Raw genomic sequence first — 286052 nt, forward strand, 5'->3', positions numbered from 1 at the left:
CCTACTTGTGATCTCCCTCTCTCTGTCAAATAAATAAAGAAAATCTTAAAAAAAAAAAAAGAAAGAAAGAAAGAAAGAAGTATCAAAGAGTGCACATCAACAAGAAGGAAAATGAACAAGGGAGATATGGCATGCAAGGTGCTGTGGTCTCAAAGCTTTTGGCAACACATGATGGAGAAATCTTTAAAGGTTTTTATGCTAAAAAATGACACTAAGGAGGCACCTGGCTCAGTCAGAAGAGCATCCCACTCTGTTCTTAGGGTCTTGAGTTCAAGCCGCATGTTGGGTATAGAGATTACTCTTAAAAAATACTAAAAAAGTAAGGTTTTATCAATAACATAGAACTAAAATCCTAAACAACAATAACAAAGGAGTTGGAAAAAGGGCATTCAGAAGGAAGGTAATGCGTTCTGAGATTTTCTTTTTGAACCACTTTAGAATCCATGCCGTTAAAAACAAGTATGAAGGGCTCCTGGGTGGCTCGGTGGGTTAAGCCGCTGCCTTCAGCTCAGGTCATGATCTCAGGGTCCTGGGATCGAGTCCCAAATCAGGCTCTCTCCTTCCCATCCTCTCTCTCTGCCTGCTTCTCTGCCTACTTGTGATCTCTGTCTGTCAAATAAATAAATAAAATCTTAAAAAAAAAAAAACAAGTAGGAAATTCAAGTGTGGCTTCTGTGATGTTCAGATTGATCAAAATTAAAGATGGCCACAAATCCTTTGTCACTCATTCCATCACACGCCTTGGATCTGTTTTGTCTTTATGATTTTTTTTATCCAAAAGAATGAAGTGATGCTATGTAATATTCAAGGCTGGGACTTAGATAACTACAGCTTCTGACTTTGCCTTTTGGAACTCTCCTTTTTGAAATCCAGCCGCCACGCTGTGTGGAGGGTCAAGCAGCCGTGTGGAAAGGCTGAAGGTTGCCAGCCAACAGCCCCAACTAAGCTTCCAGTGAGTGGCCAGCATGAATTTCCAGGCGTGTTAGGGAAGCCTTTTTTAGACCCTTTAGCTCTTAATGCCCCAATCTCATGAAGTAGAATTGATAAAAAAAAAAAAAATTTGTTTTAAGCCATTCAGGTGGAATGGTTCGTCATGCTGCAAAAGATACATGAACAGAGTAAAAATAATATTTATACCTTCCAAAAAAATAGATGAAATTAGCTAAAGAAAACCTGATCAGTCCAACAGTGCCTGGCTGGCTCGGTTGGAAGAGGATGCCCACTCTTGATCTCAGGGTTGTGAGTTCGAGTCTCACTTTGGATGTAGAAATTACTTTAAAAAAAAAAAAGACAACTTGAAAAGAAAAGAAAACTTGATCAATCCAAAAGGAAGCTCAAAGAAGAAAAATTAAGAAGCAAAGAAGAAAAGCTTCTCACAGTCCCATGTTACCTCTTGCAAATGGCCTTTCTGGAAAAGCAATGAAGCTTTGGATTTTACTCTGTTTCAAGCTGGACCTTGACCCTCCTGATTTTCAGACAGGCGGGGCCTGGCCAGGAGATGGCATGGGAGGAGTGGCAATGTTTGTGTCTTTTCTTTGCTACCTCCTGAGCTCCCAGCGGCTGGCCATAGCTCTGACTAAGTCATTAAAACCCTTTGGTCTAATTAAAAAATAAAATCAAAGCAAGAAAGGAAACTTTTTATTACACTTTTCTAATGGTGGAAAATAGTTTCAGGCTTTAATAATAATAATAAAAAAAAGCATTCAGCTGGCTACTTCCCAGGCGTCAAAAATTAACAGCCACTACATTTTATTCTGAGGAATTAATGGAAAATTTTACATGGTGGCGTAAAATGTAGGGGACAAGATGAAGGACACAATTCTTCACTGGAGAGCTCACTCCCTCACTTGCAGCAAAGACATTAGCTGCTCTGAGCAGGAGCTGCAGGTTCCCAGAAGACCCAGTGGGTTATACCGGGCCTGAAGGAGCCGACGGGGGGATTCAGGAACTTAATAGCTTCATGGCTTTAGCCAAGTGACATCTCACATCCTTAGTCCCCACCTCTGTAAATTGGGAACAATAGCACACCCCTCCCAACTTGTCCTATCTTCCTTGGTTCCAGGGACCTCCTGGGTGCACTCCCAGGGACACAGGCCCAAGCTCTTCTTGCTTCCACGAGAGTTCATTCTAAAACACAGCAGTGAGCTAACCCTCCACGGGGGAGGGGAGAACTGGGTTTGTATCACTCATTCTGCAGCAAACAACTGAGCATCTCCTTTGGAGCAAGCACCAGTCATTGTGTGGGGAGAGGGATGGAGGTGGCAGGGGGGTGGGGGGGTTTAAAAATATATAATTTAAATATATTTGGGGGGAAAGCAGGCTATAATCGTCCTTGGTTTTTTTTTCTTCATACTTTTTTTTAAAAATATTTTATTTATTTATTTGACAGAGAGAGATCACAAGTAGGCAGAGGGGCAGGCAGAGAGAGAGGAGGAAGCAGGCTCCCTGCTGAGCAGAGAGCCCGATGTGGGACTTGATCCCAGGACCCTGAGATCATGACCTGAGCCGAAAGCAGTGGCTTAACCCACTGAGCCACCCAGGCACCCCCGTCCTTGTTTTTTATTTGAAATGTTTCTGAATCCAAATTTGTGACCTGAATATCTCCTCCATGTCCCACCTCCCACTCAGGGGGCCCAATATTGGCCGCAGCTGATCCCCACCTCCTACCCCCAAATTCCATTCTGGGTGCTGTCCTGCCCTCTCCTCCGATTTCAACATCCAGCAATCCTGATCCTACCTCTGGAACCTCCTTTGGGTCTGTCCCCTGCTCTCCACATCTGCTGCCCTTACCCCAGGAGAGGGCCTGCCATCACTCACTTCCCCTCTGGTCTTTGCACAACTGAAGTGAGCTTTCTAAACACAGTGTGCAGCCTGGTCCCTCCCACTGCTCCAAGCCTTCAGTGGCTCCAAGGGCTTCAGGACAACATACGCCCTCCTCACCTGGCATCGACATCCTCCAGGATCTTTCCAATTTCGTCACTCATCACTCCCTACACAGAGCCTAGAGCTACCCAAGAGCCCTGCTCGTCCCAGCTAGTTCCTGCCACCGTGCCTTTGCCCATGCTGTGCCCTCTCCCTGGCATTTTTCTTCCCTCTCTCCATTTCTCTACCTTGTGCCCCCATCCCCAATACCCACACCTACTACATATCCAGATCCTTTGTACATCATCTCTCTAACACCTTCTAGCCTGGTCTGACCAATCCGCAACTCTGGTTAAAAACGCATGTGTTGGGAACACGGCACTGAGTCAGACTGTGATCCTGTCCTCAGCGCCCAGTCTGGTGAAAAAGACACAGACGCAGATGATTAAATCCTGTTTTGATAACGTGGGGATGAAGGACACTTACCGGCTGGCATTCCAGAAGAAACCCTACTATAGCCAGATAGGCTGAGGAAGGCTTCCTGGGGAGGCAGGACTTGAAGGGAAGGTACTCAGCCTGCAGGGAAGGAAGCGGCAGCAGGACAGAGAGCACAGCATTCGCAAAGGCTGGGGGTGCCCCATCCAACAGGGGGCCCAGCCTAGCCTCAAGAAGCCTCCTTCCAGTGGCTGGGAGCATTTCCAGTTCTTCAGAGCACTGCCCAGAGGACGAAGATTTATTTATTGGTTGTAAAGTGAAAGCTAGGCTTGGGTTGGCCAAAAAGAGGGCAGAAAGGATAATAAAGAGGCAGGGAGAGGACAGGCCCCTCCAGCCCTGGAGTCCCTGAGTCAGCAGCTGCCTCAACTCAGCGCTTCTCCAACAAAGGTGCCTCCCACAAGCACATAGTGAGCGCCTGCTGTTTACCAGCTTTGTGTGGCTGCTGGGATACCGGGGCAAAGAGGACAGAAACCTTGCTGTCAGCCAGAGACAGATGCACCCTAGGCAGGAACAGGCCAGAGGAGCAGGCGCTGAGGTGGTAGGAACCCTGGGGGCCAGGAGAGCCCAGAGGAAGGCCCTGACCTGGCCTGGTTTGGTGTGGGAGGCAGTGAAAGAGGACAGGCAGAGACAGCTCCCAGGGAAAGAGGGCTAGGACGGGGAAAGTGTGTAAGGATGTCCCCCAGCCATGTCTTGTGCCCCTGGGTGGGTACAGGTCTGCAGTCCTCAGGGAGGACCCCCATAAGGGACAACCTCTGTGGCTCTGCCCCTTCCATCCCCCAGCTCCCACCCTGGGAGTCCACCTCAGACCTCCTGCTGCCTCTGAGTGCTTGTTCTCGCAGACAGCTCTGGCCAGCCTCCCCCTCTGGGGTCCCCCTGCTGACAGTCTGTGCACCCCCTCCCTACCCACCCACATCTGTTCCAGGGCAGGGAGGCCAGGTGACTGTATAAGCAGGGCCCCCCACATGGCAGAGATGCCCGTCTGCCCTTCTGGTGGCCCCCATCTCTGCAAAGGCTGCCTTTGGAGGTCCCCCGTCCTCACCCATAGGGTGGAGATGATCACCCCCCTCCCCACCCCCACCTCCAGGTCGGCCAACTTGCAGTCCAGTACCTCTCTCCTCTGTCTCTCATGGTTTTCTGCTTCTGGAGACAGGACAAGGGGACAGGGGCTATTGGTGGGGCTGAGGGTTACAAGTGAAATAAAAGTAATTGCTGTACTGTCTTTTATAAGCCCTGAGGGTGTGTCTGGCCCCAATTTTAACTGAGCATTTTAGAATGTGGGATACTTGGGGTGCCCAGCTGGTTCTGTCAGTAGAGCATGTGACTCTTGATCTCAGGTTGTGAGTTCAAGTCCCACGCTGGGCATAGAGCTTACTTAAAAAAAAAAAAAACATGAATGCAGCATACTTGGTGCTTTTGCCTATGGCTTTGGCCTTGGTCATCGCTGCTGGGGCAACAGGGAACTAACTGTTCCATGTGTCCTCTGGTCTGTGTGCGAAACGTATAAACTCCAGAAGAACAGGGACAGCTGCCTTATTCATTGTTATATCCCCAGTGACTCATGTGGTGCCTGACATAGTAGGTGCTCAGGAAACATTTGAGGGGAAAACAGAAAGAGAAAAGGGGAGGAAAGGAAGAAGGAAGGGAGAGAAAAAAGAAAGAAGTAACTTTGAAAGAGCCTTCCAGAATCCCAGAAAGCAGCTGGGTAGAGAAAATGCACTTTGGGGGGGACTGTTACTGTTCATTTTTTAAATTTCCATCAAAGAACTCCAAAATTCAATTCCCTCTTGAATGTTTTTCTTTTTTCATTTTCATCATCCCCTGTCTTTTCAACACTCACTGTTGAATTTCCCGTTTAGAGCGGTTGATTGGATTGTGGCTCTGGGGACTTGCAAAAGTCATTTTAGGCGCGTAGAGTTCCAATCACGCTGCCGCCATGCCAGCCCCGCCCCCTTTAGCGCCAGAGAAACTATCTCTTCTGAGAGTCGATTATATCTGTACAGCCCAGAACACCACGCTCCAAAACATGGACTGTAAAAATTCTCCGTGACTAATGTATGTCCAATGAAAATATAAAAAACGCCTATTTAACGGGAGAAGGGCTGACTGGAAAGACCCACATGCTGGTGAAGTTCCGTGCCTGACGTCAGACAGGACCCAGGCCTGGGTCTAAGGCTGGGAGCTCCGCTGCCCTAGAGCCAGACTGTCCAGTCCCTCAGCGCTTGTGGAGGCTTCCCAGTCCTCCAGCCCCCAGGGAGCAGCAGGCTGGGGAGGCAGCGGCAGCCAGAGGCACAGCAGCAGAGCACCTCCTATGTGCCAGGCACTGTGCTAGGCACAATCTCACGGAATCCGGAAAACAACTTCAGGAAGCGAGATTTATTATCACCCTTTTGCAGAAGGGGCTTTCCGTGGGATCTCAAGGGGCGAAGAGGAGTTAGCTGGGGGAAGAGGACAGTCCTAGAAAGGAATTACATGAAGAGGGAACAGCATGTACACAGGCAGGAGGCAATACATAGAGTAAAAGCAGTTGGGTATTGCTGAAGCGGGAAGAGAGGAGGGAGGAGGCTGGGGGAGTGAGCAGGAGTCAAGTCACAGAGGTCAGCGGACTTTGCCGAGTGGGGAAGGGACTGGGAACCACTGGCCAGGATGAAGCCTGGAGGGATGCCTCCTGGAGACAAAGTCAGCAGGAATGGGTGACTGATTGGATGGCCAGGGAGGCTGAGGGGAAGAGAGGACCGAAGGATGGCACCCCGATTCCAGTCTCCAGGGCGGATGGTGGGGCTGCCTCTGACTCAGGGACCCACGGGAGGTACAGGTCGGCAGAAAGGTGCTGCACCCCACTGTGGGCGTTGAGGTTCATGGTGCTTGTAAGGGATGAGCCCAGGGTGAGAGGGTCTGCCTCAGGAGTGGTCTGGGCCCAGCTTAGGGGCACAGTGGTCAGCTGTTAGTTTGGTCCTTCAAGCCACAGAGCACAGGGGCTCGCCTAGGACAGTGTGGGTGGGACGCTGCAAATGAGCAGCCACGGGCCTCGTGGGTCCTGCACACAGGTTCAGCTTGGCCTGCACAGTATTTTAAAAAGCTTTGGAACCAACATCTAAAAATTATGCTCATGCAAAAATCCAGATCTCTGGGGGGTGCCTGGGTGACTCAGTCAGTCCAATGTCCGACTCTTGATTTCGGCTCAGGTCCTGATCTCAGGGTTGTGATATCCGTCTCCTCACTCAGTGAAGAGTCTGCTTAGGATTCTCTCTCTCTCTGTCCCTTCTCCCCTCTCTGGCTCTCGCGTGCATGTGTTTTCTTTCTCTCTCTCTGTCAAATAAATAAATATATTTTAAAATAATTTCTATTTTAAAATAATTATATATTTGTTTATATAAAAATAATTTATGTATACAAATAAATAAATATATATATATTTTTAAGATTTTATTTATTTATTTGACAGAGAGAGAGAGACAGAGAGGGAACACAAGCAGGGGGAGCAAAGAGGGAGAAGCAGGCTTCCTGCCAAGCAGGGAGCCCGATGTGGGGCTCGATCCCAAGACACTGGGATCATGACCTGAGCCGAAGGCAGACGCTTAACGACTGAGCCACCCAGGCACCCCACAAATAAATATGTTTTAAAATAAATAAATTTATGTATGTCTGTATTTATTTGACAGAAAGAGAGAGTGCAAGAAAGCACAAGCACGGGGAACTGCAGAGGGAGAGGGAGAAGCCGGCTCTTTGCTGAGCAGGGAGTCCAATGTGTGGCTTGATCTGAGAACCCTGGGATCATGACCCAAGCCTAAGGCAGCTGCTTAACCAACTGAGCCACCCAGGCGCCCCTAAATATGTTTTAAAAAATACAAATCTCTGGTTTCCCTTGAGAAATCAGAAGATCTGACAAAATGGATTAGAGAAGAACTTAATGCTGAGAAATAGCTAAGAAGTGGTTGCCCTCTCCAACAGGCACACGCATTCTCATTTCCCACAGTCCCCACCCCTCCCTACTGACTCACAGAACCCAAGGCTAAGTAGTTCTGTTCTCAGCATTGCACTTGCACTATATCCCACACCTCTCTTATGTATTTTGGGGTATTTTCTTAAGATTTTATTTTATTCATTTGAGAGAGAGAGCACAAGCAGGTGGAGCGGCAGTGGGAGAGGGAGAAGCAGGCTCCCTGCTGAGCGGGGAGGCTGTGGGTGGGGCTTGATCCCAGGACCCTGAGATCACTGCCTGAGCAGAAGGCAGATGTTTAACCAACTGAGCCACCCGGGCGCCCCAGGGTTGTTGTTTATCAAGCAAACCAGGAAAGCATATGTCTCTGTAGATGCCAAGACACTTCCTTTGCGTTTACTGTGCAAAACAAGTCTGTGTCAAAAGCCCAGGTCAGGGACGCCTGGGTGGCTCATTTGGTTGGATGACTGTCTTTGGCTCAGGTCATGATCCCAAACTCCTGGGATCGAGTCCCGCATGGGGTTCCCAGCTCCACAGGGAGTCTGCTTCTCTCTCTGACCTTCTCCTCACTCATGCTCTCTCTCACTGTCTCTCTCTCAAATAAATAAATAAAATCTTTTTTTTTAAAGATTTTATTTATTTATTTGACAGAGAGAGATCACAAGTAGGCAGAGAGGCAGGCAGAGAAAGAGGAGGAAGCAGGCTCCCTACTGAGCAGAGAGCCCGATGCGGGACTCGATTCCAGGACCCTGAGATCATGACCTGAGCCGAAGGCAGCGGCTTAACCCACTGAGCCACCCAGGCGCCCTCAAATAAATAAATAAAATCTTTAAGGAAAAAAAGAAAAAAGCCCAGGTCATCCCTCTTCTCTCATTCCCAAGCCCTGCCCGGGGGGTCCCTGATCTAGAGAGACATACCAGGCGGAGAAAGAGAGAGAGAGATCAGACATGGAAGGTGACACAGGATGTACCAGGGGAGAGACTTTTTTTTTTAAAGATTTTATTTATTTATTTGACAGACAGAGATCACAAGCAGGCAGAGAGGCAGGCAGAGAGAGAGGAGCAAGCGGGCTCCCCGCTGAGCAGAGAGCCCGATGCGGGGCTCTATCCCAGGACCCTGGGATTATGACCTGAGCCGAAGGCAGAGGCTTTAACCCACTGAGCCACCCAGGCGCCCCGGGGGAGAGACTTTTAAGAAGAGAGGGATCAGCATCATTTAAGTTAGAGTCGAGTCAGATAAGCCATGAGGGATTTGTGACAAAGAAGTACACACATGTATCCACACACAAAACGCACACACATGTGTGCGTACACACGTGCCGGCACACAGACATGTGCACTCAGGCACAAAGACATGTGCGGATCTGCACAAACACGGGCATGCGGGCACCTGCATGTTCACAGAGCCTCCCGAATCTGTACGCTCTCCCAGGGATCCATGCTCACACCTAATGAAGCCCCACCAGTTCCAAACCAGCAACTCGTAACTAAATAAATATGATAAACACTTCCCTTCCAGATGGCTCTGCACGCACACCCACTCCTCCCGCTCGGAGGGATGGCGCATTCTATGCCAATAAATCCTCCTGTTTGAAAACATTTGCCTTCTTAATTGGCCCGTTTACGGATAAAATATGTTTCTGGGTAGTGCTTTGCCAGAATGGGACGCTGAGATGCCCACTCGCCCTGGGCTCAGCCCAGAGATAGGACTGAGGGCTGCTGGCACCACAGGGGTCCCGCCTGACCCATCCACAGAGACAAGACCCAAAGGCAAAGGCTTTCAGGACTGTCAGGGAGGCCCTCTCACTGGCTTTTTCCTCCCTGTGCCTCAGTTGTTTTTTTTTTTCTGGGTACACATTTCTTGAGCTTAGGGCATGCAGAGCTATCTAAGGTCCTTGGAGGAATCCTGCTTCACACTCCCCTTCCTTGGACAGCAGAGGTGAAGTGTGATCACTAGGCTAACCCCCCTAGTGGGCTGAACGGCGCCCCCCCCAAAAGGTCTGTCCACATCCAAATCCCTGGAACCTTTGAATGGGACCTTATTTAGAAAAAAGATCTCTGCAGATGTAATTAAATTAAGAATCTTGAGATGATGTCATTCTGGATTACCCAGGTGGGCCCTAAATCCAATGACAAGTGCCCTTATAAGAAGCAGAAGACACACATAGAGGAGAAGGTCATAGGAAGGCAGAGGAGGGGTTGGAGGCTACTTACCACGGAATGCCAAGGCTTGCTGGCAAATTAGGCAAGGAAGCCCTCTTCCCAAGAGGCCTGCTGACATCTTGAGTTCAGACTTCTGGTCTGAACTGTGAGAGAATAAATTCCTATTGTTTGAAGTCACTCAGTTCATGGGGTTTTGCCGCAACAGCCCTAGGAAATTAATACGCTCCCTCTTTTATGTGGGGTACGATGACGACAGAGCTGGGACTCAAATTTTCATCTGCTCTTTACTCTGACATTTCACAGTTTCCAAAGGAGACTCCCAGTAGAGATGGGGAAACTGAGGCCCAGAAAGGAGCCAGGTGTCACCTGGTGGCAGAGCCAGGACCAGAACCCAGCACGCTGCCCCTCCTGGGGCTGTGCCCTCCGCTGTTTCTTCATCAGGAGCTGAGTGGGCAAATGCACAGCAAAGGACATCCCTGAGGGGAGGTTCCCCCCCAGGATCCCATTCTGGGGCCCACTAAGGAAGGACAGGAAAGAGAGCCCCTTAGGGGTCCCATTTTCCTCTGCTCTAAGATTGTGGAGGCTGAGATAAATTAAGGCCATCCCACCTCAGGTTTAGCCTTAGCATAAGTACAGCCGTCTTAGCTCCGGCAGCCATCTCAGACCCCATGCCCAAGGGCTGAACTTTCCCCTACTTTACTTTAGTTCTAAGGACCCCCACCCTGCTTTAGTAACAGGGAGCCCCACCCTGCTTTGGTTCCAGAAATCCCCACCCTGCTTTAGTAACAGGAACCCATAAATACCCCTGCCTTAACTAAGTTCAGGGTCCAAGTCCCTACTCTGCTATGTCGGTTATACTTGGGCCCAAGCTTAAGCTTGTTAAATAAACCCTCATGTGACTGCATCAGTGTTGGCTCCATGGTGGTCTCTCGGACGGGAAAACTTGGGTACAACAAGATAAACCCAGGATGAGTCAATCATGAAAATCTCTCTTAGCCACTTTCCACTGAGAACTCGGGATGTGCCTGGTATCTTGGCAACCTCCCCTTCCACATGCCACCCCCACCTGGGGAGATGTCTGAGGACATCTGTTCCCCCTTGTTCAGGTGGGAAAGTAAGGACAGAGAGACAAAGCCGTATCCCGGGTCACATGCTGGTCACCAGCAGAGCTGGGATTTGAACTCAGGTATGCCTGCTTCAAATGCAGCTCGGCCACATCACTTCACAGGTCAGAGAGCCAGGGCACCTTCTAGGGGGCTGGGGAGCAGCCAGGCCACCAGGAGCAGAGGGAGGCCCTGAGTCCCCTTTCCTTTCTCACCCACAATGAGCTGGTATATGGCTCAGGGGCCCCAACATGCCCAGGTCACCTACTGTGTGACCTTGGCCAAGTGACTCCCCACTCTGAGCCTTCCTTTTCTCATCTAGAATATGGGGTACATAATAACAGCCACGCCTATGGGTTTTTGTGAGGACTCCTGAGAAGAAAGCTGAGAAAGCCCTTAGTAATATGCTGAGCATCCAGTAAGCGCTTAATAAATGCTGGCTGGCGGGACACCTGGGTGGCTCAGTTGGTTAAGCCGATGCCTTCGGCTCAGATCATGATCCCAGGATCCTGGGATCGAGACCTGCATCGGACTCCTTGCTTGGCAGGGAACCTGCTTCTCTTGCTGCCTCTGCCTGCTTGTGTGTACTCTCTCTCTCTCTGGCAAATAAATAAAATCTTAAAAAAAAAAAATAAAGAGATAAATAAATAAATGCTGGCTGGCATTAAAGTCTGCTTAGAGTAGCCAGTGAGAGAGAGCACAGAGCCTCTGGCCATGGAAAGTCACTTGATGAGGCCAGGATGTCAGGCTATGGCCCTACCTCTGTGCTCACCACTAGTGTTCCTTCCCAAGCCACATACCTCCTCTGCTAGTGACTCAGCCCAACTGCCCTTCTGAGAGTTGAGAGGTGTCCAAGAGAGATGTGCACAGCCAGGCAAGGGGAGAAAACAGAGAAGGAAATGCTGGTAGAGCAGGCTCCCCCAACTGACACCCAGCCTACCTTTCCTGAAGGTATACAGTAGGTGCTCAGAACAGGTAGCCTCGGCGACATCCTCACCCTCTTCACGGGAACATCAACTGGATTTATAACCAGTGTGACAGCTGAGGGTTCAGTCTGGCTAATGGGAACAGAAACTAGAACATTAACATTAGCCAGGAGGGGTTGGCCAGGGTTCAATGTAGGAAGAAAAGGAGAATGGCAAATACTGTCATCACACCAGATCCACTGAATTCTCCCTGTTCTGCAGGGACAGTCAATGATCACGTGGGGTTCCCGTGCAGACCGAACATCTACTCTTTTTTTTTTTTTTTTAAGTACTCTCTACACATCCAGTGTAGGGCTTGAACTCACAACCCCAGGATCAAGAGTCACACACTGCACCAACTGAAGCAGCCAGGTGCCCCTACACTACTTTTTTAAAAAAAGATTTTATTTGGGGGTGCTTGGGTGGCTCAGTGGGTTAAAGCCTCTGCCTTTGGCTCAGGTCATGATCCCAGGGTTCTGGGATCGAGCCCCACATGGGGGGGGGGCTCCTCTGCTCAGCAGGGAGCCTGCTTTCTCCTCTCTCTCTGCCTGCTTCTCTGTCTGCTTGTGATCTCCATCTGTCAAATAAATAAATAAAATCTTTTAAAAAAAAGATTTTATTTATTTGTTTGAGAAACAGAGGAAGAGAAAGAGTACAAGTCATGGGCAGAGGCAGAGGCAGAGGGAGAAGCAGCCTTCCCACTGAGCAGGGAGCCTGATGCGAGACTTCATCCCACGACCCTGAAATCATGACCCGAACCCAAGGCAGACGTTTAAACAACTAAGACACCCAGGCACCCCCAAAACTTTTTTTTAATCATGTAATGAGCTGCCCTGTAAGATCTCATTTGACTTAATGATTCTGTTACCCCCCAAAATTGAAAACCTCTATCCCAGTCCAACTATGCTTTTCATCAATTAATTCATTTATTCAACCAACAAGTATTGAGCCTCCCAAGCGCAGGCACACCGTGGTGCTGAGCACAGGACTACAACAGCCGTACCCTCCTGAAGCTTAGGGGATGGAGGGACAGACAGACATTGTGCTAGTAAATGTAAAGTCTCTCCAGTGGTAAGAGCAAGGCAGGGGAGCAATGAGGTCATATCACTGAGGAGCTAAGGGTTGGGGAAACAAGCCAGGCGGAAGGATGTTGTGCTCGCTCTAAAAGACAATAGGCTGGGGACTGAGAAGGTCCAGCCTAGATATTAAAAGGTCCCCCAGTCCGCTGAGTGGAGAATGGTTTGCAGGGAGGCAGGGAGACAACAGGAAGACCGACCAGGAGGTTGTGACAAGTGAGCATTGTTGATGGCCTGGATAGGGCAAGTTTCACGAGTGTGTGACCTGAGCAATTGCACAGGGCCCTCACTCAGAGAGGCCCCACTTGGTTTAAGACCCTGTTGTCACTGTCTTGAAATTCTCAATGATTTTTTAACAAGGGGCCCTGCATTTTCATTTCGCCCTGGGCCCCCACAAATTACACAGCAGGCCCTGACCAAAGCAGAGACAGGGTCTTCCTTAAACATTCCAAGTCATAAACAGACCTTTTCCCACTGGCATGCTGGAGCCAGCTTGTACCGTTCCCAAGAGCCAATTGTTCCATTTGGAGGAATTATGTTGTCCTGTTGGTATCCGGGAATTGGCCATGCTGTGAGTAGTTACACCATGGAAATCAGCGAACGTTACAAGTAGGTCTTTTTTTTTTTTTAAAGATTTTATTTATTTATTTGACAGAGAGAAATCACAAGTAGACAGAGAGGCAGGCAGAGAGAGAGAGAGGGAAGCAGGCTCCCTGCTGAGCAGAGAGCCCGATGCGGGACTCGATCCCAGGACTCTGAGATCATGACCTGAGCCGAAGGCAGCGGCTTAACCCACTGAGCCACCCAGGCGCCCCAGGTCTTTTTTTTCTGAAGACCGTTCTTTGCCTGTCTTTCCCAGAGTGGGTCCACTGCCCTCTTCGGCAGTTAAAAATATAGTTTCTAGGCACCCCTCCCCAGACTTGCTGGGTCACCTACTGGGTGATTCTGGGGGCCCCCTGAGGCTGCAAGGTCAGGGCAGGAAAGCCCTACAGGGTGGGCCCACAAGCTTCCCCAAAGGAAAAATGGATTGGGGGGAATTGGGAGAGGATACTGGCAGAGGTGTGGGGGTGGCACGTCACCAAGAGAGCAGAAAGACAGCCTCTGGGGGGTTCTGTACCCTTGGGGGCCCAGCTCTAGGTCAACAGCTGAAGTCCCCAGATTAGGACCCTCCCTCACCTTTCCATGTGGGGCCCAAAAGTAAGGGGAGACATCACCCACAGTGCTGCCCTCCATTGCTGGAGTTTGGGGGAAGGGCAGGGACCCCCAACAGAGACACCTCCCCATAGGATGAAGGAGGAACACAGACCCCCAGCGCCTCTTCCTCCCACAGCCCCAGGCAAATAAGGTGCTCAGGAAATAAGGACATTGTTACCATTGTTGTTGTCCTGATGGCCCTGCCGCAAGGCTGGCTTCTCCTTTCTCCTCTCACCCCCCAGGGCCTGGAAGGAGCTGGGACACACCACCCATCCCTCTCCCATCTAATCAGAAGGCCTCCAGCAGCCTCTCCTCCAAGGACCCCCGCAAGGCAGGGCAGGGAGGAGATTCTAAGCACACACATCCCGCGTTCTCGCCCGGACTCCTGCTTCCCTTCCGCCTCTCTGTCGGGGAGTGCAGACCACCCGGGAAGAGCCCACCCTCCCCGGAAGGTTCCAGCGGAGCGCGGGGTCTCACTCCCTGGGAGATGGCGCCACCTACAGGCTCTCTGGAGCGTTGCGGCGTCGGCCCCTCAAATCCAGGAGGAGCACACAGAGAGGATCCCATACTCTTTAAGGGCCTGGGGCGTGCTTCTTCACTGGACCACAGCATTACATTGCTTCCCATTGTCCCCGTACCTGGAAGGAGCCGTGGCAGCGTTCCCCAAGATGTTCTGCAGAACCCACACCCTAGTCAAGAAGTTGGGAAAATGTCCCTTGGAGATTCTCCATGCACATTTGGCCCTGATGTCTGACTTAACTCTTCAGTTCCCTCAATGAACATCGAGGTCATGGGAAAGTTATTCTTTCTAGGCCTCAGTTTCAGTTTCTTCATCTGCAGAATGGGGGTGAGGGTGTTGCCCTAGAAGAGATTATCTCAAAGGCTAGGAGGATTTCTCAGACTTCAACAAGAAAGAGAAACCGAGGCATGTTTAAAATGCAAGTTCCAGGGCCCCATCCCCCCAAGCACTACTGACAGCTGCGGGAATCTGCATATTGAATCAGTCCCCAGGAAATCCTGGTGCAGATGTCCTGCCAACCACAGGATGAGAACAGGGCTTCAGGGAGGCTGGAAAAGCAGGCAGAGGCCTGCCAGATTCTGCTGGGAAGGTTGGAAGCTTTGATTCTGTCTAGAGGGCAGTAGAAGTCACTGAGCTTTTATTTTTTATTTTATTATCATTTTTTAAAGATTTTTTTTATTTGGGGCACCTGGATGGCTCAGTGGCTCAGTTCGGTTCAGGTCATGATCCCAGGGTCCTGGAATCAAGCCCTGCATCAGGCCCCCTGCTCCGTGGGGAGCCTGCTGCTCCCTCTCCCGCTTCTCCCCTGCTTGTGCTCTCCTACTCTTGCTCTCTCGAAAATAAACAAAATCTTTTAATTAATTAATTAATTTTGAGAATGCGAGAGAATACAAGCGGGCGGGCGGGGAGCAGCGAATGGGAGGAAGAAGCAGAGTCTCTGCTAAGTGGCGAGCCTGAGGCAGAGCCGGACCCCATGACTCTGGGATCGAGACCTGAGCAGAAGGCAGACACTTAACCAACTGAGCCACTCAGGCATCCCAAAGCCACTGAGCTTTTAAAGATTTTATTTATTTGTCAGAAAGAGAGAGAGCGCGAGAGAGCACAGGCACGCAGAATGGCAGGCAGAGGCAGAGGGAGAGGGAGAAGCAAGGAGCCTGATGTGGGACTCGATCCCACAACTCTGGGATCATGACCCAAGGTGAAGGCAGCTGCTTAACCAACTGAGCCACTCAGCAGTCCCGCCACTGAGATTTTAACAGGAGTGAGAGCTCTTTAGAAAAGATTACTCTAGCTCTGGCTACTGTGAAGGATCAGGGCCCTGGGGAAGCAAGGTGGGTGGCAGACAGACCATGGAGGTTACTGCTGAAGCTGCTCAGTTGAGATTTAATGGCGTCCTGGACCAGGGGGTGGCAATGGATGGGAAGGAGAGGGGACAGATTTCAAAGGTAAACCCTTTAACTCCTTTGAAATACAGGAAGTATTTCTGAATTTCAGAAATACTGAAATTTCTGATTATCTTTATTTCGTATCCCAGCCTTTTAAAACCTCAAGGAGTTGTATATGTATTATGTATAGTATATATTAGTACAGTGATACATACATATACATAATTTATTAATGTATATATTTGTATTATATATAATATATGGAGAAAAGGAAATTTATAGAGAGACAGATACATACTCAAAAGAAGTCTCTGGATGGGGTGGGGTTTGGAGACAAGATGAGTTAATTCAATTCCTGGCACACAGTAAACACTCTGTTAGCTATCATGGCAGATTGTATCTTCCAGAGATAGGCTCAATGATACCTTCTGTCCTCCATGGTCTTTTAGAACTAGCCATGCCCTCTTCAAGAAGTGGAGTCTAGGGTCTCTGGCTGCCTCAGTCGGAAGAGCGGATGACTCTTGATCTCCAGGTCGTGAGTTCGAGCCCCATGCAGGGTGTAGAGATTATGTAAATAAATAAATCTTTAAAAGAGAGAGAGAGAGATGGAGTCTAATTCCCCTCCCCTTGAAACTGGGTGGGTCTACAACTCACTGATAACCAGTAAAATGCATTGACGTGGCTCTGCATGACCTCTAAAGCAAGGTCATGAAAGTAATGTGCCCTCCTCATCCTGGCTGGGGCAATCCCTTTCAGAGCCATGAGCTTGGCCTACACTGATGCTCTCACGCTGTGAGGAAGCCCCAGCCACGTGGGGGGGGGCACATGCTCCTGCTGACAGTCCCAGCGGAGGTCCCAGCCAATAACCAACATCAACCACCACAAATACCAAAGGACCGTAGAGGCCTCTGGGTGATTCCAGCCGCTGAAGTAATCACCAGCCTTCAGGTCTTTGCAGGTGAGGCCCCAGTTATCCGGGAACAGAGACAAGTGGTTCCCACTGGCCCGTTTCCGAATTTCGGACCACAGAATCTGTGAGCATAATGCAATAGTTGCTTTTCACAACTAAGTTTCCGGATGGTTTATTGTGTAACAGTAGATAAGCAGGACTGCCATCCTTCCGTGCCACGGTATCTTTGTCCACACTTTCTGTGAGGGAACCAAGTGCCCCCCACATAGCCGCCCAGGCTGAGGAGGAAGAGAAGGAAAGAGAGGCAGTATCGGTGAGATGGTCTGGGGGAACAAGAGGTAGGGTCTCAGGGTGGGGAAGGGAAAACCAGCCCCAGGGGTTTCCCACCTTCAGAAGGCCCTTGAGCAAGAAGACTGACTTCACATGGTCTGACACCACTGCTCCTTTCTAGGTTACACTGGATGATTCTAGACCCTGTTGCCTGTGGCCTTTCTGCTCTCAGCAGGAAGATTCCTAAGAAGGCTGGCCTCCTCTTTGGACCCAAGCATTTGGTCACCTTGAGAGTTGGAACCTTCTGAGGGAGGGAGACAGGGAAGAGAGGCTCTGAGCCTGCCCCTCCCCCACCACTGTGGCAAGGAAGTACTGGGGGGAGGGGGGTGGCGAAGGTGGCGGTTGGATTCTTGTGGCTCTACTGCTCCCCAGCTCTGTGACCTTGGGCAAGTTACCTTATCCCACTGAGCCTGAGTTTTCTTAGCTGCAATGTGCGGTCCTCCCCTGCAATAGTTCCTGGGTGGATAAAATAAGGATAAAGCGGATTAAGTGCTTGTTCTTAGTAAATACCTCCTTACTACTTGCCATTCTTTCTGGCTATTGTTCTTACTGAAAATGAACAAGTCCAGGCAAGTAATATTATTGGGCAAAGGAACATATTTCTGCTCCAAAAGTGGGGACCTTTCCCCTTCATTTCAGCCCGGAGTTGCCCTGTGGGAATTTGCATCCAGTTCAGCCAGTGCGTCATGGAAGTCTAGCTCGGGACTGTGCAGTCTTGGCTGTGGAACCCTAAGATCTGGGCTTCTACCCCAGCTCCACCTGACGCCTCTGTCATCTGAGCAAGGCCAGGATGCAGCTTAGCAGGAAGGAAGGAAGCTGTTTCTGCAGGACTGGGTACCCAGAGCAGACAGGAAGAGACCTGGATAGGGAGACAGGGCAGTTGAGTTCATGTCTTAGCTCTAACAGTATTTGCTATGGACTTGAAGTACCTTGGTGCCTTTGTTTCCCCATCGGTAACTCATTTCAAAATACTTTTAAAAAAGATTTTATTTATTTATTTGAGAGAATGAGTATGAGCAGGGGAAGGGGCAGAGGGAGTGGGAGAGAATCTCAAGCAGACTGCACTGAGTGTGAAATCCAACACGGGGCTCCATCTCACAACCCTGAGATTACGATCTGACCCAAAATCAAGAGTCGGATGCTTAACTGACGGAGCCACCCAGACACCCCCTCATTTCATAAATATGTAACTGAAGGTCTACTGACCCTGAGTCATTGACCAGCCCAGGCCCACAAGAAGGCCAGAGTGGCCTTCAGGCCTTTGCACATGCCATTGAAAACTATCCTAACTCCTGTCTTTCACACTGTTTCCCTTGCTGAATCCTCAGCACCCCTCAATCTTGGCTAAGACAGTACTTCCTCTCACAAGCCCTCCTGGGGCAGGTACCCTCTTCTCAAAGGGTTTTACTACAATGACTACCCAGCCTGTCAGGGCAATGATGAAGAAGAGGACGATGAACTAAATGTTTTCCACCAAACCATGAGCTGGCACAAAGACACCCCAAATACAGCTGCTGAATGGCCTTCACAGAACAAGCAATTCATCTGCTTCTTCCGTCACTTACTAGCAGTGTGACCCAGAGTTTCCCTAAAGCCTCAGTTTTCACATCTAGCAAGTGGAGCTCATTATAGCTGGGCTTCCCACCTCGACCTCACAGAGCTCTCTAAACCTTGGTGTGTGCTTGACAGGCCACGACCTCACAGCTCTATGAGGCAGCACAGTGGGTTGAACAGTACCCCACCCCCCAAATTCTTGTCCACCTGGAACCTCACAATGTGACCTTATTTGGAATTAGGGTCTATGCCGATATAATTAAAGTAAGGATCAAGATGAGATCATACTGAATTGGGGTGGGCCCTAACAGTGACAAGTGTCCTTGTAAGAGACAGCAAAGGACACACAGACACAGAGAGAGGAAAGCCATGAGACCACGCACGGAGAGTGATAGAGGTACAAGCCAGAGAACGCCAGGCGCTACCTGAAACTGGAAAAGGCGAGGAAGGAGCCTCCCTAGGGCCTCTGATTTTGGACTTCAGGCATCTTAAGCTGTGAGAGAATAGATTTCTACTGTTTTAAGGCGCCTGGTTTGTGGTCATTGTCATTTGTCCTGGTGGCACTAGAAAAGGAAAACAGACAGGTGTGTTAGTACCTGCACATTACAGGGGAGAAAACAGGCTAAGGCAATGAGGTCACTTCCCGAGGCTCTCACAGCCCCTGTGCTGCAGAGAGGCAGGATCTGAACCTCGTGTGCCGGGCTCCAGAGCCTTGTGCTCTTGGCATCCACATCCTGGCCTGCTGCTGCCCACACACCGGCTCTCTGTCCAGTCTCCACTTGGAAGACGCAGGAATTTACCGCATGGTACTGCTGCTTCTAAAACCACCTGCCCCCACCCCACTTCACTGAGGGAAATGGGAGGCAGCCTAAAAAACTTCATCTCTACCCATCCCCTCCCCTCAAATCTATGGCCTCAGCCACTGATTTTCTTTCCTTCCTTTCCCTACCCTCCCTGTCTCCCTTCCTTCCCTGATTCTGGACTATGTAGACCCCTCAGTCTCACGCTCAAGATCCCAGTCCAGCCCCAAACTACCTCTCCAGTTCTACCTCCCCCCTCTTCTCAAGCAAGCCCTTCCCCCAGTCAAATCCTCCTGAGGTATCCCTCACTTCCTTGCCTTGTCCCCTCTCACAAGCCTCTCTTGGTCTAGAATGCCCCGTTCGCTGCAGGCACACATCAAAATTCCACTCCTTCTTCGAGCCCAGGCTCAACTTCCACCCCCTCCCAGCACATCCAGTCAACAGCACCTTCCCCTCTGACCATGAACATGCTTACACACAACATCCTTGAGTACTTGATCTATGCCCAGGAGATCTAGGGGGCGGGGAAATGCAGTGATCTTACTATCTGGAAAGAGAGTGGGGAATCCTAACAAGAGTGTGCAAAGTGGGAAGCAGAGGAGGAAGCAGAAAATCCCTGCAGGAATGAGGCAGACTGTGCCCAGGAGAGGCAGGCCAGGGGACCGGAGCCCACATAAAGGCTGGGAGGCAAAGAGCACATACATGGCAAAGAGCACACGTTGTAGGAGACAGGAAATTCTGCATTACAGTGTGGGGGAGACATGGGAAGAGGTTCTAGCTCATGGAAGGTTCATGTAAACCATTCTGAGGTCTAGATCCTGTCCACCTTAGTGTTCCAAAGTGTTGCCCCAGGACCCTACATCAGGATCACCCAAAGTGTTTGTTAAAATGCAAATTTTTGGATCCCCACCCAGCTCAGTGGATGGGGCCCAGGACACGGAACTTTCAACAAGCTTCCTGGGTAATTCCACTGCACCTTAGTTTTCCAACCACAGAAGAGGGGAGGGGGGAGGCAGATTGAAGGATCTGAAAGGAATGCATCATGGACAGATCTGCTTTTCAGAAGAAATGGACAGAGCTGATCTCCTATTTGTCTGTTTCAGTGTCTGCCTCTGTGGTAGACCCTTGGTGCCACCTAACTCAGCAACCATCCCCTTAACTTCCTTCCTAAAAACAGTAATGGGCTCAGAGAAGGGAGGCTCCACCCCCAACCCAAGGGGAGAATCCTGATTGGACCCTTTTGTATAGTCCCCACTTTCTCATACTCCTTTACAGCAAGAAATGACCACGCAACACTTGCATCCATGAGGTACCGGGGTATTTTCGTGGAGGCTTCTGGGAAAGGTCTGCCTCCTGTTAACACTGGCAGAGGTGAAAGAAACTCTGGCTATGCTGATCCTCCTGCTTCTAGATCGTGGGGGTGTGATGAAAGGCCATCTAATGACCGAGACGGACCAAGCCCAATAAGGAAAAGCTAATGTACAGTGGACGGCAGAGCAGAAGGATGCAAAATCCTAGTTCTTGTGACATGGTTGAGTCACGGCCTTAAACCCAGACTGCCCCCATGCCCTAGCCACCGCCATTCAGCCCTCCACCAAGCCAAGACTTTTTGTCCTGGGACTATGAGAATGTAAACACCTTGAGGGCAGGGACTGTGTCTCCTGCCTGCACTCCCAGTGCCTTGAACATGCCCGGAACACAGTAGGTACTCAGTAATTATTTGTTGAGTAAGCTTTGAACAGATAAGTAGATGATCTTACTGTGTATACCAGCCAATTGAGTCTTCTGTGGCTTGTAGCCAAGGAATCCTGACACAGTAACTTTTCTCTCCAGCCTGAGAACCTCCTGAGAGCAGGAAAGAGACTGAGCATTACTGAACATGGCAAACTACAGCCTGGCACACGGCCCACATTTAGGAAGCAGCAGCTATTTCTCAGAGGAGCCCCAGACACTGCCCTCTGTTGGAAATCCAGAGTTGCCCAGCCACCCAGGAGCCAAGGTGATTTTATTTTATTTTTTGAAGATTTTATTTACTTGACAGCGACACAGTGAGAGGGAACATAAGCAGGGGGAATGGGAGAGGAAGATGCAGGCTCTCCGCCGAGCAGGGGGCCTGATGTGGGGCTCAATGCGGGGCTCGATCCCAGGACCCTGGCTGGGATCATGACCTGAGCCAAAGGCAGATGCTTAAGGACTGAGCCGCCCAGGCACCCCCATCCTCCCAGGTGATTTTAATCTTAAGAGGTTTAGGGATGGGCATTAGAGAAGGGATCCTCCCAAATTCTGCTAACTGGCATGGAATTAAGAACAAATATTCTTAGATCCACTTTTCTGAAGAAGGTCCATAATATTCATCGGTTCTCCAGGGACTATAAGACTAAAGAAGAGAGAGTGGAAGAGGCTGGGCCAAGGTCACACCGTGAGTCACAGCAGACCTGAGACTACCACCCATGTCCTAGATTCTTAGTCACTGCCCTATACTCTCTCTCCATGGGAAAGGTCATTTTCTTTCTTTAGTGTACCAGTGGTTCAATAAACCGATGTACCAGGTGGGCCTAGTCAATAGGAAAACCATGGTTTCCAACAGCAGGAGGCTCTGCTGTCCCGTGGGCACTGCCCATGGGCACAGACATAGAAGAACTATGGAAGATCATGGAACTGCACAAGAACTACTCACTCCTGAACTGTACCCTCTGGGTATATCACGTAACATCACGTAAGATGAAGGCCACAGATCCATGACCTCCAGAACTTAAAATCATTTCTAGTAAGATCCACTCTGTTCTTTGGTTCAGACTGTTGATGCAGGTCATGCTCAAGTCTTCCACAGGTTTCCACAGACTCCACTGGGCACCACGCTGGCCTTGAGAGAGTCAGCTCCCGAAGCAAATGACAGATTGATTGAACACAACAGCAAAGTATGAAAATTAATTGAGATATTTAATAGACAGTGCAAACCATAATTTCATCTGAATATAAATGTATGCACATGTTTCCAATGAGTTATCTATCAGTTATCACAAACAGCAACAAGGACCTTAGAGCTATGTTAGAAAAATGTATAGCTGGGATTTAATTCTACAATCTCACTTGCTCTCAAGAGAACACCATCCATTTCAAATCAGTGTCACAAACTCCAAAAGACCAGGGCGGGAGGAGAGAGGGGTAGGCAGAGTGGTGAACACAGGGGCCAGCACACAGGTGATGGACGGAAATACAGTTCGCAAGGAAACCAAAGTCTGATGCATTATTACAGCTAAGGACAAGGAAAAGCCTATGGCTTTTTTAAAAAACTTTTCTGCCAGTACCATACAAGTCTTACAAAGAGATGTGCGACAAGTCAACTGACTTAAGAGGACAGAGGCTACATTTTCAGATCATTTCAACTGCAAACGGTCGACCCATTCCATCGAGGTTCAGCAGTGGAGTTAGCGTAGTCCAGAAGCTCAATGTTGGATTTGCAAATACAGTTTATTTTACAGAAATTCAACATTATAAACAGCAGGCACCTCCCACCCTACCCACCCGCCCCCCTCCCCATTCCCCGACCCGCTGGGTGCAGACCATGCTATGCAGAGAGTGAGCAGGGACGCGGCCCTACTGCTTTGGAGGGAGACTCAGGAGCGATGGAACCTGCCTGCACCATGTCCTGCCCCGCACACGCACACGCCTGCCCGCTGCACAGGCCACCAGAGTCTGTCTGGGCCCAGCCTGCACTGGACCAGTTAAATGGATCCAGCCCAATTCTCCAGTTCCTTCATGTCATCCTCTTCCTCTTCCTTCTTCTTGGCTGTGTGAAGACAGAAAAGGCTACTTAGGACGGCTGGTTGCAACGATCTCGACACTTTCTGGCTGGGTGTGGGCTGTGCTACCAGGAGTCTCTCAAACAGCCCTGCCCTTGCACCCAGCCTCCCTCAGCTTCATCGCCAGCCTATCAGCAACTGCTTCTCTGGGCCCCAAAAGCTGCAACATAAAACTCCAGATAAGAGGCACAAGTCCCCGGCACCGCCCCTCCACCGGTGTCCGGGCCAGGCAAAACAAGGAGATTTACACTGGGAGTCCGTCAGAATTCGTCCCAGAGCATTCAAGGAGGGGGACATCAGGAAGAACCCCAGAGGAGATCTAATCCTTGCCAGCACTCCCCCTCCACCTCAAGAGGCTGGAACCACTTCTCCGCACCCACAGGTGCTCCTTAAACAGTGTTTGGACCCCTTTTGCCTGCACCCCCCACAGGCTGCTGACTCAACTTGAGGAGCCGTTTCTTCTTGAAATGTGGGAGGGTAAGAGGGACTACAGCCTCGTTACACTGCTCCCCGGGCTCTCTCTCCATGCCAAGCCAAACTTACCTTTTCTAGAAGTCTGGTGTGGAATACTTCTACTCAAGGGTGAAATAACGGAAGAGGGAGGGGGAAGGAGGAGCAGGCAGAAAGAAAGGAAGGTCTTACAGAACCAGGGCTCTAAAAAAGCCAAAGATGTTTCCTTCCCATACTGGCTGCCTCTGAGACCTCAAGTTTTTGCAGGTGTGCACAGCACAGGATATTAGACAGGAACCAAGAGCTGTCCTGGAATTAAACTCTCACACCTTCTCCTAGTGCCTAGAACTTTCTCTTGTTTAGTGACGTAGGAAAAAAATCATTCTGGAATAGTGGTTCTCAACTGGGGGGTGATCTCCCCACACCCTGCAGGGGACATCTGACAGTATCTGGAGACCTTTTTGGTCTTCACAACTTGGGAGAGACAGAGCCCAAGGGTGCTTGTGATCATCTACAGTACATAAAACAACTCCCCTCCCCCAACCCAAAGAATTACCAGGCTGTGTCACTAGTGCCAAGGTTAAGAAACCCTGTTCTATAGCGAAACTAGGAAAAGACAGGTGATGATGTCTCCATGGCTGTCACAACAGATCTTCTGTGATTCTCACTCCTGGGCAAACTTAGAACCCAAACTGAGGCCAACCGACCTCAAGATTACCCACGACATGGCACCAGGGGTATGTCATGACAGGGTAAGAAGTACTCACTGGGCTTTGATGGTAAGGTTATAGAGGGAACATTTGGTAGAGGGACTGTTTCGGGTCCACTGATTTCCAGCAAATTCTTGTCTAGTTCCTCCTGTTCTAGTTCTTCTAATTCTGCCATGAGCTCATCCTGGTGAAGGAAACAGAAGAGTGAGAGAGATGTCCCTGGGACTCCTACCCCCTGCAGCAGTCCTGCTCTCCTGATGACTCAGAGGACACACACCCCTTCTAAGAAGATCAGAAGGGAGATGAACTCCAGGTCCACACTCTGACTCAAACCCTAAACATGGTTCTACTGGTGAACATAATACACTATCCAGCAGTTACAGAGTCTCTACCCAGTGTCCTGCACTAGCTGTCAGCATTTTGAGAGGAGGGATTGAATCTTTTCATTCCTCTTTCTTTACCTCAGAACTGGGTACACTCAGGGAATGTTCAGGAATATTTGCTGAATTGAAATTAACTTGACTAGTCCATCAAATTTCAGTCTGAAAACATGGAAGACCCTTGTGCTGGAAGCCAAGTCTAAGAGCCACAGGCTGTTTTCTCAGCTATACTGTGGAAATCAGATAGCACAAAGAATTAGGTTCAGTGGAGAGGACCTGACCTTCAGCGGACTCAAATCTAACACAGAATGAAATATCTTCAACAGGGCCTGTTATTGTATTTTAAAAACCTAAGACTCAAGATCCCAACTGCTAGAGCAGAAACTGGTAGGTGGCCAAGTTCCAGATGGATCCCCCAGGGGTCAGGTATAAATGCTCCTTCCTTGGCTTCATCTTTACCTCAAATCAGAGTTGCCCAAGGGCAAATCCTGTAACCTTCTACAAAGAACAGTCACCTCGGCTGCCCCAGCTCCAAGCCCAGGGTCCCCCGCGAGATGTGTAAGGTAATTATTTCCTGAAACCAATTACTGACCTGAAACCTGCTGAGGGGTCCCTATGGAGAGCCCTTTACTCAACCTAAACTTCTATCCCCATGAGTGAAAGCTGTTTCACAAAATGTAGAATTAGGGAAAGTTAATACCATGCCCTATTCATGTCCAAGACTCTGGAGGAATGAGAACTGGTGATTTCCCAACCGCATACAACCTGCCCGAGAGCCTTCAACAGCACATTGAAGGGCAGCTCACGAGTCACTTGTGAAGCTTATGTGAACCACTCACCTCATCAAACTCTTCTCCAAATCCTACAGGTTTTGAAATAGCTGTTGAAATCTCCTCTGCAAGTTCTTGCTGGTCAGCAATGTCCTGCATTAACTCATCAACTTTATCGATGTCCCTTTAAATGAAATGGACAGATGTTATAATGGACGATCAGTCTTTGTAAGGAGGGTCTACCAGGCAGGAACAGAAACCCCATGCACACAATCTGCTTGCTAACCTTACCCTCTATAATTACTTCCTGTAAGGAATTACTTGTCTTTATTATCTTTCTCCCCCTTTTAAAAGAGAATCACAGAATCAAGAGGATGGAAGTGTTCTTAGACATCATCCAGTCCAATGCCCTAAGGAATGAGGCTTAGCAAAGTTAGATACCATATTCATGATCTCTCATGTAAGCTAGTAATAAACATGTCAGACGAGACTATAGGACTTTAACTCCTGGGCCAACAGCTCTTCAAGCTCAAAGGCAATTCCATAACTGTACAGGGAGAGAGAAAATCACAAACCACAAAATATAGCTGTGCCACTTGATAGGTCCTTCCTATCTACTCGAATCCACTTATGGCTCCTCCAGTAGGGCCCCAAAGAAAGGCAAACATGCAGAATTACTTCCTATGCACTGTCCATCTTTTAAACATACAATTAATCAGTTAATCCATACACATATGCTTCAAAGCATGCACAGAAGTTTGCAGAGATGAACTCTGTGTTTGGCATCTTGGAGAACACAGAAATGGAGCAGACATGGACCTAACTTAGGAAGCTTAGTCCAATGAACATCTACCCTCAGATAACACCTCACTTATTTAAAGGCCACTTTTCTGGCAACCCCACATTTCTAGAGCAGAAATTAGCAGACTTTCTCTGTAACGGACCACACAGGAAATATCTCAGAATTTGTGGGCCATATAAACTGTCACGAACACTCCACCCTGCTATGTACCACAAAAGCAGCCACAGACAATATGTAAATTAATGGGTACGACTATGTATCCATAAAACTTTATTTACTGGGGCGCCTGGGTGGCTCAGTGGGTTAAGCCGCTGCCTTCGGCTCAGGTCATGATCTCAGGGTCCTGGGATCAAGTCCCGCATCGGGCTCTCTGCTCAGCAGGGAGCCTGCTTCCCTCTCTCTCTCACTGCCTGCCTCTCCATCTACTTGTGATTTCTCTCTGTCAAATAAATAAATAAAATCTTAAAAAAAAAAAAAAAACAAAAACTTTATTTACTAAAATAGGTGGCAGGGCCACAGGCTACATTCTGCCAATCTCTATTCAAGAACATGGCTGAGTACCCCCGAAGAAGTAAAAATGGCTTCAAACACTCCTCAAATATATGCTGCCAAGTCCAAGCACTACAACAAATGCAGAATTTGTTCATGAGAGAGGCCCTCATTTGGAACCTAGTGTTACCCTGGCCTTTAATTACAACTGTAACAAGGTCGGTCATCTATTTCTTAGGCCACTGTACATGAGAAGTAGCCACATAACGGAAGGATCGCTGAGGTCAGGAACACTGTTTTTAAAGATTTTTTTTTTTAAGTAATCTCTACACTCAAATTCACAACCCTGAGATAAAGAGTCACATGCTCTACTGATTGAGCCAGCCAGGCACCCTAAGAACATTGTTTTTTTTTTTTTTTTTTTTTTTTTAAAGATTTTATTTATTTATTTGACAGAGAGAGATCACAAGCAGGCAGAGAGGCAGGCAGAGAGAGAGAGGTGGAAGCAGGCTCCCTGCTGAGCAGAGAGCCCGATGCGGGACTCGATCCCAGGACCCTGAGATCATGACCTGAGCCGAAGGCAGTGGCTTAACCCACTGAGCCACCCAGGCGCCCAAGAACATTGTTAAATGTGACAAAAACTGAAACCAAGAGGGAAGCCAGAAAATTCCAGCAAAAGCAGATTTAAGAACACAGAAATCCGAAGCCCTTGGATGCACCACGATTTTCAGGACCCCTGAGAGCATCAGGAAAAAAGACATGAACAATGATTCTAATTCCAGTTCTATTCAATCTCATCCATAACCCAGGGCAAGTCACCTCCCCTCTCTGTGACATGGCTTCCCCACCTTGATAACCAGAGGCCTGGATGAGAGGACTTTTTAAGGACCTTTCCAGCTAGAAACTCTGCTCATCACGATAACCCTGAATTACTCAGAAATACTTTTTCATTCCATGAAATCTACTTCTTTTTTTTTAAGTGGCTCCATGCTGGGTTTAAGCCCCAGTGCAGGGCTTGAACTCACAACCCTGAGATAAAGACCTGAGCTAAGATCAAGAGTTGAACACTTAACCAACTGAGCCACCCAGGCACCCTGAGATCTGCTTCTTCAGGCAACAAGGTACAAAATCCATTTTAAAAAGAGTTCCATGTGGTTTTGATTTGAATTTCCCTGATGGCTAATGATGATGAACATTTTTTTCATGGTCTGCTAGCCATTTATATATCTTCATTGGAGAAGTGTCTGTTCATGTCTTCTGGAAATTCAAATCAAAACCACATTGAGATACCACCTTACACCAGTTAGAATTGCGAAGATTAACAAGGCAGGAAACAACAAATGTTGGAAAGGATGTGGATAAAGGGAACCCTCTTACACTGCTGGTGGGAATGCAAGTTGGTGCAGCTACCTTGGAAAAGAGTATGAAGATTTCTCAAAAAATTAAAAATAGATCTAACCTATGACCCAGTAAATGCATTACTAGGTTATTTACCCTGAAGATACAGATACAGTGAAAAGAAGGGCCATATGTACCCCAATGTTCTTAGCAGCAATGCCCACAATAGCCTAACTGGGGAAAGAGCCAAGATGCCCCTCAACAGACAAATGGATAAAGAAAATGTGGTCCACATATACGGTGGAATGTTACTCGGCCATCAGAAAGGATGAATACCCAATTTTTGCATCACCATGGATAGGACTGGAGGAGATTATGCTGAGTGAAATAAGTCAAGGAAAGAGAGTCAATTATCATATGGTTTCACTAAGGAATAACATGAAGGACATTAGAAAGAAAGGAAAAGTGAGTTAGGGGAAATTGGAGGGGGAGACGAACCATGAGGGACTATGGACTCTGAGAAACAAACTGTGGGTTTTAGAGGAGAGGAGGGTGGGGGAATGGGTGAGCCTGGGCACGTATTGCATGGAACACTGAGTGCTGTACATAAACAATGAATCTTGGAACACTACATCAAAAACTACTGATGTGGGGCGCCTGGGTGGCTCAGTGGGTGAAAGCCTCTGCCTTCGGCTCAGGTCATGATCTCAGGGTCCTGGGATCGAGCCCCACACTGGGCTCTCTGCTCAGCAGGGAGCCTGCTTCCTCCTCTCTCTCTGCCTGCCTCTCTGCCTACTTGTGATCTCTGTCAAATAAATTAATAAAATCTTTAAAAAAAAAAAAAACAACTAATGATGTATTTTATGGTGACTAACATAATACAATTAAAAATAAAAGGGGAGTTCCAAAAAAAGAATGCAAAGTAAAACAAACTTGGGTGTTTGAATGGATAAATCAAAGGGTCGCCCAAGGCCATGTCCCGGGATTGCGGCCCCACCGGGGTGGGGGGGGGAACCCCACCAGTGGGTAGCCACATACATGTTGTCGTGGGCAGCCTTCATGGCCTTCGCAGCGTAGCCCATGTTCTTGAGCACCTCGGTGTTGGTATTGGCATTCTCCAGGGCCTCCCGCTGAAACTCGATGGTGGAGAGTGTGCCGTCGATCTGCGCCAGCTGCTTTTCATACCTCTTCTTGCGCTTCAGTGCCTGGAGGGCCGCTGCATCGGGGAGAAAAAACAGGGTTTCAGAGAGCCTGACACCACAATATCCCAGAGTTCACTTGAGCCTTCGCCCTAATTGTAATCCATGTACCTTAGCTGGTGCCTCCACTATAACACAAGGTATTAGTCTCTTCTACACAAGGAACACATTCCATTTTCTAAGAAAACTACAAAATTCACTTATTTCAAAGTGCAGCAAAGCATACAAGCTCAAGCTCACACTATGTAACCACACCCCCACACAACAAAGCACGGAGAGGCTCTGAGACAGAGAATGTGTTTTGAGGCCATACTGCTTTAGGTTCAAATCCCAGCTCACAGACTTAGGTGAGCTACTTAGCTTCCCCAACAGGTTCGTTGTGAGAAGTGAGATTATATATATAAATACCTAGCACAACTTAAACATAGTGGACACTAAAAAACAACACCTCTATTTTTTATTAAAGATTTTTTTTATTCATTTATTTGACAGACAGATCACAAACAGGCAGAGAGGCAGGCAGAGAGAGAGGAAGGGAAGCAGGCTCCCTGCTGAGCCGAGAGCCCCATGTGGAGCTCGATCTCAGGACCCTGAGATTATGACCTGAGCTGAAGGCAGAGGCTTTAACCCACTGAGCCACCCAGGCGCCCCAACACCTCTAATTATTATAAAGCAGCTTTAAAGTTATCATTTTATGCTAACTCAATTATAAAAACAATAAATAGTAACTATACTAAATACTGGAGAAGTTAGGGTTAAATGCCCCTCACACACAGCTGACAACTGTAAGTTGATATACTGACTCTGAAAAGCAACATGGCAACACACAGCAACAGCCATAATGACGTACCTGCCCTATGACCATAATGACGTTCCTGCCCTATGACCCAGTAATCTCCTTCTGGAAATGTATTCAACAAAAGCAAAAATTCTCATGCCCAAAGATGGTTACTGTGGCATTCTCTATCACAGAAAACAACACAACTAAAATAAAGTCAGAATTCCCTGCCAGGGACAAATCTGGAGTCTGACCATTTAGCCAAGTCAACGTCATCATCTATCTATGCTTCCTGGCATGTTAAGGCTGGAGAAATCATCTTGTTCTTAGATCCAGTCAGGGCAAGCAATCTGACCAAGGCGAATCTGTGGTAGAGCAGGAGCCAAAACCACATCTCCCTACTCAAACCCAAGGAGCACTCCCCTTGCCATCTCAATTCCCTTCTTGGCACCTGAAGGTATCTTTAGTACATATCTAACATGCATATCAAAGCCAGAACGAATGGGACTCTACTTGGCCTGGACAGCACTAGTCTTCGACACAGACAAACACACATAGGCACCCCCCGACACATGTTCCACCATGTCCCTGAGCTCCAGACCAGAGCCATCTCCATCTCTGCCAGGCTTTTAGGGACATGCAATCATCTCCCTTACAGAGCTGTGGCTTCTCCATACATCACATGAATAGGTTCCATGCTCCTCCTACTCATGCTTCCTGTTAGCCTAGGACTGCATCCTAAGAACCATCTGCCAAGGGACTGCACGTAGCTGTCCATTCTTCCTCTAAAATGAGCACATAAAACCACTAGGAAAATTCTTATAGCCAAAGGATAAAGCAGGCTAATGAGAAACTGCAAAAAATCTGAAGAACAATGAAATGTGCCTCCTTAAAAGCTGACAAGACAGTCAACCTGCTATCTCCCTTGATCCCTATGTGAATGGCCTATGACTTCAAGAAGTCCAACCCGCAGTCACATCCAGGGGTCCCCAAGACTCCTTACTAAGCACCTTCACCTGCTAATTACTAAGTCATACATGCTTAGTATGTATCTCACAGAACAGATGTATCACAAAACAGTATGTATGTCACAAAACAGAAACCCTTTAAGGTAGAGACCGCCACCCTTTTTAGCAGATAAAGAAATAGTTTCAGAGAGGTTATGTAATTCAGGTCACAAGGTGGTAAGTGGCAGAAGGAATTAAGCCAAGGGTGGAACCCCAAAGTCCATGCTCTGCCATTCTAGCTATTATGCCTTCCACTTAATGAAAAAGGCAGGATCCCTGGAGAGGTCATCCGGTCCAGTGGGGAGTGGGATCACAGAAGAGGGAGTGCAAACCCAACTATGTCATTCCTTTGCTTAAAAACCCTCAGCAGGGGCGCCAGGGTGGCTCAGTGGGTAAAAGCCTCTGCCTTCGGCTCAGGTCATGATCTCAGGTCCTGGGATTGAGCCCCGCATCAGGGTCTCTGCTCCGCAGGGATCCTGCTTCCTCCCCTCTCTCGCTGCCTCCCTCTCTGCCTACTTGTGATTTCTCTCTCTCTGTCAAATAAATAAAATATTAAAAAAAAAAAAAAAGGGGACGCCTGGGTGGCTCAGTTGGTTAAGCAGCTGCCTTCGGCTCAGGTCATGATCCCAGCGTCCTGGGATCGAGTCCCACATCGGGCTCTCTGCTCAGCAGGGAGCCTGCGTCTCCCTCTGCCTCTGCCTGCCTCTCTGTCTGCCTGTGCTCGCTCTCTCTCCCTCTCTCTCTGACAAATAAATAAATAAAATCTTAAAAAAAAAAAAAAAACCCTCAGCAGTGGGGCGCCTGGGTGGCTCGGCGGGTTAAGCCGCTGCCTTCGGCTCAGGTCATGATCTCAGGGTCCTGGGATCGAGTCCTGCATAGGGCTCTCTGCTCAGCGGGGAGCCTGCTTCTCTCTCTCTCTCTCTCTCTCTCTCTGCCTGCCTCTCCGTCTACCTGTGATCTCTCTCTGTCAAATAAATAAAATCTTAAAAAAAAAAAAAAAACCCTCAGCAGTTGGGGCGCCTGGGTGGCTCAGCTGGTTAAGCGACTGCCTTCAGCTCAGGTCATGATCCCAGGATCTTGCAATCAAGCCCCACATCGGGCTCCCTGCTCAGTAGGGAGTTTGCTTCTCCTTCTGCTCTGCCTGCTTGTGTTCTCTCGCTATCTCTAATAAAATCTTAAAAACAAAACAACAACAACAGAAAACCCTGAACAGCTCCCTGTACCCACATGGCTGAATATGACCAGTAAAATCCTGCAAGGGACTGGGATTGTCACCACAGGCTGGGTTCTGGGAGACCTCTGCCATTGACCATCAAGGCAGAGGGAAGATGTCCTGGTACGTAAGTGCTCAGGGCCTGGGGTTTCTTCCTTGTGCCTTCCTTGGTGTTGTGTTGCCTTTCCACAGAAACAAACTCAGATATATCCTAATCAACAAATGATTCTCAAGTGTTCTTTCTTTTCTTTTTCTTTTTAAAATTAGCATATAATGTATTATTTGTTTCAGGGGGATGCTCAGGTTTTCTCAGGTCAATGTCTCACAGTACCTCTTTCCCAGGTCCACCTCCTCAGCCGTCCTCACCCCCCCCCATGCCATAGCCCAGTCTATAAACACTTCTCTGCCAAGTTCATGAGTAAAGTAAACAAGGTGTCTGCTTGCCTGCCGTGTGCTAAGCAAGCAAGATGGCTATGGAAGTCTCACTCACCTTCTCATTTAATCTTCCTGCACCCAGTCATGGGGCAAAGATCCCAGATCGATTACTAACAAAGACACTGGGGATCAGAAAGGTAAAACGGCTCATACAAGTCATACTGCTGTTACATGGCGAGGGGGGGGCTCAACCCCTTGTCTGTGTAAACCCTCAGGTCTCTGCTCCTCCCACACAGGCTCAAATTGATGTCAAGTGACACTGGAACAGTCCTCAAAAATGAACAAGGAGATGACCCACCCGCCTTGCTTTTCAGTGTCTTGAGTGTACCAGGAGCCTTGACTTTATATAGTCAGCTACATTCTGATTTTTGGTTTTTTCTTCTTTTTTCAAATTTCGTTTTTGGGGTGTTTTTTCCTTCCTTCCTTTCTTTCTTTTTTTTTTTTTTTTTGGTTCCCTCAGCCCAAACCCTTGTGTAGAGGGCTGACTTTCAATAAATCGCAGCAAGGGAGCTGCTCTGCTTTGTATGAAACCCTAACCCAGAAGCAGGGTGTCTATAAATGCTTTAGCACCAGGTTCCCCATACATTCTGATTTTTAAAACCAAATTTATTCTTTCCCTATTAACACCTGAGATTTAGAACTGCTTTAATTTTTTTTCTAATACTTTTTTTTAAAAAGGAAACCCAGACTTTTTTTTTTAAGATTTTATTTATTTTTAGGGCACCTGGGTGGCTCAGTCATTAAGCGTCTGACTTCAGCTCAGGTCATGATCCCAGGGTCCTGGGATCAAGTCCTGCATCGTGCTCCCTGCTCAGCAGGAAGCCTGCTTCTTCCTCTCCTACTCCCCCTGCTTGTGGGCTCAATCCCAGGACCCTGGGACCATGACCTGAGCTGAAGGCAGACACCTAACAACTGAGACACACAGGCACCCCAGTGAACATAAATATTCATGGCATCTGAACCTGTCTATATTTTAGAAAAGGGGGGCAGAGTGGTAAGGTATAACTTAGGGCAAACTAAAGGAGTAAAATGACACTCTTCCTGCATACTGTTACACTTAAAGTGATCTATCATCCATCCCAACCTTATTTCTGACCACAGGAATTTACTTCAATATGTAGCCAAAGTTTAAAGAGACAAACCCTGGGATGCCTGGGTGGCTCAGTCAGTTAAGCACCTGCCTTCAGCTCGGGTCATGATCCCACAGTCTTGGGATGAAGTCCCATATCAGGCTTCCTGCTCAGCGGGGACCTGCTTCTCCCTCTCCCTCTCCCTCTCTACTCCCCCTGCTTGTGCTCACCCTCTCTCTTAGATAGATAGATAGATAGAGAGATGGACGAGCCCAATGTTTTACATAAATACATGCTGGCTCTTAGTGTTTTGCCTTTTACGTCTCCAAATTCCTTGGGTTTAAAAAAACAAGTACTGGGTTCTTACTACAAGAAAAAAATATATAACTGTGTGAGGTGCTAGATGTTAACTAAACTTATCTTGGTAATCATTTCACAATACATACATATATCAAATCATTATGTTGTATATTAGGTAAAACTAACATAATGTTATGTCAATTATATCTCAGTAGGATGGGGGAAGGAATGAAAAAAATAAAAACAAGTACTGGGTTAACAAGGAGTTCATCTAAACCAAATATTCAAAGAGGTATCCAAAGAAATCCCTTTCCTGTCAAAGGAACCCAGTGTCATTCGTAAACACGGCGGCTTTCACAGCTGAAATCTAACTCAGGCCAACAGAAGTTAAAGAGGTTGCTTTTAGACGGAAAAAAATAGTCCTTGGAATCTCCATATTTAATTATGCCTTTGCCGGTTCCAAGAGAGTAATTACAGCAGCAATTACAGAATCTAATAACCAGCTTTATTGGCTCTGAAAGCTGAAGCAAAAACAACTCCAACCATGTTGAAATAAACATTGGTCTCCAGACAGTTGCTTCATTAGACACTCTAAACAGCTATTTGGAGGAATAATACAAAAGAGATACCCCACGAAACAGAGAGACCAGTTGAAAAGACATTCAACTAGGACTGGAAACTCCTTCTGCAAGGCACCTGTTAGTGACTGCACAGAAACCATTTTCAGAGATCACACTAGTTCAATACAACTAGCTAGGATGCTCCTTTCTCTTAGGCAAAGGCAGACTTGACTTCTCTTTGAAGAGTTGCTGCGGAGGGCAAATTTGCCTGCCCTGGTCTGGGGGCATTCAGGAGAGGAGGCACGAACCCAGGGCATCTCAATAGATCCCAAAAAGTCATAACTGTACACTCACGAGTAGTACAGAGAGATTTAGGCAAGGAGGGCCCAGTGATATCCTCTCACTGAATGAATGAATGATGATGCCCTTTCAAAGACCCAAGATTCTACACCAGAGTTCATCTAGCAGAAGATACAAAGACTAGAAGGGAAGGAGGAGAATGCTGTTCCTTTCCCATTCTCAGCACACAGCAAACACAAACACACTCCAGAGGACACTTATACACAAATGCAACAGTAAGTGGGAGCCTGGTCATGGCAGGACACTGGCAGGCAGGCCGCTGAGTGAAGCTGAGGGAGACCCCGCTTTGCCTGCATCTCACAATCATTCAGATCTTCCCGCTCATCACGCCCATGACTACACCTCAGGATGTTCAGGGTACCCTCAGCCAGAAGAACCACATCTGGCTTTCAACCAATAGTCGACCCAGCCACTGGCCACTGTGCTGGGGTCACCTGTCATCTGTCCTATGCATGTGGGCAAGAAACGACCCAAAGTCAAAACAACCAAGTTCATCACCAAGGTCACAGAAAGCCATTCTCCTTCACGGATGACTATTAGTAAGCATCCCTGCACCCCACGGCATCAGATGTCCTGCCAGACCCTGACTAAAATGAGTTACAACTCTGGCATCAAAAGGGGGAGGGGTGTGCACCTGAAGTATTCTCAGAGATCCTAAAGTCTGACCTGTCTGGTTAGGTGACTGAGGAAAAAGGATGCCCAGAAAAGGTAACACAGCTTGCCAGGATCACACCTCAACTCTCTTGTCTCCAAATTAAGTTGCTACAAATAAATCAGCAGTTCCCCACCATAAGTAAGCAGTTCCCAAAGCTCTTTCATCCAATTGCCAAACCCTGCCCTTTGCAAATCCCATTTAAAAGCTCATGCTGACACATGAAAGAACCAGAAAGCTTCCAGTATTCTCTCTGAAGTTCCCAGTTAGGAGAAAAAGAAAAAAGAATGGAAAAGAGGTCCGAGATCTGCCTGGTTCCAGAGTACTTTCCGTAAATGGGTACTGCTGAACCTGTCCACAGTTTCAGAAGATACAGGCAGAGGCTGGGCTCTCATTTCTCTACCCTGTATGTAAGTGGCATGGGGCCATGGGTGGCTCAGTTGCCTAAGCATCCGACTCTTGGTTTCAGCTTAGGTTGTGGTCTCAGGGTGGTGGGACCGAGCCCTGAGTCCGGCTCTGCACTCAGCGTGGAGTCTGCTTGAGATTCTCTCTCCCTCTCTCTCTGCTCCTCCTGCTCATGCTCTCTCTCTCTAAAATAGATAATCTTTAAAAAAAAAAAAAAAAGTGGCAGGAATAGCATGGATCTAGAGGAGCTACAGAAAGGTCTCAGAAACCCAAATGGGCCTTAATTGAAGGCTAGACAGAGGCTGTTTTGTGTCCATCCTCATTCAGTATCCTAAGGCCCACCTGCAAAAGAGGGCCGCATCCTGCAAAAGCCTTGGAATGCTGTATGTATGCCCACACAGCTGAAGAGTGCAGGTGAGAGGTGCAGACAGCATTTTTCAGAGCAGCCTCCTTCTCTGTGATATATATCCCTGTTCCCCTAATTTGCTCTCCGTGGCCTGGAGCTAATGTGCTCCATTTAGAGATGGTAAAATAAGTACTTGTGTATGACCAGGCAAGTAGAGTCTGAAACCCTGCTGACTTCATCAGCAAACACACAGGGAGTACAGTACTCGCTGCAAGGAAAAATTCTAGAGAGAAAGAAAGAAGCCCCTTATCTGTTTAATGGGGACAAATATGAAAGAAATATGCCCCTCAATTAAATTGCTCCAAGTCATTTAAACAACACATAGAAAGTATGTTCTGCAAAGGTCAGATAAAGACATGATAAGACACCTTCAAACAATCTTGGGAAATGCTGGGTCATGCCAAGTTAACATGGTCATTTAGGGAGTCCAGCGGTTCAGCTGTGAGTTTCAGTTCCACTATCAAGTAAACCCCGAGAAATTACTGAACCTAACTGTCAGATAATAATACTCCAATAATAAAATATTATACTCTAATAATAAAAATACAGAGTTATTTTGAGGATTAAAATGAAATACATATGTGAAGTACCTGGCACAGGGCCAAAACGCAAAGTGCTCAGTAAATGCAGGTCACTGGTCTTACTATTAATTGCAGGACTTCTCAGAGCCTGTTTTAACAGAAAAGAACCAATACCATTACCGCCACCATGCTTTCCCCCACAAAAAGACAGCTTAGAAAAAAAAAGAGAAACAATTTAAAACCACCTTGACCAGTTAGCCAACATAAGCTTCACCATCCTTTGTCTCCCAGATGATGTGTACGAGCACCGGCGTGCACAGAAAAGAACATGGGGCTTGGGGTCAGAATCCTGGCTCTGACACTAGCCTGGGGTAAGTTATTTCACCACTTCAACAAATGGAAAAATGCGAGTGATTAGCACTACCCCAAAGATGAATGAGAAAAACAATCTCTCTGGAAATAATAAATGGGAGCTTTCTCTTCATCCTGCCCACTTCTTGAACCTTCTGCCTTTCTCTCCTTGCCTGTGTCTCATGTTCTCTCTGGGGAGCTCTGTATCTTCTTTTCCCTGTGCTGTTCCTCCTCCTAGCCCAATGTGTCTCTCCAAGAAACAGTATGTATCTGTGGCATGGTGGAGAAAAACAGAATATAGAACAGCAGCTAACACTTACAAGGAGCTTGCTGGGTAGTAGGCCCCATGACTGGTGCTTTATGTGTGCACTGGATCCTCCCAATAACCCTAGAAAGCACGTACTGCTATTGCCCCCACTGGCAGGAAAATTAAGGCTCAAAGAGTTTATCACTTGCCCAAGTCATATGGTTAGACAGTAGGAGGCCTGAGATCAATGCCAAGCTGCCTGTCTGCAAAGGGCGTGTTGTTACTCCGCAGAGGAACATCTTCTGCACTGAGCAGGCAGCTGGCCTGCTTCTGCCTGAGCCTGGGGATCTGAGAGCCTCCCATGCCTTCCCCACCTAAAAGATTCCACAAGCTAGCAGTCTGGCACCAAAGGCACCCAGAGGCAGCTCAGTCTGCCCAGAAACACTTGACTAATTGGTAATCCATGAGGGTAGGCAGTAAAAGCCTTTGGCTGAAAAAAAAAATTTTTTTTCCCAGCGGATTTTAAATTGGTTAAAAGTATATGCGATAAATTCCAACCATTTCATTAGCTCCTCTGCATTTAGGTTGACAATTCTACATAGCCAGGGAGACTGTAATGAGTTGTTTTCTGTTTTAAAGAATATCTTCTTCCCTCATGCCTGCCCTGTATTTTCCCTAGGCCATAAGCTCCTCAAGTGGCTCAGTTGGTTGGACGACTGCCTTCAGCTCAGGTCATGATCCTGGAGTCCCGGGATCGAGTCCCGCATCGGGCTCCCAGCTCCATGGGGAGTCTGCTTCTCTCTCTGACCTTCTCCTCCCTCATGTTCTCTCTCACTGTCTCTCTCTCAAATAAATAAATAAAATCTTTAAAAAAAAAAAAAAAAAAAGAGTGGAACCTACAGCTCTGTGCCCCTAATAGCACTAATACACAGAAAAGAGAGGGGGTACTCCATAGTGCCCAATTTTGCCCTGCCGTTTCTCTGAGGTCAGTGGGCTCTGCCCTCTCACCCCATAATGTCCTCTAGATCTTTTCCTAAGACCTAAAATAACCTTCCTTCTATATTCTCGAAGACCCCAGGACTATAGCTATAAGAACTTGGTAAAATTTCTCAAACTTCCATCACTGGATTACCTTTTTTTTCCCCCTGTATTAACTCCTATTGGGATGCCTAGAACTCTAATTTTTTATTTATTTATTTATTTATTTTTTTAAGTAATTTCCACACCCAATATGGGGCTCACAACCTGAGATCAAGAGTCACATGCTTTACCAACTGAGCTAGCCTGGTGCCCCATGATGCCTACAACTTGAAAACCAGAGTCCAGGGGCTTGTTTAATTGACAGTGAGCCTAGGACCTTCCCCTTGTGACTATATCTGAGAGGAAGTAGCAGAGAGCCAGAGTAAGCCGAATATTGTTCCAGACTGGGCCAGTGGGAGTGGCCCAGGCCACCAAGAAGAACAGAAAATGGTCAAGAGGGGTGCCTGGGTGGCTCAGTGGGTTAAGCCTCTGCCTTCGGCTCAGGTCATGATCTCAGGGTCCTGGGATGGAGCCCTGCATCAGGATCTCTGCTCAGCAGGGAGCTTGCTTCCCCCTTTCTCTCTCCCTGCCTCTCTGCCTACTTGTGATCTCTCTCTCTCTCGTCAAATAAATAAATAAAATCTTAAAAAAAAAAAAGAAAGAAAGAAAAGAAAATGGTCAAGAGAAGTCAGACCCATGTAGAGGAGTAGTGCAAATAACTGTGTGGCTGCATCATCTTGTTTCTAGAAGCGCAGCGGATAGCTTTCCAGTGCTCTGCTGCAGCTTGGTTCAATTTGGGCAGGAAGAAGGGGTGTTTCACTTCCCAGATTCAGTAGGCATCCAGGGAGTAGCTCTTGTGACAAGGGTAACTCAGGGCAAGGTGGGGTAACTAGGATCCCAGGAAGGAAGGTAGTCTGCCTTTAGTTATTGAGGGCCACAGTCAGACAGTTTGTGCTTTGGGATCCAAGGCCAAGGTTCAGGAAAATTTCATTTAAACAGCTATCAGAAACTAAGCACCCATGCAACCCAAAGAAATGTCTTAGTTGTTTCATGTCTTAATACATAAATTTGAATGTTACATATTTTACACCAAAAAATCCAGATTTAAAAAAAATCCAGATTTGTGGCTTCCTTTTGATAATGCAAATTTTCTGGCAACAATCTGATGCAACTAAGTAGTAGGCACCCTTTCAGAAGCACATACTCTCTAGTGCACCTCACTGCCCACCACTGCCCACTCTCATATACATGGCCATGTTAATCATTTACATGTCCTGACCACTCCATAACACTAGACATTAATCTTAACTCTGGAGAAAACTGTTATGAATTATCCGGGACAATCGCTTGCCTTCAGGCAGTTAAGGTTATTCCCAACTTAAAGACGCTTGTCTTAAAGATGCTTGAACCAAAGGTTCAACAACTTGCTCAAGGTCATGAAGTTAGAGGTAATGGCCAAGAAAGAATCCAAGCCAGGTGACCTGTCCCCTGGGACAGTGCTCTTTCCACTACTCAGGGAGACTTGTGTCTAGACAGAACCTGAAATATGGGTCCTGTGATCCTGAATCTAGCTTCTTAATCTAAATCTGTCATGATCAAATTATGTCACTTAGCAAGTCCCTCTTAGGGCTCCGACCCCTCATCAAGGACATAGGAAGGGTGGATTAGATGCTCCCTCTGAGGTGTTCCTCCAGGTCTAATGCTACAGGAACCTGTATAGTTCTAAAATTTCCAGTAACTGAATAAAGCAAACACTAAAGGCTTTTTCTGACTGACCCTGTGTGATCTTGAAAATGTAATTAACATCAATACACTCCACTTCCTGAGTGTTTCACCTCATCAAGTTTTTCCTGTCCAATAAAATCTCTTTTAACTGGTTTCACAAATTTGTATTAGAAAAATCACAGACTCCTTCTAGCCTCTGCACTCAGATGCCCCAGCTGGGCGGAGGAAGTCAGAACTCATGCCCAACACTAGCCACAGATGTTCATTCATATATGTCATTCAGTGAAAAGAGGTAATTACAGTTAGAAGGTAAAGCTAGATGCCCTCACTCTCCATTCCCCCATAAGCTCTGGCACTGCTGACCTCCTCTCTCTGAAATGCCTCTCTCCTGTTAAGTCTTAGAAGATACCCGAGAATCTGGCTCCCTGGCTCCCACAGTCATTTCTTCTTGGGTTTTTCTAGATCCTTTCTCTTCTTCTCAATTCCATGTGGTAGGATGGGGCTCAACCTTGATCCTGAGTTCTTTTCAAATATACCAACCTGAGTTAACACACCTGTTCAGAGCCTTGTATTTTATTCTTTCGTTTAATCCTTACAATAAGGAATTAGTCTTATTAGTCCATTTATAGATGAGGTGATTTGAGGCTGGAGAGATTATGTAACTTGCTGACCTCTCAAAGCTTGTTAATAACCGGCACAGTAAGGATCCAAATCCATATTCCTCCTGCTTCTAGCCAAGATAAAATGGCGGGGACTGAACTTAACCTCCTACCTAAGAAAAATGAAACAACGATTTGCAAGACACTAGACATCAGGTAAAAAAAAAGGTCAGTGATCCCTGAGAAATGGGAAATAAACTAGGTGACATCTGCCCTAGTTTATTGCTTTGAGAGTCTCCGAGGCCTCAGAGCCAGGAGAGAAAACCAGGTATAGAGCCTGGCAAGCTTCCCTAGTTGACAAGATACCGCTAAGAGTCTAGAGAGACCAAAGTGGCTAGAGTTCACAGGAGACAAAGAGAGGACAAAGCTGGAGGAGGTGGAGGGGAGGGAGACAGAAAGAGAACACATAACACAAACTCTTGGAGATCTGCAGTCCCTTCAAGTATCCAGCAAAATATTGATCAGTGTAAGTGTGAAGAAATTATCTGAGGCCAAGGAAAGATCACTCAAAAGGGTAAGAAAGAGAAGTACCAGGTGCTCATATGGGGCTGGTTATAGCACCTGCCCCTCAGCCATACTGAAAAACCTCATAATTCGTGGGGTTTTGGGTAGAGTATTCAGAAGGGTCTTATCTCAATAGCAGGGAATAAATAGCCCTGCTCTGGGTCCATCTAACAAATTTTAAAAGTGGGACCCCGAAACAGAAATTGTTACCAACAAAATTAACTATGCCAGACAAAGCTTAAGAATATAGGAATAGGGGCGCCTGGGTGGCTCAGTGGGTTAAGCCGCTGCCTTCGGCTCAGGTCATGATCTCAGGGTCCTGGGATCGAGTCCCGCATCCGGCTCTCTGCTCGGCGAGGAGCCTGCTTCCTCCTCTCTCTCTCTGCCTGCCTCTCTGCCTACTTGTGATCTCTCTTTGTCAAATAAATAAATAAAATCTTAAAAAAAAAGAAAGTACAATACAATAAGTTAAATATGTATATTATAATTCTAAAGTATTAAAAATAACGAAGAATCACAGCTAACAAGCAAACAGAGGAGAGAAATTGAATCATAAAACCACTCAACCCAAAATAAGGCAGAAAAAGAGAAAAAAATGGAAGCAAAGAACAGATGAGACAAATTTTAAAAAAGAGCAAGATGACAGATTTATCTTTAGCCATATCAATAATTACATAAAAGCTCACTTTCAAATGCTTCAATTAAAAGGCAGAAGGGGACACCTGGGTGGCTCAGTTGGTTAAGCATCTGCCTTTTGCTTTGGTCATGACCCCAGAGTCCTGGGATCAAGTCCTGCATGGGAATCCTTGTTCAGCAGGGAGCCTGCTTCTCCCTCTGCCTGCTGCTGCCCCTGCTTGTGCTCGCTCTCTCTCTCTCCCCCTCTGACAAACAGTAAAATCTTCAAAAAACAAAACAAAAAAGAGGCAGAAGTTATTGAGGAGCCTGGGTGACTCAGTCGCTTAAGTATCGGACTCTTGCTTTTAGCTCGGGTCATGATCTCAGGGTCCTAGGATCAAGCCCCACAAAGGTGTCCATAGTCAGCAAGAAGCCTGCTTAAGAATTCTCTCTCTTTCTCCCTCTGCCTCTCCCCCTGCTCATGTTCTCTCACCCTCTCTCTCTCTCAGATTAAATCTTCTAAAAAACTAAAAATGAAATGTAGAAGTTAAATGACTGGATTAAAAATCCAACTATATGCTACCTACAAAAATGTATACTTCAAACATAAAGACAAATAGGTTAAAAGTAAAAGAATGGAAAAAAAGATTACCAAGGTTACACTATTCAAAAGAAAGCTGGAATGGCGGGGCACCTGGGTGGCTCTGTGGGTTGGGCATGTGCCTTCAGCTCGGGTCATGGTCTCAAGGTCCTGGGATGGAGCCCCACATTGGGCTTCTTTCTCCCTCTCCTTCTGCCCCTCCCCCCACTGCTTATGTTCTCTCTCTCCCCTTCTCAAATTAAAAAAAAATCTTAAAAAAAGGAAGAAAGAAAGAAAGCTAGAATGGCCATACTAATTAATATACCAAAATAAATTTCAGAGCAAAGAACTATCAGAGACAAAGAGCATCTTATAATCAGAGTTCAATATGTCAGTAGGATATAACAATTAGAAAAGTGTAGATCTAATAATGGAATTTTAAAATACACGAAGCAAAAATGGATAGACTTGTAGAGAGAAACAGGTAAACAGAGTTCAATACCCTTCTCTGACAACTGATAGAGTAGACAGAAAATCAAAAAGGATACATAAGTCTTGTTCGTTGACTGATGAATTTGGATAAAGAAGACAGCATATATATACACAATGGAATATTACTCAGCCATCGAAAAGAATGAAATCTTGTCATTTGCAACAACATGGATGAAATTAGAGTGCATTATGCTAAGCAAAGTAAATCAGTCAGAGAAAGACAAATATCATACGATTTCACACATATGCAGAATTTAAGAAACAAAACAAATGAGCACAGGGGAAGGGAAGGAAAAATAAAATAAGATAAAAACAGAAAAGGAGACAGACCATGAGACTCTTAACTATAGAGAACAAACTGACGGTTGCTGGTAGGGGAGGACGGGGGGAGGGGGGGAGAAGCTAAACAGGTGATGGGCATTAAGGAGGGCACTTCTTGGGGTAAGCACTGGGTGTTATATGTAAGTGATGAATCACTAAATTCTAATCCTGAAACCAATACTACACTATGTTAATCAACTTGAACTTAAACTAAAAAGATAATACTAAAATAAAAATTTTTTTAAAGATACTTAAGTCTTAAATAGCTAAAAATAGATAAATTTGACCTAACTGACATCTGTAGAAGACATCACCACCAGCATTCTGTTCATGGGTACACAGAAGAGATACCAATACAGACCACATTCTAGGCCATAATACAAATCTCAATAAATTTAAAAGGACTCAAGTGATACAAAATATGCTAACCATAATAAAATTAAGTTAGAAATCATAAACAGAAGCTCTCTGGAAAACTCCCCAAATATTTGGAAACTAACATACTGCTAAGCAGCCCATGGGTAAAAAAAGAAATGAAATGAGAAATTAGAAGGTTTTTTTTGTTTGTTTTTTCTGAGAAAGAGCAAGCGTGAGTGAGCGCGAGAGCCGGGGAGGGCAGAGGGAGAGAATCTTAAGCAGTCTCCGCTCTAAGCACAGAGCCTGCCCTGGGGCTGGATATCTTAACCCTGAGATCATGACCTGAGCTGAAACCAAGAGTCAGATGCTTAACTGACCGAGACATGCCCCAATTACAAAGTATTTTGAACTGAATGAAAATGAAAAATAACGTATCAAGATTTGTGGGACACCACTAAAGCAGTGCTTAGGGAAAATTTTACAGCACTAAACATTTATAGTAGAAAAGAAAGACCTCAAATCAGTGACCTCAGCTTCTACCTCAAGAAACCAGAAAAAGAGGGGTGCCTCAGTGACTAGTTGGTTAAGCACCTGACTTTTTTTTGGAAAGATTTAATTTTTATTTATTTTAGAGAGAGGGCAAGCAAGCATGAGCAGGGGTAAGAGGAAGAAGCAGGCTCCCCGCCAAGCAGGGAGCCTGAGGTGGAGCTCAATTCTAGGACCCCAGCATCATGTTCTGAGCCAAAGGCAGGCGCTTAACTGAGGGAGCCACCCGGGTGCCTCTAGGCATCTGACTCTTGATTTCGGCTCAGGTCATGATCAGGGTCAGGAGATCTGACAGGGTCAGGAGATCCAACCCACGTACAGAAAGGCGCTCACAAACCGGCAAAAAGATAGGCAATGGGATACAATGACAGAGGTAAGCACAGGGCCCTAGGGGAGCACACAGAAAGGGAACCTAACCTTTGGAGTTATCATACAGTTTAAAGGATAAGAGAGACACATCCCAGATCGGAGGAACAGACAGCCATTAGAGAATGGGGGAGAGAGCAAGCAAAGATAAAAGCCTAAGAGAGAAACTTAAGAACAAGCTTGTAGGTCCTCTTAAGGAGGGGCTAGACTTTATCCCAGGGTTAGAGGGAAGCCATTGAAGGATTCTAAGTAGGGCCAGCATGTGATCCGATCTGCATTTTTCAGAAAGATCCTTCTGGTTGCTGTGAGCAGAAAGGACTGGGGACCACTACAATAATCCAGAATGTGGATTTCAAGGGCCTGACCTAAGGCCACAGCAGAGGGATGAGGATGAACTTGAGAGATACCAGTAAGAAAGACTCTGTGGACCTGTACCACCTGTCTGACTGTGTAGGGGAAGGAAATGTTGAGCCAGGAACAATCCCTAAGTGCTGGCTGCGTCAATCAGGTGGTTAGGGTGTCATTTCTCAGAGACTAGTGACTCAAGGGAGAGAAGATGGGACAGGAAGGGAGAAATTGGGGCGCCTGGGTGGCTCAGTCGTTAAGCGTCTGGCCTTCAGCTCAGGTCATGATCCCAAGGTGCTGGGATCAAGTCCCACCCTGGGTTCCCTGCTTGGTGGAAAGCCTGCTTCTCCCTCTCCCACTCCCCCTACTTATGTTCCCTCTCTCACTCTCTCTCTGTCAAATAAATAAATAAAATATTTAAAAAAAAAAAAAAAAGGAAGGGAGAAACAATTCTCCCATGGTGTTTCTGTGGGGCTGTGTACTTCAAAACTCAAATTAGTACCTGAAATTTAAATGAACATTCTCTAAATCCATACAGTGAAGATAGGGAAGTTCGGGGGCTCCCGATGGGGTCAAGTCTAAATAATTTCTTACATGCTCTTGTAAAGAGTAAAGGATTCAAAGGTAACTTAATTGCTATGATTTATGCATGTGTGTGTCAGCAGGATATATAGGTAAATGCTTGTAATTTGCAGAGGCTATCTGTGGGCCTTGTAATTGGTTGCCTTTGGGAGGGGCACAGAGTGGCTAGGGCAGAGAGGGCACTTTTAAAATTATGTACCATTTACATGTCAGTCTAATCAAAACAAACAAAAAAGCAACTTAAATAAAACAGCCAATTTCTGCCCCATCCCCAGACACGGAAAAGGCAATTATATTAAAAACAGCAAACATCTGGGGGCACCTGGGTGACTCAGTTGGTTATGCACCTGCTTTCAGCTCAGGTCATGATCTCAGAGTCCTGGGGCTGAGCCCTGCTTCAGGCTTCTGTGCTGAGCGGGGCGTCTGCTTCTCCCTCTGCCCCACGCCCAACACACACATACACTCTCTCTCTCAAATAAATAAATAAATCTTGGGGCGCCTGGGTGGCTCAGTGGGTTAAGCCTCTGCCTTTGGCTCAGGTCGTGATCCCAGAGTCCTGGGATCAAGCCTCATATCGAGCTCTCTGCTCGGCAGGGAGCCTGCTTCCTTCTCTCTCTGTCTCTCTCTCTCTCACCTGCCTCTCTGACTACTTACTTGTGACCTCTGTCTGTCAAATAAATAAATAAAATCTTAAAAATAAAAAAAGAAAAGAACAATTTAACTATGTCTGGCCCTGGACCTGTAGTCTGGTCCCACCAGGGGAGTAAAAGCATTGATTGCACTCCTTCCCCCACCCACCAGATTCCAGGCTGTATCTCTTAGCCCGGCTTACTTGGGGCGATCGGGTTCTTGGCTAGGATAGAGAAAAAGCAGAGCCTGCCCCTGGTTTCCGTTCCCAGGCTAGAATGAAATGTTTCTTTTCCAGCTGGCTTTCCTTCCCCTGCTTCCAGTTGAATTCATGCCAACAAAAGCCCCCTCTGCTTGAACAAGCACGAAAGCACCCTGGCAACTGAGATGACAACAGAGGTCTAGGGGCTGAAGTTGTTTGGGGGGAAGTGGTGAGAAGGGAATGCCAGCAGAAAAACACTAGGAAGTTTTTTTAAAGCAGGAGCGAAAACCAAAGCAGGGTTTTCTCTTTTTAGAATCAGACAGACATGATCAGGTGGGTAGAGACAGATCACCCTCCTTAGCTGAATGGCAGCTTCCAAGAAATGGAGGGCAAGAGGGGTCACTGTAAGCTGGTGCCTTTCTGGCAAAAAGCAGTCTTCTCTGGTCCACAAAAAAAGGGAGGCAGAGAATCTCAGCATCCTGGAACCCTAATGCATATTTCTATTTTCACACTGTAAGAACATGAACTCTGGGAGAAAGGGACTTGTCTTTGTATCTCAGTATTCTCGGGACATAGTAGCGAGGTGTTCAGTGACGGATGGCTGGTTGGACAAACATACTTCTGGAAAGTAAATCCAACCTGTCTGTACAGAGGAGGAAACTAAGACCCAGGGAGGCACAAGCTGAGTGTATGCTCAGTAAACACCTGGTGGAGGGTGGTCCAAAGACCAGAACCCAGGTCTTGAGTTCTTACCCACAAGTGCTGCTAGGGTTGGCAAAGAACGGAAGAACGGAGAGCTCTACCAGGGAGCAGAAGAAAAGTGCAGGGGCAGTTGTTTCCGGAGGATCAACTTCCGTAAACCCCAAGCCTCTACAAACAAACCTTGCCTCCCTGGCCCTAGGGTGGGGTAGGCTTGTGATCCAAGCTGGGCCATAGAACAGACCCTCCCCCCACAGCTGTGACTGGTTTAGTCACCAGTACAAGACCAAGCAGCCAAGCAGATTCCGCTTCTGGAATTTGCTAGGAGACTCCAGAGTAGATCTGCCGAGATCCAAAGTTGTAAACAGGTCAGCCTGCATCCCTGGCCCAGACTCATGAGGAAGTAAGAATGAGTCAACAAGCCGAAAGAGAGACAAGCTCCACCCTGCCCATTCCAGGTCACATGTGGGTAAGTCCTGCTTCCGCAGAGTAAGCCAGTATGAGTTGGCATTTTGTCACCTGCAACTAAAACCAAACTGGCCAATTTAAGAAATGAAGCAGGAAAGAAAAAAAAAAAAACAAAAAAACGCTGGCGCTTCTCAACTTGGAGGCTAGGATCCCTACCACAACCTGCAAAATTTCACCTTGTATGCGTGTAGTTTGGGGAGAAAACTGTACTTACTGGATTTTGAAAAGGGTCTGTGATTCCCCCAAAGAATTAAAGATGAGGGAGTTTGAGAAAAAGGAGATAGATATTCCCAAAGCCAGGGTCTCTTGATGAGGATCTATCAAGAGTTCCTGATTGGTCCACCAAATTTGGATGTCTATTTACTATTCCCATCTCCTAGCTCTGTTGCCCCCAGCTTCCTTCATGCCTGCCTTTACTGGTGCAACAGCTTCTGCACAGATATTCCTATCTCCAGGAAAATAACAGAACTAAAATTTCTTCTTGCTACTCTCTACTCCCTGCAACTTTTGTGCTGGGATGTTTACCTCAAGTTCTCAACAGGATGAGCATACATCCTGGTTTTCCTGAGATAGTCCCAGCTGATACCTGCTGACCAGAGAAGTTATGACTCCTCCTTTCACTCTCACAAGTGTCCTGGTTTGGATGATCTTTATACACACACCCCACCCCCAGGAATTAGATAAGATACCTCCCTCTTCCTTTTTCTTCCCAGTCACAGATCCTGTCCCATGGTGGAGAGATAAACACAACACAGCAGAGGTTCTGAGGACCTCAGGGCAAAAAAAGAAGAGCACAAGGGTATCTCATGAGGACAGGGCCATTTCTTCCTCTGCAATGCACCTTGCCAGTCCACGTGGGTCAGGGGGATTAGGTGGGAGTTTGGCTAAAGTCTCGTTTACAAACACACATGTACTTCCTCACCCCGGGGGAATTTACCTCTTACATCCACACTCAACCTCCCTGACTGAGGAGCTAGGTAGTTAACAATTCTACCTCCCCTCCCACAGTATTTACCGCCCTCCCTACGCTGGCCGACCTGGATCAAGACTGAAACATGGAAAGCAGCTTCAGCCTCTTCTTTAGAGACTCAAAAAGCCTCTCTGCCCACAAATCTTCAGCCTAAGGCCTAACCCATAAGCACACCAAGGAAAGGGCCCGTCCTACAATCCGAGCAATCAGGACCCGGGAGCAAGTGGCCTATGTCCAGTGTGGGGCCCTATGTTGGCTGTGTTTCTTGGAGGCAAAGGGATTATGTTGCATACTTGCTCATAAGGTTATGGGTTGAGCTCTCTGAGCTGAGGGTGGGAGTTACCCCCTCTCTACTTGTCACCAGTGGTCTTTCTAAACACAGACTTGAACATTCCACTCCCCTGCCTAGAAAAACCCTGTACTGGCTCTCCTTCTCTGCAGCCTCCTCAGCCTTCCAGTTCTCCTCAAATGCTCTTCTCACCCTTCATCTGGCTCGCCCCACTGGTCTTGCAGGGCTATCCTGACAACAACTTCTCAATCACCCCACTCTCCCCAGGCCAGGCGAGGACACTTCTGCATGCTCCTGAACCTCTCCTTGCTGAAGGCTGCCTCAAAGCATTAACACTATACTATAACTGACGTCCCCTTACAGAGTGCAATGAACCTTCTGGGGACAGTGTCTGGCATAGAGAAGGTGTTCGAGCCCATGTGTCACTTGAATGAATGAGGAAGAAGCAATGTCTGCGGTCTAGTCAATCACTCAAAAACTTCCCAAGGACCTGCCATCACTGCTTCTCCACATAAAAGTTTATTTGAACTAAGTCTGACTACCAAAAAAGTTCTTAAACTATCTCAATGGACTAGACACCCCAACAACAGCCTGAGATCCTCATAACTTTGGGAGGGCTCTAATGAGACTTTTATCCTTGCCAGTCCTGTTTATGAAGTTCACAAGACACCCACTGGTCTACCTCCCTGGGTCAAGGAGAGAACAAATAATGAATCTGTTCCTGGCTCCAACCTCCTGGGAATATAATAGTGATGGCAGTTCTGTTTCTGTTCTTTGCAAAGCTTTTGAGCAGACATGCTAATAATGGCTGGGAAGACCCCCTTCCTTATCACCATCCCTTAACATCGTTTATTAATTTGTGATTCAGGTCAAATCTCATTGTAATTAATTTCCTGGGGCTAACCAAATTCTAATGCTCAAATGAAATTCATTTTTATCAACAACTGCTAGAAACAACTGGGCTACAGTCAGATAATCAGTCCTGAGGTACTGTGAGGTAGGAGTCAGGCAGACCCGGTCCATATCCTATCTCTATCATCCACATTCTAGGCACTCTTGGGTGAGCCGTGGGCTCTAATTTCCTCATTTATAAAATGGTGATAAGATAATAATCCTAGTATAATCTACAAAGCCTATCACCCAAAAAAGATTCAGCAAACATTAACTGAATCAGAATCCATATGAAAAAAGATCCCATTTCAGAAAGTACAGTAATAGCCATTCCCAAAAGGCTCTTCCCTAGATCTATTAATTGGGTGATTATGGGCAAGTCACTTAATCATTCTGAGACTCAGTGTCCAAATAAATAAAATAAAGATAATAACATCTGGGGCGCCTGGGTGGCTCGGTGGGTTAAAGCCTCTGCCTTCGGCTCAGGTCATGGTCCCAGGGTCCTGGGATCGAGCCCTGCGTCAGGCTCTCTACTCAGCGGGGACCCTGCTTCCTCCTCTCTCTCTGCCTGATTCTCTGCCTACTTGTGATCTCTCTCTGTCAAATAAATAAATAAAATCTTTTTTAAAAAATTTAAAAAAAAAAGATAATAACATCTGTAATCTCACTGGACCACTGTAAGGAAACAAGTGGGCACATGCAAGGCAACTTGAATGGTACAATACCTGATCATAGATGCTCAACAAATCTTCATTCCCTTCTCCTTCAGTAGCAAAAGAATGTAATTGGAAACTGAGAAAGCCAAGTAACTTCCCCAAAATTGCAGTTAGTAAGTGATAGAGCCTGAATACAAATCCAGTTTGTCTAACTCCAGGTCTTATTATGATTATTACTCCTGTTTTACAGGTGAGACCAAAGACTATCTTGATAGCAGACATCAAATTTAAGTACCCTTCTGCTCATGATTAATTTTGGCCAAGGGGCCCTGGGTGGCTCAGTCAGTTAAGTGTCTGCCTCCAGCTCAGGTTATGATCCTGGGGTCCTGGAATCGAGCCCCACATCAGGCTTGCAACTCAGTGGGAAGCTGACTTCTCCCTCTCCCGCTCCCCCTGCTTGTGGTCTCTCTTTGTCAAATAAATAAATAAAATCTTAGGGGAAAAAAAGAAACCTTGGCCAAAAAACCTCAAAGAGTAAAAACAGATTGGGCACAACAATGTGAATGTACTTAATGCCACAAAACTGTACACCTAAAAATGGCTAAAACAGAGGTCCCTGGGTGGCTCAGTCAGTTAAGTATCTGACTCTTGAGCTCAGCTCAGGTCTCAGTCTCAGGGTTGTGAGTTCAAGCCCTGCATTGGGCTCCACGTGCATGTGGAGCCTACATTTAAAAAAAGGTTAAAGTGGTAAATTTTATTCTCCCAACAGTGACAGATTACAAACTGAGTGTTTTTTTTTTTTTAAAGATTTTATTTATTTATTTGACAGCCAGAGATCACAAGTAGGCAGAGAGGAAGGCAGAGAGAGGGAGGAAACAGGCTCCCTGCTGAGCAGAGAGCCCAATGTGGGGCTCAATCCCAGGACCCTGAGATCATGACCTGAGCCGAAGGCAGAGGCTTAAGCCTCTGAGCCACCCAGGTGCCCCTACAAACTGAGTGTTTTTAATAAAGAATGTAAAGAAAGGAATGTCAGAAGGCAAACCTCCTGGGGCGCCCAGGTGGCTCAGCTGGTTAAGCAACCAGCTCTTGATTTAGGCTCAGGTTGCAATTCCAGGGTCCTGGGATGGAGCCTTGCATCCAGCATCTACTTTAGCCACGGCCTTCTTCCCTCCCACCAACCACAGAGCTACAGGCCTTTCTCAGCCATTGAAACAAAACAAAAACATGTTTCCTACACACGAAAACAGATCAAAAAGTCCTTTCTTGAGTCTGTTTTCGCTGAAGAAACAGAAAATTGTTTTAAATTATCGGCAGAGAAATTCAGGCCCAAAATTAACTCAAAAAGATTTGTGGTCTTATAAGTCTTAAGACCTGAGGGAGAAGGGAAGGCAGCTCCTTAGAGCCTGGTAGCCAGAGGGGGAGAAGTTCCTTGTTTTTGCTCTCCTCCATATTGTCTAAGTCCTCTCCAGCAGAAAAAGTAAGACAGCAAACACCAGAGATGCAGACTTTCAGCTGGGCCTGCACCTCTCCAAAGTAACCAACATGGTCTAAAAATGCAAAGAACTGGCTGAGAAGGGACTGAAAGGCCATAGCCTGGCTCCTTTCCTGTATTTAGGACTAGTGAGAGGACTGGGAAAAATTCTGTGGCTGGAAATACACATACTTGCCTCTCCCAGCCAGAAGCCACCTCCTTCCTCCAGGCAGTTTTTTTTACAGCCCTTCTCATTTTCTCCCTGGGGTCCTAGGTGTAATCCCTTAAGGGGTGTGAGCCCAAGACACAGGTCAACAATTAACTCATTTCTGAGCTCCCAGCAATACCTAGCACAGTGCCCTATACTACTAGGTGTTTGGGAAACAACTGAATGAGTAACACAAGGGTAATATAATGCCTCTGAGATTCTTAAGGGGGTCAGAGTAAACAAATACTGTTTCCTCTCAATTCCTTAGCCGCTATAAAAATCATCAAGACTGGGACGCCTGGGTGGCTCAGTTGGTTAAGCGGCTGCCTTCGGCTCAGGTCATGATCCCAGCGTCCCGGGATCGAGTCCCGCATCGGGCTCCTTGCTCTGCTGCCACTCGGCCTGCCAGTGCTCGCTCTCTCGCTCTCTCTCTCTCTGGCAAATAGATAAATAAAATCTTAAAAAAAAAAAAAATCATCAAGACTACTGAAGTATTAGAAATGCTCTACGTCTTAATCAGGGTGGTGATTACATGGGTATATACATTTGTAAAAGAAACACTGAGCTGTACACTTAAGACTTGTCAGTTTTACTATAAATAAAATACACCTCAGTAAAAAAGAAAAAAATGAAGAAGCACCAAAAATTGCCATTTAAATACCAGCATTTTCTTAGATCTCTTTAGAGACTTCCTAATCCTCCCCAGAGTCCTATAAAAGGGGTTAAAAGTAGGAATTATTTTGATCCCTTGCATAGGAGGGATCCCGCCTGGAAGACAGGGAGAGACAGCCTGGTTACACAGAGTCAGGAAGGCGGCAACAACAGGACCCCTGAGGTTTATGATCCTCCACTCAGGCTGTGCCATCCCGCCAACCACCGACAGCCAGTTATAATTCAAAAGAAAACAATCTCCTAAAATAGCAACTGTTTGCTCCCTCTCTCCTGTCAGCTGGCTTTCTGCATGGCAACTTTAATTTTATTTTCTGCATGGCAACTTTAATTTTATTTTCACAATCATTCTAGGAACATACCACCCCAGAGTCTGTTGAGAAGCAGTGAAGCAGCAGAACTCAATGGAATGAGGAGATAAGTAAGAGCCATGAATTCTGCTCCCAGATTTGTCTTCATGAGCTGTGTCACTTTCAACAGGTCACTTAACATTTCTGGGCCTGAGATTTCCCCTTGAATGGGCAAGAGGAACTCCAAAGTTGTGTGATTTTTTTTTTTCCAGAGCTGCTTAGGAGACAGGGAGGGGGAGGTACCATGAAAATTAATAAAAGGGAGAGAACGGTTTGTGTTTTTTTTTTTTAAGATTTTATTCATTTATTTGACAGACAGAAATCACAAGTAGGCAGAGAAGCAGATAGAGAGGAAGGGAAGCAGGCCCCCTGCTGAGCAGAGAGCCTGATGTGGGACTCGATCCCAGACCCTGAGATCATGACCTGAGCCGAAGGCAGCGGCTTAACCCACTGAGCCACCCAGGCGCCCCGAGAGAACGGTTTTTAATGGGCATTAGGAGGGACTTGAGGTTTTAAAGGCCTTAATTTACAACCAGGTGGGTAAATGTCTTCCGTATTTCTAAGAGGTTTAGCTGTTGCTGACGGTGGTGCCAGCATTTACACCAAGCATACAAGGTCTTTGCACTGCTCTCCCCCAAGACATCCAGTATCCTCTTCAGTTGTCATCTTAAAAAGCAGATTTAAATAAAATGACTCAAGTCAGGCCAGCCCTGACCAGCTGGTTCCTTTCTCCACTCCCCTCACAAAGGAGACAAATCCTTTGTATCCTGTGGCCCTGAAAATAGGTTGGTGAGGAGGTTGAGAACTACTACAAGGAAGCGCTCCCAGTATGCTTAACTGGTCACTGCTGGGTTTTTATCCAGCAGGGCTTAAGCGTGCTCAACCCCAGAGGAAATGTGTGCCTCTATTTGCCAAAAGGTTGGCAGTCAAGTCAGAGGCAGACTACTGATCCAAAGGAGGCTCAGACATCAGGAGAGATGCCCTCTGGCATCTGTGCTGTTCACCTGGATGCGGGCTCATGGGAGCAACTAAAAACCATTATTCAGCTCTGGCCTCTGAACCAGGGAATCACAATAAAAAGACATCCATCACATTCTACAAAACAGTCTGTGGCTGCCCTCAGCTTTTACAACAAGCAGGGCTGTACCCAAGCTGCTAATAGACAAAATGAACGCTAAGCTGCTCTATTTTTTATGCAGAAAACAGCTTAGAGCAACACCTAGTTCTCCGGAGAGTTTCTATAATATGGTACTTGTTGACTCAGACAATGTTAGAACAGGAGGAATCTTAGCATTCATTTAATCCATCCTTCTCATTTTATTGTTGAAAAAACAAAGGAAGGGCACTTGCCCAAAGATGCTAGTGGACAGAATCAGAACTAGAACGGGGGTGGGGAGGGGGCACGTCGGGGGTCCTAGGGCACTGCTTGGCCCTCCTGGGTGATGGAGGGAGCACCTAGAAAACAGGAGAGCTAACAGGAGGCTGAGAGCTCAGGAAAGAGCAGGTAATAAGAGAGTGAGCTCTCAGATTTTTGTGAGGATAGCAGAGAGAGATCAGGCTGAACTTGAAATGTATAGTCTCAGAAACAGAGATCCTCGTCATCAGCCAAGGGAAGTGACTCTCCCCATCTCCCCCTCTCTTGGATCAAAGATAAACATGAAGAGAAGACTAAATAATCTCAAAGATCACAACTAATTGAATGAGCCAGCCAGGAGCTGGGAGTGAAATGCACAACATGAAGCAGCCAAGGACCTGATTAATAAATGCGTCCGGGACAAACTAGTTTAAGTAAGGAAGATCTGCCTGTCTACCTTCAGCAAATAACTGAGATACTCTCAAGTAGAAAAAAGTTACTGTTCTGTCTCTACCCAGTTGTCCAGGATAATCCAGGTCTCAGATAAAGCAAAAGGGGAGCCAGGAAGAAGCAATGAGAGAAAGGGTACTGACCCATGAGTCCTCCCTTATAAGGGAACAACCCCTCTACCCACTCCTTTCTCTTGGGTGATAGTGGGTAGAAAACCTAACCTTCACCAGGGTGCCGCAGGAAGATGGCTGCCGCTCCCCACAAACTGCTCAAGAGACAGTGTTCATGGGGTGTATGCCTCACTCAATTCAACCTAACAAAGATTCCTCAGCTTAGCATCCAGGGCTTGCGCAGGGAGGCTACAGCCTATCTTTCTAACTTTTACTCTGCCTGAGCCACCCCGATCCTTTATCAACCCCCTAACTACCCCCCCCCACATACATACACAGTACCTTGGCTCCCATAAGTCCCTCAGCCTGAATGGCCCTACCCGCTTCCTCTGTTCCAAATCTTATTCATCTGTGTCCTACACTGTCCCTTCACATGAAGTACTCAAAATGTTGGCCAAATTGGGTAGAACTTACTCTAACAACTTTTCTCCTTTTTTTTTTTAAGATTTTTATTTATTTATTTGACAGACAGAGATCACAAGTAGACAGAGAGGCAGACAGAGAGAGGGGGAAGCGGGCTCCCCGCCCAGCAAACAGCCCGATGGAGGGCTCGATCCCAGGACCCCGAGATCATGACATGAGCCGAAGGCAGAGGTTTTAACCCACTGATCTACCCAGGCGCCCCACAACTTTTCTCCTTTTCCCACCATCATTTGACAGGAACAAACAGCCCCATACTGGGACGCCAACCAGTTCCAGCTACTAAACCTTAGTTCTCTTTCAGGGACCATTTGTGCAGCCTCACCTCTCTGCCTCTTACCTCTGAAATAAGAGTAATATTTCTTGTCAGAGAAGCTGAGTGCCTCAAGAGGGGAGGCTGTGGAAACATATTCTCAAGTTCAAGGCCATTATTTTATACTCCCCTTAGACCCATGCGCCATTTACCAACTAATGCTAAGATCTTAAAGCTTGTTTCCAGCCAAATGCCTCTTCTTTTATCACAAATGCCCCAGTGTATAGCTGTTGAGAGAGCTGCACTGAGGACTCTGGGTAGCCTATTGGCTTTTTATTTCCACAGACTGTGGAGATTTCTATCTTTAGTGTAAAGAGAGTTCATGATTTCAAGAAAAGTCCTGAGTTTCAGGCCTGCTGTTCTTCCAAATCTCATGGTATAATACATCAACTGGTTCCCAACCTATGGGTTTTGAGTTCAGAGGGTTCACAGTTACCACTGCACAGCTCTCTGAAATGTGCCCACCCCGCACTGCCTGTGCGCTAACATATGAACATATCACACAATCACAAAAGCAACTGCCACCTGACCACCTACTACCAATCATGTGAGAAAGTCCTAGGATGGAGACGCAGACAGTGGGTATATAATACTGATTGAAGGTAATTATGTATCTTCTCAATTAATGAGTACCAAAGTACAACTATGCATTATCACATGACCATTCCTGATTTTTTTTTTCTGGAATTAGAAAAGCATCCTCCTGCCTGAAGACTGAAAACCTCTGGGTGGGTGAATGAATCCAGAAAAGCACCCTCCAACCTGAAGACTAAAAAACTACATTGGTGAAAGAGTCCGGAGTAGGGGGGACTCAGATCTGGGTCCCAGTCCAAGCCGGACTTTCGGAAAGCAGAACTGGAAAGCCCTGAGCTATCTCTAGACCTTGGTGTCCTAAGGAAAACAACAAAAGGGTAGGATTACAAGTACTCTAACGGCTCCTCTCAGCTCTACTCTTTTAAACAACTGACCCTTAGGCCAATCTCTGGAACTCTAGAACTATACCTGTTTGGCCTGACCAGCCCTAGAGCAATGGTTCTCAATCCTAGGAGCTTCTGTCCCCAGAGGACATTTAGCAGTGTTTGGAGACATATCTGGTTGTTACAACTGGAGAGAGAATGCTATGGACATCTAGCAAGTAGAAGTCAAAGATGCAACGAAATAAACATCCTGCAATGCACAGGACACCACGATCACCACCCCCCCAAAGAAAGAATTCTCTGGTCCAGAATGTCCACAGTCCCAAGGTTGAGAAACACTGTTTTATTTTATTTTATTTTATTTTAAGATTTTATTTATTTATTTGACAGAGATCACAAGTAGGCAGAGCAACAGGCAGAGAGAGAGGGAGAAGCAGACTCCCTGCTGAGCAGAGAGCCTGATGTGGGGCTCGATCCCAGGACCCTGGGATCATGACCTGAGCAGAAGGCAGAGGCTTTAACCCACTGAGCCACCCAGGCGCCCCGAGAAACACTGTTTTAAAGACCACTGAGAAACTGAGTTTATTGTGGTAAAAGAAATGGAAACCAATCTGGGAAATGCACAGTGCTAATGCTGTAGCAGACTGTGAATGAATGAATACAGTGAACAAAGGCTCTCAAACCATTCCAGACATGTATCAACAGTCTCCTCTTTAGTTTTCCCTCTGGCATTAGTCCCACTGTGTATAAGGTAATCCAGTCATTCTGAGGACCCCCAACCTTTTCCTCCTCTTCAACCGGACCCACACCCATTACTGACACACTACCTTGCTAAAGCTGGCAAAGGAATCTGAAATTGAGCATTACTAACAGAGAGCCAGAACAATGCGCACGGTGTAGTAGGAAAGCACTAAACTTGGGTTCTAGCCTTGACTCAGTCCCTAGGGAAACCATTTAATTGCTTTGGGCCCTAGTTTTTTCCTCTGCAAAAAGGGTTCTGAAAATCACAACCTGCCCTACCTATCTTATAAAGCTTCTCCGACTTTCAAAACAAGATCCTGTATGTGAAAGTGCTTTGGAAGCCATAAAATCCTATACAAATGTGAAATATTTCCCTGCAGAACAATTTGCACTGTACTTACATAGTGTAAAGAAGAGTAAAGTAAAAAAAAAAAAAAAAAAAAAAATTTTTTTAAATTTCCAATGATGGGATTTTGTCCATTGATAAGTTATGAGCACTGAAGGCTATGGAGTCCTGGCCCTACAGGACACCAAAAATACCCAAACCCACTGTGATGCAGTTGACCTTGGGATCCCCCAAGGCTTCTGGATTGGACCAGTGACTCGTGTAATCTGAATGTCAGCTTTCTCATCTCTAATGGGGATGTGGGTGTAATACCACTTAATGCATGGGCTGCTGAGAAAAAAACAAAAACAAAAACAAACATGATCAAATTTATAACGTGTATGGCATTTCCCAAAGATAGGGAGAATGTTTTCATTTTCTGAAGATTTTTCTCCTGAAAAAAAAAAAATTTTTTTTTTACTTTGAAATAAAACTGTTTTTAGAATTATGAAAATAACTTAAGAAAAGGTATTTTTATATTGCTCTGCCCTTTACAACTCCAAAATTACCTCTAAAATCCAAATATGAGAAGGGCTCTCTGCAGCCACCACTCCTACTGCTGTCTCCTAAAGGCAACAAGCTGGACGGCCGCAGAGGGCTGTCAGAGCCCATTACAACTCCACACGCAAATCTTTTAACTCCAGACTTGTTAAGCAATCTGCAACCATTCACTGACCCTGCACAAGATTCTAAAGGGAAAAAGTGCTCTGGAGAGGTGAAAGCAACTGATCCACTTGATGGGAGAATTAAGAAACTCGCAATTATTTTAGTTTTAAATGTTACCCTTGTCAGTCAACGTTTCAAAGTCTAATGAACTTGGGACCCGGAGCTGATCAAACTCCTCACCCTAATGTGGAGTCTTTCGATGGCCTTACTGAGTACCGACTCCTCTTCACACCTCTGCAGAGGACAGCGGCCAGGCCACACTCATGTACAAGTATAATTTTTGCTTTTACAACTGTCAGGTCTTTCAAAGATTACAAACAAGAAACTTACAGTTCCTGATTATGCAAACAGTAAATCATTCCTCAAATTTATTCCTACTTCCTTTTAAACAAGACAACTATAAAGCAAATTTGTAATAATTATCAGAATAAGCTGTACTTTAAATTTAGAATTCTAAAACTAATTCTTTTATGACTGAGCCAAAGGCCAATTGTTTAACCAACTGAGCCACACAGGCACCCCTCAAAAACCTTTTCTATTAATTCACAGTTTCAAGCACTTATATATTTTGAGTTCCTTCCTCTCTTACAATCTATTATTCTCCAAAAAATACTATTTAATAAAATACAGATTAGATCAACACACACCCACAGAGACTGTTTCAGTTCCCTCCACTGGATATCCTGTATTCTAAATATGCTTCTAGAACAGATCACACTGTACCCTGATTATACCTGATTACTTGTCACTCAAGCTACACTGTAAGCATTCAGAGGCAATGACCTGTCTTCATCTGCACTTACCCAATAAACTGGGATAGTATCTGGTACACAGCTCAAGTCAATATATTCTTATCAACTGGGTTTGTGAATGAAGCAAAAGTTTCTAGCTACTTTCATCTTTTAAATTAAAGTATAACCAAACAATATTAGTTTCATGCGTACAACATAGTGATTTAACATTTGTATACACTGTGACATTTACTAAATATACATTGCAAACTGATCACGGTTAAGTCATTTCCAATCCACAATATTATTGACTGTATTCCTATGCTGTACGTTATATCCCCAAGACTTACTTTATAACAAAACGTTCGTACTTCTTGATCCCCTAACCGATTTCCCTGCCCTCCCCCAAACCTCTTCCCTCTGGCAACCAGCACTCTATTCTCCGTTATCTAGGAGTCTGCGTTTTTTGCGGGTTTTTTTTTTTTTTATTCCACTTATAAGTAAAGTCATGAAGTATGTCTTTTTCTCTGTCTGACTTATTTCACTTAACATAATACCTTCAATGTTGGGGCACCTGGGTGGCTCAGTGGATTAAGCTGTTGCCTTTGGCTCAGGTCATGATCCCAGAGTCCGGGGATCAAGTCCCGCATCGGGCTCCTCGCTCAGCTCAGCTCAGCGGGGAGTCTGCTTCTCTCTCTGACTCTGCCTGCCACTCTGCCTGCTTGTGCTCACTCTCTCTCTCTGACAAATAAATAAATAAATAAATAATTTTTAAAACTCTTAAAAAAATACCCTCAATGTTCAACCATGTTGTTATGAATGGCAAGATTTCATTCTCTTATTGGCGGAGGAGTATTCCACACGCATGCGCACACACATGCCCCACATCATCTTTAATCCATTCATCTATTCATGGATACTTAGGTTGTTTCCACATCTTGGCTATTTTAAATAATGCTGCATTAACATGGGGGTGCATATATCTTTTCAAATTAGTGGGTTTTTTTCCATCAGATACCCAGAAGTGGAATTGCTAGATGTGGCAGTTCTATATTTAATTCTTTTTTTTAAGATTTTATTATTTTACAGAGAGAGAGAACAAGCAAGGGAAATGGTAGGCAGAAGAAGAGGGAGAAGCAGGCTCCCTTCTGAGCAGGGAGCCAGATGCAGGACTCGATCCCAGGACCCTAGGATCATGACCTGAGCCGAGGGCAGACACTGAATCAACTGAGCCACCCAGGTGCCCGCCCCCTCTATATTTAATTTTTTTTTTTTTTTAAGATTTTATTTATTTATTTGACAGAGAGAAATCACAAGTAGATGGAGAGGCAGGCAGAGAGAGAGAAGGAAGCAGGCTCCCTGCTGAGCAGAGAGCCCGATGCGGGACTCAATCCCAGGACCCTGAGATCATGACCTGAGCCGAAGGCAGCGGCTTAACCCACTGAGCCACCCAGGCGCCCCTATATTTAATTTCTTGATGAATTTCCATACTGTTTTTCCAAAAGCGTTTTTACCAATTTACAATCTCAACAATAGTACAGAGGGCTCCCTTTTCTTCACATCCTTACCAACAATTGTTATTTATCTTTCTGATAAAAGTCATTATGATAGGCGTGAGGTAATATCTCACTGTGGTTTGTTTTTTTTTAAGATTTTACTTATTTTGGCAGAGAGAGACACAATGAGAGAGGGAACACAAGCAGGGGGAGTGGGAGAGGGAGAACCAGGCTTCCTGCTGAGCAGGGAGCCCGATGCAGGGCTCCATCTCAGGACCCTGGGATCAAGACCCTAGCGGAAGGCAGACACGTAACGACTAAGTCATCCGGGCGCCCCCTCACTGTGGTTTTGACCTGCATTTCCCTGATGATCAATGATGTTTAATCTTTTCATGTGCCTATTGCTACCTAGATATCTTCTTCTGAAAAATGTCTGTTCAGATCCTTTGCCCATCTTTTAATCAGATAGGCTTTTTTTTAATTGTTAATGAGCTGTATGAGTTCTTTATATATTTTGAATATTAACCCCTTAATAGATACATGATTTGTAAATATCTTCTCCCATTCAGTAGACTGCCTTTCCTTTTTGTTGATGGCTTCCTTCACTGTAAAGAAATATTTTAGTTTGATGTAGTCTCATTTGTTTACTTTTGCTTTTGTTGTTTTTGCCTTTGGAGTCAGAAACAAAAAAACATCACTAAAACCAATCTCAAGAGCTAACCAACTGTTTGCCCTTCCAGGAGTTTTACGGTTTCAAATTGCATTCAAGTCCTTAATCCCATGAGTTAATTGTTGTTTTTTTAAGATTTTTTATTTATTTATTTGACAGACAGCGATCACAGGTAGGCAAAGAAGCAGGCAGAGAAAGAGGAGGAAGCCGGTTCCCCACTGAGCAGAGAGCCCAATGTGGGGCTCGATCCCAGGACCCTGGGATCATGACTTGAGCTGCAGGCAGAGGCTTTAACCCACTGAGCCACCTAGGCACCCCTATTTACTTATTTTAAAGGGAGTGGGAACATGACCGGGAGAGGGAGAGAATCTCAAGCAGACTCCTCACTGAGCACTGAGTGCAGAGCCCAGTGTGGCACTCGACCTCCGGACCCTGAGATCATGACCTGAGCTGAAACCAAGAGTCACTCAACCAACTGAGCCACCCAGGTGCCCCTGGCTCCTTTCAGTTTATTGTACAAAGGAGTTACACTAGTCCAAGTTAAAAGCAGACCCCAAGTAGTTACCTTATACAAGCTATGAGGTTTTTAAACTTGTGATAAGGCAAAGAAGGGAAATTCTACTTATTGCACAGAAATCCTCACTTAAGCCTCAGTGAGCCAGAAGCACTTAAAACTCATGAACCTTTAGCTGGTCATGTTTATCTAGTCCAATCTCTACGAGGAAGTAACTGGCATATATTCTTGCACTGGTCACCCTGTAGATGAATTACTTCTTCATATTCTGGATGTTCAACTATAGTACCACTGCAGGCAAATTTCTTCTTAAACACATTCACTAGTTTTTATTGTAACATCTGCAACCCGTAGGACAGGAATAAGGGTCTTCCTGCTATTTCTCGGTTCAATTTTTTTTTTTTTTTTAAGATTTTACTTATTTATTTGAGAGAGAGCAGGAGCAAAGGGGAGGGAAAAGCAGACTTCCGGCTGAGCAGAAGCCCAATTTAGGGCTCAGTCCCAGGACCTGAGATCCAGACCTGAGCTAAAGGCAGCCACCTAACCCCCAGAGGTCTCTCTGTAGAATTCTTATATATATAATCCTCAGTGCCAGCAGGAAGCAGAACATCACCCTTACTTGCATCAGCAAAAGAGTCACAAGAGTGGAGGTTCTGGAGAAGGGAAATTTGATATGATTCCTTTTCTTCAGTGGAAAAGGCCTGCATCCTCCTCTCTCTCTCTGCCTGCCTCTCTGCCTACTTGTAATCTCTCTCTGTCAAATAAATAAATAAAATCTTTAAAAAAAAAAAAAAAAAAGGAAAAGGCCTGCAGGAGGAGGCGGGGAAAGCCCCAGTGGGGGTGGGGGGTGGAGTAGAGCAGGATGGCTCAAGGGAGAGGCTGCTGAGTCCTCAGTGGTGGCTCAATGACCGGCTGTTTTATTCTTTCTGATGCATCTGTAAGTGGGACTGCTTTCTTGTTTTCTCTTTCTGATAGTTCCTTATAAGTGCATAGAAATGCAACAGATTTTTGTATGCTAATTTTGTATCGCACAGCTTTACTAAATTCATTTACTAGCTCTGAGAGTTTTTTGGTGGGAGTCTTTGATGTTTTCTATATATAGTATCATGTCATCTGCAAATAGTGACAGTTTTACCTCTTCCTTTCCAATCTGGATTACTTCTAGCTACCTTCTTTTATTTATTTGCTTATTTTCATTATTAACATATAACATATTACTTGTTTCAGAGGTACAGGTCTGTAAGTCATCAGTCTTACCCCATACAAACCACTCACCACAACACATGCCCTCCCCAGTATCCACCAGCCAGTCACCCCATCCCCCCACTAGCAATCTTCTTTTAAAATGGACCATCTGAACATGGAGCCTGCTTGGGATTCTCTCTCCGCTCCTTCTGCTCCTACTCCACCCACCCCCAAACAAGTAAGATAAAACGGACCAACTGAAGTGAAATGCAAATGTTTACCTATGTAGCACTACCATCAAAAAGATCTGGGATCTCAACATCAAGGTCCCCAAGCAGTGCAAAATATTCAAATCCATTTCAAAAGCCTCAGTTCCCTTTTCTCAAATATACTACTCTGTACTCAGCACAGCTAGATGAAACAGAGGTTCTTCTGCAGCTTCCGGTTGTAACTCTAGATGTGGTGTCATATACCAAAATGATGTCATATACCAAACATGAGTGACTATATCCAACCTCCACCCCACTCTACCCACCCCACTCCACCCTGGAGCTACTCCTTTAAGGACTAACACAAAAGATCACACTGTCATCTCAACCCAAACTGGAGAACTGCTCCCTTCTTCCAATCTCCAGCTCGCTCTATTCAGGGTGCTCCTGTGGGTGGCACTTACAGCCAGTTTTGCACTTTAATTATTCCTGTCCTAGGTTTATCCACCCTCCCAAGACTATGGGCCCTCTGAGAGCAGGGTCATTTGACGAACCTTACACTTGGAATAGGAAACACTGGGTGAAAGTCTGAACTTCTCCTTTGGGACTTGCAGAATCTCTAGCTCTGAGCAAACTCAACTGCCCTGACTGTTCAATGGGAAGAAACTTTCCTCAGCAGGTTGTGCCAAGTCCCAGGCCTAACACCCTGAGAAACACAGTGCCCAGAGAAATGTCATTTTATGGAACTGAACAGGGCCAGTTGACGATGGAATTCCCTGCCCTGATCCTCTGCCATCATTTATACGTCATCATCCTATATAACTCTCCTTCAGAAGGTCTCAGACCTGTCTAACTGTAGGATCCACTGGGGCCAGGCTGTGTCTTTTTCACTGCCTGAAAATCCACATGGCATCTCGGATGGCTCCTAACACAGAACAGGCTCTTGGAGAACATCTGTCCCTCCTGATACAGAAAACTGGTGGATCAGAACACTGCCAATGCCATATAAACAGAACAGGAAAAAGTCAGAAAGCCACTGAACCAAGAAATCAGAACGCACTGAAAAATCATTTAGGATTAAAAAAAAAAAAAAAAAAAAGACTTCAAAAAAATTCATTTCCTAGCCACACCCAGACCCCAGATGGAATTAATCCCTCTTCTTCCGGCATTCCACACAAGCCTCACTGGGTAGAAATTCTTTCTTGACCGACTGGTCCCCCAACTAGGCAATAGTGCTTACTAAGGATGGGAATTGCCCCTAACTTACCACCAGGGTTGCCAGTGCCTAACGATCAATGGGTCCTCGTGACTGACAGCTTGACTGAATCCGTGTCAATTACCCAGATGACTGACTTCTTTCATGAAGAAGGCCATTACCCCATCAGCAGGACAAGTGCTTCACATTTTTCAAAGGAAGGGGAGGCAGATTCTACTGAACCACTGTGTTCTGTGACCTCACTGGGTTTGGAACTAGCTGAAGGTATCTGAAAATAGATTGAGCTGGTAAGAGTTCAATCTCTGAGCAGCCAAAGAAGTGAGCAAACTGACCAAGGAGACAGCATCCCTGAGTGTCTGTCTCCTTGTGAGGAATGAATACTGACTGGCACGGGCATATGAAAATGCCCACTATTCTCATTAAATCTCCACAGTAACTACAAAAAGGTGTCTCTCAAACTTTCATGTACATACAAACTACCTAAGGATCTCATAAATATGCAGGTTCTGGTTCTGTAGGGCTGGTAGGACCTGATCATCTGTATTTCTAACACTTTCCCAAATGTTTCCATAGACTGCACTTTGAGTAGCAAAGTTGTCAAGAAAATACTATGTACTGTTTTTGCAGCTAAAGAAGCTGCTGCTCACAGATACGAGGAGACTTGCTGCAGATCACAAAGCTGGCAAGCAGCAGAGAGGAATAAGAGTGCAGGTCTTCTGACCCTAAGCCCATCACCATTTCCAATATACCATACAATTAACCTTTTGACCTACACAGCTATGTCCACAAAGGTGTATAGCTTTCCTGCATTCCTCAAACAAGCCCTCCAGCCAGCTTGTCCTGTATGGAAGAGGGAGGAGGTAGTTCTAGAAATATCAGCTGTGGGACAATCAAGCCAGCCAGGTGCTTTTAAGAACTTTTTTTTTTTTTTAAAGATTTTATTTATTTATTTGACAGAGAGAGATCACAAGTAGGCAGAGAGGCAGGCAGAGAGAGAGAGGAGGAAGGAGGCTCCCCGCCGAGCAGAGAGCCCGATGCGGGACTCGATCCCAGGACCCTGAGATCATGACCTGAGCCGAAGGCAGCGGCTTAACCCACTGAGCCACCCAGGTGCCCCTGCTTTTAAGAACTTAAATCACTCAATCCTTCAACTAAGGCTTCTTAAGGGCCAAACTTTACTAGTTACCAGATGCTCATTCCTTTATTAAGGATGGGCCGGTGGAAAGCAAAATATGCTTAAAAACAAAAAGACAATTAAAAAAACCCACCAACAGTCTCAGTGATATGGAAATTATCAGGGCCATTCAGTACATAGAACCAAATTAATTCCTAGACAAATGGCTAGCCTGCATGTTCTGGGCTATGCTGCTCAGACCTTGGCTGGAATATTCAGAGATTCAGCTCTGCCCACTCCACAACTTACAGGCATCCCTGATAAAAAGGAGCGCATTCAAGGGAGGGTAACATGGAAAGAACAGAAATGCCTGGCAACAAACCGAGGCTTGAAACATTAAGCACCATCTTCCCTGATGTCTTGTTGGAGGAGGATTAGACCTGATCTCTTTTGGCCCCTAAAGACAGCATTAGCAGTTAGCTTTCCCGATGGAAGAAACACCATTCACAATCCTCTCCTGTCAGAGCCAGGATCTGCACCCAAGCCTTCCAATTCCAGGTCCCACACTCTTTCCACTAGCCCAAACTGCTTCCCTACCGAGCTACTACCACCTCAAGCTGCTGGAAGTAGGCACTACAGGAAGAAAGATCTCCATTCCAAAGAAAAGAGGTGATTTTAGAGTCAGAGCCTCCCAAAGACAGATGATGCTGTAGTATGGGAGGATAGAGCACCTAATACAAAGCCTGTCAGCAAAGAGGTTCAATCAGAGGTTAATCGCTTGGCAGGAATACTGCAGAGGGAATCTGGGCACTGGATGGGTGGCTGGGTAAAATGAACCTGCTAACCCTCAGAGATGAATTAATCTATTCTTGCTGTATTTTCCTCTAATACTTCATTTGTACCTTTACCATGGTTTGCCTTTTATTAGTTACTTGTACATGTATGAGTCTTCCCCACTGAACTGGGAGCCCCGGGAGGAAGAAAACAGTGTCTCATCCGTCTTTATATCCCCTATTGTGCCTAAGACTACACCTGGGAAATCAGGGTCACATTTACATCTCTCCTATGCTCCAAGCACTCTGCTGGGCACCTTACATATATCAACTTACTCCATATCCTCACAAGAACCCTAAGAAGTATTATTTTTCCCTTTTTATAGATGGGGACACTAAGACTCAAGAGAGGTTGAGTAACTGCCGAGGTACTGGCAGTGAGTAGTTGAGTCAGCATTCAAACCCAGAACTCTTCTGCCTAAATCACACTGCTCTCCTCCTAGAATGAACTCAAGAAACATTTGATGGCTTGAGTCAAACTCCTTAAATATCCAACCAGGTCTGTTTTTATTTCCTGTTGCTAAGTTCAAATTTTCCTTCTAAATATAATCATCTATCCTCAAAATGACCAATCTAAAGTTGTGGTTGTTTTTGAATATCCTCTCTCATTCTTTTAAAGAAAATGGCACAGCACAAAACAATTCTGGGTAAGAAAACCAAGTTTTCATAAACCTTTCCTATCCAAAGGAATTCCTCAAGACCCCCATAGCTTCTCTTCTCCCAGTTGGCCCTGGCTCCACCTCAGGATTCGAGACCACCGAAAACGAATCAGGTCCTGGCTTTCTGCATCAGGGATACAGGGCTTGCACACGTCTTCACAGGCTGTTTTCCAAGACCTTGCTCTTTGCACACAAACCCAAACAGGGACAACACTAAATTTCCCTGAGCAAAATAATCCAGGCTCAAAGGTCCTCACATTTAGCTCAACTTCCGAACAAAATCTATCTTGAATTTCAAACCACATTATAAACCTACTGGCAGGCACTTAAAAATATTTAATCTCCCTGCCAAATGGGGCAAAAAAGATTTTGCCATTTGAATCAAAGGCACCAGCATGTTTGGAGCGACAACACATGAGGCCTCCCTGACACTCCATCTGTCTTAAAAAGTAAAGAAAACCCAATCTGGCCAACCATTTCTTTAAATAAGAAACTTAAGCATCACCAAGGGAAATTCCCACTGTTCAGTTCCCTGGGTGGGTTTTGGGTTTTCTGTCCCAGGGCCTCTGGAAGAGGAGATCCTGCTGACACATGCACCATTAAGACGCTATACTTTTCTTTCAAGATTTTATTTATTTGAGAGAGAGGGAGCCCGGTGGGCACCCACTTGAGCATGAGCAGGGGGAGGGGCAGACTCCCCGCTGAGCAGGGAGCCTGATGCAATGAGGACTCAATCCCAAGATCCCAGGATCATGACCTGAGCCCAAGGCCAATGCTTCACCAACTGAGCCACCCAGATGCCCCAAGATGCTGTACTTTTCAACCTGATACCTTGAGTCTAGAGAACCAAAAGGCCACACTCACTATAAATTTTAACTTATTAAATTAAGGTGTCTTCCCATCTGCTAACATTTCAAAGCAATTTCATTAAACATGAGAGAGCCACCCAGGCTCCAGCAATGAACAGGACTTAACAAAGATGTATTTCCTGTGAGCACACAGCCTCTTTGCATCCATGAGACATTTTCCACTGAACCTAAATTAACCTGCAAATGAACTGATTTGCATCCATTAATCCAAGAGAAATTTATCAGTACGGGGTGTTTGGGATACCCAGTCACATACCCATTTCCCAATCTCATACTGTTCTCTCGTTAAACTAAAATATAACCCCTTCTCCAAACTGTTTTCATCTTTATCAAAACAGGAAAAAAGGGAAATCTGAATCACTTCGGGTAGCTATTTCATAAATCGTTACAACACCTCTCTCTCTTTTTTTAAGATTTTATTTATTTGACAGTGAGAGACACAGAGAGAAAGGGAACACAAACAGGGGGATTGGGAGAGGAAGAAGCAGGGAGCCAGATGTGGGGCTCAACCCCAGGACCCTGGGCTCATGACCTGAGCCAAAGGCAGACGCTTAACAACTGAGCCACCCAAGCACCCCAAGTTGTTACAACACCTTAAGAAGAAAAAAACTTTGATATTTGACCATCTTTCTTGGGAGAAAACTAACAGGTCTCTGTAGAAAGGTATCAAAAAAGACCTAAGTTTGAGTGATTTTTCTCAGTTCACCTAGACTGGTTTTCATCCAGTTCTCAGTGAAAGAACTTTTCCATTTTGACAATCAAACCAAAGAAATCTGAGCAGGAATAACTTTATCAGAAAAGGAAAGAAAAGTATACTTTCAGATCCACAGTGTGTCACATTCTTTCATATATTCTCTTAGTTAATCCTCACTGTAGTAATGTGAGATAAGTATTATCTCTACTTTATAGAAAAAGAAAGTGTTGATATTTAAGTCCTTGAATGGCAGGGACCATGTTTGATTTCTCTTTATTTCCAGCACTGAGCATGGGGGCTAGGACACAGTTCAAGAGTCTGCTACATGCTTAAGAATGAATACATGACTAAAGGAAAGGAAAAGGAATTTAGAAAAAATATGCAATCCAAATTTTGCTCCAGGACCCTAATTAAAACCACTTCCAAGAACACACTTGCAAACTGCAAATAATCTACTTGAGCTTCAGAGATTTGTTTGAAAGGACACTTTATCATCTTTCCGATGTATACAACACAAGGGCATGGCGTGGCAGGGCAAGGGGCAGGGCGTGGTCCTATCTCATTTCTTTCCCCCCTACTCAGCACCACACCTTGCACAAGTGGGTGTTTAATGAGCTGGGTGATGACAAAGGTAATAATTGATGCCTTCGGCCATCACGGGAGGACACAGAACACAAGATGCCCATAGCCACCAGAACTGGTCTCTGAGCCAAGGTACATCCTCTCTTGGACCTCATTTTTTTTTTCTCTGTACAATGGGAATAACAAAATACACTCAGAAGATGGTTTCCATTCGTTTAATAAATACTTACCAAACCTTAACCATATGTCAGCCACTATGCTAGGGGACACAGTGGTGAACATAACCATCACATCCTACCAGGAGGAGCTCATAGTTTCAGTGGATGCTGGGAGACTTGTGAAAAAAAGTTTTACAAATCTCAAAGGACTACTACACAATTATGAAGTCCTGCAACTCCTCTGTGTTTCTCAACTTGGTTAATGACATCACCATCTACTCAGCTGTCCAACTTGGGAATTGTCCTCAACTCCTCCCTCCTTCATTCTACCCACAATTCCCATAAATCTTCTTTTGGTTTCTTTTGATTCTCCTTCAGAAAAGTTTCTTTTGATTCTCCTTCAGAGAAGTCTGACATGTATTAACTTCTCATCTAGTTTTCCATGCTTCTACTCTAGGCCTTTTTTTCGCACCTGAATGATTACAAGTCTCCTTATAAAAATGATAATGGCAAGCATTTATTGATCACTTACCATATGGCAGGCACTGGGCTAAGAGCTCCCTATACATAACACAATTTAACCCAATAAGGTAGATACTAACTAGTACCCCTATTCATGGAGGAGGAATATGAAGTGCAGTAACCAGCTCAAGGCACCAGCTCGTAAGTGATAAATCTATGGCTCAAATCATATCTATGAGATTCTATCCATACGTCTTAATGGAGTCCTGCCTCAAGCCCCTTCCTGATTGGTCTATACTCCTTACTTTTATGCTGTTGCTGGTGTGCTCTTTGGAAATCCAAGCTGATCTGTCTCTTCTGCTTTAGGACAGCCAGTGAATCCTCAGCATCTCCAGGCTGAGGCCTGAGGCTACTGCTCACTCTGCAATACTATTTCTCTGCTGTCTCACCCCACAAACACGCTCACTGCTCCCCAAACTCTCTGCTGACCCATCTCACACCTCCCTCCTCTGTAAAGCCTCCTCTGCCCTTTCCCTTCCAGACAGGAACTCCCTCCTATGCAACCTCAGACCCATGTACACATATTTCAGCACTAACTGGTATGTTCCCCTCCCCCCCTTCTCCTCCTACTTCTTTTCCTCCTCCTCTCTCTCTTTCTCTATTTCACACACATACACACAAAAACTACAACAAAAACACACCCACTACCAACCCTGAGTTCCTGGAAGGCACACAGTGTATTTTCATCTGATTCTCCAGATCCTGCCACAATAGCGAGTCAATAAGTGACTAAATGAATGGTATGTGGTGGTGTTTATACCTCACACCTTTATCCCAATAAGCAGACAAGACCTTTCCCCCAGAAGATGCTAAAAGAAGGGCAAGATGCTCCTGTCCTCTCAGGCAAACTCAGGAAGATGGGCTGCTTTCAGCAAAACTATTACAACTAAGATTGGTCATCCACCGTTTGCTGGTACCCTCTCTCCAAACCTCTTGAAAGCAAATCCAATCACCTCTAAAACTGCAAAAACTAAACCAGCTCCAGACCAAAAGTCCTCAGAAGAACTGCCCTCTCAGATGGGAGATGAGGTAAAGGGATACCCTGCTCCCCTAGCACCCTGCAATGGGCAAAGCATTCCAAAATGCAGACTGATAAAAAAAACAATGACTCTAATGAACAATAAAGGATCCTGACGAGGGAGAGTCATCCAAGAAAAAAAGCTAGAGGCGCAAAATCTAAAACCTACCCTCTATCTCCAGGGCTATCTATAACTGGAGTCTAGGCCACCTCATGTCTCCTTGCTCCCACTCCCATCCCACACCTGTCTACTTTCCAAAGAGCAGCCAGATGGTGTTTTTAAAACTCTACCAATGCGAAGGACACACTCCTGGGTAACACCCTCCAACATCTTTCTATCCACTTGAAATAAAATCCAAACTCTACCAGGAAGTCCAAGGTCCACTCCCCACCCGATTTCATACCATTTTCCCTTCCAATTGCTACATCCCAGATATAGAGGTCTTCTGTTTCTTAAAACAGGCCAAGCTCCAGGCCTTTTCCTATGCATGGAAGGCTCCTCCTCTAGCTTTTTACGGAGCTGGTTCCTTCTGAAGGCTCAGTTCAAACTCGACTTTTTTTTTTTTAAAGATTTTATTTATTTATTTGACAGACAGAGATCACAAGTAGGCAGAGAGGCAGGCAGAGAGAGAGAGGTGGAAGCAGGCTCCCCGCTGAGGAGAGAGCCTGATGTGGGGCTCGATCCCAGTACAGGACCCTGGGATCACAAATGACCTGAGCCAAAGGCAGAGCTTCAACCCACTGAGCCACCCAGGCACCCCTCAAACTAGACTTTTAAAAGAGGCCTTTTCTGGGGCACCTGGGTGGCTCAGTGGGTTAAGCCTCTGCTCAGGTCATAGTCTCAGGGTCCTGGGATCAAGCCCCGAGTTGGGCTCTCTGCTCGGCAGGAGCCTGCTTCCCCCTCTCTCTCTGCCTGACTCTATGCCTACTTGTGATCTCTCTCTCTCTGTCAAATAAATAAATAAAATCTCCCCCCCCCAAAAAAAAAACAGGCCTTTCCTGACCACTCTATCTATAGGGACACCCCTTTGCCCACTTCATCAGTCCCCATCACATCATCTTCTTAAGCACTCATCACCACTAGACAATATTTTCTTCATTTAATTTCCTGTTTCTATCTTCTCTCTCATAAGGTAGAAGCTACACTTTGTTCACCTGTCAATATGCAGCAAGCACTCAAAAAAAAATTTCCAGAGTATTTGTTGACTATCAGCAAAAAAGCATCCTCAGGATGGGCTATTTTGTTCTTCTGTTAGAAGGAAGAAGACATCTACTTAGCCTCTGCTAGGTCCTGGACACTGTAAATGCATGATCTTCCTTTTAAAGAGGTAAAATAGCCAGCTCAAGGTCACGTGGCTAATGACTAGCTGTCTTCTAAATTAAATGCTTAGGTTTGCGCAGTTCCTCAACCCCTCTCACCTTTGCCTCCCTCGGTGGGGGCAGGCACTGTCACTCTCCGGTTCCCTCTCACACTGCTATAACACCAAGAAGATCAAGTACTTCTAAACTGCTCTACAGTTATTAACGCATTGTCACATTCACCTTAAGAAGTCTACAAAGCATGCAGAAAGCCATACAGCAACAGGAAGTCTATTAAGCATGCCCCAAGGTTCACTATTCCCACCCTGACCCCCAGGAGTGGGCTGGGAAGGAGTCACTGACAATGGAGGAATGGAGTCCCTATTTCTGGTTCAGAGGGAGTGGAAGCCGTGAGTCACCCGTGAAGGCTTATGCTACCAGAAACTCTTGATAAGACCTGGCTATGAGGCAACAAGCAGTGAATCACGGATCTGGAAGGCACTGGCTGATGGACGAGGCGAAGAGGAGGCCTCAAAGGGCTACCAACTTGTTCAAGTTCGCTCAGCAGCAAAGCAGACGGAACCAGGGTTCTCCTCTCCCCCAGTCCTCTTTTCTCTCCCATCAAGGAGGCTTTCCAAGGAGAATTCTGAGTCAGGGGGATGGGGAGAGGGCAGGGGCAGCTCATGGACTCCACAGAGGGGTCAGGAGAAGGCAGGGGTAGGACAAGGAAGGACACATGAGTTAGGATGGGGGACAGAAATGAGCCAATGAGAAAAAGACGGCAGTTTCCCGAAGGTGGGTGAGGGCAGGCCTGAGAGGAGAAGGCGGAAGACGGATTACAGGGAGAACCAAGGGTGAAACCAGGGTCTGAAGGGGCCTGGCAGGGAGGGGAGAGCTTGAGGGGCAAAGGCAGGAATGGAGAGTCTGATGGTGGAGGAGATCAAGGCCCCAAGAGACACTCAAGGGAGCCAGACGGGAGGTGTCCGGAAAGGCCTAGAGGGGAGTGGGACCGGGGAGAGTTCTAGGGTCGGGGCAGACCCTGGGGCGTGTCTGATGAAGGTGGAGTCCGGGCCCGGGGAGCCTTAGGGGAGCCTGAGGAGAGTCCGAGGGGACCGGGCCGACTCACCGCGCTTGTTTTTGGTGCCGTGCTTCTTGGCGGCGGTCAGCTCCTGCTCGATCTTAGTTTCCAGAAATTCCTGCTTCTTACTTAGCATCTCCTCCGTGTCCCGCAGCCGCTGGATGGCATCCTGAGGGGTCGGACCGCCCTTGCCGGCCTTACCCCCTCCTGCCCCGAACAGTTTTCCGAACACCGACATGGTGGCTGCTCGCCGCGCCGGCCTGCGCCGCCCGCTCCGGCTCGGCTCGGCTCCAGCGCCCGCTCCCGGCCCGCCGCTCCCTGCCGCCGCAGGCCTCTCCGCCGCCTCCGCCCCGCAGCTGGGCCCAGCCGCGCCACCTCCCACAGGCCCCCACGCCCGGCCCGGCCGGCGTCAGAGCAAGACGCCTCTGACTACAACTCCCAATGGGCAACGCGCCGGCCGTGCCTCAAATCTAAAGGAAGGAGCCGCACTGCACGCCGGGAGTCTATAGTCTTCCGGCTTGAGGCGCTCGTCGGCGCGCCTTTTTGGCCTAGCTAGAGTCAAAGGGTGAGGTGGCATGCTGGGAAATGTAGTCTCCTTGGAATCCGTTCTGTAGAAGTAGGACAGGCAGAGTAACAACACTATTCTTAAAAACATTAACAAGCGTCATGTACATTCTGTGATCCAGGTACTATACAAAGTGCTTTACGTGCATTATCCCGTTTAATTCTCACAAGCCTATGAATCTATAAGCCTATAATACTGTTCCTATTTTGTAGTGAGTAACCAAGACTCAAAGTGACTCAAACCAAGACTCGAACTGAGTGACTGGCTAGCTTAATTGACTAGCCCTGTCTTTGCCTATTTTGTATCCTCTACCTAGAAGGCCTTTCTACTCTTTATTCGGCTAACAGGTTCTTCAAAACCTAGTAGAAGCTAACAGCCTTGGCACTGGAGTTAGACTGCAAGGGTTACACTTACTTGGCCAAGTTAATTCCCCTACTCTGTGTGCCTCCCTGGAGATGATAATAACAAGATCACCTCCAAGCATATGTGAGACAGGTAATGTAAAGTGCTTATTGAGCTTGGCCTAGCAATGTTGGTGCTCAAAAATTTATTCCATATTCTTGGTCATCATTATACACACTAGTAATTAAACCAGGAGGAGACCCAAAACTTCCAAAGTGGTAGAAGCATTAAAGATTTTTTCCCCCTGCATTTTACAGACCACTGTAGTTGTGGGGCCACAATTTATCGTTTTTCCTTGTCCTTTGCTGTCAAGAATCACTCCTCCATCCATTAACAGTGAGGCAGCATCTAATAGCCAATACTTGGCTCAAGCCCATCATTTTAATTTGCTGCTTCCAGTTTTTTATTTGGAAGCCTTGTTACTTGTCACTTAGACTTGTATGAAAGCAAAGAGTAAACCAGCTCTGAGTGAGGGTGCGAAAGTTCTCTCCAACGAAGAAAATCGTAGCTTCTCAAAGTCCTTTTTTATTCCTTCCTGGACCTTCCAAATATGTGAAGTTGCTTGGGAGCAGTTTCAAACAAATAAGAACTTGACTGAATTTTTTTTAAATTCTGTCACATACAAGTCTTCTCTCCTTCTCAGACTATGATTTACATGTAGATAAAAACATGCCTCAGATGTTGTTGTTCTTATTGTAATCAACAACAATCCCAGCCTGCATATACAAGGAACCATTCCCAGAGGATGGGAGAGTTTATTTCACCCAGCTTTCCAGGTTAGAAGAAATTTTTCAAATGTGAGAGACATGCTAGAACTGTCAAGATCCACAGCATCATAAAATGTGAAACATAAGTCACACTTATGCTTGTTTTGTCATTGAGGTATTGCAATGTTCTTATAAAAATTAAAAATATAAATAAGGAGGCTTCAATCAAGTCACCTCATGGGTACAGCAACTCCTCCACATCTAAGCAATCCACCCCCTCCCCTCTTACTTAAGTCATGCTATAATCAGACATACAGGTAGAAAAGACTGCTGGGTTTGAGCCATGACTCAAAGAATATATGAACAGGAGACACTAGAGGCCTTACCATCACCAGTCTTTTTTTTTTTAAAGATTTTATTTATTTATTTGACAGAGAGAAATCACAAGTAGACAGAGAGAGGGAAGCAGGCTCCCTGCTGAGCAGAGAGCCCGATGTGGGACTCGATCCCAGGACCCTGAGATCATGACCTGAGCTGAAGGCAGCAGCTTAACCCACTGAGCCACCCAGGCGCCCACCGTCACCAGTCGGTGATGGATTGCTGTGCCATCAACTGAGGGTGACAGCAGGACCCCTCATGTCATAACATTGCGAGCTGAGAAAAAGATCTTAGGGGTATGATAACAGAACATTTAGATTTAAACTTGAATACCAACCCCAGTTAATTTGTATAGGCTACTCAGAATCCTGGATTAAGAAGAATTTTAAGGCTGCATCAGGACTCCCTGAAAAAACGTGCTGAGATCTATTTGTAATGTCCGTCTGGAGTGTGGGATAGGAAGTGGTGATTAAAGGGCAAGATCCTGGCTGAGAATTCAACTGCCTTGGTAGAAATTCGTATAGTGGGCTGATTCCACACAGGAGAGCCCTGAGTTTCCCTGGACATCATTTTTCTGGTCTCCTGGGCAAATGCACAGCCTTTTCAAGCCATGACTGACTAGCATTAAAAATTGTGTGAAAGGAATGACCTAACATTACATGCAACAACTTGGAAGATTTGCAGATATTATGCTGAGTGAAAGAAATCAAACACAAGCCTGTATAATTCCATTTATATAGAGTTCGACAACAGGCAAAACTAATCTACGGTTATAGATGTTAGAATAGTGGTTATCAGGGTACCTGGCTGGCTCAGTCTGCAAAACATGTGACTCTTAATCTCGGGGTTGTGAGTTCAAGCCCCACATTGGGTATAGAGATGACTTCAACAAATAAACATTAAAAAAAGAATAGTGGTGGGCGCCTGGGTGGCTCAGTGGGTTAAGCCGCTGCCTTCGGCTCAGGTCATGATCTCAGGGTTCTGAGATCGAGTCCCGCATTGGGCTCTCTGCTTGGCAGGGAGCCTGCTTCCTCCTCTCTCTCTCTCTGCCTGCCTCTCTGCCTACTTGTGATCTCTGTCTGTCAAATAAATAAATAAAATCTTTAAAAAAAAAAAAAAGGATAGTGGTGATCTTCAGGGATGGTTCAGACCAAGCAGAATGATCTTTATGGGGTGCTGGACAGGTTCTATATCAAGATCTAGTGGTATTCATGTGGATGTGTACAAATTTACGAGTCTTCATAATTAAGATCACTTCCCTTTACATACTTTATGTACTTTGCTAAATAAATGTTACATTGCAATTTTTAAAACTTCTCTGGTAAAAACAGCAACAAAAGCATACAGTTTTTATCTGTTTGCAAAGTACTTTTGCATACAAAATCTCATCTCCAACCATCAAAGCCCTAAGAAATAAGCATTACTATACCATCTTCTTCTTACTGTTGAAGAAACTGAGGTCCAGACAATAGAAATTGCCCAAGGTCGCATGGTTAAAGACACTCAACCATATATTTATTTGTAAGCTTCCTCAAAAATGTCGTCAAGAAAAGCTAGGTTAGGGCACTTGGGGTGGCTCAGTTGGTTAAGCATCTGTCTTCGGCTCAGGTCTTGATCCTGGAGTCCTAGGATGAGCTTTGTTTGGGGCTCCCTGCTCAGCAGGGAGTCTGCTTCTCCCTCTCCCTTTGCCCCTCCCCCTGCTCCTTCTCTCTCTCTGGCTTTTTTACTTTCTCTCTCTCAAATAAATAAATAAAATATTTAAAATTAAAAAAAAAAGCTGAGTTAGTAAAACTTATAATAGGTTTCAAATTACGAATAATAAAAATTCCTATGAAACTTGGTCTCATGTAATTATATCAAATCAAATAGAGGATTTGCTGATTTTTAACTGCAAAAAAACAAGAGAAGTATATCCAATACTCCTTCCTAATAAAAACATTCAACAAAGTAGGAATAGAAAAGAACTGCTCAATCTGATATAGAAGATCTATGAAAAAACCCACAGCTAACATCTCACTTTATGGTGAAAGACTGAGCTTCGCTCTCAAATCAGGAACAAACAAAGATGACTGCTCTCATCACTATCTGACCTTGTACTGGAGATTCGAGCCAGGGCAATTAAGTGAAAAAGAGAAATAAAAGGCATCCAGATCAAAAAAGGAGTAAAACTATTGGGGTGCCTGGGTGGCTCAGTGGGTTAAAGCCTCTGCCTTCAGCTCAGGTCATGATCCCGGGGTCCTGGGATTGAGCCCCACATCGGGCTCTCTCTCTGCCTGCCTCTCTGTCTACTTGTGATCCTTATCTGTCAAATAAATAAATAAAATATTTTTTTTAAAAAAGGTGTAAAACTATTTCTATTTGCAGATGACAAACTCTCCTATATAGAAAACATAAAAGAATACACACACACACACACACACACACACACACACAGACTATTAGAGCTAAAAACAATTTGGCAAAGTTGTGGGATACAAGATCAACACACAAAAATCAGTTATATATTTGGGGTACCTGACTGACTCAGTTGGTTAGGCATCCAACTCTTGATTTCAGCTCAAGTCATGATCTCAGGGTCATGAGATCAAGCCCCACGTGGGGATCAGTCAGGCTCCACACTCAGTGTGGAGCCTGCTTAGGATTCGCTCTCTCTCCCTCTCCCTCTGCCCCTCCCACCTCTTGCATGGTTTCTCTCTTTCTCTCTCAAAAAAAGCGGGTTGTCTGAGTGGTGGACTCAGTTAAGAATAGGAGTCTTGGGGGACGCCTGGGTGGCTCAGTTGTTTGAACAGCTGCCTTCAGCTCAGGTCACGATCCCAGCGTCCTGGGATCGAGTCCCACATCGGGCTCCTTGCTCAGCGGGGAGCCTGCTTCTCCCTCTGCCTCTGCCTGCCATTCTGTCTACCTGTGCTCACTCGCTCTCCCTCTCTCTCTCTCTGATAAATAAATTAAAAAATCTTAAAAAAAAAAAAAAAAGAATAGGAGTCTTGGTTTTGACTCTGGTCCAGATCTCAGGGTGCTGGGATTGAGCCCTGCGTTGGGCTGCAAAAGCTTCTCTCTCCCTCTCCTTCTCTCTCTGCCTCCCCCCATGCTCTCTCTCTTTCTCAAATAAATAAATAAATCTTTTAAAAAAATCTGTTGTATTTCTATACATTAGCAGAGAATAATGTGAAAATGAGATTAAAAAACAATTCCATTTATAATAACATCAAGAAGAATAAAATACTTAGAAATAAATTTAACCACGGAAATGTAAGTCTTGTACACCAAAAAGTACAACACATTGTTGAAGGAAATGAAAGAAGACCTAAATAAATGGAAACACATTCCATGTTCATGGATTAGAAGACTTACTATTGTTAAGGTGGAGACACTTATTACTTATTAACACAAATTAATCTGGATTCAATACAATCCCTATCAAAATCTGAGCTGCTTCTTTTGTAGGAAATGGATAAGCTGATTCTAAAATTCACATGGAACTGCAAGGGGTCCTTCATAACCAAAACAAATTTGGAGGACTCACGCTTTCCAATTTCAAAACTTACTCTAAAGCGACAGTAATCAAAATAGTGAGGTAATGGCATAAGAACAGACATATAGATCTATGGAATAAAACTGAGTGTGCCGGAATAAGCCAATATATCTACGGTTAGTTGATTTTCAATGAGGATGCCAAGAATAGTCAGTAGGGAAAGCATAGTTTTTTCAACAAATGGTGCTGGGATAAGTGGATATTCAAATGCAAAAGAATGAATGTGTACCCCTACATCACATCATATACAAAAATTGACTCAAGGGGCGCCTGGGTGGCTCAGTGGGTTAAAGCCTCTGCTTTCGGCTCAGGTCATGATCCCAGGGTCCTGGGATTGAGCCCCACATCGGGTTCTCTGCTCAGCAGGGAGCTTGCTTCCTCCTCTCTCTCTCTGCCTGCCTCTCTGCCTACTTGTGATCTCTGTCTGTCAAATAAATAAATAAAATCTTTTTTTTAAAAAATTGACTCAAGGGATGGCTGGGTGGCTCAGTTGGTTAAGCGGCTGCCTTCAGCTCAGGTCATGATCCCAGTGTCCTGGGATCAAGTCCCACATCGGGCTCCTTGGTCGGTGGGGAGCCTGCTTCTCCCTCTGCCTCTGCTGCCACTCTGCCTGTCTGTGCTCACACTCTCTCTCTCTCTGTCAAATAAATAAATAAAATCTTTTTAAAAAATAAATAAATAAATAAAATCGTTTCAAAAAAAAAAAATTGACTCAATATGGATCAAAGATCTAAATGTAAGGCTAGGGACACCTGGGTGGCTCAGTCAGTTAAGTGTCTGTCTTCAGCTTGGGTCATGGTCCTGGGGTCCTGGGATGGTGCCCCATATTGGGCTCCCTGCTCAGCGGGAAGTCTGCTTCTCCCTCTCCCTCTGCTGCTCCCCCTGCTTCTGCTCTCTCTCATGAATAAATAAATAAAATTTTAAAAAAGAATAAAATATAAATGTAAGAGCTAAGGCTATAAAACTTAGAAGGAAACATAGATATAAATCTTTATGACCTTTGATTAAGCAACAGTGTCTTTTTCTTTCTTCTTTTAAGATTTTATTTTTTGAGAGAGCACAGTGTGCATGAGGAGGGAGAGGGGCAGAGGGTGAGGGAGAAGCAGATTCCCCACTGAGCAGGGAGCTGGATTGATCCCAGGATCCCAGGATCATGACCTGAGCTGAAGGCCGAAGCTTAACCAACTGAGCCATCTAGTTATCCCTAGGCAACAGTTTTTTAAATATGTAACCAAAAGCACAAGGAACAAAAGAAAAATAGAGATATATTAAACTTCCTCAAAATTAAAAACTTCTGTGCATCAAAGTAAACCATCAAGAAAGTGAAAAGAGGGATGCCTGGGTGGCTCAGTTGGTTAAGCAGCTGCCTTCGGCTCAGGTCATGATCCCAGCATCCTGGGATCGAGTCCCACATCGGGCTCCTTGCTCGGCAGGGAGCCTGCTTCTCCCTCTGTCTCTGCCTGCCATTCTGTCTGCCTGTGCTCATTCTCTCTCCCTCTCTCTGACAAGTAAATAAAATCTTTTTTAAAAAAAGTGAAAAGAGGGGCTCCTGGGGGGCTCAGTGGGTTCAAGCCTTTGCCTTCGGCTCAGGTCATGATCCCAGGGTCCTGGGATCAAGGCATCAGGCTCTCTGCTCAGCAGGGAGCCTGCTTCCCCCTCTGTCTCTGCCTGCCTCTCTTCCTACTTGTGATCTCTGTCAAATAAATAAATAAAATCTTAAAAAGAAGAAAAAGAAAGTGAAAAGACAACCCATAAAATGGGAGAAAATAATGATAAGCCCTATATCTGACAAAGGATTAATATTCAGAGTATTTATTTAAATATATATATATATTAAAAAAAAATATATATATATATATATATATTTTAAACCCTCTTACTGCAACTCAAAAAACATAAAGACAAACAACCCAATTAAAAAGCACTGAATTGGGGCACCTGGGTGGCTCAGTGGGTTAAAGCCTCTGCCTTCAGCTCAGGTCATGGTCTCAGGGTCCTGGGATCGAGCCCCACTTTGGGCTCTTTGCTCAGTGGAGAACCTGCTTCCTCCTCTCTCTCTGCCTGCCTCTCTGCCTAGTTGTGATCTCTGTCACATAAATTTGTCACATAAATTTGATCTCTGTCAAATAAATAGATAAAAATCTTTTAAAAAAAAAGCACTGAATTGTACACCTTAAAATAGTTAAAATGGTGAATTTTGTTATGTGAATTTTATTGCCAAGAGAAAGTGTGTTGAAATAATGAAAACATATTTTGGTGCCCACCACACAAACCTGATTAGAACTGAAGTTCTGCCATTCAACTATATGGCAACTGTGAAAGACACTATCCTCTTTACCAAGCCATTCTGAGGATTCAGTAAGAATGTAGGTAAAGGGCTTGCTACAGACTATGCATCCAATAAATATTTAGAAAATAGGGGCACCTGGGTGGCTCAGTGGGTTAAGCCTCTGCCTTCGGCTCAGGTCATGATGGGATCCTGGGATCGAGCCCCACATTGGGCTCTCTGCTCAGCAGGGAGTCAGCTTTCTCCTCTCCCTCTGCCTACTTGTGATCTCTCTCTCTCTCTCTCTCTCTGTGTCAAATAAATAAATAAAATCTTAAAAAGAAAATATGGGACGCCTGGGTGGCTCAGTCAGTTAAGCCGCTGCCTTCCACTCAGGTCATGATCCCGAGGTCCTGGGATCGAGTCCCGCATCGGGCTCCTTGCTCAGCAGGGAGGGAGCTTGCTTCTCTCTCCACATCTGCAGCTGCCGCCTCCACTCTGCCTGCTTGTGCACTCATTTTCTCTCTCTCTCTCTGACAAATAAATTTTAAAAAATAAAATAAGATAAATAAACAATAATAGTAATAAGAAGAAGAGCAATCACTGACATCTGTGGGCCCTCACTGGGAGTCAAATGGTTTACAAAGAATATTTCATGACTTACCTGACTATAGCCCTATGAGGTAGACACTGATTACAGCTGCAGAAACAGAAGTTTAGAGAGGATGAATGACTGGCCCAAAGTCATGCCATTACTAGTGACGTGGCTGACAGAAAATCTTTACTGAGTACTTTATGCTAAGTAAGACCCTGACCTGAGCGCTTACATCTATCATCTCATTTAGCTCACACAACTGCATAAGGTGGACACATTATTGTCCCCATTGTTTTTTTTTTTTTTAAGATTTTATTTACTTATTTGACAGAGAGAGAGAGAGGGAGAGAGCGCAAGCAGGAGGAGCAGCAGGCAGAGGGCAAAGGAGAAGCAGACTCCCAGCCAAGTAGGGAGCCTGACATGGGGCTCAATCCCAGGACCTGGGATCATGACCTGAGCCAAAGGCTGACTCTTAACTAACTGAACCACCACTCAGGTGCTCCTGTCCCCATCTTATGCATTAGGTACTGTAGAAACAGAGAAGTTGATCAGCTTGCCCCAGGTCACATGGCTTGTAAGGGCCAAGTTGAGATTCTTACTATAAGGACAACCTTTTGAACCTCTATGCTACACTGCCTTTTTTTTTTTTTTTAAAGATTTTTTTTTTTTAATTTATTTGACAGAGAGAGATCACAAGTAGGCAGAGAGGCAGGCAGAGAGAGAGAGAGGAGGAAGCAGGCTCCCTGCTGAGCAGAGAGCCCGATGCGGGACTCGATCCCAGGATCCTGAGATCATGACCTGAGCCGAAGGCAGCGGCTTAACCCACTGAGCCACCCAGGCGCCCCGATGCTACACTGCCTTTATCCAAATGAATGGATAGAGAGATATGCACAAATAAACACAAATAAATGAAGTGTGATGAGCCTGCGAGCAGGTATGACCTCCTTGGGGAACAGGGCAAAGTAAGCAGTAGGGGTAGGAGTGACCCAGCAGAACCTGAGAGAGGCAAGTGGGAAGTGGGCGGAGACTGCGCTGGAGGGGCCCCTGCCCTTGAGCCACTGGTGGGTTCCAGCGCCTGCCTATTCCGTACCTACTCATCTGAGCATGTGTAGGCTATGCAACAAGCATTGTGCCCTAGAGGGTCAAATGTTTCCTTCTTAGTAAGGCTTTTCAGGCCACCCTATCTCATGCTGCAATCTGCACACCCCTCCCCCCCAATACACACTCACACTACTCGCCTCCATTTTTTTTTTCTACAGTACTCATCACCTTCTAACATATTATGTAACTTGCTTATTTGTTGTTTATCTTCTGGTTCTTCCAGAGATGATCTCCACAGATCATTATTTGTCTGGTTCACAAGGTATCATCAATGCCTAGAATTATGCCCAGCACATAGTAGGCACTTGATAAACATTTGTCGAATGGATGAATGAATGGGCTGAGGCAGCAGTGACTTGGGGGGCAGGAAAACTGGGTTTGGATTTAGCCTTGTGATGATGGACTTTGGACAAAACCCTTTCCCACTCTAGGCCTCCTGTTACTCTCTGTGACTCTACAAAGGGCACAAGGCCCTGAAGTTGGGCCTTAGCCCCTGGCTTCAGGATTCCATGCCTGACCACCATACACAAGCTGCCCTCGGTGAGCAGGGGTTCACACCCAACCCTGAGGGGGAATCTGCTCAGACTACCGACCTACAGGACCTGAGAATCCATGGGTGTCATTTGCTGGCTGCCTTGGAGGTTGGGAGCACCGGCAGCTGCCGCCTCCACTCCAGCCTCCAATGAGACAAAACTGGTCTGACCAGTTCTCCTGGGCCACACCAGTACCTGCTGTGTCCACTGAGATTTCCAAGCCATTGCCTCTGTCATTTGTCCCAGATATTCTCAGCTTCTTAAAGCAAGGAAAATGGAGCTTTACAGGGCTTCAGGTTAGCCCTTTCTGGGCCCACAGGACAGATTCTTCCTGAGGGAAACATACGCTTGACCTCCATGGAATGGGAAAAGGAGGTGGCGAGAGTGGGTCTTGTTCTCTCGAAGTGCTGTTGTTGGTTCATTCAACAAATATTGATCAGGCAATTCCTGAGCAGTTCTAGACACTGTAGATGTATCAGTGAACAAAACAGACAAGGCTTTGTCCTTGTGGAACTTTTGTTTTTAATGAGAAGAATGGACAATAAAAATGCCTAATATAATGTCAATGATGATTAATAAAAATGAAGAGGAAGGGACTAGAGTGTGATGAGGGTGGGGAGGGATTATTTTAGATAAATTGGCCAGGGAAGTCCTGAGGAAATAACTTTTGGGCAAAGGTAAATAAAAGGAGGGGGCCAGTATTAGGAAAATCTGGGGGAAGAGCATTCTAGACAGCCCCACACCAGAGGGTTGTAAACAGGAAAGTGGGGTCACCTGGGTGGCTCAGTGGGTTAAGCCTCTGCCTTTGGCTCAGGTCATGATCTCAGAGTGCTGGGATCGAGCCCCACATCAGGCTCCCTGCTCAGCAAGGAGCCTGCTTCTCCCTCCCCCTCTGCCTGCCCCTCTGCCTGCATCTCTGTGTACTTGTGATCTCTCTCTCTGTCAAATAAATAAATAAAATATTTAAAAACAAACAAACAAACAAACAGGAAAGTGGCATAATCTGATTGGGGCTCTAGAAAGATTCCTTGAGATGCTGTCAAGAGAATGGATAGTGGAGGAGAGAGAAAGAAAGCAGGGAAACCAAAGAGAAGGTTGTTGCAATCATCCATGCAAGAGAGGTCGGCAGCTTGGACAGAGCAGTGGGGCTGAGGAGATGAAAAGTGGCTGGAGCCTTGGAGAAATGATTAAAACAACAATAACAACAAAAACCAAAACCTTGGCCTATCAGAGCCAGTGAGAGCTTTAGTGATCCTAAGACAAGGCAGGAACTTTGGAGTCTGTCAGTCCTGGATTTGAAGCCCAGCTCCACACATTCTGGCTGAGAGTTTCTGGGCAGGTTGCCACACCTCTCTGAGCCTTGGTTTCCCTATTTATAAACTGGATGTGATAGGAGAGCTTGCTTCCCAGGGTGTTTTGAGGACTCCATGACATGTAAGTAAGACAGAGATCAGAGTTCGGCACTTAATAGGCGGTAAAATTAGCTATGACTCAACTCCCCACATTTATTGATAGAGAAACTGAGGCGGGTTAGCTTAGAGGCAGAGGACAGGCAGTGGGAGGGAGAAAAGAAAGCACTATTTACAGGGTTCCTCAAATCATATACGCGGGTCCAGAGAGAAAGTTAGTTCAGTAGGCGAGCAACATAAAAAATCATGTGACGCCCTCTGGCCATCTTCTTTTCCTACTCTCAAAAGACATGGGAAATTAGAAATATGTCTCTAAGATGAATCAACACAAGTATAGAAAGTAGCAACTGACATTCAGCTGCAAAGTTAGGGAGACCTTAGAGAAGAACAGGAACCATGGCACCTGGAACACGTGTGCCCATTGAAAGGGGCCGGCTAGGTCAGTTCCCCCGAATTGCTGTCTCCCTTTGCCTGACATCCTTATTTTCAGCAGAAGTCAGAATCCAGATTTTCATATGAAATATCCCATTTTTAAAAAGATTTTGTTTTTAAGTTATCTCTACCCCAAATATGGGCTCAACCTTACAAGCTGAAGATCAAGAGTTGCATGCTCCACCAATTGAGTCAGCCAGGCACGCCGAAAACTCCCAGTTTGGGTTTTTTTTGTGTTTTTTTTTTTTTGAACTTGGCTTTTTACTTCTTAAGGAGGCTCCACACCCAGCATGGAGCTCACTGTAGGGCTTGAATTCATTGCTTCTGGAGTATAGGAACCCAGCATTTTTTTTTTGATTTATGGAGCCTAGTGAATTTTTTTTTGAACCTAGTAAATTTTTATATATTGCTCTTGCTATTATTTCAGCATTTTGCCATTATTTCATCCTTTCTGATCCTTACCATTCCTTTTTCTTGCCTTATTACTTTGGCTAGACGTCCAACACAATGTGGGAATCATGATAGCAGGCATCTTTTTCTTATTCCTTTTTTTTTTTTAAAGATTTTTAAATTTATTTATTTGACAGAGAGAGAGATCACAAGTAAGCAGAGAGGCAGGCAGAGAGAGAAGGGAAGCAGGCTCCCTGCTGAGCAGGAAGCCCCACATGGGGTTCCATCCCAGAACCCTGAGACCATGACCTGAACCGAAGGCAGAGGCTTTAACCCACTGAGCCACCCAGGCGCCCCCCCCTTTCCTTGATCCTGACACAGAGGGAACATATCCCAGTTTTCACCACTGCAGTAATGTTGGCTTTTTTTTTTTCTTTTCTTTTTTTTTTTTTTCATTGTGAAAGCTGAAGTCTGTCTGTAGGCTGCATTCAACCCATCGGCTGCCAATTTGTGGTCTCTGCTTTCCCTGAATTCTCTGTCTGAATTGTGGTAACCTTATTGGGTAGGTACTATTATTCTCACCAATTTGACATATGAGGACACTGAGGTTCAGAGAGGTGAAGTGACTTGCCACAGCCACATACCTGGGAAGGGACAGAGCCAGGATTCAAACCTAGCTCTGCTCGATGTCAAAATCTGTGGGACCCTGGATGCTCAGGACAGCCTCTCTTTACACTTTACCCTCTCCAGCAACTTGGGGGACCTACGGGGTGCTCTGGAATCCTGGAGCAGCTCTGTTGCCAATTTTGAGTGACCCTCGACCAAGGGTTTTCCCCTTCCTGGGCCTCAGTCTCCCCATCTGTCAACCTAGGAGGGATGTAGTTACAAGAACCCCAATATGGTTCCAGTCTCCTTCCCTGCAGTCCAATTATATATCTATCAAATATTAGGCCTTGATATGTCACTTGTTCTGTGGCCGGAGTCTGCCACATACTGCTATGTGATTTGGGGGTGCTTAACCTCACTGTACCTTTTGCCTCATCTCAGGTTTAAGATGGAATTAAAAGTAGCACCTACCTCCAAGTGCTTAGGACATGACAGGCATGGCACAAGTGCCTAGTAAACACGAGTCCTCATGATTATTGAGAAATGTACATGCGTGTGTACACTGACAGGAAAAGACAGAAATATAACTTAAGTAGTTTTATTGGGATGGAGACATGGTTCTTAACATTTTCTTTAATGTCACAATTTTTTAAAACATTTAATGACTCCTCCATTTTGGAGAGAACAGTCTAAGTTCCTCAACCCAACATCCAACGACATTTGATTCAACACCAACTTATATTTCAATATAGCAAAGTGGCTAATGGCACACAGAGGCAGGCCACCCCAGCCTGAATCCCTTCTCTGCGACTTACTAGCTGTGTGAGCTTGGGCAAGGAGCTCTGCCTCTCTGTGCCTTTGTTTCCTCATCTGTAAAATAAGGAAATTAACAATCCTCACCTGCTGGGGCTGAGGTGGTATGTGCAGTGTCCATCATGTGGAAGCTCAAAATATATAAGAAATTATTATGATCTAACCACTACCCCCAAATCTCTGGTCATCCTGATCCATTCACCAGAATCATCCTACTTTGAAGGCTTTGCTCATGACTTTCTCTTCCTGGCATGCCTTTTCCTATTTATCCATCCATCAAAACACCCTGTGTCAAGGACCAGCTCAAACGTGCCCTCCCCTAAAGAGACCTTCTGTCCTCACCAGCCCAGCTCTGGCCTTGAGGGCTGGGTGCACTTCAAGCTCTCACTACCTCAGCTGTATACCACTTCCTCATTGGTCCTTCATCTTGCATCTTACCCTTCCTGAGGGGAAGCTGGGCTTGCTCTGAGCTACAGCCCAGAGCCTCAGCACAGATATCTGAGGGACGTACCAGCCTTCAAGGAAACTCATCAAACTGAGTCCAACAGCTCTGCTGCGTCCTGCCCTGTCTCTTCTTGGGCCTCGGTTTCCTCTCCTATCACTGAGGCAGTGTGGCTGTGAATAGAAATGAGGAGACCCTGGTCAAGGTCCCTTTTCTCTTCCCTGCCTCCCAATAAGCCTGGCTTGCTTCTCCTCTGGACTAGCTGGGGAGTGGGGACAGAGTGCTGGCAGTGGGGGCAACTACTGATTTTAGAGGCCTGCTTGCGATGGACCTCTGGCTCTGATCAGAGTTTCTGATGTTGAAGGGTTTGGGGCAAGGCCCAGGATCCTGCATTTTTCCAAAGTGAGTATAAACCCCTTCCATGGCCATGTTCTGAAAATGTGGGAGCACCGAACCTCTCATGGCTAACGGGGCAGCGCAGCTGTGGGCAAGGGGCCATGGGCCCTCTCAGTCCCCACACACTTTGGAGGAGGGAGTGCTGCCACCTAGGGGCAAAGAAAGAAACTGCCAAGGCTCGAGCCAAAGCCGTTGGACACTTTTTGATAAAAACATTTGAGCACTTTCCAAGTGCCAAGCACTATGCCAAGTCCTTTGCACATATCATCATATTGGGTCCCCATGACAGCCCTATGAGGTCGAAATGTCATAAGCCCCATTGTACAGAAGAGACACACAGGGCTCAGAGACGGCAAGTGACATACCTAAGGTCACACAGCAAGTGAATAGCAGCACTTAGATTTAAGGCCAAATCTGGCTGATAGCTGTACTCTAACTGTGACACTCAGTGCTGCCTAAATGCCTATGTCACAAAGTCATCTGCGGATACCCTGTGGAACCGTAAACGAAAAGGTACAGCAGATAAGGGCTCTACCCATTTCAGGCCTCCAGAAGAGGAGGTCCAGCTTGACCAGAGGCCACACTGAGACAGCCCCGAGGAGGGGTGGGCGGGACCACTCTAGCTTCTCTCTTAGGTGAGCTGACACCAGGCTGGACCAGCCAGACCCTGGGCTGCTGGCTTGGCCAGCTCTCTTACCTCCAGTGCCCCTACCTGGAAGCGGTAGGCAGCCCTGCCTCACATTCCAGAATGCTACAGGCCTAGCCAGCAGAATAGGAGCCACAGCAGGCTAGCCACAGGCGAGGGTTCATAAATGACACTCCAGAAGGATTTTGGCCAATGGCTCACTTCCATGGGGAAGGATCTCTCGTCGGCCCCTGAGGCCTAGACCCACAGGGGAGCATCAGGCCGGGCTCTGGGAGCAAACACCACGGGTCCGTCACTCTGAGGCCTGGATGTAGACAGGCACAGCTAGCATGGCACATGGGCCCTCGGCCCCGGCCTGCAGCTCTGCCAGCGCCAGGTTGGAGCCCAGGCTCTCTGCATGCCCAGGCACTACCAGCTCCGGTTCACCCCCCACTGGGCCACCCACCACGATGGACAGCACTGCGTCTGGCTCCGAGAAGGGCGGCTTGCCTGGGGCAGCCTCGGACACTGACCCAGCCCCGGTGTCCTTCAGCTCCTCCAGCCCCAGCGGGTCGGGCAGGGGGGTTACCACCTTACGCCCACCACTGCTGCCACTGCGGGGTGCTGCCCTCCTCCGGGAGGGCCGCCGGGCTTGCAGGTCCTTATCCTTCTGGGGGCCAAGGCGGCAGCGGTGATCTTTGAGGTATTTGTGTCGGGAAAAGCCCTTGGCACAGCCGGCGCAGCGGAACTTGTAGTTGCCGGTGTGGGCACGCTGGTGCTCCGCGAGGTGGGCGCGGCGGCTGAAGGACTTGCTGCACAGGGCACACTTGTGGAGCTTCATGCCTGGAGCGAGGGGAAATCCGTGAGAGGCACCCTGACCCCTTAGTCTGCAACCGCGCCTCTGCACTAGGGATAAAACCCAGTCTCCCGGCTTGCCTTTGGAGCACGTGTCCGATCTGGGCTCTGCTCCTGCCAGTCTCATCTCCCACCTTTTCCCAACCAGCCACACCTGCTGTCCTCAGGCCACCAAGATGGCGCCTGCCTCTGGGCCTTTACACTTGCTCTATCCTCTCTGCCTAGAACAGCAGGCTCTGCCAGAAATCTTGGCTAACTTAGCCAGGTCACCATTATCTCTCTCCTCTCTGGTCTGTCTGCCTCACCCTCGTCCCCTCAGACCATCCCTGTAGGGCAACTAGAGATGGCTTCATGAACTACACAAAGGATCCTGACATTCTGTGCCCTGAACCCTCCAGCGATTCCCCAAGTTTTCCACAAAGCCCTGTGCATTGGACCAGCCCCTTCTTCTCTCAGTCCCACTCCCTCCTTCCCCTTACCAGCTCTCAGATCTCCATGCCTCCCAATCACCTTTCCTTGTCTTAAACAAGCCCCCTAGTCTCTCCTCTGCCTCAAGGCTTTACACTTGCTTCCTCCTTCTGGAAGCTATTCACTGGCTCTTCTCATCCCTCAGGATAGGTCTGATGTTACCTCCTCCCGGAAGCCCCCCGATATCTGCTTCATTTCTTTCTCTGCCCCATCCTTCTGTTTATTCCCATCTTTGTACTCTGCATACTTTGCGCTAAGATACTTACTCATTTCTTGTTCATTTTCAATCTCTGTCACTAAATGCAAAGCTTCCCCAGGGAGGCGGGGGGGCTCTACCCATCTGATTCTGCCCCATCACCCCGAGTCTGACATGTGATAGGTTCTCAGTAGTCACTCACTGAGTGAATCACTGGTGCCTCCACGTCTACCATGAAGTCAACTCCAGCCCACACTCGGCCTGAGCCATACTCCCCTCACCCTCCCTGGGACGAAGGCTCAGAGAGGGGCAGTGACTCAGAGAGAGTCAACGCAGCAGGATAGTGGTCGTACTAAGAATCAGGCTCAGGTCCTCTGTCTTCAGTCCTTAACTCTCTACTCTCCCAGTTTTCAAACTTCCCTTAGCCACTAAATCCTTTCTGTAAACCTCTGATTTTTAACCAGGGGCAATTTTACCCCTCAGAGACTTTGGCTTGTCCTCTGGAGACATCTGTGGTTGTCCTAGCTGCAGGGAAGACGCCACTGACATCCAGAGGGTAGAGGCCAGAGGTACTGGGAAACATCCCACAATGCACAGGGAGGCCCCTGGGACAAAGCATCAGCTACTGGGAAATAACAAGAGTGCCAAGAAACCATGTTCCAGACCCAATGGTATGTGGAAAGCCAGCTGAGCTGCTCTGGGGACACAGCAGCACCCCAGGAAATGCCATAGAGCCCCTGGAAAGCTGAAGAGTGGGTTGGAGAGCTCTGCTCCATGCACCAGCTGCCCTGCTCTGCTGAGGGTACCAAGGAAACTGCCTGGCTATGTCCTGGACCCTGCTGGAATCGGATTTCCCTCCACGTCCGATCCACATCTCTATCACACTGGGCACCTCTCTGATTTACAGCTATCTCCTCTCAGGCAAGCTTCCCCCTCAGCCTGGGGAACTGTGTCCAACTTACCTCCATAGGACCCCGAGGAGGGCAAAAGCCTGTTGGCTGGAATATACCAGGCAGACATAATAAGCTTCATGGGATGCACCTGTTCTTTCTAGGAGGCCCGCCCCAGCGGTTCAGACCCTCCTGGTAGGTCCAACGGTCACTTACCGGAGTGGGAGAGGATATGCGCCTTCAGCTTGTCTGGCCGGTTAAACTCTTTATTGCAGCCCGTGTGTGTCCTAGAGCCCAAAACCACTGGTCAGGGGGAGCTCACCAGACTTGGGACTCTCTTGCTGGTCTCTGTGCTAGCCCTGGGCATGAGGGACTCCCCGTCTACCCCAAAGGTCAGGCAAGGAAGCAGGGTGGGGAGTGAGGCAGGTCAGGTAGCAAGGCCCACGACAGGATAAAAGGAGAGAGGCCCTTCAGGACCTTGGGCCTGACAATTCTCTGTCCCACTGCCGGGTAAATGGGCCCCTCCCACTCACGCCAGGCTCTACTCACGAGAAGGGGCATTTGTATTTCTTGAATGGCTCATGGATCAACATGTGTCTCTTCAGTTTGTCCTTACGGTTGAACGCGGACTCGCACACTGAGCATTTGTAGGGCTTCTCACCTGTAGGAAGAGACACAGCTGGGGGGTGGGGACTGCGAGTCCCATGAGATGGAGTCTGAATATGGGGTACACTAGAGGACAGCAGCCCCTCTACGGAAGTGGCCTGGGAGAGAACAGCCTCTCCCATTCCTCGTGATTTTGTTTCTCAAAGGAGAAGAGGGGGCTATTGCAGATAGGGCAGTCGGGAAAGGCCTTTCTGATGAGGCAAGAGGGGAGACCTGAGGGGGTAGGGGAACGAGCCATGATGGAAACTGGAGTCAGGGTCCCAGGAAGAAGGAAAGGCGGGAGTGTGTGGTATGTCTGAAGAGCAGTGGGGAGGCCAGTGTGGCTGGAACAGAGCGGGGAAGGGAGAATGAGGCAGAAGGGGAGGTCAGCGAGACAGCCAGGCCCAACAGGAAGGGCCTGCAAGGCCTAGGTTTTTACTCTGAGTAAGATGAGAAGCCTCCAGAGGGCTGAGTGGAGCAGGGACAGATCTGACTTTAGAGTGTCACGGGCTCCCTCTAGCTGCAGAGGACAGACTGGGGGGGGCGGGGATGGGAAGTAGCCAAGAACAGACCATGTTAGGAAAGCAGAATCGGCAGCCTTTGCCAGTGGACTGACTGTGGGGTGACTGAAGGGAAGGGAGTCAAGAATCTAACGTGGGCCCGAGTGATGGGTGAATGAATGGTTGTGGCATCTACCGAAATGGGGTCCACCACAGGGGAGAGAATTATACCTTATCTAATGGAATCATTGCCACAAACTATGAAGGAAGTACTAGGTGAGAAAACTGAAGGTGATGGTCTGTACCTAGTGAGCTAAGAAGCCCGCCCAGCAGTGTGATGCAGAGTCTGCCTGAGTCGCCCCGCATAGGCTGCAGCAGAGCCTGGTGGGGACCAGGAGGGGGAGGAGAGCAGCTCTCACCTGACAGGGGTCAGGGGTCCCTCTGTCAGATGAGAGCTGAGGGGTCCCTCCCTCCTACCCAGGAGGCCCTTCTCTCTTAGCCTGACAAACCTGTCCTGTGGAAAAGGGCTGCCACTGGGCTGTTTTGATTTCCTGCCATTATTTCCTCCCTGTTCTCCCCCTGGAATGAATAAAGTCCTTTTGAAAAATGCCAACCCAGTGATTAAGGAAATTCTGGCCCTAACGATGGAATGCTCTGCAGTCATGTGTCCAGATTAGTGTCCAGTTGTGTTTCCTGATCTGGAAAGAGGCTCCTGGTCATACTGCTAGTGAGGAAAGAAAACTGTAGAACAGCTTACAACAATCCCTCTTTTGTTAGAAAAGATAAAACCCTCATATTCCAAAACAGCCCTAGCCACAGGTGGTTGTACATACACAGAAGATGCAGGGAGAGAGCTGAGGGCAGGTACACACCAAAACGTCAGTAACAATTAGGATTCAAAGAGGCAACCTAAAGTTTTACCTTATATACTTCTATGCTGCTTCTATTTTTTAAATAAGGCATGTATTACTTTTGAATAATAATTTTTAAAACTCTGAAGAGAGTAATTTGGTAATATCTATCAAAATTCCCAAGCATGTACTTTTTTCTTCTTTTATTATGGTAAAATATACATAAAATTTACCATTTTTGCCATCTTTAAGGGTCCATTTCAGTGGTATTAGATACACTAGCATGGTTGTGCAATCACCAGCACATCCATCCCCAGAACTTTGGCATCATCCCAAACAGAAACTCAGTACGATACTGCATATACACTGGAACCTAGCATTTCCACTGCACAGAATACACAACTACAGACATACTCCCAAAAGCGTGCCCAGGGGGACACACACAGCATTTTGCATACAAACTAACAGCTAAAAATAATCCAAGTATCCAACCCCAGGAACTGGTTAAATAAAAAATAGTAAATAAAGAGCGCCTGGGTGGCTCAGTGGGTTAAGCCTCTGCCTTCGGCTCAGGTCATGATCCCAGGGTCCTGGGATCGAGCCCCGCATTGGGCTCTCTGCTCAGCTGGGAGCCTGCTTCCTCCTCTATCTCTGCCTGCCTCTCTGCCTGCCTCTCTGCCTACTTGTGATCTCTCTCTGTCAAATAAAACTCTAAAAAAAAAAAAAAAGTAATACGGAGGAATTCTATGCAGCTGAGAAAAAGAAGGTACTGCTAGAAGCATCTCCAATGTATACTGATGAGTGAAGAAAAAGGGTACATAACAGAGTTATAATATTCACTCCATTATGTAAAAGTAAGCAAGCGTGTGGTACAGATACAAAAGTAAACCAGAAGGACTCAGACTAAGAGTCAGACTCAGTCATCTGCAGGGAGTGGAATTGGGGATACTTTTCTTTTCTTTTTTTTTTAAATATTTATTTATTTATTTATTTGACAGAGAGAGATCACAAATAGGCAGAGAGGCAGGCAGAGAGAGAGAGGAGGAAGCAGGCTCCCAGCTGAGCAGGGAGCCCGATGCGGGACTCGATCCCAGGACCCTGAGATCATGACCTGAGCCGAAGGCAGTGGCTTAACCCACTGAGCCACCCAGGCGCCCTTGGGGATACTTTTCAAACTGCAAGTTACAACCTGCTGGTGGTTATTTTAACAACTAAAATTAAACAGAATAGAAAATATTGTTTTACGAAATTTATGTTTCAGTATATGCTCTGCACATAAATGTGTTTCCTGGGCTGTAGTATAAAATATATTTTTTGCCATAGGTCATAGTAAAAAATTTTTTTAAATATTTGGATTATCCATTGAGGTGAGAGGATGGGGTTATTTTTTCTCATATATATATATATTTTTTCATATTTGCTTTTGTAATGTCAAGGATTTTCTCTTCAGGTTTTTGCAACTTTTAGATCCTTTTAAATGAAAAAAAATTTTTAAGTAATAATCTTTTTTTTAAAGATTTTATTTATTTATTTGAGAGAGCAAGTGCACAGAGGCAGAGGGAGAAGAAGAGGCAGACTCCCTGCTGAGCAGGGAGCCTGATGTGGGGCTTGATCCCAGGACCCTGAGATCATGACCTAAGCTGAAAGCAGATGCTTAAGCCCCTTAAGTAATACTCTTTTTTTTTAATTTTATTTTTTTGAAGATTTTTATTTATTTATTTGACAGACAGAACTCACAAGCAGGCAGAGAGGCAGGCAGAGAGAGAGGAGGTGGCTTCCTGCTGAGGAGAGAGCCCGATGCAGGGCTCGATCCCAGGACCCTGAGATCATGACCTGAGCCAAAGGCAGAGGCTTAACCCACTGAGCTACCCAGGCGCCCCCATTTTATTCTCTTTTAATCTTTAAAAGAGTATTACTGGGGCGCCTGGGTGCCTCAGTGGTTTAGGCCTTTGTCTTCGGCTCAGGTCATGATCTCAGGGTCCTGGGATCGAGCACCGCATCGGGCTCTCTGCTCAGTGGGGAGCCTGCTTCCTCTTCTCTCTGCCTGTGTCTCTGCCTACTTGTGATCTCTGTCTGTTAAATAGATTTTTAAAAATATTTTTAAAAAATAAATAAATAAATAAAAGAGAATAAAATGTCAATGTATCTCAACTGGGGAACCAAGGATGGGGGTTCTGCCCAGGTGTGGGTGGGAATTTTGCAGGGAGAACAGCACCTCCAGGGGCGCCTGGGTGGCTCAGTGGGTTAAAGCCTCTGCCTTCGGCTCAGGTCGTGATCCCAGAGTCCTGGGATCGAGCCCCGCATCGAGCTCTCTGCTCGGCAGGGAGCCTGCTTCCTCCTCTCTCTCTGCCTGCCTCTCTGCCTACTTGTGATCTCTCTCTCTGTGTCAAATAAATAAATAAAATCTTAAAAAAAAAAAAAAAAAGAACAGCACCTCCACCCCAAGGGGCTCAGAATGGTCTGAGTGAGCTGTCTGGTTAGAGCCAAGTGTCGCCCCACCAACCTCCAGAGGTACATCTCCACTCTAGTATTGGTGGGAATTCCTTGTTCACTTGAGAGGGCAGCTTGGTAGGTGGCCAGAAAGGAGATGAGGAAAGAGTGGGGAAGGAACTGGAGGGGGAGGGAGAAGAGGGCTGGAGAAAGATGGGATAAGGGGCAGAGGGGGAGGGGAAGGGGAAAAGAGACGAAGTTGGGGGAGCGGGCAGGGGGCTGGGCAGGAGTTGGGGGTGGGGGACACAGGGCACGCACCTGAGTGGATGTGAGCATGCAGTTTGAGGTAGTGCTCCCGCCGGAAGAACTTCTTGCACACCTGGCACTTGAACCTGCCGCCACTGCCGTGGGTGGGCAGGTGGCGCCGCAGGTAGCGCTCACAAGGAAACACCTGGCAGAAGAGAGGAGCTGGCCTTAGGTCTGACTCAGTAGCCCTCACCACCCTCATTTCCCACACTTATGGAAACAATTTCCTTTCTGCCCACTGGGGTCAAGGATCAGGGCCCAGGCTTAGCCTTAGAACCTCACAGCTCCCACGATAACGCCACGGTAACTCCCCCATAACGCCTGCTCTGAGCTCCTGCCAGCCTGCTTTTCCTACCCAGGAGGCCCTTCTCTCTTAGCCTGACAAATTTCCACTTGCCATCAAGACGCAGCCCAGGTGTCACTGCTTCTGTGAAGCCCTCTCTGAAGTGCCACAGAGGGCCGTACAAACTCAACCCTTGAATGTTCATATACATTTTATTTATTTGTTTGTTTGTTTCTTTGTTTGTTACTTAAAGTAAACTCTACCCCCAACGTGGGACTTGAACTCACAACCCCGAGATCAAGAGTCACAAGCTCTACCACCTGAGCCAGCGGGTACCCCTGTGCATCTATGTTTTTAAAGTTGCCATCTGACCCCTTGAATCATAACCTGTGGCTTAAATGAGATCCCTACGAGGCAAGAGGAGCTTTCATTCATTGCCACAGAGCCTGGGTCAAATGAGACACATGCAAAAGAATGAATGACAAAATGATTACATAACTGAAGAAACTGAATGAAAAGGTAACGAAGAGCAGGAAACAGAGAAACCAAAATCTCCTTCCTCTCCGGCCTTAGGAAAGGCATTCGTTCATTTTTTCCATTCATTTGTTACAGAGAAGTAGTCAGGGTTACAGACCCAACTACCTAGTAGCCCCCCCATGTCCTAGCTGGGAGAGCTTGCTGTACCTTGGTTTCCCCATCTGCAAAATGGGAAGAGTAGTGGTATGCGTCCTAGAGTTAAATGACTCAATGCAGATCAAATGCTCTGAACAGTATCTGGCACATGGTTCTTGTTCAATCCATGATAGCTTTTCTTTGGAACACATATTCCAAAGCCCCAAATTAGGCTATCTGCATAATTAGAAACATCCACATAATTAGCATGTGGCTGACATGCTACTAGGGCTGTCCTGGAAAATCTGCCGTGTAAGGCTGTGAGAAAATGAGTAGACTAGGGAAACCAGTTAAAGCGCCAGGCGGATGCAATCAGCGGAATCCAGACTTCAGGAAACTGCACAGGACCAATGGCCCAGTTTCTTCAACAAATAAATTAAAAAGAAAAGAAAAAAAAAAAAAAGGAGCACTGGTGGGGAGCACCTGTTGATGAAGAGAATGCCTGGAGTGTGTGGACCTGATTCAAACAAATAAACCTCACAAAAATGATGATGTTTCCAAGACAATTAGAAATGAGAACATCAGGCTTTAGCGATGGCTTTCAGATTCACTGGAAAGAACCCAGAGCAAGAAGGATAGTAATAGGTCAGGAAACTGGAGGCCGCTGTGCCGAGGCTGGGCCTGGGCCCAGGAGAGGCCTCACCCCACATCAGCACAGCCTGGCCGAGCCTGGCCCAGCGGCAGCAGGGTGGACACATGTGCTATCCAGTGGCTCATCTGGGCCATGCAGGGCTCTTCCTCTTCACAGGTGAAGTGTAACCTAGGGAGATGAGCCCAGGAGAGTGGAAGGTATTTGCTCTACCACATCTCACCCCAAATCATGGCCCTAGGGGGAAAGGGCGTGGTACCCACCTTCTGGCAGTGAGGGCAGGGGAAGTTGTGAGTGGCGGTCTGCAGATGGTGTTCCAGGGCCTCGGGGGTTGAGTATTTGTTGACACATTTGACACACCTACATGGGAAGGAGCAGGAGAGGTGATACAGCAGTGTGAGGAGGCCAGACTGGCCCAGTATCAGCCATTCTCCTCCCCGCAGGGCAACAGTGGAAGGCAAAATTCTACACTTAATTCATTCTTTTCCTTTAAAAAAAAAAAAAAAGGAAAGTCAAAGGGCTTGAACTCATGACCCTGAGATCAAAAGTCGCATGTTCTCAGGGCACCTGAGTGGCTCAGTCAGTTAAGCCTCTGCTTTTGGCTCAGGTCATGATTCCAGGGTCCTGGGATAGAGCCCCATGTCAGGATCCCTGCTCAGTGAGGAGCCTCCTTCTCCCTCTGCCTCTGTCCCTCTTTCCTGCTCATGCTCTCTCTCAAATAAAAAAAACAAAAAATAAAATAAAAAAGTGACATGCTCTACTGATTGAGTCAGCCAGGTGCCCCAGAGGGAGTCTTTGATGAAAATTTAAAAAAAAAAAAAAAGAAGAAGAAAAGAAAGACCATGTTACATCCTTGCTCAAAAGACCCCACCTTGGCCTACAAGGCCCTAATGGCTTGACCACTCCTACCTCTCAGACTTCATCTTTCTCCACGGCCCACCCCACTCTGCTCCAGCCACCTTGGCCTCCTTAATACACCCTGAACACACCAAACTCTCCAGCCTCAGGGCCTTTGCACCCTCTGTTCCTGCTACCAGGAACACTCTCCCCCAAATATTCCCTTGGGTAGCACCTTCTTATCCTTCAGGTCTCACTTCAAATGTCACCTCCTTAGAGATGCCTTCCTTGAGTACCCTGTCTCAAGTTGTCCCCTGTGGCCCACCCCCGGGGCACTCCCTACCCAGTTTTGTTTTCTTCTTAGCACTTATTATTTATAATTATTATTTATGTGCTTCCTTGATTTGATCTGTCTCTTTCACCAGCAATGGGGCTCTGGAGGCAGGGACCATATCTGTCTTGTTCATAACCTGATTTGAGCACCAGTGACAATCTATTATGTGAAAAAGTCAGACAGACAAGGATCCAGGCCTGGCCCCTTCTTGTTTATGACCCTCAGTTTCCTCATCCACAAAATAGGATAGGAATCCCATATGGACATGTTCATTTTTAAGACTGTCACAAGAGTCAAAGGAAACGAAGTGTGCCAAACAGCCCATTAATCACAAAACATTAAAAATGTGGTCTCCACTCTTAACATCACAGGCTGGCAAGCCTTCAAAACAGTTTCAGTTGCAAGCTGCTCTGAAGAGAAGATCCCTCCAGTCTTCCAACCATAAAAACATCTGTCAGCAAATGGACCCATTTATAACGAGGTTCCAGTGAGGAATGCTCCAGGTCGGAGGGTAATTCATGCTAAAAATAGAAACACGGGCCCTGACATCTGTACACCAGGGCCACCATGGGAAACGCACAGGCAGGTTCCACCTGTGGTAGGCCCAGGGGACCTCCTCAGACCACACTCTGAAAACCACAGGCTAAATGCCTCCAGATGGCAAGAGAGGAAGAGCAGGTCAGGTGGGAGCAGAGCTACTGGGTGGGCGGTCAGGGGGGACAGAGACGTTCCAAGCTGCTGAGGTAGGAAAGGGCAAGAACTCCACAGGCCTCAGCGGTGAGGAGATGCAGATTTCTGCGGGAGGTAGTGTAGCAGGAACCATTAAAATTAAAACTTCCTGCCAGAAATGCCACCCTAAGTCATCCAAGGTGACATCCTCAGCACGGGGGCAAACCCATGTCATGTGCCTGCTGATACGGTGTGCTAAGGACAGAGAGTTACTCTTTGATACTTCCTGCCAAGAGGGCCAATCCTGCATCTAACCTGAAGTCAAATCACACAAACCCCAAGTGAGGACATTCTACAAAATAACCGGCCTATCCTCTTCCATACCACGGTCATGGAAGACAAAGACCAAATGAGCAGCTGTTCCTGCTTAAAGGAGAATAAAGAGACATGATCTAATGCAACCTGTGATCCTGGCTTGGATCCCAGGCCAGAAAAAACATTTACTTTGTCTATAAAGGATTTTACTGAAACAACTGGAAATTTCTGGATGTGGTCTGTAGGTTAGGAAACGGAACTGTATTGATTTAAATTTCTGATTTGATAACTGCACAGTGCTTCTTTAAGAGGTTGTCCTTCTTTCCAGAAAATATACACTAAAGACAAAGGGTAAAAGAGCATTGTGTCAGCAAATTATCCTCGAATAGCTCAGAACATAATACAGAATATATGTTGAAAAGTTAACGTTTGGAAAATTGGGGTGAAGGGCATATATGGGAATCCTCTGTAGTGCTCATGTTTTTTTCTGGAGGTCTGAAATTACATCAAAGTAAGTTCCTGAAAGTAACTGTGGTATAGGGAAGGGGGTCAGGGTAGACAGGGAATTTCTTTTCACTCATGCTCCTTTTTAGTAAACAAATATTGTACTATATACACATAATTATTAAATAATTATTTTTTAAGAAACTTTAAAAAATATTTTATTTACTTATTTGAGAGAGAGAGAGATCACAAGCAGGCAGAGAGGCAGGCAGAGAGAGAGGAAGGGAAGCAGGTTCCCTGCTGAGTCGAGCCTGAATGCGGGGCTTGATCCGAGGACCCTGGGATCATGACCTGAGCCAAAGGCAGAAGCTTTAACCCACTGAGCCACCCAGGCACCCCAATAATTATTATTTTGAAGTAGGTAATCACTCTTTTTAAAAGCCCTCATTGATTAAAAAAATTGTTTTTTAGTTTTTATTATTACTTTTTTTTGTTTGTAATCTCTACACCGAATGTGGGACTCAAACTCATAACCCTGAGATCAAGAAACACACGCTCTTCTGACTGAGCCAGCTAGATGCCCCTCCTGCACTGACGTCGGACCTGCAAAATCACTTTTAGGAACTTATTTATAAGTGAGCAAAGATGTCCAAAGTTGTTCTCTGTAGTGCTGTAGGTAATAATGAAAAACTGGGAATAACCTAACTATCCTGCAATCACGAGCCAGTTACATAAATTTGGTACATACAATGGAATGATAAGCAGCCACTGAAAAGGCTGGGGCAGGTCTGTTTGTGCTGAGATGCGAAGATATCCATATTATAGTTTTAGGTGATACCACACAGCACGTGTACAGAGTAAACCCATTAAGTTTCAGTCAGTTTGCTGGAAGTTGTAAGACATGAAAAAGGCACAATGAATTTTCACTGGTCTTAACTGTGTCTGGGATGGCCTGACTCCAATGTAGCCTGTGGTAGCTGTATCTACAAACATGCTCATTACAGACACAGACCAAATAACATGTACCAAGAGGATAATAGAGATTATTTTTGCTTGGCAGGGTTTTGGGTTTTATGCGATTTAAAAAATATATATTTTTCTCGGGGCACTTGGGTGGCTTAGTCGGTTAAGCGTCTGCCTTCAGCTCACGTCATGATCCCAGGGTCCTGGGATCAAGGTCCATGTTGGGCTCCCTGCTCAGCTGGGAATCTGTTCCTCCCTCTCCCTCTCCCCCCCACCACCCCTTGTGTTCTCTCTCACTCACTCTATCAAATAAATAAATTTTTTTTTTAATAAATAAAATCTTTACAAAATATTTTTTCTCTGTACTGAACATAGGTAACATTTGTAATTAGGAAAAAAAATAAATAAATCTTATTTTTAAAAGGAAAAAGTAAATATATAGCATATATAAAGTGGCATGCGTAAAATTGACTTGAAGGGTTTGGGGTTTGGGGAAGCAACACAGATAGACCAATGCAATGTGGGCCAAAGGTGGCAGAACAGATAGACCAATGGGGCCCAGACACTGGAAACAGGATGAAACCACTATACCTGCTCAAACATTACTGAGAGGCAGAAATAAATTCTCCCTCATTTATGCCACTATTATTTGGAGCCTGTATTGCATGCAGCCAAGCCTATCTAAACTGTACAATAATAACTTCCAGCAATCACATTTATTGAGCCCCTGTGATGTTCCACGTATTATGTCTGAGAGCCTCACAGTTGTCTTACCTGATCCTCATAAAAAGGCCCTATAGTTATCCCCATTTCAAAGATATGGACACTGAGGCTCAGAGTGGTCAAATATCTTGCCAAGGTCATCTCCAGGACTTGTAGTCAAGCTGGGATTTCAGCACAGGCAGGTGGTTTCTTATCATTACCCAGAACACCATTCCACCCTTGGGTCATCCAGATGGTGGCCTGCCTCCTCGGGCCTTACCTTTGGGCCAGGAGAGCTCATGGCTACCAAGGGTTCCTGGCACTGTAACCCTCACACAAGAACCTAGGAGAAGAGTCTGACTGTAGACACAGGGCAACGGGCTCAACCCTCAGCCTACAAATTCCAAGACCAGAGCTAGGAGGCTTCCAAGGTTCCAGACAAGAATTCGAATCTCAGCTCTGTGCTGACACTGTTATTCTGACAAGCAGGTCACTTCTCCTTCTGAGCCTCAGTGTCCTCATCTTCCAAAGGGGGAGAACGCCACGGTCATGGACTAAACTGTGTCCCTCCAAAATTCATGTGTTGAAGCCTTGGCCCTCAATGTGATGGTATTTACAGATTTACAGATGGGACCTTTGGTGGGTGGGTGTGGGTGTGTGTACGTGTTTGGGTTTTGAGGAGATCAGGAGGGTGGGGTCCTCATGATGACAAAGTGCCCTTATAAAAATCTTTTTTTTTAAAGATTTTATTTATTTATTTGGCAGACAGAGATCACAAGTAGGCAGAGAGGCAGGCAGAGAGAGAGGGGGGAAGCAGGCTCCCCACTGAGCAGAGAGCCCAATGTGGGGCTAGATTCCAGGACCCTGAGATCATGACCTGAGCCAAAGTTGGAGGCTTTAGCCCACTGAGCCACCACGAGCCCCACAAAGTACCCTTATAAAAAAAGATTCTGTGTCTGTGGCATTTTGTTGTAGCTGGAGCTGACCAATACCACCGCCTCCCTCCCAGGATTACAGGGATCAACGTCCCCTAGTCAGAGCTTGGCACATAGTAGGTGGTCCCTTCTTTTTACTTGCCATCTCACTCCAGAAAGCCACACACTCACAGGAACTCATAGATAATTCACAAATCAATCAGGCAAAAGCAAAAGAAAATGTGCCCTGAGTTCAAGTGGGAATTATCCATCACTAATCGAAAATCTCTGTCCCTTGACTGGCCAAAGCTTTGCCTGGGTTTCCTGCCTCTCTGGCTTCAGTTCCCAGTCTCCTCCAGGGCAAGCTGCCCTACACCCATTTAAGTCCTAATCCCCTTGTCAATTTCTCAAAGCTTTTGTGATTTCTACAGGCCCTTCTTACCCTTACCCTGGCTCTGCCTTCCCCTTTAGGCCACATCTAAACTCTCCGGGGCACCTGGGTGGCTCAGTGGGTTAAGCTTCTGCCTTCCGCTTAGGTCATGATCCCAGCGTCCTGGCATCGAGCTCCATACTGGGCTCCCTGCTAGGTGGGAAGCCTGCTTCTCTCCCACTCCCCTGCTTGTGTTCCCTCTCTCACTGTTCTCTGTCAAATAAATAAATAAATAATTTTAAAAATCTTTAAAAAAAACAAAATGCTCTCCCACTTCCACTATACACAATGATCATTCTAAACCAATTGCTATTTCATTTCATATCTCTACACTTGCTGTTCCTTCTGCTAGGAATGCATTCTACCCTACCTACTTGGCCAACTCTTACTCATTCTCTCAAAACCCAGTTCAGATAGCACTGCTTCGGGGACACCTTCCTGGCCTAGGTCCCACTGTGCTTCTTGTATACCTTATATCGATATATATATTAGCATTTTATCACAATACCTGTAGGTGTTCTCTCCCAAAGGAGCCCACGCATTCTAAGCTCAGGATCTGTTGTTACTTATCTCTGAAGCCCCGAGTGACACCCAGGAGTTATGCCTCATTAACAGAGGTTATTGGATAAATCCCTACCCACACAAGTTTGTACAGAAAATCAAAACCATTCCAACATGAAAATATTCACTAAGAACTGGGAGAAGGCCCCTGATAAATACCCCTCCTTGTTTATCACTAATACCGATTCCCATGCATTATGAGCTAGGCTTTGTGGCATTGGTTGAACACACGGCAAAATGGCTGCAGGGCAAAAATGTGGGTGTGATCTCACAGTTATGAAAGTGGTATTGGGGAGCGCCTGGGTGGCTCAGTGGGTTAAAGCCTCTGCCTTCATCTCAGGTCATGATCCCAGGGTCTTGGCATCGAGCCCTGCATCGGGCTCTCTGCTTGGCAGGGAGCCTGCTTCCCCTCCTCTCTCTGCCTGCCTCTCTGCCTACTTGTGATCTCTTGCTGTCACGTAAATAAATAAAATCTTTTAAAAAAAAAAAAAAGAAAGAAAGTGATATTGGGCACCTGCAGATAGATAATCCATAAGGAGGGTCTGGAAGAGGGACCAGAAAACCACCAAATAAGAGAAACTCAATGAGGACAGTCACGGGATTAAAAGCTCAATGAGAATGGTTTGAAGACTCAAGCATTAAAAGCTTGTGACAAAACTGAGGGAGCCTTTCTTCATTTGCCAGAGGGATGCTCTCTATGACCACCATGGAAGACTAAAGTGATATAAAGGATTCTCAGAAAAAATTACCCCCAATAAAATCTACACCTGGTTCATTCCCTGCTCATTCGAAGAATCAGCCTCTGGCTTCAACTTTAACCTGAATTTTATAGACTATAAAACAAGTGAATCTTATTTTTATCAGTTTTGCTTTCCAGTATGTGCTTGTTCATTCTGTTTCCGTTCTAAGAGTCTGTGTACCATTCTGACTGTAACCTAAATTTTGAAGATCAGACAAAATCATATTTTCATACTAGTTTTAGTTTGGGAAAAAATATCTGTTTTCCACGATGAATGAAAAAATATTGCTTTCCCCTTTTTTCACATTATTTTTTTAGGCTAAATGTCTACCAAACTGAAGAATGATACAGGGAGGGCCAGCATCTTCTCCTCAGGTCCTCAGCAGTCAGAAGGAGCTAGGTGGCCGAGCCCTGGGGTCCCTGCAAGGAGAGGGGGTGTGGGCAGGGGGAGAGGGAGGTCACATACTTGTAGACTGCGCTGTCCTTCTTAGGGCTGTGCTGCGGCAGGAGGCTGTGGGAGTACTGGTGCACGCCCAGATCATAGAGCGAGGGGAAGTCCTTGCCACAGAGGTGGCAGCGATAGCTCAGCTCCTCCTGGTGGCTCTTGATGTGCTCCAGAAAGGTGTCGAGCTTTGGGAACGTCTGCGCACAGCTCTTGACCACACACTTGTATACCTTGAGGGAAGAAAACACAGACCAGGTGATGGTTCCCCTCCACCCCTGCTCCTGGAGCTCGGTTTTATCTTGATGAGAGAGTCCTCTCTTCTCAGCCAGTCACAGGGCCCCAGGACCTTTCCCTCAGGTGCTGTATGTGACCTGGTATCTTTAGGAAAATTACCCCAAGACGGGAAATGCAGTGAAAAGATGACATCGTGTCCTTCCAGTGCTGTACTAGAATAGTGGCTCTCTGACTTGAGCGACCACCACAGTGACAGGTTGCCGGGCACCACTCCCGGACCATCGGAGTCAGCAGGTGTGGAGGGCCTGAAGACAGGCCTTCCTAACGAGTGCCCAGGTGACGGGTGCCAAAGTCACAGCTCTGGGGATCTCGCCCTGAGAAGTGCTATCTACCAAGCCTGCCCAGGGTCATCCCACTCTCTGGGGGCTGTGCCTTGTTTTGACTATTTACTATGGATTAGGAGCCTGACTCTAGAGTTAAATATTAACTTGCAGAAAACAGCTCCAATACAAATGATTTTTGTCAGGTAGCAGAGATATCCCCAAAGGTCATGGGTTTTATTGCCCTGTAGGACATTAACCAGAGTTGAATCTACCTTAACCATCTTATTTGAATGTTCCTTTCTTTCACTGACCTAACTATATGTATGTATGAAGACCAGTATTCTAGGTCCTCTTTTGAACTTGCTTTGTCATCCTTCTAGTTTCCTTACTAATGAGTTATGTAAAATTCTGGCTCATGTTTACTATGTTATCTTTATGAGAATTAGGTTTTTAAATTTTGAAAATTATACTTTGACAAGCATACTCCTGATTACCTATACAATTCCACTTGCTGCTTCTTCCTAACAAAGTGAACCCTGATTTGTTCAGGGTGCCAACAAGCCCCATTAAAACACTTGGTCTCCCTGGATCCCTTGTATCTACTATCAGCCATCGGGCTCCTTTCTTGCCAGTGATATATAGGCAGCAGTCTTTAGGGAAGGCATTACTTCCAGAACACAAAAAGCAAAAGCTTCCTAGGAGAAATCTCTCTGCTTTTCTCATTTGTCCTGACTGGAATACAGTTGTGATACCTGGAGAAGCAGCAACCATTATGCAACCTTGAGGATGGAAGTTACATGCTAAGGAGGCAGGGCCACAAACCAGAAGAAGCCTGAGTCTGCAATGACATAACTGATCTGCTGTACAAGCCCAATGCTGCTTACTTAGGGACTTCTTGTGACATAGGGAAATAAAACCTAACTAGTAAGCTAGTTGTCTATTATTTGCAGAGTAATAATGAATTCCTAAGTGATCAAGCACACCCACTGGCTCTGACTAATGAGAAATCTACAGAGGGCTTCTAAGAAAGAAGAGACACAGAGAAGACAGCCTATTTTTGCTATGCCTAGACCACTGCCTAGAATGACTACCATCCCAGAACCACAGGTACCCATCAGTCCAGAACCAGGTCATATCCTCAGGTGGCAGAGGTAAGAGGTGGAAGGACACTGGGTCCTTGATGTTGGGTTGAGTCAAATGACTGTCTCAGGCCTGGAGCTGTGCAATCTTGGGTTTTCGATACCCTTGGGTTGCAATGACAAGCCTCTTAATTTAAGCAATCTGAGTCAAAGTTTTCTGTGTTTTTTCCCCAAGGGTGTCCCAACTTAACACCATTAATCTCCTGCTGGGAATCTAGGATAAGGGACAAGTCAGGAGATTTAGATGAGGATTTGATTATAGTGACGCTCACCATGGTTTTGCTTAAATAGCAAAACATAGTTTATATCCTACATGTTAAAACAGGATTTCTTAAAATGTAGCTGTTAAAAATGATGTTTTTTAAAAAACAGTGACATGAGAAAATTCTCAGAATAAAAAATTAGGTTAAAAAATAGGAAGCACAGGGGCGCCTGGGTGGTTCCGTGGGTTGAGCCTCTGCCTTCGGCTCAGGTCATGATGTCAGGATCCTGGGATCGAGCCCCACATCAGGCTCTCTGCTGAGCGGGGAACCTGCTTCCCCACCTCTCTCTGCCTGCCTCTCTGCCTACTTGTGATCTCTCTCTCTCTGTCAAATAAATAAATAAAATCTCTTAAGAAAAAAAAAAATAGAAAGCACAAATCCCAAGAGAATTTATGCTTATTAAAAAACCCCAATCTCAAAAAAAGAAAAAGAAGAAAGAAAAACACAGAAAAACAATCTCAAGAGGCCCCATGTGGATGATTATACTTATACAACACTCTCAAAATGACAAACTTACAAAAACAGAGAACTGATAAGTAGTTTCCAGAGGCTGAGAATGTTGGGAAAGAGGAGAGCAGGTATAATAATGACAGGTAGAATGAGGAAGATCTTTGTGGTGATGGAATAGTTCTGTACTGTGATCGCAGATTTTACCTATAACAGGTAAAATGGCAAAGAACTACACATAGCTTTATACCCATGTCAGTTTCCTGGTGTAGCTCTCAGGCTGTAGTTACACACAATGTAACCATAGAGGGAAACTGACTGCAGGGTATAAGGGACCGCTCCCTACTATCTTTGTAACTTTCTCCCTACTATCTTTGTAACTTTCTGCAAATCTACAGTTCTTTCAAAAGAGAAAGTTGTTGTTTTTTTTAAAGCTATCAGGGGGTGCCTGGGTGGCTCAGTGGGTTAAAGCCTCTGCCTTCAGCTCAGGTCATGATCTCAGGGTCCTGGGATCGAGCCCTGCATCAGGCTCTCTGCTCAGCAGGGAGCCTGCTTCCTGCTCTCTCTCTCTGCCTGGTTCTCTGTGATCTCTGTCAAATAAATAAATAAATAAATAAATCTCCGATAAATAAATAAATAAATAAAAAGCTATCAGAAAAAAATACAATTCAAAATTATATGTATATACAGATCCCCATTATAAGAAAAAAAAAACCTAGAAACTACAAAACATGCTGGATTTTGTGCTGCATTCTGGGGAGCACATATTGCAAGGTGATTAATGACATGGGGTTGGGCTCTGAGTCCCGACCCAGTCAGTTACTGGTGGTCACTCTGGATAGGTCACTTCGCCCCTCGGGGCCTCAGTTTCTGCATTCGGATGTACTGAAAATGCCTATCACTAAGGTTGTTATGAAGATTAAATACAATTTTGAATGTAAACATTCAGCAGGGTGTCCAGCATCTAACAAATGCATTCTTCAACCTATAAATTCTCTAGATTTTTCTGAAATTTTAAAAAAAAAATTCTCTTTATTTATTTACTTATTACTTTAGAAAGAGGGAGAGAAAGAAACCTAAGCAGGCTCCAAGCCCACCGTGGAGCCAGACACAGGACTCCATCTTACTATCCTGAGACCATGACCTGAAAGCCAAAATGAGCTGAAATCAAGAGTCCGACGCTTAACTGACTGAGCCACTGAGGCACTCCTGAAGTGTACGCTTCAAAAAGGGTGAATTTTGTGAGATGCAAATTGTATCTCAATTAAAAAAATAAAAACAAAAAAGACTGTGGTCCTAAATCCCCATTGTAGGTGTTTAGACATTAGATTTCCCTAGAGTATTGAGAATTTTCCTTATGTCCGGATTCTATTTTGTATGACGTATAGGAGCTGGGTTTCCTCCCTTGGCCTAGCACCATAGTGGCCCCACCCAGAGAGGGGAATCCTGGCCTATCACAGGTGGTTAGATGGTAGCTCACTGCAACTGGGGCACACTCCTATCCCTTTCTAGGCACTGTTCAAGACCCCGGCACCAGCCGAGTCTCCCATCTCCGGTGGTTGTGGCCTCCTGCTGCCCACCATCTGCTTACCTGCTCATTCTTATGCTGGGTCATGTGGGACTTGAGCTGGAAGTAGGTGCTGAACTTGCTGGGGCAGAACTGGCACAGGTAGGAGCTATCGATGAGGACAACCTGCTTGGCCTCCAGTTTGTCCCCTTCATTCTCATCTGCAGCAGGCAAGGCCTGGGGCTGTGGGGCACCCGACAGGGACTGGTCCAATCCTGTTGAGAAAACCAGGGAAGAAGTCATTGAGACTGGCAGAGGAAGAGTCAGGACAGAGGGCCATAACGTTCAGGAAGGGTTCACAGAGCACCCGCCATGTGCTGCTGGATCTACCCTGCCGTCTACCATGTTCCTGGTGTCCGACACTGTACTCAAGGCCCTACACTCACATTCAGCTTTGCACACAGACACTGCCATTCCAGGTGTCCACCTCCTGAATGCTTAAATCCTGACTGGTAAACAGCTATTGCCTCAAATCTCCGCTCACTGGTCTTTCTTTAGCCCTCTCCAGGTTTGTTAAAATCTGGAACACTACTCCCGGCTGCATTCATCATACCTCCCCAGCCCCCCGTTCCAATTACAGTCATTTATTTAGCTGCCCTTCCCTCACTTTTTGAAGACAGGGGCCTCTGACTCATCTCTATAGAGGCCTTCATAAATGTTTGCTATATCGTTGAAATGCTGATGCCAGGCACTGTAAGAATTTTGGAAAAAAAAAAAAGAAGAAGAAGAAGAAGACGAAGATGAAGACAAAGAAGAAAAGAAACAGATGGAACACCTGGGTGGCTCAGTGGGTTGGGCGGGTGCCTTCGGTTCAGGTCACGATCCCAGGGTTCTGGGATCGAGTCCTGCAGGAGCTCCTTGCTTGGAGGGGAGCCGGCTTCTCCCTCTTCCTGCCACTCCCCCTGCTTGTATGTGTTCTCTCTCTCTCTTGCTCTCTCTCTGACAAATAAATGGACAAAGTCTTTAAAAGAAACAGATTGTTCCCCAAGGAGCTCAAAAAAAAAAAAAAATGCACAGGGCACACAGAGACTGGCTAAACACACTGTAGGGCTAGTTCCAATAGGAAGCTCAAATAAAAGTGTCCACATGCCGCTCGTACAACAAAACACCCCCTTCGTTCGCTGGTATGTGGTAGGCTATGCCCACCTGGGGGGACTCTACAGGAAGGGCTTAGGCCCTGGCCCTACACTGTCCAATACAGAGGCCACGAGCCACATGTGGTGACTGAGAACTCAAAATTTGTGGCCGGCATATCTAGATAAGCTATACACATAAAAAAACGCTGGATTTTGAAAATTTAGTATTAAAAAGGAATATAAAATGTTTCATTGATAATTTCCTTATATTATACACTAAAATGATATCAGGTTAGATAAAACATGATTAAAATTAATATCACTTTTTTAAAGTATTGTTTTTATGTAGCTACTAGAAGGGGTTTTTAAAATTTTTTTTTATTTTTTTAAAGATTTTATTTATTTATTTGACAGCCAGAGATCACAAGTAGGCAGAGAGGCAGGCAGAGAAAGAGGACGAAGCAGGCTCCCTGCTGAGCAAAGAGCCCGACGTGGGGCTCGATCCCAGGACCCTAGGATCATGACCTGAGCTGAAGGCAGAGGCTTTAACCCACTGAGCCACCCAGGTGCCTCATACTAGAAGGTTTTAAATTACATATGTTGCTCATATTATATTTTCGTTAATCGCACTGCGGTCTAGTAAGTCCTCACGCTCCATACAGAATAGGAACTAAACCGGTATCAGATCTGGGACATGATCATTAGCTCAGGGACAAGTGATGGCTCGGAAGGGAATCCTACAAAGTATAAGGGGCCTTGGAGACCATCTGCCCAAGGAAGTCAAATAGGTTTCAGTTTCAAGTCAACCGATAGTGACTGCCTGCAGCAATATACTGAGAGTGATTCTGAGGCAGGATCCAGGCACAGCAAAAAGGCCAGGTGATGGATTAGTGCTGTCTTCTAGTGGTACAGTATTAGAGTAAGGCCAGGCTTACTGTACATTTGTCGTCCCTCCTTTCATGCTATGCCCCATTTTATAAATAAAGTAGACTGAAGCCCAGAGAGGTCAAGGAGGTTGCCCAAGGTCACACAGCTGGGAATAGAACCCATGAAGCTTCAGAGGACAGGTATGGGCATGATAGCATTCCCCTCTTCGACCTACCTGTGTTTTCCTCATCCTCCTGCCTGCTGGGGTTGAGGGCCATGACCTGTACGGTCACAGAGTTGCGAGAGACAGTGCCACCGCTCCGCCCTGGAGGCCACACCTTATGAGTCTGCATGTGTTTCTTGACATTAGATTTCTGGGCAAAGGCACGGCCACATGCAATGCACTGGAAGGGCTTCTCACCGGTGTGGCTGTGGGAAACAAAGCCCGTCAGCGCCCTCACATAGGAACTGGGATGTGACCCCAGCAAAGGAGCTCACAGCCGCCAAGAAGGCCCAGACAGAGCCTGCGGATGCCCCTGGCCATCATTCTGACACCATGAGGACAAGCGCCAGACCAGAGGCAGAAAGACCCTGGGACCTTAGTGACAGTATGGAGTTGCTCAGTCAACCAGCCCTGGAGCTGACCTTCTCTGTGGGCCCTGCCCATTCGGTGAGATAAAATATTTCATAAATGTTTAAGCGCTCTCAGAGAGGGATTTATTCTTTGAAGAAGAAATGGCACAGTCACAGCATAGCACTTGTACCATTATTTAATATTTTCCTTCAAATAAATCCACATTTTTAAAACTTCAAATACTTTAAAAATTAAGCTTCCTGTTGTCATATGGAAAACCCCTGATCATAAAAACAAAGTAACCAAAACTGCAAGAATTTATAAAACAGTATTATTACAATCTATACAGCTGCATTGTCCAATAAGGTGGACGCCCACATGGGACTATTTAAATTTAAATTCATTAAAATTAAATTAAATTAAAAATTCAGTTTCCTAGTCATACTGGCCTCATTTCAATGCTCAGTATCCGCATATGGTCAGTGGCTACCCTACTGGACAGTGCCAATTTGGGCATTGCCATCACTGCAGAAAGTTCTACTGAGCAATAGTAGTGTAGTCTAGTGAGGTCTTTTTTATATTTAACTTAATTTTTAAAATTAATTAATCAATTAATTAATATATACTGTATTAATGGTTTCAGAGGTATGGGCCTGTTCAGGTCTTGATCTCAGGGTTGTAAGTTCAAGCCCCACCTGGGCTCTACTCGTAGTCATCTTTGCAGAGCGTGGCACCCCCCGGGTCAGCCCGTTCTGCAGAAGTGAGGATTGAAGCATCCCTCGCCCCTGCAAAGACCCCACAGTTCAAGTACATTCCCCCCACCACCCCGCGGGGCTCAGACCTTCTTCACTGTAATGGGCAGGCGCCACAACTTTCACAGATCCCTCCTACTGCTCCTGAGACAGAAGAGGGAAAACCGACCTGACTTGGACAGAAGGTCTGAGAACCATGACAGGATGGGTGGGGCCTTGGCCATCACCCTGGCAAGGGGACTGAGCAGGGAGCCTTGCTTCTATTGTGGACGGTCCTCCAGCCAGGGCTGCCGAGGAGCCACCTGCCCCACCATGCCTGGGTACCTTCGGATGTGCTGCTGCAGGTCGAAGTTTTTGGTGAATGACTTGTCACAGTACGAGCACTTGAGTTTTTGAGGCTTGGGCTTCCCTGCAGCTGAAAAACAAGGTGGAGGATGGGTGGGGAACAGTGAGGCTGGGGGTATAAGTGAGGGCAAAAAGAGCAGCCTCCTATCTCTCTATCCCTTGGACGTGGAGCCAGAAGGCCCGGGGGGTCTACATGCACAGATAGGCAGGGGAAGTAGCACAGAGCCTCTCACAGTGCCTGGAGGAGGAACACCCAGGAAAGAGCAGAACCACCTCTGAAAGGCTCCCCTTGGCCTGTGGATAAAAATCCAAACTTGGTGCTGTGGCCTACAGGGCTATGCATCCTCTGCTTCCTGCCAACCTCATCATTCTCTCCATCCAGCTGCAGTGGACTCCTTGCTAACCTTGCAAGACCTCAGGTGATTGATATCTGTGCCCTCCCCCTCCACCACCACTTTCTAACACTGCCCCTGTCCCATTGCTAGAATCTCTGAAGGAGTCACAGACACCACTGCTTGCCTGATATCCACTGTCCCCCTTCTTCCCTCAAAACCCCCCAAATAATGGAAACATCAATATTCCTAGCTAAAAGAGACATTTCCCAGCTTCCTTTGCAGCTAGATAGGGTCATATGACTAAGTTGTGATCAATGAGGTGGAAGCAAAGCATCATGCAGAACTTCTGGAAGCTGGGAGATGCCCCTTTTATCCTTTTTATTGCCTGGAATATGAAACTGATGACCGGAGCTCCAGCAGCCATCTTAGATGGTGAGGCACCCTGATAACAGAAGCTATGCCCTGGGGGTAGCAGAGCAGAAAGGCAGGAGAAATGTAGGGACCCCATGACCACAGAAGCACACGATTTCCAAACTGCCTGCCACTGGCCTTGTTTTGCACAGGAGAAAAATAAGATTCAATCATTTTAAAGTCACTCTTACTTTGGACTTTCAACTACATACAACCATACTTCATCCTAGCCATCATAAGAGGGAAGATCAGAACTAAGCAGCCTTATGGACAGGAGAAGGCTGAAGAAAGAGAGGAAAGATGCCCCTGGAAGGTGGCGGGCCCACCTTCTGGGAGTCCACTGGCACCTTTGGCCCGGCGGGTCTTCAGTGTTGGTGGGGAGTCAAAGGTGGCCACCGTGCCCCCTGTAGCGCTGGTCATGGGGGCAGCTGGGTTTGGTCCTTTCGGTTTGAATCCCTGTTTGCCAGGGCTGTACACTGGAGGGGTGGGGTATACTGGAGCCTCCACACACTGGTTTGGCACCTAGAAGGACAGCACAGTGAGGGAGAGAGGCCTGGGAAGGATAGAAAAGAACTAGACCAGCCAGGGGGACCCTCACTCTGGTCCTGGCTAAACTCAGCCAGGATCGCAATCCTAACCCCTCCATCTGGTTCAGTCAGCCCAGTCACTCCCAAGACCCTGTAGAACTTCATGGAGCCAGTAAGCTAGAAGCAGCTTTGGAGCCAGACAGTCTGGGTTCAAATCCTGACTCTGTCACTTATCTAAGTGATCTCGGAAAAGTCTTCCAATATCTCTCAATTCCCCAGGTGTAAAATGGGGCTAATGAGAGTACTCCTCTCCTTGGGTTGTAGTGAGGATTAAATGAGTTAACATGTGAAGAGCTCAGAAGGGTGCCTAGCATACAATAAATGTTCAATAAACATTAGCTGCTGTTACAGCATTATTGGTAGTAGTAGTTTGTTAGCAAAGGAGAACCAGGAAGTCAGAAGGGTCTGTATCCTTACCAGTAACCCCGCTTCCTAACTGACCCTGCCTGATGCCACACCAGCATCTCTCAACTGAGAACGGACCCTGAAGCCACAAAAAGTTCATTCACGCCAAATGAATTCTCCGCCACTCAAACCTCGTTAACACTAAGCTTACGCCATGACACCAGGGCATTGTGAAAATTTCATTAATTCAATGATTTACTCATCATTCATTGGTTTTTCCAGGCTGGCTTATCCAAAACTTCACTTCCTATCCTCCTCTGCTTTTTTCTTTTTCTTTATAGACTTATCATTATCTAATAAATTATGTGTTTTACTTACTTATCTATTATCTGCCTACTTCCATGAAGGCAGGGGCTTTTGGTCCACTTTTGTTTACTGTTCCATCCCAAGCCTTGAGTCATCCTTGCCACAGAGTGGATATATAATAAATATTCACTGAGCCAGTGAATTCATTTATATATTATAATATAATGAACATAAAAAAGGTATACTTGTTCATTCATGTGATCAAAATATATTTGGTCTTCATCCACAGTTCCTGGAAATGCTTCAGAGCCATAAAAGTGAAATGGGTGTCTTATTATTTTTGTTTGTTTTATTACTGATGAAAGTGACTTTTGGCCCTGATCCAAGGGCAGGCTGGTTGCCTAGAGGACCAACCATGTGCCTGATGGTTTAGAACGTTCAGTCCCATTCCCCAACCTCTGGGCAATGAGGAAGGGCTACAGGTTCAACTAGCCACAGCCTATGACTTAATCATGATTATGTATTGAAACCTCCATAAGAAATCCAGAGGACTGGGTTTGGACAGCTTCCAGGTTGACGAACACATGGATGTGGGGTGAGTGGGACACAGAGTCTCCATGCCCCTTTCCCACACCTCACTCTATGTACCTCTGCATTGGGTTGTTGATCCCATATCCTTTATTATATCCTTTAATAAACTGGTAAACATAAATGCTCCCAAATTCATGAGCTGCTCTAGCAAATTAACAGAACCTAAGGAGGAGGTTGCTTGAACTTCCAACCTGTGGCCTGTCCGTCAAAAGCACAGGTAGCTTGCAACTGGCTAAAGTGGGTGTGAGGGCAATCTTGCAGGACTGAACCCTTAACCTGTGGGATCTGCTGTTATCTCTGGGTAGATAGCATCAGAAATGAGTTGAAATTCTTGGACACTGTGCTGGTGTCTGAGAACTGCCTGGCATCGTGAGGGGGTGTTGGGAGCGGGACCTCACCCAATAATGGAATTGGGTCCAGGAACGAGAAGAGTTGCTATCAGTAGATGCATGTGTTGGGCATCTAATAGGGCACCATCTGGTATGGTAGGTGCTTCTGCTAGATCTCGTCTGTTGGCCTTTGACACCATTCCTACACGTTCCATGCTCTCCCCTGATATGCACATTCTCAGACTCCCTTACCAGCAAGGTTCTGAGCACAAATTAGGCTCTGCCCACGAGAAGCACCTGCAAGAAATCTGGAAGGCAGAGAAAGGTAGAAACTGCTTTCCTCTGGCAGCGGAGGCGGGAGACAGAAAGGTGTGTGGTCCTAAATTTCAGATGGCTGGGGGTGCCTGGGTGACTCAGTGGGTTAAAGCCTCTGCTTTCGGCTCAGGTCATGATCCCAGGGTCCTGGGATAGAGCCCCACATCGGGTTCTCTGCTCAGTGGGGAGCCTGCTTCCCCCTCTCTCTCTGCCTGCCTCTCTGCCTATTTGTGATCTCTGTGTGTTAAATAAAAATCAAATAAAATCTTTAAAAAAATAAAAATAAATAAATTTTGGATGGATGGCTGAACCCTCCATCCCCCTCCTGACCCCCAGCCTCAAGGACGGCAGCACAGTGACAGAATCCTACAGCTTCCCCAGCTCTGGGCACAGCTGGAGCGTCCTGGCCCTCTGGGCCAAGCAACAACAGTGAATCTGAAAACCAGTGGCCTCTGCCAATTCTGCCCTTTGCTCCGTCTAGCCCTCCTGAAGCCACCTTTGTAAGCACCTGGCCTCCTGCATTAAATCCCTTTGCCAGAAATGCCTAGAGTGGTCCCTATTTTCCTGACCAGGAAATAAAGCTTTGCTTGACCTTCAAAAAAACAAAACAAAACAAAAAAAAAACGTGGCATCGGTTTCCCTACTTCTTAAATCAGCTGGCCTACCCTGGCCAACAGAAGAGACCCGGTCACAAGCCTAAGCTCCAGGAGGCCACAGGCATTTCTGCTTGCATAACCGTGCCTCTCCCGCTGCTGTGAGCACATGCCTGGCAAGCCCGCTAGAGGAAGAGGGGTGCCCTGGAGCAGGGCTGGGTTACTCAACTTGTCCCACCTACGGGCTGTCCTATAGCAACTGACAGCTGCCATCTCTGCACACCTGGGAGAGCCCGGCCAAGGTCAGCAGAGTTGCCAAGCCAGCCATGTAGGATAAGAACAATGAACACATTCTGCCATATACCACTGAGGTTCTGTGGAACTTCCTTCCACAGCCCTAGCTAACCCATACACCTAGCTTATTAAAAAAAATGTTAAGAGCCTGGGGCACCCGGGTGGCTCATCGGTTGGGCGTCCAACTCTTGATTTTGGCTTGGGTCATGATCTCAGGGGTCATGAGATCGAGCCTTATGCTGGGCTTCTGCGCTCAGCGTGGAGTCTGCCTAAGATCCTCTCCCTCTGCCCCTCCCCCTGCTCTCCCTCTCTCTCTCTCTAAAAAAATAAATAAAATATTTAAAAATGTAAGGGATATTCACATAGATAATTTTTTGGAATCTTCTCCCAAAAACATTGGTGTTCTCAGAATGTTCTGAGCCCTCCCTGAGGGCAGCTTCTATTTCTGCTACAACCTCTACTTCATACCCCCTTCTCAAGGCTTGCATTCTACCCTTACAGGTATGATGGCTGGATTAAAGTCCTTCTCTCCCATGATGCGGATACCCCCCCCAATCTGGTTCTGTCTCCCACAGTACCTCTGGCACCATCTGGCACACAGCTGGTGCTCAGGAAAGGTTCAGGTTACCCATGATAACCAGAACCAGTTTCTCTCCCTCCACCCCAAACCCCGAACTCAGCTCACCTCCAGGGGTGGGTAAGGCTGCATTCCCAATGCCTGGATCTCCACCGTGCCACTCCCAGCCAGGGGCGCTGTGGCACTGTACACCTCCACCACGCCATTGCTGCCAGGGTTGGGACGCCCAGGGGGCCCCAGGCTCTGGGGTGGGGGCGGTGGGGGTTGGGGTGGTGGGGGTGGGGGCAGTGGCGGAGGGGGTGGAGGAGGTGGCGGAGGCTGCGTGAGGTAGCTTGGTGCGGAATGCATGTTCAGGCTGCTCTGAAATCAGAAAAGAGAATTAAAGTGTCACACCTTCTTGATACCAGCTGTCTTGTTATCAGACGAGAAGGACATTGGTCTTAGCCAGTGACGTGGAAAGAAGAGCCCCTCACAAGGCAGCTCAGAGGACAGGGCTGATGGGAGGCATGGCAACAGAGTCATGAAGAACACCGAGGAAGCATCAACCAGGTGCCATTACCCCTTTTCTCTAGGAAAGTCGACAAAAATGGCCCAGCTTGGACACCTGAGTTGATCTAATAGCCCCAGCGTTGCTGTCCTAGGAGGGCTTGCTTGTGGGGCCCGCTCTGAGATCCTGCCTTGTGGAAGGTTGCCTAGGACCACTAAGGCTATTTTGCTCCCCTAGGGCACTGACCATTCTGTACGAGGTCACCTAGATCATTTGTACGGACAATATGATCTGGGGTGAACACCTCCTTTCCTTCTAAGAGTATGGAATTTTGGTCACTTTGGCACCTCCATGACCAATCCCCAAGAAAAGCCCTGAGCCTTGAATCTTAGGTATGCTTTCTGGGCAGAACATGCACACACATTGCTGCTTTCCTCTGCTGGAGGAAAAAGTGTTTTGGGCAATCTCTCCCTACTGCCCCAAGAAGAGGAACTTTAGAAACCTATGCCTCAGTTCCTCCAGACTCCAGCCCATGTCTTTTTCCCTTGCTGATCCTGCTGTGTATCCTTTGTCAGGAATAAACGATAGCCACCAGTACAACTATCCCAAGTCCCCGGAGTCTTTCTAGAGAGTGTGTGGGTGGCTGTGTGGGTGTGGGTGGCTGTAGACCCCTGAAATGCAGCCACTGACTTCTAGAAATTTCTTCCACAAAAATAAAAACAAACAGGTGGGCAAAGATATGTGTACATGGATGCTTCTCTAGTAGTTTTTATAATGGCAAAAAATGGCAATGACCTACATATCTGTTAACAGAAGCCTGGCTATGTAGGCAAGAGTCCATCCACACAATGGAATATTTTACAGTTATTAAAATGATTGTGATCATGGGTGCCTGGCTGACTCAGCTGGTAGAGCATGCAACTCTCAATCTCTGGGTCATGAATTCAAGGCTCACATTGGGCAAAAAGCTTACTTTAAAAAAAAAAAAAAAAAGGCCGGTGATCAGTATTTCATAAAGGATGCTCCCCTCAATTGCTGTTCCTTGGGTTCCACAGTCAAGCATGTTTGGGGAAAAATCTGGGGTGACAATAATCAAAAGTGTTTTACTCCAGGAAAAAAATAAATAAATAAAGCGAGGGACAGGGCAAGGAAAGAAACTGAATGTCTCCACCCTGGGCTGGTTTGACCAAAGATTCTTTGTGTACTGGAACATCCGAAGGAGCCACTCTTCTGAGGAACACTGTTTGGAAAATACTCATATAGAACTGTAGGCTCAGATGATGATTTTAAGCAAAAGGCAAAACTTTTAAAAAAGCAAATTTCAGAACAGTGCATATTAACATGGTCCACTGATACAACTATGTGTATTATAAATGTATTTATATATAAAGCTGTTCCGCAGGTCACCTGGGTGGCTCAGTTGGTTAAGCATCTGCCTTCCACTCAGGTCATGATCCCACGGTCCTGGGATCGAGTCCCATATCAGGCCCCTTGCTCAGCAGGGCACCTGCTTCTCCCTCTGCCTCTGCTGCTCCCCCTGCTTTTGCTCTCTCTCCCTCTCTCTCTCTCTTTCTCTGACAAAAGAAGTAAATAAAATCTTAAAAAAAAAAAGTCGGGGCGCCTGGGTGGCTCAGCAGGTTAAAGCCTCTGCCTTCGGCTCAGGTCATGATCTCGGGGTCCTGGGATCGAGTCCCGCATCGGGCTCTCTGCTCGGCAGGGAGCCTGCTTCCTCCCCTCTCTCTCTCTGTCTGCCTCTCTGCCTACTTGTGATCTGTCTGTCAAATAAATAAATAAATAAAAATCTTTAAAAAAAAAAAAAAAAGCCAAAAAACTGTTTCTCTATTTGCATTTAAAGATCAGGGAATCCAGACACCAAAATTCTAGCAGAGTTTTCTTTGGGGAGAGAGAGCATGGCTGGTTGATTAATTGATTGACTTCCCAACTTTTATTCTTTCTTTTTTAATTGTTTTTAAAGATTTAATTTTTAAATAATCTCTACACCCAATGTAGGGCTCAAACTCACAACACTATGATCAAGAGTCACGTGCTCTACCAACTAAGCCAGCCAGATGCCACCCCCCCAAACTTATATTCTTTTTTTTTTTTTAAGAATTTATTTATGGGGCACATGGGTTGCTCAGTGGGTTAAGCCTCTGCCTTCAGCTCGGGTCATGATCTCAGGGTCCTGGGATCGAGCCCCGCATCGGGGTCTCTGCTCAGTGGGCCCCGCTCTCTCTCTGCCTGCCTCTCTGCCTACTTGTGATCTCTCTCTGTCAAATGAATGAATGAATGAATGAATGAATAAATAAATAAAGTATTTATTTATTTATTTATTTGTGTGTGTGTGTGTGTGTGTCAGATAGAGAGCACAAGTAGGGGAAGTTGCAGGCAGAGGGAGAAGCAGGATCCCTGCTAAGCAGGAAGCCCCATGTGGGACTCAATCCCAGGACCTGGGATCATGAACTGAGCTGAAGGCAGGCGCTTAACTGCTTGAGCCACCCCGGAGTCCCTCCCCCAACTTTTATTCTGAAAAATCTCAAATCTACAGAAAGGCTGCAAAAAGTACAGGGATCAGGGGCCCATGGCTGGCTCAGTGAGTGCAGCATGTGGCTCTTGATCCCAGAGTCATGAGTTCCAGCCCCACATGGGCATAGAGATTAAACAAAACAAAGAATACATTGATCAGTCTTACATTTCATCTAATTTACCAGTTGTTACCATTTGGCCTCCTCTGCAAGGTGCACATATGGGTGTGTGCATGCAGGTAAATGTACATACACACAGGGTTATATTTGTGTTTCCGCAAGCCACGTGACAGCTGCAGACATTGTAACACTCTGTTCTTCAATACTGGATTCCATGCGTCTCCTAAGAACAGGATATTCTCCCATATAACCACAATTTGACAATCGCACTCAGGAAATTGCGTGTTGATATAATACTACTATCTAAAATATTCAAATTCCTCCTATTCTCATTTCCCCAAAGTGTCCCAATAATGCCTTTGGATTCTTTCCCCCCAGTCCAGGATCCAACCAAGAACTGCATATTGCCAAGGGAAGGGTAGGCAAATGGGTGAAGGGAAGCAGGAAATACAGGTGGAAAAGAAAAACAAAAAAACCTCACACATTGTAGTCGGTTGCCATGTCTCTCTAGTTTCCAGAGCAATTAAACTTTGTTCTTACTTTTCTGTTGTGTATTTTCTAACATTTTCCAATGGATAAGGAACACTTTTGTTAAGAAGTTAGGAGGGGGCACCTGGGTGGCTCAGTTGGTAAGGCATCCGACTCCTGATTTCGGCTCAGGTGACAATCTCAGGGTCATGGGATTGAGTCTCACATGGGGCTCTGTGCTCAGTGGGGAGTCTGCTTGAGATTCTCTCTCTCCCTCTCCCTCTGCCCCTCCTCTCCTCACCCTCACTCCCTGTGCACACACCTGTGCTCACTCTCGCAAATAAATAATCTTTTTAAAAATTTTTTTTAAATTGTCAGAGTAAAGCTCTTTTTTAAAATTTTTTTTTTAAATTTTATTTATTTATTTGACACAGAGAAAGAGAGACCATAAGTGGGCAGACAGATAGGCCGGGGGGGGTGGAGAAGCATGCTCCCCACTGAGCAGAGAGCCTGATGTGGGGCTCCATCCCAGGACCCTGAGATCATGACCTGAGCCGAAGGCAGAGGCTTAACCCACTGGGCCACCCAGGCGCCCTTACATCTTTTTATTTTTAAGATTTTATTTATTCGAGACAGAGAGAGTACAAGAGGGGGTAGAGTCAGAGGGAGAAGCAGACTCCCCACTGAGCAGGGAACCCAATGTAGGACTTAATCCTGGGACTCCAGGATCATGACCTGAGCTGAAGGCAGTCTTTTAACCGACTGAGCCACCCAGGTGCCCAAATAAATCAATCTTTTTTTTTTTTTTTTCCAAATAAATCAACCTTAAAAAAAAAAAAGAAAAGATGGGCGCCTGGGTGGCTCAGTGGGATCGAGTCCCGCATCAGGCTCTCTGCTCGGCAGGGGGCCTGTTTCCTCCTCTCTCTCTCTGCCTGCCTCTCTGCCTACTTGTGATCTCTCTCTGTCAAATAAATAAATAAAATCTTAAAAAAAAAAAAAAAAAGAAAAGAATAAAAATAGGAGGGTGTCTGGCTGGCTCAGTCAGTATACATGTGCCTCTTGATCTTGAGGTTGGGGGTCAAGAGTTCAAGTCCCATGTTGGGCATAGAGACTACTTATTTAAAAAAAAAGAAGAAGAAGAAGAAGAAGAAGAAGAAGAGTAAAAATATGAGTCAAAATAACCAGACTATGGCTATGAAAACCCAAAGTAATGTTCTAGGTCTCAACTAAAGTGACACCTTCCCTACCCACAGCAGCGCAGGCCAAGGGGAGACTGACAGTCCCTCTTCAGCATGAGAGAGCTGAGGCCATCCACTCTTCTTTCTACAAAGCTCCAAATTCACGGCGGGCAACATACAGGCCTGGAGTCAAGACCCTACGAGAAGCCAGCCCCCTCCTTACCTGCACAGGCGGGGGGCCCTGGGACATGGGCTGGTCCAAGGACGTGAAGGCCGACATGGCAGACATTAGCACGTCATCACTCACCAAGATGTTCCCCTGCACCAGGGTCTGGATCAGCGGGGATGGGGGCACAGTAATGTACGTGGAGATCTGGGTAGTGAGAGAGAGAGAGAGAAGGGAAGAGAAGAAAAGGGGAGAGAAGAGAAAGGATATGTCTGAGTCTTTGGAAGGAAACAGGGCAGGATGAAAAGGCTTGGGCTCTGGAATCCCACAGACCTGTGTTTCATTTCCACCTCAGCTTCTCCCTGCTGTATGACCCTGGGGAAGTCACTCCACCTTTCAGAACTTCCATTTCCTTATCTATGAAATGAGAATAAGTCACAACTCTCTGTAAGACAAATACCCCCTAATACTTACTGGTATCTCTCCTAGAATAACACTCATACATGTCTACCAGGAGTCCATAAACAACAGTATTCTGTGTAGTTTTATTTCTAATAGCGAATAACTAGAAAGAGTCTCAGTGTCCATCAAAGGGTAAACAGAGTAAAAAATACAATATAGTCATGGCATAGAATACTACACAGCAGACAAAAGGTATTACATGAGAAACCAAATTATATAATAACATGCAGATTATATTTTCTTACTTAAAAGATTTTAAAGTAATAGCACTGTATAATTCCTATGGGAATCACCATGCCCTGTGTTAAGAGAGGTCTGCGGCAGCCTGAGAAGTATCACTGTACAGGTCCTATGGCTCTGGGGTGAATGCTTTTATTCTGACAGCAGGAATTATGTCTATACAACGGAAGGAGATAATGTTTTAAAGGAATGAGCAGACAAGAGGCAGCCAGAAGGAAACCTGACACCTTGACCTACCATCCCGAGACATGTCTAGCCTCCTTATGGGGATCCTTTAATCCCTCTAAGAGCCCTTGACCCAGGATGTCTCTGCTATCCCCTGACCTCCAGACCTGCAGATCTGTCTGCGTCTTCACTCCCTCCACTTAAAGAACGATGGATACCGCAAATCCAGCATGACCAGTGGACTCCTGACATCCCCCCCACCAAATCTTCTTGCTGTTTTCCCCACTTCGGGAAATGGCCACTTCATCTCTGCAGGGGATCCCCCTCGACTCCTTCTGATCTCACACCTCACATCCAACCCATCCACAAGCTCTACGGGCTCCACCTTCAAAACATTTCCAAAATCTCATCACTTCTCTTCACCTCCACTGCCACCATCCCAGTCAAGCCACCACCACCAGATTGGTACAACAGGTCCCTAAATTTCCTGGGTTTCTCTCTTGACTCTCACCAAAATCCATTCACTCTACAGCAGCCAGAGTAATATAGTTTAAGTGTAAATCAGACTATGTCCATCGTCTGTTCAAAACCTTCCAAAGGCTCCCATCTCACTCAGAGTAAAAGCCCACAAAACCCACATGTTTGTCAGGATTCCCCCTGTTCCCTGTCTGACCTTATCATCTCCTGCTCTTCTCCTCACTCACTCAGCCCCAGCCATGCTCACCTCCTTGCTGGTCCCAGAATAAACCCAGCACACTCTCACCCCAGGGCCTTTGCATTTGCAGATCCCTTCTCCTGAAATACTCTTCCCCAAACTAGCAGCATGACTCATTCCCTCATCACCTTAGGTCTCTCCTCATATGCCACCTCTTCCCCAAGTACCATTTACAAAATGGCAAAACCTCCCATCCCTGTCTTGGCATCCCCATCCCTCTGCACTTAACATCCTAAAAAAAGTCTGTCTTTCCATATGTGTTTGGTACTATTTCACCCACCTCCATAAGGGCAGTGATTTGGAACATTTGTCTATCACGATGCCCAGACAGTGCCTGACACAGAGTGCAAGCTCAAAAAAGACTTGAATGAATGAATGAACGAACACACAAACAAACGTATACCTGGCGATTGGCAGGAGGCGGGGCCTGCTGGACAGCTGCAGGGGCTGCCGAAGGGGTGTAGATGCTGTTGGTGGCCAATGAGACGGTGGCCAGGGGTGGGGCATTCCCCTGGCACTGTTCCCGCTTGTGGGTCATAAATGCTGGCAGCGAGTTGAACTGCTTCTTACACTTTCCGCAAAGAAAGACATCCTCATCATCTTGGGGTCACACCCACACGAACAGAGGGAGAGGAACAATGATGAAAAGCGAGATAAATGAGAGGGCACCACAGTGAGAGACAGGAGAAAACCTGTGGCTGGACCACAAGCATGCCACCTTAACAGAAATCTGTGACTCAACGTGCATGTGTCTAGTGCCAATTTTGTGCTTCCAAAAGGAGATTTCAAAACCACGTAGGCTCCTACAGGAATATCCAGTCATGTCTACCCAGGTATTGAAAAATTATGAATCAGGAAATAGTAGAGTGGGTGTGCTTCAAAGCTGAGAAATTTTGGAATCTTTATCCCACCTGAATTGTTCATCAGTCCCCAAATGGGCTACATGACCTTCTATGTTTCGGCATCCCCTGCTCCCTCTGCAGGCTTCTTCTCTCAGAACAACTCAGGCCACAAGACTCTGCTCAGATGTCACCTCCTTCAGGAAGCCTTCCTAAAGCTAGTCGCCACAGTTCCTTCTGCTGGGTGCATCGCTCATATCATACTTCTTCCCAGTACCGTCAGACTGTGAATCCCCCAAAAGGGAGGAAATAAGTCTTACTTATTACCATAACTAGCAGGATCTCCTGGGTATGTAGGAGCCCCTCAATGGGTATTTGCTGAATGAGTGAAAAACTCAATGAATGATTAGCTATAGTTGATACCACCCACTGAGGGTGGCCATGGTAGACCACTGCCATGTACTGTACCAAGCACTTGACACATTGTGGCTGAAATGTCTACTTGTTGGGGTGCCTCGGAGGCTCAGTTGGTTAAGCATCTGTCTTTGGCTAGGGTCCTGATCCCAGGGTCCTTAGATCGAGCACTACATCGGGTTCCCTGTTCAGTTGGAAGCCTGCTTCTCCCTCTCCCATGCCCCCTGCTTGTGTTCCCTCTCTCACTATATCTTTCTCGGTCAAATAAGTGAATAAAATCTTAAAAAAAAAACAAAAACAAAAAACGTCTACTTGTTATTCAACAGCCACTCTTCCTTCTTAGACAGTAATAGTGGGAAACATGACCATCTAACTAAAGACTCTATCTCCCAGCCTTCTTTGCAGCTAGACATCATGTGACTGAATTCTAACCAATAGGATAAGAGCAAAAGTATACTGTCTATGCAACTTTTTTTTAAAGGAAGGCATATAGGGATGCGTGGGTGGCTCAGTCAGTCAAGCATCTGCCTTTGGCTGGACTCATGATCCCAGAATGCTGGGATCAGGTCCCACATCGGGCTCCTTGTTTGGCGGGGAGTCTGCTTCTCTCTCTGCCTCTTCCTGCCACTCCCCAGGCTCATGCTTTCTCTCTCTCTGACAAATAAATATATAAAATATTTTTTAAAAAAGGAAGGCATATAGGGGCGCCTGGGTGGCTCAGCCGGTTAAGCTTTTGCCCTTGCCTTGGGTCATGATCCTGGGGTCCTGGGATGGAGCCCCACACTGGGCTCCCTGCTCAGCAGGGAGTCTGCTTCCCCCTTCACCACACTTGTGTTTGCTCTCTCTCTCAAATAAATAAATAAATTCTTTTAAAATAACAAAATAAAAAATAAAAGGAAGGAGTATAACTTCTACTTTGTTCTTTCTTCCCTTCGTGTTGGCTAGAATGTAGAAATGAAAGTGGAAAGCTGGAGCAGCCAACCTGGACAGCAGGCAGAGGGCAACAGAACCTTAAGAAAGAAAGGGTCTGAGTCTCACCACACCCACCCCAAATGCACATCAGGACTTCGTGTAAGAGAGAAATAAGCATTCATCTCTACAAACCACAAGAAACTTGTGCTCCTTATTTACAAAACAACTGAAAGTGAGTCCCAAGCATCCTCACAAGGTCTCTAAGAGGTTAAGACTATTATCCTCATTTTACAGATGTAGAAACTGAGGCACAGAGAAGTTTACTTACTTGCCCAAGGTCACAGAGCCAGGAACTATGGGAACAAGGATTCAAACCCAGGTGGGTATCTCTCTGTGCCCAGAATTGTTCCCAAGTGTTCAAAAATGTTTGTGGAATGAATAAATGAACACACAGACTCAACACAGGGATCTAAAGTTCCTTGTCTTCTCTGTGTCTCAGGGGCCTGGCCTGGAAATTGGAGATTCATGTTCAGCCTGCTCTTTCCATAGAGGAGAGGTTGAGAAATAACTTTCTGGTCAAAGGTGCAAGGATTACTAAACTCCTAGCCATTCCCTATGTCATGAGCCTCACATTCACTAAGTGATTGAGAAAGTGCGTCCTCATGGCCAAGAAGAAACAAGCCTGAGCCTGAAGACCCAGGCTGGGAGGAAGGGGAGAGGGTTCAGACACCAGATGGTATCCTGGGCACCCCAGTAGGCAATTCACTCCCATACCCCCTCATGAGCCCCATGTGCTTTTCACAGGAAGCTACCCACCCTTCCCACTGGTGAACCTGCCCAGATACTTACCCAGTGGCTGGATAGCAGGAGGTGCATTGACACTCTGGCCTGTTGGATCAGGGACTGCTCCTTGGCCATCCAACAGTGACTGGACGGCCAGGACGGTCTGATTGTCCATTCCTGAAAAAAGAAATGGAGTCTCTGACTTCCCCTTCACAAGCCAGACCCAAAGCAAGCCCTCTGTGGCAAAGATGGCTGGCTGTGCCCCAATATACATTCTCTCCTACTTCCACTGTAATAGAACCCAAGATTTTTGGCTGAAAATATGGCCCCACAATAAAGATTACATTTTCCAGCTACTCTTGCAGCTAGGGACTGTCTAAATTCTGGACAATGGGGGAAGAAAGGTGTTCTATGGCAGTACCTAGGAAGTTATTTTAAAACTTCCTGGTACGGGATGCCCTTTTTTTGCCCTATCCTCCACCCTGCTTCCTACAATGAGAATAGGATCATGGGGAGTCTAGAGCCACCACCCCAGATCATAAAGATAAGAGCCATACCCTAGGGATTGCAGGGCACAATCGGGAAAGGTCCTGGGCCTCTGAGAACCTTGTAGAACACAGCCACCCTTGGAGGTTTGGGCTGTCTTCCTCTGGTCTCCCATATGAAAGAAATAAACTTCTACCTTGTTTAAACCACTGCTAGACTAGGCTTCTCTCTTCCTCAGGGAACAGTCTGATCCTAAATCATAAGCCCCTCCACAAATCATGTTACTGAGTCTTCCCCATCCTACCCCACAAATTTGTTTGCTCTTGGGCGTCCCTGCTTCCCTTGTTTTCCGACGTGTACTTCTTTCAGTTCCTCAGTAAACAGTCTAATCGAATTTATGGTCAGGATACCCGTGGGAACCTGAGTACTTCCATGTTTTCCAGTCAGCTGTCACTACTGCTGAGGTTCATAATAGTACAGTCCAGCCATGTCATCAGCTGGAGGACGGGCCTCCTCACATCTAAGTGGCCACCAAACCACACTGCCTCCCTCCCAAAAAACCCAGAGGGTGCCTCCTTCTCTCCTTCCCCACAGCCAATGCTCTGCTTCCAACCTCTTCCAACCTTTTACCTGGACACCTGCTCCAGCTTCCAAAGGCAATGCAAATTAGAACTATTAGCTGCCACAGCCAAAGTGAATTCATATTTTCTCTTGTCCCAATGCATGTTGTGTCTCTCCTGAGGCCAGCACTTCCCTCCAACCTCTCCTGCTCCCTCAGAAACCACTCTCCACAGCAAATAGTCCCTGTCTTCACAGTAGGTCTGCAACCTCTCCTTCCCATCAACACTACACATGCTCAGGTCTCTCTAGAATTCCCTCTCTTTGAACCCATGTTCCTATTTCTCCTCCCTTCAACAAGAATCATCCTTCCAACTCCTCTACATACCTCCCAATCCTCCTCTACCCACTTCATGGGCTTAAGCCCCCAGCATTCCACCAAAATCACCAAAGAACATCTGGCAGCATCGGACATTCCTTCCTGAGACACTCCCCTGGCTCTAGGATACCTCCTTCCTGGGTCTTCTTCCATCTCTCTGCTCACTCCTTCATAGCTTGCGCTGCTCTCTTCTGTCCAAAACTCTTCTAGGGGCGCCTGGGTGGCTCAGTGGGTTAAAGCCTCTGCCTTCAGCTCAGGTCATGATCCCACGGTCCTGGGATCAAGTCCCACATCTGGCTCTCTGCTCAGCGGGGAGCCTGCTTCCTCCTCTCTCTCTGCCTGCCTCTCTGCCTACTTGTGATATCTGCCCGTCAAATCAATAAATAAAATCTTTAAAACAAAATAAATCTCTTCAAAATGTTTCTGTTTTGAAAAGCTCCTTCAGTCTGGATTCTCTCTCTTCTCCCTGGGCAGACTCACTTACCTCCCATCTAATTCTCCCCAAAATGGAGTCCCAAACTTGGGGTTTGCTCCCCTGGATAAGCTTCAGTAAGTCTCCAACTATTTTAGACAAAATTGTGAGTCAACAAGCATTTGAATGCAAGTCTGTACATGAGCATTCACAGCAGTTTTATTCATAATAGTAAAAAACTGGAAACAATTCAGATGTTCTTCAATGGGTGAATAGTTACACTTGTGATACAGCCATACCTTGGAATACAACTCAGTAATAAAAAGGAATGAAATATGGGGAGGCTCCCTGCTGAGCAGAGAGCCCAATGCTGGGCTCGATCCCAGGACGCTGAGACCATGACCTGAGCTGAAGGCAGAGGCTTTAACCCACTGAGCCACCCAGGCGCCCCAGACAGGCAGCCTAGGTGGCTCACTGGGTTAAAGACGCACCCAGACAGGGGCGCCTGCGTGGCTCAGCAGGTTAAAGCCTCTGCCTTTGGCTCAGGTCATGGTCTCAGGGTCCTGGGATCGAGCCCTGCATCGGGCTCTCTTCTCGGCAGGGAGCCTGCTTCCTTCTCTCTCTGCCTGCCTCTGCCTACTTGTGATCTGTCAAATAAACAAAATCTTTAAAAATAAATAAATAAATAGGAATGAAATACTGATAGGCATAATAACTTGGGTGAATCTCAGGGAATTATGATAAGTGGGAAAAAAGCGAACTTCAAAGCTCATATACTATATGATTCCATTTATATGACATTCTTGAAATGACAAAATTTTAGAACTGGAGGACGATTTGTGGTTGACAGACACCAAGGATGATGGGGAGTGGGGTAGGAAGTGGGTTTGGCTACCAAAAGGCAACCTTTTATGGTGATGTAACTGTTCAATATGTTGTAATATAAAAATTACATTGAGGAAAACTAGGTAAAGGGTCTATAGGAATCTACAGAAAAAACCCACAATGATTTCAAAATAAAAAATTTGATTCAAGGGGCACTTCAGTGGCTCAGTGGGTTAAGCACCTGCCTTCCACTCAGGTCATGATCCCTGGGATCCCTGGGACCTGGGCTCAGGTCCTGGGATCAAGCCCCACGTAGGGCTCTCTGCTTAGGAAGGAGATTGCTTCTCCCTCTCTCTCTGCCTGCCACTCCCCCTACTTGTGCGCATTCTCTCTTTCTCTTTGTGAAATAAAATCTTTAAAAAAAATTTTTTTTTAAATTTTGATTCAAAAAATACTGCCTGTCAAAACTATGGAGACAATCAGAAGATCAGGGGTTCCCAGGGGTTTTGTTTGGGGGGGCTATGAAGAGACAGAACAGAGAGGATTTTTAGAGCAGTGAAAATACTCTGTGATGATATTGTAATGACGGATATATGTCACTGCACATTTGTCCAAGAGAATGTGCAACACCCACAGTGAACCTAAAGAAAAGCCATCGATTTTGGATGATTATGATGTGTCAGTGTGGAGTCATCCTTGGTACCAAATGTACCATTTGGGCGAATTATGTTGCTAATGGGGGAGGCTAGTCACGTGTGAGTTTCTTCAGGAAATCTCTATACCTTCCTTTCAACTTTGTTGTCAACCTAAAGCTGCTAAAACTAAAAAATAGTCTTTTAAAAAAGACTGCCTGGGTGGGGCGCCTGGGTGGCTCAGTGGGTTCAAGCCTCTGCCTTCGGCTCAGGTCACTATCCCAGCGTCCTGGGATTGAGCCCCATATTGGGCTCTCTGCTCTGCGGGGAGCCTGCTTCCTCCTCTCTCTCTGCCTGCCTCTCTGCCTACTTGTGATCTCTGTCTGTCAAATAAATAAAATCTTTTAAAAAAGAAAGAAAGAAATAAAAATAAAAAAGGCTGCCTGTCTAAAACTGAGATCCAGCGAAGTGTGTCACCCTCACTGCTCAGTTTTACCTCTTCCAATAATTCTCATCAACAAGAGGCACCAATGTCCACCCAACCAGAGCCCCTAGGGCACCCCTTTACTCTTTCCCCAACCTCTTCTCATTTCCAGTCCTTCAGCAGAAGTCTAGCCTATCTGCCCCCATTGCCTCTCTTTAGATCTACTTTCCTCCTTCCTGTCGCTGTCCGCCTGGCCCAGGCCACCACTGGTTCTCAGCAGGACAACTGCAGCTACTTCCCTCACCTCCCCACTGCCACTCTGGCCCCCTCCAGTGCATCCTCAGAGCAGCCAGAGTGAACTTTATAAAACATACATCAGATTGTTCTGCTCCCCTGCTGAAAACCCTTTCTCAGCTCCACAGTGACTGCAAGATAAAGTTCACAAGTTTCAGCTCTAACTCCTCACTCACATGAACTTCTGTGAATCCTAGAAGACCTCTCTTCCCCCAGGGCTTTGCAAACGCAGATCCTACTGCCTGGGTCATCTCTGGGTCCTCACAGTTCCGCTGTCCTTGCCCTAGCCGAGCATGCATGTCACTGTTCTAGGAACTGGTTTTTCTTTTAATTCCCCCATCACTCAATACATGAACACATTCTTTTTTTTTTTTTTTTTTTTACATGAACACATTCTTGTAGTAAAAACTCAAACGTGGAGGGTGTCCATGGAAGCTAAAGAGAAAGTAGGCCTCACCCTATTGTACTAGTCTTCCAGAGGTTAAGTACACTGACCCTGTCCCTCCACATTGGTCACCCTAAAAGCTGGCACTAAAAGCCAGCTAAGGTAATCTTCTTTTATGGTATACCTTTTCTGTAACTGTATAATTTTAATAGTTGTTTGTTCTATAATTTCTATATGCCTCCCTCCACTCATGTGCCCCCTGCCCAACTGTGGGCCAGGAATTGTGTCTGGCTCAGTAAGTATTCCTGAGATTGAAATTCTCCCCCCAGAAGAATTTCTGGGGGTGGGGGGTTCTCACCTATTTCATGGTGAGAACTCCGATCCTCCAAAAAGTGAAGGGACATGGCTGAGATGTCCTATGGGTCTCAAGTCTCAGCAACATTCTACTAGTCTGGCCAACTTTCAGTCTTCTGATTTATCACACCCCTCTAAGAGCATTCTCAGGTCTGTATCCCTCCCCCACCCCCAGCAACCTACCCTGTGCCACGGTCCTAAAGTCAGTTAGGCTCCCGCCTACCCATCTATGGCCTGCAGGTGCATAGAGAGGTCTATGCAGTGTTTGCTGACTCCAAAGTCCATAATTCCCTGCGCCTGAGGTCCACTTCCACACCTGGAACCTCCAGAGCACAGGACAATTAGATGGCGCCCAGTGTTTACAGGGTTCCGTCTGAGGGCACTGTGTGTCCCAGCCAAGCACACCGCTGACACCCATCGTTTCTTGATCTGAGTGTATAAAGCTCTGCACCCAAGCACGGTGCACAAAATAGGTACCTAGCGTTTGTTGGTTTGCGTGTGTGAGCACCGAGTCCTGGCCTTGCACACAGGTAGGACCTATCCTTTCCTGGTCTGATTTTGAGAGACCACCTCGGGCACGAGGCACAGTTGGCCCTCAATACAAGTCGTTCGTGGTCAGGACGCCTAGTTAGGTTGCTTCAGCCGCCAAGCCCTTCCCGCCCCCGTACCACCACCTCCCTCAGCGCGGACTTTTCGAGGCCTGTCTTCCACTGCGCTGCCTCTCCGGCTGTTCCCTCCAGGACATCCCTCCTGCGCCGACCCGAGGCCCTCGCCGCTGACGCTGTTCCTGTCCAAGGCCTTCCCCCCTCCGCCCCGGCCATGCTCTCCCCCCGCTGTTCTGCCCAGGAGCTCCCTCGCCTCAGGGCTTTCTCTCCTCGCTGTTCCTGTCGCGTTGTACCCCCTGCGCCGGGCCTCTGCTCCCGCGGCTGTTCTCGTCCCATACCACCACCCTCCGCCATTGAGCCTATCTCCGCCGCTGTTCCGGTCCCGGTGCCCACCCCCCCGCCGGGCCTCGGCTCCCGCGGCTGTTCCCGCCCGTGCCCCTCCCGCCCCGTGGCTGTTCCGGCCCCGGCGCCCTCCGCCCCGCGGCCGCCGCGTGCCCTGGGTCCGGCTCTGCGAGGACGCGGCGGGAGGGGGCGCAACGTGGAACAGCCGCCTCCCCCGGCCCCGCCGCCGCTCACCCTCCAGGGCCTCGAAAATCGTCTGCGCCATCTTGGAGCTGCCGCTGTCTCCCGAGCCGAAGCGGGGCTACGTGAGCATTGTGGGAACCGCGGTGGGGTCAGGGCCGCCAGGGGGCGCTCGGGAGCTGCCGCCGAGGCCCCTCACCCCCCACCCCGCCCGCGGTCCGGGAAATTCAGCGGTAGCTCCCCTGTCATGCCTAGATAACCCAGACACCGGCATGTGGATCCCCAAACCTGTCTCACATGAACCCCCAGTTCTGTACACTGACCCCATCCCAGCCGCACACAACTGGGTACCTCCCAACTGGGTATTGGACCTCTAATATTATCTGGACCTGCCACCCCCAACCCTGCACATGAGACTCCCATTTCTGCAACATGGAACTTATTTCCACAGCACACAGTATCCCCCACGTAACCCGGACCACCCAACTGTCACAGCGACTTCCACCTAACCCAAGACCCCTGCCTTAGCTGTGCAACACTGATTCTCCTAATTGTTCCCAACCATAGCGAGCCCCATCACTACCTAGTGGGAGTCACCTGTCTCCTGAAGTGTCTCCCATCTCAACCTGGTCTTAATCCCCCATCGTCTCAAGAGATTTACCCATAGCTGTTACTTAACTCCCACTTGCATCTGTTGGGGACCTCATTTCCTCTTCATACAGACCTCCATCCCTGCCTCCTGCAGACTGCATTCTGTCAATAAAACCCCAATACCGGCCTCAGCAACCTCCAACCCAGCCTTAAAGAAAGACTATCCAGGTCTCCCATATTCCTCCCCCACACCTCCAGTCCTCACTGGGATACCCCCACAACACTGCTCTCCATAGTTCATGCTCCATTAGCCACTAATTGAGAGTTTACTATGCACCAAGTCCTATAATAGCTCCAGGATCCAGTGCTCCCTTCCCTTGGAGTTAGGGATGGGGGCAGCAGACAAATTTAATTTTTAAATCTTAAAAATTATTTAATTACTAGGGGGGTGAGGGGTTAGGTGAGCCTGGTGGTGGGTATTAAGGAGGGTACGTATTGCTCCATGCACTGAGTATGGTGCACAAACAATGAATCCTGGAACACTGAAAAAATAAAATTTAAAAAAATTATTTAGGTACAAGGTGTGACAGTGGTTCCAAAGAAGTACGCTTGGACTGCAAGGAAGAGTTGGGGAGTGTGTGGAGGGGAGAGGCAACCAGGGAGGTCCCCTCTATCAGGATTTCTTAGGAATGTGGCCAGATCCTCCAACTGGACTCCCGTGGGTTTGACCCTAAATGTTCTCATTGTTTTTTCTTAAATATCTATATTAGTCTCATCCAAAGTAATAACCATAAAAAATCACAATTTTCATTTTCTCATATTCCCTAAATATATAACTCCTAAGAGTAAAAACAAACAAACAAACAAAAATTGCTCAAAGGTCCTTTGTCAGGGCGCCTGGGTGGCTCAGTCAGTTAGGCAGCTGCCTTCAGCTCCGGTCATGATCCCAGGGTCCTGGGATTGAGCCCTGCATCAGGCTTCCTGCTCAGTGGACAGGCAGCTTCTCCCTCTCCCTCTGCCTGCCACTCTCCCTAATTGTGCGCGCTCTCTCTGTCAAATAAATAAATAAAATCTTTAAAACAAAACAAAAAAACAAAGGTCGTTTGTCCTGTGGAACACTACTACCAGCCATTGTTCCTGATAAGTTGCCTCACAGACCCTCCACTTGCACACCCCCTCAAGGTCCATTTTTACTGATGAACTCCCCATCTTGCGCCAAATACCGCCCCTGTCTTCCCCAACACTACACCCCTTCCCCTCCCTATTCACACTTGCACAGCAAGCCCTGAGCAAATGTCCCCCAAAGAGAACCTACCATTTTCCCAGATTGCATGCCTCACCTTCTTTCCTGGGAACTTTGGAGACCTGGGGCCCTCCTCAAGCCCTAAACACCACTTTCCATTGCCTCTCTGACAGGAATGGGGCCAGAGATCCCTCCTCCATGTCTTTCCTTCCCCATTGATCCAGTGGCCTCAGATTCTTGTCATCTCTCCCCTTCAAGAGCTTCTCGATATAACTGTTCTTTTTAAAAATTATTCAAATTATATATTAATACATTCACACTCATTTAATTAGAACTGACCCTTGAACAACATGGGGGTTGGGACACCAGCCTTGCACATAGTTGAAAATCCTGTGTATAATTTCTTTTTCCTTTTAAGGACTTTATTTATCTATTTTTTGAGAGAGAGAGAGAGAGAGAGAGAGAGCATGAGAAGAGAGAGGTCAGCAGGAGAAGCAGACTCCGTGTCAAGCAGGGAGTCCAATGTGGGGCTCGATCCCAGGAGTCCAGGATCATGACCTGAGCAGAAGGCAGCTGCTTAACCAACTGAGCCACCCAGGCGCCCCTGTGTATAACATCTGACTCCTCAAAAACATACCTACTAATAGCCTACTGTGACCAATAGCATAAAGTCGGTTAACAAATATTTCGTATGTTATATGTATTATATACTGTATTCTTACAATAAAGCTAAAGAAAAGAAAATGTTATTAAAATCACAAGGAAGAGGGACATCTGGCTGACTCTGTTGGTAGAGCATGTAACTCTTGAGCTTGTGAGTTTGAGCACCATATGGGGTGTAGAGATTACTTAAAAATAAAATCTTTAGAGGGGCGCCTGGGTGGCTCAGTGGGTTAAAGCCTCTGCCTTCGGCTCGGGTCATGATCCCAAGGTCCTGGGATCGAGCCCCACATTGGGCTCTCTGCTCCGCGGGGAGCCTGCTTCCTCCCCTCTCTCTCTGTGCCTGCCTCTCTGCCTACTTGTGATTTCTCTCTGTCAAATAAATAAAAATCTTTTTAAAATAAATAAATAAATAAATAAAATCTTTAGAAAAGAGAGAGGACACTTGGGAGGCTCAGTAGGGTAAACTTCTGACTCTTGGTTTCAGCTGGGTTGTGGTCTCAGGGTTGTGAGATTACCCTGAGTCAGGCTTGGTCCTCATCGGGGAAATCTGTTTGGGATTATCTCTTTCCGTCCAACTCTGCCCTCCCCTCATACCCTCCTCCCCCCCGCTTGGCTCTCACATGCTCTCTCTCTCTCTCTCTCTAATAAATAAAGCAAAATTTTAAAAAGATTTTATTTATTTATTTGAGAGAAAGAGACACATGGAGAGAGGGAACACAAACAGGGGGAATGGAAGAGGGAGAAGCAGGCTTCCCACTGAGCAGGGAGCCAGATTCAGGCCTTGTTCCCAGGACCCTGGGATCATGACCTGAGCTGAAGGCAGACGCTTAACAACTAAGCCACCCAGGTGCCCCATAAATAAAATAAATCTTTTTTTTTTAGATTTTATTTATTTGACAGATAGAGATCACAAGTAGGCAGAGAGGCAGGCAGAGAGAGAAGAGGAAGCAGGTTTCCTGCTAAGCAGAGAGCCCGATGTGGGGTTCAATCCCAGGACCCTGGGATCATGACCTGAGCCGAAGGAAGGGGCTTTAACCCACTGAGCCACCCAGGTGCCCCTAAAATAAATCTTTAAAAAAAAAAAAAAGAAGGAAAAATACATTTGTAGCACTGTACTGTAAAAAAAATTCACCTGCATAGTTGAAACCCATGTTGTGCAGGGTTAACTGTAATTTAAGATATTTATTACAGTAGCACCTGGGTGGCTCAGTTGATTCATCGTCTGCCTTTGGCTCAGGTCATGATCCCAGGGTCCTGGGATTGAGCCACACATTGGGCTCCCTGCTCAGTGGAGAGCATGCTTCTCCCTCTCTCTCTCCCCACTCATTCTCTCTCTCTCAAATAAATTTTAAAAATCATAATAAAATAAATAAAATATTTATTACATACATATTGTGTTAGACATTGTTCTAGATGCTGGGGATGTGCCATGAACATAAAGACAAAAATCCTTGATTTCATGGAGTCATAGTCCTGCAGGCAAGATGGACTGTGAACAAGAAAAGAAAAAAAGAGAGAAATATTCTAAGACTATATAAATTTTTTTCCTCTGCAGGAAAGGAAGCTACTTTAGACAGGGTGGTGAGGGAAGGCCTCTCTGAGGAGGTAGACTTGAGAATTGAAATGGAGTCATATGGAGGAAGGAAACATGTGGAACTCTTTGGCTGTATCATCTTAGGCAAGTGCAAAGACCCTGAGGTCTAAATGAAAGAAGACCAAGGATTGTAAAGGAACAACTGAGGGTAATAAGTGAGGTATGGGTACAGGAGGATGAGGATGGAGAAACAGACAAGGCCATTGTGAGGGTTGAGTTTTAGTTCTGAGGGTGATGGGAGGCGGCACTGGACAGTAAAAGTTTCCACTAACACAAGTCTTGGTAGTTTTCCATATATTTCCATATATCCAGGTGTACAGGCACATACTTGATTTTTATTTCTTCTTCAGGTCTTTGCAAATTTTGCTCTGTCTTACCAAAATGCTGTTCTTCCACCCTCATTGGAACACCACAAGCTTACCTTTGTGCCTCCTCTAAAATCTTTTCTTGATCTGCCATGGGATCCCTCTCTCCACTGCTGTTCCTGTTTCTCACAGTAGCTGGTACTACTGCTTTCACGTGATACTTCTCTTGGAAATCCCCCTTCCTTCCACCCCCCTCAATAGGAGCTCTCAAGCACCGGAGGTACTTCACCCTTCTGGTTGGAACTCAGAGCCTGACACAGAGTAACCTGAGAAATGCTTGTTAATTGACCAGTTGACTGACAGAGCAGCTGAATGAGTTTTCAGGGATGTAGAACCCATCTCCAGCAGGCTCCCCATTCGGGCTGACCCCTGCTCTGAACTTTCTGCTCCTCACCTCCATCTCCTCATCTACCCAAATCTGTCAGTCCTAGGTCCTATTTCCTTAGACAGCTTAGAGACTCCTGGTATACCTAACATGGTAATTCTAGGCATGGAGCCAAGCAGGGAGGAAAGAAAGTTTGGGAAACTTCCAGTGTCCCCTTCCACAATGAGTGCTCCAGCCACCCCAGAAATGTTAACTTCTCCATGGGGAGAGAACTCAAGAGCAGCTTAAACCAGATTCCCAGCTGCCAGGGAAAGGAAGTGAGGACACGCAGAGCTGGGCCCTGACATCTTGTTCATTGGCATTGGTAGGAGACAGCAAAACATGGTGGTTGCTATGGGCTGAATTGTGTCCCCCCAGAATTCATATGTTGACATTCTAACCCCTAGAACCCCAGAATATGACTGTATTTGGATATTGGGTCTTTAAAAGAAGTATTTAAGACTAAATATATAATATATATATATAAAATTCTTATATAGAAATATATAAGTGGGTTCTATCTCGTATGACTGGGACCCTAAGAGGAAATTTGGACCCATGTATGTACAGAGAAGACCATAAGAAGACACAAGGAGAAGAAAGTCAACTACAAATCTTTCAGTGTTCTTCAGAGGATATTTTTATATTTTAATGTAGCATTGCCACTATTTTCAGAGGAAGGATTACCTGAATAAACCAGTCCACTATTACTGAAAAGGAAGAAAGGGAGAAGGAAAGGAAAGGAAAAGAAAGGGAATCCAGTTTTAGTGCTAAAATATGCCAAGTATAATTCTTCCTTCACTGACCTCTGACACCATCTTCTGACACTGACCCAGGCAATAATATCCCAGATAAATATAACATGGCCCAAGTACTAGGGGATACCCTCACAAACCACAGCCACCACTCAACATGTAGCTGTTATCCAATGACAACTCCACACAGTGATACACATAAATTCCACCCACCAGTACTCTGGAAGATGTCAACCCCAAACTGTACTGCTTCAACAAACATATGTTGGACACCCACCATGTGCTAAGTGCTGGGATTACAGCAGAGAACAAGACAGACAAAGTTTCTACGGTCATGGAATTTACAGCCTGGTAGGGGCAACAGACAATGGACATGTTGCAAACAAATAATTTCAAAGAGTGAAAAGTTATACGAAGGAAATAAAAAGGGATCAGCTACTTTAGATGGGACATCTAGGAAACCCTCTCTGGAGAGGTGGCATTTGATCTGAAGCCTGAAGACTAAAAAGGAGCCCGCCATGCCGATAATGAATCCCAGTCAGGAAAATTCTAGGTGCAAAGGCGCTGAGACAGGAGCCTTCTTGGCATGCTCAAGGAACGGCAAGCAGGCCATTTGGACTGGAGAGGAGTGAGGGGGCAAGTGACAGGGTATGAGGTCAGAGAAGGAAGCGGAGGCCAGATGATAGTCTCTCTTGTGGGCCGGGGGGAAGTAGTTTGGATTTGAAGAATAAATGGGAGCCCCTGAGATGTCATGTGAGTTATGCCCGAAGAAGTTTGCTAGGAGCACTGTTACCCAATCGGGACAGTCTTGGGTAGAGATGAGACTGGCTCCTCCCAGTGTCACCCTCTCGATTCTAGGGAGGGTGGCTCCTCTTTCAGAAAACCTTTCAAGGGTTCAAGTGACATATCTCCTGCCAAGCACGAAGCAAACAGGCTACCCGGTTGGACAAACCCAGGTGTGCAATTCTGGCGTTCCCTGGAGCTAGGTGGGCGGAGCCCGTTGTGATTGGTTACAAACTCTCCCACTCTTCCAGTCAGACCTCTCGTTCCCCGTGTGAGACGAGTGAGCCATTTGATTGGCGCTTCCTGTAGGAGTGACAGCAGACGCAGCCTATGAGCCCAAAGACCCGGCTGCTCTGTCTAGAGCAGTCTGCGGTGCCGCCGGAACCCGGGGCTGTCAGTGCTGGTCCTGTTGCTCGCCCCTACCCCGCGCGCCTCTCGCACTATGGCGGTCCCGCGGCAGATGCGAGCTCTGCTCCAAGCGGTCAACGCACTGTTGCGCAAGCGCCGCTACCACGCTGCGTTGGCCATGCTGAAGGGCTTCCGGAACGGGGCAGTGTGAGTGGGGCCGTTGGGCTGGGCCCGGGCTGAGGGATGGGTCCTGCTCAGGTCGGAGAAGCGGGTTCGGGGCCCGCTGCCATTCTGTGTGCCCTTGAGCAGCCCTGGTGTGTCTCTAGGCCTCGGTGTGCACTCTCTGCACAGTGGGCGCTGGGGATTTGGGGTTCCCTGCGCCTTCTGAGCTGGGGCTCCCATTAAGCTGTTTCTGGGTCCTCCGTGCTTTGCAACCTGGCACACATGCCTTGACCACCTCCCACTCCAGTCCTTGTATCCCCTCGTTTGGGCCGCCCCTACCCCCCTGCTTTGTGACCTTGGGTCTGTTTGGCTTTAACGGTCCCATCAGCACAATGAGAAGTGGCCACTGGCCTCTAGCAGGCCAGTGGCGCATTGTGTGTATGTGCATTAAGCTGCCTGTGGGCTCACATCCCATTTCTCACTACTCATCTGTATGACTCTAGCTCTAAGTCCCCATCCGGCCCAGAAGAGTCCTGGAGCATAAGCCTTTTGCAATGACTGTAAAAGATGGTGCAGATATTTGCTGGGCAAATTGATTATATCCTGGCCATCCGATCTGCTGGAAAGGAGGTCTTGGGGTCATTTCACCTGGCTGGTAACTGCAGGGGAGCTCCCTGCAGTTATTCATGCATGACAGCTGATGTGCCAGAACTAGTGATGCAACAGAGCAAACTGTACAAAGACTTGTCCTCTTGGAGTTGACATGCTAGTTAGAGGAGCATGCCAGGGCGGTGAGGGTGCCTCTGGACTGCCTCTGTTCCAATCTTGGTGCCACCTACCTGTGTAGTGTTTTGTTTTGTTTTAAGATTTATGGATTTGACAGAAAGCACACAAGCAGAGGGAGAGGGAGAAGCAGGCTCCCCGTTGAGCAGGGAACCCGATGTAGGACTCAATCCCAGGACCCTGAGATCATGACCTGAGCTGAAGGCAGACACTTAACTGATTGAGCCACCCAGGCGCCCCTACCTGTGTGATTGCGAGCAAGTCAGTTAGCCTGTCTGACCCTCACTTTCTATAAAATGGGGCTGGTAATAATGCTTACATCGTGTTGGGGCCCCTTACTGCAATGCCAGGCTCTTGGCTTCCGTGAGAACCCAGAGTCAGGTAGGATTGGTTCCAACTGGGCCTGAAGACTTTATCAGCCATGCTTAACTGTGACTAAGGTGGGATAACATCAGTGGCCCTTTGCCAAGGTATTCTTAGGACAAAACAGAGATGAAAATGAGTCATATAGTAGCCGCAAGTGGTTATTGCCCAATGCTAGCTTTGTACACCTACTTTCAACCCAGTTGTCTTTACGGGACCCTTCCAGCCAGGGTAGTCACTTGCTAAGGTAAGGCCCTTTTCAGGCCCAGTTCCTTCATTTCAAAGCTAGGTGCCTTCATCTCTTCTGGCCTCAGTGTCATCCTCTGTAGAATGGAAACAGCCTCACCCAAGTGGAGTGCTCTAAGGCAGTGATCCCGTTACGGTTCAGTGCTAAGACACCATGACCATCTGTAAGGACCTAGAGTCCAAGGTCCTAGTGAGATCAGTCTTTAAAGTACTGTGGCAGTATCAGGTATGCTTTACAGAGGAGGTGATTATGTTGTTTTGAAGGGCAAGTTGTAATTTGCCAGAAGTAGAAGGGCAATCGGAGCAGAGTGTTTGAACAAAGGGCTGGAGGTGGAAAAGAATATGCTATTTGTGCAGAGAGGCCATCCATTCAGGGAGGCAGACTTGGACGACTAAGTCATAGGAGCTTTGTAAAGTTGAACTCACTGATTTCCACTCCTAACTATATAAGTGTGCATCTCTAAAAGTAAGAGCATTTTCCTATATGGCTAAATTATCATGATTATACTTTATAAACTAATAATAATCCTATAATGTTGACTACTGTCCAGTTAATAGTGAAATTGTCCTAGCTACTCCCTAAATGTTCTCCCTAAATGTTAGTTTGCTGAGACTAGACGCTTCCCAGACATCACATTGCACCTGTCATTATGTCCTTTAAATCCTTTTAAAGCCTGCGCATCCCTTTTTTAAAATTTTACTTTATTTATTTGACAGAGGGAGTACAAGCAGGGGGAAAAGCAGAGGGAGAGGGACAAGTGGGCTTCCCTTAGCAGAGAGCCTGATGTGGGGCTCGATCCCAGGATGCTGGAATCATGACCTGACCTGCAGGCAGATGCTTAACAGACTGAGCCACCCAGGCACCCCATGCACATCCCTTTTTTCAGGACATAGAATAATCCTGTGAATGGTATCAGCTGGCTCCCACCTGAGTTTGAGGGCTCTGGGAATGGGGCCTGGCAGATGTACAGTGTTGGGGACAGTATTCCACTTGTGTCTGGGGAATAAGGAAGGACTCTTTTCACTCTGGAGAGCTGGAGGAGGCTGAGGGCCTCTTTGTACAGGGGAAAGAGATATAACTTTGGAGGAGGGGAGGGAGACAGCTTGCTAGGATTACAGGGTTCCTGCCCACTGCTAGCTAGGGGACAAGATGAGCAATTCAGCAATAAGATTCTGGCTTCAACACATTAACATTTACAAATTTGATTTGCATTTTTTAAAAGATGTTATTTTTTTATTTGACAGAGAGAGCACAAGTAGGCATAGCAGTAGGCAGAGGGAGAAGGAGAAGCAGACTCCCCACTGAGCAGAGAGGCTGATACAGGTTTGACCCCAGGATCATGACCTAAGACGAAGGTAGACACTTAACCCACTGAGCTACCCAGGAGCCCCTTTAATTTGTATTTTAAAAAATTAGGTAACATTAGGGACACCTGGCTGGCTCAGTCAGTGGAGCATGCGACTCCTGATCTCCAGGCTGGCTTGCTTGTGTTGGGTGGAGAGATTACTTAAACATAAAATCTTTTTTTTTTTAAGATTTTATTTATTGAGAGAGAAAGAGAGCATGAGCTGGGAAGGGGGGTGGCAAGGGAGAGAGGTGGGTGGGGAAAAGGAGAAGCAGGCTCCCCACTGAGCTGGAAGCCCAATGTGGGGCTCCATCCCAGAACCCTGAGACTATGACCTGAGCCAAAGGTAGATGCTTGACCGACCAAGCCACTCAGGTGCCCCTAAAAATAAAATCTTAAAAAAAAAAATTTAGGTAACATTCAGAGACGCCTGGGTGGCTCAGTTGGTTGAGTGTCTGCCTTCAGCTCAGGTCTTAATCCCAGTGTCCCGGGATCCAACCCCGCATAGGGCTCCCTGCTCAGTGGGGAAGTCTGCCTCTCCCTCTCCATCTGCCTCTCCCCCAGCCCATGTTCTCTCTCACTCTCCCTCTTTCAAATAAATAAATAAAATCTTCTTTAAAAAATTAGGTAACAGGGGCGCATGGGTGGCCCAGTGGGTTAAGCCACTGCCTTCGGCTCAGGTCGTGATCCCAGGGTCCTGGGATCGAGTTCCGCATCGGGCTCTCTACTCAGCAGGGAGTCTGCTTCCTCCTCTCTCTCTCTGCCTGCCTCTCTGCCTACTTGTGATCTCTCTCTGTCAAATAAATAAATAAATTCTTTAAAAAAATTAGGTAACATTCAGAAAAGGCATAAAAAGTTAGATGCTTTGGGACACGTGGCTGGCTCAGTCAGTGGAGCATGTGATTCTGATCTCAGGGTTCTGAGTTCAAGCCCCACAATGGGAAAGAAGCCTACTTTAAAAAAAGTCAGATCCTATGAAGTCCTGCCCACTCCATTCCTCTGTCACCGAGTCCCCCTCCCTGGAGGTGCCACCTGTGTCCAGTCTCATGTCTCCCTCCAGAAATATTGTTTGCATATACAAGCAGATACATGTATTCTTCCCCACACCTTTAAGACAAGTTTTATTTTGAAATAATTTAGGTTTATGAATTACTTCATTTTACACAATTTGACATTTTAAACATCTCGTTCTAATACATCCTGCAGTGCACATAGAACTGTGTCAGTCTCTCACATCTGTGTAGCATTTCACTCAGTGGTGGGACCATTATTTATTCATCCGAAAGCCCCTGTGGGTGGACATGAGTTTGCTTCTGGTCTTTTGTGGTTTCTAACAAGCCTGTGATGAATAGTCACAGATACTCATATGACAACAATACATAGCTCCTGGTCATTGTGTCAGGAGGCCATCAAGGATTTTTAGACCTTCTAGCTTGGCAAGATCAGGACCTAGAGCTGGAGAACTTGGTGGGGACAGAGGGAGTCCAATAAAAAAGAAGAAAGGAAGAGGCACTACTGTTGGTTGAACTAGAACTTTGACATGTGCTTTGTCCTTAACTGCTAGAAGCAACTTGGAAACAGAGAATACTTTTTGCTGGAGGGAGAAAGGAGGCGCAGAGAGGTTAAGTGATTTATCCAAGTTCATACAGCAAAAAGTGGCAGGGCTTTGGCAACAAATATACAGGATTTCCTTTCCACTACCCACTTGAGTATAGTTAAAACAATGGGGGCGCCTGGCTGGCTCAGTCAGTAGAGCAATGCAACTTGATGTCGGGGTTCTGAGTTCGAGCTCCACATTGGGTGTGATTATTTAAAGATAAAATCTTTTAAAAACCAACAAAAAACAATGAAGGAGAATGTATACATGCTCACGTAATCCCCAGTTGTTCAAATGAGGAGGTAAAAGGAGAATCAGGGGAAGAGGTTTGAGTCTTAAAAAGAGGCATTTCTGGGGCGCCTGGGTGGCTCAGTGGGTTAAGCCACTGCCTTCGGCTCGGGTCATGATCTCAGGGTCCTGGGATCGAATCCCGCATCGGGCTCTCTGCTCAGTAGGGAGCCTGCTTCCCTCTCTCTCTCTCTCTGCCTGCCTCTCCGTCTACTTGTGATCTCTCTCTGTCAAATAAATAAATAAAATCTTAAAAAAAAAAAAAGAGGTATTTCTGTAACACTTAAAATGTCTGTTCTGGGACACCTGCCTGGCTCAGTTGGGAGTTCATTTGGAGCTGTTGATCTTAAGGTTATGAGTTCAAGTCCCACCTTGGGCATGGAGCCTACTTTTTAAAAAAAAAAAAGTTTATTTCAATTATTTTAATTTTTTAAAAAAGATTGATTTATTTATTTTAGAGAGAGAGGGAGCGCACCCAGTGGGGAGGGGCAGAGGAAGAGGGACAGAGAGAATCTCAAGCAGACTCCTTTCTGAGTGCACTGAGTGTGGGGAGTGTCTCACCATCAGATCATGACCTGAGGCATAATCAAGACTCAGACGTTCGGGACGCCTGGGTGGCTCAGTTGGTTAAGCCGCTGCCTTCGGCTCAGGTCATGATCCCAGTGTCCTGGGATCGAGTCCCACATCGGGCTCCTTGCTCGGCGGGGAGCCTGCTTCTCCCTCTGCCTCTGCCTGCCATTCTGTCCGCCTGTGCTCACTCTCTCTCCCTCTCTCTCTGACAAAAAAAAAAAAAAAAGAGTCAGATGTTCAACTGACTGAAGCCACCCAGGCACCCCTCAATTATTTTAATTTTAAAAGCAATGTTTAGGGCTCCTGGATGGCTCAGTGGGTTAAGCCGCTGCCTTCGGCTCAGGTCATGATCTCAGGGTCCTGGGATCGAGTGCCGCATCAGGCTCTCTGCTCAGCAGAGAGCCTGCTTCCTCCTCTCTCCCTCTGCCTGCCTCTCTGCCTACTTGTGATCCCTCTCTCTGTCAAATAAATAAAATCTTTAAAAAAAAAAAAAGCAATGTTTAACCATTACAGATCATTTTGGAAATATGGAGAAGTTAAAAAAAAAAAGACAAAAGTAAATTCCCATATTCCTCTGGCTCAGGAAACATTGCTAATAACAATTGCGGCATATTTCCTTCCAGTTTTTTTTTTTAATCCCTTTTTAGAAAGCTGAGATCCTCTTGTGTATCATAGTTGGAAAGAGGTACATTTTGAATAGGTAGAAGGAAGTACAAGGTTACTCAGCAACTGTTGTAGGGAATTTATTAACTTTAAGATAGACCAAGCTAAAGGTAGAACCTTCCAGAAATTACCTTCCCTCACAAATAATTAAGGGCTTCTCCAGAATCAGTCAGCAATCCTGTATGGAGCACATTATTATACGCCAAGCACCATGCAAGGTGCTGGGGACTCTGCAGAGGACACATCAAACGCAGTCCCTCACAACGCCCACCGTCTAGGGGAGGAAAGAACTAATCAGAATAGAAAGAAACTAGGAGTAATTGAGTCATTAACGCAGGACTGTAAAACGCCACAGAGAAGCTTGGAGCTCTGTGGTCTTGGAAATACTGCCCTAACCTGGTCTGGTGGGTAAGAAGCCTCCACAGAGGCACCCCTGAGACTTGAAGGCTGAGGAGTTCCGGAGGGAGCAACTCTACACTGCCATCTGGGCGGGGTGATGGAGGCCTTTGCCACACATCCTCCCCTTTCATTGAAATTATAACCACCCTCTAGCCTGACATCCCCTTTGGCTGTTAGGCAAACGAGGCTCAGAGAAGTTGAATAGCAGGCCTGAGGCCCCACTACCAAGAAGGTGTCAGAGCTGGGATTTGAACCCAGATCCAACTGGAAAGCCAGCATTATCTCCCCTTCCAGGGTGACGTTAGGATTAGGGCTGAAGGGGGTGGGGGATGGGGGGACAAGGCATCAGAGAGCCGGGAAAGAAACTGTGAGGCAGTGATGCCATCCATAGTAACTGTTTCCTTTCATTTCTACAGCTACGGAGCCAAAATCCGGGGCCCTCACGCGCTGGTCATGACCTTTCTCTTCCGGAGTGGCAGGTACCCACCCCCTCTGCACACCCCCAGACTGGGGGAGAGTGCAGTCAGCCCTCAGTGCCAGGATCCTTGCACTAGCTTCCTAGTCAGGTCGAGCCGCCCCCCCTGCCCACCACCTCCACAAGTACAACTCTGATCCTATGAGTCCTACTCAAAAACTCCCCGTGCTCCCACGGTCCTCCGGAGAAGCCCAGCTTCCTTCCTTCCAAGGCCCTCTCAACTAGTGTTGAGCGCTGGCTGATGCATGGAGATGTTGAATCACTGTATTATACACCTGAAACTAATATAACAATGTCTGTTCACTATATTAAAATAAAAACTTAAAAAAAAAAAGTCCCTCTGCTGCCTGGGTGCCGCTGCATGCCCACATTCCTCCCTTCCGGCCCCTTGGAGTGCTCCCGGCTCCCGGGACTCCCGGCCACGCCACGCCACGTGTGGCTCCACCACCATGTTTGCTCATGCAGTGAACCCCCTCCAGGCGCGCCCTTTCCTCTTCACCCCACCTTTATTTCCCTGTTGGCAATGCATGCCATTCATATGAGGAGCACTAACTTGGGAGAACTGTCCTTGACTATCCGGCTCCCTCAAACATCTCGGTCTTCCTCCATCCGCCATTGCTTTCCCCTCAGGACACTTCTCAGAGACCACTCCGTGGCCTGGTTTTTAACATCTGTAGCCTCACCTGGCGCTTAGAACAAGCGCACGTGGACAGTCTCTTGGCCAATTCCAGCTGGCAAGATTTTCTCTTTTCGTATTTTTATTTAGAATCGTTCCCTGTATTTATTTATTTATTTATTAGATTTTAATTATTTGAGAGAGTGTGAGCACAAGCAGGGGGAGGGGCAGAGGGAGAGGGAGAAGCAGACTCCCCACTGAGTAAAGAGACTGACCCAGGGCTGGATCCCAGGCCCCGGGGATCAAGACCTGAGCCGAAGGCACAAGCTTAACCGGCTGAGCCACCCAGGTGTCCCTAGAAACATTTCGAAGGCAAGATTAGCACCAGCAGTTAACTGGGAAATCCACCTTTCTTGCATTAGAACTGGCAACACTAGAGGCATCTGACTGACTCAGTCAGTAAAGCATGGGACTCTTGATCTTGAGTCATGAGTTTGAGCCCCATGTTGGTCACAGCGTTTACTCAAAATAAAATAAAATAAAATAAAATAAAGGTTAAAAAATAAGAGAACTGGCAACACCAGGCTCATGTTCCTCTGAGGCAAGAACCAGCTGACTCCTGGCTGTCCTCACTCACCGGGCAGATTTCCACAGGTTCCAGTAGACCCTCTTAAAGGCCCTCATCTAGCCGTGAGAGCACTTGATTGCAGGATCCTTGAATTGACCTCCCAGAGTACACGCTGCCCTTCTCCCTGTGTTCTCTCACTGCCCCCTAGTGACTTAATTTTTAAAGGATAAATAGAATCCTTTCCCGACTTAAATGGGCACTTTTCTCAGGATAAAGACAAAACTGCACGTCCCCACCTCTCCTCACATTCTTTCCCCACCACATTCTCTGCTCAGGCCTTGGTTTCTCTCTGTTCCTTTACTCCCCACTCTCTGTTTCTCCTCCGGACCTTTGCACGTGCTGATCCCTCTGCCTAGGATGCAACCCCTCTCCCCTCTCCATCTCATTGACTCCTCATCCTTCGGATCCCAGAGTCATATCTAGTCAGGGTGAAAGTTTGACCTTTGCTTTGTGATAATGTATGTTTGTCTCTCCCATTACATCATATACCTTATGAAGGCAGGAAGCTTTTTTCCTCAGAATCCTATCCCCAGTTCCAGTACACAGTAGGCTCTCCCTTACTCCCTCCTTCATGTCTTCACATGTTCGTGGCAAAAAGTAATTTACTGAGCACCTACTAGGTGCCAGGCCCTGTTCTGGGCCCTGGGGATCAACAAGCCAGGTGTAGACACCACCCTCTGGTAGCTTCCACTGGGGTGGGGTGGGAGCCGGAGGAGAATAAGCCTATCAGGGTCAGCCGGTGGAAGAGCTGTGAAGGTAAAGGAAGACAGGATGGTCAGGCTAGGCTCTCTGAGAAGGTGACCTGGAGTCAAGGCCGAGGACATAGAAGCTAGAGGCCTGGGGCTGAATGAGCCTGGGCCACCTGCTGGCTCAGGTTTGCATGCCCAGGTGAAGAATGCCCTGGGGGCAGTTGGGCCCACACTCACTAGGGGTCCCTGTGTTTGTGCAGCCTCCGGGAGAAGCTGCGAGCCATTCTGCAAGCCACGTACACCCACTCCCGGAGCCTGGCCTGCTTTGTGTTCACCTATAAGGGCCTCTGCGCCCTGCAGGCCCACGCGCAGGGCGAGACCTACCAGGTGCACTCGTTCCTGGCCGCCTTCATCGGGGGCTTGATGGTGTTTGGAGGTAACAATAACATCAACAGCCAGGTAAAGACCCTTCCCCAGGATAGGGCTCAGGGCGCAGAGGCTGGGACAGGAAGATTGTGGTCTGGGTATAGAATTCGGGGTGGCGGTCAAAAAAGATGAGGGTTTTTTTAAAGATTTTATTTATTTATTTGACAGAGGGAGAGAGCACAAGCAGGGGGAACAGTGGGGAGAGAGAGGGAGAAGCAGATTCCCTACTGAGCATGGAGCCCGGTGTAGGATTCAATCCTAGGACCCTGGGATCATGAACTGAGCCAAAGGCAGAAGTTTAACAACTGAGCGATCCATGCGCCCCCTAGTTGTTGTTTTAAAATCCTTCTTGGGTGACATGAAAAGTTGGTAGCCCCTCCCTTTGCCTCCCTCCAATTTATTGTAATACTTTCAAATTATAAAAACCGTGGTTTATTTTCGCATTTTAAAAATGCAGAGGCGCCTGGGTGGCTCAGTGGGTTAAAGTCTCTGCCTTGGGCTTAGATCATGATCCCTCTCTCTCTCTCTCCCTGCCTCTCTGCCTACTTGTGATCTCTGTCTGTCAAATAAATAAAATATTTTTTAAAATACAGATTAAGCACCCTCTGTATGTCTGGGGCACTTCTAGGTGCTTGGGGTGTATCATAATAAGATTAGAAAATAAATTGAAAAGAAAGCTCCCATCCCCCTCCAATTCTCAAACCACTGTCCAGGAATACTTTAACTGTGTCCTTTTTTTTTTTTTTTTAAGCCTTTTTTTTTCTTTAAGATTTTATTTATTTGAAAGAGAAAGCATGAACCTAGGGGCAGAGGGAGAGAAAGAAGCAGACTCCTTGCTGAGCTTCTAAGCCCCACATGGCCTTGGTCCCAGGACCCTGAGATCATGACCTGAGCTGAAGGCAGAGGTTTAACCCACTGAGCCACCCAGACCTCCCACTTTAACTGTGTCTTGTGTGCCCCTTCAAAAATTGTCTGTGCTAGTATCTGTACACACCAGGAGTTTTTCACCAATGAGATCACACCACACTCTTTCTTCACAGAATGATGTATTTAGGAAATCTTTCTTGTCAGTCCATCATTCTTTTTAACACCAGCAGAGCTCTCCATTGTGTGAATCGACTGGCCTTGATTTCCCCAGTCTCCTCTGGATGGACGCTTAGAGGGTCTGTAGTCTTTTGCCAGGACACACACACACATTCATCTACATCTTTGTTTGGATATGTGTCAATCCATCTGAAATTCCCTTACCACAGAACTATGGAATCTATAGATGTGAGCATTTTGAATTTTGAGAAAGTTTCCCAAGGGTTTTTGGGGGCTTTTTGTTTTTTGGTTTTTTTTTTTATTTGGTTAGAAATGTCACTGGTCTATGAACTTCTAGGGACTAGGAATCCTGGCCATAACATCTCCTTCTCCCTCCCTTCCTTTCCCTGACCCCGGGTAACAACTACCCTGACCTCCATTTCTAAAATTTTGTTATATCAAAAATGTTATGTAAATAGAGTCATTGCAGTATATAACCTTTGGTGTTTGGCTTTTTCACGCAGCATAATTCCCTAGAAATTCATCCAAGTTGTGTGTGTATCAATAGTTCATGCCAGGGCATGGACGCCCCACACTTTGTTTAAACATCCAGCCACCGACGGACATCTGGGTTGTTTCCAGCTCTTGGCTATTAGAAATACAGCTAAGAATATTCTTGTACAAGTTTTTGGGTGACCATAGGTTTTCATTACTCTGGAATAAATGCCCAAGAGTCCAGTTGCTGGATCATATATACATGCATGTTTAAGTTTTGTTTTGTTTTGTTTTTTTAAAGATTTTTATTTATTTATTTGACAGACAGAGATCATAAGTAGGCAGAGAGGCAGGCAGAGAGAGAGGAGGAAGCAGGCTCCCTGCAGAGCAGAGAGCCCGATGCGGGACTCGATCCCAGGACCCTGAGGTCATGACCTGAGCTGAAGGCAGAGGCTTTAACCCACTGAGCCACCCAGGCACCCAATGTTTAAGTTTTTTTAAGATTTTTATTTTTAAGTATTTTGTAATCTCTGTAGCCAATGTGAGACTCAAACTCAGAACCCCCAGATCAAGAGTTACATGTTGCACCTACTGAGCCAGCCAGGTGCCCCATCCATTTTTTTTTTAAGATTTTATTTATTTATTCATTTGAGAGAGAGAGAAAGAGCTCAAAGAAAGCACGGGTGGGGGAGGGGCAGAGGATCTCAAGCAGACTCCACGCTGAGCTCGGAGACCCACGCAGGGCTCGATTTCCAGACTCCAGGATCATGACCTGAACTGAAACCAAGAGTTGGATGCTTAACTGACTGAGCCAGCCAGACACCTCCATGCATGTTTAATTTTTTAAGAAACTGCCATTCTGTTTCCAAAGTGACTGTACGATTTTACATTACCATCAAGAATATACAAATGAGGGGCGCCTGGGTGGCTCAGTGGGTTAAGCCACTGCCTTCGGCTCAGGTCATGATCTCAGAGTCCTGGGATCGAGCCCCACATCGGGCTCTCTGCTCAGCAGGGAGCCTGCTTCCTCCTCTCTCTCTGCCTGCCTCTCTGCCTGCTTGTGATCTCCGTCTGTCAAATAAATAAATAAAATATTAAAAAAAAAAAAAAAAGAATATACAAATGATCCATTTTCTCCACATCCTAGCCAGCATTTGGTTTATCACGTTTTTGGTTTTTTTTTTTTTTTAATATTTTATTTACTTATTTGACAGAGAAAGAGATCACAAATAGGCAGAGAGGCAGGCGGGTGGGGGTTGGGGAGCAGGCTCCCCGCTGAGCAGAGAGCCCTATGCGGGGTTGATCCCAGGACCCTGAGATCATGACCTGAGCCAAAGGCAGGTCATCATTAACCCACTGAGCCACCCAGGCACCGGGGTTTATCACGTTCTTAACGTCAGCCATTTGATAGGTGTGCAGTGCTTCCATTGTGGTTTTAATTTGCATTTCCCTAATGGCTAATGATGTTGAACATCTTTACATGTGCTTATTTTCCATCTGTAGAACCAGTTCAGTGAAACATCTGTTTGCATCTTTTGCTTATTTTCTAGTTGGATTGTTTCTTTTTTTACCATTGAGTTTTGAGAGTTTTTTTAAAAAAATATATATCCCAGGGCACCTGGGTGGCTCCGTGGGTTAGGCCTCTGCCTTTGGCTCAGGTCATGATCCCAGGGTCCTGGGATCAAGCCCCACACTGGGCTCTCTGCTCTGCGGGGAGCCTGCTTCCTCTCTCTCTCTCTTTCTGCCTGCCTCTCTGCCTACTTGTGATCTCTTTCTGTCAAATAAAAAAGAAAATTAAAAAAAATAAAGATTTTATTTATTTATTTGACAGAGATCACAAGTGGGCAGAGAGGTAAGGGGGGACCCGGGGGTTGGGGAGCAGGCTCCCTGATGAGCAGAGAGCCCCATGCGGGGCTCGATGCAGGGCTCAATGCAGGGCTCAATCCCAAGACCCAGAGATCATGACCTGAGCCAAAGGCAGAGGCTTTCCAATTTTTTAGTATATGTGCTGCCAAAGCGAGCACCAAGGGCAGAGGCTTAACCCACTGAGCCAACCAGGCACCCCTAGCCTCCAACTCTTGATTTCAGCTCAGGTCATGATCTCAGGGTCTTGAGATTGAACCCCGTGTCATGCTCTGCACTGAGTGTGGAGGCAGCTTCAGATTCTCTCTCTCCTTCTTCCTCTGCCTCTCCAACTCCCCCAAGTAAATAAATAAATAAATAAAATCTTTAAAATACCTACTACCTACCACTTCAAATCATCTTGCACACTAGCTTTGAAAAACACTGACCCAGCCTGGCTCAGTTGGAAGAGCATGAGACTCTTAAACTTGGGGTCATGGGTTCAAGCACCACGTGAGGTGTAGAGATTACTAAAATAAAAAAAGAAAGAAAGGGAGAAAGAAAGAGAGAAAGAAAGAAAGATTGACCCTGATCCCATGTGCAGTAGGTGCCCCAGGACACAGGGGTGGACTGAAGGGTCCCAGTGGCTGGGAAACACCCCCACCACCAAGTCTGGTCCCTCCCATAACCCCCTGTCATTCCCTCCCTGCAGATCAACATGTACCTGCTCTCACGAGCCCTGTTTGCCCTGTGCCGCCTGGGCGTGGAGAAGGGCTACATTCCTGAGCCCAGGTGGGACCCATTCCCGCTGTTCACCGGGCTGCTGTGGGGGCTGGTGCTGTGGCTCTTTGAGTACCACCAGACCACTCTACAGCCTTCCCTGCAGTCCTCCATGACCTACCTGTACCAGGACAGCAATGTCTGGCATGACATCTCAGACTTCCTCCTCTACAACAAGAGTCACCCCTCGAAGTAATGGGGCCCCCGAGGTGCTGATGGGGGCGTCCACAGCCGAGATCAGCTCCATCGGCGAATCCCCCTAAAGGATCCTGCCTTCTCAAGATCATGGTTCTCTGACTCCAACTTGTATTGTCCCAGGGTTCCATTTGCTGAAGCAAAAGCACTGATTTCCAAGTCCCGTTAAGTCCTCTCCGTTGGTGGAACAAGTGGTGAATTGGGCTCCAGGGCCTCAGTCATGATTCCAGCTGTGCTGCTGGCTAATGTGAGACCAGGGAACACCCTCCCCCGCCCACCCCTGCTCTGGGCATCAGGGGTCAGCGAGCCCAGAGGAGGGCCCTGAAGTCTCTTCCTGGTAGGTTATGGTCTTTGACCATTCTGTGTACCAGGACTCCTTGCCAGGGGCGGGGCGGCAGCAAATATGTTTTTAGAAAAAATTGAATTCCTGGGCTCAGGTGTTGCTCTAGTGGAGAAGCTTTAGAATTCCACTGTCCAATGGAAGCACAATGTGATTCACATATGTAATTGAAATTTGTCTTAGAAGCCACGTGAAAAAAAGTAGGAAGAAGCAGGTGAGATTAATCTTAATTAAATATTTTAACCCAGTATTTCTAAAATATTACCATTTTAACATACGAAAATTAGTATAAAAATTAATGAGATATTTTATATTCGTCGTTCTTATAGTAGGTCATCAGAATCAGGTATGTGGTGTATACTTAGAGTGTGTCCCAATGGGGACCGGCCATATTTCAAGTGCTCAGTAGCCGCATATGGCTGGTGGCTACCATATTGGTTAAAGAAGATATGGAACACTTCTATACTTGCAGAAAATTCTAGTGGACAGTGCAGATACAGAGCTAGGGGACATGGGTTTGAGTCCCCGCTCCACCACTGTATAACCTTGGGGAAGGTTTCTTAACCTCTCGGAGCCTCAGCTTCTTATAAAAAGAGGATAATCATAATACACATATTGGGTTTGTAGAAGTGTAAGAGCTGCTATTACTACTAATTACTTCCATTAGTGAGCTCCTACTTCCTCCCAGGTGCTTTGCATGTATTATTTTTTAACCTATACAATGACCTTGCAGTTGTGTATTTTGATCCTCATTTCACAGATGTGGACACATGATCAGAGCGGAGAAGTCACTTGCCCAGGATAATCAAGATAATACAACCAGTATGATAGCCAAATCAGGGTTTGAACCCAGAGCTGTCTGAGTTCAATACCTGTGTTGTTGTTGTTGTTTTCAGTGCCTTATGTTAAATTTAGAAACCTAAGCTATGCTATGCAAATGTTAACTAGTTCTAGGATGGAGTCCAGAACATCGTGCAAACTCAAATGCCCAGAGGGGTCTGGCAAGGGGTATAAATGAAAACGTTGTGCACTTGGGAGTGATGGTAACCTGGGGAACTGGAGACTTATGTGCCCGTCTGATTTTTTAAAATCGCTGGTGCTGGACAAATCAAACCAGGTCTCCAGGAAGATGTGGTCCATGAGCTTCCAATGTGAGACCCTTGGTCTAGTAGGAATACTCCAGTCTCTTTTTAGAAATTACTAGTAGAAATGTGCACATGAGTCACTGGTGATCTTATTAAAATGCAGATTCTGACTCAGTGAGTTTGGGGTGGGGCCAGAGAGTCTGCCTTTCTCACAGGCTTCCAGGTGCTGCTGTTGGTGCTGCTGGACGGAGCCGAACCTCGAGTAACAACCTCGAGTAGTAGGGACGGAACCGAACCTCGAGTAGTAGGGAATCATGCGCAGCCAGCCCAAAGGAGGAAGCCGAGTCACAGAGCTGTTAAGTAATCGTGGTGGGATTAGGCCTGCAGTGCTCTCAGTCCTGACGTACTACACACTTGGAGAAGGTGATCTGAGAAGGTCCCGCATTCCCTGTGTGGAGGCTGAATGAGATCCCGAGGTCAGGAGAGGAAGGGGGAGGCCATCAGCAAGCAGATGCTGGGGGGCCCCGCCCAGTCCCCTCCAACTTCGCACTTCACCGCACACCAGCCAACTCTTCCAACTGCCACCGCTGTGTCTTTCTGCCTGAGGCTCTCATTTGCCACTGGCACCTGCTCTGCCACCCACAGCAGGTCTGGAGGATTAACACGGTCGATCACTCTCCAAGGTGGACACTCCACTCCACAGTGGCTCCCAGAGATCCCCGGCCGGACTGAACTCTGGCTGCCCACAATGATCACTTGCTTGATAACTGCCCGCACCCCCGCCTTTCCCTGTCTTCTCCATCCCTAACATAGGATCACTTCCCAGAGGAACCACTTGCACTGAAATCCTTGTCTCGGGCTCTGCTGTTGAGGAAACCGAAACTAAAGCTGGCCTCTGGTGCAGCAAGCTGAAAGCCAGTGGAGGTTTGGACAGAGAATTCGGAGGAAGAGTGCCGGGGCTTGGCCCTGTTTGCTTGGGCAAGGGACTTCACTGTTCTGTACCTCTGTTTCTTCATCTGTAAGAGAGGCGTGCTAATTTCAGTCGCCTCACAGCACGATCTGGAGGATTAAACAACATGATGAGTCTAAAGGAAGCACTCCGTGAATGTTTGCTATAATGTCTACTATAGCATCCAAAGGGAGGAGGAAACGTGGTCCTAGGAACTGAGTAGCCCCTGCTCTTAGCCTCTCCTACCCCCTCAGCTGAAGGTAGAGCCTTGGCTCCCTGCCTGCCCAGCATCCCCCCACTGCTGCGGGGGGCTGGCCGGCTGCACCACCGACTGTCTCTGCTCTCTAAGAATAGGTTTCCCTCACAGATGGCATCTCTCTGGATCCTGCCAGAGCATCTGGTTCCCCCAACTGCTCACTCCAGGGAGTGAGGCTGTGTGGTCCTTGCTGAGGAGCAGAGCTCTGGCTTCCAGCAGACCTGGGAGGAGTCCCCGTTGGCTCCCTCCTAGCTGAGCTTCTATTTCCTAAGATCTGTAAAACGGGCATTGCCAAAGGGCCCTTGGAACACTGTAGGCACTCTGTAAGTGCTAGTTCCTGAAATAGTACGATGATTTACGTGTTTATTAAGCACTGGCCACATTCCTACGAAGTCTTCTGATCTGCAAGACTATAAAAAATAATTTTCCATCCATAGCCCATGCTCATAATACAGAACTTATATGGTACAAAAGGTGTATCACAACCTTCCTGCACCCAAGCTCCACCCCCAAAGCCCCTCTTTTGCCAGAGGCACTCGACTGTTACCATTTTCTAGTATGGCCTTTCCCAGATAGTCTGTGCACAGCCACCTATCTTTGTCTTACGAGAGACTTTTTCTAGAGGATTTTATTTTATTTTTAATTTTTTTTCCCCTTTAAGTAGGCTCCATGCCCAGCATGGAGCCCAACAGGGGCTTGAACTCACAACCCTGAGATCAAGACCTGAGATCAAGAGTTGGATGCTTAACCAACTGAGTCACCCACACGCCCTTAAATACTTGATTTCATCTTTTTTAAGATTTATTTATTTCAGAGAGAAGGAGAGAGAGAATCTCGAGCAGACTCCCTGCTGAGTGTAGAGCCCAACATGGGGCTCGATCCCATGCCCCTGAGATCACGACCCTAGCTGAAATCAAGAGCTGGGCGCCTAACCAACTGTGCCACCCGATTGGGCCCCTAAAGATTTTATTTTTTATTTTTAATTTTTTTTTAATTTTAAATTTATTTTTTTATTTGTTTTTATTTGACAGAGAGAGAGATCACAAGTAGGCAGAGAGGCAGGCAGAGAGAGAGGCAGAAGCAGGCTCCCCGCTGAGCAGAGAGCCCAATGTGGGGCTCTATCCCAGAACCCTGAGATCATGACCTGAGCCGAAGGCAGTGGCTTAACCCACTGAGCCACCCAGGCGCCCCTAAAGCTTTTATTTGTAAGTAATCTGTACATCTCATGTGGGGCTCAAACTCATAACCCCCAGATCAGGAGTCGCACACACTACTGACTGAGCCGGCCAAATCCTCCTGTCTTCTGAGACATGTCATCGCATTGTCATCCCCACAAGTCCTCGGCATTTTTTTCTTGCCCTCTCTGTGTTGTGGTTTCTCTCTGATCAGTAACCTAATGTGAAAGGGAGTCCTTTCTTTGAGCTGGTTCCCACCCCAGTCCACCCCCGGACTCCCCAAAAATCTCAGTCTGGTCCTCACTGTGATCAGTGTATGAGATGAACCGCCCTACATCTCTGGAGCCTTGCCGTCGCTGATACCAAACGTTCAGGCCCACAGAGCCCCAAGTGAAATGGAAAGGACAAAACTGAGTTTGATCTGGGGCCCTTCTGCTGCTCCGCTCCCAAATTAGAGACCCTTCAGTGAGCCCATGTGAGAGCCGTGATTCACAGGCAGAGATGCCAAGAAAAGGCCTCCCCTGATGCTCCCTGTTCCCGCCTTTCACATCGCAGGCCCCGGAAAGAATCCTGGAGATGGCATTTCTTTCTCCATTGTTCACTTGGGTTTATGAGAATCAGGCTTCGAACCTGACACCCTCCTAAACCAGAACACTGAACTGGGCTACACCTCCCAGAGCGAAGCCTCATCGCTGCAATCTGTGACTTTAGATGGCTTGCTTTCTTTAACAAATTAGGGGGTATTTATAAAAAGAAACATTATTTTTTTTTCCTCCCCTCGTCATGTTCCAGATGGATAGGGAGAGAGTTTGTCTTGCTTCATCCCTGAACAGTAGGAGAGGTGAGAGGGGTTTCATTTGAACCAGAGGGTCTCCTGCATGAGTCACTCTAGTGAGCTACAGGCCTCCCGGGCCAGCTGGAGGACAGAGGGAAAGCAGGACTGTCTTTGGAGTATTGCTTGTGGAGAGGGCTTCCTAACGGAGGGCTCCGCCTCCTGTACCAGGCCTCTGCGCCCAGAGCTTTGTCGATGTCACGATTTCATAAACAATGCAGGAAACGAGGCAAACTGGAAACATAGATCGTGGGGTCTCTGCTTCGTTCCCACTGCTTTTCCAGGCCTCTCCAGGCTCTCCTGGTGGGCTAATTGTTCGTTGAGAGAAGGATCACAGCCAGACCACATCAGCTCTTTGAAGACTCTCCTTTTTAGGGGGTCTTTTTAGTCTGTGTCGTGAACCCCTTTGGCACCTGGTGAAGCCTGTGGATCCCTCTCAGAATGCTGTTTTTAAAACCCATTAAATGGGGTGCCTGGGTGGTTCAGTCAGTTAGGCGTCTGCCTTCGGCTCAGGTCATGATCCCAGGGTCCTGGGATCAAGTCCCGCATCGGGCTTCTTGCTCAGTGGGGAGTTTGCTTCTCCTGTTTCCCCCTGCTTATGCTCTCTCTCTCTCTCTACTAAATAAATAAATATAAATAAAATATTTTTTAAAACCTCATTAAATAAAATACGTAGGGGGCACCTGGGTGGCTCAGTTGGTCAAGTGTCTGACTCTTAATCTCAGCTAAGGTCATGATCTCAGGGTGGTGAAATTGAGCCCCCCCCACCCAAGTCCTGGGCATGGAAACTGCTTAAGATTCTCTCTCTCGGGCGCCTGGGTGGCTCAGTGGGTTAAGCCGCTGCCTTCGGCTCAGGTCATGATCTCGGAGTCCTGGGATCGAGCCCCGCATCAGGTTCTCTGCTCAGCGGGGAGCCTGCTTCCTCCTCTCTCTCTCTGCCTGCCTCTCTGCCTATTTGTGATCTCTCTCTGTCAAATAAATAAATAAATAAAAATATTTAAAAAAAAAAAAAGATTCTCTCTCTCTCCTCTGCCCCTCCCCCTCCCCCACGGCTCATGTGTTTGTGATCTCGCTCTCTAAATAAATAAGTAAAATACACAGGATTACAAAAGACAAGAATTATATTGACTTGAGATAATTATCAAAATATTTTTTAAATTTGTAATTTAATAATATATGCTTTTTTTCTTTTTTAACCCACTAAAGAAATAAATAGTGGCAGGTCTATAAGTGTCTTGATGTCCCAGGCATCTTAGGTGTCTACAGTACCTCAAGACCTTGGCGCAGCTGGGACACGGCACAGGTGTAGCTGTGGTTTCTGTCACTGACAAAGTCCTGGTGCTGCTAATAGGCCTCTGGTCTGTTGCAGACGTGAAACGCAAAGTGCTGCATTGCAGTCAGAGGCTGGTGAATACGCAGATGTGATTTTGTTTTTGTACAAGTTTCCTGGAACTGGGGCTCATGGAGGAGATTCAGAACTTTGCTTGAGAGTGACTGTCCCAGCCTGACTACATGGCAGGTGTCCTTTTCCAAGCCCTGAGCACGGGAATAAGAAAAATACTGGCTGGGGGCGCCTGGGTGGCTCAATCGTTGGGTGTCTGCCTTTAGCTCAGGTGACGATCCGGGTCCTGGGATCGAGTCCCACATCGGGCTCCCCCAGCGCGAAGCCTGCTTCTCCCTCTCCCACTCCCCCTGCTTGTGTTCCCTGTCTCGCTGTGTCTCTCCCTGTCAAATAAATAAATAAATATACTGGCTGATGTTGGCCTGGTCCTTACTAAGTACCAAGTACCTAGTGACACTGGACGCTAAGACTCAACAATGAAGGGGCCAGGTCCTGCCCACCAGAAGCTTACAGTCTAGGGAGGGAAGGCTGGCACAAAGTTAATCATTTTGGAGGGCAGCGGGTGCTAGAAGTCAGAAGCACAGGGCAGTGTCATAGAATGACCTGGAAGGGGAGAACAAAAAGGGTCTATTTTCCAGGGAAGGCCTGAGACCCATGATGAGCAGGGAGCCATGCAAAGATCCAGAGGAAGGGTGTTCCCAGCACAGAGTCTGCAAAGTGTGCAGAGGAGGGAACCAGCTGAAAGCATTCCAGGGCCTGGCAGGAAGCCCGAGAGGCTGGGACAGAGCGCAGGGCGGGGGTGTGCTGGAGTGCCGGGGATGGAGGCTGAGAAGCGGGCCGGGCCTAGCAGGCGGGTGTTGTAGGCCAGACTAAGTGGTTTGGGTTTCCTTCTAAGTGTTATGGGCAGCCTTTGGCAGGTTTCAGCTGGGGAGTGATGTGATGTGATTTAACTCTTAGGAAGATTCTTTTCGCAACACGTGGAGAAGAGTGTAGGCAGCCAGGTCGGCAGTGAGGAAGGCACGCAGGGGTCTGGGGGAGAGACTATGGCGGTCTGGACCAGGGTGGGCCTGTGAGGTGGAGAGAAGTGGGCACATATGGGGTGTAATTTGGAGAGACTCTGTGACCCAGGGCTGTGGGGGGGTGAGAAAGAGGGGTATAGCGAATGACCCCCATTTCCCCCTCCTTAGGCCCTGCCCCCCCACCTGAGAAAGGGAAGCCCTGACCTTGCCCCCCCTTGCTTCTTCAGCCCCCTGCAGGCCTGGGGCCCCTGGCATGCGGGCTTCCCAGCTGGCCCCAATTGTTATTACTCCCCAGGGAGTCATGGGAACACACTCCCCCTGCCCCCTCCAGCCCCCTCTTCCCAGACAGGGCCAGGCCCTAACAATGCCCCCTCAGCCAGCCAGTGGCTTGGACACAATGCCCCTGATTCGGTTCATTGCCAGCTCCAGGAGGCCTGCTGGGTTTCCTGGCCTGTTTGGCATATACAGAACTCTGGCTTCCAGCAGGGATTTTTTTTGTTAAAAAAAAGTCCCTGGCTCCTCCTCTCTGAATATCTTAATATATTATGAAAAGCCTTTCTCTTCCTATCCTGAGCCCTCCCTACGGCCCTCCCTAACCGCATTTGCCATGTGCCTGTCAACCCCGGGACCAAATGCAGGTCAGCAGGTGTCAGCGAGAAAACGAGAAAAAGGAAGAAAAGCCGCTTGTTCCGCTGCGGCCAGCCTCGAATGTGCTGGTGATGCTGAAGATGGCGAGAATAATCTGAGAGCTTGTGCCCAGCGCGTTTTGTACATTAGATCTCATTACTCCGAAGGCGCCATGGAAGAAGAGCTCCGACATTGTTGGGACCCCCTGAGAAAGAAAAGAGCTACCAACTACAATTCAGGACATGCTATTGATTGTACCTCAATTTCAGAGATATTAAAATATGGGGGGGAAGTCTAGAATCTATGGAATAGGGGATCGCCTCATCTATACACTCCATCGCCCTTTGAATGTATTTTTCTCCTTGTCTTTGCGCCCACCTGTGCCTCCGGGGGAGGGGGAGGGTATGCCTAGATTGCTTCACGAAAATTCTCCCATTCTGCAGCCTCTCTAGAGCAGTTTTCTTTGCCTCCTTGCCACCTCGAGAGGAGATGTAAGCAAGCAGCTTTTGTGATTCCTCTTTGATTCCTAACAGCAGCTGACATTTACTGAGCACGCTCCGTGCGCCAGCTACTGTCCTAAGCACTTTAATGTCCCAACAACCCTATCCAGTAAACACGCTGTTTTTATCATTCTCCTTTAAAACGCAGAGCCCCTCTGCTCTAAGGCTCCCTTGCTGGCTCTGCCGCCGTGCTCTGGGCGAGCACGGTTACTATCTCTGGTTCTCCTCCTCTCCTTGGAAAAGCAGAATCCCTCCTCAGAGGTTGGGTGATGCAGAGAATGGAAGTGGCACTGGGTGAGCCTTGGAGAAAAGAGAGGCCCCCAGAGCATGAGTTCAGTGGGTAATGGGGCTTGGGGGAAGGGAGGATGGCTTGTGGATCTGAGACCTGTCACTGAGGCCATACCCTGGACCCTCCGGCCCATATCTTACTAACCATGTGGACCGATTGATGGCCAAGGACTTAGCCAAGGCCACACAGCTAGGCAGCTGTTAGCTGGCACCAAGCCCCATGTCTCCTGTTTCACCACGAAAGCCCCACTTTTTCTACTCTTCCTTGCTCACGTCCTCTCTTTAGTTGCCTGCAAAACAGAGGAACTGCACAGGTGCTGGTTGGTTCCTCAGCAGTAAGAATATCACTAGTAGGGCACCTGGGTGGCTCAGTGGGTTAAGCCGCTGCCTTCGGCTCAGGTCATGATCTCAGGGTCCTGGGATCGAGTCCCACATCGGGCTGTCTGCTCAGCAGGGAGCCTGCTTCCTCCTCTCACTCTGCCTACTTGTGATCTCTCTCTCTGTCGAATAAAGAAATAAAATCTTTAAAAAAAAAAAAGAATATCACTAGTAATAGTTAACATTTAAAGGGTGCTTACTCTGTGCCAGGCGCAGGCATCAGGGATCATGAACTTAGATCACTGGAGTAGCAGGACAAGGAAGGCCACTGAGGGCCAAGGCTCTGGCTCAGTGGGGGACAGCAACCACTCAGCACCACGATGGTCTGGCTAGTGCTGTTTTAAAGGAAAGCTGAAAAACAAAACAAAAAATAAATAAATAAATAAATAAATAAATAAAGGAAAGCCGAATATTCAAATTTTTATATAACATTTCCCAATTTAAGAAAATTTTAAGCTAATTCACAGTTCAGGAAGAAAAAAAAACCTTCGTGGGCAAATGAAATCATACCTGTGGGACAGTTTGTAAATCTTCTTGTTTTCTCATTTTAGCCTGACACACATCCTATAAAGGAGACTTTGACCTTTGTACAGATGGGGTAAGCCAAGCCCTTCAAGAGTGTGAATCACCGGGGCGCCTGGGTGGCTCAGTGGGTTAAGCCGCTGCCTTCGGCTCAGGTCATGATCTCAGGGTCCTGGGATTGAGTCCCGCATCAGGCTCTCTGCTCAGCAGGGAGCCTGCTTCCTCCCCTCTCTCTCTGACTGCCTCTCTGCCTACTTGTGATCTCTGTCTGTCAAATAAATAAATAAAATCTTTAAAAAAAAAAAAAAAAGAGTGTGAATCACCTACTCAAGGTCATCTAGCCAAGGCACAGAGTTGGGGTCAGCCCGATTCCCAAGCTTGCTCCTATGTTTCATGGCCTCTCAGATGGGTAAGAGACCAATGTGCAGACATAGCCAGAACTGGCACAGTGACAGGACATCTCCAGGGGCAGTGAAAGTCAGAGAATTCAGTGTAGCAATGCGGACCATTTTTTTTTTTTTAAAGATTTTATTTATTTATCTGACAGAAAGAGATCACAAGTAGGCAAAGAGGCAGGCAGAGAGAGAGGAGGAAGCAGGCTCCCTGCTGAGCAGAGAGCCCGACGCGGGACTCCATCCCAGGACCCTGAGATCATGACCTGAGCCGAAGGCAGTGGCTTAACCCACTGAGCCACCCAGGCGCCCAGCAATGCGGACCATTTGAGACCAATGTCATGTTGCAGACATAAAGCTCCCCGCCTCCCCCTGCCAGAACGCAACAGTGGATGTTGCTGTGCCCCTTAATAAAATTAAGTCGCCACAGAATCATTTCTTCCAATGATGCAGACTTTATAATGATGGGATGTTCATGTTTGGAGATTTTTTTTTTAATTTTTTTTTTTTTTTTTTTTAGATGTAAGAATGTATCCTTCATTGAGGTGGTGTATGTGGAAAAAATAAGCTTGAATTATTTGTGTCATCTGTCAAACTTTTTTTAGGGGGGATGGTCAAACTTTTTTTTAAATATTTTATTTATTTGACAGAAAGAGACACAATGAGAGAGGAAACACAAGCAAGGGGAGTGGGAGAGGGAGAAGCAGGCTTCCCACTGAGCAGGGAGCCCGATGTGGGGCTCGATCCCAGGACCCCAGGATCATGACCTGAACCGAAGGCAGATGCTCCCAGGACCCTGGGATTATGACCTGAGTCAAAGGCAGATGCTTAATGGCTGAGCCACCCAGGCGCCCCTTGGTCAAAATTCTTAATGAGCCTATTGTGCAGGTTCATGTAAATAATTCTGACTCTCCCCCTGGACTGTGAGCTCCAGGTATGAGAGAGGGGGTCTGTTTTCCATCCAGCTGTCTCCCCAGCACCCAGCACAATGTCTGACACAATTAATAAACATCTGTGGATTGAATGAGATTCAAGAAATGAATTGACTTGTCCAAGGTCACACAGACTGAGGTTCCCATTTAGAGCCACCTAACTGAGAAGTTCTTCTTCCTATCAGTTCCACACAATCCTGCTTCTGGGAAAAATTCAAGGGAAAGATATCTCCACACTGAGTATGGTGGTGGCCCCAGGAGCTTCCACCCCTTCAGAATCCTCCTCTAGCGTTAGATGTTGGTGGAGGTGGTGATGGGGTGAACACCTACCAATTAAGCCACTATCCATCATATTAGCTTTCGGGAACCACACATTATAATCTTGACAGCCCTGAGCCTGGCTCTTGGGGTATTTACAGGGAGTGATGAGGTATGAAGGGCAGACACTAGGGCTTGGCAGTGGAACCGGCTAAGTTCCCATCTCCTTTCCACCCTCTGACCTTAAGCTGCAGGTGCCCCCCCTCTTCCTGCACCATGTGGATAAACAATCTTCACCTAGGGGATTATTGGTTGAAAAGAGATCATCCCTGGAAGTGGCTGCCCAGGAACTGTGGAGTTTTTGGAAGCCTACCAGCCTGAAGAGCACTGTTGATGTTGAGAACAGCCTTATCAGTATCTCCCAGGCTTGAGGCCAAGGGGCCCCATCTTTCAGGCCTTTGCTGCTTTCAAGTGGGTATTAATAGATACAGAAGGCTCATATCTCTTTCTTGATTTCACACTGGGAATTCTGGTCTTCACTCCTTTCTGCTGCAGCAGGACAGGAGGGATTGTGGGAAGAAAGACACCTGCTTCTCTACCTGGGAGGTTGGATACCTGAATATTTTGGGGAGACCAGGGCTTTGGTAAACCCCTAGCTCTGACTTCCAGCAAGCATGAATAATAGTCTTTTCATCTGCTAGGTAAGCTCATGCCCTTTGGGCCTCAGCTTTCTCATCAATGGGGCAATAACAGCCATATCTGTCTTCCTTCTCCAGCAACCAGTACAGTGCTTGGCAGAAGACAGGTGCTCAATAACTTGTTTGTTGAATGACTATGGGGTCTGAGAGTACTTTACGAAGCAAACGTTAGCATTTTTTTTTTTAAACGTTAGCATTATTGAGACCCTTTGGGAAGATACAGAGAAAGGAAGCTCCACCTGGAATGGGAATGTTGCTGACTTCTCTATTCTCCTTCAGAGTCTGGCTTGATTATTTCAAATGAGACCTACCATTCTAATAATGGTGGCTTCTCTATCTGGGGAGAAGAGGGACAGGCTAGCCCCATGCCTGGGTATCCAGTGTAGGCCAAATTCTATCACTGGTTAACCTCACAGGTCCCTATTTTTGAATGGGCCTCAATTTTCCCATCTCTACAGCAAGAGGCTTACAGTCTTTCTGGGCCCTTCTAGTGCTGACAACCTAGGATTTACAATGAGAAATTTCTTTCTTTCTTTTCCTCAGAGAGAGATAACAGGATGGGGAGGGGCAGAGGGAGAGGGAGAGAGAGAATCCCAAGCAGGCTCCACGCCCAGTGCAGAGCCCGACACAGGGCTAGATCTCACGTAGGACCCTGAGATCATGACCTGAACTAAAATCAAGAGTCAGATGTTTAACCAACTGAGCCACCCAGGTGCCCCCTACCATGAGTAATTTCAAAAACTGCTTTGGAGGGGCGCCTGGGTGGCTCAGTGGTTTAAGCCTCTGCCTTCAGCTCAGGTCATGATCTCAGGATCCTGCGATCGAGCCCCACATCGGGCTCTCTGCTCAGCAGGAAGACTGCTTCCCCCTCTCTCTCTGCCTGCCTCTCTGCCTACTTGTGATCTCTCTCTGTCTATCAAATAAATAAATAAAAATCTTAAAAAAAAAAAAACTGCTTTGGAAACTCCTGCTGCTGTCCTAAATCACCTCATAGTTTAGGGAACACTTACAGTAGATGCCCTATGTTTTTTTTTGTTTTGTTTTGTTTTGTTTTTTATCCTGATGGCAACCCAGGAATGGCTAGGGCAATGTGCCCATTTTACAGATGAGGAAACGAGCTGAGAATTGTCCTCAAGGGACTATAATTCAAGGCTACACTACACATTTTGGTTATACTGGTATACTGTTTGTTCTCAAATGTGAACCTGCATAAAAATCATCTAGCATTGGGGGGTGGGGGAGGTAGGGGACTGATGGTGAAAACAGAGATTGCTGAGCACTTAGAAATTCTAAATTGGCAAGGATGGGTGGACCCAAAGTTAACGAGTGCCCAGGTGATTCTGAAGCCTGTTGCTGAGGACTCCTTTTAAAGACCTAGGGCCTCCATGCTGTACTCTGGGTAGCCTCAGCCACTAGTCTGTTCCTTTCCTAACCTTTCTCAGCACCTGTTCTGGGCCAGACCAGTGTTGGGAGGAGGCCCTGTTGGAGCTCCCAGTCTGGTAGGAGAGGCAGATGGAGCAATTGAATGTGTGGTCAGTGTTGGAACAGAGGCAGCCTTGAGCAATGGAGGAAGTGAGTAATTACGACCCCAGAGGGCTCTCTGGCGGAAGTCATGTTTATTCTTGCCCTAGGGATATGATCCTTGTTTGTGTATTAGCTTCTTTTTCCTTATTTATTTTTTTATTTTTTTCCCTGTGGATCATCCCCACCAGATGGCAGGCAAGTTCATAGAAATGATCAAGTCTCACATCTCTGCCCTCAGAGCTGGCACAAGGCCTGGCACAGAGAGGACAATATTGGTCAAATCAGCTGACCTGAGCAATGAGAAATGGCTGATGGAGAGGTCCCAGGGCCTCTGGATTAAATGCATTTTCAGCACCCTCACCTCCTCCCTTTGTGAGTTCTAACATGGAGTTAATGGTGGAAATTCCTCATCATATTCCAAACATTTGTTATCTCTGTTCCTCTTTTCACTAAACCGAGCTCTTCAAGGTCTGAACTAAGAATGGGGCAAAGAGCAGGCTCTCAAAACGTTTGCTGAATAAATGGGTGAATGAATGAGTTCAAGCAGATGCTGTGCATTGACTATTGAAGAGATTCCAGCTAAAAGGGGGCTTACAGGAAAGCCCCACGCTGTATTGGGCCAGATGTCCCTCCCCACTTCCTAGCAGTCCCCTTCAGCTCAGGCTCGGGGGCAGAGGGACAAGGCAGGTGCAGGATTTGAAAGTAAACGGTATAGGTGGGGCAAGTTGAGGATGGGAACGGCAGCTGGGGCTTTGGAGGTGGGGCTGAACTTAGAAAAGAGGAAGGGCAGTTTCTAGCGATCCGAACTGAGGTTGTTGGGGCTACAGGTGGCGGAGTATAGCGGTCACGTGAGGTCTGCGTATGGTGTGAAGTGCAGAACGGACCCTCTGCCCTAAAGGTTTCCACATACCGGCAGGATGCGGTGCGTCGGGGTGGGAGCCGGGCCACCACGCCTCGGGTAGGGACAGTCCCGGCTGGGGGCGGGGAGTGCGAAATCGCTTGGCACCGCCCCGACAAAGCCTGCGCGCGCCCGGTGCAGCGATTGGCCGCGCCTCCTCGCGCCGACGCCCCGACCCGCCCACTGCCGCCGGTCCGGCGCGCTGCAGCCAATGGGCCCCGCCGCCGTCGCCTACGTCACAGTCCGGACAGCCAATGGTGAGAGCGTTCGGCGGCTCGTGGCTCTTTCGCGGCAAAAAGGATTTGGCGCGTAAAAGTGGCCGGGACTTTGCAGGCAGCGGCGGCCGGGGGCGGAGCGGGATCGAGCCCTCGCCGCGGCCTGCCGCCATGGGCCCGCGCCGCCGCCGCCGCCTGCCACCCGGGCCGCGCGGGCCGTGAGCGCCATGGCCGTGGCCGGGGCCCCCGCAGGCGGCCCATGCGCGCCGGCGCTGGAGGCCCTGCTCGGGGCCGGCGCGCTGCGGCTGCTCGACTCCTCGCAGATCGTCATCATCTCCACCGCGCAGGACGCCAGCGCCCCGCCGGCCCCCGCCGCGCCAGCTGCCGGCCCCCGCGACCCCGACCTGCTGCTCTTCGCCACGCCACAGGCGCCCCGGCCCACACCCAGCGCGCCGCGCCCTGCGCTCGGCCGCCCGCCGGTACGGACAGCAGGGACCTCGGGCCGAGTGCGCGTCGGGACCCCCTTGCAGACTCGGGCGGGGCACGGTTTTTGGCCCGGAGGCAACGGGGGCGGAGGAGGGGGGGTGTGCCGAAGCTCCCGGGCTGGGCGGGACCGAGCCTGGGTGGGGCCTCCAGGCCCCGCCCCGGGGTGCGGGGTGACCTCGGGCCAGTCCCTGTTTGCTCGTCTGCGGCGGGCCTCAGCTTCTCAGAGCCGCTTGAGGGTCAGAATCAGTGGTAATAATGGCCCACGTGTATTCAGTTGGCGTTGCATGCATGCCAGGTCTCTGGCAGACTTGGAGCCAGCTAAAACTCACAACCATGCTGTGAGCTCAGTGTTGTCACTGTGCCCATCTGAACTGAGGCCCAGAGAGGGGAAGTGACTTGCCCCCGGTCATACGGCTGCAAGTGGTGGGGCTGGGATTTGAACTGAGGCCTGCTGGCTCCAGACCAGAACTCGTGGCCGGGTAGTGGGGATGGCTCCTTGGGGAGGTGAAGAGGGGGTGTCCTGAGGCCAGATTGTTGAAGAGTCATTGAGGAGACCCTCGTTTCTCCCTAGAGCCTCCACTGCCAGGTGCAGGCCTGGGCCTCTGGGCCTCTGGGGACAGGCCTCCTGGCTGGGAGGCCTTCTCTGCAGGGGCGGGGTGGCTGGGCCAGCTGCTGATCCCCTCCCTCTGCCTGTCCTTCCATCTGCCACCCTCCACCCTCACAGGCCCTGGTTGCCATGGAGCCTCATTAATCAGGCAGGCAGACCCCTAGGCCCCCAGGGAAGTACTGGGTGGGCTGGGCCTCTGGGAGCTGGAGTGGAGGCCCCCAGTGCCAGGAGAGTAAACATCCCAGGGAGATGGCTTGATAAAGTGTTCCCTGAGCAGCAAGAGGCTCAAGAGCAGTTTGGACTGGGGAGCGGGGGAGCCCAAAAAGAGGTTGTTGAATTACAGGGGAGAAGAGTGCAGAGGCCTGAAGCTTGGACCTGTGGGCTGCAGGACTGGGTGTGGAGACCAGTTTGACTGGCAGAGCCTGTGGGTGAAGGTGGGGCATGGAAGGCTGGCAGGGGGCAGGGGGGCCAGGCCAGCCAGGCAGGATGGGGTCTCAGCAGGGGGCTTGGAGCGAGTGGGAGGGGTGAGGCAAAGCCAGGGCAAGGAGGTGGAAGCTGTCCAACTGCTTATGGGGGCCTGGGTGGCAGCTGGTCCCTGAGGCATCCCGGCAAGTCTCTCCTAACTCCCTTGGCCCCTCGCCCAGTGCTGCCTTCCTTCCGGAATCACCAAGATGTTAATAACAATAGGAGCCACCATTGTTTTGAGCCTGTTTTGTGTGTCAGGCTGTGTGCCAAGCACTTCATTCAGTTAACTCTCAACATCCATCCCCTTTTACAGAGAGGGAAGCTGAGACCCAGGGATGGTAGGTCGTCCAGCTAGTGAAATGGAGGGACCAATCCAGACTTCCTGAGTAGTTAACCAATTAGCCACGGGGATGCTTTGCCCCCTGGAGATGCTAATAGAGGTTGAAGGAAGTCAGGGACCCTTCTGATGGGTGAAGGGAAGAGGATTGTACCAAAGGGCAGGTCACCTATATTCCAGTGGCCTTTCTGTGCAGGTGCCAGCCTGGGGCCTGGACCTGCAAACTGAGTACTTAGCAGACCCCCAGGGCTGTAGAGGCTGAGCTCCAGGCTCTGAGGGACAGCCAGAAACTGGGCTGAGGACACGTGCTCCACCCCACCCTCAGCGGTGTTAGGGGCTGCCCTGTAGGCCCGAGCATTCCATTCATTTCAATTGTTGAGTTAGTGAACGCCCAAGAAGTACTAGACACAGGCACTTAAGGAGCCTCTGCCCTCACAGCACTGAAGCACTAGTAGCCGTTTTCTTCCGGGGTGGGGGTGTGTGTGTGGGGAGGGTGGTGAGGGCTGGCACCATGCCAGAGCTGAAGTCGCAGAAACATGGGCCTAGACTGGCCCTCCACCACTGCCCCCTCTTGTACCTCTGGGTAGCCACTGGCCAATGCAGCTGTGACCTCCTCTGACCTTCTGCACTGGCATTGGTTTGGGGCAGTCTTTGAAGCCCGCCACGGGTTCAGCTTCAGCATCAGTGAGCATTCATTGAGCACTTCTTGCATACACAAGTTTCTGTACAATTCAGCTATTTCTTCTGGCCCTTAGCATCCACTTCTTTCCTGTTGTCATGGCTGTTAAAAAACAAGTTGAATAGGGGCGCCTGGGTGGCTCAGTGGGTTAAAGCCTCTGCCTTCCGCTCAGGTCAGGATCCCAGGGTGCTGGGATTGAGCCCTGCATCGGGCTCTCTGCTCAGCAGGGAGCCTACTTCCCTCTCTCTCTCTCTGCCTGCCTCTCTGCCTACTTGTGATCTCTGTCTGTCAAATAAATAAAAAATCTTAAAAAAAAAAAACAAGTTAAATGTAATAGACATATACTATACAAAAAGAGTTAAGAGACTAAAAAGTTAGATGCCAACCCATCCATTTTTTCCTTCTGCTTTCTTTTCCTAAGCCTGTTGTTTTTTTTTTTAAGGTGGTTGTGACGGTTTTCTTTTTTTTAAGTTTTAGAAATTGTAGTTTTCCCTTTATTTCTATGTTTAAACAGTGGGTCATCCACCCTTGATAAGATACCATAACAGTCCCCATGGTGGTCCCCACCCACACACCCTCCGGAGTTTACTCCTTAGAATGGATTCTAAAATATGGGAAACTAAACCAGAGAAAGATGTTTCCTGAGATTTTTTTTAATCCAAAAAGGGATCCAATCCATGCATGGACCTCTAACCATGTTTTTCTTGTCATTGTCTTTGAGTGGATTCTGTGTCACCCTCCCTCAGGCCTTGACAGCTATGTGGTATTCCAGGGGCTGGACGAGCCACACTTTTTTGGGTTTCCCCTTCCACAGATGGTTGGTGGAGTGGTCCAGATTTTTCCGCCAGCATTCTGTGTGTCTTCTGCTTTGCCTTTCTTTCTTTCTTTCTTTCTTTTTGTTTTTTTTTAATATTTTATTTATTTGACAGACAGAGATCACGAGAAGGCAGTTCAGCTCTGCCTTTTTAGGCTTCTGTGCCAAGCCGTCTGGAGAGCAGTGGCAGAAATGGACATCTGCTTGAGCCCTTGCTTCAGGGTGTGGCACTGACCTGGCTTCAGGGTGGGCAGGGGTCTGAGGAACGAGGAGAAGAGGGGTGCTCTTGCAGGTGCACGCTAGGTTCAGGCCCAAGGGACAAGGCTGGCGTTCAGGGGCTGGCTTCTGGACTAGGCAGCAGGGAGGCAGGGCACGTGGCAGATAGGAACATGGGCTCTGTGCCAGCCTGTTAGGGCTCACCTCCTGGCCCTTGCTCTCACCAAAGGATCTTTCTGAGGTGCAGGCCCCTGGGGAAGGGGAGGTCATCACGGCATCTGTTGCAAGGTCTGGACAGAGGGTTTGATGACTGAATGTGGGGAACGCTCAGTGCACAAAAGGCACTCGGCTTGTGTGAGTGCTTCTACCCCCCCCGGGATGCCCGAGGGCACCCATGAGCCTGCAAACATGCTAGTTAGCGCCAGGCCCCACAGCGGATGGTGAGGATTCAGGCTCAGCGCCTGCCTCTGAGAGGTTACTGTCTTCCGGGTGAGACAGACGCGTCTCTGGAAATTTGTAGGAAGAGATAATGTGGGCAAAGCTTGGGTTTGACGCACTTTGGCAGGAGAAGAGGCCCGGTCATTGCGGCATCAGAAGGACCAAAGTAATGGGTGAGGTGCCTGCCCACAGAGGTGGAAAGAATCCGTGTGAAGAGGAGGGAGGGGGGTGAGGGCTCTTCTGGGAGGGAAGCCCCGTGGGCTGAAGCTTGGAGGCAGAGATTTGTGAGAAAACCCCTCTCAGCAGAAGTTCACGCGAAGTGGCAGGAGGGTCCTAGGCTGGAGAGGGACAGATGGAGGTGGGGAGGCTCAGGAAACCCTGTGGGTGAGGGAGGGGCAGGTTTGGCTGGTGTGAGTCAGGTGGGACTTCGGGGGCAATCTCCGTCCTCCAGTGTAGTGACTAAATCCGATAGCGTTCTGGATGGGAATCCTGGTTCAGCTGCTTCCTGGCCATCTGACCTTGGGCCTTTCTGGACTTCAGTTACTTTATTTGTAAAATGGAATCATGATTATTATTATTTTTAAAGATTTTATGTATTTATTTGACAGAGAGAGAGCACCAGAGCGCAGAAGCAGGGGGAGCAGCAGAGGGAGAGGGAGAAGCAGACGCCTCCTGAGCAGGGAGCCTGATGCGGGGCTCGATCCCAGGACCCTGAAATCATGACCTAAGCTGAAGGCAAATGCCCAACCGACTGAGGCACCCAGGTGCCCCGAAACAGAGCCATTATTGTGCTGCTAACCCATAGGACAGAATGAATTAACATGTGCAAATCATGTGGTGAGCACTAACGGCCACCACATTCACAGAAACCAGAGAGGAGGTGGCTTGCCCAAGGGACCTGGAGCCAGATGACTTAAAACAACAAGCACTCAACGAATACAACACTGTGTGTTAATGATACTACAATTGAAATTAAAAACTTAATTAAAATAACACCCCAGTAACAAACATTCATTATCATACAGACTTGGTGGGGCAGGAATTTAGAGGAGGCTTAGCTTAGTGCTTCTGGCTCAGGATCTGAGGTTGGAGGACTTGTTTCTAAGACTCACACTGCTACTGGAGGAGGCCTCAGTGCCTTGCCACTTGGGCCTGTGGGACATGGCCGCGGCTCTCCCCAGGGCGAGTGGTCCAATGTAGGAAGGAAGAAGGAAGCTCCGGCACGACTCTTACCCAGTCCAAGAGGCGACTTGTCATCACCCCCATCACACTGCTCCTTGGAAGCAAGTTACCATACTTAAGGCGAAAAGAATTAGGCCCCCTTTTTTTGAAAAGAAGAGTATCAAGAAATTTGTTGACCTCTTTTATTTTAAGATTTTTATTTATTTGACAGAGAGAGACAGCGAGAGAAAGAACACAGCAGAGGGAGAGGGAGAAGCAGGCTTCCCGCTGAGCAGGGAGCTCGATCCCAGGACCGTGGGATCATGACCTAAACCCACCCAGGCGCCCCTGCAAACCTCTTTTAAAACTACCGCCAGGGGCCAACTGGGCTCAGTTGGCTGGGCAACTGCCTTCAGCTCAGGTCATGGTCCTGGAGTTCCCAGGATCGAGTCCCACATCCGGCTCCCTGCTCAGCGGGGAGTCTGCTTCTCCTTCTGACCCTCCCCTTCTCATGCACTTTCTCTCTCAAATAAATAAATAAAATCTTAAAAAAAAAATAAAACCACCACAGGCACCAGGGAAGAAGTGGCAGAGCTAGAACTCCTGTTGAGTGACCTGTTCCGTATGGTAGGACTGTGTCCCCTGGGATCTCCCTGACCCTCACGGAGGCAGCCTACTACACAGAGTGGGGCACGGGTGGCCCAGGAGCACCAAGCTCTGAGCCAGGTCTCCTGAGGCCTCACTCCTAATTCTTGGGCATCTTCCCGTTGTTTCTGCCGCAGGTAAAGCGGAGGTTGGACCTGGAAACAGACCATCAGTACCTGGCTGAGAGCAGCGGGCCGGCCCGGGGCAGAGGTCGCCACCCAGGAAAAGGTACCCACAGAGCCTGGGCTGCAGCAGGCCCTCTGACAGGGCCCAAGTTGGGGGTGTGGACGGACAAACACTCTGGCAAAGTAAGCTCCGGTCTGTGAGGCCTGGCCCTGAGCCAGGCCTCTGGGGGCCCCCAAGGGGCAGCTGGAGTGGCTGCCTGGCATGGCTTCCGCAGGCCCTGGGGGGTGGGGAGTTCCCCAGCCAGAAGAGGGATGTCGTGTGGTTGGCAGGCAGCAGCCCCAGGCCCTCCCTGTTGGCTTCGCCAAGGGGAAGGTGCCATCTGCCCATCCCCCGCATCTTCCTGCCCTGCCTGGAAGGCTTTCCTGGCTGGGTGTGGGGGTGGTGCTGAGGCGCCCTCCGTGCCTGGACCCCCAGGTGTGAAATCCCCAGGGGAGAAGTCACGCTATGAGACCTCGCTGAATCTGACCACGAAGCGCTTCCTGGAGCTGCTGAGCCGCTCAGCTGATGGCGTTGTTGATCTGAACTGGGCAGCCGAGGTGCTGAAGGTGCAGAAACGGCGCATCTATGACATCACCAATGTCCTCGAGGGCATCCAGCTCATTGCCAAGAAGTCCAAGAACCACATCCAGTGGCTGTAGGTACCAGCCACTCGGGAGGGCAGGCGGAGGCTGGGGCCCGGGGCCGGGCCAGCGTGCAGGAGCTGATGGTGATCACCACCGTGGCCGTCCGCATCCTGGCATCCTCCTGTCTAGCTGGGGAAACCACGGCTTGGGGGGGGAGGTGGCTTCCCTGAGAAAAGTCCGCAGATGCTACACCTGCAGGCCCGTGCGCCGTCCTGTATTTCTTCGCCTGGCGAGCACCGTCCAGATCAGGATGAAGAACGTGTCCAGCACCACAGAAAGTTCCCTGGGCTCCTTCCCAGTGTTGCCCACCCCTCCTACCCTAGGTGATGGCCGTTCTGCCTTCTCTTGCCGTCAGTGGGATCGTCTAACACAACTGTTTGGTTCTTGTTAGTTCTTGTTTTGTTTTTCCCCTCTTAACCCCCTTCACTGGCCATGCTAGTCCCCTCTCTGGGACACATCTTTTTTAGTTTTTGGTGGATCATTCCCTTCTGCATCATTTTTCTTTTCTTTTTACTTGATGACATGTCCTGGAAGTGCGTCCGTGTCTGTACATCTGATACGTTCTCGTCCTTTTATATGATCTTACAGTTTTCCGTGGCATGCCTTTGCCATCATCTACCTCTCGTGCGCCCTGGAAGGGACATGTTGGTATTTACAGCCGTCCAAGCCCGAATTCAGACCCCTGCTAGGCTGACTTGGAGCCCAGCTTCCGCTCTCTGCTGTTTCCCAGCCGGGGCGCCAGACCCAGAGAGGGATGAAGGCTTGCTTGGGCCTCTCAGGATGGGCAGCAGCAGACTGGGTGCTGAGGGTTAGGGCTCCCGGCTTGGGAGCTGCAGACCCTCCCTTTGCCACCTACAGAGGCAGCCACGCGGCAGTGGGGATCGGCGGGCGGCTGGAAGGCCTGACCCAGGACCTGCGGCAGCTCCAGGAGAGCGAGCGACAGCTGGACCACCTGATCCATCTCTGCACCACCCAACTGAGGCTGCTCTCTGAGGACGCCGACAGCCAGCGATATCCTTGGACTGTCAGGGGCACTGGCGGGGGATGGGCAGGACCGTTGGGTGCGGCCCCATCCAAGTGGGACTAGGGAGGCGACCCCGGGCCCTGAATTCAGGACGGGGCTCTGGCTTTGGTTGCCAGTTCTGGGCTGAGCGCTTCCTTGGTGTTAGGCTGGACGAGTTACAGAGCCCCTCTGAGCCTCCAAGAGGGGAAAGTAGTCGGTCCCCAAACTGCACAGATTAAAACAAGAAAAACTAGTACTGGCAGCAGCAAACATTTATTTAGTAGTGATTTCGTTCATGGGGGTAGCTTCAAGGTCAGAGATCTAAGTTCTTACTTATCTTTCATTCACAAAAATAGAAGCTTTTTTTAAAAAAAGATTTATTTACTTGACAGACAGAGATCACAAGTAGGCAGAGAAGCAGGCAGAGAGAGGAGGAAGCAGGCTCCCTGCTGAGCAGAGAGCCCGATGTGGGGCTCTATCCCAGGACGACCTGAGCCGAAGGCAGAGGCTTTAACCCACTGAGCCACCCAGGCGCCCCCAAAATAGCAGCTTTTTATTTAAGATTTTATTTTTAGGTAATGCTACACCCGACATGAGGCTTGAACTCACAACCCCGGGACCAAGAGACTCATGTTCCACTGACTAAGCCAACCAGGCACCCCCTAGAAACACTATTTTAAAATAAGTGTTCTTCTCTTTGCTTTTATTTTTTTTAGTAAATAGCCAAATTATGTCGGGTTTTTTTAAGATTTTATTTCCGAGGAGGGGAGAGAGAGCACGCATGCGCATGAGAGGGTATGAGAGCAGGGGGAGGGAAAAGCAGACTCCCCACTGAGCAGGGAGTCCAATATGGGGCTTGATCCCAGGACCCAGAGATCATGACCTGAGCCGAAGGCATATACTTAACTGACTGAGCCATCTAGGCACCCCGCAAATTCTGTTTATCAGTTTTAGAGACAACCACCAAGATCATGGGTCAGAATAAATGCTCAGCAGCAGGCGTGGAGTTGTGTTAACTAACCTACATCAAATTATTGCAGGAAGCCAAATTACCTTGGGATTAGGTGGGTGGAATGATGTCATTGTACAGATGTGGAAACTGAGGCTCAAAGGTGTGAGACAGACTCAAGCACCAACTGTGTGCCAGGCCCTGGGGTGGGGTATGAAGAGGACAGGACAGACTAAGTAGGTATGGGTTCTTATGAACTCTCTGGGTGGGTGAGCCCAGAGGTTAAAGGTCATGTGGTCCTTGACTCCACCAACCCTGGCCTACGTGACCTGCCAGGACCTTCGTAGTATTGCAGACCCTGCAGAGCAGATGGTCATGGTGATCAAGGCCCCTCCCGAGACCCAGCTCCAAGCCGTAGACTCCTCCGAGGTGAGACCCAGGACTCCAGACCTGCCCAGGACAGGCTGGGTGGGGTTGGTGGTCCGCTGAGCCTCCATTCACCCTGCCCGCTGCCTCCACCCAGACCTTTCAGATCTCCCTTAAGAGCAAACAAGGCCCCATTGACGTTTTCCTGTGCCCTGAGGAGAGTGCAGGCGGGATCAGCCCTGGGAAGACCCCATCCCAGGGGACAGCTTCCGGGGAGGAGGACAGGGCAGTTGACCCTGCCACCACAGTGCCACCGCCATCATCTCCCCCCTCGTCCCCTGCTGCGGATCCCAGCCAGTCCCTGCTCAGCCTGGAGCAAGGTGGGTGAAGGGTGGGTGGGTGCGGTGGGTCAGTGTCCCTCTCCCAGTGGGGTGGGCAGGCACGATAGCCCCCTCTGCCCTCCCCACCCTCCCTGCGGGCCGTCCCTGGCCTGTGATGCTCCCCCATCTCCCCAGAACCTCTGCTTTCCCGGATGGGCGGCCTGCGGGCCCCTGTGGACGAGGACCGCCTGTCCCCGCTGGTGGCGGCCGACTCGCTCCTGGAACATGTGCGGGAGGACTTCTCCGGCTTCCTCCCTGAGGAGTTCATCAGCCTGTCCCCCCCCCATGAGGCCCTCGACTACCACTTTGGCCTTGAGGAGGGTGAGGGCATCAGAGACCTCTTCGACTGTGACTTTGGGGACCTTACTCCTCTGGATTTCTGACGGGGCTCGGGGGGACCAGGGCCTCCGGAGATGCCCACCCTGTCTTTGCAGTCCTGGAGCCCCCTGCCCCTGGCCGTCCTCCCAGCCCGATTGGAAACGTTTAATTTATACCCCTCTCCCCTATCTCCAGAAGCTTCTAGCTCTGGAGTCTGGCTACTGCCAGGAGGCTGAGCAAGCCAGGAAGGGAAGGATTCTGTTTGTGGTGTGTATGTGCATGCACCTGGCACCCAACATGTGTGTCCACGGGGTGAGTGGTGTGTGAGCATGTGTGTGTGCATGTACCGGGGAATGAAGGTGAACACATCTGTGCGTGCACTGAAAACACGCCCCAGTGTGTCCACGTGTGTGTGCATGAGTCCATGTGTGCGCATGGTGGGGGCTCTAACTGCACTTTTGGTCTCCTTGCTCCAGGGGCCCCACGAGGCCCAGGGTGGCCACCTGCCCCCAGAAACCTGCGTGCTGACCAGGCCAGGTGGCGAGGCCTTGGCTTGCTTGTTTGCAGGACAGCGAGAGCACTTCTGTCGTCTTAAAGGTTTTTCTGATTGAAGCTTTAATGGAGCGTTATTTATTTATCAAGGCCTCTTTGGCAAGCTTGGGGCACCAGCAAAGGGTAGGAGGGATGTGGGACCGATGCCCCAACCCCTTATACCCCTGAGCGGGGCAGGGGTCCCTGAGCTGTTCTTTGCCCTACTCCGAAGGAGCTGAGGCCCGAGCGGTTTATTTATTGGGAAAGTGAGGGAGGGAGACAGACTGACTGACTGACAGCCATGGGTGGATCAAGGGGGTGGTCCCTCCCCAGGGGGTCACTGCAGGGCCCCAACTTCCCCCCAGGATGGATGTGAGATGGGAAAGGTGAGTGGGGGACCTTCACTGACAGGGTGGGCAGAAGGGGTGGGTGAAGGGTGCCACTAGCCCAGACCACGGGGTCCCTCTGCCCCACTTGTTGCTCTGCCCCCCCCCTCCAATCTGCACTTTGATTTGCCTTCCTAACCGCTCTGTTCCCTCCTGCTTTGGTTTTAATAAATATTTTGATGGTGTTTGGGCTGGGTTTTGGGACTGTGTACTGGGAGCAGACCTGGGGGTGGGAGAGGTCTGGGTTGCTGGGGAAACACCCCTTGTCTACTTCCCCTCTTCCAGCCCCTGCTTGGTGTCATTTAATTTGAGCTTCGTAGCCTCAAGAAAGGCTTCCTCACTATTTTTGTCCTAACTTAAAAACTGATTCAGTGAAGTAGTAAGTGAACTCCTCTCCTCTCCCAAAGTGGCCAGAGAGGCCACTCTGAATGCTGTGTTCCTTCCAGATGTTTCTGGGCATTTGTAAACCTGCAACAAACAATTACAACAGGATGATTCTGTGTCAGGTTCTTTTAGGTTCTGAGTACACATGTCCTCTCCTGGGGCTCTCAGCCTTGGCGGGAGGAGACTTATTAGACAAATGAGTAAATCAAAGGGCTTCCTCTAAGGGGTGGTGCTTGAGAGCTGTGGGAATAGAGTTAATGGAGGAGGAAAATATGAACACACCTAGCAGGGCAGTGTGGGCAAAGGCCCTGGGGCAGGAGGGAGCAGGGCACAGAGGACCTGAGAGAAGCCTGTTTGGAGTCCTGGGGTGAGGGCCAGAGTGGAGAGAAGTTCAGACTCACTGGTGAGTCAGATAGCAGTGACATGTCCTGTTTTTTATTTTGAGAGTTCCCTTTGGGGGCTGTGTGAAAGATGAATTGAAGAAGGGCCAGGATGGCAGAGGGGAGGGGAAAGAGGGCTGAACTGAGTTTGAAAGCGGAAGGGAAGGGGGGTTGGGAGCCAGTCCACACTGATCTGTTGAGCCCCTCCATGAGCTTTCTCTGAGCCAGTTCCTATTTTAAGCCCTTTTACAGTCAGTAGGTGAGTCCCCCCAGTAATCCCTTATGGCCTCTATGATTTACCCCCATTTTGCAGAAAATGATAGAGACGCCCAGAAGTGAAGTCCATTTCAGGTCTCACCCACAGGGTGTCACTCCATTGTACCGCAGTTTGCTCTGCTGACCTGACAGTGGCTGGGACCTGCCCTTAGTGGGCACATGGTGCAACCCCCGTCCTTCTCTTCCCGGCTGTGTAGTACTCCCAAGCCGCCAGGCGCACCCATGACCAGCACCCATGACCAGTCCGAGCTGGGAATAACCCCTTGGGTGGTTCCGGACTCCGCAGTTGCCCATCCTCCTGGAGGCTCTGGTAACAACCGCCGAGGGGAGCAGTGTTGGGAGTTTGGGAGTTACACTACTACGTGCTCTTGCCCTCCTGAAGACTGGAGTTGGCTTTCCAGTAGGGAAAGCGGGGGGGGGGGGGGGGGGAGGTGTGGAGCTGCGGGGGGCGGGGCCCTCGGCGTCCGCGCCGGCGCCAATGGGCGGGCGGCCCCCCAAGTCCAAGGCGGCGGCGGCAGCGGCGGCGTCCAGAAGCCGGAGCCGCAGTCGAGCCCGAGCCGGAGCCGAGTGGGTGGCGGCGCCATGGCGTGCGCGGGGCTGCTCACCGTGTGCCTGATCCGGCCGCCCGCGCCCGAGCCCCGGCGGCCCCCTGCGCCCACCGCCGCCGCCGGGCCCACCGGACACGCGCTCTTCCAGGATGTGAGTGGGGCGCGGGCCCTCTGGCCCTGGGCTTGTCATCGTCTCTCCAGCTCTGTCCCCTCTCCCCCCGTCTCTCGCTGGCTCTCGCTGTCGTCCCCCCCACCGCCTGGCTCTGCGTCTCTGTGTGCGTTTCTCTCCCTCCCTGCTGTTTGGGCCCCTTCTGTCTCTGCTTCTCGCTGTCTCTCTCTGACCCCGCTGTCTCCGTTCTCCCTCATTGTTTCCATTGTGTCGGTTCTCTGTTTCTCTCCTCATCTCTCCTTGTCTCCTGGTTCGGTGTCACAGCCCCTGCTGCCCCCCATCACACACACCCAAGTCCACCCCACCCGTGTGTCTTATGCAGTGGGGACGGTCAACACTTGATCACAGGAGCAGTCCCCTCTGTGGCAACCCTGGGCTGGGCTGACCCAGGAAGGGAAGCTTGGAAGAATAAACAGCGTCCCGACTTCTGACCTAGTGCTGATCCCGAGTCCCTCAGATCTGACCCCGGGGGCTGTGGGGTCCCAAGGTGGGTCAGGATTTCCCACAGCGGCTTTACATCCCTCCTGTGGGTGGCAGGTGGGTCTGCAGCCCCCTGGGGGCACCAACATGGAGGAGCTCCGCCAGCCGGGGTCCCTGCTCTGAGCCCCATATTCCCCTTTCACCCTGGTGCTCAGCCCCGTCCAGGCCCACTCATGCCCTGACTTTCAGAGGTCTCTGCCTGTGGGGAAGACTGTACTCGTGTCCCTTCCCTGCTGTCCCTAGTGACTCAGCACCATGACCACAGTCTTCCTGGGTGGAAGGGACCTGTCTGTCCCGCTTCCCAGATGGAAAAACTAAGGCCTGAGGAGTTAGGAATATGTCCACGATCACACATGGAGGCAGAGGCATGCTAGGGCGTGGCCCCAGATGTCCTCACTCCCAGTGTCGCCCTCCTCCCCACCGTGTCCGTCTGCCCCAGTCAGGCCATCCTGGGCTGCTGTGTGACCCTGAGCCAGTGGCAGGCTTTGTGTGAGTCAGGCTTCTGGCCGGGGGGGTTAGAGTCATGCCAGTCCTTCACTGACCCAGAGAAAACAGCTGGAGAGGACTGGCGTTCAGGACCTGGACTTGGCAGGGGTTCTCCATCCAGACTTTGCCCTGCCCCTTCTTGCCCGGTGTGCTAGTCTATTTGCTGGGCTGCTTTGGGTGACTTGGAGTCTCTGGTCCCTGAACATGTCTTGACTCTGCTCCTGTCTGCGTCTGTTGCCCTTCATCTCTGCTTCTCTGTAAATACAATCTGTCTACCCTTACTTTCTGCCACTCACTCCCCCCGCACATGTGCGTACGCACACACGCACGCCTGCACATATACGCATGCCTACCCAAGGCCTTCACACTGAGTCAGACTCCTAGGAAGCCCCAGCCCTGGAAGGGTTAGCCCCAGGCACCCACAAAGAAAGGACTAGCCACTGCCCACATATCAGGGTCTTAAACAGGCACCCAGGGAAACAGCCTTGAATAGCCAGAGTCTGGGATGGACCGTGGCCATGCTGCAGAGTTGCGGGGGGAGGTTCAGATCAGGGACAAGGGCCCAGGAACTGGGCCCATCTCCCCTCCTTCCTCAAGCTGGCTCCGTGCCAAGGGCTGGTGCATCAGACTGAATCCAGCATAGACTCTAGGTGTGGGAGGTGGGGGTGCCGGAAACTCGCCTGGAGCACCCGCCATGAGGCCAGCCCCCGAAGGAGAAGTGAGCAAGTGGTGGGTCCTGCTGTGTGATCTTCCTGTGCCCCCCTTGTTGGAAAACCTCCTGCAGGGCTCGTCTGGGCAGGAGGAAAGGCAAGGTGGGGGCAGACTGGCCAGATGGGGCTCTGATGAGTTGGGTGGGGGCCTCTCGCCTCCCAGGCAGCGCTTATAGTTCCCTTCTCTGCCCCTTTGTCCTCTAGGTTTTCCGCAGAGCAGATAAGAATGGTGAGTGTGGCTTCCCCTGGGTCCACAGCGTGGGAGACATCAGGGGGGCTCAAGGAAATGTGGGGCTTGGGGGAACAGTCTAGAATGGAGAACAATCTTGGGGAGACCCAAATTAGGAAAACCACTCAAGGCATCCTTCCCAGAGGGACGGCTGTTTGGAGTTGAGCTTGGCAGTGTGGAGAGTGGAGGGAATGTGGTTTCGTCAGAGGCTGGAGGTGGGGGGCGTACTCTCACACACCGCCCTGGCACAAATATGGGTAACTCTTCCGTTTGACTTCATGTTGTCCTCACAACTGCCAGCTAGCTGGGCGTTGTTCACCCCACTTCACAGACGAAGGAGCAGAAGCCGAGATAGGTGAAGCAGGTTGCCTAAAGTCACACAGCCTTTTAAGTGGTGGGCCTTGAACCCGGGTCTGTGTGATGCTTCATCCCAGGCTCCCTGTGTTAAGGGGCTTGGAAAGGTGGGGTGATGGAGAGGAGGCCCTAAATCTTTAGAGGGCTCAGGAACTTTCTGTTTGACCAACCACCTGGACCCAGGGAGGGCTGGCACAGGATGGTGCTGGGTCCAGGGAATCAGGTTCCCCTGCCCTGGGTCTCAACTTCTCAGACCCTTATCTGGGAAAACCTTGAAAGCTAAAGCAGGAGCCCTCAAGGGAACCCACAAGCAAGTCGCTGCCCACAGGTGACTTGGAGCAGCCCGCTGTGCCCTGACTGGCCAGCTGAGGGTCTGAGCCGAGGCAGCCAGTCAGCCTCAGCCTCACTTCCGTCTGCGGGCATCAGACCCTTTTGTGTTTATGCCTCCTAGAGAGAGGATCGTGTCCCAACTTACTGATCAGGACGCTTGGTCTTATTTGGCTCACAGCATTCCTTCTGGGGATGCTCAGACCGTCCCCCCACTCTGCTCCCCCAGCCCCATCTGCTTACAGACCTTACAGACCAGATCCCAGGGTCTCTGGCCATTCCCCTGGTGCACTTAGACTGTGACTTGGCCCCTGCAGAGAGGGGTCCTTCCCTTCTAAGCTGCGGCTGCCACCCGCTCTCAGGAAGATCTCATCTGCCTCCCAGTGGCTTCTCTGTGAAGGGCGTGGGTCCAGAGCAGACTCAGCCCCCAAATCCTCCCAGTGATGTCCAGGTCCTGCCCCCATGATCTGGCTGTTCATTTGTTTCTTCGTTTGGCAAACACGTATTGAGTCCCTTTGTAATGCCACATGTGTGCTGCCCCGTCCCTTGGGTGCTTGCAGCATGGGCCCTATTGCCTTGAGTGGGCACCTCCGAGGACCTTTTTGTCTCCAACAGCCGGGTCCCCTGGCCAAGCTCAGAATTCCATTCCACCTGGCTGAGTAGTCCTTGGGCGGGGGGTCTGAATCTGGTAGCAGGGGTCAGGAATACCAGCTCTGCTCCCTGCCACCCCCCCCCCAGATGATGGTAAGCTCTCATTTGAGGAATTCCAGAATTACTTTGCTGATGGGGTTCTCAGCCCTGGGGAGCTGCGGGAGCTGTTCAACGGCATCGACGGGCACTCCACCAAGTATGTACGAGCGGGGGTGGGTGAGCCGTGGGTAGATGTGAGGCTAGGTTATCCCAGCCCCACTGTGTCCCCTGCTGCCTTCATTCCTTATGGAGGATGGGGGGTTGCGTAGGGAGAGAGGTGCCAGGGCCCGATGCCAACTTTGCCCGCCCACTCACCCCCCTCCCTGGCTCCAGTCTTGTCCATCACAGTCTTTCCAGCTGGGACCCCAAAATAGCCAGGTCTGAGTCACCACCCGTGGTTCAGCCCACAGGTGTCCCCCCGCACCCCATTCCCTCTTCCTACAGGGATCAGAGGGTGCCTGAGGCTAGCCGGGCCCTGCCAGCTTCCACCCATGGATGCAAGGGCACAAACCCGCACTTACCTCCCCATGTTCCCACATCTGCAGGCCTTAGCAGCAGTGGCACGCTATCCTCCCTGTGCTGCCTCACATGCAAGCACCTGGATGCACAGCTGTCCCTCCCTCTCCCCCCACATCTCCTTAGAATAATTTCTAGACTCTGGGTCAGGCTTCAAGGCTGCCACGCCCTTCCCTAGCCTGAAGCCTGAGCTGGGCCTTTTGTCTGCAGTGCTGCTACCTCCCCACCACCAGAAGCTTTGGTCAAATTCCTTGTCCTTCAAGGCCTAACTAAAGTAGCTTCCTCCTGGAAGCCCTCCTTGACCTACCAAGTAATACCCCGTTGTTTTCTCTGGACTTCCTCAGACCTGGCTTCCCCTTCTCAGCTCTGACCCTTTTTCTCTGGCCTGTGTCCACATTTCTCTCCCTGGGCCTGAAAGCCCTTGGAAGCCAAGCGTGGGTCTGAGTTTTTGTCCTCAGTAGTACCCCTGCTGCCCCTCTCGGCGCACTGAGCAGCTTCCCCTGGGGTAGAGGGAGAAGACCCCTCCCCATCAGGCTGAGCTGGGCGGGCAGTGGGAGGAACGTTGGCTTCCAAGTCCCAGGTCACAGGCTTACGTCTGTGGGACTGAAGTGTCCCTTCTCTTTTTCCCACAGCAATTTGGAAACAGAGAGACTGTGTGGTGAGTAGGCCCACGGGAGCTCCGGTCTCCTGGGGCCCCTGGGCAGGTGGGCATGAGGAGAGGCCGCCTCCTCTCCTAATGGAACAGGATGGGCTTGGCTCAGGATACGAGGCCTGGTTGGCTGCGGAGGAATTCCAGGCTGGGTAAATGAGGTCACGGAGCAGGTTGGGGGGGTGGTCCGGGAACCCTTGAGCACCTCCTCTGCCCGCAGATTATTTCTCAGAACACCTGGGGGTCTACCGGCCCGTGCTGGCTGCCCTGGAGTCGCTGAACTGTGCGGTCCTCACTGCCATGGACAGCACCAAGCTGGTGAGTGGAGGGCTTGACGCTGGAAGGCTGGGAATGAGGGCAGGCATGTCTGCTGTGCTGGGCCAGTCTCCACTGTCATGGCTCTGGGCTGTGAAGCTAGAGGCTTGGGTTCACATCATGCCTCTCTCACTCTCTAGCTGTGTATCTGTATCTCTCTGGGCCCGAGTTTTCTCATCTATAGATTGGGGATCATAAGAGAGCATACCTCCATGCATTTGGTGGGACAATTAAATGAGAGGGAAGGCAGGGATTTTTGTCTTTCTCATTGTCTACTCTATTGCCAGCACCCAGAACTGTGCCTGGCACACAGAGCCACCTAATACCTAGAGCTGCTGCTGCTGTTTTGGTCATAGGCGAGACCCACCTGCTGTGGGGTATTGAGCCCAGCACCCAGCAGGGATGGGGTGGGAAGTGGGGCATGTGCGCATAAGGTCCCGGGCAGTGCTGGTGTGGAACCTGGGGAGGGGGGCAGGGCCTGGCCTAAGGACATGGGTAAGACTGGCATGTGTGCACCCAGGTGTGCATGTGTATCTGTTTGCATGTGTGGCCACATGTGCGTATAAGCACTAACAGTGCTCACAGCCGGGGCTCTAGGCTCTTGGGTAGTGACTTTGAAAACACAAGCCACCCCTCCCTTTGTGTGTTTCCTTTAAGAAATGTCTCCACCCCCTTTGTCCTGTGGCTCTTAATTACAAGGCAAGGAGGGAAGATGGAGAAGATCCAGGATTGTGCCTGACCCCACTTTTTACAGAAGGGGAAACTGAGGCCCTCAGTGAGTCAATGATCAGCTGAAGACAGAGCTTCCTTTTCTGGTTGCTTCCACATGGGATTTTGTCAGTTTTCAAAGGGTCACCCTTGAGGCTTGGCATAAGATGGGAATCCAAATTATACAGGGTGAGGGGATGACTTGTAATAATTTCTGTATCTGTGGCCTGGACACAGGTGGGAGTGTTGCCTTCCTGTTGCCATGGAAACCGGGCCCCGGGAGTAGGCACCTGAACGGGTATTCTCTGAACTAGCACTGGTTAGGGTAGACTGAAACTGCAGGTTGAAGTGAGGGTCCTAGGGGTCCGGACCACCTCCTGCTGGCTCAGTAGGGATTAGGGACAACCCGTCAGCACATGATGACACTGCCAGCTCTGATCACTTGAGACTTTTATCTGGAACTCAATGCCTCTGATAGCTCAGCCCGTCAAGCCTCTGCTCCTGCTGCCCCTCGTGTGACACCTCCCCTCCAGTGACTCAGTTGAACACTTCGTGCACCAGCCTGGAGCCACACTCCTGGTACATGGCCCGGGTTATCCAGCGACATTGGAAGGAGTGCAAGGAGGCTACCATGGAGCCACCTGTCCATACTGCTGTGCCACGCCCAGGCTTGGCCACCAAGCAAGGCCTCAGGGCCCCATAGCCATGCCTCCGGCACTGCGCCTCCAGCTCCATTTCTAGGCGCTCAGTGAAGCCAGGGAAAAGTGTGGAGCCACCAGCCAGCACCACGGTATCAGCCAGTCGCTTCCGTAGTGTTATGGGAACCTTCTGCAGCGCCCGGAAGACCAGTGCAGGCAGTCCTGGCCTGGCCTGGCCTAGTAGACTTGGCTGGAAAATGGGTTCTGGGCAGCGGAAGCGCTCGCTGCTGAGACAGACACGGGAACCGTTGCCTAAGCAGACACTGACCGGATGCTGGCGGTCCTGGTTATGAAGGTCACCCTCAAAGTCCAGGGACACATAACAGCAGCGTTTCTTGAGCTGCGTGATGGCCTTTCGGGGCAGGGACCGCAGCTGTAGGTGGGGGCATGCTGCCTCCAGCAGGTCCCGCAAGTAGCGAGACAGGGTGCTGCCTGCCACGTCCAGCCGGAACGTGGCCTCGTGCCATGAGTGTCCTGCATAGATGGGTGTGGCGTGGCACACGCCCGCGCCTGCCTCCACGGCCAGCCCGCTGAAGGCGCCGGTGGAGCAGAGCGCCAGCAATGCTGTGCTGGCCATGTGGCACGCGGGCACTGCCAAGGCCTCGAACAGCAGCTCGGCTATCCTCTCGCGGCCCACGGGCGGCGCTGACGGCGAATCACTCACTAGCACGGGCCACTGCTCTGGGCACACCCGCAGGCCGCCCACCAGCAGGCGCTCCCACAGCCCCTCCAGGGCCTCCCAGTCCACTACCAAGCCGTGCTTGATGGGGTGCGCCCGCGTCACACCACCCATCCGCTCGCAGCCCAGCACAGCGGGCAACAAGGGCCGGTCCCAGCTGGAGCTCTTCAACACCAGGCGCGGCTGGTGCTCACCTGCGAAGCCCGCCTTGATGAAGCCCGAGCCCGGGTCTATCACCACCGCCACGCGGCCCAGCGAGGGCGGCCGGCGGACCCGCCTGCTTCCGGACGCCGAAGCCATCGACGCCACCGTGACTTTCCGGGCTCGGCCCCACCCTTGGCCAGAGGCTCCGCCCCTGGAGGCACAGTCCCGCCCCTTGCCTGAGGCTCCGCCTCTGCCGGCCTTACTGAACGCCGGTCTTTCAGCTCCTCGCTCCGGCCACAGGCCTAAGTTCCCACCGTTCTGGCTGCAGAAACAGGGCTCTCAGTTCCCGGCTGCAGCTTCTGGTCCTGAGCTTCCACTCTTCCGCCTAGACTGGAAGTCCCTTTTCAGCTCTTGGCTCCACCCACAGGCCCAAGGCCCCGCCTCTGGTTCGAATGTCAGTCTCCGCTCTCACCCGGCTTTGGCCCTCTTCGGACCACCTTTGCCCTCCTGTGGCTCCAGGCTCCAGCTTGCACCAGACCCACCTCTCTGAGGACTCACCTCTGCTATGCAGACAGCTCACTCAGCCCTGGCAGAGGTGGATGATGAGAGGGAAACATCGAATCCTAAATAAGAAGCCACGGGGAGCCACAGAACTCTAACAGTGAAGGGGTTTTGTGTCAGTGTTCCCGGGACATATAATCCTGCCTTGGGGACCCAGGAGACCAGCCCAGTCCTTGAGCCCCAGGCGGTCTCCTGGCGCGCCTCTCTCAGCCTTGACTTAAGTCTTTCCTGGTTGTGGAGGTGGGAGGGGGTGGTCAGAGGAGGGCGGAAAAGAACTTGGACTCATTGTGACCTCAGTCCTCAGCACCTGCTGTGCTTTCCCAACCCTCCACCCATGACAACTGCCTGGACATATCCACTCTCCTGGGACAAGGTGAAGAGCAGTGATTTTGGCATTGGGGGATCTGGCCTCAGCTGCCCACCACAACCAATCTGATGAGAAAGTTCTTAATCACAGATGTACAGTCACTCTGAGGACCTTGGTGCGCTCAGCTCTGGGGGGTCCAGGCAGCCCACAAGGGGACCCTACCTTCAGAGGCTTCCATGTGTGGACTCTTGTGGACCCGAGTCTGATGACTCATTGTGTGCCCCTGAGCAAGTCCTCATCTCCCTCTGGGCTCAATTTATTCCACCAAATGGTAGTTCTAATTCTCCCGCAGGAAAAGGCCACATCTTATCTCTGCAGAGTCTTTTCTCTTTAGGGCCATTTTGATGGCAAGTAGAAGACCTACTCAGGAGAACTTAAGCTAAAATAGGGATTTTGTTACAAGGATCCTGTTTGTCTTATGGGTACTGTGAAGATGAAATCAGGTTTCAGGAACAGACTGGAAGGAACTGACTGCAGGATGTGTACCGTCTCTGCATTTTTTTTTTTTTAATTCTTAAGACTGGCTTAAGCCCATGCATGTTGATGTACGAATATCTCTCACAGTTCCTGAGTTACAGTCCAGGGAAGAGGCTGATAGGACCAGCCTGAGCCAATCATATATGGCCCAGGGTGTGTGGCCACATTGAGGAATGTGGTTACCATGATTTAACCACATGGGTGGTAGGAAAGGGTCTGTTTTAACAAGACTTTGGAGAGATGCTATGGTCATGCAACCTCCAGCCTGATGGAGGGGATAAGAAAGGGATGTTGATTGGGTTGACACTAATGAAAGTACATCTTCAGCAGAAGCTGGGCCTATGTCTTCAATAAGCTGGGACCTGTGTCACCCCTGCTGCCTTTGCCCCCTTTGGGACCTCCTGAGGTGGTCCTGAGTGGGAGACTGGCTACAGGTTCGATAGAGCTGGGGCAGCACTCAGGTCTGGAGCTGGGTTTTGGACCCAGGAGAATGAGAACAAACAGCTGGGTGTTTCTCACAGAAAGCATGCCAGGCCTCTCCTGAGTGAATGGGGAGGTAACCTTGCATTGGAGACCACAGTGGCAATACGGCCAGAGCAGTGGTGAGGATAGGGGTCACTGAGAAGCTCTAGCAGGAGAGACTAAGGCTGTGGAGGCTGGGCCTGCATGTGACATCAGTAAGTTGGGACATTTCCCCGTGGGCCATGGAGAATCAGTGGGAGTTTATGAGGAGCGTGAACTGTGCTACAGCTAGCTAAGTCGTTTGGAATAAGTCTCTGGCGGCAGTGTGGGCAAAGGGATGGCACAGGATAGGCTGGGAGACAAGTGACTGAGGTGACTTGAGGGTTACCACCAAGCGAAGTGGGGCGGGATTGAGGGATTAGAGGCCCACAGACCCCAGCCTCTCCTCCTGAGTGCTCTCACAGGCAGACTGTGAGTCCCAGGCCCCAGCCCTGCTGATCGTGGGGCCTTCACTGTTCTTTCCAGGGTGGTGGCTGTTCACCTGGACCCCTTCCCGTGCTTAAGAAGGACTCGTGAAGGTTGGGGATGGAGATGTTAGGCCTCTGTGGGAAGCAGGTCCTTCCTCCTAGCTTGGCCAAGCCGGGGTTTGCCCACACTCACCTCCCTTGGGCCTCAGACCTGGAAGGGTCTGACCAGGGCCTGGAGTTGGGGGAAGGGGGAAATAGCTTCCCTCCACTGTGGTTGCGTGCCCCTCCCCAGCTCCGGGTGGGTTCTGACGCTTGGGTCACAAGGAGAAGGCACAGCTTGACTCCAGGCCGTGGCCTTTGCTCAGCCATCAGTACTTCTGTTTCATCCCTGTCTCACTCTGAGCCTCAGTTTCCCAGCTCCGTTGCGCGCCACCTCGGACAGAGCTAGCCGGCGTCAGGGTTGCTATGTGCTCTTTATTGGGCCGGGGGCCGGGGGCCGGGCCGGGCACTCAGGGTCGCGGGCGAGGGCAGCGGCGCCGCTTGCGCGGCTGCTCCTCGGCGGGCTTGGCCTCGCGGTCCACCTCGCTCTCGGTCAGTAGACGTGCATACAGCCGCTGCCAGCCCTGTTCCCCCTTGGCTGCGCCCCCTGCTCCGGCCGCACCCCCTGCTCCGGCCCCGCCCCCGGGCGCGCCCGCCGCGGAACGCCCCTCCTCCTGCAGCCGCGCGTCCAGCAGCAGCAGCAGGACCAAGATCTTCTTCATTTCTCTCGCTCGTGCGCCCTCGCGCCGATCCACACCGTCGCCCGCTCCTCGCAGCATGGGCGCCGCCGCCGCCGCGGGGGAGTCCACCGGGGCGCCCGTCGCATCCTCGCCTGGCCGTCGAGGCCGCGCGCCCGGGCCCGCCGCCACCTCGGCTAGCTGCTGCCGCTTGTCCAAGGGGAAAAGCAGCACGATCTTGGCCTGGGGGGTGGGGTGGGAGCGTGAGGGGGAAGCGCCCACAGCTTCGGCTTGCTCAGGATCCTCACCCACCAGGTCCTGTCTCCCAGGACTCTGTTCCCTTTACGTTAACAGGACTCCCGTCCCGGGTCTCACCCTTGTCCCATCGCCTAGGACCTCCACCTTCCCTCTGGAAACCCTTACCCACCCGAGGCTGACCTCCCGAGACCTTGCACCATCGACGTTTACTCTAACCCACCTCAGAAAAACAGCACGTTTTGAGGCTGGGAGCTGGAAAGAGGGCATAAGAGACACCCTGTGCCCATAGCCTCTGCAGTACCAACTAGGGCTGATGCCCCATGCCGAGCCCTCCACCCATCTGTTGGGGTTGGGAGAATCCCTTCCTGACCACCCTCCTGGACTCCCAAGTCTCCTGGTTTCTTGAATCCTTTGCCCTCCCTTCTGGGCTTTTAGGATCCAACCACACCCATGTCTATCCTCAGGAGAGGTTATCCAAGCCCTTGGCCTTATGCCCACAAGGCCTAGACTCCCAACATTCCCACCAGTTCAAGTACCCCTGACTCCCACCTACCCCTGGCACCCTGGCACTCACACTTGGCTTCTTCTGCTTGAGGTGGCTGAAGAGCTGCTGTTTCCGCCCAGCCTTGTCCATGTCGGGCGGCCTCTCTTTACGGGCCTGCTTGGGCACTTTGGTCCTCTTGTGAGAACTGTTGTTTCCCATGGCAGGGCTGGTCACCACTGGGGGCCACAGCCCATGCTGCTTCTGCCCTGCCTTCTGGCTGGGAGGGGGACCCCACCCATGCTCTGTTACATGGAGACCACATTGTGACCTCATGGGTCAACCTCACCAGCTCTGGACTCTAAGCTCCTCCTCCCAGAACCCACATCTTGGCTCTGTTCACTCTGTGATTTGTGGCTTTGGTTTCTCAGCTGTAAAACTGGACTAATAATCACAAATGAGGCAATGCTTGTGAGGTGCTTGGTGTTGAGTAGAGAGAATTTTCGTGGCCTGGGTTTGCATTCTGACTCTCCCACTATCAGTTGTCTGATCTTGGCCAAGGTAATCAACTGTTCTAGGCTTAGTCTTCTCATCTGCAAAATGGGGTCAATTATGGTTCCTGTTAAGTTACTATGAGGATTAAATGAAATTCTGCTTGGAACGGGGCCTGGAGAGAGTGGGTACTGTTATGGTAGCCGGGTTTTATGGCTGCAAGTAACAGAGACTATCAATCATCTTAAGTGCTTAAAAGGGAATTTACTGGAAGGATTTAAGGGAGCTCAGAGCATGGCTGAAGTCTACAGACCAGGCTTGGAGAGACAAGATAGATGCCATTGGCCTAAGAGTGAGAGGCCTCAGCCCCCATTCTGTTCCTGCCTCCTAGCTCATAAGCCTGACCCAGCAGGGCTCATCTGATGGCTGAACTAAAGCAGGTCCTGGATAGAAGCAGCCCCCCATGGATGGTGCCTCTGGAGCCCCTCCTGGAGGGGTGGGCATGCCCCTGCCTGGCCAGACCATGTCTCCTCAGGACTCCATTTCCTGGTCTGTGTCCTTTATAGGAATTAACTCATTGAAGTTTTTTAACAGCTCAGTGAGATGGCTGTTATCATCCCTGTTTTTTTTAGGTGGGGAAACTGAGGCACAAGGAGGAGAAGGTAGTTGGAGAGTCTCTGAGCATCCCACATGAGCAGCATAGGGCCTGGCACATGTTGGCCTTATCGTTCTTTTTTTTTTTTTAAGTTTTATTATTTTGACAGACAGAGATCAGAAGCAGGCAGAGAGAGAGGGAGGAAGCAGGCTCCCCGCTGAGCAGAGAGCCCGATGCAGGGCTCGATCCCAGGTCCTGAGATCATGACCCCAGCCGAAGGCAGAGGCTTAACCCACTGGGCCACCCAGGCGCCCCTGGCCTTATCTTTCTGCCCACGTTGGGAGGGGCTGAGTGGAGGCTAGTGATGTAGGAATCAGTGCTGGTGTGTGTGTAAGGACAGTGACCTGGCTGGCGGTCTTGTATCTGCAGCTCCTAGGAAAGGTCAATGTTTGTTGCGTGGATGAGTGAATGAATGCACGCATAGATTACGAGTGTTGGGCCAGCTGCTGAGTATGGGGCCACATCACCCCATCATTTCGCCTCATGTGTCAAAACTGGCCTTTGGGTGCCCTGGGACCTGCCATACCCCCGACCCGCCTAGCTGTGCCTGGGGCCACACTGGCTGAAGGTGGTGGTTCCAAAGGGGAAGGGGCCTATAGCCCAGAAAACGGCAGATGCCTCCCTGTGAGTTGGCCTGACACCTCCCAGGAAAGGCAGGCCAGGCCCAGCCGAGGAGGATCCAGGCCCTGTTCCCGGTCCCAGCACTGTCCTGCTTGGGGTGCTTGCTCTCTGCTCTTCATGCTGCCTCTGTTGCTTTGAAGGGCGAGGGGTAGGGGAGGAGGGCAGCAGCTCTCTGTTTAGAAATATATGCTTGAGGGCGCCTGGGTGGCTCAGTGGGTTAAGCCGCTGCCTTCGGCTCAGGTCGTGATCTCAGGGTACTGGGATCGAGTCCCGCATCGGGCTCTCTGCTCAGCAGGGAGCCTGCTTCCTCCTCTCTCTCTCTGCCTGCCTCTCTGCCTACTTGTGATCCCTCTCTCTGTCAAATAAATAAATAAAATCTTTAAAAAAAAAAAAAAAGAAATATATGCTTGAAACCAGGAAATGTTGACATGTCTCCTCTGCCCCCAGGAGTATGAGCGGGCCTCCAAGATGGACCAGTTCGTGACCCGCTTCCTCCTGCGGGAGACGGTGAGCCAGCTCCAAGCCCTGCAGAGCTCGCTAGAAGGGGCGTCAGACACCCTGGAGGCCCAGGCCCGGGGCCCACGGTATGTGAGGTGCCCTGCTGTTCATTGTGATCCGTTCCAGAGCCCTTGGCTTCCATCACATTCCATAGCTCTAGGATCCCAGAGCCCACATTCTCGTGCTTGGGCAGGGAGGCCGAGAAGGGGTGAGAAGGGGTGGCTGGCTTTGAGGCTGGGTCTCTATGTCCAGGAAGCCTGTTTTGCCCCACCCAGTCTTAGCCCTGTTCTGGGGCTCCAGTCCTTCGCCTGTGGGTCTGGGAGCAGCGGGTCGGCCTTCCACTTCCCTAGGTCAGATGAACACAGTGTGGAGGTGCAGAGCAGGTCCCATGGCAGCCGGCGGGCAGGACGCAGGGCCCTGCGGAGTGTTGGGCGGTCACCCACCTGGTCTCCCAGCTCCTCCTCCTCGGACACAGGTGGGCCTGCGGCAGGGTGGGAGGCCTGGCCGAGGAGGGTCCAGGGTGGACGCAGTGCCCATTCCTCCACTGCCCCTTGGTTCATCCTGAGAGGTTTCCCCCACGTGCGGGGCCCCGTGCCAGACTTCCCCGCCATGGGTACCCCCTACCCCACCCCAGGGCAGAGCTCAGAAGCCGAGATGCAGTGGCGGCTCCAAGTCAACCGTCTCCAGGAGCTCATAGACCAGCTCGAGTGTAAGGTGAGCGATCACAAGGCCAGTGCCCCAAGGGGGAGGACCTTCCTGGAATCCATCTGAGCCAGGCACACGCCGGAAACCCTGACCACACTCTGTCCCCCTCACAGGCCCCCAGGCTAGAACCTCTGCATGAAGAAGAGCCTACCCAGGGGCCTGAATCGGTGAGTCCAGGAAAGAGGCAACTGGGTGCTGTGCCAGGAGGAGGTGCTCATTAAGTGAGGGGGTTGTGGGGCCTGCTGCCCGCTTGGCCTCTGTGTTATGCAGACGCCCTTTCCCCAGGTTTGACCCAGCCCTCGTCCCCCAAGCCTGGGAGGCAGGTGCTGGCTTTGGGCCCTTGCTGTATGACCCTGTAGAAATCATGGTCCCTCTCTGGGCATTAGTTTCCCTCATCTGCATTCCTGAAAGCTGGGTCTGGGCAGTGTGGATAGAGGTTGGAGGGGGAAATGGTGGCATATTGCAGGAGAGAGAGACAGTCGCTGGATCGAGGCAGTGACCTTGGCCATGGGGACAGGAGGGTGGAGTCAGGGATGTCAGCAGCTGGGTTGGGCAGGAGTTAGACTGCATGGCAGGCTGGGGCTGGTGCAAGTCAGGAAGGACAAAGGGTCCTCCTAAAGACCACATCCAGTCTCTCGCCCGTGCACTGCCTTACTCTGGCTAACCAAGCAGCGTCTCTTGCCAGCACATCCTCGTGGCCCAGAGGCAGGTGCAAGTGGCAGAGGAAGCCCTGCAGGATTTCCACCGTGCCCTGTGCTGCTATGTGGACTTCACAGGGGCCCAGAGCCATTGCCTGCAGTGAGTCCCCAGCTGGCTAGTGGGCTGGCCAAGGCCCGGGGTGGGGGGAGGGCGGTGAACAGGGCCAAGTGCCGGGGGCTGGGCATCCTGGGCCATGGCTCTCATTAGGCACTGGGGCTGGGTGGGCAGTGGTGGTGGTAGTCTGGGCCTGGCCTGGCCATCTCTTTGGCCCCACAGTGTGTCTGCCCAGAAGATGCTGGACAATGCCTCTTTCACCCTATATGAGTTCTGGCAGGATGAGGCCTCCTGGAGAAGGTATGGTGTCTGAAAGTCGTCATTTATTGAGCATGAGCCTGGGTTCAAATCATCTGCTATTATGCCCTGGCTGTGTGACTTCGGGAGGGTTCCTTATCTCCTCTGAGCCCAAGCAGTGTCCTGTCCAGAATGGGAGTGGTAAGAGGTCCACCCTCCCATGAGCCAAATGAGATGGCGGATGAAGAGCTGAACAGGCCGTCAGGGGCATGGCAGCCAGCAGGCGCCCAGGGAACTGCGCCACGCTCTAGGCCAGGCCCCCAGGTGTTGCTTAATGTAACCCTCCCAGTGCCCTACAGTAGGCACTGCTGTCCCCACTTCACTGAGGGAACCGAGGCTCAGAGCCAGTGTGAGGCAGGACTGGGATCTGAATCCAGACAGCAGGACGGGTGGGAGTGGGGAGCTCTCAGCCAGGTGGTCTTGCTCTTTGGGGGGACCAGCTCCAGCCTCAGGCCCCTTCCTGACCCTCCCCAGGCACCAGCATTCTGCCTGTAGTAAGGCCTTCCAGCGCATCCTCATTGACCACCTTCGGGCTCCGGACACTCTCACCACTGTGTTCTTCCCAGGTATGCTATGGCCCCCCAACCCTCCCTACAGCCCTGTGCAGTGGCAGTGGGCCCCTGGTGGCCTCTGACCCTCAACCTCTGACTCCTAGCCTCCTGGTGGATTATGAATAATAACTGAGACTGACCTGCATAAGCCAAGGCCCTGGGGCCCCACCTGCCTCATCCTGGAACTTCTGGACTGGTCAACTCAGCACCGAAACCAAGGACACGGCCACTCTTACAGCTGGGGATGGGCCCTCAGAGGCGTACCCCCAGACCCAGCTGGTGGAGAGTCTCTCAGCCCAGGGATCAGGGACTAGGCTGCTTGCTTTCTGTTTATTTAATCAGTGTATTTTATTGTTTGTAGCTTTGGCCTCTGAGGCACTCTGGCCTCTGCCTGGCTCAGGAGGCTTGGATTCTGGTCCCCTCTGTCCCAGCCTTGTGTGACACAGAGCAGGTCGCTTCCCTCTCAGGGTGGGCCTTGGGCTGTCTGGCTGCCTAGTGGGTCCCCTGCTTTCTTCCTGCTGTCTTGGGGCCAGGCTTCTGCTCTTCCTCAACCAGCAGCAGAACCAGGGCTGATGCTCAGGGACACCACCCCCCCACCAAACCTCGAGCCCTGAGGCTGGGCTGGATCCGTCTGCATTGTGGGGTAAGGACCTGGGTGTCCCCATCACCCTCCCGGGCTGGCAGGCTCCCAACTCTTCCAGCATCCTCTGCTGAACCAGAGCCCTCTGCAGGATCCTGGGTTGGTTTGCATGTCATCTGCATATCATTTGCATGCTCATGCCCACCCATACTCAGGGCACTATGGGAAGTCCCAAGGTGACCTTGCCAAGTAGCAATAATTTGGGCCCAGTGTCACCTGTTCCCCCACCACCCCAAGATACCTCTGAATTCCAGTCCAGGACCCCAGCCCAGAGGCAATAAAGGAAGTGGTCACCTCTGGCATTGCGTCCTCTCTCTCCGTCAGCAAGAAGGCCAGGCTCTGGGGTTGGTTTGTATCTCAGTCACTCAGGGCAGGTAATCTTTCTTTCTTCCCATTTTGGGCTCCTGCGCCTACAGATGGTGGGAACTTCCTCACAGCTGACCTGTTTCCTGTACTCAAGGCCACAAACCGTGGTTCTGGGGCCTTGCCTGGGAAAGGAATCGAACTGGGTCAGGTCTCTGCTCTCAGCTCCCTGAAAGCTGTCTGGCTATTCTAGCTTCATCCTCCTTGCCAACAAGCTGTGACCTGGAGTTGGGGACACAGAGCCTATTCAGGGTTCTGGATAGTGTGGCTGGATGCCTCTGATCCTGTCCCCTGACAAAACCTGCCTTCCCCAGTCCCTTGCAGACCGGCTTTGTCACCGTTTGTCACCACCAATGGGTGACAGAACAAGGTGCAGAATGGCCAGTGTTGCGCATCCAGGTACCGGGGGGCCCTACTTTGAGCCATCTGGAGGGAAGGAATTGGGGGACATGGAGAGAGAGGAATGACCTACGTGGCTCTAACGGGGAGGCACACGGTACCACAAGGGCACAGGATGGCCTCTGTCCTGGTCTGGAAGGTGTCAGGGTTGGGAGTTTTTAAGGCAGGAAAACACACGCTCAGCTTCTGAAGGGGAGGAAAGCTTGCCTTGTGGAACTGAAGGGAGCCTAGCAGTGGGCTGGGGCGAGGGTGGGGAGGCAGCAGGGCCTTGAAGGTGCTTCATCCTGAGGAGGCTATGATGGGTTTTAAGCCAGGAGTGACCAGCCAGTGGGCTAAGTGACAGTTCACCAACGTTCCTGAATGCCCTGGTGGTGCCAAGACAACGACCCAGATGGTACCAGCTCAGGGTGGACGTCCTGGTCTGGGACTCTGGGCAGGGTCCTCTCTGCGGTTTCTCCCTAGTGACCCCCACCAGAGTTCAGACTTGGGGAGGGGGTCACAGAGCTGCTCCCAGTGGCCTGGCCACTGGCCAGGCAACCAGCACAGGGCTCTCTGGTGACCTGCTGGCTAGCACGGTGCCGGGCTGTCTTCCTGCCACCCCTCTCCCCAGGCTGCTGGTAGCTGCCACACAGCTCTGGGCAGCAGCAAGGGGAGTTCAGTGTCCTGGTTAGAGACCAAGCCCTTCCAGAAGAAAATAATCCTGCTTTCTGTCCTGGGTTCTGATTGCTTCTGTTTCCTCCATAAAGTGACAGCAAACCCTCAAAACTAAAAAATTTCCCATTGGTATCCTTGAGCAAAGATGCCGAAATACCCAAGCTGACACCTCATAAGGGAGAGCCTCTTGAGTATTTGTTCCCTTGCCTGCCTCACTGTACCGCCCACCACCCTACCTACCACCCAGCCCTACTGCCCACTGCCCTACCGCCCTCCCACCTGCCGGTTGCCGGACCGCCCACTGCCCTACCTACCACCCAGCCTACCACAGAGCTGCAAAGTTAAGGGCTTTTTTTTTTTTCCTGGAGTGTAAGGGATTGGAAGTGAGCCAGGAGGCCAGGCTGGAGGGAATTTGCATGATGTGTGCAGGTAATGGGGAGCCATGAAGCTGTCGGGGAGCGCTGGGGCTGGGGGTGGACTACAGACCTGGTGGCCGGAGCTACTCGGGTTAGGGTTTAAGCGAAGTTTTCAGTGGGGCTGTGAGGCCAAAGAGGCGGCAGCCAGGCCTCTACATTGTCTTCACTGAACTCTACCCTCATCTCCATCTTTTGGTCACCCTAACCCCCATCTTGTGGCCACCATCACCTCTGGCCTAGGAGACTGTGGCAGCCTCTTCATTGGGCTTCCCATCTCTAGTCCACACCCCGCACCCCACATTCCATTCCCCATAAGGGAACAGACAAAGGGCTTTCAAAACACTGCCATGGGGACCACAGGGGTCTGCTAAAACCCTTCACGTGGGTGGCTCAGTGGGTTGAGCCTCTGCCTTCAGCTCAGGTCATGAACTTGGGGTCCTGGGATCGAGCCCCGCATTGGACTGTCTGCTCAGTGGCGAGCCTGCTTCCCCATCTCTCTCTGCCTGCCTTTCTGCCTACTTGTGATCTCTGTCAGGTAAATAAATAAAATCTTTTAAAAAAAATAAAAAATAAAACCCTTCAATGGCACCACACTGCCTTTAAAAGGCATCAAAATCAAGTTTGAGTTCTTGAATTGGCATTCAAGGCCCTTAGCAATCAGCCCCACTTTCAGTATGTGCAGCCTCCTCTTCCTAAAACACACACCAGCTGAGCTGGGCTATGGACAGCCTCAGTCACTCCCTCTTGACCTTCCTCATGGCTCCCACCCCCCACCACCCCAGTCCACTGCAGAATGCCTCCTTAGAGCCTTTGAAGATTTTTTTTTTTTTTTTTTTGACAGAGATCACAAGTAGGCAGAGAGGCAGGCGGGGGGCGGGGGAGAGGAGAAAGCAGGCTCCCTGCTGAGCAGAGAGCCTGACTCGAGCTTGATCCCAAGACCCTGAGATCACGACCTGAGCCAAAGGCAGAGGCTTCAACCCACTGAGCCACCCAGGCGCCCCCCTTCTTAACCTTTAAATAGCAGCTCAAAGCCATCGCGTCTAGGTCACCTTCCCAGGCCTTGCCCTCCATGCCCTACTTTTGGTGGCTCTTCAGCTCATTTCAGGAGCCACTGGACACCTGCTTTATGGCAGGTGCTGGGGATGGTGAAATGTCCTGAGCTGGTAACAGCACCCAGGTCAAGGACAGAGTATGGATGCTGAAAGAGCTCATAGGTCCTGCCCATAGGCTGGCAGCCACCAGCCCCCACTCTCTCACCCACTCCCTGCACCTGCCTTTTCACTTCCTTCCCACCTGTGCCAATGACTCACCTGCACACATTTAAACCTGTTCTGGGGACTGGCCCAGTGCCAGGCCAGGTGCACACCATCTAAATGGCTGCCATTGCGCTCTAATTCTTGAAGGGCAACACAGACACAAAATCCCCTTAACACAGCTTCTGATGGGTCAAAACAAAGGGAGAGAATTAGGTGGGCCTTCACCAAGTTATTCTCTCTATATATATACACTTTTTTTAAAAAAAATTCTGTGTCACGAGCCGCAGGGAGGGGCAGAGGGAGAGGGAGAAGCAGACTCACTGCGAGCAGGGAACCCAATGCAGGACTCGAGTCCAAGACCTTGAGATCATGACCTGATCCAAAGGCAGATCCTTAACTGAGCCACTCAGGCGCCCCTATATATACTTTCTTAAAGCCCTCCACCCAACATGGGGCTTGATCTCATAACCCCGAGAACAAGAGTCACAGGTCTACCAAGTGAGCCAGCCAGATGCCCTGGGAACTTAATTCTCAAAAAACAAATATGTACGTAAGACACCATGGTCCAGGCAAGATAGGAGACCAAAGATGAATCTGCAAAGAAATCACATATTTGTAGAGGGAGAAGCAGGTCATTTACAAAGGCTTCCTGAGCACCAGGCCTTGTGTTGGGACAACTCCCATATGATCAAATGTCACCTCACAACCACCCAATGGTGTAGGCATTATTAGCACCCCCAATTTACAGATGAAGAAACAAGCTCAGCAAGCAAGTACCTTGCTCCAAGTCACAAAGCTGCATCAACTCCCTGGCACCAATAGCTGCTTGCTGTCAAGCATGAACAATGCTGAGGGAAATCTCGGGCGTCCTCTAGCAATGGAAGCCAAACCTTGGGGCTGCAGGATGGTGGCAGGTAGGCGGCGGTGGGGCCGAGTCCTTTTCATTTCTGGAAGTCCCCAGGACGGACCCAGGTGTTAGTTGAACTCAGGAAGCAGAAAGGCAGCATTGGAAAAGGTTGGTGCAAAGGGGAAAGGGAAAGTTGCTGGGGTGTGCAGCCTGGATAGGAATCTGGCTTGTGGGCTGGAGGCACCAGAGGGAGCAAGTCTGGCTCTTTCCACAAGAGGGCGCCAGACCCAAGGCAATGAAGCTTTCCTGGGGAATTGGGGGAGGGGTGGGTGGCTGGTTGTGGGTTCCCCCAACCTTCTAGGGAGGGACAGCTGAGGAGGGCGTACACCCAACTCAAGACCCTGAAATTTCAACAGTAAGAAACAAGCAGAGACAGGCAAGATTTCAGATCAAGGGCTTTCGAAGCGTTTGCTAATTTTGAGACTATACGGTCATCTCAGGCCAATTATTGTACCTTTATACTGAGAAACAAGTCAGTAGGCTCCTTGTTTCCATACTTGGTAAAATTTGAAAGGGCTCTTCACTTCAACCTACCTTCCAGAAGGAACAACTCTTCCCTATTTTCCACCTCCCTGTCTATGCATACAGTCTATGCATCACTCGTTTTCAGATGCAGTCTGCTATGCTGGTGAGCAGTGCAGGGAGAAGGTCAATGGTTGTCCTCTCCAGAATTCAATTTTCCAATCTGCCTGGTTAGTCTCCGTTTGCTTACCCTTTTCCAGCACCATCTTCAGAGGTTTCACAGTTACACTGTGTACCTGATATTAGCATCAATCAATCTAAATCAATTGTTCCCTGTTTCTGCTGACTCTTGCTCATAGTGGCTCATTTCCTTGGATCTTTAGTTAATTTGGGGGGGACACTTTATAATTGATTTATCAATATTTTTGAGGTTTTGATTTTTCTCTATAAGATTTGCATTTTTGTTTCTGTCAGACATCAGGAGATACTGCATGCAAGCCTAGAGTCATCTTAATTCCTCAGCCCCAGGAGAAGGCAGGTGTGAGGAGAGTCTCCAGATTCTTGTTCTTCAGAGGGGCAGGGTTTTCTGCTCATTCCCCTTTGCGCACAGATTTTACCCTGCTTGCCTTTTCACTGAGGCCAAAGCCAGTGACCTGGTTTCACAGAAAGGTCCCAGATTTGCTTCTCTATTTTGTAGAGGCTTACGCTGCCCCCAAATCACGGTAAATCCCTCACACACCGACTTCTTGAAATTTCTCCTGGATCCCAGGCAGTATGGTTTCCTCCTTTGTGTTCAACCACCTCTGTCGTGTTGGTTTACTGTACTCCTAATTTTTTCCTGGCCTTTGGGGATTTCCTATACTTCCTCATCTGTGACTTCAGCAATGCAGTTAAAAGTACATTCATTAGAATTTATCTAGCTTTTTTTTTTTTTTTACAGTAATGGCAATTTTGGCCTGAGATTTCTGTAACAAGTATTTTGTAACACACACACACACACACACACACACACACACACACACGATTTTATTTACTTCACAGAGACAGCTAGAAAGGGAACACAAGCAGGGGGAGGGGGAGAGGAAGCAGCAGGCCTCCCGCTGAGCAGGGATCCCAGGACTTTGGGATCATGACCTGAGTGGAAGACAGACTCTTAGCAACTGAGCCACCCAGGTGCCCCAATTTAATACTGTATTATCGCTTGAGTCCCCAGTATCATCTTTTCAGAGCTAAGGCAGACTGGATTGCTGACTTCTCTACCAAATGGCTGACGGTCACAAGGCTGAGATCCTGCTATTATTCTAGGCGGTGGATTGCGGCGCTGGGCAGCTGCCAAGAGGCTGGCAGTTGGCACCATCTGCATGGAAGATCATACAGCAAAGCCCCACCTTGCCTTCTGGGGCCGTGGCCACATCCCAACCCTCCCTCCCTTCCCTGAGATCACCCCCTTGCATTCTGGAAGGCTGTGAAGCTGGTGGTGCCAAGAAGTCTCTAGGGTAAGGCTGCTTAGAAGTAGGTCTAGAGCCGGGGCACCTGGGTGGCTCAGTCGGTGAAGAGGTTTTTTTTTTTTTTAAAAGATTTTATTTATCTGACAGAGATCACAAGTAGGCAGAGAGGCAGGCAGATAGAGAGGAGGAAGCAGGCTCCCCGCCAAGCAGAGAGCCCCATGCAAGGCTCGATCCCAGGATCCCGCGATCACAACCTGAGAAGGCAGAGGCCTTAACCCACTGAGCAACCCAGGCACCCAAAAGCGTCTCTTTTTTTTTTTTTTTAAAGATTTTATTTATTTATTTGACGGAGATCACAAGTAGAGAGGCAGGCAGAGAGAGAGGGGAAGCAGGCTCCCTGCTGAGCAGAGAGCCCGATGTGGGGCTCGATCCCAGGACCCTGAGATCATGACCTGAGCTGAAGGAAGAGGCTTTACCCACTGAGCCACCCAGGCGCCCAAAAGCGTCTGACTCTTGACTTGGGCTCAGGTCATGGTCTCAGGGTCATGGGATGGAGCCCTGCCTTGGCCTCCATACTCAGTCAGCATGGAGTCCTCTTGTCCCTCTCCCTTTGCTCCTCCCCAACTCACTCTATGTAAGTAAAATCTTAAAAAAGTAGGTCTAGGGCAGAGGCCAGAGATGGGTGTTCAGGTGACAGGAGTGAGGATGGGGCCAGGGCCTTGGGAAATAAGTCCTCAGGTCACTGACCAAGAAACTGGACTGAAAGACTAGGCCTCCATACATACAGGCATACCTGGGTGTGCCCACAGGAGTCTGGGTCACGTCACAGCCAGTTAGGACCACCTCAGAGCCATGTTCGGTACTACACAGGGTCTGCTGGAGTCCCCGCAAGCTGGTGGGTGTTCAGGGAAAGCAGTTAGAACACATGCTCCATGGATCCAAGAAATGTTCAATTCTAGAACTCCCACCTTGGAAAATTATCCCCAAGAAAGATACTCACTTCAGTATGTTGGACAGGGAAAACTTGAAAGCAATCCAACTGCCTGACAGGAGGTGAAGAGTTAAAATTAAAGCCTCAATTAAACCATACAACCACTAAGTAAGTAAACGTGCAGGCCACGGTGAACTCATGTGCCTTAACATCAGTGTAAAAGAACAGGAATGAATAATCCCAAGTCCAGGTATGTTAAAGATTTCTAAGAAAGTACGTTAAGGGACGCCTGGGTGGCTCAGTTGGTTGGGACGACAGCCTTCGGCCCAGGTCATAATCCCGGAGTCCCGGGATTGAGTCCCACATTGGGCTCCCAGTTCCATGGGGAATCTGCTTCTCCCTCTGACCTTCTCCTCGCTCATGCTCTCTCTCAAATAAATAAAAGTCTTTTTTTTTTTTTTAGAAGATTTTATTTATTTATTTGACAGACATAGATCACACATAGGCAGAGAGGCAGGCAGAGAGAGAGAGGAGGAAGCAGGCTCCCTATGGAGCAGAGAGCCCGACGTGGGGCTCGATCCCAGGACCCTGGGATCATGACCTGAGCTGAAGGCAGAGGCTTTAACCCACTGAGCCACCCAGGCGCCCCGCAAATAAATAAAAATCTTAAAAAAAAAAAAAAAAAAAGAAAAAGAAAAAAAAATACGTTAAGAGCTCCTAGGAAAAAAGTATCTACAAGTCCACTACCCTATTTGCACTTTCTGTGGTTTATTTTCTGTATTGGAAGATCACTTAACAGTGAAGAGAAGAAGTAGGAGTGTCTGGAAGCTGCTGCTGCCCTTGACCACTGGCACAGAGGGCTCCCGCTGGCTTCCCAGAGGCCTAGCAGCTGGAACCAGCTCCTCAGCAGTACCTCCAGCTTCCACTAGCCTGGGTGCTCTTTAGGCCACAGCACGAACTCCTGGAGGTACCACCCCAAAAGGAGGGGCGGACGCGGAAGCAGGCCGGCAGGGTGATACCCAGTGTGCATGCCCCCTTCCCTCCCCACCCCGTTGCAGCCCGAGTCAGAAAAGGAATATAGCCTTTTTTATTGACTACTTTTAAGTAGAACAAACTAAATACATATTTAACAGTTTTGGTTCATTTATACAGTACATTAAATAAGTTATGCACAGAGTTAAGTAACAAAAATTCCTATCTGAGTAAAATGACAAAGCACAGAGAAACCAGACTACCGCATCCTGTGGGTGTTTTCACATTCATCATTCCCCCCTTAAAACCATGCTCAGAGGCATAGTTTTCTATTTATTTACATTACTGGCTTTCTTTTATGGATGGAGCTTTTGTAGCTTCATCAGGAACTTGGAAAGCCGTGGAAGTGGACGGAAGGCTGCTGAGCCAAAGAGCACTTTCAATCATTCACCTAATGCTTATTGCTGCTTCTCTCCGCCAACTCCAATGGAGGGACGGGGCTGCCTCTGCCAGCCGCCAGCCGCCAGCCACACACGCCCTATTTGGTATAAGCATCAATGAGTGTACACTGGGCAGCTGTGGGCCGGACCAGATGGGATCTCCAGGGCAAGTGCCATTTCTGGGGCCGTGAGGGCAAGGGGGATGCAGGGTTCACCCTCAGGCTTCCTAACCTCCTCCTGGCTCACGATGGAAAAGGTCACCTGCACCATCATCTTTGGAAATGAGCATGTCGACGCACATGGGCAGAGGCAGGTCATCAATCAATGTTTTGGTTTCACAAGAACTAGACACTCAGAGCTGGAAGGACCCCATTCAGCAGCTCACCCAGTCCCCCACCCCCACCCTACACAAGCCGGCCCTCTGGTCCATGCTGGAACAGTCCAGGTCCCTCTGGCTTTTCTTACATTTGGTTCAAACATGCCACCACCCAGTTCTCTGCAAATAGCTTAAAAAACCCCCAAAAACCAAAAACCGAAAACCAAACCAAACCCCCCTCCCACCCCCAGATCTAAGTTGGCTTGGTCTACTGACCTGGTTCTGACACCAGTTCTGAAGGCGGCTTTGAAGATGTATTCTATTTTCAGTGATTTATTCAATCTGTAATCCCTTCTACAGTTTCCAGGACAAATAGCTACCTGGTCATTATTTATACTTTCATTCTGAAGAGCTCACTACCGAGTAATTCCAATAGTGCTGCTGAACCTTCACTTTCACTTGCTTCGACTACCAGAATAAGGTTGACACCCTCTGCAAGCAGAGGGCAGCCCTAGGGATCAATCTGACTTTGGAACAAGGCCACACGGAGTACAGTGTAGATTTTCTGTCTAGAGGCTGAAGCTGCACATGCTGACACCAGGAAGCAAGGAGCTCCTGGTGGAAGAACAGGCCCAGACTGGGCAAAGGATGTCTGTACTGCAGCCAGCACGGCACTGACCTGCGCTGGGTACACGCGTCTGGTTTCCAGACTCAGATTCACTAAGATATGTAGGACTCAGCACTGTCCAAGATTCATGGGCTCTGTGACCTCAGGGTCACAGGACCGTACCTGAGCACAGCTGCTAGATGTCCACCCCCGGAGCTACAAGCACCCTCCAAAGTGCAAGTCCCACGTACACAACTCATAGGATGGGCTGCCTATTCCTGAGCGGGTGTAATTAACCAATTTCTTCCAGAGTCCATTTTCACCACTGAACAGTCAGGCATGATGCAGGTGGTGGTGACCCAGAGGAGGACGGAGGGTATGAAGTTCCAGACCTCAAGTATCCCTCAGAACATTTAAAGATGGCTCCCAGTTTGGCCACCTCAACCTTCTCTGGTTTCTGTAACCATTCCTTGCACACAGAGGACAGTCAAGTCCCATCACTCCTCAGTGCCCCTCAGTGGGCAGTGCTGAGCACTGGCCTCGATCTCCAGATGTGCTCTGATGGGTGGGCAGGCACGTGTCACATTTGCTTTTCATTTTTACAGTAATATAAAAGAGCCTGGGGCTGCCCTGACGAGACCTTCAGTCTTGATCTTCTTGGTCTTTTGCCCCCCACCCCCCAATATTACCTATCAAGGCTGGTCCTCTAAGCAGCCTGATTATATCAAGACATTTGAAGTCTAACGACATGGAAGTGGGAAGCCTGAACCTGGGAGCTGGGATGAACAGTGCAAACCAAGTGGGAAGCTAGACTCACTGCCACCCCTTCAACCCTCTCCCTGCTCCGCCCCAAGACAGTGCCCCTCCTCTTCCCAACCAGAGAACAGGAAAACTTCAGAGAGGAGGATGATGAAGAACTGGGATTCCTTACATCTATAGAAATGCCCTAACAACCTACATGTGAAAGTGACCAAAAATTAATAGCAAGAAGTCTAAGAACTGCACTACAGTGTGGGCTACTGCCCAGCTATTCAGCTTGGCCCCTGGGCAGCGCATGAGCAAAGGAGTCCAGAACAGCACCACAGGAACCCTGCGACCTAGCGCTCATTACAGCCGCAGCCCCCAACGGTCAGCTAGGAGCTGCACACCGAAGTGAAACCCTGGCTAGAGACACTGACACTGAGCCCTCATTAAGAGGCTATTGGTTTTGGCTCTTTATTCCATCCAGGAAAAATGTGAGCTAGCCCAGGTAGTCTTGTGGCCACGGGCGATGTAAAGGACCTGCCCAGGTGAGCATCTTGCCATTGAAGACAGAGAACTGGGGGCAGATCCAGCGGGTGCCACGAGACGACCTCCTGCTTTGATTTACAGGCTCCCTCACCTTCTCATGGGACATCCCAGGTCTTAATGGAAAGAAATGCAGACAAGTCCTGCCTGGGGTCCTCATTTCATTCCTGTTGGAAGTCAGGATGCCCCACTCATTGCTGCAGTTTAAGGAATTCCACAATAAAGTAACATCATTCATTCTCTGGGTATAGCTTACTTTATGCAATAGAAATCCAGGTATTTTAAAGGTGCCTTGCGTGAGTTTCTCTGTAAGACAGAAAATCCTTAGGTAAAGTAAATTAGGGACTTAAAAGTTCTCACAGTAAGCTACAGGTGTATGTGAGGACAACGCTACTATGCCGATCCCTTTTCCTTGATGAGACGGAGACGTCTGATTTCACCCTGGTCAGCACACAGAAGGGAGCCAGCTAAAGCCAGGCTTCATGGGTCAGCCGGAGTAGGGCCAACCAACTCACCCCAACGGATTCCTTGGGGCAAGAGGGTGCTGGAGGCCTGGATGTGAACAGAGAGAGCATCAGGGTCACTGGGCTGCCAATAAAACGCAAATGACAGGGAAAAATATGTGTGGCGGCTCCTAGTATTTTAGGAGGGGTACAGGTGGTAAACATCTGGGAAACTCCCTGATGATGGGAAGAAAAATCAGTGAGCTTCTCTCAAAATGGCTGTCACCTTTCACAGAACTTTTCTTAGCTCAAAGAGGGAAGTTATCAAATAGATAACTGAGATTGTATGCCTGATAATAAGTTGACGTAATATGCATTATGGATGAGGTTTGAAAAATTCTTTCAGGTCCAGGAAGGCTGCTGAGATGTGACCAGGCCTTGACTGCTGAGGCAAGCCCTAGCCACAACAAATCATATCCTATGGGACAACCATAGCTTCAAAGGGGCCACCCACAGACCATGAGAAGAAAATCCACACAGTGATCTGGACACGCGTGGCCTCAGATAAAGGGACACAGAACAAGAGGACTGCGCAAACAGCCAAGCGGTGACAAAGGGTTCTGCATTTCCAACAGATCATCCATTCAATGATTTGACGATACTAGTTTGGCCAACATGCTCAGAGAGAACAGACTATCCACAACTGAGTCTCATTCTCCCGCAGACCAATCCATGCGCTGGAAACTATTTTCTGCATAAGCAAAATCAAGTGAGAGAGGAAACAAATAGGTCCCAAACTAAAGTAGCAAGCCAGGTTGGAAAATCTTGTCCAAAATGATCTGTGATGCTTGAAAGAAGTTTTATTTGTTTTTCATTATTATGGGTGCTTTTAGTGAAATGGTGACTTTTTTCCTGTGATTTCTGATCATCTTAACAAGTCTGAACAGCAGGGTCGAGGAGAGAGTCCTGAGTGCTGCTTTTGCTGGCCCAAGTCCTAGTGGGGCTCATCAGTGGCATCTGCTGAGGGTGGAGACGGGGCTAAAGGAGCTACCCCGACAGAGGGGATCTCCTCCACTGCCTGCTGTCAGCCTCCAGGCCTCTGCTGCAGGGTGGTGGGTAGGGAGGCAGTGCATGGGGTGAGCTGCCTCCAGCCTGGTGGGGCACATTTGACAGTCTCTGCTGCCTCAAGAGGCAGGCAAGGGAGCTGGTGGTCTACGCTGAAAAGGGGCCGGCCATGCCAGTTTCAGCTGGAACAGGAACCAACCCGGAAGCCCAGGAAGGAGGCAGCAGCTCTGGCCAGCTGCCCGTGTGCAGAGAGAACGGCACGCTAGCTTCCCCGAGAACGCAGACAGGAAACTGGGGTTAAGTGTCTGGAGAGGCCGTAGAGCAGTGTCTGCTGGGCTTGCACTCTTCCTGCCTCCGCTTCACTTTTTGCTGATGACCCGACAGCTAATTGCACTGGTTCAAACGGCCAGGCCCCCTGTGCCATGTTCTGCTATGCCGTGAGGTCATCAGAGGGAGGAAGTCTGGGCTCAGAGTCCGTTGGTGTCGATGGCTGTCACAGAGGCAGGCGTTGAGGAGCGGGAGGTGGTGGCCGAGGTCTTGTCCAGAGCCGGGCTGGGCACGCTGCAGTCGGCGGACCGGGCTGACGAGCCCCTCCCTCCAGGAAGCAGTGGCCGGCCCTGGCTGTGGGGACTCTGGCCGTGCAGGTTCTGGCCACAGAGGCGGTGGTGCCGCTCCCAGTCCTTGTGCTGGCAGAAAGAGCCGCAGTAGCGTGCGATGTTGCAGCCGCTGCAGGTCTCACTGGCTTTGCGGCCACAGTTCCAGCAGTTCTGCAAGACACAGGCAAGGGTTAGTTGCTTGGATCTTGTGTGGGGAGAGCATGGCATTTGGAACTACATACACCTGGGCTTGTCCTACTTCAACTCTCTTTGCTGACGCGTGGCAGACACACACGCCTCTCTGAATTTCGTCAGTAAAAAGAGGCGAACTGCCCGCCATGGGTTGGCAGGACGGCAAGACGAAGGGTGCCAGGGAAGGGCGGCGGTAGGTCTCCCCTCCTGCCAAAGGCAACTGCTCGTTGTTTTGACTCCTATGTTAACCCTCAGTGACCAAATAAACTCTGTCCCAGGGTCCCTGGCACGACACATGCACACGTGTGTTTGATCACGTTTTCTCTCTTCATTTCAACAGAGGAATGATCTTGACTGCTGAGCTTTAGCAGGAAACTGGGGGGCCAGTGGGTGAGGCAGGGAGAGCATCGGAAGGAAAACCACTGACTGTGACAGAAGGTGGGCGCCAGTGAGACCTGGGGGAGCAGTGAGGAGCAGTCCTGTGAAAGCAGCAGCAGGCCGGGTGTAAACACACAGCCCTGCGCTTCCCCCAGTCAACTAGGGCAGCAGCATGAAGGAGGCTGCCACTCGGCGCAGCTCCCAGCACCTGCCCCCGGGAAGTCTCCTTCCATAGGCTCCCGAGGACTCCACGAGAGCCTGCACCTGAGGTCCCCAGGAGCCACTCAGTAGAGAAAAAGCCTCTGGTACTGGCCAGATGACTACCAGGAAGAGACGGGGTTTCCTGAGGTGTCAGGAAGGACCAGAGCACCAGCTGGCCTCCCGTCCCCACCACAGCATCTCCAGAATGGCAGAAGCCCATCAGAAGCCTGCCCTGACTACTCCATAACCCCCTCAGGGAAGAAAGACACTGTCCCCAATGAAATCTGGACACTTGCTCAAGTATAAAACAAGAAACAGGTGCTTGGGGCCATCTAGCCCACCTTTTGCAGATGGGATACTGAGAGCCAGCAGGCAGAGATGTAGCTAATGCTGTAAAAATGACTGCAAGGCTATGCAAAGCCAGGCAGCTGAACCCCCTGACTCTACTCCACTCAAGGTACACGTTCAGCTCTGAAGAGTTTACAAAGGATCACAGACTCCCTTCCAACACAACAGAGTTCTCAGGAAATATAGCCTAGGGACTGCCCAAACTTGCCCAGTACCAACACCAGTGGACCAGAATAGAGAGCAGACAACTTTCCCAGAATGCATTTATGGATCCTCAAGCAAACTCCACTCCAGAGAATGTCATACCTTTCAGTCTGACAGGCTGAATCCAAATGATGCTTTGGCAGAACATTGTGGGGAAGGAATCAGGTGGTTACTGCCTACATGCGGCCGCCGTGGAAACACAGGCCAATGTGTCAGCCCTGTGGTCAGCCCCAGCTGAATAGGAGAGCCTCCGCTCCCTCTCTGACCAAGCCTGCAAGAGCATCTCAAACCAGGACAGAGTAGTAAACCATGAGTGCTCTCACCTTGGCTGCCATTATATATTTATAATTATTATTTTTGCTATTATCTTTTTTCCCCCTGACAGCCATGAGGTTTTTGCCAAGATACAAGGCAAAAGGTGTATTATTGTTGTGGTCATGCTTCAGATCAGCACTTTGCAAGGCTGGAACAACACATATGGTCGAACAGTCCTCTGTAGCTAGCAGGAGAAGGTTATAAACCTTCTGAGTTTACCAGCTAGGGAAGTCACGATGGGGATTCTAGAATTTCCTCTGTTAGGCACAGATCATCAGTCCCTGCCATTATTACAGGTTCCCCTGCTATCTAAGTGGAGCCTTCCTATGAAACCTTTCATAAGCTGAAATGGTGTGAAGTGGAGAAACAATTAGCATTAATTTATATGGAAAAATTTTGAGCGTTCCCAGACCCAAAAAATAACTTCTCTTAGGCTTTTCCTTAAGACACATTTTGCTAATGGATGCATAAAATAAACTGAGATAGAACACAGATGCTCGCAGACCCAGTTCAAAGCTCTCACAGCCGGCTGCGGAGAGTGGAGTTCCTGGGGAAGGAGCTTGGCGGGGCCAGTCTTGCTGATCAGGGCATGTGCTGGGTTCTCTGCATAACGAATGCTGAACGCTATTTTTGCTTTTTGCCTTTTCTCATTAAAGTGAAAAGCCTCTTCAGATTTTTTTCAGCAAGTGAGAATAGATACTAACATAGGCCTTTTGTAAAAGCAAAGGCATAATGTGAACTTTCAAAAAGTGACGGATGGGGCACCTGGGTGGCTCAGTCGGTTGAGCAGCTGCCTTTTAGCTCAGGTCATGATGCCGGGATCCTGGGACTGGGTGCCACATCAGGCTCCCTACTCGCGGGAAGTCTGTCTCTCCCTCTCCCTGCCATTCTGCCTATCTGTGCTCTCTATCTGTCAAATAAATTAATAAAATCTTAAAAAAAAAAAAAAAAAAGTGAGGGATACCTGTACTCTGTAAGTGTGCCTTGGGGATTACCTGTATCAAAATGGCCTGGGACTTGTCAAAACCCCTGGGACCCTTCCCAGGCCCCCTTGACCTTACTGCGAAGCTGGCCCAAAGGAGCAATGACTCTCCATCTTATAATCAACTGCTAGCCCATTAGGTTGGCAAGGAAATCCAGGCTCAGAGCATCAGGTGCCCCGCGGCAGAGATGAGGGGACCCTCACTCCATCACTCTGCCTGAGGCACTACAAGGGAGACTCGTGGAGTCTGGCCTCAGAGGAGGCCACTGTTTGGTAAGAACAGGAGATGCCGCAGCTTATATACATATGGTTTTACACCGTAACAAAATCCTTTGTCTACACAGTACAATGCCATTTAGAAACACTTCCACAACGACAATCTCGATCTCATTGTATTTTGTAAAAACAGTGAGACCAGCAGGACAGGGGCTGCTACACACTCGCTATACAGTGAAGGAAACAGGAGTCCATAGGGAATGCTGCCAGTGTGGGGGAAGCGGGACTAGAACTCAGGGCTCCTAACCTCCTGTTCTAGGCTTCCTCCGTTATACCCCACCACTTCTCAGAAGAAACCCCAGAAATGCCTGCTGGACTTCATACAGTATATTCTGGATGAAAATAAAGCGAATTCATCCTTTCTGGCCCAATGCAAATAACCCACAGCTTCTATCCTGCCCCCATTGTGGAAGGAGTTTGCTGGGATGGGTGCTGGTGTGCGCCTCACCGGCAGGTCACTTTGCGCACTGTTTAAAATGATAGGACCTTCACAGAACAACGCTATAAATGGAGAGCTGGGATTTAAACCGCACAGTCTAGATCCAGAACTCATGCTTTTAGCCAAAACGTTCCCCTCCTTTTTTGGAGGCAGATGCAGTTGAAGATAAACAGATATAAAAACACATAAATACGAATGGATACTGATGTAGACGCGGATGGCTACAGACAGACAAATACGAACAACAGAAACACAGAGGTCACTGCTCAAAAACAATTCTAAAGGAAAAGTAGGAGGGGAGGACAAGAAGAGGGTCAATGGAACTATTTTCCCACAATTCAGAGCCCTTGTTGGGGTGCTACAATGAGGAACTTTCCCACATCCTCTTCACCAGGCATGTTCCTCTTCACCTGCCAGGCCTGGCACTACTCTAGCACAGGGTGTCATTTACACAGAGTGAGACAGCAACATTTCTGCTGTTTAAACAGAACCAACAAAAAACCCCAAGTTCTTTAGGTCTTAACTGGTACATGGATCTGCCTACTTTCAGAAATACTATCTCAAAGCTGAAAAATAACTGAAAGAAAAATTACAGTAAAACTTTTTTATATTCCAAAGGACTGTTAACGATGTTTTTGTCATCTGCTTTCTTCTTTTCAGTTTTACTTTCGTCCTCACTGGTACAAGTGTCCTGCGTAGAAACAAACTGTGTGCTGGGCCCTGGGTCTTGGAGAGGTGGGCATGTCTGCCTGATCTGTCAATTCAATCCCTAAAAGACCTATAAACAGATCAAATGCTATAGGGCCCTGCATCTCCTTACCCCTACCCTGGCTTCAGCACTATGGGATTCCAGCAGTGAAATTCCTTAAGCCACAGTTTCCTCTTTGTAAAGTTGGATCCCAACAATACCTACCTCACAGGATCACTGTGAAGATCAAAGAGGCAACATGCACTTAACTCTGTGTCTCCTGCTCATGCAGAGCCCACTAGTCAAAGGTGGTCATCATAATTAAGTAAATCCACAAACTCTGTCCTCAGGGTGAGTTTTCAAAATTGAAACTGACACAATGAGCTGCTTTATATAAGGATATAACAACTAAGAAACAAAATTCTTCTGGTACTTGATAGATAAAATGATTATCTCGTTCAAGAGCTGCCCTTTTTGTCTTACTGCCTAGCACTTAAGGAAACAGTGGGCTCGGTGACTGCAGCTGCCTCAGCCCTGGTCACCCCCGCACCACCCCTCTTGCCCAATTCCCCGGCCTCCAGGGGTAACAGAACTCTGACCTCTGTTGACTCTTCCTGCTCATTTATGACGAGGAAGGCATCTTCCGCAGCCTGTCGTTTGACGTCCGCTATGGTTTGCTCCATCCGAGCTCTCTCCGTTGCAATCACTTCAAAGGCTTTTTGCTCTGCCTCCGCAACGGCTTTCTGTACTTCTGACATGGCCTGAATTTTCACCTTATTCACAGCTTCTTCTAGAAGAAAGTGACAGTAAAAATCAACTGGCCGAGAAATCTTTTCCCTCCCACTCCCCTCCACTTGCAAGAAGGCACAGAGCTGAAACAAGAGGACTTTCCCAAAAATACAGGTTTAACATATGACATACACATTCACTTTTGTTCTTATACTCGTCTGTTTATGTACTCATTTGTTGGGTGTGGAGATGGTGGGAGGCACTATGCTAAGGGCTGGGCATACCGAGGGGACTAGGACATCGTCCTTTTCACCTAACTGCTTGTGATCAAAGTACACAGGTGGCTTGGGATCCATAATAGATGTCAGTACAAGAGATAGAGTTCCAAGGAGAGAAGTGGTCAGCTCTACAAGTGGCAGGGAGATCAAGAAAATGTGTCTTGGTTGAGATGGTAGATGGAAATGGTATCTGCAAAGTCCTGCAACCCATGCTAGGGACTTTTCTTCTAAAGAAAACATGAACTCCTGAAGGGTTCTATGTACAGAGGAAGGCCTGAACACAGAGATGGCCTGCAAGATGCTGGGGCAGTACAAATCCAGCTGACAGAAGCGACTCTGAATTCAGGTAGGTCCAAGTGGCACAGAGGAAAGGATGAGACAGGATGAGGCTGGCAGCACCTAAGGGTCTGGAGGTGAAGGTGAAGAGACAGTGCTATGAAACAGAACACGTAGGTACTAAGCAAAATGCCATGTGGACAAGTGAGAAGACTGAAGTGCCTCTGGGACATCCAGGTACAAATGGCCAGGAGGCAGTTAGGTATAGAAGACTCAACAGCAGAGCAACATGGGGTACAGATTTGGGCATGCCAGGAGCCTGGGCTTCCAAAGCCCTGTCCACAATTGATATTACCCCACTTGGTTCCTGATCACTTCCTCCCATCACCACCATCCTGCTTGGTTTCCACAGAATGGACACTCCAAATGGCATAAACTATGTGTTGAGTCTCATCTCCAAGACCTAATGTGAGTGACCACCTTTTTGGTCCTACAAGACTAGAAAACCCAAAAGCCTAAGCCTCCTTTATGGCTCGGTTCTTTCACATGGCCTAGGCTCAAAGAAGATCTCAATAAAGTATTCTAGGATGCCATCCTACATCTTTTCATCTTACCACTCCAGCCTTTAATAAAAGCTATTTTCACTCCAAAGGACAAGATGATGCTAAGCTGACTTGACAGTGAACTCCATGCTTCCTTTACTCTTGGTACCTACACAGGTTCACTGTGACCCACCACTGCTACCCTTCATAAGCCTCTTATTATTTTCCAGAGAGGTGTCCTGATCAACATAGTAACTCCCTGACATATATTTTATCCTTTCAAATTAAGGGTCAATCAGCAAGAGTCACAGTTTGAATAACTACCTTGCTAAAGTCACTGAAGGTTGCAGACACCACCAGAGCAGAGGAAGGACTCAAATCCAGCCAGTTCAACACCAAAGTTAGGCTCTTAACCATAGTTAACCAATGGTACCTCCCAAGCAGGAAATCACTAGTCTTCAAGGAGATCTTATGCATGTAGTATTTCTCTCTACCTTAACAACTTCATTTCCTGTAATCCTATTCCACTTCTTGGTAATGAAGCTTTCCCCATTTCCAACTACAAAGATTTTTCCAAGCTGCTATATAGTTTCCCAAATTATTATTATTTTTTTTAAAAAAATATTTTATTTATTTATTTGACAGACAGAGATCACAAGTAGGCAGAGAGAGAGGAAGAGAAGTAGGCTCCCTGCTGAGCAGAGAGCCCGATGTGGGGCTCGATCCCAGACCCTGGGATCATGACCTGAGCCGAAGGCAGGGGCTTTAACCCACTGAGCCACCCAGGCGCCCCCCAAATTATTATTTTTTTAAGGCTTATTTGAGAGAGACAGCGTGAAGAGGGAGAGGGGCAGAGGGAGAGAATCTTCAAGCAGGCTCCCCACTGAGCTGTGTACTTGTCTCAGGGCTTGAACCCACAACCCATGATGAGCTCATGACCTGAGATGAAACTGAAAGTCAGGCACTTAAACAAGTGAGCCATCCAGGTACCTCCAAATTATTATTATTATTATTATTATTTTCCATTGAGGCATTCTATTTGCATGTATGTATTACATCCCTAGAAAAAATATTCCAGGATTTTCCCTCCTGTGTATTTTCATCTTCTTCATGGTCCATGATGCCAGGTGACATTATCAGTACAATGACACCAAACTGGCAGGACAGGAGCAGGTTATTCTGCCTTTTTTCTAAATCTTTCAGTTGTACATCAAATCTGGGGCTGATCACTCCACACTTGTCCAACCTGCCTGTGAGGTTCACAACAATTTTCCCTACTCTGTGATCATGAATGATTTCAAATTCGCCAATGTAACCGTGCCTCATCATCACAGAAAGAAATCGGACAAGAACTTTGGAGCATGGCCTTATAAGAACCTGGCGTCTGCCTCTGTTTTCAGCACTGTTAATGCTCTTGAGAGCATCTGTCAGCACATTCATGAGCACCCCAATGGCGGCAAGGAAAGATGGCGGAAAGAACCCTCCAAATTATTAAATTATTATTTTTAAAGATTTTATTTATTTGACAGAGATTACAAGTAGGCAGAGAGGCAGGCAGAGAGAGAGGAGGAAGTAGGCTCCCTGCTGAGCAGAGAGCTCGATGTGGGGCTTGATCCCAGGACTCTGAGATCATGACCTTAGCCGGAGGCAGAGGCTTTAACCTGCTGAGCCACCCAGGTGCCCCTCCAAATTATTTTTAATGGCAAAATAATAATTTGTGGTGTCACCCTATAAATTCACACAGAATATACTAAAAATGGTTATCTTTATACATATTTTTGTTTTTCAAGACAATTTGTGTGGCTAAGTCTGGATTATATGCTTTTGAGAGGAAGAATTCAAAGGCATGAAACAGGAAAGATTGTAAGAATTTGCATCTACTCTGGCTCAGTCAATAGGCTGTCAACTCTTGACCTTAGGGTTGTGAATTCAAGCCCCACGCTAAAAATAAAATCCTGAAGGGCCTAGGTGGGTCAGGTCATGGTCCCAGGGTTCTGGGACTGAGCCTCATGTCAGGTTTCCAGCTTAGTGGGGAGCCTGCTTTTCCCTCTACCTTCTGGCACATGCTCTCTCTCGTACTCTAATGAATGAATAAAATCTTTAATAAAAAGTAAAATAAGGGCGCCTGGGTGGCTCAATGGGTTAAGCCGCTAATCGATCAGGGCTGCTTTATCTTACATTTTCCTACACTGGCAGTCGAATAAACATTCTGCAGTAAGCTTATTTGTATTTCTCACAATTTGTTCATACCTTTCGTCCGTGTTTTTTTTTTTTTTGTCCGTTTGTTTTTAATAATGATCTTGATGCTCCCTAAAGAGTCTTTATGAAGGACAAGCATTAACTTTTGCAGAAGTAAATTTTATCTTAAAAAAACTATACTGGACTACAAAAAAAAGATCCTGGAAAAGGGAGTCTAGAAGGAAAAGAAGTCCTGTCTGGACAAGGACAGAATTAGGAACGTGAGGTTAGTTTCACCCACTATCTTACCACAAGAGGCAGACCCACCCTCCTTTTAGTCTTCTAGAAAATGAGGCCCACGCAGAACAGTCTTGACAAAGCTGGGAATAATGAGGGTGAATGGAAGTGTGGAGGCCTGTTTCAAGGCAGAACGAATCAAATGTGATCGTGTGTGAAGAGAATGTGTGTAGATTCAAGTGAAGATACAGGCAGAAATGAACTGAGCTACATGCTCAGAAATAAGGCATATAAATAGGGAAGGAAAAGTTGGTTATTTAATGCCTAAAGATGACCCAGCAGAAGGGTATGCAAGGGACTTAGGTGGACTATAGGAAGTCATTCCTAACTCTTGACCTGCAAAGTGACATGAGACACAATCTAGGCGTATGTGAAAGTTGGAAGGGGAAAGGCAGGAGCCTAGTGTTCTGAGGAGAAAGTTATGAGCCAACCACGTTTCCCTGAAACATGCACTCCAAGCTCACACAAATTAGTGAGTACGTGCGACCTAGAAGCAGACAAATACGTACCAGTTTTTTTCCAAAACTCCACAGGTACGTATCCTGTTCCTGGCCTACTGTTAAATTCCCGCTGCGAATCTACAGAAGGAATAAACAGAACAGGGTTAGAAGCGGTCTATAACCAACATGCTTTATTTTTATGGAAAATTTTAATGAAAAATCCGCTAGGAGTTAAAATCTCTTTCTCATCTCTTAGAAAGATTCAAAGATATATCTTCATTTAGTGCAATGAACATTGTGGTAAGGAATAAAATAAAGATTATACAAAGTACAGTTAACGTTTAGTTCGAAAACACACACGCGCACCTCAAACAGTAACAGTATTTCAATTAAAAAAAGTGAGATTAAAAGTGATCTTCACTTTCTTCTTTTATCTGTATGTCCTTATTGTTTCCCTATAACCATGTATGTATTTTTAATAAGATACTCCCTAAAATGTAAATACAGCTATAGACAGGTACTTAAGTGAACAGATGTGTGTGGGTATCCTATCCAATTTAACCATCCCATCATGTACAGGTCTCCATCAACTGTTCTGAAGACATGTCAGAGAGCGTAGCTTTTGTTTCTTAGAAACTCTGGATTTTTTTGGGCGGGGCAACTCTTGAGCTTTTACATGTGATTTAAGGAGGCTTCTTTTAAAACTTCTTAAAATTCTTATAAACAAATAAAAAGCGAAGCAGTAAAGAAACTACTCTGATCTGGAACAGTGCATTTCAAATATACCCCAAAAAGGCACCCGAGGGTTGCTGGGAAGGGCGTAAGGGTAAAGGGTTTTACACGCACACACACATGCATGCACGCATGTGCGCGCGCGCACACACACACACACAGTTTATTGTGATTTTAAGATATAATACTTTGTAAGAAGTGGGTCCATTGAGTTTTTTTTTAATGAGTCAATCCCAACAGACTTCCTCATTTCCTTATGCTTTACACTGAGGCTGATCTGAAAAGCAGATTTTATGCTCTCAATACTCACCATTCATGGTGCAAAGATGAATCAGGGAACAGTCAATATGGGAGGAGAGGGCAGCCTGGCATGAGATGTTTGCCAGCTTTATAAAATGGCTATTCCTGAGAATGCCTGGCAACTGGATTTAAACTGGTCTGGGAAAGGGAGGGAATCTCTCATATTCCAGGAGCTATCAGCACAAAGAACCTACTTCTATATTCCCTGGAGAGCTAAGAGGGAAAAATGAGGCTTTTTAAAATCATGTAAAATACAAATAAAATTACCATTTTATTATTTTTTTAATTTTTAAAAGATTTTATTTATTTATTTGACAGAGAGAGATCACAAGTAGGCAGAGGCAGGCAGAGAGAGAGAGGAGGTAGCAGGCTCCCCGCTGAGCAGACAGCCCGACTTGGGGCTTGATCCTAGGATCCTGAGATCATGACCTGAGCAGAAGGCAGAGGCTTTTAACCCACTGAGCCACCCAGGCACCCCTAAAATTACCATTTTAAAGTGTGTAACTCCTTGACATTTAGTACATTCACAATATTGTACAACCATCCTCACCATCTAGTTCTTGGAACATTTTCATCAACCCAAGAAAGAACCACATAGGTTTAAAATACTGATAATACTAATACTTTCTGTGACACTGGGCTCTCTAGGAAGCGGTACAGTAGTACCCAACAGACTGTCAATAAAAAGCAAAGAGAAGGGCTCTCTTCAACGAGGGTGAGGTTCCTGATTCACGGAGCCATCTGTCTAACACCTAGAGACTCAAGGATGAGACTCATGAAATAAATACAGGGAAAAATCTAGATCAGAAGAATCAATGTGACAGAAGCTAAAGAAGGTAGTGGATCAATTTCAGTGGAATCTTAAGTAAGGAAAGCCAGTGAGAAAAAAGGTTTGAGCGTGTAGACAAGCTACCATTGGTATTAAATGATAGAATAAACACTTGTTTACTTGTGGGGATGTGGGGGAAGTCATGTCTGACCAACCAAGAAAAAACCACTTTGTTCCAGGTATCATATGCCTTGGTCGTATCTTTTGCATCTGTGCAGTCCCCAGTATTTTATTTCACTGACAGATGTAAAAGGTAAGAGGCATTTGACCCCAAAGGAATTTCTCCACTTACTCAGAACACAGCTGGAAACTAGAGACATTTTCATGGTACTTCCAGAAGCCAGAGTAACTGTTTTTATACCTTTAATCCAGAAAGAACAGAAATTAGGATTTTTAGCTGGTTCAATAAGAAAAACAGAGTCTCAGAGACTACTGTAATCAAAGGCAAGACAGATAATGCAAATTAATTGGTTAGAAATGGGCTATGAAATGGTACTGTGGTTATATAGGAGAATGCTCTGGTTCTTAGGAGAAATAGAATGAAACATTTACAGATGACTGTCATAATGGTTTGGGGGAAGAGTGTACCCACCCAGTTACCCATCCATAATGGTGTAAAGCCAATAGGACAAAACGTGAAAAACAAGGTGAATCTAGGTATAGTACAAATGTGTGCTCTTTTAACATTTTTATGTGCCTGATAATCTTCAAAATAAAAAATTGGGAAAAATATTCTTTAAGTATATGTATAGAGAATTCTGTAAGAATAGACTAATTTGCTAATAAGTGAGCCTAGGGGAGCAGGAAAGAAAAAGTGCAGTGACAGCAGGATTTTCACTATTTATAGGTTTCCATATTGCTCGCCGTTTTTACACTGTAATCCATTTAAAAGAATCTTATTTTAGAGAACAAATTAAAATACCCAAGGAAAAAAGTGGGTCTAACATGACCAGATATTAAAACACATACTAAAGCTGTAATAATTGGAAGTTTGATATTGCACTGGGAAGTGGAAGAACTTAATGGCTTAAAGAGTGTGCGCTGGTTCTGGAACGCCATACTTAACAATCCTGGTTTACTAATAATGAGACCACTTTTGGCCAACTTTTTAATTTATTTAAGCCTCAGTTTTGCCATCTATCAAAGAATGTAATAGCAGTTCTTGTAACTCAACAGCTTTGAAAGCACATGTGAAAGGTTTAACACTGGCTAGAACTCAGTAAGAGCCCATATAAACTATTGTTACTAAACTTATTAACTAATACAGTCAGAAAGATAAATGAAGAAAACTGAAGTATTTAACAAAATGGAGTATCAGATAATTACATCATTTCAGTATCTAAAGGATGGGTATTCATTATTTGCTGGTAGGAAACTTTAAACAACTTGGGAAATTTTAAGTTAGATAGCTAATACCCAAACACACAGTCTTGAATATAATACAGATGTATTTGTTGTACACTAGATGGGGATCAAGGTCAAGGAACAAATTATAAAACGAAGTGATAAATTTAATTCCATAAATATTAGCTATCTCATCCATCAAAACAAACCAAGATGGGATGGGGAAAAAACAAAAAAACAAAACCCAAGATCAAATTAACAAAAATGATTATACTCAACAACCTATTAATTTTATAGCTAAGAATATATATCCTAAGGGAAAGATGCAAGACATTTGAAAAATTGTTACATATAAAGATTTTAAATATTGCTTTACTTGCTGAAGAACAAAAATAAAACAAGCAAAAAAAAAAAAAGATAATGTTCAACAGCAAAAATGGAAAAAAGAAATTATATTTACAAGGTAGAATGTTGTACAGTTATTGAAATTCTATTTGTAAAATCTTTAATGATGTGAGAACAGGCTAATACAAAGCTATAACAGGATTCTCAGATATATTTCAAAATTCTTCAGAGTGGGATGAGGAGCTAATAAATTTTTTTCTAAGTTTCTGTATTTTCTACAATGAGCCATGTAATTTCAACTAAAAAATGATGGGGTCATCATTTTGGGATATATAAAGCAATGGTCTCAACTCTGGAAGCCCAGGTCCCATCTCAGTTCAATTAAATCAGAATCTTGACATGGGGCCAGGGCATGGAATCTAATGGGCACCTAGGACTAACCACTCAAGAGAAGTGCCTGATTTAGAATCTAGGGTTCTTCTTCTTTTTTTTTTTTTTAAGATTTTATTTATTTATTTGACAGAAAGAGATCACAAGTAGGCAGAGAGGCAGGCAGAGAGAGAGGGGGAAGCAGGCTCCCCGCTGAGCAGAGAGCCCGATGCGGGGCTCGATCCCAGGACCCTGGGATCATGACCTGAGCCGAAGGCAGAGGCTTTAACCCACTGAGCCACCCAGGCGCCCCTAGAATCTAGGGTTCTTAAGTGAAGTCTTCAAAACCATACTGGAGGACCACCTCTTTGTTGATCTTATGTATTCTCTACTGTAACACTGGTAAACTTTCTTCCGGTATTGCTACATCCTGATTTTTCCACTGTGGGCATTACTGACTGACCAGCCATTTCACTCTCTTTTAACTGCCACCCCCATGTCACCCCAGAAACAGTCACAATTTTTTCCCCTTCCATTCCCTCAGACAGAGATACTCAAATTGTGTTACACTAGAGGTCAACATTCACAGTACTGAATGTAAATGCTTATCACAGCTGAGTCATGTGTTTCAGATTCTGTGAATTTTTTTTTTCAAAGATTTATTTGACACAGAGAAATCACAAGTAGATGGAGAGGCAGGCAGAGAGAGGGGGGGGGGAAGCAGGCTCCCTGCTGAGCAGAGAGCCCGATGCGGGACTCGATCCCCGGACCCTGAGATCATGACCTGAGCCGAAGGCAGCGGCTTAACCCACTGAGCCACCCAGGCGCCCCTCTGTGAATCTTTTTATCTTCCTGATCCCATTCATCCATTCATTCATTCATTCATTTATTTATTTGAGAGAGTGAGTGAGAGAGAGAGAGCATGAGAGGGGAGAAGGTCAGAGGGAGAAGCAGACTCCCCATGGAGCTGGGAGCCTGATGCGGGACTCGATCCCGGAACTCCGGGATCATGACCTGAGCTGAAGGCAGTCGCCCAACCAACTGAGCCATCCAGGTGCCCCCCTGATCCCATTTTTATTTTTTATTAAAAAAAAAAAAATTTTTTTTTTAGATTTTATGTATTTATTTGAGAGAGAGAGCATGTGCACGCATGAGAGGGGAGAAGGTCAGAGGGAGAAGCAGACTCCCCATGGAGCTGGGAGCCCAATGTGGAACTCGATCCTGGGACTCACGGATGATGACCTGAGCTGAAGGCAGTCGCTCAACCAACTGAGCAACCCAGGCACCTAGCCTTTTTTTTTTTTTAAGAGTTAATAACTGCCTTGTTTAGTCAGGTGCTAAATTTCTCATGTAATTATTTCTCATTCAACCTCAACTTCTCTTTCTATTGTATAAATATTTTAAAATTTCATTTTCTTGAAATCTCCAGCAAGTTTTCAGGCTATTCCAACCTTTTAAGGTTTGCTTTCTAGGTTTGCTAAATCCTGAGGGATTACGACCCTCCCTCACCAGGTTAGGGATTTCCTTCTGTTCTCTCTCTCTCTCTCTCTCTTTTTTTTTAAAATGATTTTTATTTATTTGAAAGAGAGAGCAAGAGATCACAGAGGGAGAGGGAGAAGCAGACTAACCGCTGAGCAGGGAGCCAGACTTGGGATTCCATCCCAGGACCCTGAGATCATGACCTCAGCCGGAGGCAGCTGCTTAACCAACTGAGCCAGGCAGGTACCCCTCCTTCCGATCTTAAGATGGGTCCTGTTCAATAAATTCCATGTCTTTCACTCTGATTTACTTCCCTCTTTTAGGGTATATCCTACTCAACTGTGGTAGATACCATGAGAAAGGGCAATACAGAGGTACATTTTAAAAAAACATTTATTTATAAAGAGAGAGCAAGTGCACACTAGTGGGTAGAGGGGCAGAGGGAGAGAACCATCAAACAGACTCTCCATTGAGCACAAAGCCCAACATGGGGCTCAATCTCAGGGCCCATGAGATCATGACCTGAGATTAAACCAAGAACCTGACACCTAACCAACTGAGTCATCTTTTTTTTTTTTTTATTTAAAGATTTTTTTTTTTTAATTTATTTATTTGACAGAGAGAGAGATCACAAGTAGGCAGAGAGGCAGTCAGAGGTTGGGGGGGAAGCAGGCTCCCTGCTGAGCAGAGAGCCCGATGCGGGGCTTGATCCCAGAACACTGAGATCATGACCTGAGCTGAAGGCAGCGGCCTAATCCACTGAGCCACCCAGGCGCCCCCTGAGTCATCATTTTGATGACTGAGTACATTTTTTGAAAAACTGCAGTTTGTTAATCAAACATTTAATGGTTTTGGTCTAGAGCTTTAAAAAGATCTATTCAGTTATTTTAGAGACAGAAAGAGTGTGTGTCCTTGAAACTGGGAAGGAGTGGCAGGGGGAGAAGGAGAATCTCAAGATTCCATGCCCAGTGCAGAGCCCCATAGTGGGGCTTGATACCATGACTGAGACCCAGCCCAGCCGAACCGAGTCAGATGTTCAACTGACTGCAACACCCAGGAGCCCCAAGTCTAACACAGAATTCTAAGTTAAAATGACTTTCCTTCAGAGTTGTCCTCTAACTTTCACAATACTGATATTTGTTTCTTCCAGTGTTGTTTTAATTCGTAGACTGCTTCAAATTGGAATACTGCCTTTCAGTTCTGGATAATTTTTTTTTTTTTTTACTTTTTCAGTAACTACACTATCTTCACTGTCTGCTCATGGTTTCTGAAACTCATCTGATTTGGATTAGATGACTAACAAGTTCATAAAAATACTAATGCATGGTTTGCTGAAAAAACTATATAAAGTGAACATCCATAAACCTTCTGGTCAAGACAGACACTTCCAGCAACCCCAAATCCCCATGAGATGAGTAATAGTTAAGCCACAGTGCTGTTCAAATGCTAGTCAGACCTACAATCCTGTCCTCAGAAGAGCTGGTAAAGACAATGAGCGCTCACTCTGTACTCTCCATCACTCACAGCCTCCACCCCAAACCCCCAGAGAAAACCATTCTCTTGATCTCTATGATGATCACTTTCTTCTGTTTCCTTATGCTTTTCCTACTTATTTATGAAACCTTAAATAAAATTCCAAAATATGTCCCTTGTTGTCTGAACCAAATTTAACCCTGAAAATATATTGGTGATTTCATTATTTTAAATGGGGAAAGTAATAATGCTATCCAGTCTCTAGTCCATTTCTCTGAGAATCCCCGAAAATACTTAAATACTAAACACTTAAATAATCCACAAGTGGTTTCTGCATAACCCAAACATTTAAAACATCAATTACCAAAAAAAGCTAAAAACACCCACAAATCACGAATTATCTAATTATTTAAGTCACTGGTACGTCTGTGTGCTATGCCAAGAACACTGCCAAGAGTAGAACAGTGCTGTTCCAAATGCTACTCTGCAAACCACGAAGTCCCATAAAGAGACAGTGAACTTAGGCCAGACTGCACAACCACCATGTCTCTGAGCACACTGCTTAAGGTAGAGGGCTCTTGCCAAAGTAAGTAAACAGCACCCAGTACGTGCTGTGGCAGGCCCCTTGTAGGATCATGGTCCAGTAACAAACTGTTTTTGGAATGGCTCTAGTCCACATTTTGAATTGCATGATTATTGAGGACATGAACGATGCATTCTGTCTACACTGCAATGAACACGATAGAAGAGAAATAAACAGTAACATGAAAATACAAAATATGGGGCGCCTCGTGGCTCAGTGGGTTGGGCCTCTGCCTTCAGCTCAGGTCATGATCTCAGGGTCCTGGGATCAAGCCCTGAATCGGGCTCTCTGGTCAGCAGGGAGCCTGCTTCTCTTCCTCTCTCTCTGCCTGCCTCTGTGACTACTTGTGATCTCGGTCTGTCAAATAAATAAATAAAATCTTAAAAAAATAAATACAAAATATGTATACTATGCATAAATGAAGATATTGAAACAGATGAACAGAGGGTAACACAGAGGCCCCAGGAAGACCTGCCACGGGGGCTAGAGAAGAGCTAGCTCAGGACCACAGCTCACCCTGTACTGTATGCTGCTCACCTAAACACAAGCAGACTGCCTGGGGCAAGATTTGGATTTGGATGGTAAATTATAGATGCTTCTCCAAGTTGTGATGGGGACTATTTCTGAGGGTTCAGGTGGAGAGGGTTTCTCTCTCTCTCTCTCTTTTAAAAGATTGGTGGGAGGGTTGGGGAGTGTGGTCCCTGGGTTATCAAAGTCTTCGTCTTTTAAATTTTTTTTTAGACTAACAGCTGTTGTCTGTGGAACATGCTAGATCTGCCGTAATAAGAGATTCATTCTTCCTTGTGAAAAGAGGGAGCTTATAGTGGGTAGGTGGAAAAAAAGTCTAATCACAGATGGCCCCTCATATAGCTGTCTTTGGAGAGGGCAACGTTTTCAGTTATTAGATGAATGTGATAGAGCACTTTTGAGGAAAAAGCTGCGGCATCCTGCAAGGAGCCTGGATTAAGAGAATAGTTGTATCTCTGCTGCTTCAGGCTGAGAAGAGGCAAGATGGGACAACCTACCTTGGTATAGTAAAACTTTTTTTTTTTTTTTTTTTAAAGATTTTATTTATTTATTTGACAGAGAGAGATCACAAGCAGGCAGAGAGAGAGGAGGAAGCAGGCTCCCTGCTGAGCAGAGAGCCTGATGCGGGCCTCGATCCCAGGACCCTGAGATCATGACCTGAGCCGAAGGCAGCGGCTTAACCCACTGAGCCACCCAGGCGCCCGGTATAGTAAAACTTTTGATAAAGGCCTCCGGGGCAGCAGGGAGACTTAAGTAAGTTAAGTAACTGCCTTTGGCTCAGTTTGTGATCCCAGGGTCCTTGGGATTGAGGCCTAGGCCAGGCTCCCTGCTCAGTGGGGAGCCTGCTTCTCCCTCTCCCTCTATCCTTCCCCGCACTATACTTGGGCTCTCTCTCTCTCAAATAAATAGAATCTTAAAAACAAAACAAACTAAAGGCCTCCAGACAGAGGTCAATAAATGGTATTTTCCAGGATGGGGAGTGGGAGGGAAAGGAAGGTGAGGAGAACATTTTTAGATTTTCAGGGCTACCACTGAAAATAAATGTGATGTACATGAGAATACCTAGGTCATTCAGCCAGGGTGACTTTTAACAACCTTTCTTTGATCATCATTTAGCACACAGACAGAGGGAGAGTTAAAAATAACAAAATCAGATATTCTCATCATCCATGAGTTAGTATTTTTTGAACATGCCAGGTACCGAATCCTTGACATATTTTATTATTTACTCTTCATCATCACCTGGGTCCTTTCTAACTCTATAATGTAGCACCATCTTCCTTTAAAGGAAAATACAAAAGGCCTTCCCTACTGTCTTTTTTTTTTTTTTTTTAAATAAAGATTTTATTTATTTGTCAGAGAGAGCAAGCAAGCACAAGCAGGGGAAGCAGCAGACAGAGCAGGCAAGGGAGAAGCAGGCTCCCCTGGGTGAGCAAGGAGCCCAATGTGGGACTTGATCCCAGGAGCGTGGGATCATGACCTGAGCCAAAGACAGGCACTTAACCACTGAGCTACCTGGGCATCCCACCTTCCCTACCGTCTTAAGTGAGACTCTCCCTCTTACCATTGCTGAGAGAATCTGCGCTCCCAGGACTGTGCTGCCTGGAGACCAACTCGCTCCCTGTCTTCCTCATCTCTGTGTTTTCGTTACATCGTCTTTTCCAGTAGTTGAGTTCTTCGCGATCAGATTCCTGACAGCGCCGCAGAACTGCCATGGAGCGCCTTGTCTTCTCTACCATTTCCATAATGCAATTCAGAGCCTAAGCCAGAGAGGAAATCAAGTAGAAGTAAGATTAGGACTTTCAAATAACCTTGAAATACTGAAAATTAAGGACTGGTAATCTATAAAGAATGAAGGCTTCAGTATCTTACAGATTTAGCAATATCAAGCCTACATAAGAAAGCCATGCTTAACAGCTTCTTTTTACTTATTTATTTAATTGGGGGGTGGGGGGTGGGGAGAATCCTAAGCAGGCTCCCTGCCCAGCACAGCCCCAGCACGAGGCTCGGTATCACAACCCTGATATCATGACCAGAGGCAAAATCAAAATCAAGAAAGGGACACTTAACTGAGTCACCCCTGCACCCCTTAACAGCTTTTAAACAGCTTGTGTTTCCTTTCTGTCTCTCTGTCAAATAAATAAAAATCTTGAAAAAAATATATATATATGCAAAAATTTTTTTAAATTTCAAAGTAACACTTTTTGGATTCTTCCAGTTGAAGAAGCCAGAGTCTTTCATCACAATATAGTCCTTTCAACACTATGGTGAAACCACCCTCTCATCTGTTTTTGGAGAAGCACCATTTATTTGTATACACACTAGATTCTGTGATAAGCACCTTACATATTATAACCATTCTGGTGTGAATTTATTATTATTTTTTTTAAGATTATATTTATTTGACAGAGAGGGACAGTGAGAGAGGGAACACAAGCAGGGGACACAGGAGAGGGAGACCGACATGGGGCTCAATCCCAGGACTCTGGGACCATGACCTGAGCTAAAGCAGATGCTTAACAGCTAAGCCATCCAGATGTCCCTGTTGTGAATTTAAGTAATACCGTTTTCTTTTTTTAAGATATAAAAATTAAGGCTAGAAACGGTAAAAACAACTTGCCCATCACGCACGGGTAGGAAGTGGCAACGCTGGGACCTGAACTCACAAACCTGTTTTTAATCATTATCCTTTATGATTTCGCTTGGTCATATCCTGAAGTGATTACCCCACTACAAAGGTTTAGGAGTTACTCTTAGCTCTCTAGCTAGGGGAGTACCAGATAAATCAAGTTTATTTATTTTTTTATTATTATTATTTTTAAAATAAGCTCTACACCCAACATGGGACTTGAGGGGCTTGAACTCACAACCCTGAAATCGAGTTGCATGCTCTACTGACTGAGCAAGCCAGGCACCCTGATAAATCAACTTTTTACTGCAGAGACACTGTGGCTCTGGTTAAGTTCACTTCTTCAGGCTTATATACTCCATTATTATTGGTAATATTAAGAATTAAATGTAATAGGAAATTATACACCGTTAAGAGTCGTACATGATCAAGATGTTTCCATTCATCAGCCCATTCTCTTTCTGTCAAACGGTGGTCTACCAACTCATCTTGATAGCCTCCATTTAGACCTATTAGAAATTAGAGATTAAATTTGATGATAGAGGGAAGAACTCAATAAACAAAATTAACAAAATTCTACCAAGTAAGTACACACAATCCATACCAACTATGAGCACACTACTAGGGCAATGATTTACAATGGTGTGTGGAACCCACAAAATGACATAAAGCCACCATTAACGACAAAAAATCACATTTAGAATACATAAAAAATCTGACAATCAATTATGAAAGACAAACAGCCCAAAAGAAAAACAGGCAAAAGAAACAAACACGTAAACCAGACAGAAAAGCACAGATGGCCCATAAACACATGAAGACATTCAAAGTTATAAGCAGTCACAATGCAAATAAAATCGTCACTAAGATAGCATTCCATATCCATACACTGAGAAAAATTAAACTGTCAGGTAATACTAATGTTGGCAAGGATGCAGCACAATGCAAATAAATACTTAATTAGAATGGGTACAGTACAAACACTTGGAAACAACTTTGTATTACCAAAAAAATATGTATATTTTTAAGTAAGCTCTATGCTCAGCACGGGGCTTGAATTCACAACCCTCAGGATTAAGAGCTGCATGTTCTACCGACTAAGCCAAGCCAACCAGGCACCTCCCACAAAATTATTTTTTGTATGGTTTTAATTTATAATGAAATTTGTAAGAATTGCAATGACTGTGTGGATCAAGGGTATACTCAATTAAGAGCTGTCCACTATTTTGAAAAATCCTGTCACATATGACATCACTGCTCAAAGTCTTGAAATCATTAGTATAACACAGCTGTTACCAGTCTAAATTTGTAGGTGTTGTATTAATAGTGATCCAGTATCTCTGTAAGCACCTGCTTATTTTATTATATCTTTTTGTGAAGTCATGCCTAAGCACTAACGTATTTTAATAATTTCTTATATATTATCCTCATGGGTCTAAGACAGGATACAGTATCTCTAACTTTCATTTCAGGAGAGCAAAGAGAAGGGGCTGCAATGTATTTGTTTAAAAAGGGGAAGGGAGTAAATGGCTTGGTAAGAATTGAGAACTAGGGCATATGAGTTGAAGAGGACTAGGGAAAATGAAAAGAATCTGTAACCAGCCCAGAAGACAAATGGTTAAACCTAAAACAAACCATGAAGAAGAGTACTGAAGATCTTTCACATAGAACATTTCAAGATTTATTAAAAAAAAAAAAAAAAAGTTCTTCTAGAATTGTTAGAAATTAAAGGAAAATCTGACCACAATGCAGTTACAGCTAGATTTCAGCACATTTCTTTCTCAAAAAGTAATGGATCAAACTAGTTAAAAAGTATGTTTGAATACAGAAGAAATCAACAGAAAGCCCTGCGTTTAACAGAAAAAGAAGGACATAGGAGAAAAGGGTTTGGACTATATAGAACAGCTGCAAAGGGAGGCGCCAAAGGATATCAGCAATGTTGCCAAGCTTTGGGCATCAGATAGCTGGGTCAGAATCTTGTCTCTAGCACTCACTCTAGCTATGAGATTTTGGCCACAGTTCCTTTACCTCTCATCTCTAAAAAAGGGCTAACAACTGCATGGGACTGTGAGGACTGCACGAGGTAAGGTCCGTATGATGGGCATATATTGCAATCTAAGCAATACCTATAAAAGCTGGCAGCTGAGACTATGGTCATGGCCCTCGCTATTCAGCTACCGCTGCATGAAGCCAGAGTCCTACTATGATATGATACAGAGGATACAGGCCTCTGAAAGGTGCTAGCGAGCTGAGCTGAGCCTAAGTCCAAATAGGGACAAGCAAATGTGCTGCAATTTTTTTACTCCATGGGGTACCCCACAAATGAAATGCAGGGAAAGCTCTGGAAGTTAGTAGCCCTTTGGTTCTCTGCTCTGACACCTTTTCAGCAGTTACTCCAAGGAAACCTTCTATAGTAAACTTATATATATGAGGACATGACAATAAGCTTTGTTCAAAACTGATCTTGGGTAATATTTGTTTTTTGCTTCTTCCTAAATTTAATGGTTGCTGAGAATGCATATGCCAGGCATTCCAAATATAACAATGACCCAGCACAAGTGGCAGTATCATCTCCATTTTAGAAACTAATAACCCGAGGCTCAGAGAACCTAAGCAACTTGTGTAAGATCGCACAGCCAACCAGGATGCAGACCCAAGATTTAAATTGAGATATGCCTCACCTCCTGACTTAACTATCCATGCACTCTCACTTTCAAGACCACATATTTTCTATCTTTGTTTAATTTTAAGAACACTTTACTCTGAAATAAATCCAGATTTACAGACAAATTGCAAAAACAGTATAACAAATTCTCATATATCCTTCATCCAGATTTCCAAAACCCTAATATTTTAGCTCATTTGTTTCAACATTCTCTAGTTTTTTGCACCCTGAGAATAAATGATACCTCTTCATTCTTAAATATTTCATTATGTATTTCCTAAAATGTATTTAATCCCAGTTCTACCGTTAAGGATAATAGCAACAAGGTCACAACAACTCTAATATTCTTTGTTATGTACAATACTGTTTTATCTTTTCAGTGGAAAAAAGCAACGATTGTATCATTTTGCTTTATAACTGTGAGCAGGATAGAAACCCAAAGATTCCATGTGAATTTAAAGCATTACCACACTGCTCAAGTCACTTACTAAGACTGTGGTGTCTCTCACGAACTTCACGGTGTTCTAGCATCTTGTTGGGCTCACGATACAGGTGTGAAGTTGCAATATCTTCTAAGGTATAGTGCTGGAGAGGTGGAGGAGTAGGATGGAACTGGCCCCCAGGATTCATGAGGGGCACAGGGAGGGCAGGACTGTGCCGGGGAGCAGGGCTGATGGTGCACACTCTCTTGGCGGGAGGCTCGGGAGGAATTGTGTCTCTTTCAAAACTGTTCTCTTCCCTCCTGTAGAAGAACGAAAGGATGTATCTGAGCCCATCAACAACTGTTCATGCAAAAATGTCTTAAGCACCGTTTTGTGTTATGTATAGTCCTGTGCACTTTCACAAACAGGAAGATAATAAAGAAAGGTGTGACATAAGGCATGAATGGAAATTTCTCCAGGGGCCAGGCAGATAAACTGTGATTTATTCCAGCATGAAAAGAGAGGTTATCAGGCAGAAACACCTCAACCTCATGAAGCAAAGTAGAGATTATAGCATTTTCTTAAGTGGTAGGATACAGAGGATTATGAGCTCAACTATGTTCAGAAACGTTTCGAGGTCCAATTTGCTGCTCTGGACATCCATTTTTTGGAAAGAAACAATTCTTCACATGGGAGGAAAATGGTTCACATAATACAGTTGTGAATCAGTACAGTTTCCAGTCATTTTGCTTCAATTTTCACAATGCATTAAATTTTCCACTGTGTTAAAATATTACTTCCTTAGATAACACTTTCAGACACTCATAGTGGAATTTCCAGAATAAATTAATACAATTTCAATCATCAAAATAAAGGGGATTCATTAGCAAGCATCAATTATTAATTGTTATACTTTATTATTAGATTTCACACATCAGAAAAAAATGCCTTGGTCTTTTTTTTCTTTTTTCTTTTCTTTTTTTTTTTTTTTTAAAGATTTTATTTATTTATTTGACAGAGAGCGATCACAAGTAGGCAGAGAAGCGGGGGGGGCGGGGAAGCAGGCTCCCCACTGAGCAGAGAGTCCGATGCGGGGCTCGATCCCAGGACCCTGAGATCATGACCTGAGCCGAAGGCAGGGCGCCCCTTCTTTCTTTTTTCTTATAGATTTTATTTATTCATTTGACAGAGAGAGATAGCGAGAGAGAGAGAGAGCAGAGAGAGCAGGAGCAGCAGGCAGAGGGAGAGGGAGAAGCAGGCTCCCTGCTGGGCAAGAAGCCTGAGGCGGGGATGATCCCAGGACCCTGGGATCATGATCTGAGCTGAAGGCAGCCGCTCAACCGACTGAGCCCCCTCAGGGGACCCAGACTGTATTTCTTATGGTTCTGGAGCAGTGGACCCATAGAATGCCTTCCAGTGGAGTTTCTCAGCCAGGGTGTACATAGTCATCTGAAGTTTTTGAAAAATACTTGTGTCTGGAAGCTACACTTACAGATTTGAGAAACATTCTGCTATCAGACGTTGGGACAAAGCAAAACTAACCCTAGAAATTCTGCATCCATTCCTACATATAATCGCAGTAATCAAATTCTTTCTTTTGCAAGCAAAGGGGAAGCTCAAGGTAATTCTAGAAAAGCAAGGACAACAAAGCACTTCTCTGCTCACCTTTCTGGACTGGGCCTCTTTCCGTTTCCATGCACTTCCATGAGCAGCTCAGAAGAATCAGCAGGCGATGCAATACTTGTGTTGAGCAGAAGGTGTTCATGCTGAGCCAGGTACTGGGATGGGGTCTGCTTGGCGGCTCGGGCGCAGTGCAGCAGTTCCCGCTGCAGCAGGGGCAGATTGGCCTTGAAAAGAAGAGGCAGGGGCTGGAAGGCAGTTTTCCAGGTGTTGGGCCCTACACCACAGGGCTCAGCACCTGAAAAGGCTTTAACAAATAAGATAAAACAAGACAAAACCGCTTCTCTCCTTGTCAGCATGATTTTTATATACCTATGAGTAAAGTGACATCTCCAATACTGAACTTGAACTATTGATTAACTTGTCTTTTTCCCCCACAAGGTGTAAAGCCCCTAAAGGGGAAAACGGGGCTTTGTTTACCTTTGTGACCTAGTACAGAATCAAAGCTCAATGAGGGGTTGTTGAACAGAGTAAGTTAAAAATTTATATATTTGGGGGGCAACGACGGGCTGACTCGGTTGGCAGAGCATGCAACTCCTGATCTCAGGGTCAAGAGTTCAAGACTGATGGTGGATGTGGAACCAACTTTAAAAAAAAAAAAAAAAAAAGTTTAAATATGTATTTCTGAAGAGGTCAGTTAGAGAATCAGTACTATCTACACAGGGGTAGGAGGAATTTTCTCTTTCCTCTATCACTAAGTCCTGGTTTCTCTCTTTAAAATCCAACCCAACACTGATAGCACCGGCCAACCTTCCTTTCTCTCTTTAAAATCCAACCCAACACTGATAGCACCGGCCAACCTTCCTTTCATGTTCTCTGTGACGGTGATCAGGGAACTCTGGAAGCAGTAATTATTCTGGCATGGTAGGAAATGGGGTTTTAAACAAAGTATTGGGAGTGATGGAAATGGAGGCAATGAGCATCAGATTGAGAACCTGAGTATGCACAGGTGACCCATGGGCAAAATCTATTTCTTAGTGTGGCACCCTAGGTGGATAGGTTTTCTTATTTTGTAAAAGGATAATTAACTATATACTGATTATACTTTCTTCTCAAACTCAGAAAAACTTTAATGGGGACAAATCATATAAAAAACCCTATACATCTATAAACTTCACTCTAAGTCCCTCATATGTAAAATGTACTTTTCCTATATTCCTTTTATTAAAAGAAAATTATATTATTATATATTATTATTATAATTTTCTCCCCAAATGTAGTAATAATTCAGATTGAGCCCATAACAGAAGTCTTCATCTCAAGGAACAGATGAACAAATAAAAGGAGAATTTTAATAGATGCAAATAGTCACTCCTTCACCAAGGGTTAATTTAGCAGGCAACAGAATTAGTCACTGTTTTAAAGCAGAAATAAATTGACAAAATCCAAATGTTAGCTAAAGAGCTGCCATAACAACCTACCTCATGCTGTTTTCCAAAATAACAGAGTTAAGAATAGGGAATTTGACAATATAAAACACTTTTTAAGTCTGTTCTATAACCTCAATCTTGTAGCAACTATATAAAAAAAAATATATATATATATATAATAAAAATAAAATCAAAACAAAACAAAACACCATGTCAGATCTTTGTATCGGTGACATGTGTGTGCCCTTTGATGAATTTTTTAAAATGTTAAATCCTTTTTTCAAAGATTTTTATTTATTTGACAGAGAGAGATCACAAGTAGACAGAGAGGGAAGCAGGCTCCCTGAGCAGAGAGCCTGATGCAGGGCTCAATACTAGGACCCTGAGATCATAACCTGAGATCATGAGCCGAAGGCGAAGGCAGAGGCTTAATCCACTGAGACACCCAGGCGCCCCTAATTATTTCCTATTAACAAAAATTTCACAAATCTTTCTTGGTTCTATAGTCTTAAGGGGGATAATTATCTATTAGCTCTGACATAGAGCAAAGACATCAAGATAGAACCAGCACAGCTGTTTTAGGGCGGCACTACAGACTGCTCTGAGAGGCAAGGCTTCAATCCTATCAGAACAGAGGCACACGATGCCTGGGCACCTGACACCTACAAATTTCCTGTTTATTTGCTACACTCTAATTTTAAATCTTTCTTTCTTTCTTTCTTTTTTTTTTGGTGAGAGAGAGACAGTGTGCAAGCAGGGGGAGAAACAAAGGAAGGGGAAAAGAAGCAGACTCCCTTTTGAGTGGTGAATGAACCCAAAATGGGGCTTGATCTCAGGACCCCAACATCAAAACCTGAGCTGAAATCAAGAGTCGTCCAATTGACTGAGCCACCCAGGCACCCCTAATCTAATTTTAAAAGATTTAGGGATGCCTAGGTGGTTCAGTTGGTTGAGCGTCTGCCTTCAGCTCGGGTCAAAATCCCAGGGTCCTGGGAGCGTTGAGCTCTTTGCTCAGCAGGGAGCCTGCTTCTCCCTCTGCCTGCAGCTCCCCTTGCTTGTACTCTTACTCTCTGGCAAATAAATAAAATCTTTATAAAATAATAATTTTACAATACTTTAAAAAAGATTTAAGAAACTAATTATCATACTTTAGTAACATGACGCATCTTTTTGATGCATATGTACACACACACACGGTTTTTCTTTAAGATTTTTTGATTTGAGAGAGTGTGCATGAGTAGGGTAGAGGGGAGGAAGGAGAGGGAGAAGCAGACTCCCTGCTGAGCAGGGAGCCCAACGAAGGGCTCAACCCCAGCCCGAGATCACGACCTGATCCAAAGGGCAGATGCTTAACTGACTGAACCTCCCTCCCAAGCGCCCCACTGTTAGATATTTTTAAAAGATTTTATTTTTAAGTAATCTCTACACCCAAAACATGGGGCTTGAACCCACAACCTCAAGATCCAGAGCTGCATGCTCCCCCAACGGAACAGCCAGGTGCCCCTACGCTATTATATTTTTTAGGAAGTGAAGGTAAAAGCAGGTAAAGGGGGTATATTTTATGGCCAGATGTTTTAGGTGTTGAGTCAAGAGGCAAAACTGAAGATATTATGTGGGTAACTCATATGTAAGAGAGAAAACAAATTTCTACACTGTGTTGACAAAAGCTGAACAACATAAACCACAGAATGTAATTTTTGTAACATTAGTCTACTGCTACTAAAAAGAATGGAATTCATTTTGTTGGGGGATTGAAGATAAAACATTTACATTAACTGGGGCTCAGAGTTGTGTTCCCTATCACAAACTGATTATAAATGTTCATTTATTAAAACTATTCTTTTTTAAAAAAGATTTTATTTATTTATTTGGCAGAAAGAGATCACAAGTAGGCAGAAGGTCAGGCAGAAAGAGAGGGGGAAGCAGGCTACTCACTGGGCAGAAAGCCCAATGCAGAGTTCAATCCCAGGACCCTGAGATCATCACCTGAGCCGTAAAGACAGAGGCTTAACCCACTGAGACACCCAGGTGCCCTATTAAAACTATTTTTCTTAGGGCACGTGGCTGGCTCAGTCAGGAGACCATCTGATCTTGACCTCAGGATGGTGAGTTTAAGTTCTACCTTGGGCATAGAGTTTAAAAACATTCTCCTCTCCGGAGCTATATGCAGTAAGCTGGCTTTGGGTCACAGGTTTCCAAACTATGCTTGGTCTAGAGCACACTGGTATCTGACTCTTGTCTTTCACCGCCTTTTAGTTACTTTGTATCTTGGTAAATTATTGATAGGAGTGCAAAATACTTGTTATCTATGGATATGCATATTATGTCCAGTAGAGATTAAACTGACTTCCTTTGCCCACTCTATAGAAGCCAGTTTTACTTCTGTTTGCACATTCATATTAATAATCCTGACCTGGAGGGCACCTGGGTGGCTCAGCTGGTTCAGTTCAGGTCATGATCTCGGAGTCCTAGGACTGAGCCCTGCATTGGGCTCCCTGCTCAACAGGGAGTCTGCTTCTCTCTTTCCCTTCTGCAGCCACCCCTACCTGCCGCTTGACCTCTCTGCTGCTCTTTCTCTAATAAATAAACAAACATTAAAAATAAATAAACAGATTTTAAAAATTTCCTTTTTTAAAGATTTTTATTTATTTATTTGACAGATAGAGATCACAAGTAGGCGGAGAGAGAGAAGGGAAGCAGGCTCCCCGCCCAGCAGAAAGCCCAATGTGGGACTTGATCCTGGGACTGTGGCTTCATGACCTGAGCTGAAAGCAGAGGCTTTAACCCACTGAGTCACCCAGGTGCCCCTAGATATAAATTTAATACTACCTTATTTGTCAGAGAGATGTAACAAGTCTGAACAATGTCTCCCAAAACTTATGTTCTAGGGAACACAAATTCTAGAGGATGTGATCAGAAGCTAGTCTAACTGCTGTTGGGGAGACAGCAACACTGCCTTCCCACATGTTTTCTGTCCTCAGGTCAAGTGGGAATTCTAAGTCCTCTCCTTTGTCTGATAGCCTCCTCTCAGAAAATACACACACGCTTCAACCTCTGGCCACGAACAGAAGATTTAGTGTCCAGTTATTTTCTCTGCTAAGAGCCCAGTTTCCACAGCATCCCCACACTCACCTCCAGCCCAATCATTTACTACCCCCACCTATTCCTGTGTTACCAGCAGTGGCCACATATGGACCACAAAAAGCTAAAGGCTTTTGCAATTCTCATCTCACCACATGTAAGTAAGGCTTATTATCTACGGCTCACTCACGTTTCTCTAGCAGACTGAAATAAAATAAAGATATGAAAATACAGTAAGCCACCCTGGGATCACAGAACAGGGATCAGCAGCAGATCTTGAGGAAAAGCTAAACATAAATTACATTCAGTAATTATCTCGTAACAATTACCTTGAGGAATGGAATCACAAAAGGACGAAGAGGAAAGTTTGTCGCCTCTTGGAGCTTGCAATGGAATTCTTCAATCGTTACTGTTGAATTCTGAAAAGATAAATCACACTGTCAACTTGTAAAACTGGATACTGTCCCGCCAGTATAAATCTAATTATGCTAAACCATTTTAAATCAAGGAAATGGGTAATTCCAAGAACACTACTGTAAACTCAGATCCTTCCCAAAGGTTAATCAAATTCTGTCTCCTTTATGAAGAAATCTGGCCTCATTAATTTTCTTTTCTCCAGTACCCCAAAACTAAATTCTCTTCTGCATTCAGCAGCAGCCCAGGGAGCAGAATAGGCTATTCCCTTCCTCTCTATTCCTGCATGAGGAGAGGCACTCAGGTCCCTTGTATTAAGGAGTTCAGGGCAAGTTACTTCAGGTCCAAAAAACTAACCCTACAAAGATCCCAGATGGAACAATCCTGAATGAGTCTAGGGTATCAACTTCTTATGAAGTTCACTTCTTCATTGGTTCTGCCCTCCTGCTAGCAGCAGTTTCCTAAATTCCCTAAATAGAAGTTTAAAAGAACCAAACAAAGAACAATAGGTACCTTCTACCTTCAAACCATCTGCTTGCATATTAAGAGTACCCCAAAAGAGACAAACTCCATACTGGGAAGATTTTAGTTTGCAGTAACGTTATTAGCACTTCCCTAAGGATTTTTTCAAAAGTGTAGGTTTTTTTTTTAAAGTAGGGTCCATGCCCAGTGTTGGCAGCTGAACTCACAACACGGAGATCAAGACTTAATACAGAGGGCATCTGGGTGGCTCAGTGGGTTAAGTCGCTGCCTTCGGCTCAGGTCATGATCCCAGGGTCCTGGGATTGAGTCACGCATCGGGCTCTCTGCTCAGCAGGGAGCCTGCTCTCTCCATCTGCCTCTCCATCTACTTGTGATCTCTCTCTATAAAATAAATAAATAAAATCTTTAAAAAAAAAAAAGACTTAATACAGAGATCAAGAGCTGGACACTTAACTAAACCACCCCTGCACCCCAACAAAAGCCTAGCTTTAAATAAGATTCTCAGGGGCACCTGGGTGACTCAGTCGTTGGGCATCTGCCTTTGACTCAGGTCATGATCCCAGGGTCCTGGGATCGGGCCCCCATGTTGGCTCCCTGCTAAGTGGGAAGCCTGCCTCTCCCTCCCGGGCTTCCCCTGTTTGTGTTCCCTCTCTTCCTGCCTCTCTCTGTGTCAAATAAATAAATAAATAAAATCTTAAAAAAAAAAAAAAAAAAGATTCTCAGCTACTTTGCTACGGGGAATGTATAAATAAAAATACTTTCATCAGGGCGCCTGGGTGGCTCAGTGGGTAAGCCGCTGCCTTCGGCTCAGGTCATGATCTCAGGGTCCTGGGATCGAGTCCCACATCGGGCTCTCTGCTCAGCAGGGGGCCTGCTTCCCTTCCTCTCTATCTGCCTGCTTCTCTGCCTACTTGTGATCTCTGTCAAATAAATAAATAAAATCTTTAAAAAAATACTTTCATCAAAGTTCACTAAATATTTTAATCCGAATTCCTTAAAATACAGTATAATAACAAGTTAAAAACAAAACTGAGCACTGGGGCACCTGGGTGGTGCAGTGGGTTAAAGCCTCTGCCTCTCTGCCTGCTTGTGATCTCTGTCAAATGAATAAATAAAATCTTTAAAAAAAAAAAAAAAACTATGTTAAAAAAAAACAAAAAAAAAAAACAAAAAAAACCCCTGCACCATTAATCTGAATTCTTGCTTCCCCGAAAAAACAACAAGCAACTCTACGGACTTATTTATATTTTTAAGACTTTTATTTATTTGACAGAGAGAGGTCACAAGTAGGCAGAGAGAAAGGCAGAAAGAGGGGGTAAGCAGGCTCCCTGTTGAGCAAAGCCCAATGTGGGGCTTGATCCCAGGACCTTGAGATTATGACCTAAGCCGAAGGCAGAGGCTTTAACCCCCTGAGCCACCCAGGTACCCTCTAGGGATTTATTTTTATTTTTATAAAATTATCGAAAGTTCAAAGCTGCAGTAAGAACCACATAAATTATTTATCAGTACAATACTGCTTTATTATTTTTTTTAAGATTTTATTTATTTGAGAGAGAGAGAGAGACATCACAAGTAGGCAGAGAGGCAGGCAGAGAGGAAGAAGCAGGCTCCCCACAAAGCAGAGAGCCCAATGCGGACTCAATTCCAGGACCCTGGGACCATGACTTGAGCTGAAAGCAGAGGCTTTAACCCAACTGAGCCACTCAGGAGCCCTACAATACTGCTTCTTAACAATAAGGAGTATAAAGCATATAGGTCGACTACCAGTAAACTGCATTTAAAATTTATGGTAGAGGAGTGCCTGGATGGTATAGTCAGTTAAGCATCTGACTCTTGGTGTCGGCTGGGTCATGATCTTGGGAGTCATGGCATCAAGCCGTGTGCTGCACTTGGCATGAGTCTGCTTAAGACTCTCCTTTTAAAATAAATCTTACAAAAAAAAAATATGGTACAGTCATGTATTAGTACATTAAGGAAGGGGGGACAGATTTGTATGCATTAATCAGGAAAGGTGTCCATAACATACTGTTAAATGAAAAACCAGAAAAAGAACAATATGCTTTCCTATAAGCCATTTATGAAAATAACACACACACATTTATATGTTGTTGTTGTTTTTAAAAGACTAATTTTATTTGGCAAGAGAGAGTACAAGCAGGAGGAGTGGCAAGGAGAGGGAGAGGGAGATGCAGGCTCCCCACTGAGCAGGGAGCCCAACGTGGGGCTAGATCCAGGACCCTAGGATCATGACCTTGCTGAAGGCAGATATGCAACTGACTGTGCCACCCAGGCGCCCCTATATGGGCTTTATAAGTGCCTGGAAAGAAAATTACAACAGCAATTATTTCTGGATATGAAATTATGTTGGATTACCCAAATATATCATATTAATATTCAGTAAAAAATAGAAATATTTCCCTTTAGGGAAAAAGTGTATCAATTTAATCATGCTAAATGAAAATATTTGAAGTATACGTCATTCGACACTAAGAGAATTTATTTTTTAGAAGACTTATTTATGAGAAAGAGAGAGAGAGAGAGAGAGTGTGTGTGTGTGTGTGTGTGAGCTGGGGGGCAGTGGGGCAGAAGGAGAGGGGAAGCCGACTCCCCACTGAGTGCAGAGCACCGTGCAGATGGATTTCACAACCCTGACATCATGACCTGAGCACAAAGGGTCGGAAGCTTAACAGACTGAGCCACTCAGGTGCCTGCCACACACCAAGATTCTTTTAAAATTTAACTCATTCTGTTTTAAGTACATGACATTTCTACAATGCAACCAAAGGTATGGCTAATCAGGTATAAAAAGAACATTCTTTTCCTACTGCATGGAGTGCAATCAGGCCGCTAAAAGTAGACACAAATAGAGTAAATATATGAAAAAGATTGTATGACTGATTTTTAAAATTGCTTGTGGATGGGAAAGGGAAAGAATGAGCTGTGTGGTCAGATGAACAGTGACTAAGGCCACAGAAACTGACTCAGGACTATACATATAGTAGATGCAGGACAATCCTCTGCGAAGAATGGTAAGCCACTGTTCCATTATCTTTCCCTCTCCTTCAGTCATTTATAAGAGCATGGTTTATCTTGGTTTTTTTTTTTTTTTTTAAAAGGTTTTGTTTGACAGAGAAAGAGAGCACAAGTAGGCAGAGTGGCAGGGAGAGGGACTGAGTAAGGTGCCCAGTGCAGGACTCAATCCCAGGACCTTGGGATCATGACCTGAGTCAAAGGCCGATGCTTAACCGACTGAGTCATCCAGGCATCCCAGCATGGTTTTTTTTTTTTTTTTAAACTCCCGGTGTAGCAGGAAAACAGACAAGCCAGTAGTCTCCTGCTCACAGATTGATACATATGTGAGCGGGAGACTACTGGCACACAGAGAAGACATGCCTGAATCAGACTTAGGGGAACAAGAAGTGTCCACCCTAAGAAGTGAAAATGTAGCCCTGGAAAAGATGCTTCTCACAGAGGAAAGAATGTAAAATGTCAGGGAAATCTGGTCTCTGGATCACAAGGGCAAGACCTAAGGTGGTCTTAGAAGACAACGGGTATAGATAGGCCACTAAGTAACATTTATCTTTTAAAATTCTGAGATAAAGGGGCGCCTGGGTGGGTCAGTGGGTTGAGCCGCTGCCTTTGGCTCAGGTCATGATCTCAGGGTCCTGGGATCGAGTCCCACATCGGGTTCTCTGCTCAGTGGGGAGCCTGCTTCCCTCTCTCTCTCTGCCTGCCTCTCCATCTACTTGTGATTTCTGTCAAATAAATAAAATCTTTAAAAAAAAAATTCTGAGATAAATACCACCACAGGAAGTTGTAAAAACAACAGAGAGGTTCCCCACTGGTTACATTTTCTGTACCTGAAATGGATTATCACGGAGGGAAAAACACTGGTGGAATGTGTATATAATTCTCTGTCACTTTAGTGTACGTTGTGTATTCCATGTAATCATCATGGCAGTCAAGATACAGAAGTGTAGAGAGGCGCCTGAGTGGCTCAACTGGCTAAGTGTCCGCCTTCGGCTCAGGTTGTGATCCCAGCCTCCTGGGACTGAGCCCGGCATCCGGCTCTCTGCTTAGCAGGTAGTCTGCTTCTCCCTCTCCCTCTGCTATTCCTCCTGCTCCCCTGCTTGTGCTCTCACTCACTTTCTCTCAAATAAATAATTACTTAAAAAGATACGAAGTGTTGACACCTTGTCTGCCTTTATGCTGCCTGGTTTAGAATATAATTGTCTTAAATACTTCCTTTACACACACACACACCCACACACACACCCACACACACACATCCCACATCACAGACAATGTCGTAAATTTGCTTCAACCACCACAGTTCAGGAAACTCAAGAAGGAAAATCGACCGTACTGACTTTTGTTTTTGCTCTTTCCACTTATCCTTCATCTACTGTGATTATTTCAAGATTGCTTCTTTTCGGGAGCCTGGGTGGCTTGGTCAGTTAAGCTGCTGCCTTCTGCTCAGGTCATAATCCCAGGGTCCTGGATTCGAGTCCCACATTGGACTCCTTGCTCAGCACGGAGCCTGCTTCTCCCTCTGCCTGTCACTCCCCTTACTTGTGCTCTCTCACAAATTTGAAAAACTTAAAAAAAAAAAAAAAGATTGCTTCTTTTTTCATTTTCTTTCTACTTCAGGATCTTCTTTAAGCCACTCTTTTAGGGGAGGTCTGCTTAGACACAATATCTCTTAGTTTCATTTCAACTAAGAGTATTTTGATCACTCCAGAAGTGTACTTTTGATGTGTGTAGTATTATGCGTTGACAGTTCTTTTCTTTCAGCATTTGAAAAATGCCATTGTCACTAGAACTTTTCTTTTATAGGTTAAGAGTTTCCTTCTTGCTGCTTTCAAGATTTTGTCCTTGGTGGGGGGGGGGATCTTATTTGAGATCTGTGCTGCTTTTTTCAATCTATAGATTTAGGTTTTTGTCAAATTCCAGCAAATTCAGTCATTATTTCAGCCCTGTACTTTCTTCTGTCCTACTGTGACTCAGATCTTGTTTTATTCTTTTAGGTCCCTGAGGTTGTGTTCATTTTATTTTAAGTCCTTTTCACTCTACTGCATAGAATAGTAATTATTTTCCATTGTTTTTCCTCTCCATTTTACTGTTGAGTCCACTGCTGTTTTTATTTTTTTTTTTTAAAGATTTTATTTATTTATTTGAGAGAGAGACAGTGAGAGAGAGCATGAGCGAGGAGAAGGTCAGAGAGCGAAGCAGACTCCCCATGGAGCTGGGAGCCTGATGTGGGACTTGATCCCAGGACTCCAGGATCACGCCCTGAGCCGAAGGCAGTCGTCCAACCAACTGCGCCACCCAGGCGTCCCACACTGCTGTTTTTAATTTATCTTATTTTTGTTCTAAAATTTCCACTTATTTTTTTCTATCTTCTTTTTTTTAATCTGCAGAGCCTTTGTATTTTTTCATTTGTGTTCATAATTCTCACTGGAGCATTTTATGATGCTGTGCAAACATCTGTGTCTGCTTAGTTGATATCTGTGGATTGGCCATTTTTTGTTTTATTCCAGTTGAGATGGTCTTGGTACTTTGTATGATAAGTCATTTTCTATTGTATCCTGAACATTTTGGGCTCTATGTTTTAAGACTCTGGATCTTATCTCTGACTTCTGTCTTGGAATCCTCCTCTGATACTTGCACCACTGGAAAAAAGGAGAATCCTTTTCAGGGTATAATCCCAGGTTCCCCACTCAACCTCTATTGATTTGGAGAGGTGAAGAAAGATACATTATTGCTGGCAAGGGGTAGGAGTTTGGGTTCCCCAATGGGCCTCTGATGGGAAAGGGAAGGCTATATCCATTACTGCAGTTCTTCCTAAGGTATTGGCTGCCATAGTGCACATATTGTCTGTAAGATTTTTTTTTTTTTAAGATTTTATTCATTTATTTGACAGAGAGATTACAAGTAGGCAGAGAGGCAGGCAGAGAGAGAGAGAGGAGGAAGCAGGCTCCCTGCTGAGCAGAGAGCCTGATGCGGGACTCGATCCCAGGACCCTGAGATCATGACCTGAGCTGAAGGCAGCGGCTTAACCCACTGAGCCACCCAGGCGCCCCTTGTCTGTAAGATTTTTATCTTATCTGGCTGCTTCTTTCTTGATCCTCTGGCAGGAAAAAGGGTTTTCGTTATTGTTGTAGTTTGTGCTCTGAAGTGTTTCTGGGTTACTAGCTTTTACAGACCACAGTTCTGGATGTATCATGAAAACGGGGAACTTAGATAACTCACTGCTAAGTACTACCTTGGGTCACAACGTCACTAGCGTATCTGCTACCTTTCAGAGTCTTCATTATTTTTGTTTTCTATATAATAATAATATATTATATATTATATTATATTATATTATAGCTATATAATATAAGATTTCTTGCTCTGTCAGGAGGAATATGAAGAACTATACCTTCAAATTGTGCCTTGATATTTCATGACCATGTCATATCCAACTGAACTGATATACTGCAATTTACATAGGATTTTACAGAACATTTAGCTGGTTTCAATTTTTTTTGGGGGGGGGTCATTATAAATACTGTTGAACCAATGATCTTGGTGTACAATGATTATTTTCTTTCTTTTTTTTTTTTTTTTAAGATTTTATTTATTTATTTGACAGAGAAAGAGAGATCACAAGTAGGCGGGGGTTGGGGGTGGGAGGGGAGCAGGCTCCCCGCTGAGCAGAGAGCCTGACACAGGGCTTGATCCCAGGACCCTGAGATCATGACCTGAGCAGAAGGCAGAGGCTTAACCCACTGAGCTACCCAGGTGCCCCTACAACGATATTTTCTTAGGATGAATTTCATAGTAAGGAAATATTTAGTCAGAGAACTACCTAGTTTAAGGTACATGGAATTTGCCGAACTGCCCTCCAGAATGTGTAGTCTTCGTGGAATACGGAACATTCTCCTTTACTTTGCATTAGAAATTGAGCATGTTTGCCTCCTGGTACAGTTAGGGACTATCAACACTCTATTTGTTACATACCAGAAATATAAAATTCACACAGGTGTACTATACTCCAGGTACCTAACAGTAGTCTTTTCTTACTTGCCCAATAAAGTCTCCTCCACATGGAACAACTGTTCCATTTACATCCGCCTGCCTAAATCTTAACCATACTTTTAAAAGATTTTTATTTATTTATTTGACAGACAGAGAACACAAGTAGGCAGAGAGGCAGGCAGAGAGAGAAGGGGGATGGGGAAGCAGGCTCCCTGCCGAGCAGAGGGCCCAATGTGGGGCTCGATCCCAGGACCCTGGGATGACGACCTGAGCCGAAGGCAGAGGCTTTAACCCGCTGAGCCACTAAGGAGCCCCGAATGGGTATTATTTTAAAAAACATTTCTTTTTCTGCATCTTCTCCAAATAAATTTATAGTTTCAATAACAATTACTCTAGACATTCTGAATATTTGTGACCCCTCAAAATCTCTAGGCTGAAACCTACAATTCTCCAATGTGTTCATATTTAGAGGTGGAGCCATAGGAAGATGATTAGGTCACAAGGGCAGGGCTCATAGGAATGGCATTTGTGCCCTCACAAAAGAGACCCTGAAGGGCACCTGGGTGGCTCAGTTGATTAAGCATCTGCCTTTGGCTCAGGTCATGATCCCAAGGTCCTGGGATCAAGCCTGCATCATCAGGCTCCCTGCTCAGCGGGAAACCTGCATCTCCCTCTCCCACTCCCCTGCTTGTACTCACTCTGTCATAAAGGAAAATTTTTTTTTTTTTTTTTTTTTTTAAAAGAGATGGAGCTTGAGAGTTCTCCCTTGCTCCTTTGGCCCTGTAAGGACAAGACTGCCACCTAACAGTCAGGAGTAGGCTCTCACTGAATACAAAATCTATGGCACCACTTACTGACCTCCAGAACTATAAGGTAAATGACTATTGTTTATAACTCACCCCGTGTTTGGTATCTAACAGCCTGAACAGACTGGGTCACTAATCTTTATAAAAATGCCAGTATATGAGAGTATAAATTAGTACAACACATAGGAAAACCAATGGCCTTATATACTGAATTGGTATATAGGCATACCTTAAGAAATCCCAATTCCATTGTTCAGTGCGATGCTCGCACTGCAATTTAAGGATGCTTATAGCAACAATATCTGCAATGGTGCTGTACAGAAAAGAGTTAATACAGCAGGTTTAAAACTGATAACCTAAGAAAAGGGTGCTTATAAGACTGGGCCACTGGCTGGCACCTATGAACTTGGCTGACAGTTTCCCATAAGGATATAAAAGCAATCCCTAACCAAAAAGTTAGAAGCATCCCAGGGATGCAACAGAAGACGAATGGACAAGCAAAGTATCGACATGCACGCAATGGAGTCTTTTCAGCCATAAGAAAGTAGAAACATCTGACGAACACTACAACATGGATGAAACTTACTTTTTTTTTTTTAAAGATTTTATTTTATTTATTTGTCAGAGAGAAAGAGACAGCACAAGCACGGAGAAAACAGACAGAGGGAGAAGCAGACTCCCCTAACAGACTCCCTGATGAGCAGAAAGCTCGATTTGGGACTCTATCCCAGGACTCTGGGATCACGATCTAGGCCAAAGGCAGCTGCTTAAATGACTGAGCCACCCAGGTGCCCCAACATGGATGAACCCTGAGGACACTATGCTTGGTGAAGTCAGTCAGCTATAAAAAGACAAATACTGTATGATTCTACTTAAATGAGGTATCTACAGTAGTCAAGTATAATGTTGGTTCATGGGAACTAAGGATGTAAGAAAAGGGAGTTATTACTTAATGGCATGAAGTTTCAGTTTTGTCTGATTAGGAGCTCTTGAGGTGGATAGTAGTGATGGTTGCACAAACATGGATACACTCTTTTTTTAAAGATTTTTATTTATTTATTTGAGAGAGAGAGACAGTGAGAGCGAGCATGAGAGGCAAGAAGGTCAGAGGGAGAAGCAGACTCCCCATGGAGCTGGGAGCCTGATGCAGGACTCGATCCTGGAACTCCGGGACCATGACCTGAGCTAAAGGCGGTTGCTTAACCAACTGAGCCACCCAAGCGCCCTGGTAAAATTTTTTACATGGATTTTTACCACCTACTAATGACACCATGAGAAAAATAACCCAAGCATGGCCACTTAAAGTAGGTAATTGGCTATACCTACATATAAATACTTCTGTACTAATTTTTTTTTAATTTTTGCAAATGGGGTCCATCTTTTTTGTTTTTTAAAGATTTATTTGAGAGAGTGAAAATGAGAGAGATCACAGAGGGAGCAGGAGAAGCAGGCTCTCCAATGAGCGGAGGGCCCAATGCAAGACTCGAACCCAGAACCCTAGGATTATGACCTGAGCTGAAAGCAGCTGCTTAACCAACTGAGCCACACAGGCATCCTTATCATTTTTTCCTTCTACTCTTACATTACCTTCAACCATAGGCTCACTTAAAGTAATCTGTTGCTAGAATGGTATGACATTCTGATGTCTAAGACTTTGCTTCCAATTACATTCAAACTCACTTTGATATTTAAGTCCAATTTTGTTACTCTAGATCCATTAGTGTAAAATTGGACCAGAACAATTTTTCCCCCAAAACAAAACAAAAAACCACCCCCCCGCCCCCCAGCCAAAATAAAGCTTTCCTAACTGGTAAAGGTGGCTGACTGTGCAGAGACTGTTTTTGCAAACAATGCTGAATACTGATTTTCCTTCTGGAAATCTGAAATTTCAGTAGGTCCTGGCAAACAGTGCCTATGTACCCTAAGTCTCTAATAGGTTTCCCTAGGCAAAAACATCACACATATGTTGCTACATTTTCATTGCTGGGGAAGAGCGAGCTGTGTGATCATTCACTTAAGAGAAAAAGTGTAAGGAAGCCTGCAGATAGATTTCTCCAGATTTCATCAGTATGGAATCTCCTTTATGGATTCCCGGATCTCCTTTATAATCCAGCTGTGTAACTTTATGCCTACATAATGTAATAAATATTAGTTGTGAGTACAACTATATGCTAAGTCCTATGAATTCATTTAACAAATCTCAGAACCTGAGTTGTTCTGAGGTCCTGACACTGCATCAAAACTCAAATGCCAAGGGCGCCTGCGTGGCTCAGTGGGTTAAGCCGCTGCCTTCGGCTCAGGTCATGATCTCAGGGTCCTGGGATCGAGTCCCACATTGGGCTCTCTGCTCAGCGGGGGAGCCTGCTTCCCTCTCTCTCTCTCTGTCAAATAAATAAATAAAATCTTAAAAAAAAAAAAAAAAAAAAACCTCAAATGCCAATGTGCATCAAGAGCAAAATGTACAAACTGTGGCATATTCCTGTAATAAAATACCTATAAAAATGAACCACCTTAGCTCTAAAATATAAAAGGGATTGAATCTGAAATTATGAAAAAGTAGTATTATGCCTTGTATGAAAGTTGACTCTTCTAAACTAAGACTGAGAAATCTTTTAAGGTGACAGTTCTCTTTATTTTTAAGGTTTTTTTTTTTTTTTTTTAAAGATTTTATTTATTTATTTGACACAGAGAGAGCACAAGCAGGGGAAGCAAGAGAGGGAAAAGCAGGCTTCCCTCAGAGCAGGGAGCCCAATCCCAGGACACTGGGATCATGATCTGAGCCAAAGGCATACGCTTAACTGACTGAGCCACCCAGGTGCCCCAAGGTTAGCGGTTCTTCAACTCCTAAACCTCAGACTCTCTCTAATTCATGTGGGTCATATATATCAATAATCCCAGTATTAAAAAGTTAAAGTTCAGTACTTGAAAACTATCTTTTACTAACCCATTTCAAAATAAATTTTCCCCAAAATGTAGTAAGAACGGCATTGTCTAAATTACAGTTTTGCAAGTCTTTTTAATATCTAGGTTATGAAAAGACACCTGCGAGAAGCTCTCCTATTTACTTCTGCATTTAATCCACTGCAACAACCTATATTACGCAGCTTCTAGAAAATTCCATGATATGCTCAGGATAAAGAAAGAATGAAAAGGTAAGTAACATCTTAGTACTATTATTTTTTATTTTTTTTAGGAAGGCTGCATGCACAGTGAGGAGCCCAATGCAGGGCGAGATCAAGAATCAGATGCTTAAACGGACTGTGCACCAGGTTGATCCATATCTTAGTATTATTATGAAAACAAGGGCACCTGGGTGGCACAGTTGGTTGAGCATCTGACTCTCAGTTTTGACTCAGGTCCTGATCTCAAGGTCGTGAGATTGAGCCCTACACTGGGTTTTGAGATCAGCAGAGTCTTCTTCAGATTCTCTCTCCCTCTCCCTCTGTCCCTCCCATCAGGCTCTCTCTCTAAAATAAATAAATAAATCTTAAAAAAAGAGTTAGGGGAAGAAAATAATTTTGACCTCCTGGACTTCCTGGAGAGGTCTGGGGACATCCCAGGAGTCCCTGATTACAATGAGAACTACAACGTTAAGGCTTAGTACTGTGACTTGTAAAGGTCAACATGCACGACCACAGGGTACTTTTTCAAGAAGTTATCTTGAAGAATTCAATTTACAAAAATACTTAACTGTCAGTACTTTCCTTATATACACTAAGAGTCAAACCCCACCCAAATGTCTTATGTTAGAACATCATTACCTCACTCACTATAGTACACTGAAAATTCTAAAGAAAAGTCCATCTGCATGAGGAGCTGAAGAATGTAATCCTTTGATACTATTCAGACTCTGAGACTTAAAATTTTACAAATTACTGTTCTGAAAATTAAACTCCCTGCTTTTCTTTTCTCTTAGGTTTGGAAACAATATGCTGGACCCTGAATATATGCCAAATATATTGTTACAAAACCTTATATTAACTTGGTTGAACCTCAGTCTTAAGACAAATTCAAAGCTGCTTACTGGAATTAAATCAACACCCTAAGAAATAAGGTAAACATTCTAGATTTGTTTCTTGAATAAACACTATTATCCATAATTGAAACCCATAGTTCTATATTTCCATACAAGTTACATAACTGAATTAGTCTGTAGATTTTGCCACATTGCTACAGGTTTGCTAGCTGGGGCTCAGAGCCACATACTTAAGTAGCTGTGGACAGCAACACTATACTTACCACCAGTGCTAGAACAAGAGTCCGCACCTTCTCCCCAATCTCAGGTGAGATGTCATTGCCAAACTGTTGCAGAGTGGTAAGGAAGCGTTTCAATTTGCTGAGCTGCCGAGCACCACAAGTGGCTGGCAATTGTTGATTTGTTAGTGCAGATGATGTGGAAGAGGCAGGACCATTGCTGAATCTCTGTGGTGGTGATGGGGCACCATTCAGGGTAGGAGGAGAATGGTTGATGCCATTGCTTACTATAAAAGAAAGCCAAAATGAAAGACTGTGTAAGTGCAAATCACATAGACCTTAGTTAATTTCTTCTTGTTTGCATTAACTGTCGTTTATTCATCTGAATTTTGTAAAGCACATATTAAGATTATGTAAGAAACTTGTTTCTGCCTTCAATGAGACTACTACATCATGAGACAGACTACCAGGAAAAAATGTTAACAGAATAACAAAACGTGTTAAAATAGAAGAGTATGGAGTATTTTAAGAATACAGAGAATGGTCATCTAACTACAGTTGCTACGGGCAGGGGTAGGTAGGGTTAAGATTTCCTGCAACGGGTGTTGCATGAGATCAATCTGGTAGAACACGTATTTCCATTGACTGGACCCATGCACACATCTTTTACGTTCCATCTCCTTCCTTCCTACTCTTAGGGTTCCAAAGAAGTTAAAGAGTCAGTTACACTGTACATTATAATACATGTTACAATGTAGCATGCGAAGAGAAAACCCAGTTCTGTTTAAGTGAAAAATGTGGTGTTTTTTGTTTGTTTGTTTTTGGAGAAAGGGTTTTCTAGGCTATAGATTTAATGACCTATTCCTGCACTAAGATATGTATTTCATGGACCATTCAGAATATTCATGCCCAGCAGTTTCTCTGTGCCCCAACAGTGCTATATAAATGCTGCCAAATTCTTGGTCACTCTATAAAGCATGTTACAGACACTACACAGGACACCGACATTCCATTTTCCCATTGTTCTTAGTCATTTGTTGCTAAATTTTTTATTTTTTTTAATTTTTTTTTTTTTTTTTTAATTTATTTGAGAGAGACAGTGAAGAGAGCATGAGCGAGGAGAAGGTCAGAGAGCGAAGCAGACTCCCCATGGAGCTGGGAGCCTGATGTGGGACTCGATCCCGGGACTCCAGGATCACGCCCTGAGCCGAAGGCAGTCATCCAACCAACTGCGCCACCCAGGCGTCCCAATTTGTTGCTAAATTTTAATTTGGAACACCACCTTAAAGCTAAGTTCTTGGAGATATTAAGTAAATTTCTCCTTCACTGAACAGTGAAATAAAATTACCTGGTGCCTAAGTGTCAGTAGATTTTCACTTAATCATATACAGGCTTGTAAGTCTAGAAGGTAAAACTAAAACATATGTATAAAAACAAAAACAATTTAAGTCAAGACTTAAGCCAAATTAAAGAGCCCAATTATTTAATCTTTACCTAACTTAGAACTGACACTTACACTTATATTGGGCTCAATGCCAAGTCCTGAATCATGAAAAATCTTCCACTTCCCTTCTGCCAGCCATAGCTGGTCAGCCAGCCCTACTGCTCCTACTTTTTGACTGACCCTGATCCAAATTTGATCTGGCAAACTCTTCCTCATCTTACGTATGCTCAGAGATCACCTCTATTAAGAAATATTCTTGGGCACCTGGGTCGTTCAGTTGCTTAATTAAGGGTATGCCTTCAGCTCAGGTCATAATCCCAAGGTCCTGGGATTATCATCATTATCCTTATCCAAGGGTCCTACATCAGACTCCCTGTTCTGCAGGGGAGTCTGCTTCTCCCTCTCCTTCCCCACCCCCTACCCTGCTCATACTCTCTCTTAAAAAAATAAATAAAATCTTAAAAAAAAGGAGAGAGAGAGAGAGAGAGAAAGAAGCATTCTTTATTAGCTTCTGTTGCTGCACATTAAGGTAAACCCTGGTAGATTTTTTAACTCTTCTCTGTGTTACCTACAGATGCTTCCACTATGTTACTTACTTCTCTCTGTATTTGCACTGTCTTAATAGACTGTGTACTTCTTGATGAATACTGTTATAAATCTGTATACAGTGTAATTAGTCAGGTTTTGTAAACTGCCTATGCCATATATATATGGTTTTGTTCATTAGCCAGCGAAGTCTAAATGCTGAGGGAAAAACTGCTGAAGGATGCACTTCATGAAACACCAACAGCTAAGAAAGGGAGGTTGCATTTCTTCTTTACCTTCCATTAAAAGAGATCACTAGAACTATCGGAAGGGACAGCTTAACACTCAACCTCAGCAATCCAGAAAATTAGTTGCAATGATCTGCTATTTCTCTGTGTTCACAGAAAGGTCAAGTGGCATTGAAGAACAGCCCCCTTGGAAGAAACCCATAAAAATAATACATGACTGTGCTTTTTAGCCACTCTGACAACCAGACAGGCTTTTTCAGTCTCTTTTGTTCAAGTGTATGAGCACATTTTCCAAAATAAAACAGATCTAGCACCAAGCAGTCAGATATGAAGGTTAAAAAGGGCTGGGTTTACATATACATATTCCTACAGTCTGTTATTTTGAAATGTGAATGGCAGTCTAGGTTTAACTGTTCATTTCAAGACAGTACCTTTATCTAAGGACGTATAATATAAATAGAATTTTTAAAAGGATATAAAACTTTATTTCCTTCACTCTGGCTCAGACTTCTGCAGTTGCCACTAACTCAATTTCCAATGTTTTGGAAATATAATAATCAAAGCTTCTGTTAAAGCTGTACTTCCTAGATTCTTCTCTGGTCTTTTAAAATAACAAAAGCAAACCCCACAAAATGTGTGAGCAAAAATAATTGTGTAAACTTATGTAACGGCATTTAAAAAAGAAAATGCATACAGCACCTAGCACAGTACTCTGACGCACTGTGGGCACTCCACAAATAGCAAGTGTCTTCTGCTTTATGAGACAAAATATCTGTAAGAGAGTCATGAGGTACTGGAGGTATGGGCATGGAAAGGCAGAAAAACTCAGATTAAAATCGAGACATGTATGTATGTATGTTTAGATCCTACACTGGGTTTTCTTCTGATTTTTGTTTTGTTTAAGTATACACACGTGTAGGACTAACTGCGGAGTTAAAGGGCTTCTGAAGATTCAACTTTGGTAAATACTACCAAATAATTTTCTCATACTCAAACAATATATGAAGTGTTCAGGTAGTGCCACATATGCTCACCAAAACTTGGTAGTCTTTTCTACTTTGAACATTCTTTCAGAAGTAGACAGTATTACATTGGGTTTTAGTTTGCATTTCCTTGATGACTAGTAAAGCTGAACATCTATTATGTATTTACTGGTTAATATAATTCTTATGGACCAAATTATGTCCCCCACAAATTCCTATGTTGTAGTTCTAATCCCTAGGACCTCAGAGTATGACTGTATTTGGAGATAAGAGTTTTTAAAGGTTAAATGAGGTCATGTGCATGGTCCCTAATCCAGTATGACTATTGTCCTTGTAAGGCGAGGAAAGGATAGCTGGTATACATGTGTAGAGGCAAGGTCATGAGAAGATACAGTAGATGTGTAGCTATCTGCAAGCCAAGGAGAGAGGCCTCAGAAGACATCAAGCCTACTGATACCTTGATCTTGGACTTCTTTACTCCAGAACTGTGAAAAAAATAAATTTCTGTTGTTTAAGCCATTAGTCTATGGTATTTTGTTATGGCAACCCTGGCAAACTTAACACAATACTCAATCTCTTTTGTAAAGAGCCTTACCAGGGCACCTGGGTGGCTCAGTTGGTTAAGCCTCTGACTCTTGATTGTGGCAAAGGTCATGTTCTCAGGGTTGTAGGGTCAAGCCCTATGCTGGGCACGGAGCCGTCTTAAGATTCTCTCTCTCCCTCTCACTCTGTCCCTCCCCTCCTTTAAAAAAAAAAAAAAAAAAAAAAAAAAAGCCTTACCATGATAGCCCAAGCATACTTTTAGAAGTTATTTGGTAATTATATGAAAGTTATTTTGACTCCTATAAATCAATGTAATAATTTGTTTGTTTTTTCAAGTAAACTAATGGGGCCTGAACTCACCAATGTGAGATCAAGACCTGAGTGGAAATCAAGAGTCAGAAACTTAACCAACTGAGCCACATAGGCACCTCTCAATATAATAATTTAAAATCATTTTAGAGCCAAGAAATTAAAATAGCTACATACCAGCCAAAGTATGAAAACAGTATTTAGATCACTAAATTTCTAAATGCCGAAATTAGCTTAGCACTGTTCTCAGAGGGCAAAAGCAAATTTATAAAAGAAAGAAATAACCGGGGTGCCTAGGTGGCTCAGTGGGTTAAAGCCTCTGCCTTCGGCTTGGGTCATGATCTCAGGGTCCTGGGATCGAGTTCCGCACCGGGCTCTCTGCTCAGCGGGGAGTCTGCTTTCTCCTCTCTGTCTTGCCTCTCTGCCTATTTGTGATTTCTCTCTGTCAAATAAATAAAAATAAAATAAAAAAAAAGAACGAACGAACCATGTGTGTATATGTATGTCTATGTACATGTGTGTTAAGTATCTTATTTTTTAAAAAATGATTTTATTTGAGAGAGAGAGGGAGAAAGAGAAATAGAGTAAGAAAGAGCGTAAGAGGGGAGAAGGTCAGAGAGAGAAGCAGACTCCCCGCGGAGCTGAGAGCCTGATGCAGGATTCAATCCTGGGACTCTGGTATCATGACTGAGCTGAAGGTAGCGGCTTAACCAAGTGAGCCACCCAGGTGCCCTATATAAAGTATATTAACATTTATTTTGAAAATGTTGAACAGTATACACAGAAGGCTTAACAGCAAACAGTCACTTAGATCATTTAAATGTCAGTCTGAACCACAAACCCAAGTACATGAAGAGATCTCACATGCTGTAGGAGTAAATGACACTGGCCTGGGTCCTCCAGGATTTACTGGTGGCAGGGGTGGCATGGTGGGAGGTGAGGATCTTGACTGTATCTTCACTTCCACAGGAGATCCAGGCATTGCTGGCACTCTTTTCTCAGGACCAACTACAGAGAATAAAAGTAATGGAGGTCAGAGTCTTCTAGAAGATAATAAAAATCGTGACAATAATTTCAAATATAAACATTTTTCTAGAGACTGAGAAATGAAGAAGAGGCTTATTTTAACAGGCTGAATGGTAGCCCCCACAAGGTATCAAATGCAGTTCCCTCTTAGCCAAGTTTCACTTTCCACACTTTCGGTTATCTGCAGCCATGACAATCATGGTCTGGAAACAGACGAGTCTCCTTCTGATGTATAGTCAGAAGGTCAATGGCAGCCTACACTAGGCCATAATGCCTATGTTATTCACCTCATCACACAGGCATTTAATTATCTCCTATCACAAAAAGAAGGTTAAGTATGGTACAATAAGACACTGTGATAGAGGGAGAGAGACAATGAAAGAGAAACAACATTCACATAACTTTTATTACACTGCATTGTTACAACTGTCCTATTTTATTATTACTTACTATTGTTAACCTTAACCTCTTACTGTGCCTAATTTATAAATTAAGTTTTATTATAAGTATATAGGAAAAAACATTATATATATATGGTTTGTTACTATCTGCAGTTTCAGCTATCCCCTGGGATCTTAGAATGTATCCCCTACGGATAAGGGATGGGGGTGGGAGTCTACTATACTTCTTAATCCTTTCAACTGGGAACATTTGTTTATTTGGAAAAAGGGTCTTCGAAGATGTACTTAAGGATCTTGAGAGGAAAAGTTCATGTAGGTGGGCTCTAAATCCATTATGAACAATATGCTCACAAGAAGAGTTGAAAAGAAACATTCACAGGGGAAGACTATCCAAAGAAGACATGGCTGCACAATGAGAATGCAATGGGACAATGATGGCAAAGACCAGAGTGGTGCCATCTATAAAGCCAAGAAATGTCAAGGACTATTAGCAACCACCAGAAGCTCGGGGACAGGTATGGACTAGATTTTTCCTCAGAGGTCCCAAAGAGGAATCAACTCTACTTACACCCTGACTGTGGCCTTCTGGCCTCCTGAAAAGTGAGAGATCGTTGTTGTCTTAAGCTACTGAATTTGTGGAACTTTATTATAGCAATCAAAGGAAACTAAAACAAGCCAGCAAGGTCAAGGGGTAACATCACCTAAAAGTTAATATTGAGGATAGTAGCTGAGAAAGGAAGAAACCAGGTTACAAGTTCAGCTAATGTCAGCTGCATTCTTTACTTCTCTTTATAAATCAATCAAATTAATGGGGGTGAGGGGTGGGGCCAGTAGGATTCAATGGCATGGCATGGAAATAGAATCATAATCAGTTATATATAAATAAATGATAAAGTACTAATTTTTACATATATCAACTACAGTAAGTAGGAAAAAAAAGATGGAGTCAACATCCTTGACAATAGCAATGTAAATATCATTTATGATGTATTTATCCCAAAAGATGAAAAGTAGAGCTGAATCTAAACTAGGCACAAGCTACTTCACCATGGGGACAACTGATAAGCAGCTATTTAATTAACAGTGGACAACAAATTTAAGAAAGAGCAATCACACAGATTAGACTTAATGACATTATAAATAGGTTTGGGCTGGAGTACTTGGGTGGCTCAGTTAAGCATCCAACTTCTGATCTCAGCTCAGGTCTTGATCTCAGGGTTGGGGATTTAAGCACTGCCCTGAGCTTTTTATTTTTATTTTTATTTTTTTTTAAGATTTTATTTCTTTGACAGAGAGAGAAATCACAAGTAGGCAGAGAGGCAGGCAGAGAGAGAGAGGGGAGGAAGCAGGCTCCCTGTGGAGCAGAGAGGGAGCCTTCCCCCTCTCTCTGCCTGCCTCTCTGCCTACTTGTGATATCTCTCTCTGTGTCAAATAAATAAATAAATAAAATCTTAAAAAAAAAAAGTCTGAGCGAATTATCAATAGGACCTGGTACTGAGGTGTAATATTCTAATACCTTCACGGTTGTTTGTTCCCCACTAAAGAGAACATGTTACATATGTGGTTAATAACTGGGCCAGGGTCACCATAATCACCTTTAAACTGAACTATGTTCCTAACAGTTAACTCCAAGCCTTTCACTTAAGTACTATGAATTTATTCTCTAATAACGGTGAATTCAAAGCACAAGAAATGGACATACCCAAGGTTCAAATGAGAATGTTTCAAAGATTTCTTTCTTTCTGTGAGATCATAGCTATAGACAAAATACATTCATGACACCGGCAACAAGGCACCATCTTCACACATTCGTAAGCATGTTCTAATGAGGAAAATATCACTAAATATTATTTTTATGTTTCAGCTTGCAGTGGCATATTTTGGGAAGACATATAGTGACTCCATAAAGTCCATCAAGGAAGTAATGCCCTCAAGTTACAAAACCCCCAACAAAATGTGCAACTGTCAGAGAGCCATGTGGGCAACACTCTGCCAGCTCTTCCCATCTCTCCGTCCAGGACATTTTCTTTGTGAAATTGATGGTCGTCCTGTCTGATTAGTGGACTAATGAGCTGTTGCGTTTGCCTTTTTCTTCTTGACAGTATTTTTCTCAATGCCCTTCAAAGAATGGTTGACACGTTTCCAGCTCTTCCATCTGGGGCCCAGCTTTCTGGAGGGTGGGGGAAAAGGGAAGGAAGGAACTGACAGTTGTCTCGCACTGTAATGTGTTGTGTACAGTGTGCAACAACCTAGAGGGAGCTTTTCTTCAGACCACCTGCCTTTACAGCAAGGGCGCCAAAGGCCTGAGGAGGACTTAACAACAAGATGTGTTTTAACATTCAGCACTTGGCAGAATGAAAAACAGAGAGGAGCCTGAGCCCAACTGCAGAACACTGAATTATATACCAACTGAAAGCTTGGATACTGGGCAAAACCCAGCCCCCGGAGTACTGTTTACAGATGAAAACTACCCATATCTCTTGTTCACATCACTACTCACAAACCTGCAACACTAGTGTAATTCCTCATGTTTTAGTAACATCGTCTAATATAAAAAGCATGGGTCTGGAGACTGAAGCCAGTGTGAATTCTTATTTATAAACAACATGGCTTTATCAAGTCATTTCACATTTCTGGGTCATTTTCAACAAATGTACAGTAAGAGATAGTAAATCCGACCTGGTAGGAAAGATGTAAGGGTAAGAGATAATGCCTAGACTAGTGCTGAGTTAAAGAGAAGGTACACAGAAAAGAAAAATGATTAGAAAATAGGGAGCCTAGTGTCAAGTTCTGCATTTCACACCTAACTAGCCATCTGACCATGTCCAAGTTAATATTAACAGTTGATTTCCATGGGAAAAGGGTATACTATTAACAGTTAATCTACCTAACCTCAGCAATATTACATGGAATGAAACAGCTGCAGAAGCATCAAGTACAACATAAGGGGGTATTTTGTTGGAGGCTGGGTGGCATGAAGCCCTTCATGATGTGAGAAATATATCCAAGTGGTTTATAAACCTGACAAAGTCAACAGCTGCTCAGAAGGTAGATAAGGGGTATGTTACAAAGTAGGCATTTTCACCCTGTGCTTGGTGACTGTGTCATGCCTGTATGTCATCACTGTTACAGTGACTTCATTTCTACATTCTACTATGATATAATAGTATTTTATATTCTAACTGAATTCCTTAAATGAACCAACCATCCCTTGAGCTTTTTTCAATTCCAGAGAACCTTAGATACTCTTCAAAGACAAGAAATTCCTTTCTTTCAAGGGGGTCTTTGAGCCCATAAACACCACTACTTGGATTATCAAAGAGAAATAAGGTCTTCAAAACTAGAACCTCATAATAATCCTTAGTTCTGTCATAAAGGTTCAACTTGATTCTAAACATAGATTTGGGGATGCCTGGGTGGCTCAGTGGTTAAGTGTCTACCTTCAGCTCGGGTCATGATCCTGGGGTCTTGGGATCAGGCCCCACATCAGGCTCCCTGCTCGGTGAGGAGCCTACTTCTCCCTCTCTTGCTCCCACTGCTTATGCTCTTTCACTCTCTCTGTCAAATAAACAAATAAAATCTTAAAAAAAAAAAAAAACCCCGCAGATTTTAAGATTTAAAGTAACTAGTAATTTAGTCACTTATGAGTTTGTGTTTTATTTTGAAGATTTGTACATATATGGCCTAAAAAAATAAAATTCGAACATATGACCACATGCATATCCAAGATCATTGATGCTTTCACACCTAACCCTGTAGAGACAAACAATTTGAGCTCGAGAGGAGGAGCAAACATGGAAAAGTATGTCTGAATAATGTTTACTTCTCTATCATGCAATATGCTATGCAGATCATGAAAACACAAAACCAATGAAAACCAGAACACAGTAATAAACAGCTGTGTGACAGCAGTGCTTTTCCCCTCCCCACACAGGAATGTGAACAATCAGACATGAAACTACGAAGTGGAAGTCTTCTGTAGCTCTAAGATACTGAACATAAACATAAACCCCAGACAAACATTATTAGAAGAATCCCACATGCTAAAATAGCCCACAAATGAGAGCATTTACAAATCTTTATAAACTGCCTTTAAAGTTTTAAAAAATTACTTTGAGGCTGACAATGGAACTATAAATAGAAAAGACATAAATGCTTTATCACTTACTAGTCTTCTATGATAATGGTTTTCCTCATCTGTCCCTAGGACACTTCCAACACAAGGTTACTATGTGTGGTACCATAATATATGTAATAATGGCCAGTACACAGTAGACACTCTTCCATGTCTGCTTGAATTAGATTAAAAAGCTATTATAATTAAGAATTTCATCTGGCCATTGAGATGTTTATCTATGCTATGCTTTGGGAGGAAAAAGATATGGTCAGCGCTACTGATTATCATCACTTAGAAAAAATGAGATGAATACAGATCTTTCACATGTAAACAACAGAATTACTGATCATTCCAAACATGCTAAGGAAGCCATCACACCTATCTCTTTAAAAAAAAAAAAAAAAAAATCAGGGGCACCTGGGTTGCTCAGTCCGTTAAAGATCTGCCTCTGCCTCCAGCTCAGGTCATGATCCCAGGGTCCTGAGACTGAATCCCACATTCTCTTTTCTCCCTCCACCTCTACTGCTAAGCCTGCTTCTACTTTCTCTCTCTCTCTCTGTCAAACAAATAAAAATCTTTAATTAATTAAAACAAAGTGAAATAAAAATCAGACTCCTAACCTAAGAAAAAATTGAGAAGGTTTAGACATAATTATCTTTGAGGGCAGAGGCAAAAACAGATGATTTTCTTTTCGGCATGTGTAAGTATGTATTTATATGGTTCAGAAATCAATATAATACAAAAAGAAATATTCCTTGCTCCTGTTCCCCCGAGCCCCACCTCATAGGCAGCCATTTTAACTGGTTTCTTATGTATCCTTCCATTCTTTCTCTGTGTACAAAGAGCAAGCACAAATGTTAAATCCTATCCCACCCCCATTTATACAAAGAAAGTATAATGATATTAAGCTGAATGTCCCAAATAATGGCCTCTATGCAGCCACGCCTTTTCCAATGCATCAGAAGTGGGATCTATTTCCCTATCCCCTTAATCTGGCCAGGCCCTCTGACTTGCTTTGACCAATGTAATGTGACAGAAGTAACAGAGTGCCAGTTCTGAGCCTCTCTTGGAACCCTGACCCTGCTATGAAAGCATCCAGACTCATCTGCTGCAGGATGAGACCACATGGGGAAGAGATGAGTTGTAACAGCTAAGGCCAGCTGATCCCTAAACCCGTGAGAGCCTAGACTAGTCAGTCTGGTCTGCAGCTAGCTGACTTCAGACATATGAATACGAACAACCAAGAGAAGAAGAAGTGTCTGACTCACAGGTATAAGCAACAAAAATAAAAAATAAAAAACTTAAAATGTTTTAGGCCACCAAGTTTTAATGTGTCAGCAAGAGACTACTAGGCAATGAACAGATCAGTATCACAAACTGTACTCCTCAGTTTTTTTCAGTTGTTCTTTTGTTTTGTTTGTATGTCCTGCAAGTTTAATTCTATAACCTTTTTTCGTTAACAGATGCATGATATTCCACACCATGTGGACATACCATAGCTTATTTAAACAATCCCCTACTGACAAATAATGGGATTATCTGTAATCATTTGCAGCTAATTTTGAGGCTCTCTAGATCCCTTGTTAGTGACTGCACTGTTATTTGCCAAGCTTTGGGGAAGAGATCAAAGAAGACAGGACCCTTGGGGCACCTGGGTGACTCAATCAGTTAAGCGGCTGCCATCGGCTCAGATCATGATCCCAGAGTCCTGGGATCAAGCCCCACATTAGGCTCCCTGCTCAGTGGAGAGTCTGCTTCTCCCTCTCCCTCTGCCTGCTGCTTTGCCTACTTGTGCTCTCTGCCAAATCAATCAATCAATCAGACAATCAATCTTAAAAGAAGAAGAAGAGGAGGAGAAGAGGAGGACAGGGCCCTGAGTTATGGGAAACACATATACTGAAATGTCTTCAAAGTACTAAGAAAATAAAGTAGTAGAGACATTACCATGTATGAAAGCCAAAGACATCTTTATGGAGCATTAAGTACTTCAGTGGAAAGGCTACGTGAACTTGCCAGGTAGCAGATAAGGACAAAAGCATGAAACATCTAGTATAAACAGTGTCCCTAAAGTTGGGATCAGAACCAAGGTAAAAATCAAAAAGGACTTCTTTGCCCACCATCTCTCTTCAACCATTGCCAAGGATAAGGAAATGCTCTGAATGTGTTACTGTCAGATGAGAAACATTTCCAAAATTGACAATTCTAATCTGCTAAAGTTAGAGGAAAGCAAATCAAAATTACTGTTGCACTTGCAGGCTTGTAAGGCTGGCTAAGCTGAGTGTGGGCACAGCACCTGTTTAAGGATGAGCATTTCCCATCCATGTACCTCTACCACGAGCCCAGCAACACATCCAATTTTCTAGTAACATGCAGGCTTCATATGCAGAGACAGCCAGGAGTAACTGTTTACGATGACAGATAATTTATCATTCAACAAAAATTGAGGCATATGGACTCAAGTAGAGAACTACCAGAAAATGTGTTCGAAGGCACCTTGAAGACATAGCTGCATTAGAGCAAAATCAATGCTTTATGCCAACAATAGGGATTGCAAAAACAAATTTTCATTCTGCATTTATAAAGACATAAAGAAAATTAATTTATCGAATATATTCTCATAGGTCAGGATCAGCAGACTTTTTCTACTAAGAGCAAGAGTAAGTATTTTTGGCTTTGTGGACCATATGGTCTCTGTCACAACTATTCAACTCTACTGTTATAGCATATTCTAGACAATCCACAAAGGAATGGGCTTGGCTGTGTTCCAATAAAACTTTACTTACAAAATAGGCATTGGGCCATAGTTTACTGACCCCTGCAATAGCTGATTAAAAAACTGGGAAAATTAAATTTCTAATTCTTAGTTTATTTACATGCCTATAAAGTCTATTTTACAGCACCCATTGAAGTGGTTCATCTGAATAACATTTTTATTCTCTTAAGACTAGATATAGAGATGGCTGGATGGCTCAGCTGGTTAAACATCTGCTTTCAGATCAGGTCATGATCCCGGGGTCAGTGACTCGAGCCCTGTGTCGGGTTCTCTACTCAGTGGGCAGCCTGCATATCCCTCTGCCTCCCACGTGTGCTCTCTCTCAAATATAAAATCTTAAAAAAAAAAAAAGACTAGATTTAAGAAAGTTTACTTATGACCTCCAAGGAAAATGACAGACAAAATTATTAAAAAAAAAAAACATTATTTAAAGGTAGAACACTAACATGGAGTTAGAGCTAGCTGAGGAGTGGTCAAGATTTAAGGCTAGTTATCTGGTGTTCTTCCAAAAATCAGAGAGACCTAAAAGAAGAACCTCAAAGATGACTAGCAAACTGTGAAGGATCACTTGTTTCATGATGATGCTAATTTCCTCCCTAGGCATCTCTCTATTCTCTATCTTCTACCAGTGCCATCTAATCCCAGACACAGACATGCAGAGTATATAAATAACTCTAATAACTTGGTAACAACAAACACAGAATGAGCAAGGGACATTTAGAGAGACAATTCCCAAAAGAAAATTCACAAGTGGCTGATAAGGACATAAAAAGATGCTTAGTGTACTAGTTACCAAAGAAACAAATTATAATACCACAACGAAAAGGAACATACTACTGGTAACTTATATCCAACAATATGGATGAATGTCAATTAGGCTAAGTGAAAGATGCCAGACACACAACAGAACTACATACCATATTATCCTATTTATATAAAACTTGAGACAAGGGCGCCTGGGTGGCTCAGTGGGTTAAGCCACTGCCTTCGGCTCAGGTCATGATCTCGGGGTCCTGGGATCGAGTCCCGCATCGGGCTCTCTGCTCAGCAGGGAGCCTGCTTCCTCCTCCTTCTCTCTCTACCTGCCTCTCTGCCTACTTGTAATCTCTCTCTGTCAAATAAATAAATAAAATCTTTAAAAAAAAAAAAAACTTGAGACAAAATTAGTAACAAAAAGCAGATGAGTGAGCCACTCAGATGCCTGAGTGTCTCAGTTGTTTGGAGTCTGCCTTCGGCTCACACCATGATTCCAGAATCCTGGGATAGAGCCCAGCATCCGCATCAGCACTGAGCTCCCTGCTCCCTGATTAGCAGGAAGCCTGTTTTTTTTTTTTTTTTTAAAGATTTTATTTATTTATTTGACAGACAGAGATCACAAGTAGGCAGAGAAGCAGGCAGAGAGAGAGGAGGAAGCAGGCTCCCCGCGGAGCAGAGAGCCCGATGCGGGGCTTGATGCCAGGACCCTGGGATCATGACCTGAGTTGAAGGCAGAGGCTTTAACCCACTGAGCCACTCAGGTGCTCCAGGAAGCCTGTTTCTTCCTCTCCCACTCCCCCTACCTTGTGTTCCTCTCTCACTGTGTCTCTCTGTCAAATAAATAAATAAAATCTTTAAAAAACAACAACAACAAAAAGCAGAGTAGCTGACTGGGACCGATGGAACGAAATGGACTACACAGGGGCATGTTAGGAGGCACGATAAATCTTTTTATAGTGATGCAAACAGTCTATATCCTGACTGTAATGATGCTAACACAATTATATACAATAGTTAAAACTCAAACTATAAACATGAAATGAGTAAATTTTATTCTATCTGAATTATACCACAGTAAAGGTGAGAAAAAATTAGCAAACCAAAACAGCAATTCTTTTTTATATAATCAAAATCAAGGTCAGCTTATCCAAGAAATCAAGGATAATTTTAAGTATTTAAAATCCAATATAATCCAACATACTAAAAGATTAAAAGAAACCCCTTAAAATCACCTCAATAATTACAGAAAAAGCATCTGGTTAAGACCCAATTTCTACTCATGAACAAAACTAGAAACAGAAGATCAATTCCTTAACTTGATAAAGGTTATCTTCCAAAAACCCATACAAAATGTCATACATATTGGTGAAGTATTACATACGCAATGCCTTTCAGCTCAGAATGGAGATAAATCAGTAATTCTATTCAACAAGAGTCAAGCCAAAGCAGCAGGACAGTTAAGACGAAATAAGAAAGAATGGGTATTAAGGATCTGAAAGGAAGAAATGAAACTGTCCTTCTATACACACCAGATGATTTTCTGTACAGAAAACCAAAAGAATTTACCACCTATGTATTATCAGATTATGCAGGTTCAGCAAGACTGTTAGACAGAAGTTCAATATTTTAAAAATTAACTGTATTCTTAGATCTTGGCAAGCAAACATTAATTTCAAAAAGGTATGAATTACAACAAAAATGATAAACCATCTACAAATAAGCTTAACACAAAATATATAAGACCTTTACGAAGAATGTAAGTAGACTGAAAAGACATAAAAGAGATTTAAATAGAAAGAGCTATCATGTTTATGGATGGGAAAATTGTCACCAATATTTTTCTCTTCATTTTAATATATAAACTTAGTGCAATTCTTATTACATGCCAGCAAGATTTTTAGTGTAACCTGATGAGCAAATACTAAAATTAAGGTTCAAATGTTAACATGTTAAATGTCTAGCAACAAAGAACACACAATTAAGCTGTAGCATATTCACAAATGAAATAGTACTACTGAAATATGTCAACAAGAGCTCTATATATTGAAAGGATAAATCCCAAAACAAAGTAGTAATACTGGGTAAAAACAAACAAACAAAAAACATGTTGCAAGAGAAAGATGGACAGTGCAATACTTTAAAAGTCTAAAACCACAAAAATCTACATATGGTAAGGGATCAATCTACATATGGTATACTTACTATGCATACGTAGTAGAAATCTTTTTTAAAACATGGGAATAATAAACATCAAATTCAGGATAATGACTACTGCAAAGGGACAAAACTAACTGAATCAGGTAGTTACAAATTATAGTTCTAATGTTTACTTCTTTGACATATCTGAAGCAAAATAAAAGACAAACCACTAAATTTTCGTAGAGCTAAGGGTGGGTGCTTAAGTATTTGCTATGCTGTGTGGCTGCAATGGGGAAAATGGTTAAGATCACAATAAAAGAGGAGACTATTCCTAGGGTTGTTTCAATGAGAGATGATTGTGGCCTGAGGCTGGAGCAGCACAGAAATGGGAAAGGGGGGGGTGGATTTCAAAGATATTTCGAGTTAGAATAAATAGGATTTGTTGGTTGATTAGATGTTGAGGTTAAGACAAGTGACCAAGACAGAGACCAGTAGGAGAGTCTACTGGAAGGGAGAGATGATGAGTTCAGTTTTGTACACAATTGCTTTTACGATGCCTCAGATGGAGAGGAAAGACGAGTGGAGTAAAATGGGAAGAAACAACTTTGAATCCTGATTGTACTCCCAATTTTTCAGCTGTGGAACCTTGGACAAGTCACTCTCGAGTCCTGCTTTCCTCCTCTAGAACATGGAAGAAAGATGTGGAAAAGCCATAAAGTAACCAGTGAGAAAGTGCTCTATTACACTACTGAAAAAGGAGGTATTACTAGACACTATCCATCAGTAATGTATTAACGATCATTATGCCACTATATGTTGGAAGTAACTAACGGGTCTCCTCCAGTGCTAATTACTTTAATATTTAAAGATATGTTGTAATTGCCTGCCAACATCAAGACCCTGTTGATAACCTTAATGCAAGTTAAAAGCAGCAGCAACACAGCTGACTTGATAATGTAAATAGGGAAAAGTGAAATATGGATTTCTGCTTCCCAGCTCCAGCAAATGTTTATTTGGAATAATACAGTTATCTACTCCAACTGCACACCATCTGTTTCAAGTCTCCACGAAGTTATTATTTCTCACATGAACAGAAATGACTTAAAACTACATTTGATTAGCATCTTGTCTTCCCATGGAGGTTACCCCTACTACAACCTTAATCTACTGAGTATCAGCCTCTGAATATTGTGCAGCATTATTGTTCTGGCCAAACACATACAGCCCAAGTCGGTAACTCAGAGATTGGAGACTCTGATAAGCTAACTGTAGTCCTGGTCAAATAAAATTGTTCTTAGGTGTTTTACTGGAGACAAGGAAAAACTAACAATTTCTCACACAGCTAGTTAATGGCTTTCCTAATAATCAAACCCTGGTCTCTCTGGTTCCATCTACCAATGCATCTGTGGTACAATTTCTCTGGAGCACAGAACCTTCTAGAATAATCCATCAGTAAATCCTGACAGGTCAGCTCTAAAATACATCATTTTATATTGGTCATCCCATCTCCACTGTTTCACTTTAGCTCAAGCCACTGTTACCTCACCTATACTACTGCAACTGCCTAACCTTCCTACTTTTGCTCTTGTCCTTTCCAAGCCATTCTGCATGTAGCAGCCAAAGTGTTGAATTAAAAACCTCAACTGGGGTGCCTGGTTGGCTCACTTGACAAGCATAGACTCTTGATTTCAGAGTTATGAGTTTAAGCCCCATGTTGGGCACAAACTTAAACTAAAAATTTAAAAAATATTAAATAAAAGACTTTTTAAAATTTTAAAATCCTCAAGTAGTTCTTTTTACAGATCTATGTAAACTGTTGTAATGGCTTTCAAATGCTCTTACAATAAAACACAAACTCTACTTTGGCTTAAATGCAATGGTTTGTTCAGCAGTTCTCAAAATGTGGTCTGGGAACTCTTGGGGATTCTAGAACCTTTGGGGTGTGTTTGGGTGGACAATTTTCATAATACGTTGTCTGATTTCTTTTTTTTTTCCCCATTGTCTCATTTCTTTACTCTTACTCTTTTGAGTGTACAGTAGTCTTTTCCAGTGACTACACAATGAATGACCACACAGAATTCCATGCAGAAGCAAATGAGAATCCAGTTATCTTCTATTAAGCGAGTCAAGGAAGGGATGATGCCTGAGTGGCTTAGTCGGTTATGTATCTGCCTTCCCCTCAGGTCATGATACCCAGGGTCCCGGGATGGATTCCCACACCCAGCTCCTTGCTCAATGGGGAGCCTGCTTTTCTCTCTGCTTGCTGCTCCCCCTGCTGGTGCTCTCTCTCAAATAAATAAATTCTTAAAAAAAAAAAAAAGCCAAAGAGATTTGCAAAACTGTAAAACAGTGCCACCCATATTAACAGTACCACTTGTATTAACCGTTTTTTTGAAAATCATTTTTCGTAAAAACGTTATTCATAACAACATGTAATAGATTTTAAAGGAATATTTTTAGAATCTATTTTAATTTCTGATGGGAGTATGTGTGGGTCTCCCATGAAAAATGTTCTTTGGGGTCCTTAATAATTCTTAAGTGTGGAGGATTCCTGGGTGTCTGCCTTGGGCTAAGGTCATGGTCCCAGGGTTGAGTCCCACATCTGGCTCCTGCTCAGCAGGGATCCTGCTTCTCCCTCCGTCTCTGCCACTCCCCCTGCTTGAGCTCACTCTCTCTGAAGAATAAACAAATAAAAACCTCAAAAGAAAATTCTAAAGTGTGCAAAGAGATTCTGAAACAAAAGAACTTGAGAACTGATGACCAAGCCCATGGGTATCTTTCCAATCTCATATCCTAGCTGTCCTACCCTGACTCTGCATTAGGTATCCTGGCCTCCTTTCTACTTCTCAAACACACCAAGAGAACTTCCACTTCAGGCCCTTAACTCAGGCTACTCCTCTGGCCTAGAGCTGGCTTCCCCCAAGTTGTTGCATGGCTGAGTCCTTATCACTCAGATGTCAAGACAAACGTCACTTTCTCAGGGGCAGCTTCCCTAACTGAAGCTTCTCTCCATTCTCCCTACCAGACTATCCCATATCCTTGTTTATTCTCTTTATTGCATTCATTATCATTGTAGCAGTCAAGCAAGCACTTGTTTGCTTGACTGATGCCCATCTTTGGGGGAAATAAAGGCTTTTTTGTCTGCTTCTTTACAATACCCTCAGCACTTATATTAGGCAACACTGAATCACAATGATTGAAAGTGGCATATCCCCAAAGTTTGGCTGGACATCAATTACCTTTTCTCTCACCCCCATTTCTTTCTTTTTTTCTTTCTTTAAAGAGTTGGGGCACAGGAGAGAGAGAGAAAGAGAAAGAGAGGGAGAATCTTAAAGCAGGCTCCATGGACAGCACTGACCACGACGTGAGGCTCAATCTCACAACCCTGAGATCATGACCTGAACTGAAAGCAAGAGTGGGACATGTAACTGACTGAGCCACCCAGGCATCTCTCACACCTCCTCATTTTCTATGAATCAGTACAGACTAGTCATTTCTACCTCCTCAGAATCATCCTCAACACCCCCTTTTTTTTTTTCCCTCGGAGCCACTGCCTTAGATTAGTCCCTCATCTATCTAATTGAACTCTCTCTGGGATTTAAACTATTATGCACTACCCTACCAGAAGCCATTTCATGAAGAATCCCTCTTATCTTTTGTTCCTTAGACTGGCCTTCATGGTTCTCAGTTCCTAAACTCCAATTCTGGCCACAACTGTCCTCACGAACAGTTCTACATTCTGATTAGGTGGGTCTCCTATAAGTCATGGTCATTCTCCGGTCATACCATCTCCACTTCCCAGTACTTCTTCCTACTCTTTTATCTAGATATATTTAAATCTTTCCCAACACTGTTGTTCCAATTTGTTGGTCCTACTTTCATCTTCTGTCATTATGCCTAGGACATTACAAGCTCAAAAATAGTAGTCTGATAACAACTGCTAGATGATGAACAAGGAAAAGACATAAAAGGTAATTATGCTATGTAGAAGCATGATGTTAATATCCACAGCACAATATAAACAGGTTACGCTTAATTCTAGGCCAAAGACTGTGCCATTAATCTCAAAACCTCATACAATTTTACTTGACAATAGGCAAAGTATGAAGATAAAATTATATGGTTCCATTAGTACCACTTAAAAATCACCCCTCAAAAATACATGTACTACTACACTGTGAATGTACTTAATGCTTCCAAACTGAACACTTAGAAATTTTGAATTTTATGTTAGGTGTATTTTTGCCACAATGTTAAAAATGTGTTTTCTCTGATCCTGAATTTTAAAATACCTCTAGTTAACTCATTCACCTGGATGGACACTCCAGAGCAATAAAAACCCACCTTAACACATTAAAAAAATAATACACGCATTTCTAATACATCAACCCACATACAATAAAGTGTATACTGTCATCTAAATCATGAAGCAATTAATCCTGTTAACTATATAAAGAATCTGAATACCTGTTTTTAAAATGCTGGGGAATATCACAGACACCAAATTTTTTGTTCGTATTAACTCTCTGAATAGGCTTTTCCATCCCAAAGATGCTGTATTTACCTAGATCCATCCTCCTTTATGTATAAACACACACACACACACACAGCTGTTACTCTTTCAGACTGAAAATATTAAGTACTAAAGGCTGTTAACTTTTGTTTTAATTTTTTTTTTTTTTGCTATTTTACCTGTATTTAAGTAAAAATGTTTGTCCAATGCAAAGGCATATGTGCCCAGCCCTATCTATCTAATACTGGTAAGGTAACCATCAAATTAATTCTGGCTTAAAAAACCTCTTTTTCTAAAACACATTACACCATGCTAACTTAACTTGCAAATTACAAATGTTTGTCTGTACATATTCTTCAAACTTTACAAAAAGCTTGCCGATGCTATGATTCCAACTTGGTTCCACATCCCCTTAATATTTGAAGAACTGGTTCAAATGTTCCTCCACTCTGAAGAACCACCACCAAGCCTGTTAGTTTCGGCCTTAGGGTAGATAACCACAAAAACAGAACTACAGACTCCGGACTATCAGAGACCAAAGATCAAATTGGAAGCTCCTGGACATCGTCCCAGAATGGCTGATACCCAGTTTCTGTTAAGGAATTCTGGGCACTGATGGGTTTGCCTTACTGCAGACAGCACATGCCACTATTGGATAACTAGGAAGTGGTTCTGGCCAATGGTCACTAATAGTTCTGTCTTGCAGGGTCTTAACACTCATTGTCAAGTATTTGAAGAGAACTATCTTACCATGAGTTATAAAAAGACAGGTGATTGTGCAAACCCACCAAACTACATATTTCTGCTGCACACAGCCACAGGATGAAAGGGCGGGGGGGGGGGGGAGAGAAGGTCTATGTGTTTGATTCAATCCAGTTTCTAACATTTACTTAGTAAACCCTCTTTCTGGGGAAACATGGACTTTATTTATTTATTTATTTATAAGAATTTTTTTTTTTTTAAGATTTTATTTATTTATTTGACAGAGAGATCACAAGTAGGCAGAGAGGCAGGCAGAGAGAGAGAGGAGGAAGCAGGCTTCCTGCCGAGTAGAGAGCCTGATGCGGCACTCGATCCCAGGACCCTGAGATCATGACCTGAGCAGAAGGCAGCGGCCCAACCCACTGAACCACCCAGTAGGTTCCACACCCAGCACAGAGCCCAACATGGGGCCTGAACTCATGACCCTCAGATCAACACCTGAGCTGAGATCAAGTGCTGGACGCTTGGCCAAATGAGCCACCTAGGCACCCCATTTGTACCTAATTTTCCATACTGATTACAGAAAATACTTCAAAATATATTCACTTTTTCTTCTAAAAGTTCACCATCTTAATTAACACTTGAGCAAAGTTAAACACAGACTAACAATGCATATTTTAAGTTTAAAAATATTTTATTTTAAATATTAAAAATATTACATAATATTAAAAATATTTTAAGTTAAAAAACAAAATAATATTTAACTCTATATGTCTACATTAAGTTGGAAGTTTCAATCTTCCCATTTCAATGGGAAGACCCAATGATTCATTCTAAATTCCTGATTTCATCACTATCAAAATTTCTACTGCAATTAAAACTATGTGACTGAAACAATGTTTAGAACAAATGGTCCAGATGTGAGCATCTGCCTCTCCCATTTGCCTTGGGAAAGAAATCATGAGTTAAGATTAATGGCTTTAAATGCACAAAAGAGCCCAGACATAACAAGTTAAAATGAAGTACATGTAAAATGATTCAACTTTTAGTCTTGGAAACAAACATCCAGGATGTTTTCCATTCAGGTCTACCTAAGGCAACATAATTAAAACTAAATTTCAATTAACAAAGGCAAAGAATACCATATTTAAGTAGCAAAGTTTAGATTTAGGTAAAGACAATTCTTGGAGACTCTCCTATATAACTCTTAAAAAGCTAGCAATCCAGTTCCCAGTTTTAAATTGGGACCATTCCGAATTTCTATGCCCTAATTATGAATCTTTTTTTCTTTTTTAAAAGACTTAATTTATTTATTCGACAGAGACACAGCAAGAGAGGGAACGCAAGCAGGGGAAATGGGAGAGGGAGACGCAGACTCTCCTGCTGGGCAGGAACCCAACTCGGGGCTCCATCCCAGGATTCTGGGATCATGACCTGAGCCGAAGGCAGATGCTTAACAACTGAGCCACCCTGGCACTCCAATTATGAGTCTTCTAAGGAAAAAAAAATTAACAGTCAAAATATATACCTCTGTAGGATAAGAGGACTTTTTCCTGATTCAGAGCTGCCTTTTTGTCTTTACTTGTCTCAGAGAGGATAGGATAAGCAAGTTCCACTGTTTTGAGTAAAGAAGCAACATTAACAGCAATCTCTGTGTTTACTCATCTTTAAAATAAGGGGGGAGGACGCCTGGTGTGGCTTAGCCAGTTAAGCCTCTGCCTTCAGCTCAGGTCACGATCCCAGAGTCCTAAGATCGGGTCCCACATCAGGCTCCTTGCTCATCGGGGAGCCTGCTTCTCTCTCTGCCTCTGCCTGACTTTGCATGCTCACTCTCTCTAACAAATAAGTAAATAAAAATCTCTAAAAAAAAAAATAAATAGGGGCACCTGGGTGGCTTAATGGGTTAAAGCCTCTGCCTTCAGCTCAGGTCATGACCTCAGGGTCCTAGGATCGAGCCCCATGTTGGGCTCTCTGCTCCGCGGGGAGTCTGCTTGCCCCTCTCTCTCTGCCTGCCTCTCTGCCTACTTGTGATTTCTCTGTCAAATAAATAAATAAAACCTTAAAAAATTTTTTAAAATTAAAAATAAATAAAATAAGGGGGGAAAGGTATTAAACTTTCAATTTATCATGGCCAAGGTTTTAATATTAATTTCTCCACATTCCCTAAGCCAGTCCTATATCACTCTGCCACTCACATAACAAAATGGGATAGTGAATTTTTGGAGAAAATAATGATGTACTTTCAACTCAAACTGTAAAGCTTTATGTATATGCTTATTACTTTCCATTAGTTACAGTATCCAATTACTAATGTACTAGGGAAAAAAGGCACAGAAATAAATGTATGCTGAAGTACCGACATTCAATTAATGTGGTTAAAAAATGATTCCTCTGCCAGAAAAATGTTTCATACAGTTTGACTGTGTGACCTCACTCCTGGGAATCTGTCCTTAGAAAACAATTCAAAGGAAAAAAGCAATTTATACCACAGAGAAATGGTTAATTAATTGGTGGAACTGCATGTCAATGTGAACTGTAAAGGCATTAAAAATTGTAATTATGAAAATCATTCAACACTTGGGGAAATGGATACAGTACAAAACGGTGAGGGGAGACCTCCTACTAAAATGATCTATACTGTATAATTATAATTATTTATTAAAGAACAGACACATATGGTCATAATATGGAAAGGAACACAAAAATGGAATTGAAGACCTGTGGGAGTAATAGGTGAACATCAATTTCCTCAAATCCTTTTGGAGCACTGCTTATAAAATATTCTCATTTGCTCTCTCACTAAACTTCCTTTTCTACAGGAGAATTTAAGATATCCACTGGGCTGCCAAGCATTCCTAACATGTTAAGTCTTTGTTCACATAGAAGCAGTATGATCTAATAATAGTGACCTCATTTTTTGAAACCAAAATTTTGACAAGTAGTTAGGATCAGGAACAATGGCACAGATTATTTGCAATAGGAAGCGTGAGAGAAAAACCAAAATTTGAAAGTCCGAAGCCCTAGAATGCCAGTCCTACTCCACCTGAGAGGAACAGTAAGTAAAAACATGCTCTTAATTTAGACCAACTGCCCTAGGATACAACCCCAGGAACTTGGTTGCATGACCCAAGGCATGTCAGTTAACCTGTCAAAATCTCACTATGGGTTTAAAAGATACCATTTTTTGGTATACAGTGTATGTTTACATAAATAAAAACATCTAAGATGGTGGTTCACTATCTCTGTAAAATAGGCAGCTAAGTCGGCCTCTCTGTCCAACTTGTTCTGTTATCAGGAAATAAAGTTAATAATCCTGTTCTACTGCAAACCATTTCATGAAACATACCACCACCACCATCGCCCAACTATTATTATTACCTCTGCTGCATCTACTAAGTCAGCTCTAGAAGCTACCTAGAGTTTACTGAACAGGCTGAGGGAAAAATCTAAACCAAAATGTCACTTAAACCTAAAGACAAAGATGAGACTACGCAATCAAGAAGGAAAAGAGAGAGCAAGCCCACAATTAAATGCATGGTACAGCGGCTAGAAGACCGGGTACAGGAAAACACTTCTAGCATTTTCAAACACTTGTCGTCTGGTAGCGAAAGTACTGAAAAATGAATGCATACCACAACAGCACTCCCTGCAGAAGAAAAACAACTGAGGAAATGGTCACCACCTAAATCCAAACAAGGTGACTTAGGACTTAAGTATATTTAATCAACATCCCACTATAATTTATTATTTGATACAACAAATAATTCATTCTCAATTGTGTGTAATTTTATCCTTTTCAGAATGATTTTAAAATATTTCCTAATACTGGGGCGCCTGGGTGGCTCAGTGGGTTAAAGCCTCTGCCTTCGGCTCAGGTCATGATCCCAGGGTTCTGGGATCGAGCCCCGCGTCGGGCTCTCTGCTCCGCAGGGAGCCTGCTTCCTCCCCCGTCTCTCTCTGCCTGCCTCTCTGCCTACCTGTGATCTCTCTCTCTCTCTCTCTGTCAAATAAATAAAAAATCTTTAAATAAATAAATAAATAAATGATAAAATATTTCCTAATACAATTTACTTAATATAAAATGCTAAGACCTTTCATATAAACATACTGAACTCAGAAAGACACACCTGTAAACCCAATCAAACATTATATTCACAGGATTGGTTCAGAAAAATAATTGTATCTCCCCAACCAGTTGAAGAAAACCATATAGTCTGTCCAGACAAAGAAAATGAGACCAGAAAAGGGTAAGAAGCTTGGGCTGTGGCCCTGGGAAAAGTCCCATTACCATGTGGCTGGAACAACTTTACAGTAACAGCTAAACTGCAACAACAGAGTCCTCGAATTAATATAACGTGCTCTTGTATAAAGGACTGGTAGACGACAACACAATCTAATTAATCTGCAATCTAATTACAAATTATAAAAAAAATTACAATCTAATTGTAAATGTTACATGATTAAAACAATGCACATTCTGGGTGTACTTCTCCACTGAAATAATGACAGATAAATAGACAGCAACACAGAAAAGGCCTTGATAAAATATACAGGGGAAAAGGAGGAGATACTAACTTCACCAAAGTAATGTGTTTTAAAAAAATAAATAAATAAAGCATACACATTCATAGGCAAACCTGAAAGGGAACATGGAAAAAACCACAAAGTTGGTTCTTTGGTTTTGTTTTGTTTTGCTTGTTTTTAAAGTGGGCTCCACACCCAGCATGGAGCCCCACACGGAGCCCAACACAAGCCAAAATCAAGAATTGGACCCTTAACCTACTGAGTGACCTTGGCGCCACAAGAAGCTGGTTTTAATAAAAGGTAGTGCAATGAAAGTTAAAGCAAGAAGTTGCCATCATGACTCATTTTATCAATCATTACTGAAAAACTAACATGACCCAAGCACTGCACTAAGTGCGTGGAATACAAACTCCTATGAAGCTATTAATTCCAGCCCTCAAGCAGTTCATGGTATAGCTAGATGATAAGAATTGAAAGATGGGGGTACCTGGGTGGCTCAGTGGGTTAAGCCTCTGCCTTTAGTTCAGGTCATGTCAGGGTCCTGGGATCAAGCCCCGCATCAGGCCCTCTGCTCAGCAGGGAGCCTGCTTCCTCCTCTCTGCCTACTTGTGGTCTCTCTCTGTGTCAAATAAATAAAAACTTAAAAAAGAAAAAAAAGAATTAAAAGAGGGACCTCAAGTAGACTGAAGTGTAGACACAGAAAAAAGGCAAGATTTAGCTGAATTTTATAAAAACAATCAAAATGTATCATATTAGATGATTAAAAACAGGTTGATGGCCACTGTGGAGAAGCACCTGAAAACAGACTCCTGTCCATCAGATAAAGAGTATGTCCACATACACTACCACTTCTGCAACCAAATCCAGGGGTGTCTCCTCTAAACACCTGCCCACTTTCTTAACATACATCTTAGTTCACTGGCTTACAAATTTTAAGGCTAACTTTTCATTCTGTTCGGGCACAGGGAACAGATGGCCTACACAGCATAAACTCTCCCAAGAACTAATTTTTACCAACCACATCTGGTTAAAAACCCAGATTTATACCTACAGATTAGTGAGCAACGGAAACCCTCATAATGACTTGACAATTATTCCGTGTGACAGCTGTTTGTATCACTATCAAATGTGAGTTTTAAAACACAGACTAACACCTCTGGTTCCTCTGGATTAAAACAAAACAACTCCCCCTTATCTGAGGGAGGGGGGAAGAACCTGAGTTACAATACCAAACACAGGCACAAAACTAATCTTTGCAAAGAGGATTTTAGAAGGTAATACACAGAAAATTAAGTAACTGACAAAACCAAACCATACTCACTCATCCCAATGTTCATACTGTACACTCTGGCTTCACAACATATTTTCATTAAAAAACAAAACCCAAAAATAGCAGTGTTATCTGTATGCTGCAGATGACTCCTAACCAAATGGTAAGATACATCACTTTCTTGGGTGGTAATTTTTTTTTAAGATTTTATTTATTTATTTTGAGAGAGAGTATGAGCAGGGGGAGGGGCAGAGGAAGAGAAAGAATCTCAAGCAGACTCCATGCTGAACACAGAGCTGGATGCAGGTCTAGATCTCATGACCTGAGCCAAAATCAAGAGTCAGATGCGTAACTGACTGAGCCCCCCAGGCGTGCCATTTGGTTGTACTTCTGACATGTCTATCACCTACTGCATAATGAAGAATATTAAAAAAAAAATGTTCATTCACATCACAAGACCACAAATGCATAACTGTTCATTTCTGTTTCAGAAGAGGCTGGCCTCTGCCTCTCACGTCATAAGCCCTTTGAGATTCAGAACCATGTCAGCCCTGATCACTGCTGTATTCCAGTGCAAGTCTGGTGGCCCGAACACAGTATACACTTGTTTTTCTTTTTTTGAAGATTTTATTTATTTGACAGACAGAGACCACAAGCAGGCAGAGGAGCAGGCAGAGAGAGAGGAGGAAGCAGGCTCCCTGCCAAGCTAAGAGCCCAGTAAGGGGCTCGATCCCACAACCCTGGGATCATGACACGAGCCGAAGGCAGAGGCTTTAACTCACTGAGCTACCCAGGCACCCCCACACTTGGTTTTATTTAATTTTTTTCAAGGTTTTAAAAAATGTATTTTTTAGTATTTTATTTATTTATATGACAGCGAGAGAGGGAACACAAGCAGGGAGAGTGGAAGGGGGAGAAGCAGGCTTCCCTCTGAGCAGGGAGTCCGATATGGGGCTTGACCCCAGGATCCCGGGATCTTGATATGAGCTAATGCTCAGATCAGCTGACCATGACCTGGCAGACCCTTAACAACTGAGCCACCCAGGTGCCCAAGTTTATTTAATTTTTTAAAATTTGTTCAAGTCAACTCTTAAGATATTTCGTAATGGGCTATAAATGTTTTCTTAATAATAAGACTATTAGGTTAAAAAACAATCAGGATAAAATAAACAAACAAACATCTAGATGGGAAATTAGGACCAAAACTTCAATCTTGATTTAAATCCTAATAAAAACAAAGTAAATGGCTTTGCTTCCAATAGGGGATAACCCAAAGCACTCTTTTATTTTAATAATTTCTTCCATGCTTTTATATAAACATATGCTTTATTTTAAATGCAATAGAGAAATTATACTGTGTACTAATATTAGTCTGCAACTTTTAACTAAAATTATGTAAAATTTCCAAATTTGTAAAAGTTTCAGAAACTCGAGACTATCTCTGCATTAAAAAGCAAGAAAGACAAGAGGGATGAACACACCAAGAAATTTGTGTGATAATATTAAGGATACAGAATAGTCAAAACAACCTCAAAAAAGCACAAAGTTAGAGGACAAACTACTCAACAAGTGATTTTTAGTAAAGGTGCCAAATCAATTCAATGAGGAAAAGAAAATTAACAAATACTGCTAAAGCTGGATAGTCAAGTAGAAAAAAAGATTAATCTCAATCCTGTCATTTCATCTACCAAAAACTATTTCAGCATGGATTATAGACTAACACCCAGAAAGCTTCTAGAGAAAGAACAGAAGGGTGTCTTCACGACCTTATGGTAAGCAAAGAATTCCTGGCCAGGTCGCAAAAGAAGCACAAACCATAAATTTTTCTTCAACTGATAAAACAGACTTCATGAAAATTAAGGCTTTCTGCTCATCAACAGATATCATCAAGAACATGGACAGATGGAGCATAGATTTTAAAAAAATTACTCACAGCTCATATATCTAACAAATGACTCTTATCTAGAATGTATATAGAATTCTGACAATCAACAATAAAAACACAAATAACCTAATTTCTGAAAGTGAGATTGAACAGACAATGTATAGATGGAACAGATCAATATATCTTCAGAAAGGAAGAAGACACAGCAATGTCCAATACACAGAGGTAGCCAACATCACTAATCATCAAGGAAATGCACATTAAAATCATAACGAAATGAGCTATGACCACATACTCACTAAAATACTAAAATAAAATACGTCAAGGGATGCCTAGATGGTTCAGTTGGTTAAGCATCTACCTTTGGATTGGGTCATGATCCTGGGGTCCTGGGACAGAGTCTCACACTGGCTCCTTGCTCAGTGGGGAGCCTGCTTCTCCCTCAACCTGCCACTCCCCCTTGTTTGTACTCTCTCTCTCTGACAAATAAAATCTTTTTAAAAAAACTGTTAAGTAGGATACAGACCATATGGAATTCTCATACATTAACTGTTGGGAATGTAAAAGGTACAACTATTTTGGACTGCTGCAGAACTGCTTAGCAGTCTTCTATAAAGTTAAACATACAACTATCCAATGATGAGTAATTCCACCCCAAGAGAAATTAACCTTACATTCACAAACGTTCACAAAAACTACAAAAATGTTTATAGTAGTCTTATTCATAACAGCAAAAAACTGGGAACAACCCAAATGTCTACCAACAGGTAAATGGATAAACTGATGTATACATACATCAATGGAATACAATGTATTCCATTGCATATTGAAGTGAGCTAAGCAATTCCTGTTAGCTTGGGAAAAGAATCCTAACCAAGAGAATTTTTTTAAATGAACTTGTGCTTGCAATGGAATACTACAATGGAATACTACAGTCTGAAAAAGGAACAAGCCTGCAATGCCTGGGTGACTCAGTCAGTTAAGTACCTGCCCTCAGTTCAGGTCATGATCCCAGGATTTCTGGGATCAAGTCTCACATAGGGCTCCTTGCTCAGTGGGGAGCCTGCTTCTCCCTCTGCCTGCTCTGCCTGTTCTGCCAGCAGCTCGCCCTGCTTCTGCTCTCTCCGACAAATAAATAAAATCTTTTAAAGGGGTGGGGGAAGCCATTAATTCACATAATTACGTCGAAGAACACAAAGCCAGACACAAAAGAATACATACTATATGACTCCATTTACATGAAATGGAAATACAGGGGGAGAAATGAGATATTGGTTTCAGATAAGTAGGGCTTTTCTGGTAAATTTAAGTGTTCTAAATTTTATTTAAGCCTATGGTTATACAAGAGTAGACAACTATAAAAAATATTAGACTGAACTCAGTATCTGTGCATTTTATCTGAATTACATATTTTTTTTAAAAACAGCTTGAAAGGACTCCATCTATTCTGCTGCCCTGCTCTGCAGGAAGTTTCTCGTGGTGTAACATCTTTTGGGCATGTAGAAATCACTCAGGCTATCTGTACATAAGATCTCTGTACAACAGCTATGAAAGGATCTTCTTTCAGCTCTTCTGTACTGCCAGCTAATGCCATCCTTCCAATTTCCTGCAGTTTTTCATCCTTGAAGGGTAAGCCTGATAATCAGACCCACACTCTTGCATCCTAACTGACCAGCATTCACTTCTAATCAATAACAGATGTGGGAATGGTGCCAGGGTGGGCCTTATGCCAAAGTAACAATTTTTCTCCTATTCTAAAGCAAACACCCTTCTTAAGCTCTAAGTCATCCAAACAGAGTGACATCTGGAAATACACAACAAAGCCATGTGTTTGGCCCCTCTGGATGATTTGCTGTAGGCACTGCAAGCAGAAGGTTGCTGTGCCAGCTTCATGGGACACTGAAGAGTATAGTAACTCCACAACCTGGTAATATGGACAAACTGCAAAGACCTGATTGACGTGAAAATAGTAGCAAATGGGGCAAGCACAAGTTCATTTAAAAAAATTCTCTTGGTTAGGATTCTTTTCCCAAGCTAACAGGAATTGCTTAGCTCACTTCAATATGCAACTCAGGCCCCAATTCTCTACTTACTCATCCTCTTGACTTTTCGACTCTACCATTTTCCAAGGATCTATTAAAAAAAAAAAAAAAAAAAATGTTGGGTGGGGGAGCCTGGGAGGCAGAGACTTAAGTGGTTCAGTGGGTTAAGCCTCTGCCTTTGGCTCAGGTCATGATCTCAGGGTCCTGGGATCAAGCCCCACATCGGGCTCTCTGCTCAGCGGGGAGCCTGCTTCCCCTGCTCTCTGCCTACTTGTGATCTGTGTGTGTCAATAAATAAAATCTTTAAATAAACAAACTAATACTCCCAAGGCAACTAACACTCAATGTAAATCAATTCAATCCTATAAACTGCATTAGAAAGCACTACAAAATTTGAGAGATGTGGAAAAATTTTGAAATTTACAAAATCTGAATTCATGTACAAACACCAAGGTAGTCAGTTATAAAGGAAAAAAAGGTGTGTGTGTGTGTGTGTGTGTGTGCGTGTGCGTGTGCGTGTGTGTGTATGTTGGCAGGAGGCCATTAATTTTTGGTCTTCCATTGTTCCTGAAACAGTTTATAATATACTTAGGTTGTGACATCTTGATGTTATTTGTATCATGCAGCCATTTATTCTAGAGCATTAAAAAGTGAACAACTGGGGAGCCTGCTTTTCCCTCCCCCTCTGCCTGCCTCTCTGCCTACTTGGGATATCTCTCTGTCAAATAAACGGAAAAAAAAATCCTTAAAAAAAAAAAAAGTGAACTGGTAACAAAGAAAAACTGATTTAAAAGCCTTTCTTCAGGGGAACCTAGGTGGCTCAGTCATTAAGCATCTGCCTTTGGCTTGGGACCCCAAGATCCTGGGGTGAAGCCCTGCATCAGGCTCCCTGCTTCTCCCTCTCCCATTCCTCCTGCTTGTGCTCCCTCTCTTGCTGTGTCTCTGTCAAATAAATAAAATCTTATTATCTTATTTTTTTTTTAAATCCTTTCTTCAGATACTCATGAACACAACAGACCTTTTCTTAATCCATACTGGTAATAAAGCAGGTTTCCAATTTACTTAAGATCCGAGTAGAGCAACTTTCTTGCACAGAAGGATAAACGAAGTCAAGAAGCAACTACAGTAATAGTAATAGCTAATATTACTCCCACTTCCATTTATTCATTTGCAAATAATAACATAACATTTATTTATTACGTGCAAGGAAAGGTGCTAAGCACTCTATCAATAATTTATTTATACAACACCAAAATAATGGGAAGTACCGTCGTGATTAACATTTTACTCAGCCAGAAAATAAGGCTCAGGTAAGTTAAACTGCACTCAAGTTCATATAGTTAAGAAGGTGGGACAGCTCTGTTGGGCTTCAGAGCCTGTAATTATAAAGCAAAATAAATTACACTGAATGATGCTAAAAGAGCAAATTACTACAGGATTAGGACTCAGACATGTTTGTATGTTGTGACCAAGGATTTAATAAAAGAAAAGAAATGGACATTGATCTTAGTGCAAAGAGACTTCATATGTCTCTACAGTTTCTTTCTTCACAAATATGTGAAGGTAAATGTAGAGTCTGCAGGTGAAGAGGGCCCAGGGGAAGTTAGAACACTGAAAAGTAGAAGCTATTACCTAGGAACCCATTATGTCCTCAACTGACAATCAGAGAGGCTTCTGACAAAGCAGGCCCACTCCATCAAATGAATGGCCTTGAAGAGTAAGAAAAATTAAACCATCATTTTTTAAATGTTGACTTCATATCAAGATCATCCTTTTCTTCCCAGTACACATTCTCAAAATTAATTATCTAGGGGCGCCGGGGTGGCTCAGTGGGTTAAAGCCTCTGCCTTTTTTTTTTTTTTTAAAGATTTTATTTATTTACTTGACAGAAAGAGATCACAGTAGGCAGAGAGGCAGGCAGAGAGAGGGGAAGGGAAGCAGGCCCCTCTGAGCAGAGAGCCCGATGTGGGACTCGATCCCAGGACCCTGAGATCATGACCTGAGCCGAAGGCAGCGGCTTAACCCACTGAGCCACCCAGGCGCCCCAAGCCTCTGCCTTTGATTCAGGTCATGATCCCAGGGTCCTGCTAGGCGGGGAGCCTGCTTCCCCACCCCCTCTCTGCCTGCCTCTCTGCCTACTTGTGATCTATCAAATAAATACATAAAATCTTTAAAAAAAAATTAATTATCTAAAGGAAGTTCTTTCCTTCAGTATTTCCAAAATCCCTATTGCTGAAAGAAAAGGGGGTAAATACGACGTACAGGCACAAATACAAAGGTTCAATAGCCATCACTGCTCATAAAAACTACTATTTTAATAATGCCACCTTAGGGGCGCCTGGGTGGCTCAGTGGGTTGAGCCGCTGCCTTCGGCTCAGGTCATGGTCTCAGGGTCCTGGGATCGAGTCCCACATCGGGCTCTCTGCTCGGCAGGGAACCTGCTTCCCTCTCTCTCTCTCTGCCTGCCTCTCCATCTGCTTGTGATTTCTCTCTGTCAAATAAATACATTAAAAAATCTTAAAAAAAAAAAAAAATAATGCCACCTTAAAACAGAACCAGGTATTTCTACTGTGTTTTCCAAGGGAGGCTGCAGGATGGAAACAGGTCAAAACCAGCTAGAAAGTAAGATCTCTTTGGCAAACATTTTAGTGACGCAATTAGCACCTACTCAATTCATCTGTTAAGATAGCTGAATCTTATTTTGGCATTAAACTAAAATTGATATGGGGGAAGACGCAATCAACATGGCTGTAAGTGAACCGGGAAAAGTACCAACTCTGGGATCTTATGGACAACTTCACCCAATACAGAATGTAAGTCCTAGAGGTTGGGAATGATTTATCTTGCGTTCTTCTTCCAAACCCTGTGCTTCCTCAGCAAGTTAGGACCAGAAATGCGAATATGCTGCAGCAAAAGGCTACAGCTGCACCTTGCAGATGTCAGGCTGTTAGCTCTGTGATCAGCAAGCATACTGCCTGCGTTGCGGACTCCCTCCTGGTCACTGTCCCATCAGTCAGCACTATGGCTGTGCCCAGAGAACTGGGAGAGGTTCTTCCTGTTAGCACCATTTAGAATCAAGCAAAGGAAAAAGAAATTATCTGGGAACTGATAGCCATCACAGAAATTTCTCTTCAAGATTTTACATTCTTGTCTCTTAAAGACCAAGCCTGGGAAGAAAAAACGCTGATATGATGACAACGTCTCAGTTTTCTCCTCCGCAGAAATAAAAATACTACCACCTGGTTTTTATTTCCCCATCCCTGGAGGGCTATAATGAAGATAAAAAGCTTTGAAAATTAAAAGCACAATGCAAATATAAGGCTATTAATATAGTGCGGACTGAATCCAAACAACATAAATGGAAGGTAGATGGGCGCTTTGGCAGGGCAAACAACCACATCTGCCATCACAGCAAATTTCTAAGTTCCAATATCTACTTATATATTAAGAGAACTCCAATAGAAATTAAACAGGCACAGAGCCCACAGAACAGACTGCTTCCTCTCCACAATCTGCCTGACTTCCTTGACTCAGTCACTTTGGAAACTTGTACTTTAAGGCCCAACTCAAACTCACCTCATTAGCCCACCCAGAGACTCCTCAACTGCACTGACAGAATTAAACTTTCCCACATCTGCCCTCTAACCACCTGCACAATGTCATTGGTCATACTGTACCACCATTTGTTTGTGCCTCTTTCCGCTAACTCATGGAGTTCCTAGAGCTCTCCCTTTTATAACCATAGGAACTACCTAGCATATGAGATACACTGTGCAGCCTGTAACATTTTTTCTAATTCCAGTTAACTAAAATGCAATACAGAAGGTTTCTATACCTTTTCTATTAAAGCAGAACTTCCCAAGCTGTATGCCAAGAACCAATGAAGAGGTATGAATGACAGGGTGTACTGACATACTGAGTTCCTCAACCTGGGATGACCAATCAGAACTTAACCCATTTCTGTGTGCTATGATGCGAAAACGTTGGAAAGCACTATATAAATGTGTAGTAAAGATTTATTTAATATTAAACTAACAGAGAAGTAGGGTTAAACACTACACAAATGGTGACATCAATCGAGGCATTCAGAAATAATGTGACTAGAGTCTCTTCAACAAATGGTGCTGGGAAAACTGGATAGCAAAATGCAAAGAATGAAACTGAACCACTTTTTCACCATACACAAAAATAAACTCAAAATGGATTAAAGACCTAAATGTGAGACATGGAACCGTAAAAATCCTAAAAGAAAGCACAGGCAATAACTTTTCTTCCCCCCCCCTTTTTTTAAGATTTTATTTATTTATTTGACAGACAGAGACCACAAGTAGGCAGAGAGGCAGGCAAAGAGAGGGGGGTAGGGAGAAGCAGGCTCCCCACTGAGCAGAGAGCCCAATGTGGGGGCTCAATCCCAGGACCCTGAGATAATGACCTGAGCCAAAGGCAGAGGCTTCAACTCACTGAGCCACCCAGGCGCCCCAGCAGTAACTTTTCTGACACTGGCTGTAACATCTTTCTAGGTAAGTCTCCCGAGGTAAAGGAAACAACAGCAAAGTAACGTATTGGGACTACATCAAAATAAAAAGCTAACAACCAACAAAACTAAAATACAACCTAAGGAATGGGAGAAGATGTTGGTAAATGACGTTTTGATAAAAGGTTAATATCCAAAATATGTAAAGATGGGGCACCTGGCTGGTCAGTTGGTAGAATATGAAACTCCTGATCTTGGGGCAGTGAGTTCAAGCCTCATGATGAATATAGAGAGTACTTAAAAACAAAACAAAATAAAAATGGGTGACTGGGTGGCTCAGTCAGTTAAGTGTCTGGCTCCGGCTCAGATCATGATCTCAAGAGTGCTGGGATGGGGCGCCTGGGTGGCTCAGTGGGTTAAAGCCTCTGCCTTCGGCTCAGGTCATGATCCCAGGGTCCTGGGATCAAGCCCCACATTGGGCTCTCTGCTCAGTGGGGAGCCTGCTTCCTCCTCTCTCTCTGCCTGCCTCTCTGCCTACTTGTGATCTCTGTCTGTCAAATAAATAAATAAAATCTATTAAAAAAAAAAAAAAGGTCCTGGGATCGAGTCCATATTGGGTCCCCACTCAGCAGGGAGCCTGCTTCTCCCCCCACCCTATCCCTCTCTCAAATAAATAAAATCTTTCCAAAAAAACAAAACAAAAATTTATTAAAGAACTCAACATAAAAAGCCCCAAATAATCCAATTCAAAATGGGCAGAAGACATGAAGAGACATCTCTCCAACGAAGACATACAAATAGCCAACAGATACATGAAAAGATGCTCATCATCCGAGAAATGCAAATCAAAACTGCATGTGATATCACCTCACGCAGCTCAGAATGGCTAAAATTAAAAACAGGGGAAACAATGTTCGTGAGGATGTCGAGAAGTAAGAATCCTCATGCACTGTTGGTATGAATGCCAACTGGTGCAGCCACTGTGGAAGACAGTATAGCAGTTCCTCAAAAAATTAAAAAATAAACTACCCTATAATCCAGTAATCACATTACTGGGTATTTACCCAAAGAATATGAAAACACTAAGGGAATGTAGCGATGAAAGGGATATATGCACCCCTGTGTTTATTGCAGCATCATTTACAATACCCAAATTGTGGAAGCAGTCCAAGTGTCCATCAAAAGATGTATATGTGCTGCCGAAGCGAGCACTTGTGTCCATCAACAGATGAACAGATAAAGAAGACATGTGTGCACATGCGTGCAGGTGACAGAGTATTATTTGGCCATAAAAAAAAGAATGACATCTTGCCATTTGCAACATGGACGATCTACGAAGTGTCATGCTAAGTGAAATAAGCCAGTCAGAGAAAGACAAATACCATATGATTTCACTCACATGTGGAATTTAAGAAACAAAACAAACGAACAAAGGGCGTGGGGGGGGGACCCAAAAACAGACTTTAGCTATAGAGAACAAACAGATGGTTACCAGAGAGGAGATGGGGGAGTGGTGGTGAAATAGGTAAAGGGTATTAAGGTACACTTATCTTGAGAAACACTGAGTAATATATGGAGTTATAGAATCACTATACTGCACACCTGAAACAAACTTAACACTGTATGTTAACTACACAGAAATTAGAATTTTTTAAATACCTGAAATAAAGAATATGATTAGAATCATTGTTTCACATACTGTTCACTAGAAAAATAAATGCTTCAGAACACTGGCATCAGGTAAAGCATCATATCCTGAAAGAGAAAAATAACACAGCCGCCTTGCATAGCAGTCTGTGTAAACACCATATGGTTTGCTAATTTAATCAAAAAGAACCCCAGAATTTACTTTTTCATCCTGCAGATTAAAAACATGAAAATAAAGTTGCTAGAAGTATTTCAGAAATTATTTTGCCACCCCCAATTGTCTAATAAAATACATATAGCACCTCAGCTTGTTCATCCTTTTTAACCGCCCCCCCCCCATCGAAAGCACAAAAACCCTTTAGAGGACACATTAAAACCAACAACTCATCAGCTCAGTCTTTTCATTTTCATTTGTATTTTAAAGCCAATTGTAACTTTGCATCACACCCTCCTCCCAATCCAGTTCAAACCCTCTGGCCCTCTTTATTCAACCTACAACAAGACAAAATTCTGGCTGTCACTATCTCTTGCCTAGATT

General features: G+C 46.4%; 8 protein-coding genes and 1 pseudogene across 17 annotated transcripts in view; 3 read left to right on the plus strand and 6 right to left on the minus strand.

The window, feature by feature from the left end:
- Nucleotides 1-22214: 22214 nt before the first annotated feature.
- On the minus strand, nt 22215-73728 carry CHMP4B (charged multivesicular body protein 4B). Its single transcript, XM_044263221.1, has 5 exons — nt 73463-73728; nt 29074-29251; nt 25476-25590; nt 24314-24440; nt 22215-23083 (listed from the first exon to the last, which is right to left on the minus strand). The coding sequence occupies exons 1-5, from the start codon at nt 73650-73652 to the stop codon at nt 23019-23021; spliced, it is 675 nt and encodes a 224-aa protein (XP_044119156.1). The 5' UTR covers nt 73653-73728; the 3' UTR covers nt 22215-23018.
- Nucleotides 73729-86912: 13184 nt separating this feature from the next.
- On the minus strand, nt 86913-136850 carry ZNF341 (zinc finger protein 341). 4 transcript variants are annotated; one of them, XM_044263224.1, is made up of 15 exons: nt 136777-136850; nt 126455-126565; nt 123844-124040; nt 121916-122065; nt 117023-117274; nt 113304-113499; nt 112211-112301; nt 110796-110989; nt 108642-108832; nt 104666-104874; nt 97555-97651; nt 95760-95892; nt 91565-91676; nt 91232-91302; nt 86913-89449 (listed from the first exon to the last, which is right to left on the minus strand). In XM_044263224.1, the coding sequence occupies exons 2-15, from the start codon at nt 126561-126563 to the stop codon at nt 88920-88922; spliced, it is 2532 nt and encodes an 843-aa protein (XP_044119159.1). In that variant the 5' UTR covers nt 126564-126565; nt 136777-136850; the 3' UTR covers nt 86913-88919. The 4 variants fall into 4 exon arrangements, with proteins under 4 accessions (XP_044119159.1, XP_044119158.1, XP_044119161.1 ...); XM_044263223.1 differs by lacking the exon at nt 136777-136850 and adding an exon at nt 132319-132374; XM_044263226.1 differs by lacking the exons at nt 123844-124040; nt 136777-136850.
- Nucleotides 136851-138985: 2135 nt separating this feature from the next.
- On the plus strand, nt 138986-155075 carry PXMP4 (peroxisomal membrane protein 4). Of its 2 annotated transcripts, XM_044263227.1 has the most exons (4): nt 138986-139177; nt 145804-145866; nt 148056-148254; nt 152294-155075. In XM_044263227.1, the coding sequence occupies exons 1-4, from the start codon at nt 139065-139067 to the stop codon at nt 152555-152557; spliced, it is 639 nt and encodes a 212-aa protein (XP_044119162.1). In that variant the 5' UTR covers nt 138986-139064; the 3' UTR covers nt 152558-155075. The 2 variants fall into 2 exon arrangements, with proteins under 2 accessions (XP_044119162.1, XP_044119163.1); XM_044263228.1 differs by lacking the exon at nt 148056-148254.
- Nucleotides 155076-166998: 11923 nt separating this feature from the next.
- E2F1 (E2F transcription factor 1) lies at nt 166999-177017 on the plus strand. The gene is made up of 7 exons (XM_044263229.1): nt 166999-167265; nt 172772-172862; nt 173235-173454; nt 174302-174454; nt 175710-175824; nt 175919-176141; nt 176277-177017. Exons 1-7 carry the CDS (start codon nt 167014-167016, stop codon nt 176522-176524), a joined length of 1302 nt encoding a protein of 433 aa, XP_044119164.1. The 5' UTR covers nt 166999-167013; the 3' UTR covers nt 176525-177017.
- A 1981-nt stretch (nt 177018-178998) lies between these two features.
- NECAB3 (N-terminal EF-hand calcium binding protein 3) lies at nt 178999-195418 on the plus strand. The gene is made up of 13 exons (XM_044262182.1): nt 178999-179115; nt 181014-181038; nt 182458-182566; nt 183558-183583; nt 183795-183892; nt 192123-192259; nt 192524-192648; nt 192808-192887; nt 192992-193045; nt 193564-193676; nt 193854-193931; nt 194403-194494; nt 194584-195418. The coding sequence occupies exons 1-13, from the start codon at nt 178999-179001 to the stop codon at nt 194610-194612; spliced, it is 1083 nt and encodes a 360-aa protein (XP_044118117.1). The 3' UTR covers nt 194613-195418.
- On the minus strand, nt 184552-186274 carry ACTL10 (actin like 10). The gene has a single exon (XM_044262562.1). It carries the CDS (start codon nt 186272-186274, stop codon nt 185135-185137), a length of 1140 nt encoding a protein of 379 aa, XP_044118497.1. The 3' UTR covers nt 184552-185134.
- C8H20orf144 (chromosome 8 C20orf144 homolog) lies at nt 188962-190144 on the minus strand. The gene is made up of 2 exons (XM_044263230.1): nt 190001-190144; nt 188962-189411 (listed from the first exon to the last, which is right to left on the minus strand). Exons 1-2 carry the CDS (start codon nt 190127-190129, stop codon nt 188962-188964), a joined length of 579 nt encoding a protein of 192 aa, XP_044119165.1. The 5' UTR covers nt 190130-190144.
- A 7607-nt stretch (nt 195419-203025) lies between the features above and the next one.
- The window catches only part of CBFA2T2 (CBFA2/RUNX1 partner transcriptional co-repressor 2), a 159319-nt gene continuing 76292 nt past the window's right edge, over nt 203026-286052 (minus strand). For 3 of the 6 annotated variants that reach the window (XM_044263235.1, XM_044263232.1, XM_044263236.1), the window contains exons 2-11: nt 254110-254253; nt 249239-249480; nt 236603-236692; nt 231808-231989; nt 230209-230462; nt 227479-227564; nt 225991-226186; nt 216514-216582; nt 212304-212494; nt 203026-207852 (exon numbers count right to left, since the gene is read on the minus strand). In XM_044263235.1, the coding sequence (XP_044119170.1) occupies nt 207553-207852; nt 212304-212494; nt 216514-216582; nt 225991-226186; nt 227479-227564; nt 230209-230462; nt 231808-231989; nt 236603-236692; nt 249239-249480; nt 254110-254227 (1728 nt within the window). In that variant the 5' untranslated portion in view covers nt 254228-254253 and the 3' untranslated portion in view covers nt 203026-207552. The remainder of the gene's footprint in view (nt 207853-212303; nt 212495-216513; nt 216583-225990; nt 226187-227478; nt 227565-230208; nt 230463-231807; nt 231990-236602; nt 236693-249238; nt 249481-254109; nt 254254-286052) is intronic. The other 3 variants (XM_044263234.1, XM_044263233.1, XM_044263237.1) reach the window with 3 other exon arrangements.
- LOC122916156 lies at nt 214590-214969 on the minus strand (annotated as a pseudogene).

The sequence above is a fragment of the Neovison vison genome, chromosome 8 (assembly GCF_020171115.1).
Source record: "Neovison vison isolate M4711 chromosome 8, ASM_NN_V1, whole genome shotgun sequence".
NCBI lineage: Eukaryota > Metazoa > Chordata > Mammalia > Carnivora > Mustelidae > Neogale > Neogale vison.

What these genes read in the sequence shown, in the direction of transcription:
- CHMP4B (XM_044263221.1), bottom strand. Translation starts at nt 73,652, where the DNA reads ATGTCGGTGTTCGGAAAACTGTTCGGGGCAGGAGGGGGTAAGGCCGGC. An exon ending in CGGCACCAAAAACAAGCGCG is followed by an intron (nt 29,252 to 73,462) that starts GTGAGTCGGCCC and finishes TCCCCGATGCAG; the next exon opens with CGGCCCTCCAGGCACTGAAG. An exon ending in AAGGCTGCCCACGACAACAT is followed by an intron (nt 25,591 to 29,073) that starts GTATGTGGCTAC and finishes TTTCATTTAAAG; the next exon opens with GGACATCGATAAAGTTGATG.
- ZNF341 (XM_044263223.1), bottom strand. Translation starts at nt 132,349, where the DNA reads ATGGCGCAGACGATTTTCGAGGCCCTGGAGG. An exon ending in TCCTGCTATCCAGCCACTGG is followed by an intron (nt 124,041 to 126,454) that starts GTAAGTATCTGG and finishes TGTGACCCCAAG; the next exon opens with ATGATGAGGATGTCTTTCTT. An exon ending in AAATACAAATGCCCCTTCTC is followed by an intron (nt 91,303 to 91,564) that starts GTGAGTAGAGCC and finishes TTTGGGCTCTAG; the next exon opens with GACACACACGGGCTGCAATA.
- PXMP4 (XM_044263227.1), top strand. Translation starts at nt 139,065, where the DNA reads ATGGCGGTCCCGCGGCAGATGCGAGCTCTGCTCCAAGCGGTCAACGCA. An exon ending in GGCTTCCGGAACGGGGCAGT is followed by an intron (nt 139,178 to 145,803) that starts GTGAGTGGGGCC and finishes TCATTTCTACAG; the next exon opens with CTACGGAGCCAAAATCCGGG. An exon ending in ACAATAACATCAACAGCCAG is followed by an intron (nt 148,255 to 152,293) that starts GTAAAGACCCTT and finishes CCCTCCCTGCAG; the next exon opens with ATCAACATGTACCTGCTCTC.
- E2F1 (XM_044263229.1), top strand. Translation starts at nt 167,014, where the DNA reads ATGGCCGTGGCCGGGGCCCCCGCAGGCGGCCCATGCGCGCCGGCGCTG. An exon ending in GAGGACGCCGACAGCCAGCG is followed by an intron (nt 174,455 to 175,709) that starts ATATCCTTGGAC and finishes GACTCCACCAAC; the next exon opens with CCTGGCCTACGTGACCTGCC. An exon ending in AAGCCGTAGACTCCTCCGAG is followed by an intron (nt 175,825 to 175,918) that starts GTGAGACCCAGG and finishes GCCTCCACCCAG; the next exon opens with ACCTTTCAGATCTCCCTTAA.
- NECAB3 (XM_044262182.1), top strand. Translation starts at nt 178,999, where the DNA reads ATGGCGTGCGCGGGGCTGCTCACCGTGTGCCTGATCCGGCCGCCCGCG. An exon ending in TAGACCAGCTCGAGTGTAAG is followed by an intron (nt 192,888 to 192,991) that starts GTGAGCGATCAC and finishes TCCCCCTCACAG; the next exon opens with GCCCCCAGGCTAGAACCTCT. An exon ending in CACCACTGTGTTCTTCCCAG is followed by an intron (nt 194,495 to 194,583) that starts GTATGCTATGGC and finishes TCTGACTCCTAG; the next exon opens with CCTCCTGGTGGATTATGAAT.
- ACTL10 (XM_044262562.1), bottom strand. Translation starts at nt 186,274, where the DNA reads ATGGCTTCGGCGTCCGGAAGCAGGCGGGTCCGCCGGCCGCCCTCGCTG.
- C8H20orf144 (XM_044263230.1), bottom strand. Translation starts at nt 190,129, where the DNA reads ATGGGAAACAACAGTTCTCACAAGAGGACCAAAGTGCCCAAGCAGGCC. An exon ending in TCAAGCAGAAGAAGCCAAGT is followed by an intron (nt 189,412 to 190,000) that starts GTGAGTGCCAGG and finishes CCCACCCCCCAG; the next exon opens with GCCAAGATCGTGCTGCTTTT.